At 43.4% G+C, this 239,238-nt stretch overlaps 6 protein-coding genes and 1 long non-coding RNA gene across 16 annotated transcripts in view; 3 read left to right on the top strand and 4 right to left on the bottom strand.

Annotated features, from left to right (window-relative positions):
* RBM42 (RNA binding motif protein 42) overlaps positions 1 to 905 on the top strand; it is a 16,551-nt gene extending 15,646 nt beyond the window's left edge. For both annotated transcript variants that reach the window (XM_070764576.1, XM_070764577.1), the window contains exon 10: positions 475 to 905. In XM_070764576.1, coding sequence (XP_070620677.1) covers positions 475 to 587 — 113 coding nt within the window. In that variant the 3' untranslated portion in view covers positions 588 to 905. The remainder of the gene's footprint in view (positions 1 to 474) is intronic.
* Positions 906 to 9,597: 8,692 nt separating this feature from the next.
* LOC139174286 (retroviral integration site protein Fli-1 homolog) lies at positions 9,598 to 58,307 on the bottom strand. 6 transcript variants are annotated; one of them, XM_070764565.1, is made up of 9 exons: positions 58,199 to 58,307; positions 26,024 to 26,229; positions 21,944 to 22,095; positions 20,302 to 20,505; positions 17,303 to 17,386; positions 16,099 to 16,164; positions 12,369 to 12,428; positions 11,789 to 11,839; positions 9,598 to 11,299 (listed from the first exon to the last, which is right to left on the bottom strand). In XM_070764565.1, the coding sequence occupies exons 1-9, from the start codon at positions 58,214 to 58,216 to the stop codon at positions 10,785 to 10,787; spliced, it is 1,356 nt and encodes a 451-aa protein (XP_070620666.1). In that variant the 5' UTR covers positions 58,217 to 58,307; the 3' UTR covers positions 9,598 to 10,784. The 6 variants fall into 6 exon arrangements, with proteins under 6 accessions (XP_070620666.1, XP_070620667.1, XP_070620672.1 ...); XM_070764566.1 differs by having other exon boundaries at positions 21,944 to 22,092; XM_070764571.1 differs by lacking the exon at positions 58,199 to 58,307 and adding an exon at positions 57,711 to 57,956 and having other exon boundaries at positions 11,789 to 11,836.
* On the top strand, positions 58,071 to 85,709 carry ETV2 (ETS variant transcription factor 2). 4 transcript variants are annotated; one of them, XM_070764572.1, is made up of 10 exons: positions 58,071 to 58,320; positions 58,651 to 58,763; positions 69,836 to 69,940; positions 72,327 to 72,434; positions 73,856 to 74,032; positions 76,348 to 76,428; positions 79,574 to 79,741; positions 81,337 to 81,498; positions 82,935 to 83,053; positions 84,434 to 85,709. In XM_070764572.1, exons 4-10 carry the CDS (start codon positions 72,359 to 72,361, stop codon positions 84,617 to 84,619), a joined length of 969 nt encoding a protein of 322 aa, XP_070620673.1. In that variant the 5' UTR covers positions 58,071 to 58,320; positions 58,651 to 58,763; positions 69,836 to 69,940; positions 72,327 to 72,358; the 3' UTR covers positions 84,620 to 85,709. The 4 variants fall into 4 exon arrangements, with proteins under 4 accessions (XP_070620673.1, XP_070620674.1, XP_070620676.1 ...); XM_070764573.1 differs by lacking the exon at positions 58,071 to 58,320 and adding an exon at positions 58,447 to 58,514 and having other exon boundaries at positions 72,333 to 72,434; XM_070764575.1 differs by lacking the exon at positions 58,071 to 58,320 and adding an exon at positions 58,492 to 58,514 and having other exon boundaries at positions 58,651 to 58,782; positions 72,333 to 72,434.
* Positions 85,710 to 89,571: 3,862 nt separating this feature from the next.
* Positions 89,572 to 123,564, bottom strand: HAUS5 (HAUS augmin like complex subunit 5). Its single transcript, XM_070763969.1, has 19 exons — positions 123,335 to 123,564; positions 121,156 to 121,218; positions 119,468 to 119,500; positions 118,146 to 118,170; positions 116,839 to 116,971; positions 112,952 to 113,105; positions 110,278 to 110,353; positions 107,554 to 107,633; positions 107,362 to 107,419; positions 105,654 to 105,781; positions 104,014 to 104,092; positions 103,710 to 103,855; positions 102,721 to 102,883; positions 100,028 to 100,108; positions 97,600 to 97,745; positions 96,150 to 96,264; positions 94,019 to 94,157; positions 93,054 to 93,186; positions 89,572 to 89,919 (listed from the first exon to the last, which is right to left on the bottom strand). The coding sequence occupies exons 1-19, from the start codon at positions 123,532 to 123,534 to the stop codon at positions 89,796 to 89,798; spliced, it is 2,076 nt and encodes a 691-aa protein (XP_070620070.1). The 5' UTR covers positions 123,535 to 123,564; the 3' UTR covers positions 89,572 to 89,795.
* A 39-nt stretch (positions 123,565 to 123,603) lies between these two features.
* Positions 123,604 to 135,540, top strand: LOC139173984 (uncharacterized). The gene is made up of 3 exons (XR_011560279.1): positions 123,604 to 123,921; positions 126,425 to 126,559; positions 135,247 to 135,540. It is a non-coding gene; the product is annotated as an uncharacterized lncRNA (long non-coding RNA).
* On the bottom strand, positions 133,518 to 165,741 carry MAG (myelin associated glycoprotein). The gene is made up of 9 exons (XM_070763970.1): positions 165,668 to 165,741; positions 160,986 to 161,354; positions 155,200 to 155,496; positions 150,926 to 151,183; positions 146,386 to 146,646; positions 141,956 to 142,243; positions 139,005 to 139,101; positions 138,813 to 138,909; positions 133,518 to 134,117 (listed from the first exon to the last, which is right to left on the bottom strand). The coding sequence occupies exons 1-9, from the start codon at positions 165,714 to 165,716 to the stop codon at positions 133,971 to 133,973; spliced, it is 1,863 nt and encodes a 620-aa protein (XP_070620071.1). The 5' UTR covers positions 165,717 to 165,741; the 3' UTR covers positions 133,518 to 133,970.
* Positions 165,742 to 228,831: 63,090 nt separating this feature from the next.
* On the bottom strand, positions 228,832 to 236,885 carry FAM187B (family with sequence similarity 187 member B). The gene is made up of 2 exons (XM_070763968.1): positions 236,047 to 236,885; positions 228,832 to 229,186 (listed from the first exon to the last, which is right to left on the bottom strand). The coding sequence occupies exons 1-2, from the start codon at positions 236,883 to 236,885 to the stop codon at positions 228,832 to 228,834; spliced, it is 1,194 nt and encodes a 397-aa protein (XP_070620069.1).
* Between the last annotated feature and the right edge of the window lie 2,353 nt (positions 236,886 to 239,238).

Genomic DNA, 239,238 nt, shown 5'->3' with positions numbered 1-239,238 from the left:
GGGGATTTTGTCAATTCCGATGGTTTTCAAATGTCCGCTCAGATCCTTTGGCACTGCGCCCAGCATGCCAAGTACCACTGGGACCACTTTCACTGGCTTATGCCAGAGTTGTTGCAGCTCGATTTTTAGATCTTCGTATTTCACTAATTTCTCTAGCTGCTTCTCCTCAATTCTGCTGTCTCCTGGGATTGCGATGTCGATGATCCATACTTTTTTTTCTCCACAATCACAATGTCTGGTCTGTTATGCTTCAGAATTCGGTCAGTCTGAAGTCGGAAGTCCCACAGTAGTTTTGCTTGCTCATTTTCGACCACTTTTTCAGGCTTATGATCCCACCAGTTCTTTGCCACTGGTAAATGGTAGTTCTATTATTATTGTTGTTGTTGTTGTTGTTGTTATTATTATTATTATCATCATCATCATCATCCACCCTGGTCCTTACCTTCACACCATTTCTTGTTCTTTTTGTGGCAGGAAAATATGTGGGCAGCCGGCCCATTAAACTGCGCAAGAGCATGTGGAAGGACCGCAACATCGACATCGTGCGCAAGAAACAGAAAGAGAAGAAAAAACTGGGCCTCAGGTAACGGGAGAGCGGTCGCTGGGGCTGTGCTCCAACCATCACCCAAAGCAGAGGAGCTAAGCTCTGGGCCTGCTGGAGAAGGTGCAGATTTGGAGAACTTGGGCAGTGGAGAGGGGCTTGGGGTAGCACAATCCCCTTCCCCGGCCTGAGGTTCATGTGCATGGAGCCGTTGTGTGCTTTGCACCCCATTCCCCAGACTATACTGGCTTTCCTGGTTTGATAATAAGGAACCACAACTGTAGAGTCTTCTGGGTGTGTTTTGTGGGGAAATAACATTTGTGCTGATTCAATAAAAGTTAAGCTTTTTTTTTTGTACTATTAACTCTTCTTGTTATCTTTCCCTTACCTAAAGAATCTTCTTTCCTTGAGAAGGTTTTATTTTACAGAGACAGACAGTTGTGGGGGAAGTCAAGGAACAGAGTTTGATGGAGGTTTCCCAGGACAGTCTGGTCACCCTCTGTAGTATTCTGACCAAGGCTTCGCACAAATCACAAAACAAACTCCTTGTCCTGAAAATAACCCTTTTTATTTGGCTAATGTTTAATTCCTAGCATTAAACAGTGGAAGCAGTGGAAGTGATGTGCCGGTGCCTGGAGGCTGTTGGGGTCTGGATGGGTGTCAACAGACTCAAACTCAACCCGGATAAGACGGAGTGGCTGTGGGTTTTGCCTCACAAGGACAATTCCATCTGTCCATCCATTACCCGGGGGGGAGGAGTTATTGACCCCCTCAGAGAGGGTCTGCAACTTGGGCGTCCTCCTCGATCCACAGCTCACATTAGAGAAACACCTTTCAGCTGTGGCGAGGGGGACGTTTGCCCAGGTTCGCCTGGTGCACCAGTTGCGGCCCTATCTGGACCGGGACTCACTGCTCACAGTCACTCACGCCCTCATCACCTCGAGGTTCGACTACTGTAACGCTCTCTACATGGGGCTACCTTTGAAAAGTGTTCGGAAACTTCAGATCGTGCAGAATGCAGCTGCGAGAGTAGTCATGGGCTTCCCCAGGTATGCCCATGTTACACCAACACTCTGCAGTCTGCATTGGTTGCCGATCAATTTCCGGTCACAATTCAAAGTGTTGGTTATGACCTATAAAGCCCTTCATGGCATCGGACCAGAATATCTCCGAGACCGCCTTCTGCTGCACGAATCCCAGCGACCGATTAGGTCCCACAGAGTGGGCCTTCTCTGGGTCCCGTCAACTAAACAATGTCGTTTGGCGGGCCCCAGGGGAAGAGCCTTCTCTGTGGCGGCCCCGACTCTCTGGAACCTGCTCCCCCCAGAGATTAGAATTGCCCCCACCCTCCTTGCCTTTCGTAAACTCCTTAAAACCCACCTTTGTCGTCAGGCAGGGGGGAACTGAGATATCTCCCCCGGGCCTATATAATTTATGTATGGTATGTTTGTAGGTATGTCTGCTTAAAAATGGGGTTTTTTAACTATTTTAAATTTTTAAATTGTAAATTATTAGATTTGTCATGAACTGTTTTATTGTGTTGTGAGCCGCCCCGAGTCTACAGAAAGGGGTGGCATAAAAATCTAATGAATGAATGAATGAATGAATGAATGAATGAATAAATTCACATCCACCAAAGTCCTGACAAACAGTTTTTCAAGGGTGAATTGCGAGCAAAGACCTTATCAGTCCTTGAAGAGTTGCCAGGCCGATAACTTCCAGATGCATTGGCTGTACAAGGAAATACTCGGCAAGGAGTTTCCTCACTTGTTATGTGTTAACCATATTGGTGAGCAATGTTATCTGCAACCTTGAACCCTTTTACAAAGGCCCTTGGAATCAGGGTGGATTTGATTTAAATCATGATTTAAAAGGTTTGATTTAAATCAACTCGATTTAAACCACCATTTTTAAATGGTCATTTCTGTCCCATAGCGACTCCTCCTCTGACCTGCTGTTGACTCACTGACAGTCCCAATATTGCAGAATATACACCTTCAAGCTACATAAGTAAGCTCCATTTCGTGCAGAATAAACTAGAATTATTAATGTAGTTTAAATAGAAAACAGAAAGCTATTAAATAGAAAACTATCTTTAAATAGATTCTTACTTGAAAAGCATTTTATTAAAATAAATTTGATAAAAACAAAACAATCCAATTTAAATTTTTAAAAAGTTCAATTTAAAATTTAAAAACCTGATATTTTTTTTAAAATCAATTTTTATCCACCCTGCTTGGAATACTCAACTTGATCAGAATACACAAACATTTATCTTCCTGGAAAGGTCACACTAGGACTTAATTCACACATCACACTAAAAGCACAGTCACTGGTTTTAATGCACAATCAGACAAACTGTTTGTAGCAAAGTAAATTTTATGAAAGTGGTAGGACTATAGGATGCTGGTAGCTTTGGCCAGTTAGCATTGTACTCCAGGAATGTTAACATAGAAACATAGAAGACTGACGGCAGAAAAAGACCTCATGGTCCATCTAGTCTGCCCTTATGCTATTTCCTGTATTTTATCTTACAATGGATATATGTTTATCCCAGGCATGTTTAAATTCAGTTACTGTGGATTTACCAACCACGTCTGCTGGAAGTTTGTTCCAAGGATCTACTACTCTTTCAGTGAAATAATATTTTCTCACGTTGCTTTTGATCTTTCCCCCAACTAACTTCAGATTGTGCCCCCTTGTTCTTGTGTTCACTTTCCTATTAAAAACACTTCCCTCCTGGACCTTATTTAACCCTTTAACATATTTAAATGTTTCGATCATGTCCCCCCTTTTCCTTCTGTCCTCCAGACTATACAGATTGAATTCATTAAGTCTTTCCTGATACGTTTTTTTTATTTATTTATTTATTTATTATTTAGATTTGTATGCCGCCCCTCTCCGAGGACTCTTATGCTTAAGACCTTCCACCATTCTTGTAGCCCGTCTTTGGACCCGTTCAATTTTGTCCATATCTTTTTGTAGGTGAGGTCTCCAGAACTGAACACAGTATTCCAAATGTGGTCTCACCAGCGCTCTATATAAGGGGATCACAATCTCCCTCTTCCTGCTTGTTATACGTCTAGCTATGCAGCCAAGCATCCTACTTGCTTTTCCTACCGCCCGACCACACTGCTCACCCATTTTGAGACTGTCAGAAATCACTACCCCTAAATCCTTCTCTTCTGAAGTTTTTGCTAAATAAATCCCTTAGGGTTCTGTAGCCCCTCATTTTTCAGCTGCCCCTATATTAGCTGCGCATCCATAGCTTGGCATCCCTAATTAAAAGAATTAGATGCTGATTAAGGGTCTGGTTGAAATGGACATGGAAATGAAATGAAAATGACCGCCATCCTTCTCCATCTTCCAAGAGAAACACTGAGGTTGGGGACAGGAAACACGGATTAGCGATCAGTTGAATACGGACTGGTCAATTTGGTTTTATCATAGAAACGGCAGACAATAGAAAATGTTTGTTGTTTTCAGTGAGAGGGGGAGTTTTTCGAGAAGGGTGGAATCAGAAGGGAAGCAGCCTGCCCCCCCAGCTGTGGCTGCTGCATTGTTCTTTCTCTTTGTGCTCTGCCCTGTGTCTTAGAGGAGGTGTTTGTATTATCCTGGGCCTGAGCAAACAGGAAAAACAGCCAAAGAGCAGGAAGCAGATGGGAGAAGCTTGGAAAAGCAGGAGCTTTGACCCTAATTGGGGAGGAGATTTATGGGGGCAGACAGCAGCTGTTCAGACAGATGAAATTCCATTGACCAAACAAATAAAGAGAGCAGGAGGTGGAAGGGGTTGAAAAATTGCAAAAAGCTCTAAAGTTTCCTTTGGGCTTAACCGGCTCTTAAAGAAATATGAAACTGCTTTAGAAGAGGTTCAGATATAGTGAGAGAGACTATAGCCTAGCCCAGCCTACGTGTTTTGTCTTTTGTTTTAAATAAAAGCAGAAAATAGTTTCTGATTTTTGTAACTCCCCAAATAAAGTGCTTTTTCCCAGCTCACGGAGGTGGTATCTTTTCTTTTAACAAGCAATCTGTGATGAAATTTGGGAGGTTCTTCCTTGTCAAAATTTGGGTCAGGTTAGCTTTCTTGACTACAGATAGCCCATAGTTCTCGTACAATGCAAACCCAGATTATATCTTAACCAGATCATGTAAACCCTCCCAAAATCTCCAGCTGGAAGTTTCTATAACCTTTTGTGCCTTCTTATCAACTGGGATTAAGCAGAGTTTTTCAGCCTTGGGAACGTGAAGATGCTTGGACTTCAAGTCCAGTGTTGGCTGGGTAATTCTGGCAGTTGAAGTCCACACATCTTTTAAGTTCCCAAGATTGAGAAATACTGGTTTAGGTCAAAGGCTTTAGGGAAATAGTTTTGAGGATCATATAGATCCACACCTGCTTTATCCTTGGCCTTCTCTCTGGTCAACTCTATGTGTAAGCTATGAAGGTCAGTGAGTGAAGAAATGAAAGCACTTGGGAAATTGATGGGATGTTGGTGTTTTCTGAGTCATTTCAGTTTACCTTATAGTCATTTCATTACCTTTCTTAGTAACCTCAGTGGATTAACGTCAGCATAGATAAGAATGCCAAGCTCACAAAGAGCCAATCTCGAACTATGTTTATTTGCCATTATCATACCAATTGAAAGATTGGTATGCAGTGGTCAGAATGCAGTAATGCAGGCTAGACTCTGCCCACAGCCTGGAGTTTGAGCCTCATCGGCTCAAAATTGACACAGCTTTCCATCATAGAAACATAGAAGTCTGACGTCAGAAAAAGACCTCCTGGTCCATCTAGTCTGCCCTTATACTATTTTCTGTGTTTTATCTTAGGATGGATATATGTTTATCCCAGACATGTTTAAATTCAGTTACTGTGGATTTATCTACCAAGTCTGCTGGAAGTTTATTCCAAGGATCTACTACTCTTTCAGTAAAATAATATTTTCTCATGTTGCTTTTGATCTTTCCCCCAACTAACTTCAGATTGTGTCCCCTTGTCCTTGTGTTTACTTTCCTATTAAAAACACTTCCCTCCTGGACCTTATTTAACCCTTTAACATATTTAAATGTTTCGATCATGTCTCTATGCAGCCAAGCATCCTACTTGCTTTCCCTACCGCCTGACTGCACTGTTCACCCATTTTGAGACTGTCAGAAATCACTACCCCTAAATCCTTTTCTTCTGAAGTTTTTGCTAACACAGAACTGCCAATACAATACTCAGATTGAGGATTCCTTTTCCCCAAGTGCACTATTTTACATTTGGAAACATTAAACTGCAGTTTCCATTGCTTTGACCATTTATCTATTAAAGCTAAATCATTTACCATATTACAGACGCCTCCAGGAATATCAACCCTATTGCACACTTTAGAGTCATCGGCAAATAGGCAAACCTTCCCTACCAAACCTTCCCCTATGTCACTCACAAACATATTAAAAAGAATAGGACCCAGAACAGACCCTTGTGGCACACCGCTTGTAATCTGTCTCTGCTCAGAATACTCGCCATCCTTCTGAGGACGGTAAAATAAAGACCTAGATTGTTGGGGGAAATAAGCTGACTATGAACCACTTAGAGAGGGATGCAAAGCACTATGAAGAGGTGTATAAGTACTATTGCTATTATGAGGTTCCTCAGTGGCAGCGTCTTCAGCAAACCTTAACAGTGGCAAAAACAATGTGTCTCAGCATCCCAAAAGTCCGCCGTTCCCTATTTGTGTCCTAACACGTGGCACAGATCCACAGAGTTTTCGGAGAAGGACGGCATACAAGTCTAATAAATAAATAATAATAATTTGATGATGTCGTACATTGGTGTTTGCACCCTCACAGGCCTGTACATTCCCCACATTCCTTCAAGACTCTTTTCTCCACCGCCACCCAAGTTTTTTTCGTGACTCCCCATCAAATCCACAGAGCTTCATCCATTAAGTCATAACACAACTTTTAATATACAGTAAACAAGTATAAAACGATAGAGTGGGGGGTTTAATTGCATTGGAGAGGGGAAAATATTCACAAAAGTTAAGTGCAGTACTGTACATCTCTGTGTTGCAGAAGGGAGTTAAATTGCTGCAGACATGATTTTTGTGGGCCGCAAGCACCCTCCTGCAGGTTCCATATTCGGGTAGTCCTTGATTTACAACCACTTGTTTTGATTACCCAAAGTTACAAAAGCACTTAAGGTGATTTAAGATCTTTTTTTTCATGCTTTATAGCCCCATGATCAAAATTTGGACACTTGGCAACTGGCAGGTATTGATGACGGTTGCAGTGTCCGGGGACTTGTGATCCCCTTTGGTGACCTTCTGTCAAGCCAAAGTCCAGCGGGGAAGACGGACCCCCACCTTAATAACCTTGTTACTGACTAAACAGCTGCAGTGATTTGCTTAACAACTCTGCCATGCAAGGTGGTTAAAAAGGAGCAAAACTCAACAGAAATTTTGGGATCAGTTCATGAATTGAGGGTGACAGTATGTTGTAAATACTGTGTCTGTTGCCATACTGAAAACGGATTGACCGTATTGGTGTAAAGCAATTTCATTGAGGGCTGCATCAGGGTTGTGTTTGACCTCTGGTGGGGGTAGGCAGGAGGCATGACCAGCTCAACACCACTCTTGTCAGGCTCACCTGTAGTGACCGGAGCCCTTTGCTAGTGAAAATGGGCTCCTGAGCTCCGTTTTCAGCTGCGGTGGCCTCCTGCAACCTTCTGCCAGTGGAAACGGTGCTTGGGAGGTCTGTTTGCAGCCCTCGCGAGGTCTGTTTTCGCTGGTAGAGGTACCATGGGCCTGTCTCACTGTTGCCAGACTTACCTCGGGGGCCAGATCTAAGCACACCCCGGACCGGATGTGGTCCTCGGGCCTTGAGTTTGACACCCTGGTGTAAAGGAATATTTGCTGAGAAACAGCCACTACCTGGTTTCTCCATTCCTCCCACCTGAGCTGGGAGATCACTGTATCTTCGAATGATACAAATATAGTAGTACCTCTAGATACGAGCTGCTCTACATGCGAGTATTTCAAGATATGAGCCACGAGGGGAGAGACATTTCTGTTCTATTCCCGAGCGCAAATTCGGGATACGAGCCGAGCGTCCACTAGGTGGCGCAAGAATCCTTGCTTCTGGTTATCTCGGAGGGGAAAAACAACTTGTTCTATACTCGAGTTGCCTCGAGATACAAGCTCCCTTATGGAACGAATTATGCTCGTATCTAGGGGTACTACTGTACTTAAGTTTGATTAAATCCTGATTTGTGCACATTGAGAGTGTACATGCATCAAGATTGCGAAACATAAGCCATTTCTCCCACCGGGCAAAACAATCCTACCTCTCAACGAGTGATTTTTCAGCATTTCAAACTAGAAAAATAGTTCTTTAAACACTTGGGGGAAGGGAAAGGGTTTTTTTAAGAGTAGCATCATCATTGATAAGAACTATTTAGTAGTAGAGTGATTGGTCTTGAACAGTGGTGCTTTCTCATTAGAAGTTCTCAAAGAGGGGACCTTCTGGTCTGAGAGCAACTCCTGAATGGACTGACCAGCAAAAACATGGTTTTAGATGTTCCTCCCTAGAAAGAGCTATCTGCAAGGTTTCTACACTGGATGGGTTTGGTCTAGATCAAGAGTAGGCAAAGTTGGCTGTTCTATGACTTGTGGACTTCAACTCCCAGAATTCCTAAGCCAATCATGCTAGCTGAGGAGTTGTGGGAGTTGAAGTTCACATGTCATAGAAGAGCCAACTTTGCCTACCCCTGGTCTAGATGGCTTCTGAGTCCGCTTTCACAACATCATTTAATGATTTTAGTCAAGCTCTTAAGTAAAATGGGACACTGGTATGTGAGAGGTAACCTTCTCCCTTTGCTCTAAGATGTGTGGACTTCCAACTCCCAGAATTCCCCAGCCAACCTGCTGGGAGTGGTGAATTATGGGAGTTGGAGTCCACACATCTTAAAATTGCAGAGTTTGAGAAGTACAGTGGTACCTCATCATACGAACTTAGTTGGTTCCAGGAGGAGGTTCGTAAGGTGAAAAGTTCGTAAGAGGAAACAATGTTTCCCATAGGAATCAATGTAAAAGCAAATAATGCCTGCAAATCCTTCAGGAAAATCCCAAACTTTAGAAGGGAGGCGAACAGAGGGCAGGGAGGAGCCGCTAAAGGGGGCGGGTGGAAGAAGCAAGGCTAGGCTAAAGGGTGAGTGGGAAGGAAGAAAGGCAAGGGGGGCGCCCCTCCCTTTTCTTTCTTAAAAAGACACCGTTTCACTGCCTTTGCAAGCACGTTGTTCTCTGCAAAATCTTTCCTCCTCCAAGCCGCCCCTCCCTTTTCTTTCTTAAAAAGACACCGTTTCACTGCCTTTGCAAGCACGTTGTTCTCTGCAAAATCTTTCCTCCAAGCCGCCCCTCCCTTTTCTTTCTTAAAAAGACACCATTTCAGTGCCTTTGCAAGCACGTTCTCTGCAAAATCTTTCCTCCCCCAAGGTGCCCCTCCCTTTTCTTTCTTAAAAAGACACCCTTTCAGTACCTTTGCAAGCACCCTGTTCTCTGCAAAATCTTTCCTCCCCCAAGGTGCCCCTCCCTTTTCTTTCTTAAAAAGACACCCTTTCAGTGTCTTTGCAAGCACCCTGTTCTCTGCAAAATCTTTCCTCCCCCAAGCAGCCCCTCCCTTTTCCTTCTTCAAAAAAAGGGGGGGGAAGAAACCCCTTCATCCCAGCAGCAGCTGCTTGGGTTCGTAAGGTGAAAATAGTTCGGAAGAAGAGGCCAAAAAATCTTAAACACCGGGTTCGTATCTTGAAAAGTTCGTTAGAAGAGGCGTTCGTAAGATGAGGTACCACTGTACTATTTTAAATTTGCAGATAGCTCTTTCTAGGGAGGAACATCTAAAACCATGTTTTCGCTGGTCAGTCCATTCTACAGCTTAAGTAGTTTATCTGCTTATTGCGCTTCCATTGAGCCATTCATATTATGAGTGAAAAAAGTTCAGAATCCCTTTTCTCTCTCTCTTTCTCTCTCTCTCTCTCTCACACACACACCATTGACATCATATGAAAAGTTCTGAAATTCCAAGGAATATTAACACTTTATAAGAGCAAACAGAACTATAGTGATTTTTTTTGCTTCTTTCTTCCCCCAAGAACTCCAATCTTTTGCTAGTCTGAGCCAGTTGAGACTAATTGGGACAACAATCCCCACAATTCCAAAAGAATAAACATTTTAACTTGCTAGCTGGGAATTATGGGCCTCTTGGGTCCACACCTTTGGAATGTCCTAGTTTTGAGGAAGCAAGTCTGTTGAATTTGGTCCGTATCTGAAATTGAATTTGGAAGAGTTTTTGGTCTCCAAACTGAAAATGATTCAGAAGTCCCTCCTTCAAACAATTGCAAGCTTCCCCATTATCACTAAAGGGATCCATAGAGTATAGGTGATTGGGAGGGATGGAGAGGATCAGAAAATCTCCCTAAAATACTTTGGGATATACTGGTTTTAAATTGAGAAAAGTTCCTGGAATTCTTGCTGTTTCACACACGTATTAATAAATCTGGCTAAAGAAAACGCCAAACTAATAATTTTTCAGGATTTGGCAGTTCCCAAAAGCCTTCTAGTGCTGCAATTTAAATAGTTTAATGGCTCACAGCAGCACCAGAGGGAAAAGGTTAAATATTTGGGCCAGACAGGACTTCTGAAAAGATTAAAAAAAGGCCGAAATGTAATAGCTAAAGTAATGTTTCTCAACCTTGGCCACTTGAAGATGAAGACTTAGACGTCAACTCCCAGAATTCTCCAGCCAAGATGAAAGATGTTAACCAGCGTGCCGAGGGGGATGAGAGATTCTGGGAGTTGAAGTCCACACAAGTTCATTTTGCCAAGACTGGCCTAGAGAGAGAATCTCATCCTTGCTGCTACTTCACTTACAAAGAAACACGCCTGTCCTGCTTCCATAATGTACATGGGGATTAAGCAAACTGAGGCAATTCATCGGTGTCTCCTGCAATTTTGAGATCCGGGCGATCTCTGCAGAATTCTGGCGAAAATAGCACAAAATCTGTCTGGTAAAGTCTTCCAGTTGAAGTCCAGGAGTGAATTAGATGGTCACAGCGCCTGCTGTTGGTGGCGAGTGGTACTTCGCCCCCCGCCCTCTTCATTCATGATGGCGCACAAATAGCTTCAAGGTGATATTTCCCGTTTCCCAGTGTGGTGGACTTTTTTTTAATAAAGGTAGAAGTTCAGGTAGCTTCAGGACTCTCCGGAGATTAGTAGAAAGAGCCCAAGTGGTTGGTAGCCTGCCTGGACACAGGGGGGTTTGGATAGAGGTTGCCCCCTGTGGAATTCCAATAGGGGGCCGGTGGGCCGAAAAAACCTGAGGATGAGGCGGGCATCTGTGTGCTGTGCCCCAGGCCAAAGCCCACCTTCTGCTGGTGGTAGGGGGGCAGGTAAGGCAGTTCCGTGTGGTGGTATTTGTAAAGGGCTGGCTCCCCGGGCTGACCCTGCTGGGCTTGGTTGATGCCCTGGAAGTCGAACTTGTAGGCGTAGCGTTTGCCGTGCACTTTGGTCATGATGTTCTTGTCATAGTAGTAGCGCAGTGCCCGGCTCAGCTTGTCGTAGTTCATGTTGGGCTTGCTCTTGCGCTCGCCCCAACGTCTCGCCACCTCATCGGGATCCGTCATCTTGAACTCACCGTTGGTCCCTTCCCAAGTGATGCAGCTGGCATTGTTGCTGTCCGAGAGCAACTCCAGGAGAAATTGCCACAGCTGGATTTGACCGCTACCTGTCGGGAGACAGAACGACCATTTGAGCATCAACCTCCGCTGGTTCCTGGGATGACCAAGGCGCTCGTTACTCCAACCCAGCTTCTGCTGGGCCAAGAGAGATCTTAGGGGGGTCTAGCTGACAACTTTCCCAAGTAGACCAGACAGGGAACTCAACCAGATGAGTTCCCTCTACTTTATGTTAAGTTCTACGTTAACAAAATCTTGCAAGTCTGAAAATAGAATTCTCCCTCTGTCGGTGGGTGACGTCTTCCATTTCAGAAGTCTCCAACCTTGGCAACTTTTAAGACTTGTGGATTTCAACTCCCAGAATTCCTCAGCCAATTCTGGGACTTGAAGTCCACAAGTCTTAAAGTTGCCAAGGCTGGAGACCCCTGTCCCATTCCATTGACTGCTTCTCCAGGCTGAGAGAAGGCATTCCTCCTCTGGTCTGACCGCTGGATGCTAGGATCTCCACCCCCAGGATGAAAGATGGATGAATGGCTCACCTGGGTTTGCCAAGCGGCTGCTAGTGGGCCCAAGGACTTGGTATGGATCTACTGGGAAGAAGAAGGAAATAAGAGGAACTAGAAACTGGACGCAATTGAATAAACTGGGTGCATCGGAGGGGATCCCTTCCCCATCTCTTCCCCGTATTTGGAAGAGCTCACAGGTAAATTCTCTCTCCTAATTGCTACGATCACCCTCTGATTCCAGCTACAATCCAGCAGACAAGTTGCAACTGACACAACTGAAGTCTTATGTGGCTCTATCTGCTTGCTTTCTTGGAACAAGCACGTACAGGTAATTGGCTAATGCTTTCCCCTCTCCAGATGAAATGGCACAGGCCAAACATATGATTAACTCCAGAAGTGGGTGCATTACTCTCATTGCCATACTTCTGGGTCAACAGCTAATTCCAAAGCAATCACTGTAGTTTGTTCCTAAGATAAGCGGGGGAAGCACAAACACAAGCTTTTCCCTGCACGGCAAGGCGCACAAATATTTGCCAGAGCCTTATGCACCGTGCCTCTGATAAAGGCTGATGTGAAGATAGTGGAGAACAAGGGGCCAGAGGTATCGGCCTACCAGGTGCCATGCGTGTAGAATCCGGGATCCGGCTCACCGTTTGGATCTGCGGTGGAGAACCTTCAGAATGGGAGATGAAAATAAGCAGAGCTAAGTGGTGGCTATGATGCCATTTTTTAATCAGGGATACTACTGCTTGGTTGGAAGCCAAGCGGGATCAGACTGAGAATCCCTTCAATCTACCCACCCATATATTATAGAGCAGGGTATCAAACTCAATTTCGTTGAGGGCCACATCAGGGTTATGTTTGACCTTGGGCAGCTGGTGGGATGTGACTATATCAACATCATTTGTGTTGAGGGCGCCTGTGGTGGCCAAGTGCTAAGGCAGGACTTCCCTCAGACCCTTCTTCATACTCATTGTAACCTTCCTTCCTTCCTACCTTCCATCCTTCCTTCCATCCTTCCTTCCTACCTTCCTTCTTTCCTTCCTACCTTCCTTCCTACCATCCTTCCTTCCTTCCTTCCTTCCATCCTACCTTCCTTCCTTCCTTCCTTCCTTCCTACCGTCCTTCCTTCCTTCCTTCCTACCTTCCTTCCATCCTTCTTTCCTTCCTTCCTTCCTTCCTACCTTCCTTCCTTCCTACCTTCCTTCCTTCCTACCGTCCTTCCTACCTACCTTCCTTCCTCCCTTCCTTCCTCCCTTCCTTCCTCCCTTCCTTCCTTCCTCCCTCCCTTCCTTCCTTCCCTCCTTCCTTCCTACCTTCCTTCCTTTCCTCCTTCCTTCCTTCCTTCCTTCCTCCCTTCCGTCCTTCCTCCCTTCCTCCCTTCCTTTCCTCCTTCCTTCCTTCCTACCTTCCTTCCTTCCCACCTGCCTGCCTTCTTTTTCCTTCCCCTTTTGTTCTCCTTTCTTCTTATTTTTCCTTCCTTGCTGCCTTCCCATTTTCCCTTCATTTTCTTTGTCTTTCCCTTTCTCCTTTCCTGTTCCTTCCATGCTCAAATGCAAAAAGGAAAACTTTTCCCCCTTTGTTTTGTTTTTACCTTTGTTTTGATAGCCCCCTGCCAGTGAAAATGGAGCTCAGGGGGCTGTGCGAGCTCCGTTTTTTGCTGGCAGGCACCACGGGCTGGTCCTTTGCTATTTCCAGGGTGGACCTGCAGGACATATCTAAGCACCCCACAAGCTGGATCGAGCCCATAGGCCTCGAGTTCGACACCCCTGTTATAGAGCAACCACAGAAATCGTTGTGCAGGACATGAATGCATCAAGATTATTGCATTCCTGGTCCTCATTAACGGCACTGAGTGTGAAATTGCAAATTCCAATTTTGAAATGAAAGCAGGACCTCAATGGTACATGCTTCACTCCAATTTCAGGGATGGTAGTGGATGTGGTTACACAACCCACCAGTCCAGTGTTTCTCACCCTTGACAACTTTTAACATGCCTGGACATTGTTGGCCTGGGGGATTCTGAGATTTGAAGTCCACACATGTTATAGTTGCCAAGCAGACCAAACCAATCATGACACACAGAGGAGAAAGAAAGACTTGGACTTTCTGACAGTGTTTAAACAATACCTTTAGTCAGGTCAGTTAAAGACAGAGTGCTTACATTCACACATGTATGTACTACTTTTAAAAAAAAATAACTTTAATTAATTTTCCATTAATTACACTTTTAGCGCTTAATAAATATGTCTGGCTATTTTAATTTGCTTGGCAACACAGATTCCACGCATACTACTTTTGATTAGTGTTGGTCTTAACTTGCTCATTTGTACCTTAGCACACTACACAAACCAGCCTGTTCCATTAGATTGGGACTCAAAATATTCTGCAAATCAAGGCTGCAGCTTAATTCAGTAATCATATCAAGTATGTTATGTGATCACAGTTTGTGTCATAGAAACAGCCGTTGAGCCTAACTGCTACCTTGGCAGATTCTCTTTGAAAAAACCATCTAAATTCAGCCTCTTGAAAAGTACCAAGATTAGAACTGCCCCCTCCTTGCCTTTCGTAAACTCCTTAAAACCCACCTCTGCCGTCAGGCATGGGGGAACTGAAATAACTTCCCCAGGCCTATATTGTTTATGATTAGATTAGATTAGATTTATTGGATTTATATGCCGCCCCTCTCCGCAAACTCAGGGCGGCTCACAACAATAATAAAAAACAGCACAGTACATAATACCAAATCCAATGCCCACCAATCTAATTACAATTTAAAATTAGTAATCTCATAAAAACAGTATATATAAAAAACAGGCACACAGTCAATCAATCAACAAACAACATGGGCAAGGGGGAGGTGTTTTAGTTCCCCCATGCCTGACGGCAGAGGTGGGTCTTAAGGAGTTTACGAAAGGCAGGGAGGGTGGGGGCAATCCTAATCTCAGGGGGGAGCTGGTTCCAGAGGGTCGGGGCCCCCACAGAGAAGGCTCTTCCCCTGGGTCCCGCCAGACGACATTGTTTAGTCGACGGGACCCGGAAAAGGCCAACTCTGTGGGACCTAACCGGTCGCTGGGATTCATGCAGCAGGAGGCGGTCCCGGAGATATTCTGGTCCGGTGCCATGAAGGGCTTTATAGGTCATAACCAACACTTTGAATTGTGACCGGAAACTGATCGGCAACCAATGCAGACTGCGGAGTGTTGGAGTGATATGGGCATACTTGGAGAAGCCCATAATTGCTCTCGCAGCTGCATTCTGCACGATCTGAAGTTTCCGAACACTTTTCAAAGGTAGCCCCATGTAGAGAGCGTTACAGTAGTCGAGCCTCGAGGTGATGAGGGCATGAGTGACTGTGAGCAATGACTCCCGGTCCAAATAGGGCCACAACTGGCGCACCAGGCGAACCTGGGCAAACGCCCCCCTCGCCACAGCTGAAAGGTGTTTTTCTAATGTGAACTGTGGATCGAGGAGGACGCCCAAGTTGCGGACCCTCTCTGAGGGGGTCAATAATTCCCCCCCCCAGGGTAATGGACGGACAGATAGAATTGTCCCTGGGAGGCAAAACCCACAGCCACTCCGTCTTGTCTGGGTTGAGTTTGAGTTTGTTGACACCCATCCAGGCCCCAACAGCCTCCAGGCACCGGCACATCACTTCCACTGCTTCGTATGGTGTGTTGTGTGTATGTTTTTAAATTATGGGTTTTTAGTTTAAATTATTAGATTTGTATTACATATTGTTTTGCTACTATTGTTGTGAGCCGCCCCGAGTCTACGGAGAGGGGCGGCATACAAATTTAATAAATAATAATAATAATAATAATAATAATATAGTATGATTTTATCTTCCCCAATATCCAGGCATGCACAGTACAATGATTAGGTCCACACAAGCACTGTGTCTAGCCACTGTAACCCAGTCTACCAGCTGGGGTGAACCCAGACACAAACTTAGCTCACAAAGGCTAAGCCTTGATCTGGTTCACGGAACAAACAATAATAGACTTGAGTTTGCATAACAAAATCTTGGAATGTGGCTTGCAATCTGCAACTTGGCACATTAGCAATAGCATGGCAATAGCGCTTAGATTTATATATCACTTCACAGTGCTTTACAACCTGCTCTAAGCAGTTTATAGAGTCAGCCTATTGCCCCCAACAATCTGGGTCCCCGTTTTACCCGCCTTGGAAGGATGGATGGCTGAGTCAACCCTGAGCGTGGTGAGATTTCAACTGCCAAATTGCAGAAGTAGTCTGCAGTACTGCATTCTAACCGCTGCTCTTTACACTAAACCAAACCTAAATAAACCACAGGGTGATATAATTCAACATCACTGAATTACCTTTGGGAGTGGTGTTTACCGTACTGTTTCCCCAGCTGCTCCTTCGGATTTCGTCATAGGCGGACTCTACATCAAATGAAGAACGAAGATGACATATTAGGCCAAGATACCCCCACCACCCTAATTTGTTTCTCAACCTTGGCAACTTTAAGATCGGGTGGACTTCAACTCCCAGAATTCCCTCAGGTCAGTTGCAAAGTTGGAGAAATGCTGATTTTGGATGGAGATAGAAAGAGACAACAAATTCAAAGGCCTGATTGACATTGTGATTGCAAAGAAGGTCACTGTGTGGTCGCACTTGATTTCACAATTCTTTTTGCAGTGGTTGTGACACGAACCCATTGTTCCCCTGTGGGGCATTATTTATTTATTTGTTTGTTTATTTATTTGTTTGTTTGTCTGTCTATCATCTATCTATCTATCTATCTATCTATCTATCAATCTATCTAATCTATCTTATCTATCTATCTATCATCTATCTATCTATCTAATCTATCTATCTATCATCTATCTATCTATCATCTATCTTATCTATCTATCTTATCTATCTATCTATCTATCTATCTATCTATCTATCTATCTAATCTATCTATTTATCATCTATCTATCTATCTAGCTATCTATCTATATATCATCTATCTATCTATCTATCTATCTATCTATCTAATCTATCTTATCTATCTATCTTATCTATCTATCTATCTATCTATCTAATCTATCTATCTATCATCTATCTATATATATATATCATCTATCTATCTAATCTATCTATCATCTATCTATCTAATCTATCTTATCTATCTATCCTATCTATCTATCATCTATCTATCTATCTATCTATCTATCTATCTATCTATCATCTATCTATCTATCATCTATCTATCTATCTATCTATCTAATCTATCTTATCTATCTAATCTATCTATCTATCTATCTATCTATCTATCTATCTATCCTATCTATCATCTAATCTATCTAATCTATCTAATCTATCTATCTATCTATCTATCTATCTATCTATCTATCTATCTATCTATCTATCTATCTATCTATCTATCTGCAAAGCAAAAGTAATACAATGAGTGAAAAACTCCAGGGTCTACGGTTACTAAGAAAACAAGCAATTGTTAGCGGCCTAACCTCACTTCCTCTTCTCCCCCATTCATCCCCTTGAAATGAGCATAGGTTTTTGTTACGAACTCACCAGATTTGACTTGGACCCTCAGTGGAGGTGGAGGAGGCTGCTGGGTGATAACCGGGGCCGACGGATAAGAGAAAGTGGGACTGCCTGGCAGGAGAAGGAAGGAAAAGAAGAAAGAATGATGAGAAAAGGAAAAAAACTCTATTTTGTCTCAATAGCCTTCCCCTTTAAGAAAAACAAAACCAACAATTTAAAAAATCCAATTTGCAGAAAGTTTCAGCAACAGAGTAAAAGACCAAACCTGGTGTTACCATTCTGCATGGAAGGTTTTTTTAAAAAAATAATGATAAATCAAGATTTTGGAGGGACAGCAGTGTCTTGCTTGCTGAAGTGAGCCAGTTTGGTATAGCAGTGAAGATGCTGATCTAAAAACCAGGCGAGGGTGAGTTCTAGTCCCACCTCAACACTGAAAGTGATTGAGTGACTTTGGACCAATCACCACGGGTGAGTTGTAGTCCCGCCTCAGCATCGAAAGCAGTTGAGTGACTTTGGGCCAATCACCAGGCATTGTTGAGTTGTAATCCCGCCTCAGCATTGAAAGCAATTAATTGACTTTGGGCCAATCACCAGGTGATGGTGAGTTCTAGTCCCGCCTCAGCATTGAAAGCAATTGATTGACTTTGGGCCAATCACCAGGCGATGGTGAGTTCTAGTCCCGCCTCAGCATTGAAAGCAATTGATTGACTTTGGGCCAATCACCAGGCGATGGTGAGTTCTAGTCCCGCCTCAGCATCGAAAGCAATTAATTGACTTTGGGCCAATCACCAGGCGATGTTGAGTTCTAGTCCCGCCTCAGCATCGAAAGCAATTAATTGACTTTGGGCCAATCACCAAGCGATGGTGAGTTCTAGTCCCGCCTCAGCATTGAAAGCAATCAATTGACTTTAGGCCAATCACCAGGCGATGGCGAGTTCTAGTCCCGCCTCAGCATTGAAAGTAATTGTTTGACTTTGGGCCAATCACCAGGTGATGGTGAGTTCTAGTCCCGCCTCAGCATTGAAAGCAATTGTTTGACTTTGGGCCAATCACCAGGCGATGGTGAGTTCTAGTCCCGCCTCAGCATTGAAAGCAATTGTTTGACTTTGGGCCAATCACCAGGCAATGGTGAGTTCTAGTCCCACCTCAGCATTGAAAGCAATTGTTTGACTTTGGGCCAATCACCAGGCGATGGTGAGTTCTAGTCCCGCCTCAGCATTGAAAGCAATTGTTTGACTTTGGGCCAATCACCAGGCGATGGCGAGTTCTAGTCCAGCCTCAGCATTGAAAGCAATTGATTGACTTTGGGCCAATCACCAGGCGATGCGAGTTCTAGTCCCGCCTCAGCATTGAAAGCAATTGTTTGACTTTGGGCCAATCACCAGGCGATGGTGAGTTCTAGTCCCGCCTCGGCATTGAAAGCAAATAATTGACTTTGGGCCAATCACCAGGCAATGGTGAGTTCTAGTCCCGCCTCAGCATCGAAAGCAATTAATTGACTTTGGGCCAATCACCAGGCGATGTTGAGTTCTAGTCCCGCCTCAGCATTGAAAGCAATTGATTGACTTTGGGCCAATCACCAGACGATGGTGAGTTCTAGTCCCGCCTCAGCATCGAAAGCAATTAATTGACTTTGGGCCAATCACCAGGCGATGGTGAGTTCTAGTCCCGCCTCAGCATCGAAAGCAATTGATTGACTTTGGGCCAATCACCAGGCGATGATGAGTTCTAGTCCTGCCTCAGCATCGAAAGCAATTGATTGACTTTGGGCCAATCACCAGGTGATGGTGAGTTCTAGTCCCGCCTCAGCATTGAAAGCAATTGTTTGACTTTGGGCCAATCACCAGGCGATGGTGAGTTCTAGTCCCGCCTCAGCATCGAAAGCAGTTGAGTGACTTTGGGCCAATCACCAGGCGATGGTGAGTTCTAGTCCCGCCTCAGCATTGAAAGCAATTGATTGACTTTGGGCCAATCACCAGGCGATGGTGAGTTCTAGTCCCTCAGCCATGAAAGCTGGCTGGGTGACTGGGCTAATAACTGTCCCACTCTTCCTATGTCACCTCACAAAGTTGTGGGGGGGGGGGAGGAAGAGAAAGGATGTTCACCATCTTATAGAAAGGGAGAAGAAAATAAGAGAAATAGATTTAATACAAGAGAAATTAAGAGTAACAAGAAATAGAGAATGGAATAATCTATTGAAAACTAAGAAAAAACAATTGAAACTTTTTGATGAGTTACAATGGAATAATATAAGGATGGTCATAAAAGAAAGAATTATGGGATGGGGGAAGAAATCAATAAAACAAATGGTACATTATTTGAAGAAGAGAAAGGAGAAATCTTGTATATTACCACCTTCCATTGAGGACCTGTATACTGCACAAGTCAAAAAGAGGGCGGGTAAAATATTTACTGACCCCTCACATCCTGGACACAAATTGTTTCAACTCCTACCCTCAAAACGTCACTACAGAGCACTGCACACCAAGACAACTAGACACAAGAACAGTTTTTTTCCCAAACGCCATCACTCTACTAAACAAATAATTCCCTCAACACTGTCAGACTTTCTACTAAATCTGCACTTCTATTCTACTAGTTTTTCTCATCGTTCCTATCACCCATTTCCTCCCACGTTGACTGTATGACTGTAACTTGTTGCATATATCCTAAGATTTTTATTAATATTGCTTCTTCATTGCTTATTTGACCCCTATGACAATCATTAAGTGTTGTACCACATGATTCTTGACAAATGTATATTTTATTTTATGTACGCTGAGAGCATATGCACCAAGACAAATTCCTTGTGTGTCCAATCACACTTGGCCAATAAAAATTCTATTCTATTCTATTCTATTATTTATAAGGTAATCGAGGTGCAAGATAAAGCAAATCTAACAAATTCTCCAAATTTTGGCATTCAGATTCTCACCATGCGGCACAGACAATTCCTCTTTTTAAAAGAAATTCGGCATCACATCCCCGTTTTTTCCCCCCCACGCTGAGCTTGTTCGTGGCCTTACTTTGGCGCAGGTAGGTGAGGTGAGACAGCAAGATTTCGGTGTTGTAGGGCGAAGTGAGTCGTAGAAAACCTTCCTTCCCAAGTTTGCAGAGTTCCTTTCCATCTACGTGCTGAAAGAGGCTGGTTTCGATGTCGAGAAGGCCGTACTCCTTCACCGCCCAGTCCAGCCACTGGCGGACATGGTCGCAGCTCCAAACACCCGGATCTGGGAGGGGGAGAAGGGAGATTGGAGTAAGAAGTGAAGAGGTCCATGGACGGGGGTCCTAAAGCAGCTCTTGGAATAGCTTAGAAACATAGAAACATAGAAGACTGATGGCAGAAAAAGACCTCATGGTCCATCTAGTCTGCCCTTATACTATTTCCTGTATTTTATCTTAGGATGGATCTATGTTTAGCCCAGGCATGTTTAAATTCAGTTACTGTGGATTTATCTACCACGTCTGCTGGAAGTTTGTTCCAAGGATCTACTACTCTTTCAGTCAAATAATATTTTCTCACGTTGCTTTTGATCTTTCCCCCAACTAACTTCAGATTGTGTCCCCTTGTTCTTGTGTTCATTTTCCTATTAAAAACACTTCCCTCCTGAACCTTGTTTAACCCTTTGACATATTGTTGGTTATGACCTTTAAAGCCCTTCATGGCATCGGACCAGAATATCTCCGAGACCGCCTCCTGCTGCACGAATCCCAGCGACCGATTAGGTCCCACAGAGTGGGCCTTCTCCGGGTCCCGTCAACTAAACAATGTCGGTTGGCGGGCCCCAGGGGAAGAGCCTTCTCTGTGGCGGCACCGGCTCTCTGGAAGCAACTCCCCCCGGAGATTAGAACTGCCCCTACTCTTCCTGCCTTCTGTAAACTCCTTAAGACCCACCTTTGCCGTCAGGCATGGGGAAATTAAACATCTCCCCCTGGGCACGTTTAATTTATACATGGTATGCTTGTGTGTGTGTCTGTTAGTATATGGGTTTTTTAAAATCTTTAAATATTTTAATTAATTGGATTATTATGATTTGTTTCACTTGTTGTGAGCCACCCCGAGTCTTCGGAGAGGGGCGGCATGCAAATCCAAATAATAAATAAATAAAATAAATAATAAATAAATATTTAAATGTTTCGATCATGTCCCCCCTTTTCCTTCTGTCCTCCAGACTATACAGATTGAGTTCATTAAGTCTTTCCTGATATGTTTTATGCTTAAGACCTTCCACCATTCTTGTAGCCCGTCTTTGGACCCGTTCAATTTTGTCAATATCTTTTTGTAGGTGAGGTCTCCAGAACTGAACACAGTACTCCAAATGTGGTCTCACCAGCGCTCTATATAAGGGGATCACAATCTCCCTCTTCCTGCTTGTTATACCTCTAGCTTTGCAGCCAAGCATCCTACTTGCTTTTCCTACCGCCCGACCACACTGCTCACCCATTTTGAGACTGTCAGAAATCACTACCCCTAAATCCTTCTCTTCTGAAGTTTTTGCTAACACAGAACTGCCAATGCAATACCCAGATTGAGGATTCCTTTTCCCCATTTTACATTTGGAAACATTAAACTGCAGTTTCCATTGCTTTGACCATTTATCTAGTAAAGCTAAATCATTTACCATATTACAGACCCCCCCAGGAATATCAACCCTATCTTCTACCAACCTGCTGGAACAATGACCTTCTCCTCTCTGGATGAAGTAACTGGGGAGCTACGTTGGTTGGGGTATCCAGTTGGGTAGGGCACTTGGGATGTGTCGACTGCTGCTTCCACTTTGTTCCTGCGGGTGGCACTGCATTCCACCGGTGATTGTCTGCTGGGGGAGAGAAGAGAGGTAGGTATATAGGAGAAGGGGGTAGCAGGTCCTCACTCATGATGGACAAGGTAAGTATCTGAGAAGCATCGCCAAGGCTCCATAGATGTGAAGAAAAGAGAAGGTCTCCCTTGTAAATCTCCTCTTTTTAACCTATGGACGAGTTTTTCTCAACCTTGGCAACTTTTAAGATATGGGAACTACCACTCCCAGAATTCTGGGTGTTGAAGCCCAGATGTTGCCAAGATTAAGAAACACGTCTATAGAACCACTTATTTATTTATTTATTTATTAGATTTGTATGCTGCCCCTCTCCGTAGACTCGGGGCGGCTCACAGCAATAATAAACAATATATAACAAATCTAATAATTTAAAAGAAACACTAAAAGGCCCATTATTAAAAGCAAACATACACACAAGCATACCATACATAAACTGTATAGGCCCGGGGGAGATGTTTCAATTCCCCCATGGCTGACGGCAGAGGTGGGTTTTAAGAAGTTTACGAAAGGCGAGGAGGGTGGGGGCAGTTCTAATCTCTGGGGGGAGCTGGTTCCAGAGGGTTGGGGCCGCCACAGAGAAGGCTCTTCCCCTGGGTCCCACCAAACGGCATTGTTTAGTTGACGGGACCCGGAGAAGGCCAACTCTGTGGGACCTAATTGGTCGCTGGGATTCGTGCGGCAGAAGGCGGTCCCGGAGATATTCTGGCCCGATGCCATGAAGGGCTTTATAGGTCATAACCAACACTTTGAATTGTGACCGGAAACTGATCGGCAACCAATGCAGACTGTGGAGTGTTGGTGTAACGGGCATATTTAGGGACGCCCGTGATTGCTCTCGCAGCTGCATTCTGCATGATCTGAAGTTTCCGAACACTTTTCAAAGGTAGCCCCATGTACCTTTGGCATGAGATGCACAGTCTTCCAGATCAATGATCACTAACCGGTGGTCCATGGACCACTGGTGGTCCATGAGAAAATTTTGGGGGTCCACATAAAAATATTTGCATTTTTATATTGCATTAAATCAGGGGTCCTCCAACTACAGCCTCTGGGCCAGATATGTGCAATGAATGTTTGTGTTGCTGTAGAGAGTCTTCCCATTGTGGGTCTTTTGTGCGGGTTGGAAGGTGGGGAGAAATTTCGACTTGGCGTCTGCTTCAGCCTCCCAGTGTGGGGCTTTGGGTGAAGGCTGGAGGGAAGCGCCGCTGGTGGCAAAAAAACGTTCCAGTGAGACTGTATCATAGCCTGGAACTGGCTGACCATCTCAGCCCACTGAGTCTCCAGGGACCGGGATCTGGCCTTGCACTCTTGCTGGTCTTCCCTCGGCTTGGAAAGCCTATGCTCATAGTCCTCAGTGAGGTGCTTATGCTGAGCTTCCTTCTCGGTCAAATCCAATTTAAACTGAGACACTTGTTTTGCCAACTCTTTCTCGTGGTGGGCGCTTAGCTCCAACAACTGCTTCCGGTTGGGGCCCTAAGGAGCCTGGGCGGGCAGGCGAAGAGTGGCTGGTTAATGAGGGGCAATAGAGGTCAGTGAGGCGCCCCTTGACGTGAGTGGCATGGAGTTGGCCACGTCCATCCAGTCACATGACCACCTAGCCAAGCCCACCCAGCCCACCCAGCCGGTTATTCGGCAGTGGTGGTATGTGGGATTTAGTGGTCCCTCAGGTCCCAAAGTTTGGGGACCCCTGTTCTAGATCATTCCAGCCTGCCAACTGGCAACGTCAACTTCTCTGGGCTGACCCTCTTGTTCAGTCCAAAAGCCAGTGTGGTGTGATGGGAAAGGTGCTAGACTAGAACTTGAGGACCTGTAAGCTTGTCTTCTCTCTTAGGCAGCGGTCCCCAAACTACGGCCTGCGGGCCACATGCGGCCCACTGAGGCCATTTATGTGGCCCGACGGTGAGTGACAAGAACACAGGGAAAAGAGAGAGAGAAAGAAAGAAAAGGGAAAGAGAGGGAGGGAAGGAGAAGTGGAGAGGAATGAAGGAGGGAAGGAAGGAGAAATGGAGGGAACAAGGAAGAAAGGAAGGAAGAATGAAATGAATGGAGGGACAGAGGAAGGAAGGACTGTTTTTTTGGGGGGGGGGCATTTTTTTAAATTTTTCTCTCAACATACATTCAAACAACACAGTGTACCATCTAATTTTCCATGAATAAAATGCAGTATTTTGTTAGTAACTAATATCAATCATCAAAAAAGTTGCAAAAGTTTTTTTTTCTCATTTTGTCATCCAGCTACATTCATTTTCTTTTAATTAAATTTCCTCCTTAATGTTCCTTCAAAAAGTGCAACACCAGCTGGGAAGCGGAGCTGGGGTTTCCCCAAGCGCGCGCGCACCGCCCGCCCACGCCGTTGCTGGGGCCGCTTCCCAGCTGGGAAGCGGAGCTGGGGTGTCCCCGCGCGTGCTGCCCGCCCGCCCACGCCGTTTCTCGCGCCGCCGCTGGGGTCTTACCGGGGCAAGAGGGGGAAGACCCAGGGAAGCCGCCCAGCAGCTTATCTGCCCGGCGGGAAACTCCACCATCTACGCATGCGTGGCCATAGAAAAAAAGGCACGCATGCGCAGATGGTGTTGTTTACTTCCGGGTTGAAAACTCGCGATATAGCGTTTCGCAATACTCGAGATCGCGAAACTCGAGGGATCACTGTATTTCTAACTTATTCACCATTATGCCAAAGTGCTTCCTTCTTTCTTTATACATTTTTCATAAGCCAAGAAAACCTTGTATAGCCAATCAGATGTCAACAAAAGAAAATTAAAAACAAAACATAAACATATATGAATTTCAGATCTTCTCCCCCCTCTAAATAGTACGTTCCCATTTTGGTTTTTACTTTAAAACAAGGTATGTGCAGTGTGCATAGGAATCTGTTCATAGGTTTTTTTTTTATAGTCCGGCCCTCCAACAGTCCAAGGGACAGTGAACTGGCCCCTTGTGTAAAAGGTTTGGGGACCCCTGCTCTTAGGTATAGAAACTGGTTGAGTGCATTTGGGGCAATCACTCTCAGAGAGCGGCTTTCATGAAGAAAACAGAAGATGATATGGATGCCAGTTTCAGTTTTACAAAATAATGGCTGGATATACTTCCAATGCAATGTTTCCAAACCTTAGCAACTTTCAGCTCTTGGGGATTTCAACTCCCAGAATCCCCCAGCCTGCATGGGGAAGGCTGGGGATTTCTAGGAGTTGAGGTCGACGCAGCTTGAAGTTTCTGGGGTTGAGAAACATTGATTCAATGCAGTGTTTCTCAACTTGGGCGGCTTGAAGATATGTCATAGAAACATAGAAGACTGACGGCAGAAAAAGACCTCATGGTCCATCTAGTCTGCTCTTATTTTTTGTATTTTATCTTAGGATGGATCTATGTTTATCCCAGGCATGTTTAAATTCAGTTACTGTGGATTTACCAACCACGCCTGCTGGAAGTTGGTTCCAAGGATCTACGACTCTTTCAGTCAAATAATATTTTCTCATGTTGCTTTTGATCTTTCCCCCAACTAACTTCAGATTGTGTCCCCTTGTTCTTATGTTCACTTTCCTATTAAAAACACTTCCCTCCTGAACTTATTTAACCCTTTGACATATTTAAATGTTTCGATCATGTCCCCCCTTTCCCTTCTGTCCTCCAGACTATACAGATTGAGTTCATGAAGTCTTTCCTGATACGTTTTATGCTTAAGACCTTCTACAATTCTTGTAGCCCATCTTTGGACCCATTCAATTTTGTCAATATCTTTTTGTAGGTGAGGTCTCCAGAACTGAACACAGTATTCCAAATGGGGTCTCACTAGCGCTCTATATAGCGATCAAGTCCCAGAATTTCTCAGCCCGCATGTCTGGCTGGGGAATTCTGGGAATTGAAGGTCTGATGAAACGAAGATAAATAAATAAGGTCAAAATCTGGATTGCGGCTCTCCAAAGCTGCTAACCTGCTGGAGCAATTGACTTGTTCGGTCTCCTGTTTCACCATATGGCCTCGGCTGTTGACCTGGGCTGACCACGAGGGGTCTTCCAGCCCTGGCTCTTCCTTGCTCCCATATTCGTCCACTGGAGACACCTCCGTCTTCAAGAGGTGTGAGGAGGCAAAGGATGGGTCGAAGATGGACTGGTCCTCACTTACAACTGACAGCGCCTCCTGCAGGAGAAGGGTAGGAAATAACAGGAAAAGACCAGAGCAATGATTAAGAAGATTCATGGATGCCAAGTGTATCGGTGGTTATTGAAACGGATGTCCAAGTGCCGCCTCTGTGTTGGTTGAGGCAGGCAGGATTCCCTTGAGTCCCATTTAGAAACATAGAAACATAGAAGACTGACGGCAGAAAAAGACCTCATGGTCCATCTTGTCTGCCCTTATACTATTTCCTGTATATTATATTAGGTTGGATCTACGTTTAATCCCAGGCATGTTTAAATTCAGTTGCTGTGGATTTACCAACCACGTCTGCTGGAAGTTTGTTCCAAGGATCTACTACTCTTTCAGTGAAATAATATTTTCTCATGTTGCTTTTGATCTTTCCCCCAACTAACTTCAGATTGTGTCCCCTTGTTCTTGTGTTCACTTTCCTATTAAAAACACTTCCCTCCTGAACCAAAACACTTCCCTCCTTCCCTTCCCTTGTTGGGGGTCAAGGGAAAGGGAGGGTTTTGCCTTCTCTTTCTGCTCAAGATCCCCATGGACAATTGGTGGGCCACTGTGTGACACAGAATGTTGGACTTGACGGGCTTTGGCCTGATTCAGCATGGCTCTTCTTATGTTCTTATGTTAAGAAAGATCAGAAGAGATCTACCACTTTGGACTGAAGAGAGATCAAGTCCATTTCCTGGTTGAAAAAAATCTTAAACGTAGTAAAAATAATAATAATAATAATTTATCCTGATGGTCACATAGCAGTGAAGGGCTACCAAAACCTTTACTACCACACTGTGGTTGTGGCTTATGCAGGACGCCCTGCATTTTCTTTCAACATCTTTTAGTGCAAATTGGGTGCTCCGGGGTGGAGCTCCATTTTCACTACCCCACTGTGTCCCCTCCCCATCCGGGCAGTAGGCTACCCCTGTCACATAGCATGCCAAACGTAGCCGTATTGTTCTTCAATGCAATAGCATTGCTCTTTTATCGCCCTTCCTACAACCTACCAAGCTGCAAGCAACCCAATCCCTGTGTGAACCCTGCAGGCTCCTGAATGAAGGATCTGAATTCAGGATTAAGTTTTAACATCCTGGAGGCCTGAATGGAAATCACAATCTTTCCATGCAGGAAATCCACACCCGGTTATTCATTTCCGGCGCTGTTCACATAAATGGGAGTCAAGGATCAAGAGTCTGTAGCTTGCATATTTCTAAGAAACCTATTGGCGGGCCCAAACTGACTTACACATTCCTAGACTGGGTGGAACACCCCCCCCCCAAAAAAAATCCTTGATTGATCCCAACAAAGAACGTTCTTGGAGCAGACAGCAGAGTTAGGCGCTGCCTGATGTCAATTTCCATTGGTGTTTCTCAACTTTAGCAATTTTAAGGGCTTTCTGGACTTTAATTCCCAGAATTCCCCAGCCAACAAGAAGGTGAATATGAGATCGAAGCCATGCTTTTTTTTTTTTATGCAATGCATCTAGAAAAATGGTCAGTGCTTCAATTGCTCCATTGCCGTTATAAGCTTGGCCACCCTCTTCATGGGTCCCATCAGGGCTGCCACCTTGACTTTTCTGACCACACCTGGTCTCCAAGAATGAAACAGAAGGACCCTTTTGACGTTGCGGTCACCTCCTTCCAAGAAAGCTACCTTACGATGGCCTGGATTTCTCTAGTTCAAAACATCTATTCAAACAGCAGGAACAAATCCAGCAGCGAAACAGTGAGATGTGCAGAGAAATAAACAAACAGCCTCGATAAGAAGGAAGAAGACTGAGAGTCACCATAACACAACTTTAAAAGAATTTTAACAAGTGACTCTAAGAATGAGGGGACCCCCCCCCCTCTTGGGAGACTACATAGAAACATAGAAGACTGACGGCAGAAAAAGACCTCATGGTCCATCTAGTCTGCCCTTATACTATTTCCTGTATTTTATCTTACAATGGATCTATGTTTATCCCAGGCATGTTTAAATTCAGTTACTGTGGATTTACCAACCACATCTGCTAGAAGTTTATTCCAAGGATCTACTACTCTTTCAGTAAAATAATATTTTCTCATGTTGCCTTTGATCTTTCCCCCAACTAACTTCAGATTGTGTCCCCTTGTTCTTGTGTTCACTTTCCTATTAAAAACACTTCCCTCCAGAACCTTATTTAACCCTTTAACATATTTAAATGTTTCGATCATGTCCCCCCTTTTCCTTCTGTCGTCCAGACTATCGTCTGGAAATGCTATTCTGTCAGTTATTTAGAAATTGCTGAAGATTGTGCCTATTTCCCCTTTTTATTTTATTGATTTTCAATTAAGTACAGTATGTATGTATGTATGTATGTATGTATGTATGTATGTATGTATTTATTTTTATTTTGTCCAATACATAATGAAGGTTATAGAGCACATAGAGGATTTCTTAGTGCTTAATAAACATCATGTTGCCTAGGTATTTAATGTTCTTAACAATGCAAATGTACATTCTTAACCTCCATCCCTTTTCCCTCAACTATTGGTAAAACAGATTCCATGTTTGATCATGTTCTATATCCTCTTTCTGTTTAATTTTCAATGTCCATCTGTCCATTTCTGCACAATCTAGTATCTTTCTGACTCTAATCATTTCACAGTATATCTTCATTTCCCCTCAGTATTGTGTAAATATAATTCTCGCTGCCCCCTTTCTTCCTCTATTTTTAAAAGTGGCAGGATTCTGGTGGTAGAAGAGGAGAAGATGCATTTATAAGATCTGTAGTGGAAAGTAGTGAATTCTGGAATAAATTCTTGGCTCTCTGATCATCCTGAAAATGAATGGAATATACACTGCTGGAAAAAAAATAAAGGGAACACTTAAACAACAGAATATAACTCCAAGTAAATCAAACTTCGGTGAAATCAAACTGTCCACTTAGGAAGCAACACTGATTGACAATCAATTTCACCTGCTATTGTACACATTCAACTTTGTACAGAACAAAGTATTCAATGAGAATAGTTCATTCATTCAGATCTAGGATGTGCTCTTTGAGCGTTCCCTTTATTTTATTTTGAGCAGTGTAGATAATTCTTGACTTATGACCACAAGGAGAGTCTATTTTGTCCTCCCTTCCTCTAAACATGCTCGGTTTTAAGGGAACACAAGAGACAGAGAGAGGAATTGCATATAGAAAAAGAAAATGAACAGGATATAGCTAGTCCTTGACTTGTGACCACGTCTGGGATTAGAATGCTGTTGCTAAGCAACGTGGTGGCTAAGTGAGTTATACCTGATGTTTATTTTATTTTATTTTATTTTATTATTTTATTTTATTTTATTTTATTTTATTTTATTTTATTTTATTTTATTTTATTTTATTTTATTTTATTTTATTTTATTTTATTTTATTTTATTTTATTTTATTTTATTTTATTTTATTTTATTTTATTTTATTTTATTTTATTTTATTTTATTTTATTTTATTTTATTTTATTTTATTTTATTTTATTTTATTTTATTTTATTTTATTTTATTTTATTTTATTTTATTTTATTTTATTTTATTTTATTTTATTTTATTTTATTTTATTTTATTTTATTTTATTTTATTTTATTTTATTTTATTTTATTTTATTTTATTTTATTTTATTTTATTTTATTTTATTTATTAATTGGACTTATATGCCGCCCCTCTCCGTGGACTCGGGGCAGCTCACAACATTTCAATAAAAAGATACAATATAAAATATTTCTAAGCCAATTAATAGAATAATTACTTTAAAAAATTATCTTAAAACTAGTCATTTAAAAAACAAACAATCACATCCATACTGTCACATTCAATACATTTATTGGGCAGAGGCTGGGGTCTAGTGACCCCAAGCCTGCCGACATAGATGCGTTTTCAAGTTCTTACGAAAGGCAAGGAGGGTGGGGGCAGTGCTAATCTCTGGGGGGAGCTGATTCCAGAGGGCCGGGGCCCCCACAGAGAAGGCTCTTCCCTAGGCCCTGCCAGCCAACATTGTTAAGTTGACGCGACCTGGAGAAGGCAAACTCTGCGGGACCTGACCGGACGCTGGGATTCGTGCGGCAGAAGGCGGTCCCATAGGTAATCTGGTCCTATGCCATGTAGGGCTTTATAGGTCATCACCAACACTTTGAATTGGGTCCGGAAACCAATTGGCAGCCAATACAGTCCGCGGAGTACTGAAGAGACATAGGCATATCTTGGTAGGCCCATAATAGCTCGTGCGGCTGCATTTTGCGGCTTTTCGCCACAATCACTAAGGGATGTTAGGCAAATCCATCTTTGCACTTTGACTTTGCTTATGGGAAATGGAGATCATGTGATTGTGAGACCCTGCAACTCTTGTAAATACATGCTAGTCACATGACGGTGGGGATATTGTAACGGTTGGAAGGACTAAATGAGTTTTTTCAGCACCATTGTAATTTGGACCAGTCAATAAACAAATGGTCATAAGTCAAGGACTTCCCATGGCCAAAAGATCCCCATTCTTTTATTTCTTTTCCTCTCTTACACTTTTATCTTTCTTTTTGACCTTTCTTTCTTTTTTAAACTTAGTATTACATAGCTGACGTTTCCCAGGGCTGTGATTTTTCACCTCTCTGCCTTGCCTGCCTGCTGGGATTCCTGGGCAATGACACAACTTTGGCACAGGAAATAGCAGGGAGGTGGCAGCTATACAGCTCAGTCGAGAAGAGAAAAAGAGAGAGAGAAGGAGTGAGAAAAATTATAGGCAGGGAGGGAGAAAAAGAAAGAGAAAAGAAGGGGAGAAAGAAAAAAGAGGGAGGACAGGAGAGAAAAAAGGAGAGAGAGAAGAGAGAAAAAGAAAAAAAGAAAAAAGTGAGGGAGGGATAGAGAAAGAAAGAAAGAAAGGGAAAAGAAAAAGAAATTTGAAAGAGATAGGGAGTGAGAAAGAGAAAGAAAGAGAAAAGAAGGAAAAAAGGAGAGAGGGCAGGAGAGAAAAGAGAAAAAGAAAAAAGAGGGAGGGATAGAGAAGGAAAAGGAAAAGAAATTTAAGGGAGGAAGAGAAAGAAAGGGAAAAGGAAAGAATAAAAGAGTGGGAGGGAGGAGAGAAAGAAAAAAGATGGAGGGAGAGAGAAGTGGAGAAAGAAAAAGAAAAGGGGAGAGAGAGAAAGAAAAAGGGAGGGAAAGAGAGAAAAAGAAAGAAAAAAGATCGAAGGAAAGAGAAAAGAAAAAAGATACTACCAGGCACAAGTAGTAAAAAAGGATATATCCTGATAAAAAGACTTGCAAAGTTAGCGTATTTGATAGAGGAAGAACTGAAGCAAAATATGACACTCTCCTTGGGGATGGTAGATATGCAACTGTCAGTCACCAGTGGCCTGCTTGACACATGGCAAGATTCCTCCTGCCAGTCCTTGAAATAAAATGGACAATAGCAAGAAACTTCAATTCTGTAAATTCATATAACAATTTAAACAGGCAAGAGCTCTGTTCTCTTCTGCCTTCATCTTTCTGACCTGCTGTGAAATGATGGTACAAGAGTCTGCCAGACGAAAAAAATCGCTCAACCATTTCTCGGTTTAAACCACAGAACTAGGAGGTGGCCCTGTTTGAAGGCGGAGGCTGCAATCACTGAACGCGCTTCACTCGGTTGCGAAGCTAACTCCCTTTCTACGTGTGCACAAAAGAGTTATTCCTAAATGAACCCTGCAAGGCTCGGCTTGTACAACACCCCTGAGCTGCAAGCCGACGAACCGAAGGGGAGATGTAACCGAGATCTGCATAATGCACACGGTTGTGAGTTGTGAGATTTGTAGCTTAATCTAGGTAAAGATTTTGTGACCAGAAAGTCAGCAGCTCTGGCTCTGAAATTATTACATAAAGTTGTTTTATGTGCGAGTGTGCACACCCATAATTCAACGCCTGGGGAGGGTGAAAACAGCTTCTCTCGACCTCTGGAGGCCGAAAATAGTCTGTTGCCCACCTTCTGGTGGGCCCAGTAGGCTTGTGTTTTGCCTTCCCCAGGCTCCAAAGGCTTCCCTGGAGCCAGGGGAGAGTAAAAACGCCCTACCCCATCCTCCTGGAGGCTCTCTGGAAGCCCAAAACATCCTCCCAGCACCACTGTGCGAGCCAAAATCAGCTGGCCAGCACACACATGCATGTTGTAGCTGAACTAGGGCAATGGCTTGCATGCCAGCAGATATGGCTTCGCTTGCCACCAGTGGCACCTGTGCAACAGGTTCGCTATCACTGGTCTAAGATTTAGGAGAGGTTCGAGTAAATTTACCTTTTAAGATAATGCTTTATATCGTTTAGATCATTACGTGGGTAGTCCTCCCACGATGAATCCAATTGGGAACAGAATTTTCCTAAGCAATTGAAGTTGTTAAGTGACTTTTATGAAATTTTATTTTGAAAGGGTGGCCTGGTTGTTAAGCAATTTGTCAAGGGGTCATTAAACAAATCCACATTATTAACGCGATATTGTGAGGGTCGTAAACACAAGGACCTTTCATTAAGCCTTTTCTTCCCTAGTCACTTCAAACAATTGCTAAATGGATTGTTGTAAGTCAAGGATCACCTGCAAAGCTGCTGCTTATCATCGCATTAAATTTACCCAGCGAGGTTTTGCTAGCAAAGGACATCTGCATCTCCTTGCTTTGGGGAAAAAGGAAAACAAAAAAAATCCCCACTCTGCTTATGCTCAGAGTTGCCTTTGTTCCGGACATCTTAGATTCCCCCAAGGCAGCGTCCTGAGACTTGCAAAATGAATGTTGGCTCCAACGTGGACTTTGTGGAGAATCTGAATCTGACACCTCCCATCCCCTCCTCCAAACCTGGGTGCTGCAATGCAAACTCTATCAAGAACTAAAAGCAGAAGTTGTCCGGGTGCTGAACAGACATTTCTGCAGTCTTGATAGGAGATGCTATCGTCAGATGCAAAAAACTCAGAGCTAATGGGTGGGGGGAGGGGAGGGGAGGAACTGTACTTGGCTTCTTAGGAGGCCTGTTTTGCACACCATAGTCTCCGTTCTTCAACTGGTCAAGGAAAGCTCTCGGGGCCTAAAACCAGAATTTGGCCCATTTTAAGATGAGCGGTTTTCAACACTCCACAGATCCCCAGTCGGCCACTGAAATCCATATATCTTGAAGTAGCCTTCCACTGTTTGCACACAATCGTCTCCGTTCTTCAACTGGTCAAGGAAAGTTGGTTATGACCTTTAAAGCCCTTCATGGCACTGGACCAGAATATCTCCGAGACCGTCTGCTGCCGCATGAATCCCAGCGACCGATTAGATCCCACAGAGTGGGCCTTCTCCGGGTCCCGTCAACTAAACAATGTCGGTTGGCGGGCCCCAGGGGAAGAGCCTTCTCTCTGGCGGCCCCGACCCTCTGGAACCAACTCCCCCCGGAGATTAGAACTGCCCCTACTCTCCTTGCCTTTAGTAAGCTCCTTAAGACCCGCCTTTGTCGTCAGGCATGGGGGAACTGAGACATCTCCCCCGGGCATATACAATTTATGAATGGTATGTCTGTATGTATGTTTGTTTAGAAAATGGGGTTTTAAAAATATTTTTAAACTGTAATTTAGATTTGTTGTAAATTGTTTCACTTTGTTGTGAGTCACCCCGAGTCTGTGGAGAGGGGCGGCATACAAATCTAAATAAATAAACAAAGAAAGAAAGAAAGAAAGAAAGAAAGAAAGAAAGAAAGAAAGAAAGAAAGAAAGAAAGAAAGCAAAGCTCTCAGGGCCTAAAACCAGAATTTGACCCATTTCAAGATGAGCGGTTTTCAACACTCCACAGATCCCCAGTCGGCCACTGAAATCCATACATCTTGAAGTAGCCTTCCACTGACTTGGAAGATTCAATTGATCACCTAGGACAGTGACGGCGAACATATGGCACATGTGCCACAGGTGGCATGCAGAGCCATATCTGCCGGCAAGCGAGCCATTGACCAGCTCAGCTCCACTGCGCATGTGCATGTGTCCCCTTATGGCCAAATGTTTTTCATAAGAACATAAGAAGAGCCATGCTGAATCGGGCTAAAGCCCATTGAGTCCAACATTCTGTGTCATACAGTGGCCCATCAGTTGTACATGGGGATCTTGAGCAGAAAGAGAAGGCAAAACCCTCCCTTTCCCTTCACCCCCAACAAATGGTACCCAAGGGCATCCTGCCTGCCTCAACCAATATAGAGGCAGCACATGGAAATCCATTTCAATAACCGCCAATACGCTTGGCATCCATGAATCTGTCTAATCCTGCCTTGAAGCTATCCAGGCTGACAGTTGTCACGACCTCTTCTGGAAGTGAATTCCTTCAACCAATGACCCTTATTTATTTTATTTATTTATTTTGTCCAATACACAATACATACGGAAGAGAATAGACATGTAGTAATATATATAAAGAAAAGGATAGAAGAAAATATATAAAAATAGAGAAGATATATGAAAGGAAGAAAAGATATATGATATATGAGATAAAGGATAGACAATTGGACAGGGGACGAAAGGCACACTAGTGCACTTATGTACGCCCCTTGCTGACCTGTTAGGAACCTGGAGAGGTCAATCGTGGAGAGTCTAAGGGAGAAATGTTGGGGGTTAGGGGTTAGAGGGTCCACGTTGGACCCTCTGCGTGAAGAAATATTTCCCTTGATTTGTCCTCACTTTCTCACCTATGAGCTTTAGGGAGTGCCCCCTCGTCCTAGTATTGTGTGATGGAGAAAAGAATTTTTCTCTATCCACCTTTTCTATCCCATGCATGATTTAATACACTTCGATCAAGTCACTTCTTAAACACCTCTTAAATGTTTTTGGGTAACACATGCATGCTTTCTCCTCACTTTCTGCGGCCTGTGCCTTCCCATATCTGTGGAGATTCACCCCAGGGCTGTTTGGGGACGCAAGGCTTTCCCCACTCCCCTAGCTCGATTTCGGGAAAGGGGGCTTTCCCCCCTCCCACCATTGTTTTGGTACGCAGGTGGCACGCAGAGCCTTTTCTGCAGGCCTGCCAGCCTTTGCCCCAACCCAGCTCCACTGTGCATACACGCACATCTCCCACCAGCCAGCTGGTCTTCCTGTCTCTACTGCGCATGGGTGTGGGTGTGGGGCAGATACATGGGGGTGCTTGCATTGTATTTTGGGGGGGGTTATATATAGCCACACACCCCCTGCAACCCATTTTAGGCCTGGAAGGCCTCCTGCACCAAATTAAAAGTGAAAATGGAACGCGGGCAGTAACGAGCAGCCAATTTTTTTACTGCCAAACTGTGGGTGTGGCTTATTTTGTGGGTGTGGCTTAATGGTCATGTGACTGGGTAGGAGTGGCTTGCCAGCCATGTGACCAGGTGGGAGTGCCTTGAACGATCATCATCGTCGAAGTGAACTGTTAAGTCTTTGACTTACAACCTCACCAGTGTCGCTCGCTGGGGTGATAATTTGCTTCATGTTTTCCGCGCTCTCCTTCCTGGGTGTCCCCCCACCTCAGGCTGGGTAGCTAGGCGAACATGTGCTGCTAGAAGCATCAATGTTGCCAGCGCCACTTCCACCCACGCCTAGGCGGGAGGTGGCCGCGGGAGGCTGGAGGGGAGCCAGGCAGGAGAGAGGGAAGCTCGTCCGAGGCCAGGAAGGAGGAAAGAGGAAAAAAGCAAGGAGCGCAGCAGCAGCAGAGAGAAAAACAGGAGAGCCTAGCCGAGACCAGTAATCCAGGAAGTGACAGCCGCCAATCAGTTGTAGCTGCGCACGCATCTTCATTTCTGCCGGTGGAACTGTGTTTCACCCCGTCCTGCCTGCTGCCCACCTCTGGGTGCGGTGTGTGTGTGCATGGGGTGCATGCATATGGATACATGTATACATGCATATGGATGGGGGGCAATTGCATTTGGGGGGTGCACTTTGGGCACTTAGCATAAAAAAGGTTCACCATCACTGCTCTAGAGGGAATTTTAAGAAATCAAGAAGGACGGAAACATTCCCTCACCTGTTCCTGCTTTCTGCCAAACATTAGATAAATAGAGATTTATTGGACCCATGGAGATGGCTGGTCCTCTCGTAGCAGTAGCTGTAGCTGTCGAGGTACACTGCCCTTGAGCATGGAAGTTCCATTGCTCAGCACCCATTCCAATGCCCATTGGCTATGAAAACCTATCAGGAAAGACTTCATGAACTCAATCTGTATGTTGTGATTCCGTCTGAGGCCCCTCAGGGAACGGCTGATCCTCTGCCGGCTTCCTGCTCAGAGGGGGAGGCTGAGGAACAGGAGGTTCAGGCAGACGGGGAGGAGGAATCTCAGGCTGAGGGAGAGGGAGGACAGCCAGAGTCCCCCGAGAGGGAGCTCTCCCCAGCAAGCAGCCTGGATTCCTTAGATGAAAATGCACAAGCAATCATCGATCTCCGGCAGAGAAGAGCAACACAACGAAGGGGACAATTAGCCAGGTACTTTCAGCACTAAAGAGGCAACAGCTGGGTTTGGGTGTGGTGCTCTCTGGAAAGGCTGAAAAGGCAGACCCACCCTTCCTGGCTTGTGGAGTATTATCTTTGGGAGTCCTGGGACCTGGCTGTGATCTTTGGCATCTTGGAATTCTGGTTTGTGACTTTGAATACTGAAACCTTGGGGGGGAAAGGTGTGGGTCTTATTCTCTACAGTGGTGGGTGTGCCAGCAAGAAGTCTGCTGTATTGTCTGGCCATCAGGACTCTGCTGTGAAGTCTCATAGCCTGCCTGTTGGGAAGAACAGGTTTTTCTCTGTGTTTATTTTTCAAACTATAAAGTGCTTTTGCTTTTACCAGCGTGTCTGGCTGCTTTTTCAGAGTTGGTGTTGAAGTCTGGGGGCACCCAGACAGAACACTGTATAGTCTGGAGGACAGAAGGGAAAGGGGGGGGGGGACAAGATCAAAACATTTAAATATGTTAAAGGGTTAAATGGGGGAAATAACTATCTTGTCCCCCAAGCACCACCTTTTTTCTGACTGTAATATATGAGAATTGTGTAGTAAGGATCGTTTCTTAATATTTATGGATTTTAAATTGTTTTTAACTTATATTGGATTTGTACTTTGTATATTGTATTGCTGTTGTTGTGAGCCGCCCCGAGTCTTCGGAGAGGGGTGGCATAGAAATCTAATAAAACTTAAACTTAAACTTGAATAAGGTTCAGGAGGGAAGTGTTTGCAATAGGAAAGTGAACACAAGAACAAGGGGGCACAATCTGAGGTTAGTTGGGGGAAAGATCAGAAGCAACATGAGAGAATATTATTTGACCTTGACTATGAAAGCATAGATGCTTGGAACAAACTTCCAGCAGAAGGGACTGAATTTAAACATGCCCGGGATAAACATATATCCATCCTAAGATAAAATACAGAAAATAGTACAAGGACAGACTAAATGGACCATGAGGACTTTTTCTGCCGTCAGTCTTCTATGTTTCTAAAAGCCTCAGGCTCCCTTTGCTGATAGAAAAACTTTCTTTTTTTAAAACCAGCCACTAGACTTTCTAATGACCAAAGTGCACAATCACGCAAGGATGGGATTGCCTCACTGTTGCGCTGCGTTGCACAAAATGGTGGGTGTGACCCGAACGGCTTGCCAGTAATGCTGAATTGTGGGTAACACCCGATTCCAAAGCAAAACATGGGCACTTCGAAGGAGATTTGGGGGGGGGGGGGAGAGAAGAACAATGGGTTGGATTCCAGCCAGAGGACTATTCTGTCTAAAGCGGCTGGCAGAAGCTTATCTGAGGAAAACCCGAATAGAAGTTCTCTTCATTTTCCCCTTTCAATCATTTTCTTCAATACAACATGATTTCGGTGGCCATCTTGGAGTCTCTGAGGGAAAGAGGAGAGGAGAGAGGCCTTCACCATTGGTCCTCTACCCCAGTCCCTTTCCCAATTGGAGGAGGGGCTGAATCCGGCAGTGAGTGGCAGGAGGAAGGGGTGGGTTCAGATCAAACCTTAAGATGGCCTGGTTTGATTTGGGCTTAGCACAGGGGTGTTTGTTTGTTTGTTTGTTTGTTTGTTTGTTTGTTTATTATTATTATTATTATTATTATTATTATTATTATTATTATTTATTACATTTGTATGCCGCCCCTTTCCGTAGACTCGGGGCGGCTCACAACACAATAAAAACAGTTCATGACAAATCTAATAATTTACAATTTAAAATATTTTTAAAAACCCATTATTAAGCAGACATACATACAAGCATACCATACATAAATTGTATAGGCCCGGGGGAGATATCTCAGTTCCCCCATGCCTGACGACAAAGGTGGGTTTTGAGGAGTTTACGAAAGGCAAGGAGGGTAGGGGCAGTTCTAATCTCTGGGGGGAGCTGGTTCCAGAGAGTCGGGGCTGCCACAGAGAAGGCTCTTCCCCTGGGGCTTGCCAACCGACATTGTTTAGTTGACGGGACCCGGAGAAGGCCCACTCTGTGGGACCTAATCTGTCGCTGGGATTCGTGCGGCAGAAGGCGGTCTCGGAGATATTCTGGTTCGATGCCATGAAGGGCTTTAAAGGTCATAATCTTTGTTTGTTTGTTTATTTAATTATTTAATTGATTATTTAATTGATTAATTAATTTGTATGCTGCCCCTCTCTATAGACTTGGGGCGGCTCACAGCAATAGTAGAACACAATGTAAAATACAAATCTAATATTAAAAAACTAAAAAAAAACATAATTAAAAAAAACATACACACAACATACCATACACAAATTATATAGGCCTGGGGAACATGTCTCAATTCCACCATGCCTGACAGCAAAGGTGGGTCTTAAGATGTTTACCAAAGGCAAGGAGGGTGGGGGTAATTCTAATCTCTGGGGGGAGCTGGTTCCAGAGGGTCGGGGCTGCCACAGAGAAGGCTCTTCCCCTGGTCCCGCCAGCTGACATTGTTTAGTCGACGGGACGCGGAGAAGGCCAACTCTGTGGGACCTAACTGGTCGCTGGGATTCGTGCGGCAGAAGGCCGTCCCGGAGATATTCTGGTCTTTAAACTGTGATTCACTATCTTCCAGAGGAAGGAGACACTAGGCCCGAGGGACAAGCTCATGTTATGTATGTACGCTACTGAACTATGTGATCGGGCTTGATAAATTGACACAGCTTGAAAATTAATGAGTAATTACGATCGGCGTCCCCTGTTCTGTTCTCTTCTCTCCTCAGATTTTCCCCACAGAATCCTCTCCTCTCCCCTTTTCTCCCTTAGCAAATGCTGGCTGGGGAATTCTGGGAGTTGAAGTCCAAATATCTTCAAGTTGCCAAGGTTGGGAAACACTGCTCATCTCCACCAGGATGATTGTTTGCAATATTTGGCATGTTTTCGCTGAAAAAACACAAGCGGTTTATAAGCGTGATTGGGGTGTATGGCTTCATGCTGTCGGCTGCCAAGTCCAGTAAACATACCGGTATTTTTGTGTCTCTCACCATAATCACAGTGAAGCCAAGCACTACATACGCTTCATCATATTTCCTCGCCTTAGCTTTCGGGAGACTTATGTTTGTCTCATTACCTCCATCTCTCTCCTGCCTGTTAAAAATTTTTCCATGGTATCTCTTAACGGTTTGTTATATGCACTTCACATCTACTCTGTGCTGTATGCTATTGTTCAGTGCAAAAAAACCCCTACTCCCTGTGACAAAAAAGCACATCCCCCAGGGTCACACACACACACACACACACACCGGCATCCCTCCACCCCCCCCCCAGGGGGACCTGTTCCCTATTTGAGAAACACTGGTTTAGAGCATGGCACCAGGCACAGGGCAACCAGGGCCCAAGATAGAAACATAGAAACATAGAAAATTGACGGCAGAAAAAGACCTCATGGTCCATCTAGTCTGCCCTTATACTACTTCCTGTATTTTACCTTAGGGTGGATCTATGTTTATCCCAGGCATGTTCAAATTCAGTCACTGTGGATTTACCAATCACGTCTGCTGGAAGTTTGTTCCAAGCATCTACTACTCTTTCAGTAAAATAATATTTTCTCCCATTGCTTCTGATCTTTCCCCCAACTAACTTCAGATTGTGCCCCCTTGTTCTTGTGTTCACTTTCCTATTAAAAACACTTCCCTGCTGAACCTTATTTAACCCTCTACCATATTTTAATGTTTCGATCATGTCCCCCCCTTTCCCTTCTGTCCTACAGACTACACAGATTGAGTCCATTAAGTCTTTCCTGATACGTTTTATGCTTAAGACCTTCCACCATTTTTGTAGCCCGTCTTTGGACCCGTTCAATTTTATCAACAACCTGATCTCATTTGTGACTGATTAATGAAGGAGTTATTAGATGTATATTTTTTTAACAGCCTGGTCTACTGACTTGGGGATGAGTTTGAAGATATTTGTGTGCTGTTTCCCTTACTTGTGGTTTCCTAATCATGTCGGTAAATCTTTTCCTGCATTTTTTTGCCTTTTTCCCCTTTCACTGATGTTACAGTAGAAGGAACAGATTCATTTCAACTGAGGAGGAAAATAAGGGAATTTGTTTTTGCCTCTGCTACCAGCATCTATCGGTATTCATGTGGCTAGTGTTTTGTCAGTGTATGAGAGAGTTGGCAGGTGTTTGGAAACTCATATAGTATTTGCTGTGTGAGCAAGGAGACAGGAAGGAACCTGGGCGTGGCATAATTGTTCTGTAGTAAAGGTGTTTGCTGCTGTGAAAGCAAAAGCAAAACTGAAACTCCTCTGCTTGTGTTTTGCATTTGGATCAGCTTTCTTTTCAGGTGGGGAGGGGGAGTAGAACACTTTAGCATCAGAGCGTGTTAATAATAATAATATAGGAAATATTAAAGCTCCAATGGTCGTTTTGAAAAATCCTTTCTTAGTGAGCACCTAGAAGGCAAGAGGAACATACATGGCAAATTTTAAGTTTGTAGGCTTTACGGTTCTGGAGATTTTGTGATTAATGTACGAGTGGTTTTCGCTTTAAATATATTGATATTTAATATATTAATTGATTTTGTAGGCTGTCCTGGGCTGTTATGAGCAATATTTGATCAGTATTACAGAGGCAGAAGTCAACATATTCCAAGGATGTCCACAGGATGTGGTGAATAACATTAATTATATGGTTATGTCAGCCATTCACTATTTGGATCACACTTGGCAATCACCCCTGTCTGGAACTGTGAAACAGCTGTAGTATTGCAACATTTAAGAATCCCTGTAAGAATTAAAATATGAACAATACAGCTGCCCAGAGAGCTTTGGTTATAGTATTGAGAGATTTTAAAATTGTAATAAAAATAAATCTCTTAAAAATTGTAATAAATTGTTCTGTCGGGCTCTCTGGTAGAATCCTCCTAAAAATTCACAGGTACAAATTTCAGACACACACACGTTTGAAAATTCAAAACAATGTTCTTTATAATGAAAATTCACTTAAACCAAGCCCTCTTTTGGTATAGCCAAGAGCACTCGTCTCCAAACAAACGGGTAATTTGTACAAGTCCCTTATCAGTTCTTATCAGTACTTAGCTTGCAGCTGTGAGGCAATTCACAGTCCTTCTTCTTTCACAAAGTGAAACACACTTTGCTCTGGTTTAGTTTCAAAGCAGGGAAAAATCAGCACACAAAAAGTCAAAGTCAGTAAAGCAGTCATGAAACACAACGATCAGATAATCCTCCACAATGGTCAAACCCACAGCCCCACCCAGCCACAGGTGGCCTCATTTTCTTTGATAATAATCTCTCAGTTGTTGCTGCCTATGCATCGCTCTCCGCATGCGTGGCTGTATCATTAACTCTTGTTCTGAATCCAAGGAGGAGCTAGATAATTGATCTCCTTCTGAGCTGTCTGCCCCACTCTCCTCCTCCCTGTCATTCATGTCTTCTTGGTCAGAGGAGCCTTCATCAGCAGATTCCACCGGGGGCAAAACAGGCCTGCAGCATGTGGATGTCTCCCCCACATCCACAGTCGTTGGGGCAGGAGCAGGGCCAGAGCTAACTATAACATAAATAAGCCAAAAAAATATCTACACTAGGTTTTAGGCTTAAGGTTCTTTTCTCATCTCAGTCATGGAAACCTGCCTGGTGACTTTGGATCACTTTTCTTTCTCTCAGCCTAGTTAGTTTATTTTATTGATTAGCCCATGGGCCAGAGGTGATATTCTATCAGTTTGCACCAGATTCGGCGAACTGGTAGAAGCGACTGTGGATGGGCCCATCTGCCCAGACGTAATGCCATCCTATTTAGCCACATTTTTGAGGCTGTGTGTACGTGTGTTGGTGCGCGCTCTCACATTTGCCAGCCAGTAAGGAAGGTAAGTGAATACCACTCCTGACATGGGCCATGTCAAAGTGCAGAGTTCCAAACACAAATTCAACCGCAACAACACAAGAGCACGCAACAGATTCAAACTTAATATTAACCGCTACAAACTTGACTGTAAAGAAATATGACTTTAACAATCGAGTTGTCGAAGCGTGGAACTCATTACCGGACTCAATAGTGTCAACCCCTAACCCCCAACAGTTCTCCCTTAGACTATCCACAATTGACCTCTCCAGGTTCCTAAGGGGTCAGTAAGGGGCGTACATAAGTGCACTAGTGTGCCTTTTGTCCCCTGTCCAATTGTCTTTCCTTTATCTCATATATCATATATATTTTCTTCCTTTCATATATCTTCTCCTCTATTTTATATTTTTCTTTATATATATTACCTCATGTCTATTCTCTTCTATATGTATTGTGTATTGGACAAAATAAATAAAAATAAATAAAATAAATAAAATACAGTGATACCTTGTCTTACAAACTTAATTGGTTCCGGGACGAGGTTCTTAAGGTGAAAAGTTTGTAAGACGAAACAATGTTTCCCATAGGAATCAATGGAAAAGGGATTAATGCGTGCAAGCCCAAAATTCACCCCTTTTGCCAGCCGAAGCACCTGTTTTTGCACTGCTGGGATTCCCCTGAGGTTCCCCTCCATGGGAAACCCCACCTCCGGACCTCTGTGCTTTTGCAATGCTGTGATTTCACTGAGGCTCCCCTCACTGGGAAACCCCACCTCTGGACTTCCGTTGCCAGCAAAGTGCCCGTTTTTGCGCTGCTGGGATTCTCCTGCTGGGATTCCCTTGCAGCATCACAAAAACACGGAAGTCCGGAGGTGGGGTTTCCCATGGAGGGGAGCCTCAGGGGAATCCCAGCAGCGCAAAAATGGGTGCTTCGCTGGCAACGGAAGTCCGGAGGCGGAGCATCCCAGCGGCGGCGGTGGGTTTGTAAGGTGAAAATAGTTTGTAAGAAGAGGCAAAAAAAATCTTAAACCCCGGGTTTGCATCTCGAAAAGTTTGTATGACGAGGCGTTTGTAAGATGAAGTATCACTGTATTACTAAAATCTCTCTCAGCCTAACCTGCCTCACAGATTTAATGTAGAGAATGAAAGAGGAAGAGAGAATTTGCTACATGTTGCTCTTTGTGGAAAGGAAAACCTTTTCTCTCCCCACCCCGCGCAGCCCAAATAAAATATTAGATGAATCTTGAATGAATGTACGGTATATACTATCAAGCTATTTTTTTTGTAGTAGGGGACAATCTGGACCGTATTGACCTTTTAAAATAGGATGGGAATTGTAATCCAACACACCAAGCAGTTGTATCAAAAGTACACAGTGTTTTTATCAATTCAAGCATGATAATATAGGAACTGAAAACTGAGACAAATTAACCAAAGGAACTAAGACTTGTGTGACTGCACATTGTCCCACCTGGAATTATTTTAGACGCACCACTTTTTTTAAAACCGAAAAGCAGCAGAAGAGCAAAGCACAAAAAACTAAGAAGAGAAGAAGGAAATTTAACCAGTATCCTCCCAAGGTCTGACCTACTACAATTTCCAGGATTTTAGAAATGAGGATTGCTACCAATATGGCCATAAACAGCACAGTGTTTTCTATAAACCAAAATATAATCTATGCCAGTGATTTTCAACCTTTTTTGAGCCGCGGCACATTTTTTACATTTACAAAACCATGGGGCACATTGAGTGTGGATGGGGGGGCAGCTAAAAAAAGTTTGGACAAAAAAATTATCTCTCTCTCTCTTCCTCCCTTTCGCTCTATTTCTCTCTCCTTCCCTCCCTCTTTCTCTCTTTCTCTTTTTTCTCTCTCTCCTTCCCTCTTTCTTTCTCTCTTCCTTCCTTCCTCTTTTTTGCTCTTTCTCTCCCTACCTCCCTTTATGTCTTTCTCTCTCCCACCTTCCCTCCCTCTCTTTCTCTCTTTCTCTCTCTCTCTCTCTCTCTCTCTCTTTCTTTCTTTCTTTCTTTCTCTTTCTCTCTTGTTCTCTTTCTCTCTCTTCCTTTCTCTCTCTCTCTCATTCTCTTTCTTTTTCCCTCTCTTGCTTTCTCTCTCTCTCTTGCTTTATTTCTCTCTCTCTCTTTCTTTCTCTCTGTTTTCTTTCTCTCTCTCTTGCTTGCTTTCTCTCTCTCTTGCTCTTACTCTCTCTTTCTTTCTCTCTCTCTCTTTCTTTCTCTCTCTCTCTCTTTCTTTCTTTCTCTCTCTCTTGTTTTCCTTCTCTCTCTGAGCTTCGCAGTACACCTGACCATGTCTCACGGCACACTAGTGTGCCGCGGCACACTGGTTGAAAAACACTGATCTATGCAAGGAGTTTTAATGTTTGCAGAAGTGCCCAAACGGAGCGAGGCAATGTGCAAACTTGCAAAGAAATACCCACAGTCTTTTCCCCCCCTTTCTTTTTTAGCCACCAGGGAGAACACTAAAACCCAATTGTGGAGGATTGATTCTGTCTAACTGAAACGTGGGAGAGCCTTGACAGGTTGGGATCAACCGCAGTCCAAATACTTGCAAAATCGGTTCCATTCACACGAGGAGTGCTTTAAGACCATCTCGATTGAAGGCAGAAATTGTGGCTGGTAAGTCAAGGACCACCTGCACTGTACATAAACCACCTTGATTTAAGCGATAAAAATGTGGTAGGTGAGTGGGTAGATTTCTATGCAATGCAAAACTTTGTCCACTCATTTCTGCATATTGAATTTTTTGCTAGAAGGCCTGTATGTGCAGACTGGAATTTGGCAACAGACTTGGAACTTGGTCCAAATGGGAAAATAGTGTAATCTGAAACCAAAAGTGTTGCATGGAATTACAGAGTCACAGGGGCTGTTGGGCTTTGAATAACACACTGCAGGGTGAAGATTAAGCAGGTAAATCGTGCAGAATTAAGTTTATCTCTCGGTCAGCCAAAGATTGATTTAACTCCTGCCACTGCTCTGATAAGGAAATAGCCACAAAAATTTCCATGTGGGTCATTGATGATAATTTTTTTTAAGAAAAAAGGCTTTTCACAGAGATTATTACTATTATTATTATTATTATTATTATTATTATTATTATTATTATTATTATTTATTGGATTTGTATGCTGCCCCTCTCCCGAGACTTGGGGCGGCTAACAGCAATAATAAAACAGTGTACAGTAATAATCCAATACTAAAAATGATTAAAAACCCATTAATATAAAAAACCAAACATACATACAGACATACTATGCATAAATTGTAACGGCCTAGGGGGAAAGAGCATCTCAATTCCCCCATGCCTGGCGGCAGAGGTGGGTTTTAAGTAGCTTACGAAAGGCAAGGAGGGTGGGGGCAATTCTAATCTCTGGGGGGAGTTGGTTCCAGAGGGTTGGGTCCGCCACAGAGAAGGCTCTTCCCCTGGGTCCCTCCAAGCAGCATTGTTTAGTTGACGGGACCTGGAGAAGACCCACTTTGTGGGACCTAACTGGTTGCTGGGATTCGTGCAGCAGAAGGCGGTCCCTGAGATAATCTAGTCCGGTGCCATGAAGGGCTTTATAGGTCATAACCAACACTTTGAATTGTGACCGGAAACTGATCGGCAACCAATGCAGATTGCGGAGTGTTGGTGTAACATGGGCATATTTGGGAAAGCCCATGATAGCTCTCGCAGCTGCATTCTGCACGATCTGAAGTTTCCGAACACTTTTCAAAGGTAGCCCCATGTAGAGAGCGTTACAGTAGTTGAGCCTCGAGGTGATGAGGGCATGAGTGACTGTGAGCAGTGACTCCCGGTCCAGATAGGGTCGCAACTGGTGCACCAGGCGGACCTGGGTGAACACCCCCCTTGCCACAGCTGAAAGGTGTTTCTCTAATGTGAGCTGTGGATCGAGGAGAACGCCCAAGTTGCAAACCCTCTCTGAGGGGGTCAATGATTCTCCCCCCAGGGTAATGGACGGACAGATGGAATTGTCCTTGGGAGGCAAGACCCACAGCCACTCCGTTTTGTCTGGGTTGAGTTTGAGTTTGTTGACACCCATCCAGGCCCCAACAGCCTCCAGGCACCGGCACATCACTTCCACTGCTTCGTTGACTTTCTAATTAGTAATTTGTAGCTAGTCATAGTTGACATGTACGTTGAATATGGAAATATATTAAATATAGAAAATATGTTAAAACATGTGATAATAACAAAAATACAAGAGGTTACAATAGAAGATCTGCGCCCCCCCCCAATGATGATACCAATAGTGGTAGGAGCCTTGGGTGCAACCCCAAAACATCTGGAGCATCATTTGAATACCCTTGGAATTGACAAAAATCACTATGAGTCAATTGTAAAAGTCAGCTTTACTTGGAGTACTTTATAATATCCTACAACAGCGTTTCCCAACCGGTGTGCCGCGGCACACTAGTGTGCCGCGAGACACAGGCAGGTGTGCCGCCAAGCTCCCCGCCCGATCTGCCCCCTCTCCTCCGCCGCTGCCCCCTGCCTTGGGGCACGACTTCTCTCGCGGCGGCGGTGGCGGCTGCAACTTCAGCTCCTCGGGACGAAAGCGCTCCCAGCCCTCTCTCGCAGCCCCCTGGCTGGGAGCGCTTTTGCTGCGAGAGAGGGCTTTCTCCATCCATTTCGGGAATGCACGCCCCGCCCGTCTCTCTCTCGCGCCGCTCCCCTTTTCTCTCAGCCCTCCCTGGCTTCGCTTCTCAATCCCTCCCTCCTTCCATCTTTCCTTCCCCTCAGCCGTTCTGTCTGGGGGTCTCCCGCTCTTCCCTTCCCCGCCTCCCAGGCTTTGCCTTTGCCACCCCCACCCTTTTTTGATTGACAAGGAGTCCTTTGCATCCCGCAGTTCGCACTCGGCTCGAGGCCGCTTTCCCTGGCTGCGCTCGGAACCAACAGGGCGCTGCTCTTTCTCTCTCTCACTCTCTCCCGTGAGGCGGGGGAAGGGGAAAAAAAGCAAAAAAAAACTTCTTGCAGCGTGCCCGCGCTCGTCTCTTCAGCAGCGAGGGAGGGAAGTCAGAGGGCGAGGGAGCGAGCGAGCGCTCTTGTCCTCGGTGCCCTCTGCAGCCTGCCTTCCTTCTTCTTTGCCCCCGCTGAGGGACGGAGAGAAAGATAGAAAGGAAAGAGGGAGGGAGAGATAGAAAGAAAAGAGATAGAAAGGAAAGAGGGAGGGAGAGATAGAAAGGAAAGAGGGAGGGAGAGATAGAAAGGAAAGAGGGAGAGAGACAGAGAGAGAGAGAAAGAGACATAGCAAGAGAGAGAGAAAAAAGAAAGAAAGAGATAGCAAGAGAGAGAGACAAAGAGATAGCAAGAGAGAGAGAGAGAGAGAGAGAAAGAGACATAGCAAGAGAGACAGAAAGAGAGCGAAAGAGAGAGAATGAAAGAGAGATAGCAAGAGAGGCAGAGAGAGAGCAAGGGAGAGAGAAAGACATAGAGGGAAGGAAGGAGGGAGAGAGAAAGAGAGCAAAAAAGAGAGGAAGAAAGAAAGAGGGATGGAGAGAGAGAAAGAAGGGAAGGAAGGAAGAGAGAGAAAGAGGGAGGGAGAAATAGAGTGAAATTGAGGAAGAGATTTTTTTTTTGTCCAAACTTTTCTTTAGCCCCCCCCCCCGCGTCCCCCCCGTCCCCCCGTTCAGTGTTCCCCAGGATTTTGAAAATATGAATAATGTGCCGCGGCTCAAAAAAGGTTGGGAAACACTGTCCTACAGCAACACCTTTAACACCATCAAATGACAACATCTGCCCATGCAGATCTTTGGGAAAGGACTCAGTAGGTGGACAAAATTGCAAAACTCAATCTAAACATCTGGCTGACTATGAAGATAAATAAATACAGAAATGAAGATAAATAAAATACAGAAAATAGTATAAGGGCAGACTAGATGGACCATGAGGTCTTTTTCTGCCGTCAGACTTCTATGTTTCTATGTTTCTATAATATTTCCTCAAATATTGGATTCCTTAATTGGATTTAAGCATTGCAGATGTGTCCAGGGAGAGAATGGGAGTAAGTGACATCCTGTGCATTGTGACATCATTCTGCACACATGTGGTCAAAACATCAAGATTGCGGCCACAACATTGTGATCAGCACACCCCTTATTTTTATTTGCAACAGACATTAAAAACAGACAAAACTGTGAAAGTTGGAATTCTATTTTAAGGAGATACTTTTTGCTACACATCACCACACCTTGCCTTTATTCCAAATATTGTGAACAAGCACTGTACATGATAACAGCTACAAGGATTTTATATGCTTTTTATTGGGAAAGGTATCTGATTCCCTTTACGGACAAATTAAATGGGAATATCTAGAATAGCTTCGTATCTAAAAAAAAGGTGTAATGTACACTTATTTGGAAATGGTTTCTAGAGCATAATTCTAGGCATGGCATTGTGTCGCATCCCCTATTTGGCCTCTGGAATTTCTATTTTAATTTGATGTATAGTCTACTCTACAGGCATTAGTTGCCATATTCTTTACATTTATTGTTTATTTAAATATTTTCATTTTCCTGTTATTGGTTTTCATGTTGTGAATAGAAGCAATGGAAACTACAGTTTAATGTTTCCAAGTGTAAAATAATGCACTTGGGGAAAAGGAATCCTCAATCTGAGTATTGTATTGGCAGTTCTGTGTTAGCAAAAACTTCAGAAGAGACGGATTTAGGGGTAGTGATTTCTGACAATCTCAAAAATAGGTGAACAGTGTGGTCGGGCGGTAGGAAAAGCAAGTAGGAGGCTTGGCTGCATAGCTAGAGGTATAACAAGCAGGAAGAGGGAGATTGTGATCCCCTTATATAGAGCACTGGTGAGACCACATTTGGAGTACTACTGTGTTCAGTTCTGGAGACCTCACCTACAAAAAGATATTGACAAAATTGAATGGGTCCAAAGACGGGCTACAAGAATGGTGGAAGGTCTTAAGCATAAAACGTATCAGGAAAGACTTAATGAACTCAATCTGCATAGTCTGGAGGACAGAAGGAAAAGGGGGGACATGATCGAAACATTTAAATATGTCAAAGGGTTAAATAAGGTTCAGGAGGGAAGTGTTTTTAATAGGAAAGTGAACACAAGAACAAGGGGGCACAATCTGAAGTTAGTTGGGGGAAAGATCAATAGCAACATGAGAAAATATTATTTTACGGAAAGAGTAGTAGATGCTTGGAACAAGCTTCCAGCAGACGTGGTTGGTAAATCCACAGTAACTGAATTTAAACATGCCTGGGATAAACATATATCCATTGTAAGATAAAATACAGGAAATAGTATAAGGGCAGACTAGATGGACCATGAGGTCTTTTTCTGTCGTCAGACTTCTATGTTTCTATGTTTCTATTAGGAATTGGTCATGAAATGTCTTAAGTTATTAATGGTGTATTAGAATATATTGTGATAGCTTTTAGAGTGCCAGTTATTTGAAATTTGTTGGTTATCCACCAATGATATGCTGGTTATGCTGACGTAGTATCAGTATTATTTATTTTAGAATAAATTGGATCACACCATTGTAGCTGACATCTTGAGCTCTCTGACCATGTGCTTTGGACCTGGAATCAACCTTCCTACTCTCTTTTATCAATCCAGCAGATATATGGGCCAGACAAGGGGATATAGCTAGAATGACCATACAAGGCTCAAGCATTTTGCCAACAAGTTCTTTAGGACAAGAAGCAATGGGTGGAAACGGATCAAGGAGAGAAGCAATTTAGGACTAAGGAGAAATTTCCTGACAGTTAGAACAATTAATCAGTGGAACAACTTGCCTCCAGAAGTTGTGAATGCTCCAACACTGGAAGTTTTAAAGAAGATGCTGGATAACCATCTATCTGAAGTAGTGTAGGGTTTCCTGCCTAAGCAGGGGTTTGGACTAGAAGACCTCGAAGGTCCCTTCCAACTTCTATTATTTCCCTTATTCTATTCCAACATTCCTTCCTGAGTTCCCAGTGTATTCCCACTGGGCTGGCTGGGCTGGTCAGGCATTTTGGAAGATGTAGTCTTTTTCCATCTGTAAGGTTAGCCCAAATCAGATGGCCTGTTAATGTGATTTCATCTTGTTCATGCATGTACAATTTTTTAAAAAGAAATAGGTTGGAGTAACTAATACTCCAACCCCCTCCCCCAAGGACCAGTTACACACACACGCACACACATACATACACACACACGCTACAATGTCCTCTCTGTCAATAACTACTTTAGCTTCAACCACAACAACACACGAGCACACAACAGATTCAAACTTAATGTAAACCACTCCAAACCTGACTGCAAAAAATACGACTTTAGTAATCGAATGGTCGACGCGTGGAATTCATTACCGGACTATGTAGTGTCATCCCCTAACCCCCAAAGTTTTAGCCTTAGCCTGTCCACTGTTGACCTCTCCAGATTCCTAAGAGGTTAGTAAGAGGCATGCATAAGTGCACCAGCGTGCCTTCCGTCCCGTCCTAATGTCCTAATGTCTCTTTATGTCTTACTAGCTTCATGAATATGTACTCTATTTTTTCCCAATGATTATTTCTTCTATATTATTCCTAATGTTTTTCTAATCTTCTATTGAGATACAGTATATGACTATGATTTATCCTCACAAACCTACATTATGTACTAGACTAACTAACTAACTAACTAACTAACTAACTAACTAACTAACTAACTAACTAGTGCAATCTCCCATTGAGTTTTCCTTCCAAACAAGCCTAAAGTCTAAACTTCCATGGGAATTTCCTCCCCACCTGGGAGACAGAAACCTTCAGACTCAGGAAAAATAGCAGGAGGCTTTTAAATATAGTGACCGTATTTTCTTGGGGGGAAAAAACAAAGGACCAATAAGGGGCTATTTTGGCAAAGTTTCGTAAGAATTAAATAATAATAATTGTTTATGTTTATAACTTGACCTTACAAAAGAAAACTGGAGAGCCTAACCAGGAAAAACGTTAATAAAACACTCCTTCTAAAACCAAGCAGCATGTATACGCTCACTAAAAACAAACAAAACCAAATCGTTTTCCATAAGTACATCAAAGCCGCCATGTGAAGTGGTACGTGAGTACCCCAAGAATGAAATGACCTAACTAGAGGACAAAAATAAGGACATTTAAAAGGACACCTCTCTGCAGCAAAGGACTAGGCCTTTACCACAAAGGACTGGCGGCCCCTTTAAGGCATATGTTTATCTGCATGAGCGCATGGAGAACCGCAAAGTGTAGCCCGGAAGGGCTCAAGGAACATGTTTGGGATTCTAAACATGGCTCAGAGCGAAGGAAAATCCACTTGTGTTGCTCATATGTGAGGTGGGCAGGCTGACATGGCAGAGGTGGAGGACAGCCGTATTGGGGGGGGGAGTTATGGTTGTAGGCTCGGAGATGCTGGTGGGACAGCTAACACAGGAAGCCGAGGCAGGAAGTCTGAGGCCACAATGGCGGAAGCCTCTGTTACTGCTGATAAGGACTGCTGGAGAAGCTCGGAGCTGCCCTGTTAGCTTGGGGGGGTCTTTAAATAGCTCTCCCATCTTCTGCAATAAAGGATCGACAGGAGGAGGCGATGGAAGAGATGTGCGCAGAATTTCCTGTTTGGCTATTGAAATCCTAAGTCTGGGAGGGGGGTTTGGCGGTTTTACTGGCGCTTGGTCTCCTTCGCTCCGGCAATTCTTTTGGCAATGATGGGGCAAAGGGGCAACAAAAGCTGGACAGGCTGGGAGAAAGGGTCTTTCAAATCTGGAGGGATTGGGCTGGGTATGAAATAACCAACCACAACAACACACGAGCACATCCCAGATACAAACTTAAAGTAAACCGCTCTAAACTTGACTGCAGGAAATACCATTTTAGTAACCGAGTAGTTAATGCGTGGAACTCAGAATCTGTAGCATCATCCCCTAACCCCCAAAACTTTACCCTTAGATTATCCACTATTGACCTCTCCCGATTCCTAAGAGGTCAGTAAGGGGCGTGCATAAGTGCACCAGCATGCCTTCCGTCCCGTCCTAATATTTCTTTTACTTTTTTACTAGTATTATGTACATGAATGTTATTATATCTAATGTTTCTTCTTATTTTTTGTTACTAGTATCATATACATGAATATTATTATATCTAATGTTTCTTCTTATTTTTTCTTGTTACTAGTATCATGTACATGAATATTATTACAGTATATCTAATGTTTCTTCCTATTTTTTCTTGTTACTTGTATCATGTATATGAATATTATTATATCTAATGTTTCTTCTTATTTTTTGTTACTAGTATCATGTACATGAATATTATTATATCTAATGTTTCTTCTTATTTTTTCTTGTTACTAGTATCATGTACATGAATATTATTATATCTAATGTTTCTTCTTATTTTTTCTTGTTACTAGTATCATGTATATGAATATTATTATATCTAATGTTTCTTCTTATTTTTTGTTACTTGTATCATGTACATGAATATTATTATATCTAATGTTTCTTCTTATTTTTTCTTGTTACTAGTATCATGTACATGAATATTATTATATCTAATGTTTCTTCTTATTTTTTCTTGTTACTAGTATCATGTACATGAATATTATTATATCTAATGTTTCTTCTTATTTTTTGTTACTTGTATCATGTACATGAATATTATTATATCTAATGTTTCTTCTTATTTTTTCTTGTTACTAGTATCATGTACATGAATATTATTATATCTAATGTTTCTTCTTATTTTTTCTTGTTACTAGTATCATGTACATGAATATTATTATATCTAATGTTTCTTCCTATTTTTTCTTGTTACTAGTATCATGTATATGAATATTATTATATCTAATGTTTCTTCTTATTTTTTGTTACTAGTATCATGTACATGAATATTATTATATCTAATGTTTCTTCTTATTTTTTCTTGTTACTAGTATCATGTACATGAATATTATTATATCTAATGTTTCTTCCTATTTTTTCTTGTTACTAGTATCATGTATATGAATATTATTATATTTTTACATACCTCCAATATGTACTTGAGAAAACAAACAAACAAACAAACAAACAAACAAACAAACAAACGAAGCTGGCTGCGGAACTCTGGGAGTTGAAGTCCACAAGTCTTAAAGTTGCCAAGGTTGGAGACTAGCAGTGGGTTGCTCCCAGTTAGCCCTGGTTCTACAAACTGGTAGTGGCAGCGGGAGGCTCTTCGAATTTATTTATCTATTTATTTATTCGATTTCTATGCCACCCTTCTCCTGAGACTCAGGGCGGTTTACAACAAAGAGAATGTAAACATGTTGGAAATTTAAGTAAAATTACAATCTAATAATGCCCTGAGTTAAAAGTTAAACAGATTCATACATCATATATCGTAAATTCATTCATTGGGCGGGGCAAGATGTTAAAATTTCAATGGCCCCAAGCCTGCCAGCAGAGGTAGATCTTTAAAACTTTATGGAAGGAAAAGAGAGCGAGGGCAGTATGGATCTCTGGGGGGAGCTTGTTCCTCAGGGCTGGGGCCACCACAGAGAAGGCCCTGTCAGACGACATTGTCTGGCTGATGGGACCTGGAGAAGGCCGACTCTGTGGGACCTAACCACTCGCTGGGATGTATGAGGCAGTAACGGGACCATAATTAATCTGGTCCGATGCCATGTAGGGCTGCTCCCAGTCCTGGCGGGCAAGTTTGGGAAAACTATTCAAGCTGGGATGAGAGACCACGAGGAGATCTCAAGGATGTAGGTTAAGATTGAGCAAATGAAAAAGCAGAGAGGTGGGCATGTCTAAAAAATACCGGAAAATAGATGGATGTCACGGGAGAAGGCTATTTCTTGAGTAGACGGATATTCCGCCTTTGTTCAAAGCCGCTTAGACAAATACTGCCATTCATTTCATCCCCATAACAATAACCTGGTGGAAATAGATTGGGATAAGAGAGACTGACTTGCCCAAAATCACGCAGGGAATTTCCATGGCTGAGGATGGAATTAGACAGGGGAAGAGCCTTCTCTGTGGTGGCCCCAGCCCTCTGGAATCAACTCCCCCCAGAGATTAGAACGGCCCTCACCCTCCTTGTCTTTCGCAAATTGCTCAAGACCCACCTTTGTCACCAGGCATGGGGGAGTTAGGATATTCCTTCCCCTAGGCCATTACAAGTTATGCATGGTATGTTTGGGTGTATGTTTGGGTTTTTTTATAATAAGGGTTTTTAGTTGTTTTATTAAATTGGATTGTTACATGTTGCTTTTTGTCATTGTTGTGAGCCGCCCCGAGTCTGCGGAGAGGGGCGGCATACAAATCCAATAAATAATAATGATAAATAATAATTCATCCTTATAACCAAGAGTTACTGAACCTTGAGCTCTAAGATGGGTGGACTTCAATTCCCAGAAGTCCCCAGCCAGCATGCTGTGTATACAATAGCAAGTTAGGGAATTCTATCAGCATATCAAGAATAAGATAGTGCTGGAAATTATGAAAAGATGCAAAGGGATTCTTTGCAAATGTGGAGTTTGCCATTACGAGGTGCCCTGAATTTGTCCCCAAAGTATCTGTAGAAGGTCTTGCAAAGCCATGGAGAAAGCATTCAAGGAGGAAACCAGAAATAGTTTGCTTCTGAAACTATTGTTGTTAAAGGACACCAAGATCATTTGATTGCTCCCTGGCTCCAAGTTGCACGCTGGAGTTTTCCAGAAATTCTCCTTAATTTATTAACATTGCTTCTTCATTGCTTATTTGATCCCTATGACAATCATTAAGTGTTGTACCACATGATTCTTGACAAATGTATATTTTATTTTTATGTACGTTGAGAGCATATGCACCAAGACAAATTCCTTGTGTGTCCAATCACATTTGGCCAATAAAAATTCTATTCTATTCTATTCTATTCTTAATTGTGGGAAGATTTTTGATCAGATCCAGCCCGCTCTTTTTGTTATCCTTGCAATTATTGGCACGGCAAGAGAAGGTTCTTTTAGCAACATCTCTCCTATGTAGCTCCCAGCTGACACTTGGCAAGTGAACGGAATAAATCGATTTTGAAGAATCCACATTGTATAGCCCCAAAGTCAAATGTTCCCTCACCTACTAACCTCAACAATTACACATAGGATAGGTGAGTGAGGAATAATTAAAAAGTTGGTAACCTCTGCTTCTGCTTTCTTAAAGTTTTTAACTGACCCAATGGCAGAGCTGCTCCAGAAATTCAAAAATTTTAAAAATATTGTTTTATCCCATCTTTTAAAAATTGTTTTTATACATAAATCAAGGCATTTCTTCTTTCTCCAATTTCCACCACCATCACAACAACCCTGTGAGGTGAGTTGGTCCTAAAGAGACAAACTGACCCAAAGTGAGTCATCCAGGTGAGCTCATGCCTAAAGCAGGACTAGAACTCACTCTCTCGTGATGATTGGCACAAAGTCACCCAAATGGCTTTCTTTCTTAAGGAGGGACTACAACTCACTGTCTCCTGATGATTGGTCCAAAGTCACCCAACAGGCTTTCATTCTTCAGGCGAGACTAGAACTCAGAGTCTCCTGATCTCTAACCTGGTGTCTTCATCACTCAGTTCAAATGGACAAATTTCCTTGTGCATTTTAAAAGCAATAATTCATCAAATCTACGTTAGCCTTGCTCCATCTATTAACAGCCCCTTCATCTGCAGAGGTGAACAGGTGACCCAACTCACCTATAAAGCCCTTTATGGCACCGGACCAGGGTATCTACGAGACCGCCTTCTGCCGCACGAATCCCAGCAACCAGTTATGTCCCACAGAGTGGGCCTTCTCCGGGTCCCGTCAACAAAACAATGTCGTTTGACAATGTCGTTTGCCAGGGGAAGAGCCTTCTCTGTGGCGGCCCTGTCCCTCTGGAACCAACTCCCCCCGGAGATTAGAATTGCCCCCACCCTCCTCGCCGTTCGTAAGCTTCTTAAAACCCACCTCTGCCGTCAGGCATGGGGGAACTGAGATATTCTTTCCCCCTAGGCCTTTACAATTTATGCATGGTATGTTTGTTTGTATGTATGTTTGGTTTTACAAATAAGGGTTTTTTAACTGTTTCAGTATTAGATTTACATGCTGTTTTATACTACTGTTGTTAGCCGCCCTGAGTCTACGGAGAGGGGCGGCATACAAATCCAATAAATAATAATAATAACTGTATCTCTGCCTTGCTAAAGCTTCATCAAATGACTTTTGCAGATCGAATAAATTTGGAAGCAGAAAGAGCAGAGAATCTGGGATGGTTTGGTGACTGATTAACTTGGCTTGACTTGAAGAAAAGAAAACTTGAGAGCCTTAATTTTTTTGGAAACTGAATCATTCTTTCTGCGTCCCATGGAAAGGCAGATTGTCAAGGCAGCTTTATCTATCCCTGCCACAAAGGGACCAGGCAAAGAAAAACAAACAGGCCAATCTTGGCGTCTCATGCATGAAGCATTCCAGAAAATCCTAAAGTCGATGCCCAACCCAAGACCCATTCTCAAGGTTTGGGAGAATCCACAAGTGAGGAAAGACACCGGTGTTGTCTTTAACCTGGAAGTTGTGGAGCTGTATTTACCAGCTAGTCCGAAAAGTCATAGAGACGGAAGATAGATGGTGAAGTTAGGCCAGATCCTTTGCTATTTGTGAGTCTAAGCCTCTATTGAAGCCAACTATTTCCAAGGAAAGCTCAGCCAACAAAGCCCTGGTTTGCTGGTTTCACTGTGACAGACGAACCCAGCTTCTTCTTTGCAAATGATTAAGCAAGGCTCCATTTCCCTCATCTTTAAAAATCTGAACAGGTCAGCACTAAACTACAGTTAAAATCCCAGCACAGATTCCTTCCTGGTCAATAACAATGCAAAGCCGAAGATAAAACGCCTATCCTTAGAGAAGAGTTAGCTGTATATTCTCAAACTTTGGGAAAGTTAAAAAGTTCCCCTCCATGAATTCTGAAAATTCTCTACCAACCCAAGTGGATTATTAATATTATTATTATTTTCTTTGAGAGCACAGCCTGGTTAAAACAAGGCATCTCCTTGAGCTGGTAAAATTATCGAAGCCTCCAATGTTTGTCCAAGGCAGCCTCTGTTTGGCCAACTCGGCCAGAAATGTATGTTGCGTGGGAAAAACAAAATGTAAAAGGAATGGGCGAACCAAAAGCTAAAGTTGGAAATAACGAATGAATAAAAACAGCTACGGTTGGCAAGGACAAAAGCTGCATAAAAAATTGAAAATGGATTGACGGCAACACAAGAATGCGAAATGAATAAATAAAAAAATATGATAAACTGACCTTTTACCACAGGGGAGTCATTCCAATTTGGGGCTGACGTGTCCCCCAACACTTGGTATCCTTCCCTGAACTTCTGTGTTTTGGCATGGAGTTGCCATTTTCATCCCTTGCCAGGCACCGTGATGGTTTGGGGAAAGAAACGGTTGTGACAAAATATGGGGATCCTACAACCTCCCTCATCTGCGTCCGTTTGGTCGGCCAGACTTAGAAGTGCAAGGGTCCCTCTGCTTCAGAGCTGAAAGTGTCTGGTGGTGGCTTGGTTTGGGTTTTTTAAACTCAGAGACATCAACCGCCACGAAAGGGAAGGAAGAGGAAATTTTTTTGTACCAGAAGGAAAGAGCGGAGGGGGGCCCTGTTTCTGGAGCTGGGTGTGTATGAGACAGAGAGGAACTGAACCAGAGACCAGCTCAGTGCAAACTGGAAGACAGAGACAAAACGAAGGGGGAATCAGCTGCTAACTAAGATGGAGGAACTTCTCCAGAACTTACCTTGATGGTGCAATCCATGGCACGCCTCTACCTGCTGCTTTCCGCCTAGATCTCCATGGGCATTCAGATGAGTTGCATTGGCAGGGCTGATCTTGCGCAGGGGGCCGGATGAACAAGGCTTGGTGTGTGTGTGTATATGTGTGTGTGTGTGTGTGTGTATGTGTGCATCTAATTTTGGGAAGTGAAGTCACACAAACCGCCAGGGCTGGTTTCCTATTGGTGTGACCAAGCTTACAGGGCTCTGAAAGTTTTTTTTTTTAATAGCATTGTTGGCTTAGATGCATTTTTTTCCTCTTCTTGTTCAAATTACCAATGGGTAAGTCAAGAGATTTTTTTTTTTGAGACTGAAATGGAAGGACAAGAGAGACGGCGGGGAGGGAAAAACAGAGAGGGGTGAGGGCAAAAGAAGACTTGTTGTTGCTCTTGAAAGGTCATTTGATTTATTTTTGCAGGAAGCAAGACGAAGAGGGGTGCGCCCCATAAAAGTCAGGAGGACCCAAATGCTTGATCTTTAAAGCAAGCGGGGTTTTTTATGGGTTGAAAATTAGCTTCTGGAGTCGGAAAGGTACTGTACACATTCAGAGGTAACTTCTGTCTTCGCCCCCTTGTTTGCCCCATGTTAGTTAAAAAGGGCATTGCTTCCAATGGGGCCTCCTAGATTGAGGGCAGGCAAGCCTGATTAATTATTTGCTGAATTTAGATCTCAATGAGACCAGAATTGCAAACTGCTTATAAATTCATGCTCAGTGATTTGTAATCCTTGATTCTGTCTCAGCTATGTTACTGAATGCTGTTGTTCTGTTGTGCAGTTGGTAGGGAGATTACTTTAGTCTATCTGGGAGACTAACCGGTTAGGTCAGCAAATGACCTGTGGGCACTCTCACAAAATGGCTGCCACCGTGGACCACTGTATAACCAATCATGTCATGCTCCATGATTGGGAGAAAATAGGATGAAATTGCTTTTGTTATTTATAGCCAGCTTTGTTCCTGCTTTTGATACCCGTCTTAGCATTGTTTTATTTCTTTTATTATTTTCTGTACCGGTGGTCACTCTTCTCAGCAAAGAAATCACCTGAAATTCCTGAGCTTTTTATGTTGTCTGGAGGTTCTCATGGAGCCTCAAGTAGGATCTGGTGGCATTCCTATAAAAATGATGTCGAGCTTGGAGTTTTGCTTAGCAGTAGGGCACTTCTATATTCATTTACTCATGTTTTCTGCGTAATCAAAAGGAATTAAATAATAATAACTGAGGTGGTGCAGAGACATCAACAGACACAATAGGTCAGTGGGCAGGTGAAGACTCACCTAATCCATTCATTTTGTTAGAATGAAGGATGCAGTGTCCATGATATCAATGAAATTCCAGTCAATTTTGCCCGGGTTAGGAAAAAATTTGAGAAAAGAGTTGATTCGAAAAGAAAGCAGGTGAAGATGTGAAAAACTTGATTCTCAGACAAAGACTATTGTCAGATGTCACATGGAAAAGCGTGCATTCATATGCAGCCTGTGTCTGTTAATTGAGATTGATATTTAATCAGTAAATGGATGAACATTGTTTGATATGAATTTTGGACTGCAGTCATTCTAATTAGAATGATGTGATCTGATCTGATCCTCTCTGTTTATCCTATGAGCAGGAACAATTTTTAAGTGATCAGAATTAGCTCATTATTTCATCATACTTCTTCTCTTTGGTCCTCAGTCAAGTCATTGGTTTATATGCTGGAGTGGCTTCACAGGATAAGACTCTAGAATAAGGTCTCTCGACCTTGGACACTTAAAATGTCATCTTCAATTTGCAGAATTCCTTAGGCAAGTCGCCAAGGTTGAGAAATACTGAACTAGAAGAATCAACCAGGCTCTAGACTGCTTTACAATTTACTAGACGAGAAATTTTGGGCTATATTTTATTGAACAAATCACTATTGGTTAGCCAGGTACAATAAGATGAATGTATCTATCCATAATACATTCAACTTGATTACTTAATTAATTCATAGTCTGATTTTGCACGTTATTTAAACTAACCGCCTAGGCTACATTTGGGCAGCACAAGGAGAATAAGAAAATGAATCATGGTTAATATTATTTAAATTTAGTATGTGATGCAAAGGCCAGTTCTTAGCTGGCCCACTTAATTTGACCTCATGTCATGATTTAACTAATCTCCATGGGCTTGTTTGCAGAATAAATAGATTCAAATCCCTGCAACTATGTTATAGATTATTGTGATGTACTGCAGAGTTCTGAAAATGGAAACCCATTGCAAGAATAATATGGAAACAGAACTCAAACTATAGCCAGTTTCTTTATATAAATATACTGTATATATTTATGTAGAGAAACTGTCCATGGGGCAGGAGAGGTACAATTAGTAGTCTTAAATCAGATGGTTAACTTAATTTTTGTTTGAGTTCTGTTTCCATATTATTCTTGCAATAGGTTTCCATTTTCAGAGCCATTTTCATCACCATCATCATTACTATTGTCTTATTCATTTATTCATTAATGTTCAGTGAATTGAACATTTTAAAATGTGTCACAAATATCATTGACTGGCCCTGGTGGTGGATATGGGTTGCTGCCAGCATCCTAGGTATCAACCAAATGTCTTCTTAAAACGTATAATGTTCTGAGTAGTGCAGGTTTTTTTTGCAATTCCACTGGTGTTATTGCAGGAAGCTGTAATTTCTTCATGTATTTTGTAAAATTCTTGGACCTGGTGCCAAGTGCCTTGATGACAATGGGTATCACTATCACATGTTTCATCCACAATCGTGTACTTTCGATAGCCAGGTCACAATATTTCATGATTTATTTTCTAGTTCTTTTCCTTCGACTCTAACTATTATGTTTTTTATTCATTAAACATGACACTCAGTCAACTGAACATTTAAAGATGCATCACAAATACTATTGACTAGTACTAATGCCAGCATCTTGGGTATCAACCAAGTATCTTATTATTATACTTGTACTTATAATTTTGCACATTATGTAAACTAACCACCTGGATTAAATTTGGACAGCAGGAGTAAAAAAATGAACAATGATTAGGAGGCCTTGGAGCAATATCCAAAGGGCTATTTAGATACATGGAAATGTTGAATTTATTAGACCCCAATATCCTGATTTTGTAAAAAACCAACCTACTGGGAAATGGCTATAAACTTGGTTAGGACTTGAACTGTTAAGTTTTTACCAGTCCAAGTCTGTGAATCTAACTGAAGATTGACAACAAAAACAACATGCTAACCACAGGGGGGGAAGCAAGAAAGAACAAGTTGATATAGCATGAAACTGAAAAAAGTAAAGGAGATAGATCTTCATCTAAATACATTTAAATAAAGGCAAGAGGAAGATAAAAGAAATAAAAATAGTGGGTGCAACTAAATGATTGAATCCTATAAATGCCTCTGAATTTAAGCTAACATCCTTCACTATACATTCATTATCACAACTTTTTTGCCTTCCTTACCTCCATTAAATCCATATATTGCTTTTCTTCATCAAACTTTCTTCCAACTCCATCCAACTTTGAATCCTTGTTCCTTTCTCTTCCTCTCAACCCACTCAATCTTCCTCAATTTGTTTTCCAGTTTTATCCTCGTCCATTCTCTCTATCTGACCAAACCATTTCAAAGCACACTCGTTTTAGACTGACCATTGTCTTTCGTATTTAATCCACGTGGATTCACTCATTCAATATTCTTGACCTTATCTCTTCTTGTTTTTCACATGTACTTCTTAGAGGTCCCATGCTAACTGCAATTCACCCCACGGAAATGGTCATGTTTGTCGCTTCTTTATAATGGTTTGATAAAAGGGAAAGATACCATGATATGTGTCATTTATTATTTCCTGGCCTCAGTACCAGGCCCTGGTTCTAAATGTTGTTGCTGAAAGCATTCTAGGGGCTGATCATCCAACGACAGACTTCTCTTGCTATGTGACTGTCTGGTCTTTCATCTCTGCAGGAAGGATCTTCTGCAGATACCATCAATTAGCAGTTCTGTTTGATGGGCTCCATTGAAACCATGCTCACTCTGCTACCTCCTGCAGTAGAATACACTCACCAGGCTGTGTCTGCACAACATACTTAATTGGGGCTGTAACCAAGCCATTGGTTGCATTCACACAATATGTTAAAAGGGGCAATTTTTACCTAGATTTTTTTTTTCTGATTTAGCGTTCTGCATACATCCTGGCCAGTATGTATCTTGGCCATCGAGCTAAGAGGTCAGTAAGGGGCGAGTACAAGTGCACTAGAGTGCCTTCCATCCCCTGTCCTATTGCTCTCCTATATCTCCTATACCTTTCTTCTATTCCTATATCTCTTCTTCTATTCTTTCATTGATATGTTCTATTACTATACCTTCTTTTCTATTCTTTCTTAGATATATTTTACTATGAGTATCTCCTCTATAACCTTCATCATGTATTTTACTATGTGTATATAGGATATATACCCACTAAAACCCTCATTGTGTATTGGACAAAATAAAAAATTAAATTAAATTAAATTAAATTAAATTAAATTAAATTAAATTAAATTAAATTAAATTAAATTAAATTAAATTAAATTAAATTAAATTAAATTAAATTAAATTAAATTAAATTAAATTAAATTAAATTAAATTAAATTAAATTAAATTAAATTAAATTAAATTAAATTAAATTAAATTAAATTAAATTAAATTAAATTAAATTAAATTAAATTAAATTAAATTAAATTAAATTAAATTAAATTAAATTAAATTAAATTAAATTAAAAATAAAATAAAATAAAATAAAATAAAATAAAACAAAACAAAACAAAACAAAACAAAACAAAACAAAATAAAATAAAATAAAATAAAATAAAATAAATAATAAAACAAAACAAAACAAAACAAAATAAAATAATTGGACAGCCATTTGTCTGAAGTGGTGTAGGGTTTCCTGCCCCGAGAAGGGGGGTTGGACTAGAAGACCTCCAAGGTCCCTCCCCCCTCTATTATTCTCTTCTGTTCTTAATTGCATGTACTTTATTTATTCGTAACTCATTTACAAATGAGTGAATCATCGCAAGGTTAAGCCCCGTGGAAAGAAACTCACTTTAGAGTTCTCTTTTAGTTATTTCAAATTTGTGCTTTCAAAACTTGGTTTCAGTGGTTTTCTTATTTTTAAGATAACATCTTATGAAACAAATTAGCAGTTTTAATGCTTTATGATGTAGCAACAAGCATACATCAGCATCAACAATAGTCAATAGTCAAATCTAGGGGTTCCATCTGCACACAATGTGGGAAGCTCAGTTAGAATTCATCTTGGTTAGGTTCTCCTGGCTTAGAGTGTAGTGTGAATTCAACCTCTTTGGTTACTTTGTAGATGGGTGGGTTTTTTTTTAAATAAATAAAAATAAATGGGTTAATTCAATAATGCTGCAGAATGCAGTGCTATGTTTATTTCTAAATCTGAGAGATATTTGAAAGCCTCTCATGTAGAGTATTGGTTAGGGTTTTGGATGCCTGTCCCAAATTCAGGAAAAGTAATGCAAATTGTATTTTCTGGCTGCAAAGTTTGTTCCTAATAAACAGAAAGAGGTACCCTAGCGTGGACCATACCACCAATATTTTTGCCTGCCTCTCAACCCCATGGGCAGGTCCAGAGGATGGTTTGATAACTGGCAAATATTTTACCCTATTGCTCCATTTCATGTTTTGGGAAATAGAGATACTTGCTTTCTTCTCTGCCTATCCAACCAAAGTTTCAAGGATCAGATAAAAGAGAGGCTGCAACCATAGTTCCCTCTAAGCTGAGCAGTGAGCCATGGCTCACTTAAAAATCATCATCAACTCAGAGTTTTTCAAACCTGCTCAGAAGCCGAGAGGGAAAGAGTGAGAGGGAAGGAGAGAGAGAGGAAGAGAGGAAGAGAGAGAAACAGATAGAAAAGAGAGAGGAAGGAAAAGAGAAAGAAAAAGAATGGGAGTAAGGAAGAGAGAAAGAAAATCAAAATCTAGTTTGAAACTAGCTCAACTATTTAAGTGGCATTTTGATATTGATAGAGTTGCCCTGTTATGAGCTCACTGTTATAGACACACAGTACAGTATTTTATTTTGAAATTCTCTGAGGCAAGACAGGGTGGGTTTTTTATTTGTTTGTTTGTTTGTTTATTTGTTTATTTATTTGTTTATTTATTTATTTATTTATTATTTCTGTGCTGCCCAGTCCCGAAGCGACTGCCGCTCAGACACTATACTTTTCCGCCCACCCCCCAAAAAAATTAGAGGGAACACTGGCTGCAACATTATCATGTTTTTTTTAAAATTGCTTTTAAGATCTTCCTTTCTCACTTAAAAAAAAAAACCATTGCCCACATTAATTTGGTGCCTTGGACATTGTCACTTTTATCTTGTTGGAAAGTTCCCGGACACTTGCTGTTGGCTGAAAAAAAACATCCACTTTTCCAAACTTAGGCAGAGCAAAGGGGGTCAGTTTCTTTTCATTCTGTGATCTCCTCCTCCTCTTTTTTCTACTACTTTTCTGAGCTCCGTTGCACCTGGTTTGTGCTCCGTGGTAAGGCGTGGGGGCCCTGTGGTTTCCGGTTGCTGTTGTGCACTCCTTGCCTCTCAACGCTGGGGCCGATTGCACAATCTCACACCCATGTTTTCAGAGGATGGCGTACCGACCCACCCACTCACCTCTCGGCTGAGATTCCCTGGAAGGGGCACAGAATGGAGGGCCCTCAAACTCAATAGGAGCCGGTGAGACGACACGTAAGGGTTCTTCTGAAGGATCATTGGGGCACCTGGAATGCAGGGAGAGGGGCCTTGTTCATAGGACGAGGATGGAGAGCAGATAGGGTTTTGGAGGTAAGGAGGGCGGATTGCAGATTTCATGAAAGACAAACCCCAAGGCTATAAGTATTTATTTATTTATTTATTTTATTTATTTATTTTGTCCAAAACACAATAATACACAATTAAGATTATAGAAGGTTATACACTCGAAGTAAAAAATATCAAAGAAAGAAGAGAAGAGAAAATATATAGGAATAAAATACTGTATATCAATGAGAGCATAGAAGAAAAGATATGGGGATAGAAGAGAAGATATAGGAGATTTATTTATTTATTTATTTATTTATTTATTAGATTTGTATGCTGCCTCTCTCCGAAGACTCGGGGCGGCTAACAACAATAAAAAAGACAATGTAGACAAATCTAATATTAAAAATAATCTAAAAAACTCCAATTTAAAAAACCAATCATACAAACAAGCATACCATGTATAAATTCTATAAGCCTAGGGGGAAGGGAAAAATATAGGAGAGACAATAGAACAGGGGATGAAAGGCACACTAGTGCGCTTATGCACGCCCCTTACTGACCTCTTAGGAATCTGGAGAGGTCAACCATGGAAAATCTAAGGGTAAAATGTTAGGGGTTAGGGGATGACACCACGGAGTCCGGCAATGAGTTCCACGCTTCGACAACTCGATTACTAAAGTCATATTTTTTTTACAGTCAGGTTTGGAGCGGTTAATATTAAGCTTGAATCTGTTGTGTGCTCTTGTGTTGTTGTGGTTGAAGCTGCAGTAGTCGTTGACAGGCAGGACATCGCAGCATACGATCTTGCGGGCAATACTTAGACCATGTTTAAGGCGTCGTGGTTCTAAGCTTTCTAGAACTTATTTATTTTATTTTATTTGTCAATCAAGGATAGGATAGTAGTTTATATAAACATAACGGAGAAAGTAATGATAAAAAAGACAATAGGACAGGGAGGGTAGGCACAATGGTGCATTTTCAATTTCACTGATGCTTTCTTTAAATACTTGGGTTGGAATTCCAATGAAATCATATTTATTTGGGGCCTGATGTTACCCACAACTTCATCCTATCTACTCTGGGGGATCAAGCCCCCACAGGAGATCATGTCCAGGCCAAAGCTATGTACCCTTGATCTTGTATAAGGCTTGCCCAGATGCAATGAACTACAGTGGTCTATCATCCTTTTCCAGGGAGTGATATGGGGGGGTTGCAGTCCAGCTGATTTAATGAGGACCAGGTTTGGGAGAGGTAGAATTGAGACTCAGATGTGGGGCTAGTTTCTGGCTCAATTGGGGTGGGTGGGAACAAGCTTGTTGGGTGGGGAGCTCTTTTGTTGTTCCTTGCCCAATCTCAAGCCATTACCCAATTCTGTGGGTTTGTGGTTTAGGGCTGTTTAAGTACAAGGGGACTGGCTTCTCTATGGGTTGGGAAACCCTGTCACTTGTCATAGAGAAAAGTGCGCAGGAGAGACAGTGCGTGGTCAACATGGCCCAAATCAAGCTATTTGGTTTTAATTGCACAGCACAACATCGCAAGGCAACTAGACTTTGTTTTGGTTTTAAAATGCTTGTCCTACCCCTATCACTCCACTCCTGTTTCTCAATGCAAGTCACCCTCATGTTAGGAAGGTGCTTATCAGCATCTAAGGGGGTGAGAATATCTTGCTTTTGTGGGTAAATATCTGGAGATTTCTCTTAAGTAGCAGTTGAATTTGGAAGCACTAGCATTCAATTGGGTGTAAGATGGGCACAGCTGGCTCACATTCTCTCCCTTGTTATGATTCTGATCTAATCCTCTTATCCTTGCTGGTACAGTATTTATTAAGCTCAGCTCCACTTTATTTATTTATTTGATTTTTATGCCGCCCTTCTCCTTAGACTCAGGGCGGCTTACAACATGTTAGCAATAGCACTTTTTAAAACAGAGCCAGCCTATTGCCCCCACAATCCGGGTCCTCATTTTACCCACCTCGGAAGGATGGAAGGCTGAGTCAACCTTGAGCCGGTGATGAGATTTGAACCGCTGACCTTCAGATCTACAGTCAGCTTCAGTGGCACTACAGTACAGCACTCTACCTGCTGCGCCACCCCGGCTCATTTCCTTTACTCCAGCGTGTAAGTAATACAAATCCAATAATTAATAAATAAATAAATAAATAGATAGATAGATAGATAGATAGATAGATAGATAGATAAATAAATAAATAAATAAATAAATAAATAAATAAATAAATAAATAACATTTGGAAGAGACCTTGGAGGTCTTCTAGTCCAACCCCCTGCTTAGGCAGGAAACCCTACACTACTTCAGACAAATGGTTATCAATCTCTTCTTAGAAACCTCCAGTGTTGGAGCATTCACAACTTCTGGAGGCAAACTGTTCCACTGGTTAATTGTACTAATTGTCAGAAAATTTCTCCTTAGTTCTAAGTTGCTTCTCTCCTTGATTAGTTTTCACCCATTGCTTCTTGTTCTATCCTCAGGTGCTTTGGAGAATAGCCTGACTCTCTTTTGTTTGCGGCAACCCTGAGATATTGGAACACTACTATCATGTCTCCCCTGGTCCTTCTTTTCATTAGACTAGACATACCCAATTCTTGCAACCGTTCGTCATATATTTTAGCCTCCAGTCCCCTAATCATCTTTGTGGCTCTTCTCTGTACTCTTTCTAGAGTCTCAACATCCTTTTTGCATCGTGGCAACCAAAACTGAATGCAAATATTCCCAGTGTGGCCTTACCAAGGCCTTATAAATTGGTTTTAACTCTTCATGTGATCTTGAGTCTGTCCCTCTGTTCATGCAGCTTAGAACCGTGTTGGCTTTTTTTGCCAGCTGTAGGGTTTGTAAGTGCAACTGTAAGAGTTGGTCAACTCGGTTCCTTCTAGGGCTGTGTTGAATTCTAGCTCTCCTTTCGTTGAACTTGCACGCCTTGTTGAGAATTGTGATCCGGCAGCTTGGGAAGAGCTTTCTACATGTGTAGCTCTTTGAATGGTCTTCTTTCAGCATCCTAGGTAAACAGTGTTGGCTCTCAGGTTATGACCTATAAAGCCCTTCATGGCATCGGACCAGAATACCTCCCGGACCGCCTTCTGCCGCACGAATCCCAGCGACCGGTTAGGTCCCACAGAGTTGGTCTTCTCCGGGTCCCGTCGACTAAACAATGTCGTTTGGCGGGAACCAGGAGAAGAGCCTTCTCTGTGGCGGCCCCGACCCTCTGTAACCAGCTCCCCCCGGAGATTAGAACTGCCCCCACCCTCCTTGCCTTTCGTAAAGTTTTTAAGACCCATCTTTGCCGTCAGGCATGGGGGAACTGACACATCTCCCCCGGGCCTATACAGTTTATACATGGAATGTTTGTGTGTGTGTTTGCTTTTAATAATGGGGTTCTTAGTGTTTTTTTAAATTATTAGATTTGTTCTTACATTGTTCTTGTTATTGTTGTGAGCCGCCCCGAGTCTGCGGAGAGGGGCGGCATACAAATCTAATAAATAAATAAAATAAATAAATAATTATTATTTATTTATAATAATATGGGTAGTGATTTCTGACAGTCTCAAAATGGGTGAGCAGTGTGGTCGGGCAGTAGGAAAAGCAAGTAGGATGCTTGGCTGCATAGCTAGAGGTATAACAAGCAGGAAGAGGGAGATTGTGATCCCCTTATATAGAGCGCTGGTGAGACCACATTTGGAATACTGTGTCCAGTTCTGGAGACCTCACCTACAAAAAGATATTGACAAAACTGAACGGGTCGAAAGACGGGCTACAAGAATGGTGGAAGGTCTTAAGCATAAAACGTATCAGGAAAGACTTAATGAACTCAATCTGTATAGTCTGGAGGACAGAAGGAAAAGGGGGGACATGATCGAAACATTTAAATATGTTAAAGGGTTAAATAAGGTCCAGGAGGGAAGTGTTTTTAATAGGAAAGTGAACACAAGAACAAGGGGACACAATCTGAAGTTAGTTGGGGGAAAGATCAAAAGCAACATGAGGAAATATTATCTCACTGAAAGAGTAGTAGATCCTTGGAACAAACTTCCAGCAGACGTGGTTGGTAAATCCACAGTAACTGAATTTAAACATGCCTGGGATAAACATAGATCCATCCTAAGATAAAACACAGGAAATAGTATATGGGCAGACTAGATGGACCATGAGGTCTTTTTCTGCCGTCAGTCTTCTATGTTTCTATGTTTCTATAAACCTGCGTTAAAAAGCATTTGACTCAGTGAGAAAAATTAGTCTTTTTCTGGCTTAGGGCAGGCCTTGGAGGAAGTCACGGCGTCTCATTTTAAGATTGATTGGAGTTGGGAGGACTAGCATCGCTTGGAAGATTTGGTGAACTGCATTGTGTTGCTGAGAGATAAACATCCTAGCTTTGCTTCCTCTCACGACTTTCCTTCTGTCTCTGAAATTTAGCCACTTGGTCACCCCCTTGGGGATTGCAAAGTCGTGATATGCATACTCTCTCCCTCCCCTCTCTCTCTGTCCCTTTCACACACACACCCACACACCCACACACCCACACATACGTTGACTGTGCTGACATGGAAAACCTTCCCTCCCTGTCGCCCTCCCCTCAAAAACACAGAAAAAGTCACGAAAACATGCTCCTTTATTCAACCAATGGGAACCAGGAAATGCAACGATATGGATACAGATAGAAAAGGTGGGTGGGTGGGCGGGTGGGTGGGTGGGGGAAATGATAGAGACCCCCGGCAAGGGATAAGCACCGGCCAATACTTTTACGAGGCAACCAGCAGAAGCCCATTGTCCAGACATACTCCTAGGTGTAACTATTCTTCTCTCAACTTCATAGTCTCAAGAAGCAGAAGATATTTTGTGCCATTCAAACTTTGGGATTTCTTTGCCTGCAAGAAATTTCTCCAAGGCCGGCCATCCCATAAGAGACGTTTGCAAAGCGGTGAGTAAAACCAGGGGTTGAAGCAAGGATTGTGTTGCAATGATGTTTCTCTGTGTGTGTATGAAATTTTGTGCAAAAATATGTGCGTTGCCCACAACCAACGTCAGACTTCATGTCTAATATTTGCAGACATTATAGACAATAAAGGCTATTTAATTTAGCCCTCCTTAGCCAGGATGCCAATGAAATGTTGAGGCTGCAAATATCTGGAACATCTGACTATCATGTCCAAAAGAATTCTGGGAGTTGCCAACATTAGTCGTCAACTAAACAATGTCGCTTGGCGGGACCCAGGGGAAGAGCCTTCTCTGTGGCGGCCCCAGCCCTCTGGAACCAACTCCCCCCAGAGATTAGAATTTCCCCCACCCTCCTTGCCTTTCGTAAGTTACTTAAAACCCACCTCTGCCGCCAGGCATGGGGGAATTAAGATTTCTTCTCCCCCTACGCCTTTACAATTGTATGCATGGTATGTTTGTATATATGTTTGGTTTTGTAAATTAAGGGTTTTTTAATTCGCTTTTAGTATTGATTATTATTGTATACTGTTTATGATTGCTGTTAGCCGCCCCGAGTTTTCGGAGAGGGGCGGCATATAAATCCAATAAATAAATAAATAAAATAAATAAATTTTTGGATGATGCTGAGTTAGGAAAACTTGATTCATTTCATTCTCTTCACTAGAGGTTAGGTGGATCACCCCCAAATTTACCCCAATGCCACCCGTGGTTTGATTCGTTGGTTATTGAATTGAGTCATTAAATAAACCTATTTTCTGGAAAAGTATAATTAGATGCATAACATTTAATTTATATTCGTTTGTGCATTACCAATTTCTGTTTAAATAAGACTCTTCAGTACTTCACAAAATAGTTTTGCATAAATTTTATAATTTACATAATTATTGTATTTATGTACATGTGTGCAAATTTGAATCTATACATAGGTAAACTATTTTATGAATGAAGGCAAACATACATGTCCCAGATCCTGCAAAATATTTTACATATATATATATATAATTAACAATTAACATTATTTACAATGTTTTGATATATATATATATACACATACATTTGTATATGTATGTGTGTGATATACATACATACATTCATACATACATACATACATACTGTATATATTATATGGTTGGGCGGAGAGGCAAAAAAGGAGCTGTGATGTTCCTTCAATATACCAGGGTGATTCCCTGGTACAGAGCTGAAAGGATTGGATACTGTAGCCTAGAGGTTAATTCTCTGCCTTACAAGGCAAAGGTTGCAGGTTCAAGTCCCAGTGAGGGTATGGCTAGCTGATAAGGCCAAAATAAGGCCGAAATAGATCTATCCTAGTCTCCCTTAATTTTCAAATTCAGCTAAAACATGTGACATATACATACAAATCCATTAAATAAATAAATGTCTGTGTTTGTGTGATATATGTGTGTGTGCATGTGTGTGTGTGCACTTTAGATAAGAATTTTAAATGTTTCATTAGCTAGTTTTACGTGAGTGCATAATTGATATCATTAAAAAAATCAGATCATTGCTAAAGTCCAGTTAGCATATAAATAAAAACACCAACAATCCACACAGTGTAAATCACAAAATACAATAAAGAATTATAGCAATTTCTGTCCACAGTGAACGACTGATTATTGAACAGATCATTGAAAGCTGGACTAGTAGTAAGAGCTTATGTTAAGAGAAACCCACATTATGAATGGAGTCTAACATTCCTATACAATTCCTAAAGAATTTAAACATTATTTACAATGTTTTGAAGGCGGGCAGGGACATTTTCTCCCTATAAATGAAACTTGGAGGCAGATGGGGGCTTTAGTTGTGGGGTGGGCAGGTTTAATCCTGGCTTTCTCCTGATCGTTCCACCTTGAGGGATGAAAATGGACCATGGCATCAACGCTGCCAAGCGGGCAGGGCGAGTACAGCTGAGCAGGCGAGAGATGGTTTTGCAGGAAGTGAGGTGGGGATAATTTATTTATTCATTTATTCATTTGTCCAATACACAATACATATGGAAGAGAATAGACATGAAGTAATATATATAAGATAATATGTAAAAATAGAGGAGAAGATATATGAAAGGAAGAAAATATATATGATATATGAGATAAAGGAAAGACAATTGGACAGGGGATGAAAGGCACACTAGTGCGCTTATGCACGCCCCTTACTGACCTCTTAGAAACCCGGAGAGGTCAATCGTGGAGAGTCTAAGGGAGAAATGTTGGGGGTTAGGGGTTGACCCTATTGAGTCCGGTAATGAGTTCCACGCTTCGACAACTCGATTGTTAAAGTCACATTTTTTACAGTCAAGTTTGGAACGCTTAATATTAAGTTTGAATCTGTTGCATGCTCTTGTGTTGTTGCAGTTGAAGCTGAAGTAGTCATTGACCGGTAGGATATGGAGTCTTGGCAAGAAAGCTGGAGGGATAACCCGGTGCAAATGGTCCCTGTTGGAGCAGAGATCGAAGGAACAGGTGAGTGAACCCCCAGATTTCTGGTGGCTTCCCATCTCAACAATAATCAGATCTAACCCTGCTCATATTTTTGATTTAAAAATCCACCAAGGTTGCCAGGTGTCGAGAAATGCTGTGACAAAGAAATAAATATTATTTCATGTTTGAGTCCTGCATGAATATTCAAGCCACAAGTGCAAAGAGAGCGATGGGCTGTAGCTATTTCAATCAGCGATAAAATGCAATTTATTTTACTACCTGTTCTGTGGGCGTGGCTTGGTGGGCGTGGCAGGGGAAGGATACTGCAAGATCTCCATTCCCACTCTGTGGCCAGCCAGAGGTGGTATTTGCCGGTTCTCCGAACTACTCAAAATTTTCGCTACTGGTTCTCCAGAACCTGTCAAACCCTGCTGGATTTCACCCTTGATCTTCAACCCATCAATCAGTCCCAGGCTATTGCTTATTTATTTGTTTATTTATTTCTTTGCTTGTTTGTTTGTTTGTTTATTCATTCATTCATTTGTCCAATACGCAATACATATGGAAGAGAATAGACATGAAGTAATATATATAAAGATAATATGTAAAAATAGAGGAGAAGATATATGAAAGGATGAAAATATATATGATATATGAGATAAAGGAAAGACAATTGGACAGGGGACGAAAGGCACACTAGTGCACTTATGTACGCCCCTTACTTACCTCTTAGGAACCTGGAGAGGTCAATCGTGGAGAGTCTAAGGGAGAAATGTTGGGAGTTAGGGGTTGACACTATTGAGTCCGGCAATGAGTTCCACGCTTCAATAACTCGATTGTTGAAAGGGTTAAATAGGGTTCAGGAGGAAAGTGTTTTTAATAGGAAAGTGAACACAAGAACAAGGGGACACAATCTGAAGTTAGTTGGGGGAAAGATCAAAGGCAACATGAGAAAATATTATTTTACTGAAAGAGTAGTAGATCCTTGGAACAAACTTCCAGCAGACGTGGTTGGTAAATCCACAGTAACCAAATTTAAACATGCCTGGGATAAACATATATCCATTGTAAGATAAAATACAGGAAATAGTATAAGGGCAGACTAGATGGACCATGAGGTCTTTTTCTGCCGTCAGTCTTCTATGTTTCTATGTTTCTAAATGTTGGGGGTTAGGGGTTGACACTATTGAGTCCGGTAATGAGTTCCACGCTTCGACAACTCGATTGTTAAAGTCATATTTTTTACAGTCAAGTTTGGAGCGGTTAATATTAAGTTTGAATCTGTTGTGTGCTCTTGTGTTGTTGCGGTTGAAGCTGAAGTAGTCATTGACCAGTAGGACGTTGCAGCATATGATCTTGTGGGCGATACTTAAATCGTGTTTTAGGCGCCGTAATTCGCAATTTCAGCTGCAAAGTAAAAGAATAAGAAACGCCTCTTACATCCTTTTTTTCTCTCCCACAAGACTTTTTGGAAGAGTACAGGAAGATTTTCCAAGATGATTTTGGTGACATTGGTTCCTGGTTTCTACCCGAAAATGAGATGGAACAGCAGCTGCCAAGCTGGACTGGTGGAAGTTATCTTGCTGAGCTGGAAGGTTTTGAGAAGACAATGCCAATCCATGAATCCCTTGGCTTAAAAGGTAACTAGCATCCTGGTTAGTGGAGGAAGTTGGGATGCCATCTCAACATTAGCATCCCAAATTATTTATCCAGCTGGTACTTTATAAGAATCCTGCCCTTGTTTTAAGAGGATGCCTGAATCTGCATTGTTCCTTTTCCCTTTCCATCTCTCCTTTTCTCTTGAATCAATTACACGATTATAAAAATTCAAGAGGGTGTTCTGTCGAGGTCTCTGGTAGAATCCTCCAAAAATTGCACAGGTACAATTTCACACACACACACACGTTCGAAAATTCAAAACAATGTTCTTTATCATGAAAATTCACTTAAACCAAGCCCTCTTTTTGTATAGCAAAGAGCACCCGTCTCCAAACAAACTGGTAATTTGTACAAGTCCCTTATCAGTTCTGTGATACTTAGCTTGCAGCTGTGAGGCAATACACAGTCCTTCTTCTTTGACAAAGTGAAACACACTTTGCTCTGGTTTAGTTTCAAAGCGGGGAAAAATCAGCACACCAAGGTCAAAGTCAACAAAGCAGACACGAAACACAATCAGATAATCCTCCACAATGGCCAAACCCACTGGCTGCTCTTTATAGCAGCCTCACTAATTACCACAGCCCCACCCAACCACAGGTGGCCTCATTTTCTTTGATAATAATCTCTCAGTTGTTGCTGCCTATGCATCACTCTCTGCATGCATGGCTGTATCATTAACTCTTTTTCCGAATCCAAGGAGGAGCTAGATAATTGATCTCCTTCTGAGCTGTCTGCCCCACTCTCCTCCTCCCTGTCACTCATGTCTTCTTGGTCAGAGGAGCCTTCATCAGCAGATTCCACCGGGGGCAAAACAGTCCTGCAGCATGTGGATGTCTCCCCCACATCCACAGTCCTTGGGGCAGGAGCTGGGCCAGAGCTAACCACAACATAGGGAATGATTTTATTTTCTTCCTCTTTTTTAATGCTTTATTTTAGACATTAAACAAATCAGAAAGGAAAGGATTACACAAAATTGAGAATAGTGTGGAGGCAGGTTCATAGAAATTTGAATTTAGATGTTGCTAAACACTCTCTTTAACCATAAAGCAGTATTCTAATTTTAACAGGAATACGACTGATATTCTTTTTATAAAATATATTTTATTAAAAGTTTGCAAACAAATTATGTTTGTAACTGTATCAGTTGGAGGTTACTCTTTTTATTCTTGGCACTTTTCCTCTCCTTATTTTTAGTTAGTTGTCACCATCAAATCCCAAAATTAAAAATTTCATTTCAAAAGTTATCTCCAAAGTTTTCTTCTCTTTCACCAAAGTTTTTAGTTTCGACATTTCAGCCAGATCCATTCATTTTACCATCCATTCTTCCATTGTAGGAACTTGCAGAACGGATTCTATCTCCGTGCTTCCAAATATCTCGCTGCTTTTATCATATATAGAAATAAAGCTTCATGTTTTTTCCCCCCAAGGTGCTTATCCATCAATTTTCAAGAAATCTATTAAGAACCCTAAATATCAACTTCAGCAATAGAGTTATAAGCATCAGTAATTGCACTATCCCAACATTACACACTGTAACTACTAGAATTGTATTGGCAGTTCTGTGTTAGCAAAAACTTCAGGAGAAAAGGATTTAGGAGTAGTGATTTCTGACAGTCTCAAAATGGGTGAACAGTGCAGTCAGGCGGTAGGGAAAGCAAGTAGGACGCTTGGCTGCATAGCTAGAGGTATAACAAGCAGGAAGAGGGGGATTATGATCCCGCTATATAGAGTGCTGGTGAGAGACCACATTTGGAGTACTGTGTTCAGTTCTGGAGACCTCACCTACAAAAAGATATTGACAAAATTGAACGGGTCCAAAGACGGGCTACAAGAATGGTGGAAGGTCTTAAGCATAAAACGTATCAGGAAAGACTTCATGAACTCAATCTGTATAGTCTGGCGGACAGAAGGAAAAGGGGGGACATGATCGAAACATTTAAATATGTTAAAGGGTTGAATAAGGTCCAGGAGGGAAGTGTTTTTAATAGGAAAGTGAACACAAGAACAAGGGGACACAATCTGAAGTTAGTTGGGGGAAAGATCAAAAGCAACGTGAGAAAATATTATTTTACTGAAAGAATAGTAGATCCTTGGAACAAACTTCCAGTAGACGTGGTAGATAAATCCACAGTAACTGAATTTAAACATGCCTGGGATAAACATATATCCATCCTAAGATAAAATACAGAAAATAGTATAAGGGCAGACTAGATGGACCATGAGGTCTTTTTCTGCCGTCAGACTTCTATGTTTCTATGTTTCTATAAACAACAGAATTATTTATTTTCCTTTTGAGGTTTTCCTGAATACACCAAGACCATTGTGGAATTGAAGCAGGTTTCATCAGATCCAGACTACAGGGAACCATATCATGGTGGTGAGTTTTGGTTGATATTTGGAAGGAGAAAGGAGGGGAATAGAAAAAGCTAGTGGAACTGAAGGGAAATACTTGTGCTTTCTGAAGTGTGCGACTTACACTCTCATAACTATCCAATTCTCATTTGATGGGAAATGAGGATTAACAAGTTAACGTGGCTGCCAAACCCACACATGGAGACTCAAACCTCACTGAAAATGGATTCAAACTTCAATATTTGGAATATGTAAAGCAGAACAGATGCTCATTTTTGAGTCAACTTTTGTAGCTCGTGTGGCAATATATATTGTGTTGGCTGTGATTCTTGATATTTATCTTTGCTTAAAGCTTGACAAGGATTTTTAATATTCTAGGCACTAAATTCAGCCATTTATTAACATGCAGCTTAAAATTATTTATAACCTTAAAACTAGACTCCTGTTTGTGTGCTTTATTCTTTTATCTTCTTGACCTGTTTTTTTTTTAATATTTAGGTTTATGTGTTTTCTTTAAAAACCTAAATAAAAAAATTAATAAAAAACCTTTTCATTTACCTATTATATTAGAAAAGCCCAAAGAGTACCAACGAGTCAAAAATAAAACTACAGTATTAAAAGCAAAAATTTTTTAAAAATAGAACAAAGTAAAAATGTTGCAATAAATAAATTTGATGGCACAATCTCCTCTTTGTTCTTTTTCCCCAACCAGTAGCCTTCAGTTAAATATTAAGTCCAGCTGCCTTTTGAACGGCACAAAAATATTTGGGACACATAAATATTTATGCTATCCTTTTCATATTTAATAATAAACATTGGGCATGGTTGCTTATATCTGTTTAAATCATTTCAATTGTGGCTTTTTTAGTTAGCTGCTCTACTTATTTTTCTTGGAAGTCATATTGCAAATATCTAAATTTGCCTTGCTAGTAATGCAAATTATATAGGGGAATCATTCCTGCTTTAATTTGTCCCTATCATAACTATATATTCTAGGTTAGCCCAGTGTTCCCTCTAATTTTTGGGGGGAATGGGCGAAAAAGTATAGTGTCTGAGCGGCAGTCCCTTCGGGACTGGGCGGCACAGAAATAATAAATAAATAAATAAATAAACAAATAAATAAACAAACAAACAAATAAAAAACCCACCCTGTTTTGCTTCAGAGAATTTCAAAATAAAATACTGTACTGTGTGTCTATAACAGTGAGCTCATAATAGGGCAACTCTATCAATATCAAAATGCCACTTAAATAGTTGAGCTAGTTTCAAACTAGATTTTGATTTTCTTTCTCTCTTCCTTACTCCCATTCTTTTTCTTTCTCTTTTCCTTCCTCTCTTTTTTCTATCTGTTTCTCTCTCTTCCTCTCTGCCTCTCTCTCTCCTTCCCTCTCACTCTTTCCCTCTCGGCTTCTGGGCAGGTTTGGAAAACTCTGAGTTGATGATGATTTTTAAGTGAGCGATTGCTCACTGCTCAGCTTAGAGGGAACTATGGGTTAGCCATTATTGCACGTTCAGTGAAGGAGAAATATTTCTTCAGGCTCAGTACATTTCTATGAATCATTTTCAAAATAGTAGAGTTTAGTAAGAATACCTTACATGTACCTATTTAAAGGGAAGTGAGCTGGGCTATGTCACAAGTCCTTGTGGGTATTTCTTAGTGCCTGAATGCAATGACTTTGGCAAGATGGCATATCTGTTTTGGGAGGATTAACCAAAGCAATCCTCCCCCTTTTTAAAAGCATCCTATGCACTTCTGTTTGAAATTTGTTAACTTGATTAACACTTTGGAGTAAGATAGAGCAGGAAACAACATCACAGCGCAATACAAATTACCTCTCTATTTCAACTGACACAACTCGGAGTTAAAGAAACAAGAGGAAGTGAAGATTTAAAAACTTGGCCGAAATGTTGTAAGCCTGCCAGTCATTCAGCCTTCCCCCAAAAAACGTTCCCCTTTAGAAAGGTTAGACTATCAGTCCCATGGTTCCCTGCCGGCACAACTTGCTGGGAATTAAGGGAATTGCTACATAGGTCTGAAATGTGGATGAGGAGTAGGCGGAGTTAAACAAAACAAAACAACTACAGTGCTACTACAACAGGAATATTGCTGTATTTGTAGGTGTAGCATAAAAGGCAATTTTCATGATACTGTATTTCATGATGTTTCCCAGACAAGGCACTTATCAGAAGTCACGAGTCTCATTTATCAGAGAAGGGTAGAGTTGGAATGAGTTATAAGATCATCTAATTCAGGGGTAGGCAATGTTGGCTCTTGTATGACATTTGGACGTCAACTCCCAGAATTCCTGAGCTGGCATGATTGGAGGTCTTCTAGTCCATCCCCTTGCTCCAGCAGGAAACCCTATACCTGTGATGGAAAGGAAGGAAGGAAGGAAGGAAGGAAGGAAGGAAGGAAGGAAGGAAGGAAGGAAGGAAGGAAAAATCAGACTTGCAATATACTGTTACTCTAGAGCTATTCGAAAATAATCCTGAACTATCTGGCCATGGTTTCTTAATTTGATCTACCTTGTTGGGCTGGCACATTAATTCAATTTCTTCCTTATCTCCACCTGTACTTCAACATCAGAGAGAGGCGAGAAGACCCTGAATTCATTCGGCGTCTTTTAACTCTTAATACCAGAAGATGTCTTCTTTCAAAAAGAGGACTGGCGCCTGAGGATTTTTATAATAATAATAATAATAATAATAATAATAATAATAATAATAATAATAATAATAATTTATTAGATTTGTATACCACCCCTATCCGAAGACTCGGGGCGGCTCACAACAATAACAAAAACAATATAATAGTAATACAAATCTAATATTTAAAAAAGTATATATAAAACCCCAACAATTAAAACCATACAACACATGCATACCAAACATAAAATATAAAAGCCTGGGGGAGGTGTCTCAGTTCCCCCAGGCCTGGCGATAAAGGTGAGTCTTGAGTAATTTGTGAAAGACAAGGAGGGTGGGGGCCGTTCTAATCTCCAGGGGGAGTTGATTCCAGAGGACCGGGGTCGCCACAGAGAAGGCTCTTCCCTGCAACTCTTGCTTCTTAGAGGCACCTGTGTTTATAGATAGACACAAGATAAAAAAAAATAGTAGGACTACCGTTCTGCCATGATTCTGATCACACCTGTACCTTGAATCTCCTGCAGCTTCAAGAATGGTGCTCCAACAAGACAGCGTCCCCCACAGCCTTGAGGGGTCCACATGCCTCCTGGCTGCTCCTCAACCTTGGTTTGTTCGTTACCCTGATTCTCCTGGTGAAGAGGTGTCTTCTACTCAGTTTCCTACTGGAGATCAGCAAGAACAGCAGAAGGAAGGTAAACTCTCAAATTTGCGTGACATTATATAACTCTTGTCTTCTGAACTTACCCTTCAAGTTGTTTGGGGGGAAAAAAATTAAACCCACTTTCAACCTGCTTTTGAAATTTCTGGGATGCTGTTTCTCAGCTTGCGTTACCATTTTATGTGTGTGCATGTTTGTCTTTCTTTCACATCTTAACCTGAAAAAACGATCCATGAGAAATTTGTGGGATTTAATGGCAGCATAAGAAGCCCTATCAATCAGAGTGGGGCAGCTCCTTTGATGATTCTTATGCTTTGCAAACCAAAAGCAAAAGTATCCTGCGGATTGGGCTTCACTTTATTATTATTGTTGTTGTTGTTGTTGTTGTTATTATTATTATTATTATTATTATTTTTTAATTGGATTTGTATGCTGCCCCTCTCCGCAGACTCGGGGCAGCTAACAACAATGATAAAAACAGCATGTAACAATCCAATTAATAAAACAACTAAAAACCCTTATTATAAAAACCAAACATACACACAAACATACCATGCATAACTTATAATGGCCTAGGGGAAGGAATATCCTAACTCCCCCATGCCTGGCGACAAAGGTGGGTCTTGAGTAATTTGCGAAAGACAAGGAGGGTGGGGGCCGTTCTAATCTCTGGGGGGAGTTGATTCCAGAGGGCCGGGGCCGCCACAGAGAAGGGTCTTCCCCTGGGGCCTGCCAAACGACATTGTTTGGTCGACGGGACCCGGAGAAGGCCAACTCTGTGGGACCTTATCGGCCGCTGGGATTCGTGCGGTAGAAGGCGGTTCCGGAGGTATTCTGGCCCAATGCCATGTAGGGCTTTAAAGGTCATTACCAACACTTTGAATTGTGACCGGAAACCGATCGGCAGCCAGTGCAGGCCATGGAGTGTTGCAGAAACGTGGGCGAATCTAGGGAGCCCCACGATGGCTCTCACAGCCGCATTCTGCACGAGTCTTGAAGTTTCCGAATGCTTTTCAAAGGTAGCTCCATGTAGAGAGCGTTGTAGTAATCGAACCTCGAGGTGATGAGGGCATGAGTGACTGTGAGCAATGACTCCCTGTCCAAGTAGGGCCGCAACTGGTGCACCAGGCGAACCTGGGCAAACACCCCCCTCGCCACAGCTGAAAGATGATGTTCCAATGTCAGCTGTGGATCGAGGAGGACGCCCAAGTTGCGAACCCTCTCTGAGGGGGTCAGTAGTTTCACCCCCCCCTGGGTGATGGATGGACAGATGGAATTGTCCTTGGGAGGCAAGACCCACAGCCACTCTGTCTTGTCTGGGTTGAGTTTGAGTTTGTTGACACCCATCCAGGCCCCAACAGCCTCCAGACACCGGCACATCACTTCCACTGCTTCGTTGACTGGACTTGTTTTCATAGCCGGGTTTCTGCCATGTTGTAGATCGGTGCTGATCCATGGACCGGGGCTTGTGGACCCCTGCTTTAAGGAAGAGGTTAAAGGGATTGTGTGAATGAATGCAGTGTGTGTGTGTGTGTTTGTGTGTGGTTCTTGTCCTTTGTAAGGTTTTGATCTTGCAGGACCTATTCGCTCTCAATCAAACGTCCCTGATTCTGTTGTCGTTGCCTCTAGAACATTGGGTCGAGTCCCTGGGCCCCGATTCAGGCAGCCAATCCAGTGCCTTGGACAGCGATTCTTGTCAATGCGATTCACCAGTCAGGAGCCAGAAAAAACGGGAACGCAGAAACCAGGCTGATAGCAAGAACGCCAATGCTTTACCTGGAGATCGGGCAGGTAATGTTGACCGGGGAGCATGGGTTGGGAGATGTCAAAAACCTATAATGTACTGACACTAAACTTCAGGACTTAAGGGGTGTGGAGTTATAATGACTTTCTCAATTGCTTCCCAAACATTAATGATGTTGACTTCTCAGTGGTGACTCCAAAATACGGAAATGTCCTGTATTTATTTGGGTATCTGCCATTCTGTTCCTCTGGTTTTGGGTTACAGCACTGGCGTAGGACAAGAAGCAACGGGTGGAAACTAATCAAGGAGAGAAGCAACTTAGAACTAAGGAGAAATTTCCTGACAGTTAGAACAATTAATCAGTGGAATGACTTGCCTCCAGAAGTTGTGAATGCTCCAACACTGGAAGTTTTAAAGAAGATGTTGGATAACCATCAGTCTGAAGTAGTGTAGGGTTTCCTGCCTAAGCAGGGAGGGTGGACTAGAGGACCACCAATGTCCCTTCCAACTTTGTTGTTGTTGTTGTCGTTGTTGTTGTTATTACTATTATATTACTATTATTATTATTATTATTATTATTACTATTATTATTATTATTTACAAGTAATTTAAGCAGCCCATTTCCCCCCAAAGTTCTTCATCTTCCTTCCTTCCTTCCCTTTCCTTTCTTTCTCTCGATCTTCCTTCCCTCCTTATTTCCTTTCCTTTCTTGATCTTTCTCCCCTCCTTATTTCCTTCTTTCATTTCCTTTCCTTTCTTTCTCTCGATCTTCCTTCCCTCCTTATTTCCTTATTTCCTTTCCTTTCTTTTCCTTTCTTTCTCTCGATCTTCCTTCCCTCCTTATTTCCTTTCCTTTCTTGATCTTTCTCCCCTCCTTATTTCCTTCTTTCCTTTCCTTTCCTTTCTTTCTCTCGATCTTCCTTCCCTCCTTATTTCCTTATTTCCTTTCCTTTCTTTTCCTTTCTTTCTCTCGATCTTCCTTCCCTCCTTATTTCCTTTCCTTTCTTGATCTTTCTCTCAATCTTCCTTCCCTCCTTCTTTCCTTTCCTTTCTTTCTCTCGATCTTCCTTCCCTCCTTCTTTCCTTTCCTTTTCCTTTCTTTCTCTCGATCTTCCTTCCCTCCTTATTTCCTTCTTTCCTTTCCTTTCTTTCTCTCGATCTTCCTTCCCTCATTTCCTCCTTTCCTTTCCTTTCTTTCTCTCGATCTTCCTTCCCTCCTTATTTCCTCCTTTCCTTTCTTTCTCTCGATCTTCCTTCCTTCCCTCCTTCTTTCCTTTCCTTTCCCTCTCTCGATCTTCCTTCCCTCCTTATTTCCTCCTTTCCTTTCCTTTCCTCCCTCCTTTTCTTTTAAGGCTGCCTCTGTTTTTAAGTGACATCTTCTGAAGGCAGGTCCCCCCCACTTGCAATGAACAGCTGTGAGGTGCTGAGTTCAGGTGAGTCCACAGCACCTTTTCCAAATCACCCTCTCCTGTTTTTACGGCAGGGGCCGGACCCATTCAATTGTGGCGCTTCCTGCTGGAGCTCCTACAAGATGGCTCCTGCCAAGCCCTCATCCGCTGGACAGGGAACGACTGGGAATTCAAGCTCTGTGACCCACACGAGGTGAGTCCCCCCTCGCCCTCCCCTCATTTATATACAACCCACGGTGCCCTCCCCTTGTGGCAAAGAGCCTCTCAAGAATATAGAAACTGGGGGTCAAGCCAGTGCAATAAATCAATGGCTTGACACACTATCTATAGAAGGTCTGATGTTTAGGGGAACTTTGGGAGGGGTTATTTTCATGACGGAACAGATGCAGCCACAAAGCGTTCTTTCGAGAGGTTCAAGGTCATCCTATGCCCACCCACCTGGGCGGAAGCGGAGAAAGGACTTGCCATGCTGGATGGGCAACACGACAAGTTTGTGGGTGGGGGACAAGCGATGTGAACTTTCAACTGGTAAACTCAGATTCAGGTTTCTCAGTGTGGGTGCTAGGGAATTTTGACTCGGATTCCGATTTAGTTCAGATGTTACCTGGAACCTTGACACTGGGATTTGGATGGGGACACGGTCCTCAGGATGACATGGCTCTTGCATTTGTTAAATCAAGGACTTAGTCCCTATGAATGTAGAAAGCAGAGCAAATGTATGCTCTTCAACAAGTTTTAGATGTGAGCATTGTTGGGTGGGCTTAATGGGTTGCCTGCAACCAATAGTGGCTTATTCAACAAATCATGGCCTAGCATTAGGGCATATTTATTTATTTATTTATTTATTCATTCATTTATTAGATTTGTATGCCGCCTCTCTCCGCAGACTCGGGGCAGCTAACAACAGTAATAAACAGCATATGACAAATCTAATGTTTAAAATAATTAAAAAAACCTTATTTAAAAACCAAACATACACACAAACATACCAGGCATGAATTGTATAGGCCTAGGGGGAAAAGGGTAGTTCAGTTCCCCCATGCCTGACGACAGAGGTGGGTTTTAAGGAGCTTACGAAAGGCAAGGAGGGTGGGGGCAATTCTGATCTCCGGGGGGAGCTGGTTCCAGAGGGTCGGGACCGCCACAGAGAAGGCTCTTCCCCTGGGTCCCGCCAGACAACCCAGGGCTGAAACTGGTCCCCTTAGCACCCCGACCCCCATATCAAAGCCTAGAAGATTCCCTCCATCCTGAAGCTAACCGTAGAGTGAGTTTAATGAACTCCCTCGCCTATAAAACTTCACCCATCTCCTAAACCCAGAAAAGAAACACCATGGCCTCATCCACCACAGCCCCCCCTCTTCCTCAATAGCCAAAACGGTCTCTGTGGTTGAGTAGCCACAATAGGCCAAGGCGATGCAGCATGTGTGTATTTTATCTGGGCACAAAGCCACAAGTAAGCAACGCCCGAGTTAAGGACTCGGGCTAAAAATGGGCTTTTGGTTATCAGTGTCAATGGGCTGCTTACTCATTCCTCCCCCCCCCCTCCGCCTTTCTCCCTCTCGTTTCCTGCTAGGTGGCCCGGCGCTGGGGCAAACGTAAGAACAAACCCCGCATGACGTACGAGAAACTGAGTCGGGGGCTGCGCTACTATTACCACAAGAACATCATTCACAAGACCAGCGGGCAGCGCTACGTCTATCGCTTCGTTTGTGACATCCAGGGCCTGCTGGCCGAGTTGGATAAGAAATTGCAGATTTAGCAGGCTGTTGTCTTTAAAAAAAAAAAAAAGAGAGAGGACCTTTTCCTTCGTTCCTTACGCACCAAAACCTCGGAAGAGAAAGCTGGACAGGCTTCTCTGGAGAAGACACCCTGGTCTCCTTTTAAGCTACGTCTAAAACAAGAAGGGTGTGAGAAATGTTGGTTGTGGGCTTCGGAGTAGGGGGCAGATTTACTCTGGATGGGGCAGGGCAAAAAAACTCAAAAACAATGGGGAGGGCGTGTTTTGGATCAAGGGGAGGTTTATTGCTTTTGTGGGGTGGGGTAGGTGAAAATAATCCCTTCCTCCCCCAAAAAACAGAATCGGGGCCTCGATCCTATCTTTAGAGAAGGAAAGCAGGGAGGCAGCCAATCATCCTGGTTAAAAGTACGGAATTTTAGCCAAAGTTTGGCAAATGAAAGCTAATCTTGATTCAAGGGGTGAAAACAGGCAGGATTGGATCAGCATCAAATAAGCAATAGCATTTAGACTTATATACTGCTTCACCATGCTTTACAACCCTCTCTAAGCAGTTTACAGAGAGTAAGGGTATTGCCCCCAACAATCTGGGGTCCTCATTTTACCGACCTTGAAAAGATGGAAGGCTGAGTCCACCTTGAGCCTACTGAGATTCGATCTGCCAAACTGGTGGCAGCCGGTGATCAGCAGAAGTAGCCTGCAGTACTGCACTCTAACCACTGCACCACCGAGGCTCAAATCAAAATCAAATACAGTAGTACCCCTAGATACGAGCATAATTCGTTCCATAAGGGAGCTTGTATCTCGAGGCAACTCGTATCTGGAACAAGTTGTTTTTCCCCTCTGAGATAACCAAAAGCAAGGATTCTTGCGCCACCTAGTGGACGCTCGGTTCGTATCCCGAATTTCAGCTCGGGAATAGAACAGAAATGTCTCTCCCCTCGTGGCTCGTATCTTGAAATACTCGCATGTAGAGCAGCTCGTATCTAGAGGTACTACTGTATCTTGATTTTCAGACATTTGGGAGGAGGAGGAATCCCATTTTTGAGGCTATCTGTTCTCTCCCAAACATCCCCCTCCTTTTCCTTTAGCTATTATTAAACCATTTAAAACAGGGCTCGGCCGCTCATAACAGAGAAGAGATTTTCCATGGCGGGTTCAACTCTTTTGAACTCCTGGTGGTGGGAGGTGGGGGGGGGGGCTTCCCGATTGCTTTTAAGCAGACGTTAAATATCTACTTCCATCGGTGCCTTCATAAGGAAGACGGTGAGTCGACTTTATAAACAGCCGCTGCTGTTTTTTTTTAAGAGCTCTACATTATATCCGTCCATATCAAGTCAGGAGTCTTTGTACATAGTGGAAAGAAAAATGCAGATTTTCTTGTTTATAGCGATTGTAAACTACGTCAGTTCTCAAAGTTGGCCATGAAACCCAAAATAAAGTAAAAAAAAAAAAAGGATGTTTTTTAAAATGAGAAAAAAAATTGACGGACTGAGCAAAGGTAGAATTGTAAGCTGGACTCAGAAGCAACCTGTTCTGACCAGGGTCCCTAAACACAACAAGCTCTCTGTAGTTGAAGCAATGATTCCTTTATTAGGAATATCAGCAGCCTCGGCAAAAATTTTCTCTCTTACCGCAGGCTAACAAGTGTTTCTGGCAGGGATATGAAGTTGTCTGCCACACCTATTCATCTCCGCCCCCTGCCTTTTATCCCTAGAGGTAGAGTAAGGCTTTGCTAGCAGCGGTGGCTCTTCTGTCCCAAGAATCAGCCCATAGATTTCCACTGCTCTCCTCTTCTCTGCCTTCTGTGTATCCGTGCATTAGGCACTGGACCCAGCTGTTCCTCCTCTTTGTCATCAGCCACCTCCAGACCTGGAGACTGTTGACTCCATCTGAGGGCTGATGAATGGCCCAGGCTCCGCCTCTCTACCTCTGACAACTCCATTCCCTCTTCCTCTTCGGAGGTCTCAGGTTGCCTTGATGCTGGCCCTAACTCCCACGCTTCTTCCTCTTCCTCCTGGAGGGGCCAGTGGCCCAAAGGCCACAACATAGCCACAGTTTCACGCTGTATGTATTCCATTCTTCCTGGCTTCTTAAGGAGCTGCAGTTAGTCTGAGCCAGCCTTATAATCATGTACAGTGGTACCTCTACCTAAGAACGCCTCCACTTATGAACTTTTCTAGATAAGAACTGGGTGTTCAAGATTTTTTTGCCTCTTCTCAAGAACCATTTTCCACTTACAAATCCGAGCCTCCGAAACTGTAATCGGAAAAGGCGGGGAGAAACCTCCGTGGGGCCTCTCTAGGAATCTCCTGGGAGGAAACAGGGCCAGAAAAGGCAGGGAGAAGCCTCCGTGGGGCCTCTCTAGGAATCTCCTGGGAGGAAACAGGGCCGGAAAAGGTGGGGAGAAGCCTCCGTGGGGCCTCTCTAGGAATCTCCTGGGAGGAAACAGGGCCGGAAAAGGTGGGGAGAAGCCTCCGTGGGGCCTCTCTAGGAATCTCCTGGGAGGAAACAGGGCCGGAAAAGGTGGGGAGAAGCCTCCGTGGGGCCTCTCTAGGAATCTCCTGGGAGGAAACAGGGCCAGAAAAGGTGGGGAGAAGCCTCCGTGGGGCCTATCTAGGAATCTCCTGGGAGGAAACAGGGCCGGAAAAGGTGGGGAGAAGACTCCGTGGGGCCTCTCTAGGAATCTCCTGGGAGGAAACAGGGCCGGAAAAGGTGGCCTTAACCACCCGCTAAATAGATGCAAATGACCAGCTGTCTGCAAGGAATATAAATCCTTCCATTCTCCACCATCCAGTCAGAGCTGAAGAAGCTTCTTGAATGAGAAGCAAAAACATCTTCAAAGAAAAAAAACAAGAAAAGACCAGTTCCTTCTTGGGAAAAAAAAAAGCAGCACCTTTGGGACAACTGTCCTTCTAACTTAAAAAAAATTAAAAAGTGAATTGGGGAGGAGCTGAAAACAAGATGGCAACTGCATGCACAGTGCTGGAAACTCGGCTTCTGCACATGCTCAGAAGAATTAAAAAATAATTTTAAAAATTAAAAAGATGGCGGCACCCACGGTCCGGCACTGACCGAACTGTTTCCGTGATGTCATCCTTGATTTTTACTTCTGCACCTGGAGTGGGCAGGGTCTTAATCAGGGCTTATTTTGGGGGTAGGGCTTATATTGGACACACATGCAAAAAAAAATCAACCTAAGGCTTACTTTCGGAGTAGGTCGTATTTTCGGGGAAACACAGTATCATGTCCCAAGATCACTGTGGCCTCTGCTTACATCTCTTCATTTGTGAAACGGTGAACGTGTCTCCTTTGCTGCTTTCAAAACCTGCTCCAAATGTAGCTCAGCAAAAGAGCGAGCTGTTTTACCGATGCGCCTTCCTACTAGGACAATTTATTGTCATTCCAAGAAGGATAATGTTCTGGTTTCTGATAGAACTTTAGCTATTACAAATAACTCTTACTAAATGCAGTATTTCATAAACAAGATAAAGTTTATCCTCCATCTTTACTTCTCTTCCCTTCCGTATTCAAAATACAGTTCATACTAGCACATTCCTCTTCCTCCCATTATTTTTCTTAATTGCATTCCTCATACATTCCTCCCAGCCTTCTCCGTTTAACAAGATTTATGTACTCACAGCATGATTCAAAAACGGCAGAAATGACTGTAAAATAACAGACTGCATTTGCTTGCTTGGGAGCTGAACGGAAATACCTTTCATTTTAGCCCTACAACATTGAAACTCCACCTTTCTTCCCCACTGGCTCCCTGACGTACCAAGTACATCACTCCAGTATTTAACCCATTCCTCCCCTTAATATCTTCTTCCAAACACCTGTTCCTTACGTTTTTGGACCCTTCTGAATTTAGGATTGACCCGGCGAACGTCTGATTCTTCCTTGCTAGATTCTGGACTCATAGCCACGTCCTGTGGCTGGCCTCCCACCTGTTCTACTACCTGTAACCCCGGGGCCACCACTAATTCATAAACACTATCTGTATCAGAGCCCTCAATTTCTTCATCATCCTCCAACTGACCAGGAGTATGTACAACAGGGTAATTCATCATACGAACTTAATTGGTTCCAGGAGGAGGTTCGTAAGGTGAAAAGTTCGTAAGATGAAACAATGTTTCCCATAGGAATCAATGTAAAAGCAAATAATGCATGCAAATCCTTCAGGAAAATCCCAAACTTTAGAAGGGAGGCGAACAGAGGGCAGGGAGGAGCAGCTAAAGGGAGCGGGTGGAAGAAGCAAGGCTAGGCTAAAGGGTGAGTGGGAAGGAAGAAAGGCAAGGGGGGCGCCCCTCCCTTTTCTTTCTTCAAAAGACACAATTTCAGTGCCTCTGCAAGCACGTTGTTCTCTGCAAAATCTTTCCTCCTCCAAGCCGCCCCTCCCTTTTCTTTCTTCAAAAGACACCCTTTCAGTGCCTCTGCAAGCACGTTGTTCTCTGCAAAATCTTTCCTCCTCCAAGCTGCCCCTCCCTTTTCTTTCTTCAAAAGACACCCTTTCAGTACCTTTGCAAGCACATTGTTCTCTGCAAAATCTTTCCTCCTCCAAGCTGCCCCTCCCTTTTCTTTCTTCAAAAGACACCCTTTCAGTGCCTTTGCAAGCACGTTGTTCTCTGCAAAATCTTTCCTCCTCCAAGCCGCCCCTCCCTTTCTTCAAAAAAGGGGAAAAAAAGAAACCCCTTCATCCCAGCAGCAGCTGCTTGGGTTCGTAAGGTGAAAATAGTTCGGAAGAAGAGGCAAAAAAATCTTAAACACCGGGTTCATATCTTGAAAGGTTCGTTAGAAGAAGCGTTCGTAAGATGAGGTACCACTGTATTTAGGAAATCCGAGGAAAGCTTCTCTTTCGTGGGGAAGGAAGTAACAAAACCAGATCGGTTCCCCTCTTTATCAAAGAAAAGTTAGGTATAACGTTTCTCTTCGCTGTTAGGGGAGGAAAAAGGTTAGAAAAAGGCAAAGCTGGATGAATGAAGAGACACTTCATATTTATTTCAAATCCTTGGAAAATACATAGGTGCAACTTGTCGCGATGTACCTTCGACGTCCCGTCGTCCTGCAGCCTTCCTTGAAGGACAGGGAGGAAAGGGAGAAAGGTGAGCGCAGGTATAACTGCGGTGTCTCCCAGGTGTTGTATCTTGCTAATCACAGACACCAGCCGATTTCTCAGACCGATACCCAGAGAAGTTCATCAAAGACACATCTGCTGTTGCTGCAGCTTTTTGCTAGCCACCGTCCAACGCTCCAGCCACTGTTGCAAAGTGAAGCCGTAGCAGCGCTCGTGAGGAAGGACAAACTGTCCTGGCTGCTCCCACCTGGATAGAGATGGAACATAAAAGATGCACAAAGGTGGCAACACCTCCGGGTGTGTACAAGCTTTATTGCTTGAGACAACCCAGGAGCACTAACAGCAAACAGAGGTTTGTAATCAATAGAAACATAGAAGACTGACGGCAGAAAAAGACCTCATGGTCCATCTAGTCTGCCCTTATACTATTTCCTGTATATTATCTTACAATGGATATATGTTTATCCCAGGCATGTTTAAATTCAGTTACTGTGGATTTACCAACCATGTCTGCTGGAAGTTTGTTCCAAGGATCTACTACTCTTTCAGTGAAATAATATTTTCTCAAGTTGCTTTTGATCTTTCCCCCAACTAACTTCAGATTGTGTGCCCTTGTTCTTGTGTTCACTTTCCCATTAAAAACACTTCCCTCCTGAACCTTATTTAACTCTTTTAACATATTTAAATGTTTCAATCATGTCCCCCCTTTTCCTTCTGTCCTCCAGACTATACAGATTGAGTTCATTAAGTCTTCCCTGATACGTTTTATGCTTAAGACCTTCCACCATTCTTGTAGCCCGTCTTTGGACCTGTTCAATTTTGTCAATATCCTTTTGTAGGTGAGGTCTCCAGAACTGAATACAGTATTCCAAATGTGGTCTCACCAGCGCTCTATATAAGGGGATCACAATCTCCCTCTTCCTGCTTGTTATACCTCTAGCTATGTAGCCAAGCATCCTACTTGCTTTTCCTACTGCCCGACCACACTGCTCACTCATTTTGAGATTGTCAGAAATCACTACCCCTAAATCCTTCTCTTCTGAAGTTTTTGCTAACACAGAACTGCTAATACAATACTCAGATTGAGGATTCCTTTTCCCCAAGTGCATTATTTTACATTTGGAAACATTAAACTGGAGTTTCCATTGCTTTGACGATAGTGGTTTTATCTACAAAATAACATACAGTGGTACCTCTACTTAAGAACCTAATTCGCTCCATGACCAGGTTCTTAAGTAGAAACATTCTTAAGTAGGAGCAATTTTAATGTAAAAGCAAATAATGTGTGCAAACCCACTAGGAAAGAAATAAAAGTTTGGAATTTGGGTGGGAGGAGGAGGAGGAAGAGGAGAGACGATGCCGAAGGAAGAAGGGGAGGTGAGGGGAATCAAAAAAATCTAAAACTTTAAGTCTTTTAAAAAGGGGGGGGGGACTCTGAGACGGCAAGGAGGAGCACGCACCTCCCACACACCGAAGCTGCTTCTCATACACTGCGCCAGAGAGAGAAACCCAGGGGTAATGGCAGGAAACTGGCCGGGCCTTCGTGCTGCTCTCAAATTTGTTGGGAAATTTTTAGGGGCTCAGGTTTTTAAGTAGAAAATGGTTCTTAAGAAGAGGCAAAAAAATCTTGAACACCCGGTTCTTATCTCGAAAAGTTCTTAAGTAGAGGCGTTCTTAAGTAGAGGTACCATTGTATACTGAACATACAGGTACTATGGGCAGAAGTCAAACAAATAGCAAATTATAGCAGAAAAGAACACACGGAGAGAGAGAGAGAGAGAGAGACACACACACACACACACACACACACAAACAGGGCGTCTTCTTATTTATATTTATTAGATTTGTATATTTATTAGATTTGTATGCCGCCCCTCTCCGAAGACTCATTTATTCATTCATTTATTTATTTTTAAAATATTTTTTATTGAATTAATTTAAAACAAAACATACAGTATACAAAATACACATACTGTATTTCTTGGAGTACAAGACACACGTTTTCTTCCCTAAAAGAGGCTCAAAATTCAGGGGTGTATTTTACTCTGTAGCATTTTTCGAAGCTTTTTTTTTTCCCTAACTAGGTGCTAACAATCTTCCCAGCTCTCACCTTGCAGGTTCTTTCATTGTTACTCTTTGTGAAGAATGTTTCCCAAGCCCTTTGCAGGGTGTTTTTTTTTCATTGCTCGTAACTTGCTCCAAATGTTTCTTTCCAGCCCTAACCAGGTGCTAACAATTTATTTATTTATTTATTTATTATTTGGATTTGTATGCCGCCCCTCTCCGAAGACTCGGGGCGGCTCACAACAAGTGAAAAAACAATCCAATACATAATCCAATTAATTAAAATATTTCAATTTTTTTTTAAAAAAACCCTATAATAACATACACACACACAAGCATACCATGTATAAATTCAATGTGCCCAAGGGGAGATGTTTAGTTTCCCCATGCCTGACGGCAAAGGTGGGTTTTGAGTTTACGGAAGGCAGGAAGAGTAGGGGCAGTTCTGATCTCCGGGGGGAGTTGGTTCCAGAGAGTCGGTGCCGCCACAGAGAAGGCTCTCCCCCTGGATCCCGCCAACCGACATTGTTTAGTTGACGGGACCCGGAGGAGGCCCACTCTGTGGGACCTAATTGGTCACTGGGATTCGTGCGGCAGAAGGCGGTCTCGGAGATATTCTGGTCCGATGCCATGAAGGGCTTTAAAGGTCATAACCAACACTTTGAATTGTGACCGGAAACTGATCGGCAGCCAGTGCAGACTGCGGAGTGATGGTGAAACATGGGCATACCTTGGGAAGCCCATGATTGCTCTCGCAGCTGCATTCTGCACGATCTGAAGTTTCCGAACACTTTTCAAAGGTAGCCCCATGTAGAGAGCATTACAGTAGTCGAACCTCGAGGTGATGAGGGCATGAGTGACTGTGAGCAGTGAGTCCCGGTCCAGATAGGGCTGCAACTGGTGCACTAGGCGAACCTGGGCAAATGCCCCCCTCGCCACAGCTGAAAGATGGTTCTCTAATGTGAGCTGTGGATCGAGGAGGACAATATTCCCAGCTCTTACCCGCTTGCAAGCTCTTTTAATGTTACTCTTTCTGGATAAGGTTTTTTAAAAGCCCTAACCAGGGGATAAAATAATGTGCTGAAACTGACCAGGCTAAGGACGTTAGCTAGAGGTAAGCAGATTTCCTCCGCCCCGCCCCCCCCCCCCTATTTTCCTAGCCAAAAACTAAGGCACGTCTTATAACCCGGTGCGTTTTACACTCCAAAAAATACAGTATGTACAAGACCAACGTACAAAAAATTATACACTAAAAATTACAGCCAAAACTTTGCTGACACCCCCTCCCCTCTCTCTGATCAGGCCCTCTTTGCTTACCAGGTATCAATAATGGCTTGGATCTCAGGCCAGCGGTTGATGACATCCTGGTACTGATCCATTGTGCGTTGGATGCTGGGCAGCAGCAAAAAGGCTTGTTTCTGGTCGTGGGACTGTACCTCTGCCATCAAGGCTGGGAACAGAAGAGGAAAAGAACTTAGCCATTATTTTTCCGGTCACAATTCAAAGTGTTGGTTATGACCTATAAAGCCCTTCATGGCATCGGGCCAGAATATCTCCGGGACCGCCTTCTGCCGCACGAATCCCAGCGACCGGTTAGGTCCCACAGAGTTGGCCTTCTCCGGGTCCCGTCAACTAAACAATGCCGCTTGGCGGGACCCAGGGGAAGAGCCTTCTCTGTGGCGGCCCCGGCCCTCTGGAACCAACTCCCACCAGATATCAGAGTTGCCCCCACCCTCCTTGCCTTTCGCAAGCTCCTTAAAACCCACCACTGTCGTCAGGCATGGGGGACCTGAGATATTCCCTTCCCCCTAGGCTTATAGAATTTATACATGGTATGCTTGTTTGTATGATTGGTCTCTTAAATTGGGGTTTTTTAAGATTATTTTTAATATTAGATTTGTTACATTGTCTTCTTTATTGTTGTTAGCCGCCCCGAGTCTTCGGAGAGGGGCGGCATACAAATCTAATAAATAAATAAATAAAATATTTTTTTCCTTCCGTTCGAGACGGTCCAACTCTTACAGACTGCCTGCTCTGGTCTACGCAGCCTTCTTGGCAAGTTTTTTTTTCATGAGTGGGTTTGTCATTGCCTTCTTAATAGGGCTGAGAGGCGGTGACCGGCCCAAAGTCAACCCCGAGAGGGAGAGGAAGAGAGAAGGGCTGGGAATTGTGAAGCAGGATTATGACCTCTATGTTTTGGGAAACTACCATGAAAGCTCCAGAGAAAAAGCAGAAACAGGAGAAAAAAAAATTAAAATTAAAATTGGGAGACATTTTCCTACATTGTGCATCGGACTCTGGGGCTTCCTCTAGCTGGTGCTGCAGACTTCTCAAAGCTGTTTGCTTAGAGCTCAGGAGAGAACCCAGGGTAGCTTTCATCTTCTTCAGCTCCACCAGATGCGGGAGGAGCTGTTCAGGAGCCTAAAAAGGAGGGGGGGAGATGAAGAAAGCAAAGGCGAATTATACACATTCAACCTCATTTACTGAGCTAGGAAAAACATACTCGGAGCCCAGAAAGGAAAAAAAAAATATCAAAATTTTGCTACCAGTACAGCGTACCTGACCGTACCCGTAGCAGCCCATCACTGCTCTCAGTACACATAAAAGAAAATATATACTGCTCAAAAAAATAAAGGGAACACTTAAACAACGCCGACGCCGCTGCCATTCCTCCTCCTGCTTGGCGGCTGTTGCTGCTGAGCATGATTGATCTGCCGGACACGTGATGGAGGAAGAGGCTGTCCCGCTGCAGGAACGGGCGGGATTGAAGGGGGGACCTGCCTTGTCTTGCCTTGCCTTCTAATTAAGTCGTGAAAATCCTGGATGGCCCTGGCGGAACCCTTGGTTGAAAAACACTGCTCTGGAGGCTTCAGAGAAGCTTCCTGAAGCCCAGAGTGCAAAAAACGGCCCAACAGGCAAATTGGAAGTGCAAAAAACCAGACTTCCCTTTTGCCCATTGTGCTGTTTTTTGCACTCTGGAGGCTTCAGAGAAGCTTCCTAAAGCCCCGGCATGTGAAAAACAGCACAACAGGCAAATCGTAAGTCCGTTTTTCTGAACCTCCTGTTTGCCCGTTGGGCCATTTCTTCCACCATCCCAGGCTTCAGTGAGGCCTGTGTGAATGCATAGGGTTGGGTTGTGCGCATGTGCAGGGGTAGCACAGGGGGAGGGAATTGGTGTGGCACATGTATGTGTGCTAGCACACGCACCCTTTTGGCACACGAACCAAAAAAAGGTTCACCATCACTGTCATAGAACAAATGTTGGTGTTGCTTCCACTTCCCTCCCCCCATCCCCCAAAGATTTCCCCTCATTCCGCTTAGTTTTCCCCTCAGCCGCTCCGAGTATTCGGAGAAGGGCGGCATGCAAAAATAATAATAATAATAATAATAATAATAATAATAATAATAAGTCCCAAAGAGTTGGCCTTCGTTGTCGTTTGGCGGGACCCAGGGGAAGAGCCTTCTCTGTGGCGGCCCCAGCCCTCTGGAACCAGCTCCCACGAGAGATCAGAGTTGCCCCCACCCTCCTCGCCTTTCGTAAGCTCCATAAAACCCACCTCTGTCGTCAGGCATGGGGGGAATTGAGATATCCCTTTCCCCCTAGACCTATACAATTTATGCATGGTATGTTTGTGTGTATGTTTGGTCTTTAATAAGGGTTTTTAAATTATTTTAAATATTATATTTGTTATATGTTGTTTCGTTACTGTTGTTAGCCGCCCCGAGTCTACGGAGAGGGGCGGCATACAAATCTAATAAATAAATAAATAAATAAATAAATAAATAAATAAATAAATAGAAACATAGTAGTCAGACGGCAGAAAAAGACCTCATGGTCCATCTAGTCTGCCCTTATACTATTTTCTGTATTTTATCTTAGGATGGATATATGTTTATCCCAGGCATGTTTAAATTCAGTTACTGTGGATTTACCAACCACGTCTTCTGGAAGTTTGTTCCAAGGATCTACTACTCTTTCAGTAAAATAATATTTTCTCACGTTGCTTTTGATCTTTCCCCCAACTAACTTCAGATTGTGTCCCCTTGTTCTTGTGTTCACTTTCCTATTAAAAACACTTCCCTCCTGGACTTTATTTAACTCTTTAATATATTTAAATGTTTCGATCATGTCCCCCCTTTTCCTTCTGTCCTCCAGACTATACAGATTGAGTTCATGAAGTCTTTCCTGATACGTTTTATGCTTAAGACCTTCCACCATTCTTGTAGTAGTAGTAATAATAATGATGATAATAATGATAATAATAATGATAATAATAATAATAATAATTCCTTAACAATGATGATTAAGATGGAAGGGAGGTTGAAGGGTCTCCCAAACAATCCAAACGAATTTCATCCGTCTCATCTTTTCAGAAGAATCCAGCAAATAGGACCCAGAGAGGCACACCCTACCTTATAGAGGGGAAAGCTAATTCCATCGCATATATTGAGAAAGGCCCGGTTTTCAGAAAGTGCTGTCCAGCTTAAGCGATGGATGGAAAGTTTGTGGGCTGGGATGTGTTCAGACCTGAAAGACAATGGCAGAAAGGAGGGGATTTTGCCCCCACCTGCAATTGAACCTACCTCACACTGACCACCGTTAAGTCATGCAAATGCTCTATGCATGTAAAGAAAAATCAAGCCTATTTTCTTTAAAAAAAAAAATCTGGGGCCAACAATGCTCCCGAAATTTTGCAACAAGGAAAAGCAAGGAAGGATAAAAATGATATCCGGTCAACCTCATTTATAGGAAATGACCCTCAGGAGAAGAGAAAATGGGATTACCGTATTTTTAAGAGTATAAGACGCACCTTTAGTTTTTGGGGAGGAAAATAGGGGGAAAAAGTCTGCCTACCAGGTAGGTAGGTAGGTAGGTAGATAGGTAGGTAGGTAGATAGACAGACAGATAGAAGATAGATAGACAGACAGACATACAGACAGATAGACAGACAGATAGAAGACAGATAGACAGATAGTGAGAAGACAGACAGACAGACAGACGGATGAATCTGGCTTGCATTCTTAGTCTGTTCAGCTTCAGCACATTATTTTATCTCCTGGTTAGGGCTGAAAAAGCCTTTTTCAGAGGGAGTAGGATTGGAAACAAGCCTGCAAAGATTTAGTGCAGGAAAAACTGCTTTGGGAGTAGAAATTTAAAAAAAATACAGCAAGCCAAGAAGATCGTTACCACCGTGCTAGGGCTAAAAAAAGCCTTTTTCAGAGGGAGTAGGATTGGAAACAAGCCTGCAAGGACTTAGGGCAGGAAAAAGCCTTCTTTGAGGGAGTATGGAAGCCGGAAGATCATTAGCACCTGGTTAGGGCTGGGAAAAAAAAGCTACATTTGGAGTTATAAGACGCACCCAAAGTTTCAGCCTTTTTTAGGAAGGAAAAAAGGTTTTTCTTATACTCAGAAAAATACAGTATTTTACTGCTAAGAACCTAAGAAGAGCCCTGCTGAATCAGGCCAAAGCCCATCGAGTCCAGCATTCTGCGTCACACAGTGGCCCACCAATTGTCCATGGGGATCTTGAGCAGAAAGAGAAGGCAAGACCCTCCCTTTCCCTTGACCCCCAACAAATGGTACCCAAGGGAATCCTGCCTGCCTCAAGCAACATAGAGGCGGCGCATGGACGCACCCATCTAGCCCATCTGCTTTTCGTCCTCCACCACTTCCTCAAGCCATCCAAGTCATATCTCCCAGCTGATTTATTTCTCAAAAGGGGAAAAATGGGTAGTAACGTAGGTCTCTTTTCAGCTTTGGTGGAAAAAAAGGAAAGTCCCTGGAAAACAGACTCAAAACATCCACTTCCACCCCCCATCAGAGTTACACCCAGCCATAGCGAGACGCCTGGAGATGACTCACCCAGCTATCTGACGGGTCAGCAGACAAGGCAAGGCAATGTTTTTGAACTGCTGGATCTCGCGGCGTACCCGGTTGTGAAGCTGCTTGGTCTCCAGCTGCACCTGTTCGGCCTGAGGGATCAGTTTTTTCTGTACGAAATCCTGGATCTGGAAGGAGAGGCGCGCTGTAAGTCTACAGGGTTACGGATACCTTTGAAAAGTGTTCGGAAACTTCAGATCTTGCAGAATGCAGCTGCGAGAGCAATCATGGGCTTTCCCAAATATGCCCATGTTACACCAACACTCCGCAGTCTGCATTGGTTGCCGATCAGTTTCCGGTCACAATTCCAAGTGTTGGTTATGACCTATAAAGCCCTTCATGGCACCGGACCAGATTATCTCCGGGACCACCTTCTGCTGCACGAATCCCAGCGACCAGTTAGGTCCCACAGAGTTGGCCTTCTCTGGGTGCCGTCGACTAAACAATGCCGCTTGGAGGGACCCAGGGGAAGAGCCTTCTCTGTGGCGGCCCCAGCCCTCTGGAACCAACTCCCCTCAGAGATTAGAATTGCCCCCACCCTCCTTGCCTTTCGTAAGCTGCTTAAAACCCAGCTCTGCCGCCAGGCATGTGGGAACTGAGACACACTTCCCCCTAGGCCTTTAAAATTTTATGCATGGTATGTCTGTATGTATGATTGGTTTTTATATAATGGTTTTTAAACTGTTTTTAGTATTGGATTATTGTTATATACTGTTTTATTACTGTTGTTAGCCGCCCCAAGTCTGCGGAGAGGGGCTGCATAAAAATCCAATAACTAACTAACTAACTAATTAACAACTAACCAACCAACCAACCAACCAACCAAATAAGCAGGGAAATAATTTTCAGTAGAAGCCAGACTGCCAGCAATCAATCAATCTCACGGCTTTTCAGAAAGTTGTTGTGGCTTCAGAACAGAAAGGCGTAATCCAGGATTTTCCCCAACCTTTTAAGATATGCGTGGACTTCAATTCCCAGAATTCTCCAGCCAGCCAGCCATGAATTCTGGGAGTTGAAGTCCGCCCCTCTTAAAGTGGCCAAGGTAGAGAAGCTCGGGTGTAATCTACAGGAGGTGGACAAAAAAATGGAAACACTTGACTTTTTGGCATCATGTTTGAACATGTTCAAATCAATCAAAACATGACATATTTTTATGTGTTTTTTAAATTAATTGTTATTTGATATGTTTTTTTAAACTACCTTTTTTTTTTTTTACACAAATTTAAGGAAATTGGTTATAACCTAGAAATGGCAGACCTCTCCGACTTTCAAAGAGGCCAAATTGTTGGTGCTCGAATGGCAGGCGCTAGCATAACAGAAAGTGCCCGAATGTTTGGCGTTTCAAGAGGTCATGTCTCAAAAGTAATGACTGCTTTTGAAAGAGAAGGAAAAACGTCCTTAGCCAAGCACAGGTCTGGTCAAAAGTTGAAGTTGTCGGAGAGAGATTATCGGACTCTAAAGAGAATTGTTAGAGCGGATCGCAAGACCGCAGCTCCTAAAATCACTGCAGAGCTCAATAGACACGTACAGAACCCAGTTTCCACAAAAACTGTTCGAAGGGAGCTTTACAAATCTGGATTCCACGGAAGAGCTGCAAGGTGTTTCCATTTTTTGGTCCACCCCCTGTACATCACGGTCTTCAACCGTGGCAACTTTAAGACTTGCGGACTTCAACTCCCAGAACTTCAACTCTGGGGGTTTATTTATTTATTTATTGGATCTGTATGCCGCCCCTCTCCAGAGACTTGGGGCGGCTAACAGCAATAATAAGACAGCATATAATAATAATCCAATACTAAAAACAATTAAAAACCCATTATTATAAAAACCAAACATACATAGATACATACCATGCATAAAATTGTAAAGGTCTAGGGGGAAAGAGTATCTCAATTCCCCCATGCCTGGCGGCAGAGGTGGGTTTTAAGTAGCTTACGAAAGGCAAGGAGGGTGGGGGCAATTCTAATGTCTGGGAGGAGTTGATTCCAGAGGGCCGGGGCCGCCACAGAGAAGGCTATTCCCCTGGGTCCCGCCAAGCGGCATTGTTTAGTTGACAGGACCCGGAGAAGACCCACTCTGTGGGACCTAACTGGTCGCTGGGATTCATGCAGCAGAAGGCGGTCCCGGAGATAATCTGGTCCGGTGCCATGAAGGGCTTTATAGGTCATAACCCACACTTTGAATTGTGACCGGAAACTGATCGGCAACCAATACAGACTGCGGAGTGTTGGTGTAACATGGGCATATTTGGAAAAGCCCATGATTGCTCTCGCAGCTGCATTGAAGTGCACAAGTCTTAAAAGCCGCCAAAGTTGGAGAAGGTTTGAAATCTTAATATCTCAAATCTTAAAGGAGCCAAACGGAGGATGAACGGAGGCCTCTGACGGATGGTGCGAAGGGGAATTCTCACCTCAGCCTGGTTCTTGCGAAGCTGGGATTTGAGAAACGAAGTGCCTTTGATAAGGGCCCGGATATGTTGCTGTTTCTCATTCTGTAGGAGGAAAGCAGAGAAATAGACCCACGAGATGACACGTCCCTCCACAAATTCTCCTTTCCCTCCTTTACTGGGAGTTTGACTAGAAGTTTTTATCTTTTTCAAAGCGTTTTCACGACTCCAACAGGCAAGCGGTCTTCAAACTTAAAATTTGATTTCAAAACTTAACAAGGCCAAAAGTGCGAGATGTTGACTTTTTACTAGAGGTCCACCCACTTAAAATGCTTGAAAAAGTTTGTTCTCAGTTTTAAAAGGGCCATTACAAAAATAAAATAAAGGTATAACAAGCAGGAAGAGGGAGATTATGATCCCGCTATATAGAGCGCTGGTGAGACCACATTTGGAATCCTGTGTTCAGTTCTGGAGACCTCACCTACAAAAAGATATTGACAAAATTGAACGGGCCCAAAGACGGGCTACAAGAATGGTGGAAGGTCTTCAGCATAAAACGTATCAGGAAAGACTTCATGAAGTCCATCTGTATAGTCTGGAGGACAGAAGGAAAAGGGGGGACACGATCGAAACATTTAAATATGTAAAAGGGTTCAATAAGGTCCAGGAGGGAAGTGTTTTTAATAGGAAAGTGAACACAAGAACAAGGGGACACAATCTGAAGTTAGTTGGGGGAAAGATCAAAAGCAACATGAGAAAATATTATTTGACTGAAAGAGTAGTAGATGCTTGGAACAAACTTCCAGAAGACGTGGTAGATAAATCCACAGCAACTGAATTTAAACATGCCTGGGATAATCATATATCCATCCTAAGATAAAATACAGAAAATGGTATAAGGGCAGACTAGATGGACCATGAGGTCTTTTTCTGCCGTCAGTCTTCTATGTGTCTATGATACAAAAGCGTGAAATAAAGCAACGTCCGATCTTGGACCTTGCCTCCAAGTTTCTTGAACTTCAAGCCTGCTATCATGACCAGTTGGAGCCTGAATCTGCAGAGGACTAGCCAGAGCTGGAGCCAATGGAGATTGAGGGGCGGCTTCGTTGGCTTTGGAGCAATGTGGGGAGGAACAGGATGAGGCAACCCAGGGCCTCTCAGGATTGGGTTGGCTTGTTAGCAGGGAGGAACGGGGGCAGGCTGACCAAGAGAAGGCAAGCAGTGAGGAGCGACGGAGCTCAGGCAATGAGCGTTCCTCCCCCTGCAATCCCCAAGCACGGAGAGTGGACAAACCAGATGAGTTGGGAGAGCACTCCACTCCTCCTCACAAGGCACACCTGGGGACTGAGATTTAAAGGAGGCGTTTGATGGGAACAAATGCTAAATTTGTAGAGTTTGGTGTGCCGATACAGGCATTTGGAGTTTGTAGGACTGCTTGCTCCTTCCTTGTTTCGTGGACTCATTTCCCTGTTCCGTTGCTTTGCTGCGCTGGGCGCAGCCAGAGGCTGCTGTGTTTGTGTATGTGTCTGTGTGTGCTTTGCTCTGGGACATGCCAAGAACGTGGGAGCGTTTTGGGGGAAAATATGAAGCATGAAAGGGGAGTTTGAGGATTCAGAATACTATGAAATTTGGAACAAACTACAGTGTTCCCTCGATTTCCGCGGGGGATGTGTTCTGAGACTGCCCGCGAAAGTCGAATTTCCGCGAAGTAGAACCATTTTTGGCTATGGACAGTATAACAAGCCATCCCTTAATATTTCCCATTCCCTTAACAACCATTTACTCACCGTTATTACTGGTACTCACCATTGAATAAGACACTTAGTGATCCTGATTTTTATAAACATAGAAACATAGAAACATAGAAGACTGACGGCAGAAAAAGACCCCATGGTCCATCTAGTCTGCCCTTTTACTATTTCCTGTATTTTATCTTACAATGGATATATGTTTATCCCAGGCATGTTTAAATTCGGTTACTGTGGATTTACCAACCACGTCTGCTGGAAGTTTGTTCCAAACATAATTATTTATTAACAATAATTATTTTTTTGTTATTTATTTGCAAACATTATTAGTTTGGCGATGATGTATGACATCATCGGGTGGGAAAAACCATGGCATAGGAAAAAAACCGCGAAGTATTTTTTAATTAATATTTTTTGAAAAACCGTGGTATAGGCTATTCGCGAAGTTCGAACCCGCGGAAATCGAGGGAACGCTGTATATGATTGGCTTGCAAGGAGAAAGCAAAATAAACCTGTCGATAATTAATTTAGTAGTGTAAATATGATGATTCTTAACTCTATTAAAAGGGAACAATTCCATCAATGAATAATAAGTAAATACGTTAATGAAAAAGATTATGTAAATATGGTAATGAAAAAGATTACATACGCATGGATTTATTGTCGGTGTAAAATAAGCTGTATTATAACCCTAGATTAGAGGTTAGGTAGTGTAGTTGTATGGCATGGTATGGGGTTGTGTTTTGTCTGTGTATGTGGGTTGTTTTTTTTTTTGCTGTTTTTAAATCTTTTGAGAAGGAAGGAAGAAAGAGAGAGAGAGAGAGAGAGAAAGAGAGAAAGAAAGAAAGAAAGAAAGAAGAGTTTGAACTCTTAGGTTGCTGCATGACTCTTTTTGGATTATGCCTTGTCCAAGGTCATCACAACTGCCCTCCTCCTCCCATTTCTTTCTCCTCCTTCCCGCACACCTACCACTAAATGCCGGAAGTCCAAGATGCGCTGGCGTTTCACCTGCAAGTTCTGCAGTTCTGCGTACCGGGCCTTCACGGCTTTTTCAAGTTTCTGGCATCCCTGCAGAAGCCCATCCCTGTATCCTTGCAATCTCACCGCCCGGAGCTCCAGCTCAAAGACCGTTCTGGATTGGGAAAGGAAGAGACTGAGTCAGCCTAATTTATGGAGCCGGTTGTTTTCGTAGGCATTTGAGAATTAAGTAACAGAGTTGGAAAGGACCTTGAAGATCTTCTAGTCCATTCATTCATTCATTCATTCATTCATTCATTCATTCATTCATTCATTCATTCATTAGATTTGTATGCCGCCCCTTTCCGTAGACTCGGGCGGCTAACAACAATAAGAAAACAACATATAACAAATCTAATATTTAAAATAACTAAAAACCCTTATTAAAAACCAAACATACACACAGATATACCATGCATAAATTGTATAGGCCTGGGGGGAAGAAATATCTCAATTCCCCCATGCCTGACGACAGAGGTGGGTTTTAAGTAGCTTACGAAAGGCAAGGAGGGTGGGGGCAATTCTGATATTTGGGGGGAGCTGGTTCCAGAAGGTCGGGGCCGCCACAGTGAAGGCTCTTCCCCTGGGTCCCGCCAAATGACATTGTTTCGTCGACGGGACCCAGAGAAGGCCCACTCTGTGGGACCTAACTGGTCGCTGGGATTCGTGTGGCAGAAGGTGGTTCCAGAGATTTTATTTTATTTATTTATTATTTAGATTTGTATGCCACCCCTCTCCGCGGATATTCTGGTCCAATGCCATGAAGGGCTTTATAAGTCATAACCAGCACTTTGAATTGTGTTTTAAACATTAGATTTGTACATTGTTTATGATTGTTATGAGCCGGAGAGGGGCGGCATACAAATCTAATAAATTATTATTATTATTATTATTATTATTATTATTATTATTATTATTATCATCATCATTATTATTATTACCTGGCCAGGATGGAGTGCTCCGATCCATCAGACAGGAGACTGTGCATCTCCTTAACAAGGGCTTCCAGATGTGCCAGCAGGCCTTTCTCCTCCGCGTGTAGGGGGATCTGCTTCACACACAGCACCTCACACTTGCTCCAGCCCTCCTGTCCCATGCAAAGAAAAGAGACCAAGGTGGGGATTCCCCCCTCATTGCGTGTACGGGAAATCCACCAGGTGAATTCGATTTGCTAACCGAAACAGGCTGTTCCAACTGCAAAAATGGACTTTGGGAAAATAGGCTTTTGAGATCCGATGTATTCACCTGTATAAGAACCTGGAGAGAAGGTAGCTGGTCTGCAGAATCTGCGACGTCTTGCAGGTGCGTGCTGTCATAATGGAACCTAGGAAGAGAGCAGAATGGGGCTTGCCGATCATACATGCCGATGGAAATCCCAAGAGCCAAGTTTATTTATTAAATTTGTATGCCACCCATCTCACTCTGGGCTTCCACATCCACATCTATCCGTCTATCCGTCTGTCCGTCCATCCATCTATCCATCCATCCATCTATCTAATCTAACACCTATCTATCTATCTATCTATCTATCTATCTATCTATCTATCTATCTATCTATCTATCTATCTATCTATCTATCTACCTACCTACCTAATCTAACACCTATCTACCTATCTACCTATCTACCTACCTATTAAATTTGTATGCCGCCCCTCTTCGCAGACTCGGGGCGGCTCACAGCAATAGTAAAAAACAATGTAAAATACAAATCTAATATTTAAAAAACTAAAAACCCATAACTTAAAAAACCATACACACAACATACCATACATAAACTATATAGGCCTGCGGAAGGTGCCTTAATTCCCCCATGCCTGATGGCAGAGATGGGTCTTAAGAAGTTTACGAAAGGCAAGGAGGGTGGGGGAAATCCTAATCTCCGGGGGGAGCTGGTTCCAGAGGGCCGGGGCCACCACAGAGAAGGCTCTTCCCCTGGGTCCCACCAAACAACATTGTTTAGTTGACGGGACTCGGAGAAGGCCCACTCTGTGGGACCTAACTGGTCGCTGGGATTCGTGCGGCAGAAGGCAGTCCCGTAGATATTCTGGTCCGATGCCATGAAGGGCTTTATAGGTCATAACCAACACTTTGAATTGTGACCGGAAACTGATCGGCAACCAATGCAGACCTCAGTTCTATAGAGGAATCATTGAATCTGTCATCTGCAACTCTATAACTATCTAGTTTGGTTCTGCAACCCAGCAAGGCCAACACAGACTTCAGAGGAGAATCAGAACTGCAGAAAAAACAATTGCTGCCTTCCATTGAGGACCTGTACACTGCACGAGCCAAAAAAGAGGGCAGTGAAAATATTTACGGACCCCTCACATCCTGGACACAAACTGTTTCAACTCCTACCCTCAAAACGTCGCTACGGAGCACTGCACACTAAGACAACTAGACACAAGAACAGTTTTTTCCCCAACTCCATCACTCTACTATACAAATAATTCCCTCAACACTGTCAAACTTTTTACTAAGTCTGCACTTCTATTTCTACTAGTTTTTTCTCATCATCCCTATCATCCTTTTCCTCCCACTTAGGACTCTATGACTGTAACTTGTTGCTGTATCCTAAGATTTTTATTAATATTGGTTGTTTCTTCATTGCTTATTTGACCCCTATGACAATCATTAAGTGTTGTGCCACATGATTATTGACAAATGTATCTTTTTCTTTTATGTAAACTGAGAGCATATGCACCAAGACAAATTCCTTGTGTGTCCAACCACACTTGGCCAATAAAGAATTCTATTCTATTCTATTCTAAAAGGGAAAAAAAAGCAATTCCATGAGGATTCTTGCTAACAATGGATATTCCTTCAATTTTATCCTGGGAAGGACACAATCATCAGGCCTTTCTCAGCCAAAGCTCAGGACCTACTTGAGAGCAGCCACATCCTGGGAGATGTTGATCTTGTCCGTCACCTCCCGCATCTTCATTGTGTTCTGATGGGCCAAGTGCTCCAGAGCTGAAAGGATATGGGCAGGAGGATGGGTACCGACAACTTTCTGTAGAAAGATGCAAAACAATAGCTGATACAGTGGTACCTCTACCTGCAAACGCCTCTACTTACGAACTGTTCTAGATAAGAATCGGGTGTTCAAGGGTTTTTTTTGCCTCTTCTCAAGAACCATTTTCCACTTACAAACCCAAGCCTCCGAAACTGTAACTGGAAAAGGCAGGGAGAAGCCTCTGTGGGGCCTCTCTAGGAATCTCCTGGGAGGAAACAGGGCCGGAAAAGGCAGGGAGAACCCTCCGTGGGGCCTCTCTAGGAATCTCCTGGGAGGAAACAGGGCTGGAAAAGGCTGGGAGAAGCCTCCGTGGGGCCTCTCTAGGAATCTCATGGGAGGAAACAGGGCTGGAAAAGGCAGGGAGAAGCCTCCGTGGGGCCTCTCTAGGAATCTCATGGGAGGAAACAGGGCTGGAAAAGGCAGGGAGAAGCCTCCGTGGGGCCTCTCTAGGAATCTCATGGGAGGAAACAGGATCAGAAAAGGCAGGGAGAAGCCTCTGTGGGACCTCTCTAGGAATCTCCTGGGAGGAAACAGGGCCAGAAAAGGCAGGGAGAATCCTCTGTGAGGCCTCTCTAGGAATCTCATGGGAGGAAACAGGGCCAGAAAAGGCAGGGAGAAGCCTCTGTGGGGCCTCTCTAGGAATCTCCTGGGAGGAAACAGGGCCAGAAAAGGCAGGGAGAAGCCTCTGTGGGGCCTCTCTAGGAATCTCCGGGGAGGAAACAGGGCCGGAAAAGGCATGGAGAAGCCTCCGTGGGGCCTCGCTAGGAATCTCATGGGAGGAAACAGGATCGGAAAAGGCAGGGAGAAGCCTCTGTGGGGCCCCTCTAGGAATCTCATGGGAGGAAACAGGATCAGAAAAGGCAGGGAGAAGCCTCTGTGGGGCCTCTCTAGGAATCTCCTGGGAGGAAACAGGGCCAGAAAAGGCAGGGAGAAGCCTCTGTGGGGCCTCTCTAGGAATCTCCTGGGAGGAAACAGGGCCGGAAAAGGCGTGGAGAAGCCTCCATGGGGCCTCTCTAGGAATCTCATGGGAGGAAACAGGATCGGAAAAGGCAGAGAGAAGCCTCCGTGGGGCCTCTCTAGGAATCTCATGGGAGGAAACAGGGCTGGAAAAGGCAGGGAGAAGCCTCTGTGGGGCCTCTCTAGGAATCTCCTGGGAGGAAACAGGGCCGCAAAAGGCAGGGAGAAGCCTCCGTGGGGCCTCTCTAGGAATCTCCTGGGAGGAAACAGGGCCGGAAAAGGCAGGGAGAAGCTTCCGTGGGGCCTCTAGGAATCTCCTGGGAGGAAACAGGGCCGGAAAAGGCGGGGAGAAACCTCCATGGGGCCTCTCTAGGAATCTCCTGGGAGGAAACAGGGCCGGAAAAGGCAGGGAGAATCCTCCGTGGGGCCTCTCTAGGAATCTCCTGGGAGGAAACAGGGCCGGAAAAGGCAGGGAGAATCCTCCGTGGGGCCTCTCTAGGAATCTCCTGGGAGGAAACAGGGCCGGAAAAGGCAGGGAGAAGCCTCCGTGGGGGCCTCTCTAGGAATCTCCTGGGAGGAAACAGGGCCCACTCTTGCTCCAGTATGCTGGTCAGCCTTACCTCCACGTTGCTCAGCCAGTGTTGGTACGTAGCATTCATCTCTACCTCGTCTGCCCCTCTGCCAGGAAGAACCAAAGAAACACATCAGAATTTTAAAGAAGAAGCTGGTGTGTGTTCACACATGACATTAGACCCGTCTTGTTTTCTCAGCCAAAGGAAACATTTGCAAAAGGGTGAAAGAAGGGCCCTTACGGAGAGATCCCAGAGATGCTGTTCTCAAAGAGGGTCTTCAGGAATTGGAAACGCAGCTGGCAGCTTTCACGGACATCCCTCTAGGAGGGGGTGGGGGGAAAGAAGAAAGGCATTAAAACCTGGGTTGAGCCTTTGATGCAATCTGTATCTTTCATTTTTCCATTATTTTAGACTTGACTTTACCGTGGTTGTTAACCAATGCAAGAGAATTGGTATTCCAATTGTTGTGCCGGGCTCTATGGTATGAGTCTCCCGAGTCTCCCGAAAATTCAAGGGTAAAAATTTCAGACACACACACACACACACTTGAAAGTTCAAAAACAATGTTCTTTATCCCAAAATTCAAAAGAAACAAAGCACCCTTTTTGTATTGCAAGGAACACTCGTCCCAAAACAACCTTGTAGGCTGTACAATACCCTTAATCAGTCCTTAAGTATTTTTCTTTCTTTTTTTAAAATATAATTTTTTATTGTTTTTTTAAGAATTTTACAAAAAACAAAACAGAAAGCATAAAGTGTACCATCACCATACAGGAAAAAAAATCCCTTCACCAGGGAAGAATCAATTTTGTATCCTTCATTTGCTTTGTCTCTGGGTTACATTGTTCATTCTTTATAGAGTGATTGAATTTCCTTAAGTATTTTTCTAGCAGCTGTGAAGAAACGTCACAGCCCTCCTTCTTCCAACGAAGTGAGACACACACACTTTGCTCTGCTTTGGTTTCCAAGTCGTGAAAAATCAACAAAGTTCGGAAACAGCAAGGCACAGTCCTGAAGAAACAACCATCAGATAATCTTCCACAAGGGCCAAGCCAGCACGCTGCTATTTATATCAGCAGCTCTAATTACTGGAGCCCCACCCAAACACAGGTGGCCTCTCTTATCTCCTGTAATATTTCTTCAATTGGTCTCTTCTATGCATAATTCTGCGCCTGCGTGGGTCTAACACTTCCTCATCCGAATCGACCAAAGATAATGGAGATTGGCTTTCTGGGCTATGTGCCAAGCCCTCCTCTTCCAAGTCTCCCCCGCCTTCTTCTTCGTCCAAGGAAACTGCACTACCTGACTCTGTCGGCAACAAAACAGGCCTATGACATGTTGATGTTTCCCCTGCATCCACCTCCACATTCCTTGGGGCAGGAGCTGGGCCAGAGCCAACCACAACACCAATATTCAAAATTATATCTTTTATGTACACTGAGAGCATATACACCAAAGACAGCGCAGCAGGTAGAGTGCTGTACTGCAGGGCCACTGAAGCTGACTGTAGATCTGTAGGTCAGCGGTTCAAATCTCATCACCGGCTCAAGGTTGACTCAGCCTTCCATCCTTCCAAGGTGGGTAAAATGAGGACCCGGATTATGGGGGCAATAGGCTGGCTTTGTTAAAAAGAGCCCTGAGTCTTAGGAGAAGGGCGGCATAAAAGGTCCCACAGAGTTGGCCTTCTCTGGGTCCCATCGACCAAACAATGTTGTATGGCGGGCCCCAGGGGAAGAGCCTTCTCTGTGGCGGCCCCGGCCCTCTGGAATCAACTCCCCTCAGAGATTAGAACGGCCCCCACCCTCCTTGTCTTTCGCAAACTACTCAAGACCCACCTTTGTCGCCAGGCATGGGGGAGTTGAGATATTCCTTCCCCTAGGCCATTACAAGTTATGTATGATATGTTTGTGTCTATGTTTGGTTTGTATAATAAGGGTTTTTAGTTGTTTTACTAAATTGGATTGTTACATGTTGTTTTTTATCATTGTTGTTAGCCGCCCTGAGTCTGCGGAGAGGGGCGGCATACAAATCCAATAAATAATAATAATAATAATAATAATAATAATAATAATAATAGACTAAATAAAATAAAATAAATACCTTGTGTGTCCAATCACACTTGGCCAAGAACTTAATTCTATTCTGTTCTATTCCATTCCATTCCTTTCCAATAAAGAATTCTATTCTATTCTATTCTTCTATCAGAGTTGGGATGGACCTTGGAGTCTATCGAGGTGGCCAGATTCTGTGCAGCAGCACTGAGGATTGGCCAGTAATGGCCCTAACATCAAGGACTGGGCACCAAAAACTATTAATATAGTGCTGTTGCAACTTTGAATGATCGCCCAACTTCTTCCCAAAACAGTGAAACCCAAGTAATAACTAATAATAATAATAATAATTTATTAGATTTGTATGCCGCCCCTCTCCGAAGACTCGGGGCGGCTCACAACGATGATAAAAACAATATTATAGTGGCACAAATCTAATATTAAAAGAAATAACTAAAACCCTATCATATTAAAACCAGACAACACATACATACCAAACATAAATTATAAGGAGGCTGGGGGAAAGATGTCTCAAATCCCCATGCCTGGCGGTATAGGTGGGTCTTGAGTAGTTTACGAAAGACAAGGAGGGTGGGGGCAGTTCTAATCTCCAGGGGGAATTGATTCCCGAGGGCCGGGGCCGCCCCAGAGAAGGCTCTTCCCCTGGGGCCCGCCAGACGACATTGTCTAGTTGACGGGACCCGGAGAATGCCAACTCTGTGGGACCTTATCGGTCGCTGGGATTCGTGCGGTAGCAGGCGGTTCCGGAGGTACTCTGGTCCAATGCCATGTAGGGCTTTAAAGGTCATAACCAACACTTTGAATTGTGACCGCAAATTGATTGGCAGCCAAGTATAATTGAAAGCCTTTCTCACTCTTTTTTCCCCCTGCAAAGGAGTAAATCAGGCCTTACCAGGACTTCAGGCTCCAAGATGGAGAACCGAACCTCTGGGTGTTTGCCACCAAAATCCACGACCGTGGTGGCTTTCCTGAAAGAAAACCACACGAGAGTTTTAGATGGACCTCTGCTTTCCATGCTTGAATGCCAGAGATATGTTTTCACCAGGAGGCCAGCTAGCTGAAAAAAGATCAGCCTGGTTCACACATTGTGCTAATTCATAATGTAGTTCAGGGCTCCCCAAACTTGGCAACTTTAAGACTTGTGGACTTCAACTTTCAGAATTCTGGGATTTGAAGTCTGTTCTGCCTGGACAGGCTGTTGAGCAGCAAGGGAAGACAAAACACACACACAGAATACACAAAATATATTGCTTTACAAATTGGCTGAGAGCGGCAACGATGGCAGAAGAATAGAAACATAGAAGACTGACGGCAGAAAAAGACCTCATGGTCCATCTAGTCTGCCCTTATACTATTTCCTGTATTTTTATCTTAGTATGGATCTATGTTTATCCCAGGCATGTTTAAATTCAGTTACTGTGGATTTACCAACCACGTCTGCTGGAAGTTTGTTCCAAGGATCTACTACTCTTTCAGTGAAATAATATTTTCTCATGTTGCTTTTGATCTTTCCCCCAACTAACTTCAGATTGTGTCCCCTTGTTCTTGTGTTCACTTTCCTATTAAAAACACTTCCCTCCTGGACCTTATTTAACCCTTTCACATATTGAAATGTTTCGATCATGTCCCCCTTTTTCCTTCTGTCCTCCATACTAGACAGATTGAGTTCATGAAGTCTTTCCTGATACGTTTTATGCTTAAGACCTTCCACCATTCTTGTAGCCCGTCTTTGGACCCATTCAATTTTGTCAATATCTTTTTGTAGGTACTGAACATAGTATTATTCCAAATGTGGTCTCACCAGCACTCTATATAGCAGGATCATAATCTCCCTCTTCCTGCTTGTTATACCTCTAGCTATGCAGCCAAGCATCCTACTTGCTTTCCCTACCGCCTGAGTGCACTGTTTATGGCCAAAAGGTTGTGGTTATCTACCAAGCTGATAACGAATGTCTCAAACCCCAAAAGGTTTGTAAAGAATGTCTCCAAACTGGGCTGCGGCGTAGGTACTCACTCTATTGTTCAAGAGCTATAGTCTTTCAAAACACAAGTGCAAAAACTAGGTTGTTTTCCAAAGATGCAATATGTTGGGTTAGAGACGGAACTCCGGATCTGTTTCGTTGTCTCTGTTAAACCGCAAACGATAACTCCTGCAAAGAGCTCTTCCACAAAACCTCCCCTTTTAAGTCTGCTGCAGGATTCCCTAATTACTCCCAGCTGTGATTAAGATCTTTGTCTGGGTCTGTGCAGCTGCTCCTGTCGTCCCGTAATCCTACGCACCTGGACATTGAGAATGGGGTCATTAATCACCCACTCCACATCCAACCCAGACAAGGCTCGAACTGGGGGTTCCCCAGGCACTGCAGGGGCTTCCACCTCCAGCACCTTCAGTTTCCATTTCTCCTTCCCCCTCACCGTCTGGACCGTCCAAGAGCCACACAGATCTCCGATGCTCCGATGGACCGGCTCATGTTACCAGAGGAGCTGGCCATAAGCCAACCACAGCAAAGTCCACAAGTCTTAAAGTTGCCAAGTTTGAAGACCTCTGATGTCGTTGGTTAAGTACCGTTTAGCGAATTTGGTGTCTTTCATTAACATGGACTTCTACTCCCATAATACAGTGATACCTCATCTTACAAACGCCTCGTCATACAAACTTTTTGAGATACAAACCCAGGGTTTAAGATTTTTTTGCCTCTTCTTACAAAGTATTTTCACCTTACAAACCCACCGCTGCCGCTGGGATGCCCCACCTCCGGACTTCCGTTGCCAGCGAAGCACCCTTTTTTGCACTGCTGGGATTCCCCTGAGGCTCCCCTCCATGGGAAACCCCACCTCTGGACTTCCGTGTTTTTGTGATGCTGCAGGGGCATCCCAGCAGTGCAAAAACGGGTGCTTTGCTGGCAACGGAAGTCCGGAGGTGGGGTTTCCCAGCGAGGGGAGCCTCAGTGAAATCGCAGCATCACAAAAACACAAGAGGTCCGGAGATGTGGTTTCGAGGACTTTGGTGTTTTGCAATGCTGCGATTTCACTGATGCTCCCTTCGCTGGGAAACCGTATGCCCGGACTTCCGTTGCCAGCAAAGCACCCGTTTTTGCGATGCTGGGATTCCCCTGCAGCATCGCAAAAACACAGATGTCTGGAGGTGGGGTTTCCCATGGAGGGGAGCCTCAGGGTGATCCCAGCAGTGCAAAAACAGGTGTTTCAGCTGGCAAAAAGGGTGAATTGCATGCATTAATCGCTTTTCCATTGATTCCTATGGGAAACACTGTTTCGTCTTACAAACTTTTCACCTTAAGAACCTCATCCCGGAACCAATTAAGTTTGTAAGACAAGGTATCACTGTACCTTAATCATGCTAGGATTCCACCCTGGTGGAAATTACCATCTAGGGATGGCTGCCTTAGCGTAGCGCATGAATCCAGTATATTGTGTCTACTCGTGGTTAATTAAGCCAGAGTTTCGTACGCGTGAGCCCCAAACCACCCTTTTCTCTCCCATCACACTAAAGCTCCACCAACGAGGAAGCCACGTGATCCCATCCTGCCGAGGAACTGAGCCCGTACTTCTCCATCTCTTCCAACTGCTCCAAACGTCCCTGTACTTGGGCATTTTTCTTGTGCAATTCTTGTTGTTCTGCTGTGACCCGTGCGGAGTAGGCCTCCAGGAACAAGCGGCGGCGTTTGGCCTCCCAGATCTGAGTGGCTTCCTGAGTGCTCTCTAGATGCCAAGGAGAACAAGATGTCACAAATCAGGGCGTGCAAACCTGAACAGCTGAACCTTTATGTATGTATGTATGTATGTATGTATGTATGTATGTATGTATGTATGTATGTACATCTTTCAGCTGTGGCGAGTGGGGCGTTTGCCCAGGTTCGCCTGGTGCACCAGTTGCGGCCCTATTTGGACCGGGAGTCACTGCTCACAAGTCACTCATGCCCTCATCACCTCGAGGCTCGACTACTGTAACGCTCTCTACATGGGGCTACCTTTGAAAAGTGTTCGGAAACTTCAGATCGTGCAGAATGCAGCTGCGAGAGCAGTCATGGGCTTCCCCAGGTATGCCCATGTTACACCAACACTCTGCGGTCTGCATTGGTTGCCGATCAGTTTCCGGTCACAATTCAAAGTGTTGGTTATGACCTTTAAAGCCCTTCATGGCACCGGGCCAGTTTATCTCAGGGACCGCCTTCTGCTGCACGAATCCCAGCGACCAGTTAGGTCCCACAGAGTGGGCCTTCTCCAGATCCCGTCAACTAAACAATGTCGGTTGGCGGGGCCCAGGGGAAGAGCCTTCTCTGTGGCGGCCCCGACCCTCTGGAACCAGCTCCCCCCCAGAGATTAGAATAGCCCCCACCCTCCTTGCATTTCGTAAGCTCCTCAAAACCCACCTCTGCCATCAGGCATGGGGGAATTAAGATAATCTTTCCCCCTAGGCTTCTACAATTTATGCATGGTATGTTTGTATGTATGAGTCACTTCGGGGATTACTGGTCTCGAGTGGGCTCTCCTTTTTCCCCCTGCTGCTGCACTCCTTGCTTTTTCCCTCTTTCCTCCTTCCGGGCTTCAGATGAGCCTCCCTCTCTCCTGCCTGGTTCCCCTCCAGCCTCTTGAGGCCAGGAAGGAGGAAAGAGGAAAAAAGCAAGGAGCGCACAGCAGCAGCCACAGCAGCAGGGGGAAAAAGGAGAGGTGAGCCAAGCCGAGCCGCGTCAAAGCGGTCTGGGCTGCAGTCTTTTTCCCCTCGCGAAGCTCTCACTCCGCCCGCAGCCGAGCTGAAAAGGCACCGTGCGGTGATAATAAGCTTGTAACGCTCTCTCGGCTTTCCAATATTTTAAAATCCCTCTCCCTCCCTCCCATCCTCCTCCACGGAAAACAGCAGGGAGGTTAGCACTGGCAGGAGTTGCAGGGGGCTCTCTTCTCAAGAGCTGATCGGCACCCGTTCGCCTAGCTACCCAGACTGAGGCAGGGGGCGACCCAGGAAGAAGAGCGTGGGAAACGCGAAGCAAATTGTCACCCCAGCGAGCGACACTGGTGAGATTGTAAGTCGAAGACTTAACAGTTCCCTTGAAAAATGATGTCTGTTCAAGCCACTCCCACCCAGTCACATGGCCAGCAAGCCACTCCCACCCAGTCACATGACCATCAAGCCACACCCACAGTGTGGCAGTAAAAATTTTGGCTGCCCATTACTGTATATATGTATGTATGTACAGTGATCCCCCGAGTTTCGCGATCTCGATCATTGCGAAACGCTATATCGCGATTTTTCCACCCGATGACGTCACTCCCTTCCTTTCTCATCTTTCTTTCTCTCTCTCTTTCTCTATCTTGCTTCTTCCTCTCTCACACTCTCTTCCTCCCTCTCTCATCTCTTTCTTTCCTTCTCTCTCTTTCTCTATCTCTCCCCCTCTTGCTCTCGAGCGGCGGGCGGCACCCAGGGAAGGTTCCTTCGGCCGCCCACCAGCTGATCTGCTTGGCAGCGCGGCAGCAGCGAGGAGCCGAAGATGGGGTTTCCCCGCCGCCCAGGCAAAGGGGAAACCCCAAGATCGCTTGCCGCTTGCCCGTTTGCCCGCCCGCCCGCTAGCCGCTCGCTTGCAGCACGGCAGCAGCGAGGAGCCGAAGATGGGGTTTCCCCGTTGCCTATCTCTCCCCCTCTTGCTCTCGAGCGGCGGGCGGCACCCAGGGAAGGTTCCTTCGGCCGCCCACCAGCTGATCTGCTCGGCAGCGCGGCAGCAGCGAGGAGCTGAAGATGGGGTTTCCCCGTTGCCTGGGCAACGGGGAAACCCCATCTTCGGCTCTTCGCTGCTGCCGCGCTGCAAGCGAGCGGCAAGCGAGCAGCCGGGCGGGCGGGCGAACGGGCAAGCGATCTTGGGGTTTCCCCTTTGCCTGGGCGGCGGGAAGACCCAGGGAAGGTTCCTTCGGCCGCCCAACAGCTGATCTGCTCCTCAGCGCGGCAGCAGCGAGGAGCCGAAGATGGGGTTTCCCCGTTGCCTGGGCTGTTGGGCGGCCGAAGGAACCTTCCCTGGGTCTTCCCCGGGTCTTCCCCGCCGCCCACACGCAAACTCCACCATCTGCGCATGTGTGGCCATGGAAAAAGGGGCGCGCATGCGCAGATGGTGTTTTTACTTCCGCACCACTACATCCCGAAATATCGATTATCGCGAGGGGTCTTGGAACGGAACCCTCGCGATAATCGGGGGATCACTGTATTTATTTATTGATTTATTTATTTGACTTTTATGCCGCCCCTCTTCTAGGATTTGGGGCGGCTCACAACATATAATAAACAATATACAATATCTCAGATCCAATTAATTAAATGTAAAAGTCTAACTCCCCAATCCCCCCCAAAAAATCCATTAAAAACAATCATTCTCTCAACACAAGAGGGCAAGAATCTAATCGCCCCAAGCCTGACGGCATAAGTGAGTCTTAAGACTCTTACGGAAGGCAAGGAGGGTAGGGGCAGTACCAATCTCCAGGGGAAGCTGATTCCAGAGGGCCAGGGCCACCACAGAGAAGGCTCTCCCCCTAGGTCCCGCCAAATAACATTGTCTAGTTGATGGAACCCGGAGAAGGCCAACTCTGTGGAACCTGACCGGTCGCTGGGATTCATGCGGCAGAAGGCGGTCCCATAGGTATTCTGGTCCCATGCCATGTAGGGCTTTATAGGTCATAACCAACACTTTGAATTTTGCCCGGACACCAATTGGCAGCCAACGCAGACCGCGGCGTGTTGGAGAGATATGTACATGTCTGGACAAGCCCATGACCTGCTCGTGCGGCTACATTCTGCACAATTTGCAGTTTCCGGCCGCTCTTCAAAGGTAGCCCCACTTGCTCTATTTGATGCTGGGATTCAGCCAAAGGGGATTATAAACACAGCCCAACAGTCCGAAGGGGTTCACAGTCATAGTTCCCTCTAAGCTGAGCAGTGAGCAATCGCTCACTTCAAAATCATCATCAACTCAGAGTTTTCCAAACCTGCCCAGAAGCCGAGAGGGAAAGAGTGAGAGGGAAGGAGAGAGAGAGGAAGAGAGGAAGAGAGAGAAACAGATAGAAAAAAGAGAGGAAGGAAAAGAGAAAGAAAAAGAATGGGAGTAAGGAAGAGAGAAAGAAAATCAAAATCTAGTTTGAAACTAGCTCAACTATTTAAGTGGCATTGTGATATTGATAGAATTGCCCTATTATGAGCTCACTGTTATAGACACACAGTACAGTATTTTATTTTGAAATTCTCGGAGGCAAAACAGGGTGGGTTTTTTATTTGTTTGTTTGTATGTTTGTTTGTTTATTTATTTATTATTTCTGTGCCACCCAGTCCCGAAGGGACTGCCGCTCAGACGCTGTACTTTTCCGCCCACCCCCCCCCCCCAAAAAATAGAGGGAACACTGTTCACAGTGGAGTCAAAGTGGGAGGGGGGGGGTTTCCCACCCTTTGCTCTCAACTCACCACTGGCGACGAACTCACGCTGTGCCAATTCCATCTGAAGTCCCAGCTGTTGATTCTCTTCCTTCAAGCAAGAGATGGCCTGGATTAGTTGATTGCGACGTTCTTTGTCTGATTCAGAGTCACTGGGCTTGTCCTGAGAAGAAAGATCAAACCATAACGTTATCAAGAAGGCCACCTATCCATCTTTTATTCTTGCTTCCTATTTTGAGGACAGCCAAAGAATTATCCCTCCCGCTCCTTCTTTAAAAGGTCTGAAGTTGGAAGCCCATCCTTGCTGTTGTTGTGGTTGGCTCTGGCCCAGCTCCTGCCCCAGGGAATGGGGAGGTGGATGCAGGGGAAACTTCAACATGTCACAGGCCTGTGTTATTGCCGACAGAATCAGTTCAGAGTTTAGTTTCCTGGGACGAAGAAGAAGGTGGGAGTGACTCGGCAGAGCAGGGCTTGGCACACAGCCCAGGCAATCTCCCTTATCTTCTATAGCTTCAGATGATGACATTTTGGACCCACTCAAGCACAGAATTATGCGTAGAAGAGACCAAGTAAGAACATATTACAGGAAATAAGGGAGGCCACCTGTGTTTGGGTGGGGCTCCAGTAATTTGGGCTGCTGCTATAAATAGCAGCATGTGGGTTTGGCCATTGTGGAAGAATATCTGTTTGCAGTTTCGTCAGGAATCTTGTGTGCTGGACTTTGTTGCTTTTTCACACCTTTGAAACCAAAGCAGAGCAACATGTGTGTGTGTGTGTGTGTCTCACTTTGTTGGAAGAAGAAGGAGTGTGAAGTTTCTGCACAGCTGCTAGCTAAGTACTTAATGACTGCTTAAGGGAAATTGTACAGACTACCCGGTTGTTTTGGGAAGAGTGCTCTTTGCAATACAAAAAGAGTGCTTAGTTTATTATGGCTTTTGTGATAAAGAACATTGTTTTGAATTTTCAAACGTGTGTGTATGTCTGAAATTTGTACCCTTGAATTTTTGGGAGGCTCCTATCAGAGAGCCCGGCAGAACAGCTGTGATGGACATAGTCCTCTCTGTAAGACCAGAAACGTTCTTGCAAGAACTTGTCGCAGAAGATGGCCCATGCCATTCACACCTCTTTACATTAGCTGTCAGCAATCTGAGACATGGATGTTTCCAAGTGGCGGAAGCCATATCCTTAATTGTCCTGCTATTACTGGATTTCCACTGCCACCAGCTCAAGGTTGATGGAGGACATAGTAGTCTAACATCGGGAGAGCTACACTTCCTCATCTTCAGCCCAAACATCTGCAGACAAAGCCATTTTTACCTTGTTTTGTTCCTACTCACCTCACTTTTTTCCATCTGCCGATACCTGTATGATAAAAATTCAAGGATACAAATGTTTAACTTATTTGGAAATCCTTCGGGCTGGGCCTTATGTAAGATATTAAAACCAACATGTTTCTTGGTAGCAACTGGTCAAAGGAAGACGACTGTGCAACAGAAAGACATCTTTAAAACATGGCAAAATTTGCCTTGGTGTGTACATCAGCTCAATAAACATTGACCAATTGCCATACTGGTTAGGACTATTTTTATAGGAACAGCTATAGCAAAATAATTTTGCTAGTCAAAATGTCCCCACGGAGGCTTCTCCCCACCTTTTCTGGCCCTGTTTCCTCCCAGGAGATTCCCAGAGAGGCCCCACAGAGGCTTCTCCCTGCCTTTTCCTGCCCTATTTCCTCCCAAGAGATTCACAGAGAGGCTTCTCCCTGCCTTTTCCTGCCCTATTTCCTCCCAAGAGATTCCTAGAGAGGTCCCACAGAGGCTTCTCCCCACTTTTTCCAGCCCTGTTTCCCCCCAGGAGATTCCTAGAGAGGCCCCATGGAGGCTTCTCCCGGCCTTTTCCAGTTACAGAGACTCGGATTTGTAAGTGGAAAATATCTAGAAAAGTTCGTAAGTAGAGGCGTTCTTAGGTAGAAGTACCACTGTACTGTTATTGCAATAGCTTTCATTGTTTTGCTCCAACCAATAGGAAGTATTGAGGGAGGAATAATCATGATAGCTGAGGGGTTCGGGGTTAACAGAGTCCGTTTGGAGTTGGGCGGCTTATGAATCAAATCAAATCAAATCATGAATCCCAGCGACCAATTAGGTCCCACAGAGTTGGCCCTCTTCGGGTTCCGTCAACTAAACAATGTCGTTTGGCGGGACCCAGGGGAAGAGCCTTCTCTGTGGCGGCCCCGACCCTTTGGAACCAACTCTCCCCAGATATCAGAGTTGCCCCCACCCTCCTAGCCTTTCGGAAGCTCCTTAAAACCCACCTCTGTCGTCAGGCATGGGGGAATTGATACTTTCCCTCCCCCTAGGCTTATAAAATTTTATGTATGGTATGCTAGTATGTATGATTGGTTTCTAAATTGGGGTTTTTAAATTAACTTAAATATTAGATTTGTTTACATTGTATTATTATTGCTGTGAGCTGCCCCGAGTCTGCGGAGAGGGGCGGCATACAAATCCGATTAATAAATAAATAAATAAATAAATAAATAAATAAATAAATAAATAAATAAAATTAAAATAAATAAATAAATAACCTCTCAAGCCTTTGGATGGTAAGTGAGATAAAAACTGGACTCTATTCAGAAAAAGGGTTAAGAAAAGGATACCACAGTAAATTCCCACGAATCTTCTTGACAGTCCTGCAATGTAAACAAGATGAAAGTGTTTAACAGAGCACAGGATACACCCTGAAAAATGCGCTTAAGGTGCAGAATAATGTGGGTCAAAATAACAGAAGTCAGGCCCAGTGTCGGGAATGTTTATTTATTTTATTTATTTATTCAATTTTTATGCCGCCCTTCTCCTTAGACTCAGGGCAGCTTACAACATGTTAGCAATAGCACTTTTTTAACAGAGCTAGGCTATTGCCCCCACAATCCGGGTCCTCATTTTACCCACCTCGGAAGGATGGAAGGCTGAGTCAACCTTAAGCCTGTGATGAGATTTGAACCGCTGACCTTCAGATCTACAAGTCAGCTTCAGTGGCCTGCAGTACAGCACTCTACCTGCTGCGCCACCCCGGCTCACTGGAGTGCTATCTATATACCGTATTTTTGGGAGTATAAGACACACCTTAGTTTTGGGGGAGGAAAACAGGGAAAAAGCAATTTGACTACCAGGCCTTCATCTGGCTAGTCTTTAGTCTGGTCAGCTTTAGGACATTAGTATGCTGGTTTTGAGCCTACGTGTTTGCTTTTTATCCCCTGGTTGGGGATAAAAAACAGTTTCTAAAACACTTCTGTCTCTCTGCAGAGAGAAGAATGAAAAAATCAGGCAAAGGGACAATCGCTTTGTCAGCAAAGGGGATACAGTGATCCCCCGCTCGTTGTGAGGGTTCCGTTCCAGGACCCCCCGCAACGAGCGGGTTTTCGCGAAGTAGCGCTGCGGAAGTAAAAACACCATCTGCGCATGTGCAGATGGTGTTTTTACTCCCACAGCGCTAGCGAGGAGCCGAAGATTGGGGGCGGCGCGGCTGTTTGCCGCCGGCATGGGGGGCTTCCTAGCAGCCCCCCAAACCCGGGTTGGGGGTCCGGGGGGCGCTGGCTCTCGGCGCTTTCGAGCTGAGTCCGGGAGCGAATTCGCTTCCGGACTCAGCTCAAAAGCGCCGATAGCCAGCGCCAACGAACGGCTTGTCCACGCTGGCTCTCGGCGCTTTCGAGCTGAGTCCGGGAGCGAATTCGCTTCCGGACTCAGCTCAAAAGCGCCGATAGCCAGCGCCAACGAACGGCTTGTCCACGCTGGCTCTCGGCGCTTTCGAGCTGAGTCCGGGAGCGAATTCGCTTCCGGACTCAGCTCAAAAGCGCCGATAGCCAGCGCCAACGAACGGCTTGTCCACGCTGACTCTCGGCGCTTTCGAGCTGAGTCCGGGAGCGAATTCGCTTCCGGACTCAGCTCAAAAGCGGCGAGAATGAACGGCGTGGGCGGTCGAAGGGCAGGCGGCAGCGAGGAGTTTGCGTGGGCAGTGGGGAAACTCCTCGCTGACGCCAGCAAGAGGGGGAAGACCCGGGGAAGCCGCCCAGCAGCTGATCTCCCGGTTGCCATCTACGCATGCGTGCCCATAGAAAAAACGCATGCGTAGATGGTATTTTGACTTCCGGGTTGAAAAATCGCGAAGTACCCTGTTCGCAATTGTTGGGGACGCAATAAACGGGGGATCACTGTACTGCAATGACTGTAGGTGTGAAAAACCTTCGTAAGTCACTTTTTTCAGTGCCGCTGTAACTTTGAAAGATCACTAAATGAGCTCTTGTAAGTCAAGGACTACTGTATCCGATCTCCATTTTTGTATACCTACCTCTGATGATGAACATGTTGGATGATATATTTCCAGATGTCAGCACACTGACCTGAGCACATTCTGGGGGTGGAGAATGAGAGGGAGGAAGAATTAAAAATCCATGATGTCGATAATTATATTAAATTCACATATTTCTCAAAGTATTTCCATATATGAACTCCAAGCTATTAGAACCATATCTATAATCCTACCCTGAAACAGTATTAATATGTTGTCTGTTAACTATTTTATTTATTCATTCATTCATTCATTCATTCATTCATTCATTCATTCATTCATTCATTGGATTTGTATGCCGCCCTTCTCCGTGGACTCAGGGTAGCTCACAACAGTGATAAAAACAATATATAATGACAAATCTAATAATTAGAATCTAAAATAACAATTGTACATTTAAAAATCTAAAAGCAAGGAACCCCAATATAAAAAACATACATACAGTCATATCATGCACAAAAACTACATAGGCAGGGGGAGATGTATCAGTTCCCCCACGCTTGACGACAGAGGTGGGTTTTAAGGAGTTTACGAAAGGCAAGGAGGGTGGGGGCACTTCTAATCTCTGGAGGGAGCTGGTTCCAGAGGGTCGGAGCCACCACAGAGAAGGCTCTTCCCCTGGGTCCCGCCAGACGACATTGTTTAGTCGACAGGACCCGGAGAAGACCAACTCTGTGGGACCTAACCGGCCGCTGGGATTCGTGCGGCAGAAGGCGGTCTCGCAGATATCCTGGTCCGGTGCCATGCTTGCACTACTGCAAGCTACCTCTGCTGATCACGGGCTGCCAGCAGTTTGGCAGATCGAATCTCAGTAGGCTCAAAGTTGACTCAGCCTTCCATCCTTCCAAGGTTGATAAAATGAGGACCCAGATTTTTTTTGCGGGGCAATATGCTGACTCTGTAAACCGCTTAGAGAGGACTATAAAGCAATGTGAAGCAGTATGTAAATCTAAATGCTAATGATTAGTGCAACATTCAAAGCGATGATAAAGTTATTCAAAGTTCTAAAACTATACGACCCCACTGTATATAATCAACCGATTCTTCATTTGCAGTCAAGGGCCAATTAAATTATTATTAAAAATAATAATACGTCAATCACCGTGTTAAGATACAAGCGAACATACATAGCCCTGGTAGGAGAGGAGTTCCACCCTCTCTAAGCCTACCCTCCACATCGGCAAAAAGAATCCAAACCTCATATATAAACTGAATAAACAAATTCTCACAGCCAACCCACACTCAGTAAAAGACCTTGGAGTACTAATATCAAATGACCTAAGTGCTAAAGCCCACTGCAACAATATCGCCAAAAAGGCTTCTAGAGTTGTTAACCTGATCCTACGTAGCTTCTACTCCGGCAATCTCACACTACTCACAAGAGCCTACAAAACTTTTGCCAGACCCATCCTTGAATACAGCTCATCTGTCTGGAACCCATACCACATCTCGGACATCAACACCCTTGAAAACGTCCAAAGATATTTCACCAGAAGAGCCCTTCACTCCTCCACTCGAAACAGAATACCCTACGAAAATAGACTAACAATCCTGAGTCTAGAAAGCTTAGAACTACAGTGCCTAAAACACAATTTAAGTATTGCCCACAAGATCATATCATGCATCGTCCTACCGGTCAATGACTACTTCAGCTTCAACCGCAACAACACAAGAGCAAGCAACAGATTCAAACTTAATATTAACCGCTCCAAACTTGACTGTAAAAAATATGACTTTAACAATCGAGCTGTCGAAGCGTGGAACTCATTACCGGACTCAATAGTGTCAACCCCTAACCCCCAACATTTCTCCCTTAGACTATCCCCAATTGACCTCTCCAGGTTCCTAAGAGGTCAGTAAGGGGCATACATAAGTGCACTAGTGTGCCTTTCGTCCCCTGTCCAATTGTCGTTCCTTTATCTCATATATCATATATATTTTCTTCCTTTCATATATTTTATCCTCTATTTTTACATATTATCTTTATATATATTACTTCGTGTCTATTTTCTTCCATATGTTTTGTGTATTGGACAAATGAATAAATAAAAATAAATAAATTAGCAACGCTTCACCGCATTGCTTGGCAGGTTTATTCTCACAGCGCCCGGGACTTTAGGGAGAGCACTCTGCAGATGCTCAGAAACACTCTCGCCCCTTTCCATCGGTTTTCACCCACCTGCGCGCGTCTCTCTCGGAGGGAACTTTGCCCGGAGGAAGCTCCATTTCTTCAGCCGCCCAGCGCCTGAGGTCCTGAGCCAGCGATGTTCCCGTCCTCTCCGCCTTTTTCCCCGCGACTTTTGCCCCGCTCGCCATCGCCCAAAACAGTCTCAAATTCCGGCGCCGTTTTCGAGACGGACTCCGCCTCCCGCAGAGCATGTTGGGAAATGTGGACCCCCCTCCCCGCGCGGGGCCTTCCTGAGACATTTTCTGTTTAAGGCCCTTCGCGATGATCTCTGGGACGTGTAGTTTTGTGGCTACCCACTAGGCTGAAGATCCAGGAGGGAGATGGACTACAGCTGTCATGGAGCAAGGGCTGCTTTCGCGGGGGGCGACGGGAGTTGTGGTCCAAAGAGCATGTGAGGAAATCTCTTGAAAAGTCCAATAGGGAGGAGTCGTTAGACTCTTGCAATTGGTTTTTGTTTTTTAATTTTATTTCTTTTTTTTTTATTGGACAAGTGTGGTTGGACACACAAGGAGTTTGCCTTTGGTGCATATGCTCTCAGTGTACATAAAATAAAGGATACATTTGTCAGGAATCATGAGGTACAACACTTAATGATTGTTATAGGGGTCAAATAAGCAATGCGGAAACAATATTAATCTTAAGGATATTTTTATTTGTTTGTTTGTTTGTCTCTCCTTATCTCATTTATCTTTTCTTCCTTTCAAATTTGTTCACCTATACTCTTAAATCTTTTCTTCTATTCGTTTCTTTAGTTATATTACTAAATACCTATTCTCTTCAATGTGTATTATGTATTGGACTAAATAAATAAATAAATAAAATAAAATATTTGTTTGTCTGTCAAACATGTATAGGATAGTTTGCATAAGCGTAAGTGAAAAGTAATGATAAAATGAAGGACGATGGGACAGAATTTGCCCACGAATTGAAGGGGCGGTTTTAAGGCTTTGTCGAGTAATAAGAAAACATGGTTTAAAAAAGTAATAAAGCTAAGCCATTACATCTCTTAAGTGTGTAAACCAGGCATGCCCATTTCAGCAGACGTGGTAGATAAATCCACAGTAACTGAATTTAAACATGCCTGGGATAAACATAGATCCACCCTAAGATAAAATACAGAAAATAGTATAAGGGCAGACTAGATGGACCATGAGGTCTTTTTCTGCCGTCAGACTTCTATGTTTCTATAACCTGCGTATCTTTTAACATACTGTACAAATGCTCCTCTTAGGTTGCTAACTATGGTAGGTCACTCACTATGCAGTATGTTTGTGTACTGTAAATTCAGAATGGAGTAGAATAGAATAGAATAGAATAGAATAGAATTCTTTATTGGCCAAGATAAGGGGCGTGCATAAGCGCACCATTGTGCCTACCGTCCCTGTCCTATTGTCTACTTTTTATCATTACTTATCTAATGTTTTATATGTACAAATGATCACCCTATAATTGTTTGACAAATAAATAAATAAAATAAATAAATAAAGATAATTGGGGCGTGCATAATTACACCAGCGTGCCTTCCATCTCCTGTCCCAATATTTCCCTTTTACTAGTATCATGTATATAAACATTGTTATATCTTTGTATACCGCCAATATGTACTTGACAAAACAAATACATAAATAAAATAAAATAAAAAAATAAGTGTGATTTGACATATGCATATGCTCTCAGTGTACATAAAGTATATATCATGAGATACAACACTTAATGATTGTCGTAAGGTACAATTAAGATTTATTATCAGATTTATTATCTATTAGAAATAAGTTATCGGTTTGGGTTTATTTATATACAGTACTACTTGTGTATTATTACATTTATTAGTCACTCAACTCCAATGGGCTGGGTATGTTGTTATTTTGTAGCTTGGCTTCTGCTAAATCAGGGGTTCCCAAGCAGGAGACAGTATTCCAGGGGGTGCAAAAACTTGGGTTTAGAAGTTTCAAAATTATAGTCTAAATGTATAATTTTATGCATATAATTTTAAGGGGTGAGAGTATATATCAGAAGTGTTCTAAGCCTAAGGGGTGCACGGTGCAGGGTATAGAAAAGGTTGGGAACCCCTGTGCTAAATGGATTAAATGATTTTTAAAAACCATTTCTTTAAATCAAGGAATTTATTTATTTATTGGACTTATATGCCGCCCCTCTCCGAGGACTTGGGGCGGCTATATATGGAATGCTGGTTTGTATGATAATCTCTTCTCATTCTGTAATTATTATTTCTAGTTGGGTGCAGAATAGCCAAGAAATAGTATTCAGCTGTGTAATATGCTCAATAACAGTTGTTTCTATTTGAGATATTGGTAACCAGGTCTTTCTTCTAGAGCCAGCCTAAAATGGTAGTCCTTCTCATTCAGTGGGAAATTTAGCAGAATTCCCCATTGATGGCACTGAAGAGATTATACAATCCAGAGGAAAAAAAGGATGAAAAAGTGAATGTGCAAGAATTTGAGGGAGGCATAGCAAGGGTATGCTGAGTATATAAGAGCCACAGAAGTATCATTGAAATGATGACCATAGATCAGTGATGGCTAACCTATGGCACAGGTGCCACAGGTGGAAAGTGAAGCCATATCTGCTGGTACACGAGCCGTTGCCCTAGCTCAGATCCAATGTCCATGTGTGTGCCGGCCAGCTGATTTTTGGCTCGCATAGAGGCTCTGGGAGGGCGTTTTTGGCTTCCAGAGAACCTCCAGGTGGGATGGGGGAGGGCATTTTTACCCTCTCCCAGCTCCAGGGAGCCTGGGGAGGACAAAACACGAGCCTACTGGGCCCACCAGAATTTGGGAAACAGGCCGTTTTTTGCCTCCAGAGGGCCTCCGGGGGGCAGGGGAACTGTTTCCGCCCTCCCCAGGCATTGAATTATGGGTGTGGACACTCGTGCATGTGCAATAGCGTGCGTGCATGCTCTTCTGGCACCCAAGGAAAAAATAAGGTTCGCCATCACTGCCATAGGTCATGAGTTGCCTCGTATGCTATAATCTTTTAAAACCTGACAAAATTTGTCCTTCCATCCTTGTTACACCAAATTTCAGCTTTAATCTCCATTACCATGATATCTCATTTTCCTAGATGGAGCCCAGGTGATCGTTCTTTTATGCTGATGGAGGTAGCGAATTGTTCAAAAAGGTGCTTGAAATTGAATAGACTACTGTGAAATGTAACCATATCCTCCGTGCTATGGTAACTCAACATTTACAGAAATAGGTGAGTTTGGGTTCAGAAAATATTTTAAGATGGCTGTTTCCTTCAAGAGGTGGTGGGGCTTTCATATCCGGCTTGCAAAAACCCAAACAACCATTTGATGAAAAGACGGAGGTTGATTTTTCTCTACTATTTGCCTTTGCTGCTGTTTGGGGTTTTACAACCTACATATAGCAGCTGTCTTGAATAGAAAAGAATGGAGGTTTATCAATTATTAGGGTACTTTAAAACTCCTAGTTGTATTAAACCAAACACCTATGAATGAAGTTTATAAAATGCCATGCGTCCTTCACTTCAATGAAAGAAATCTTTGTTAAATTCTGGGTCTTTGGTTCTTTACAGTGTAGGGAGTGATGCCCACAGCCTTTGGAATGCAAAGTATGCGCTTTATTAAGGAGCTGTGATTGGTTTTCTATTCTTATTTTAAATGTAGATTCTGAAAAACAAAGTGCCCTTTTCCCCCAAGGCCAAGGTTGAAGAAAACCGTCTGCCAAATCAAATGGAATTTTTTATTATGGTCAAAACCATCATAAGAAGGTTGATTTAGAACTGATTAAAAAAGTAAAGCTACATCGGAGTGTTAAAAATATGAAAAGCTAAAATACCATTTTTAAGCATGGAATTTCCACCCCGAATCAAGTTCTAGCCCCGGCCCTCTGGAACCAACTCCCCCCGGAGATTAGAACTGCCCCCACCCTCCCTGTCTTTCGTAAACTACTCAAGACTCACTTATGCCGCCAGGCATGGGGGGAGTTAAGATATTCCTTCCCCCTAGGCCATTACAAGTTATGCATGGTATGTTTGTGTGTATGTCTGGTTTTATAATAAGGGGTTTTAGTTGTTTTATTAATTGGATTGTTACATGTTGTTTTTTATCATTGTTGTTAGCCGCCCCGAGTCTACGGAGAGGGTCGGCATACAAATCCAATCAATCAATCAATCAATCAATCAATCAATAAATAAATAAATTTTTGCTTCTGAAATGAAAAAAAATCAGCTTCTCAAAGGGTTAATTCAATAATGACTTTTTGGTACTTGAAGAAAACACATGATGGCACAGTCAGAAAAAAAGTTACCCAGAAGCGAAAAAAAATATTCATCTCAAAAGCAAAAATGGATGCTAGAACTTGATTCGGGGTGGAGAACTTGATTTGGGATGGAATTCCAAGTCTAAAAATGGTATTGCTTGCTGTTTTTTAAAATTGAGGATTTTTGGTGCCCGGGAAAAAACCTATGATGCCATGGTCAGAAAAAAAGTTGTCCCTGATCGAAAATTCATAAATACTGACTAGTATTTATGACAGTTTCAGTGTCCTGGAGTTATGTGATCCTCATTTGTGACCTTCTGAGAAGCTAAGTCAATGGGGAAACCATATTTGCTTAACAACCATGTTACTAACATTACCACTGCAGTGATTCGCTCAACAATTGTTGCAAGAAATGTTTTAAAATGGAGCAAATTTCACTTAACCACTCTCACTTAGCAACAGGAGTTTTGGGTTCAGTTGTGGTTGTAATTCAAGGACTACCTGTATCAAATGACAAACTGGCGAACTAGATGCTCGTTAAGCAAGTTTATGGCACAGGTCATCATCCAATTTTAAAGGGTTTCCCATCCAATCCTGACCATCTCCGATTCTCAGCTGAAGGAGTCTGTGTTGTCTGAGATATGACTATCATCATGTGACCAGCATGAAAATACGGAATGCGATAATCTTCCGCTGAAGTGGTACCTATCTATCTACTTGCATTTGTATGCTTCCGGAGTTGTGTGGTGCCCTAGAGGTGGATCTTGCCTCACAAACAGGAAGCTCTGAGTTTGAACCTAAGTAGAGGCAGGTATTTCTCTCTTTGGGCACAATGAGAATATATTTGCTAAACAAAACTCCGCATTGGTGACAGGAACGGCATTGCACACACTGCTAGCTCCAATTAGTTGCTAAGATTGCACCCCACAAGAGATTAGGGGGTTGTTAAAAGATGATGATTATATGCTCCCAAACTACTAGGTCGGCAAAAAATGACTTGAAGGATGATTGAGAATGCTTTCTTTGGCATTAACTCTTGATATATTATTTATTACTCTTTTTTAATGTCATTTATTACTCTTTTTTAAGCCCTTCACTCAGGGGTGGGCTGCTGCCCAGACCGGGGGGGAGGTCAGCGCAGTGGGGTAGCAAAAATGGATCTCAACCCCAGAGCACCAATTTGCACTGAAAGATGTAGAAAGAAAATGTAGGGCGTCCTGCACAAGCTAGTAAAAAATTTGGTAGCCGTTCACTGCCTTCACTGCTTCCCCCCCAATCAAACACTGATGTGGCCCTCCATGAAATTGAGTTTGACACCCCTGCCCTGAGGTATTTGGGTGGTTGCTCTCATGGGAAGATTGTTAGAGTGTTTTTTATTTATTATTATTTATTAGATTTGTATGCCGCCCCTCTCCGTAGACTCGGGGCGGTTTTATTTCCATCGGTCCTAAAAATATACTTTCACCACTAGTACAACAGATTCTTTAGCAAATACCTCACCAATAGAGTCCTATCCCTTGTTTGAAATAAGGACCATTCTGTTCAATGAGACTTATTTTTAATTGTTGCTCCTGAGCTGCTTTCAAAGTATATTTACAAGGAGAGTGGTGGGGAGTTTATTACTCTCCAAGATATTTACAGTACATCAGCTCCCATCATTTCTGACCACCTTCTGTAGCAACTGTGGCTGATGGGTAATAACCTGACTCTGTGGAGTGTTATAGCTTTCCTCATGCTGGATGTAACGTGTAACTTTCACTGAGTTCAGCTGAATGGATCCTTGTTAAAACAGCCCCATCTTTAGGACATGTTATTAGATTCCAACTTTTTACCCCTACGACCCCAGCTTCTAACAAAAGCATTATTATTATTATGTCAGTACAACACAGCAAACGAGATCACTATGCTGGATTTCATATTTCATCACCAGTCGGGCGCTTCCCAAGCACCTAGGACTGCGTGATGTAGTGGCGAATTATGTTTGCCGATCCCAGTAAAGTGGCCTTTTGCAATTGACAGATGGAGATTTTGTCAATTCCGATGGTTTTCAAGTGTCTGCTGAGATCCTTTGGTACTGCACCCAGCGTGCCAAGTACCACTGGGACCACTTTCACTGGCTTATGCCAGAGTCATTGCAGCTCGATTTTTAGATCTTCCTATTTCACTAATTTCTCTAGCTGCTTCTCCTCAATTCTGCTGTCCCCTGGGATTGCAATGTCGATGATCCATACTTTCTTTTTCTTCACAATCAGCATGTCTGGTGTGTTATGCTTCAGAATTCGGTCAGTCTGAAGTCGGAAGTCCCACAGTAGTTTTTTTTAAATTTATTATTATTATTATTATTATTATTATTATTATTATTATTATTATTATTATATGTGATTTTCAATAAATAGAAACATAGAAGTCTGACGGCAGAAAAAGACCTCATGGTCCATCTAGTCTGCCCTTATACTATTTTCTGTATTTTATCTTAGGATGGATCTATGTTTATCCCAGGCATGTTTAAATTCAGTTACTGTGGATTTACCAACCACGTCTGCTGGAAGTTTGTTCCAAGGATCTACTACTCTTTCAGTAAACCACGTTTTTTCCTGAAATGTTAGGTATTAATCTTGTTAAGATATTGGAATTGGTTTGCAAGCTGAGAATTACAACTTTTTTTCCACAAACACCATCTTATTCCATCAGTGATGGGAGTTCCTTCCCAGCTGGGTTTCATGAATTCCCAACTTGGACAACTTTTTGAAACAATGATTCAACTGTTGCTTAATCAGCAAAACACAGTATCTTTTTTTCTGTACAGTACAAAAACACAGGATATGTTGTGTGCTGGAACACAAAGGGGACTTGAGAGGAGCCTTGATTTTAAAAACTAAACCAAAGGGTAGAATTTGACTCTGTATAAACATTACTCCAGTGCAACAATAGACCGGGAGACTTTCCAAGCAATAAAAACTTCTCCTGAGATTATTTTTAAAAACTTGAAAAGCTTCAGTTGCTTGGAATTCTAATTATTTTGCCCCTTTCACTGACATTTGTTGCTAAACCATTAGAACACTGTTTTTCAACCAGTGTGCCGCGGCACACTAGTGTGCCGTGAGACATGGTCAGGTGTGCCGCGAAGCTCAGAGAGAGAAAGAAAGCAAGAGAGAGAAAGAAAGCAAGAGAGAGAAAGAGCAAGCAAGAGAGAAAGAGAACAAGAGAAAGAAAGAGAGAAAGAGAGAGAGAGCAAGAGAGAAAGAGAAAGCAAGAGAGAGAGAGAGAGAGAGGGAGGGAAGGAGAGAGAGAGAAAGACATAGAGGGAGGTAGGGAGGGAGAGAGAAAGAGAGCAAAAAAGAGAGGAAGGAAGAAAGAGAAAGAAAGAGGGATGGAGAGAGAAAGAAAGAGGAAGGAAGGGAGAGAAGGAGGGAGAGAGAAATAGAGCGAAAGGGAGGAAGAGAGAGATAATTTTTTTTGTCCAAACTTTTTTTAGCCCCCCGCCCTGCCCCGCTCAATGTGCCCCAGCGTTTCGTAAGTGTAAAAAATGTGCCGCGGCTCAAAAAAGGTTGAAAATCACTGCATTAGAATGTAAAGAAAGTAATGAGGAAATTAAAAGAAATAATGCTGACTATATTCTTTTCATCTTCTGGCTGATAAACAGTCTCTCCAAAAAAAACCCCCACTATACTTTTATAAGGACTACCAAAATGTCATCATTTTAAAGTTTGGAATGCTCCTGCAGCTTTTCTTACAGACTTAAATGCTTTGAAGAACTTAACATGCCTGTAACATGTAACAGTCATCATTTGGGTTGCTGTTAACCAAATCTATTTCCTTAGAAACATAGAAGATTGACAGCAGAAAAAGACCTCATGGTCCATCTAGTCTGCCCTTATACTATTTCCTGTATTTTATCTTAAGATGGATATATGTTTATCCCAGGCATGTTTAAATTCAGTTACTGTGGATTTACCAAACATATCTGCTGGAAGATTGTTCCAAGCATCTACTACTCTTTCAGTAAAATAATATTTTCTCTTGTTGCTTCTGATCTTCCCCCCAACTAACCTCAGATTGTGTCCCCTTGTTCTTGTGTTCACTTTCCTGTTAAAAACACTTCCCTCCTGAAACTTATTTAACCCTTTAACATATTTAAATGTTTCCATGGTGTCCCCCCTTTCCCTTCTGTTTTTGGAAAATGTGCCAAGAGAGCTTTTTAACTTTTCTATTTCCCTTCGTCCCAAGTGGACATTCTAATCAATAGTGGTCATAACATCATGCAGTTAGAAGTGGCCATTTAAACCATCAAGTTCAACTTCTTGCTCAGCGTAGATTTTCAAATTAAATCCTCCCCCAGCTGATGGTTATCTCGCCCCAGCATGGACATATTCAAGTGAAGTGAAGTCCCACCATTTTTGCAGGCAAAACTGCTTTACTATATGACCAGGAGGATGAACAGTCAAGGTTTTCAATATAATCATAGCAGGTCTTCAGCAAGTAATGAAGGATCCAAGATATTTTCTTCTATAGCCTTCCAGGGTCATCAAAATCTATGGGGGTTCTTGTTGGGTTTAAAACATCGAAGATTCTGTTTTCCTGAGGTTGAACAAGCAGAGGAAAGAGAAGTTCTTTTGCCCAACAAATTTACTTATTGGAAAGGGCACTTTTTCTCAAAAGGCAAAGCTGCGGACAGGAATTGAGTGGATGCTACAGAATACAATATCCGGTTGCTCAGCAAAACACACAGCACTTTCATTAGTCATGCTAACAACAACAGGAATGTATCACTTGGGGACTTATTAAGGGGTGCAGAAGGAAACCCTTGATGAAACAGAACATACATTCTAGGAAACAGAAGTTAGTCTTCTACTTAACAGATATACATAAATGTAAAATTGGATCTAAGCATATCTGGTAAAAATGGCTTGACCATGAAAGTAATTTCCATGCTAGCAATTCATAGCATCTTCTAGAGTTACTCAACCATTGCTATGTCAAAAAGACAGTAGCTGGGCAGGCTTTATATTTCTTCAACCATAGCTGGTTGGTGCCCTGAAGATGCTAGAATTCACTACTAGGTGATGTTTTCGGACATCTCATCACGTTGTTTCTTTTTAACCTGAAATCTGTGATGCCAGAATGAGAACAGCGTGGTAAAATATCCACTTTTTTATACATGTAGAAATAATTGATATGCCTAATGCAGTCCCTGCTTTCTTTTTTTTATTTTGTTAAAGACAGAGATGTAGAGATATTGAGACATGTGAGCTAGAATTTGATTCCCCCCTCCCCCAGCTTGAATCTGGAATGTGAACGTTGGACAGATAGAGAGTGACTCTACTACTTGTGTTCATCAGCCTTGGTAAGAACGGTCAAGATTCTTGGGCCTTGTGGTGAAAATCAATCCATTCAACTCCTCATAGAAACACAACCTGTTTCATGGAACTCTGGCGGATAGAGGGATACCTATTAGATCACAGCTATTCTGGATTTGCCAATTTGATCCTTACAATTATGACCTGGAATCTTGCTCTGTGTTGATCATTTGCTAGCAAATTGGGGATCTTAAGAATTTATCACAGCAGAAGCAGGAAGAGCTGCCCTCTTATCATTCTGTAACTAACTTGTTGGCTGGCCCAAAAGACTTGTGTTTACTTGTGGGCATAGTTCCCTCTAAGCTGAGCAGTGAGCAATCGCTCACTTAAAAATCATCATCAACTCAGAGTTTTCCAAACCTGCCCAGAAGCCGAGAGGGAAAGAGTGAGAGGGAAGGAGAGAGAGAGGAAGAGAGGAAGAGAGAGAAACAGATAGAAAAAAGAGAGGAAGGAAAAGAGAAAGAAAAAGAATGGGAGTAAGGAAGAGAGAAAGAAAATCAAAATCTAATTTGAAACTAGCTCAACTATTTAAGTGGCATTTTGATATTGATAGAGTTGCCCTATTATGAGCTCACTGTTATAGACACACAGTACAGTATTTTATTTTGAAATTCTCTGAGGCAAAACAGGGTGGGTTTTTTATTTGTTTGTTTGTTTGTTTGTTTGTTTATTTATTTATTATTTCTGTGCCGCCCAGTCCCAAAGGGACTGCCGCTCAGACACTATACTTTTCCGCCCACCCCCCAAAAAAATTAGAGGGAACACTGCTTGTGGGTGGCAGTTGTATATGTGTGAGAGAAGGGGAGCCCTAATCTGTGTTAGTGTGACCTTCAGTATGTACTCTCCAGGAAATGAAAAACCCACCCCGTAATTTTGGAGTGCGGACATCAAAATATCAAAAACAGTGGATAGTATGGAGTCCCCTGAGAGAGATGATGGATGGCCAGCCCAGGGATGGTGACGGCTTGGGGTTTCGTTCAACTATTATAGTTCCAGTGGGAAGCAAAGGCCTTGGTGTGTGAAGAGGCCTCACTTGACTCGGATTTCAGCATATTCAGCCAACTCCTCCGTCAGGGTATAGCTGTCCTTGGTGGACAATTTGGTGAAGTCTATGTTGGCATAATCAATCCCCAGGTCCTCACGCTTGTTCAACAGCCGTTTGTCATAGCGCCCATACTGGAGGAGGAGGTGAGCAAACAAACAAGATCAGGTTATTGCTTGCGCCAACTCACTCTCTGAGTTACATCATTGGGTTTATTCCCGTAGAATCAAAGTAGGCTTCCAGATATTGCTGAGGACACTCTCAGCAGTCCTGGCCATCAGGATCAATGCTAAGGGATGTTAGGAGGTGTAGTTCAGCAACATCTGAGGTGGGGAGACAAGTTGCGTAACTTCAAGACCTGAAGTGGTAGAAATAAGGGACAGGATGCTATACGTATATATAGACCACAAATGGCAAGTGTCCACTTAACATGCAAACATTTAACTAAGATCCACTGATAGACGCAACATCATTTCACCAGGAAGGTTATGATGACAGACACCACAGAAAGTTGTCAGAACTATCTTCTCAGGTATTTTCAGAAGTATCTGAGTATTTCAGATATTCAGACGCCAGACAAAATATTTGACACAAACATATTGTGGCGCAACACATTCAATAGTTGCTTTTGGAAACCGTGCAGAGACATGACAACTGTTAATGCAAGACAAATGCCATGTCAAAAAGGGCGATCCCCCCCCCCCAAAGTTGGAAATACCCTAAGATAGACTTTGTTTTCAAATTTATTGACATGGGAAATGCATGCAAAAAGTAAAAATAAAATCCATTTGAAGTGCTATTCGAAGGCCTATTTGCGCAGCAGAACAATATGACAAGCAAAATAGCCTTTCACAGACTTCATGCATCTATTTTCCTCTGGAAAAAACCACCCCCTCAAAAGTGAAAAAGCAGAGCAGAAAAAAATATGGCTGTGCCCTCTTCAGAGATGTTACTACCATATGCCTGGCAGTTTTCTGAACTAAAAATAACATGGGGGAAAAAAACCCCACATGGCCTCCGGCAGCAAAAATAATAATTAATGAGCCTTACTGTGGCAGAAACTCTTTTTTTTCTAACCACCCAAAATGAAAGCCGCGGACCAGGTTTCATGGAAGTAGCCCTACTACTCTGCTTCAATCTCGAGAGGACATGCCAAGAGCAACGATAAAGGGGAAATTAAAAACAAACAATAGGGGGAAAAATCAGTTTCTTTTCCACAGATTGTGATGCTTACTCTGACTTTTCTTATTAATTTCCCTCTAGGCTTTGCTTCTAACCAGGATTTTAATGAACAAGCTTGTTATGTATTTCGGTATGTTCTTCGCCTCCTGAAGTTCTTTTTTCTTTGAAGAAACATCTCCTTTGCATCCACTTTGAACCTCCTTGTCACCAGGCCAGAAATGGTTTGTCTATGTCTTCTTCTGAAGTGTTTTTCAACTATCTAATCAAGCATACAGCTCTGGAATTCCCTGGAGATGTCTAGTCTAGTCTAGTCTAGTCTAGTCTAGTCTAGTTTCTTTATATTTCTTTATAAATTTCTTTGTATATCTTTTTCTATAGTCCTATATCTTTTTCTCTATTCTCTCATTGATATATTTTATTCCTATATTTTTTCTCATATTCTTTCACTGATATATTTTGCTATGAGTATATCCTCTGTAACCCTCATTATGTTTTGGACAAAATAAATAAATAAAACTGTCTATAGTCTAGTCCAGTGTTGGCAATCCTTTTTTTCCTCGGGTGCCAAAAGAGTGTTATCGAGCATGCACGAGTGCCCAGACCCATAATTCAATACCTGGGGAGGGTGGAAATAGCTTCCTCCACCCCCAGGAGGCCCTTTGGATGCCAGAAACAGCCTGTTTCCCAACTTCTGGTGGGCCCAATAGGTTCGTGTTTCATCCTCCCCAGGCTCCAAAGGTTTCCCTGGAGCTGTGGGATGGTAAAAAACGCCCTCCCCCATCGCTCTGGGGGCTCTCTGGAAGCTAAAAACGCCCTCCCAGAGCCTCTGTGCAAACCAGAGCCTCTGGCCAGCACACACATGCATGTAGGAGCTGAGCTAGGACAATGGCTTGTGTGCCAGGAGTGCCCGAGTCTGCAGAGAGGGGCGGCATACAAATCTAAATAATAAATAAATAATAATAAATAAATATGGCTCCACGTGCCACCTGTGGCACCCGTGCCATAGGTTTGCCAGCACTGGTCTAGTCTATATTCTAGGGGTAGGCTAAATTGCCTCTTCCATGACTTGTGGACTTCAACTGCCAGAATTCCTGAGCCAATCATGCTAGCTCAGGAATTCTGGGAGTTGAGGTCCACGTCAAAGAAGTGCCAACTTTCCCTACCCCTATTCTGTTCTGTTCTCTTACTATTCTACTCCTATTCCATTCCATTCCATTCTATTTTATTCACTCAACCCAAGCTTGCTTTGCTTCTTACTCCAGACAAGACATTTAGCTTCCTGCCACAGAAGGACATGCAAGCCCCTACAAGCATGCACAGATGCTTCATTTGTGGGAAAGGAGGAAGGGCAATGAGAGGATGACAATGTTACACGTGGACAGGGAAGTCCATACTTACTTAGCCAGGTCAGTGACTTTCCAGGGAGCAGATCTCTTTAGACTATTAGAAAAGGAAGAGTAGTCACTAATGACTCCAAGGGAGAAAGGACCGCTTGGGCAAAGGCAACCCTGACACCTGAAGTAAGTTTGGAGCACCGTGAAATATAGGGAGAGGGGTTGGAACTGTGGGATCTTTCGTGGAATAGGTTATGGCCGTGACAGAGCGATGTCCATCTGAGTTTCTTCTCCTGTCTTGTTCTGTCAAGGTCATACTTTTTTCTCTCTGCTGAAACCGATAGGCCAGAAAACCCCAAGTAAGGAAACTATTCTTAGGGCTGACTAGTTATGCTTCCAGGAAGAGCGAAGCAGCATGGTGGCTCAAGTGGTTGGAACCCTGGGCAGGAGTTTAGCAAGCCTGCGTTCAAGACCCGAGAGCTGCTATGGGGGTGAGGTTGAGCTCCCGTCCTTCACTCCAGCTCCTGCCGGGAATAAGAAGATAGCGCAAATTGGGCATCTCCAGGACAATGGTGAAGTCACCAGCTAATCCTTTCAACAGGAAGCGATGCTTCTGACTTGAGTGAGCGGGGAAAAAAACAGGAAGGAAAAAAAATCCCCTCTTTGACTGTATCCAAAACAAACCACCTTTTGGAAGGACACTTCTCATGGATGGGTCTAAGACATGGGTGTCAAACTTCATTAAGGACCGCATCAGGATGGTGGTTGACCTGGGAGGCCGTGGCCGGTGTGTGTGTGGCCAGATCAACCATATCAGGGGTGCTTGTGGTGGCCAGAGCTCTCTGCCAGTAAAAATGGGCTCCAAAGCTCTGTTTTTAGCTCCCATGGCCTCCTGCAAGCCTCTGCCAGTGAAAATGGGCTCCAAAGCTCCGTTTTTAGCTCCCATGGCCTCCTGCAAGCCTCTGCCAGTGAAAATGATCTCCAAAGCTCTGTTTTCACCTGCCATGGCCTCCTGCAAGCCTCTGCTAGTGAAAATGAGCTCCAAAGCTCCGTTTTCACCTGCCATGGCCTCCTGCAAGCCTCTGCCAGTGAAAATGAGCTCCAAATTTCCGTTTTCAGCTGCCATGGCCTCCTGCAAGCCTCTGTCAGTGAAAATGGAACTTGCCTGTACTGCCCCAAAAAGGACCTAAGGATGAAACCATCCATCCAGCTCCTCTAACAAAGCTTTCCCTTGTTGTAAAATACTGAGCTGAGAGAAGTATACAGTGGTACCTCGACATACGAGTTTAATTCATTCCAGACCCGAGCTCGTAAGTCGATCAACTCGTATCTTGAACGAATGCCTTTAGACTTTGTTTTTCGCGCCGAGATAACTGGAAGCAAGGAGATTCTTGCGCCATCTAGTGGAAGCTCGGCTCGTATCCCGAATTTGAGCTCGGGTGTCGAACAGAAATTTCGCTCGTGTCCCGGCTCGTAACTTGGAATACTCGCATGTGGAGCAGCTCGTATCTAGAGGTACCACTGTACTTGTCTTCTCCTTCCAGAAGATGGGAATGGATTCAGCCCAGTATTAGATTGCTACCGGTTACGGATGAAGACGGCGCACTGGAAGCGAAAGTTGCACCGTGTGCACAGCTTCCGTTCTCCTTGCATGCGCGTGCGTGCATCCCAATGTGGGTTTGCTTCTGCACATATGCAGGAAGCAAAATCTTGCCAGGGGATGCGTGTGTGTGTGTATGTGTGTGATTTTGGCATTTTTTTGCTTCTGTGCATGTGCGGAATACTGAACTCTCTCACACACACATTAATCCCATTGTGAGATTTTGCTGCATGCGCATGCATGCATACAGGAGAACAAAATTGAGCCGGGGTGGCGCAGCAGGTAGAGTGCTGTACTGCAGCCCACTGAAGCTGACTTGTAGATCTGAAGGTCAGCGGTTCAAATCTCATCACCGGCTCAAGGTTGACTCAGCCTTCCATCCTTCCGAGGTGGGTAAAATGAGGACCCGGATTGTGGGGGCAATATTCTGGCTCTGTTAAAAAAGTGCTATTGCTAACATGTTGTAAGCCGCCCTGAGTCTAAGGAGAAGGGCGGCATAAAAATTGAATAAATAAATAAATAATAAAAGCTGTGCACGCAACACAGTGGTAGCGGCAATAATGGGAATCCAGCCCTGATTGATCCTAGAGGCAGAAGCAACTTACAGCAATTGGAGCCAGGCAGCAAAAGGGAGCCAGATGTGGTGTGAATTGCAGGGAGGGCCCCCACCAACACAGGGCTACTAAACACAACTTAACTACTGTTATTGGTACCTCTGATTTTTCCAGATTCCCTGGAGTCCTGTAATCTCCGCTGTAGACAACCGGAGGGTTTTCTGTTTGACCAAAGCCAGGATTATCATTGTTTTTTCTGGAGAAATGAAGATAATTACAATAACAATATTAACTGCCCCGACAACATAACATTTAGAACAATGTATTCCCTTCTCTCCCCACCAAACTTACTTTTTTCTGGCCTGGCTGACATAGCACACCACAGCTATGAGTATTGCAAAGGCCACAACGGCTCCCACCGGTCCCACCTTTGCCCACATCAGACTGTCTGGAAGAAAGGAAGACACAGGTCAACAGACAGGTTTAAAAGTGGGTGGAAATATACTGACAGCTGCTAAAATTATCCTGGCACAACACTGGAAACAGTCCGACTGCCCATCAGATGTAAAGATTATTAATATAATATTGGAATGTGCCGAAATGGACCCTCAGAGAGGGTCCGCAACTTGGGCGTCCTCCTCGATCCACAGCTCACATTAGAGAACCATCTTTCAGCTGTGGCGAGGGGGGCGTTTGCCCAGGTTGGCCTGGTGCACCAGTTGCGGCCCTATCTGGACCGGGACTCACTACTCACAGTCACTCATGCCCTCATCACCTCGAGGTTCAACTACTGTAATGCTCTCTACATGGGGCTACCTTTGAAAAGTGTTCGGAAACTTCAGATCGTGCAGAATGCAGCTGCAAGAGCAATCATGGGCTTCCCAAGGTATGCCCATGTTACACCAACACTCCGCAGTCTGCATTGGTTGCCGATCAATTTCCGGTCACAATTCAAAGTGTTGGTTATGACCTATAAAGCCCTTCATGGCACCGGACCAGAATATCTCCGGGACCGCCTTCTGCCGCACGAATCCCAGCGACCGGTTAGGTCCCACAGAGTTGGCCTTCTCCGGGTCCCTTCGACTAAACAATGTTGTTTGGCGGGACCCAGGAGAACAGCCTTCTCTGTGGCGGCCCCGACCCTCTGGAACCAGCTCCCCCCAGATATCAGAGTTGCCCTCACCCTCCTTGCCTTTCGCAAGCTCCTTAAAACCCACCTCTGTCGTCAGGCATGGGGGAATTGAAATTTCCCTTCCCCCTAGGCTTATAGAATTTATGCATGGTATGCTTGTATGTATGAGTGGTTATTTAAATTGGGGTTTTTAAGATTATTTTTAATATTAGATTTGTTTACATTGTCTTTTTATATTGTTGTTACCCACCCCGAGTCTTCGGAGAGGGGCGGCATACAAATCTAATAAATACAAATACAAATTGACAATGGAGCTGCATGAAAGAGATGAATGAGAATAGATTTAGCTTGAAGTAGATGGCATTTCTGATAAGAAAATAGAAATAAAATTAGGTAATAATATATGAGAATATATACATATGTAAGTAAGAAAATATTTTTAAAAAGGATATGTGTATAAAGAGTAATAATGGCATCGGACCAGATTACTTGCGGGACCACCTAGTGCCACATAAATCCCAGCGACCAGTTGGGTCCCACAGAGTCGGCCTTCTCCAGGTCCCGTCAACTAGACAATGTCATTTGGTGGGACCTAAGAGAAGAGTCTTCTCTGTGGGAGCCCCGGCCCTCTGGAATCAGCTCTCCCCAGAGATTTGTACTGCCCCCACCCTCCTCGCCTTTCGTAAGAGTCTTAAGACTCATTTATGTCATCAGGTTTGGGCCGATTAGATCTTAGGCCCTGGCCAAGGAATGATTGTATGATTGCTGTATGAATGGGTGTTGATTGATTTTTAATATAATTAGGGATTTTAGATAGCTATGTAATTTTAATTTAATTGGATTAATTTTATTGTAATTTACTGTTTTCATATGTTGTAAGCCACCCCGAGTCTTCGGAGAGAGGTGGCATAGTAATCCAATAAAGAGAGAGAGAGAGAGAGAAAGAGAGAAATAAATAAAGTAAATAATAATGAAATAATAGAGTAGAATATATTAAAAATGAGAACTTAGATAAGCAACTGTTATCAGCGATAGCGGTAAGAACTCGCTGTAATGAGGAAAATTGTTTGGGTTTTATGTTTTTTTTCTTTGTGTTAGGTATTGTTTTTAATTTTGAGAATGTTTAATAAAAAAATTTAAAAAAATGAATGCAAAGAAAAACCATATAAAAAGACAAAATGCTTAAGGTTATGGTTAGGGGTTTTTAAAATATTTTTTTGCTTGCAATTTGATGGTGGCAGTTTAGCTCTTCCTCTTTGGAGTCAGAGAGAACCAAGTTTGGTCTCTCACTTATATGTGACAGCCCAGCTGATATTTGGAAACTTCTAACACATAATCCTTTGGTTGTTTACTTGCCAGGCTAAAGTGGGCCAATGTGTTCAAATTCTTTTCAACGCTTTGCCTTCTGATATTAATTCATATTTCTGGCCAGAGTGAGACAGCGAATCTCTGGTCCTCACAAACAAGGCAACTGAATAGGAAAGAGCACCACCAAGGGACTAACGGCTTTGCAGTGGGCCAACAGTTGATGTGTCAACCTTCTCAGATAACTAGTAAGACTGGCCCTTGATGGCAGCCCTTGACAGGCTGGCATGGAGGGTGTTGTAGCCTGTCGGCCCCCAGTCCCACAAGCAGCCAAATCAGATAAAGGAGTCAGGGCCAGCATCAAGGCAATCTGAAAGCTCTGACGGGGAAGAGGGAATTGGAGCTGTCAGAGATAGAGACAGTGGCGGAGCCTAGGCTGCCCATCAGGCCTCAGATGGAGAGTCAACAGCCCCCAGGAGGTGGCTGATGCCGAAGAGGAGGAACAGCTGGGTCCAGTGCCTGATATGTGGATGCAAAGAAGGCAGAGGAGAGGAGAGCAGTGGAAATCTATGGGCTGGTCTTTGGGATTGAAGAGGCTCCACTTCTAGCAAAGCCCAACCCTAGCTCTGGGGATAAAAGGCAGGGGGCCAAGATGAATAGGTGTGGCAGACAACTATTCATCTCCTTGCTGGACAAATTTGTTAGCCTGCTGTGTGAGAGAGACTTTGCTGGGGTTGTTGTTGGTCATAATAAAGGGAACATTTAGTTAACTACAGAGGGTTTGCCATGTTTGGGAGCTGGGTCAAAACAGAGGGCCTATGGCCCAGAGGGATCAGAGGTGATGTTTGCCTGCAGGGACTCTCACTGGAGTGATGGAACTGGAGCTGCTGGTTCTTGGTGCCGTAGAGATTCCTGGCAGAGCAGACTATGTAGAGCTGAGAGTCAACCTCCCTCTGAACAGTCAGGATGCTGGTGACAATGTAGCCTGTTTTCTGGGAGTACACAAACTCCCGGTCAGTCTCATTGACCGTCACATTGCGGGTGGGCAATTCAAAGGTGATCGTAGCTTCTGGGTTGGCTCTGGCTGCACAGATGCATTTCACCGTATCCCGAGCGGCTGTGCACTTGGAGTCCGGAAAAATACGCGGAGCAACTGTGGAGAAAAAATAAGAGATTGAAATGCAATCCAGGATGAACTAATAGCAATAGCACTTATATTGTTGTAATCATAGGTTTTTAGGCACTGAACATTGGGATAGAATATTGCTGAAGGGTGATGTTTTAGCCTAATGGATGCTGAATAAAACCTTATTCTTCCTCTATGGCAGTGGTCCCCAAACTACGGCCCGCGGGCCGGATGCGGCCCACTGAGGTCTTTTAACCGACCTGCAGCAGCACACGAGATTTTACCGATCGATATAAGAGGGAGAAATAGAGAGGGAGAGAGAAATGAAGAGGAGAGATAGAAAGGGAGAGAGAGAAAGGGAGAAATAGAGAGAGGAGGAGAGAGAGAAAGTGTGAGAGATACAAAGAGGGAGAGTTAGAAAGAGAGTGAGTGAGAGAAAGAGAGAAGAGAGAGAGAAAGAAAGAGAAAGAGGGAGAGAGAGAGGGAGAGAGAAAGGAAGAGGGAGAGATGGAAAGAGAGAGAGAGAAAGAGAAAAATGAGAAAATGATGGCGGGAAAGAACGAGGGAGAGGAAAATGAAACAAATGAGAGAAAAGGAAGAGGGAAGAGAGAAGTGGAGAGGAAGGAAGGAGGGAAGGAAGGAGAAATGGAGTTTGTTGATTTAAATTTAAATTTACTTGTTAATAAAGAAGTATAAATTACTTTATTACTTAATTATTAATTACTTAATTACTTATTACTTCTTTATTTTAAATATTGTATTTGTTCCCATTTTGGTTTTTACTTTAAATAAGGTATGTGCAGTGTGCATAGGGATTTGTTCATAGTTTTTTTTTATAGTCCAGCCCTCCAACAGTCTGAGGGACAGTGAACTGGCCCCCTGTGTAAAAGGTTTGGGGACCGCTGCTCTATGGAAAAGCAGCAAAGTCCAGGCTGAGTAAGCAAGTTGCAGAATCCATGACCACGTGGAAAATAATTAACTTGATATACAGCGTGAAGATAACGTATAGCTAACTTCCATATAAGGAAATTTATGCCTTACTCTCATTCCTTTGCTAATCACCAGTAAACACACAATCCAGGAAAAGGCAATGAATGGAGCTTCCATTAATTATCTATAGGGAAGTCACGAGGAGGTTGCCTCATACAGCGCATGAGTGAATGGTAGTTGGGGGATGGCTTAATGTATGTGGCGTTCTCGGATTGGTTATTCTGTACCACATGTCAGGAAAAGTGAAATACAATAAAAGGAGCAGTCTTGATTCAATCGAGGTCGTCTCATTGAGAAAATTTTCTCCGGTTGCTTCATTTTGATGTGGCAACTATGGCATCCTGTGCCTTCCTGGAGGTCGGCCCACTGGGGGAGGGCAGTTTGCCTTCATTATATACCACTTTCTAGTGCTTTACAGCCTTCTCTAAGCATTTCCCCCAACAATCTGGGTCCTCATTTTACCAACTTCAGAAGGATGGAAGGATGGGTCAGCTGGTCAGGATCGAACTCCTGGCAGTGAGCAGAGCTAGCCTTTAATATTGTGTTCTAAACACTGCACCTAAGGCTCTAATAGCTTTCTTGGATTGTAGAGGTCCTCTTTATGGAAGCCCCACTATTTATGCCAATGATAGAGCAGTGGGTTGGTCCACAGTCTTGAGATGTCTATTTCCAACAAATACCATATTTTTCGGAATATAAGACATGCTTTTTTCCTCCCTAAAAGAGGCTGAAAATTCAGGTGCGTCTTATACTCCTAATGTAGCTTTTTTTAAAAGCTTCCCCCCCCCCAGCCCTAACTAGATTGGCTGCCGATCAGTTTCCGGTCACAATTCAAAGTGTTGGTCATGACCTTTAAAGCCCTACATGGCATTGGACCAGAGTACCTCCGGAACCGCCTGCTACCGCACGAATCCCAGCGGCCGGTAAGGTCCCACAGAGTTGGCCTTCTCTGGGTCCCGTCGACTAAACAATGTCGTCTGGCAGGCCCCGGGGGAAGAGCCTTCTCTGTGGCGGCCCCGGCCCTCTGGAATCAACTCTCCCCGGAGATTAGAACTGCTCCCACCCTCCTTGTCTTCCATAAACTACTTAAGACCCACCTATACCGCCAGGCATGGGGGATTTGAGACATCTTTCCCCCAGGCTTATTATAATTTGTGTTTGGTATGTATGTGCTGTTTGGTTTTTAATTATGATAGGGTTTTTAGTTTTTTTTAAATATTAGATTTGTGCCACTATAATATTGTTTTTATCGTTGTTGTGAGCCGCCCCGAGTCTTTGGAGAGGGGCAGCATACAAATCTAATAAATTATTATTATTATTATTATTAGATGCTAACGATCTTCCCAGCTCTTACCTTGCAAGCTCTTTCATTGGTACTCTCTGTCAAGAATGTTTTCCAAGCCCTAAGTCTTTGCAGGGGTTGTTTTTTTTCATTACTCTAACTTGCTCCAAATGTTTCTCTACAGCCCTAACCAGGTGCTAATGATTTTCCTAGCTCTTACTGGCTTGCAAGCTCTTTCATTGTTACTCTCTCTGAATAAGGTTTTTTTTTAAGCCCTAACCAGGGGATAAAATAATGTGCTGAAGCTGGCCAGACTAAGGATGCTAGCCAGATGAATACCTGGTAGGCAGATTCTTTTCCCTATTTTTCTCCCCCAAAACTAAGCTACATCCTATACTCCGGTGCGTCTTATACAGTGATCCCTCGATTATCGCGAGGGTTCCGTTCCAAGACCCCTCGCGATAATAGATTTTTCGCGATGTAGGGTTGCGGAAGTAAAAACACCATCTGCGCATGCGCACCCTTTTTTTCATGGCCGCGCATGCGCAGATGGTGGAGTTTGCGTGGGCGGCGGGGAAGACCCAGGGAAGGTTCCTTCGGCCGCCCAGCAGCTGATCTGCTCGGCAGCGCAGCAGCAGCGAGCAGACGAAGATCGGGGTTTCCCCGCCGCCCACGCAAAGGGGAAACCCCGATTCGGCTCCTCGCTGCGCTGCCGAGCAGATCAAGAGGGGGAGAGATAGAGAAAGAGAGAGAACAAAAGAAAGATATGAGAGAGGGAGGAAGAGAGTGTGAGAGAGGAAGAAGCAAGATAGAGAAAGAGAGAGAGAAAGAAAGATGAGAAAGGAAGGAAGAGAGTGACGTCATCGGGTGGGAAAAATCGCGATATAGCGTTTCGCGAAGAACGAGATCACGAAAATCGAGGGATCACTGTACTCTGAAAAATATGGTCAATGAAGAGATGCATAGCTCCAGTTCCACAATAATATAGAGAAATAATCCCTCTTCTCCAGCTTGAGAACGGATCTTTCCTGGAAATTCCAGAGTTCAAAGCAGAGCACTTCTGGATTCAAAGCACATGATCTACCAGCGCACTCTACCCAATCAGTTAGGTCCCACAGAGTGGGTCTTCTCCAGGTCCCGTCAACCAAACAATGTTGCTTGGCGGGACCCAGAGGAAGAGCCTTTTCTGTGGCGGCCCCGGCCCCCCTGGAACCAACTCCCCCCAGAGATTAGAATTGCCCCCACCCTCCTTGCCTTTCGAAAGCTGCTTAAAACCCACCTCTGCCGCCAGGCATGGGGGAACTGAGATACACTGCCCCCTAGGCCTTTACAATTTTATGCATGGTATGTCTGTATGTATGATTGGTTTTTATATAATGGGTTTTTAACTGTTTTTAGTATTGGATTTTGTTATATACTGTTTTATTGCTGTTGTTAGCCGTCCCGAGTGTGCGGAGAGGGGCGGCATACGAATCCAATAAATAAATAGATAGATAGATAGATAGATAGATAGATAGATAGATAGATAGATAGATAGATAGATAAATTAAATTAAAATTAAATTAAAATTAAATTAAATTAAATTAAATTAAATTAAATTAATTAAATTAAATTAAATTAAATTAAATTAAATTAAATTAAATTAAATTAAATTAAATTAAATTAAATTAAATTAAATTAAATTAAATTAAATTAAATTAAATTAAATTAAATTAAATTAAATTAAATTAAATTAAATTAAATTAAAATTAAATTATAAAATAAAATAAAATAAAATATAAAAATAAATAAATAAATAAATAAATAAATAAATAAATAAATAAATAAATAAATCCCAAAACATGTTTGAGATATTTAGAATTTAAAAAGTCTCTGGGTGCACAAAGCCACTGCTTACATTCAACAGTGAGGTTGAAAGCAGTGCTGCTCTGGCCAAACTGGTTCTCCGCTGTGCACCAGTATTCACCGTCATCTTCATGCGACACGGATTCAAACTCCAGCTCCACGTGGCTTTGGTAGATCCCCATGGCTAATGGCTTCTTGTCCTTGAAGATGGTGATCGTTGGCTCTGGGCTGCTCTGGGAGCTGCAGAAGATAGTGACGGGCTCTCCCTCCAGGGCCACCATTGATACGTTGACTACTGGTTTCCAAGGAGCATCTGCAGAGGGAGGCAAAGTCAAGAAGGATATGCATTTAAAAAAACCCTAAAACATGGTGCAAATGGTCACCTCAGCTAAGAACAGATTCCTCATCCCAGAATGGTTCAAATAAGACTGTATTACAGTACTAAGTAATGTACTGTATCATTAAGACTTTATAAAGACTATTACTATTCTTCTTTTCCTTAGTAGTATCTATTTCTTCCCCAGTGAAGGGCTGCAAAAAAATTTTACTACCACACTTTGGGCATGGCTTGTTTTGTGGGTGTGGCTTGCTGGCCATGTGAGCAGGTGGGAGTGGCTTGATAATCATGTGACCAGGGGATGGCTTAAAGGTCATGTGACTGGCTTAAAGGTGGCCAACTTGACGTCACTCATGTCAAGGGTTTGGGTTAGGGTTAGGGTGCCTGGCCTCTCCTCGCCTCAAAGAGATACAATTTCCCTATCTACTTACTATTACTGAATATCAAAAATATACTATTTAATTCTAGGTATATATGTCACATGTGTCTTATACACATTAATAAACATTATGTGTATTACACACAAAAATAAACTATCTACTATTTAAACTGTATGCTTATGTACTCACACACACACACACATTCAACCTCATTTACTGTGATAGGAAAAACATATCCAGAGCCCAGAAGGGGGAAAAAAGGGAAAAAAAATTCTAACCGTTCTATATACTGACCATAATTTTCTACCGGTTCTTTGTACCTAACTGTACCCATAGGAGCCCATCACTGCTGTTCCCACTTATTATTATAACCGTATTGCTTGCATCTTTCAATTATATTATTTTTATTTATTTCCTAGTACAGTTTGATAGCTTATTAATAACCTTGACTATCACTAAGTGTTGTATCTCTTTATTCTTGATGAATGCATTTTATTCTCCTTATGTACCCTGAGAGCATATACAGTGATCCCCCGGTTATTGCGTCCCCAACCATTGTGAACAGGGTAATTTGCGAATTTTGAACCCGGAAGTCAAAATACCATCTACGCATGCGTGCCCTTTTTTCTATGGGCACGCATGCGTAGATGGCGCCGGGCAGATCAGCTGCTGGGCGGCTTCCCTGGGTCTTCCCCCTCTTGCTGGCGGGAGGGTGAAGCCCCCCCCAGCACCCGCTCGCCCGCCCTTCGCCCTTCGCCCGGCCACCCGCTCGCCCACCCGCTCGCCCTTCGCCCTTCGCCCGGCCGGCTCCGATCGTTTTAAAGCAGGCGCGCCATTCTCCGCTGACTCCTAGCGAACTTCCCCGCTTTAGAAGTCAGCGGAGAACGGCGCGCCTGCTTTAAAACGATCGGAGCTTTCCAATGAGTCCCGAAGACAAACGTCAAACTTCCGCGTTTGTCTTCGGGACTCATTGGAAAGCCGCGCGGGTGTTTTAAAACGTCGCCACCGACATGGGGGGCTTGCTAGCACCCCCCCAAACCCGGGTTGGGGGTTCGAGGGGTGCTAGCGAGCCCCCCATGTCGGCGGCGACGTTTTAAAACACCTGCGCCGCCCCCAATCTTCGGCTCCTCGCTAGCGCTGCGGAAGTTAAAAACACCATCTGCACATGCGCAGATGGTGTTTTTACTTCCGCAGCGCTACTTCGCGAAAACCCGCTCGTTGCGGGGGGTCCTGGAACGGAACCCTCGCAACGAGCGGGGGATCACTGTACACCTAAGACAAATTCCATGTGCGTCCAATCACACTTCGCCAATACAGTGATCCCTCGATTAGCACGGTCTCGATTAGCGCGAAACGCTGCAACGCGGTTTTTCAAAAAATATTAATTAAAAAATACTCCACGGTTTTTTTGCTATACCACGGTTTTTCCCACCCGATGACGTCATACGTCATCACCAAGAGTCACTTCTCTGTCTCTTTCTCTTTCTTTCCTGTCACTATGCTTCAATCATTTTCTCATTTCTCTTTTTTTTCTCCCCTTTTTTCTATCATTTCTCTCTCTCTTTCTTCCTCTCTCACACACTCTTCCTCCCTTCTCTCTCCCCCCCTCCACTTGCCCACGAGAAGAAAAAAAGCAACCTCTGCCGGGCAGCTCCCCTTGTGCCCCCGCTTTGTGCCTGCCTCTTTTGGGGATTTTTTTTCCTTTTCTTTTTTGCGCTGGCGGCAGGAGCTGTTGGGGAGGGCTCTGCCGGGAAGGCCTCTCAGCTGCAGAGCCGAATGGGGGCGGAGGCAACAGCGGAGCCCGGCGCTGGGGCCATGCGAGGCTGTTCATCCAGGGGGGCGTGGACTGGCAAGTCGCCCTCCTTTCTCTCTCTTTCTCAAGATCGCTTGCCGCTTGCCTATTGCAGCGAAGGAGGCGAAGCAAGGCTCCAAGCTGCAAAGCGGCAAGCGGCAAGCGATCTTGGGGATTCTCCTTTGCCTGGGCGGCGGGAAGACCAAGGGAAGGTTCCTTCAGCCGCCCAACACCTGATCCGCTCCGCAGCGCGGCAGCAGCGAGGAGCCGAATATGGGGTTTCCCCTTTGCCTTTACCCCATCTTCGGCTCCTCGCTGCTTCCGCGCTGCGGAGCAGATCAGCTGTTGGGCGGCTGAAGGAACTTTCCCTTGGTCTTCCCCGCCGCCCACACGCAAACTCCACCATCTGCGCATGTGCGGCCATGAAAAAAATGGCGCACATGCGCAGATGGTGGTTTTTACTTCCGCATCCAGTATAACGCGGAAATCGGTTAGCGCGGGAGGTCTTGGAACGTAACCCCCGCGCTAACCGAGAGATCACTGTATTCTATTCTATTCTATTCTATTCTATATACAGTGATCCACCGGTTATTGCGTCCCCAACCATTGCGAACAGGGTAATTTGCGAATTTTGAACCCGGAAGTCAAAATACCATCTACGCATGCGTGCCCTTTTTTTTATGGGCACACATGCGTAGATGGCGCCCGGCAGATCAGCTGCTGGGCGGCTTCCCTGGGTCTTCCCCCTCTTGCTGGCATCAGCGAGGAGTTTCCCCACCGCCCACGCAAACTCCTCGCTGCCGCTCGCCCGCCCTTCGCCCGCCCACGCCGTTCGCTCCCCCTCTTGCTGGCAGGAGGGCGAGAAGCCCTCCCCAGCACCCGCTCGCCCGCCCTTCGCCGCTCGTCCGCCCTTCGCCCTGGCCGCTTCTTCCCAGCGGAGAAATTCCAGCCCCCACCTGGTCCCGCCCGATCCTCCTCCCTGAGGCAGCTCGCCCTCCCATGGCCGCTTCCTCCACCCTCCATCGTAAGCCCTCGCCACCGCAGCCAACGCGCGCTGCGATCTTCAAGCCCGGCTCCTTTTGGCCCAGCATCCCGGGCCAAGCAGCTGCCTTCCGTGACTGAGCCTGGCTGGCCCGGAAGATCGTAGCGCGCGTTGGCTGCAGCGGCGAGGGAAGCCAAGCCGGCAGCAATGTCGCCGCCGCTGCAGCCAACGCGCGCTACGATCTTCCGGGCGAGCCAGGCTCAGTGACGGAAGGCAGCCGCTTGGCCCGGGATGCTGGGCCGAGAGGAGCCGGGCTTGATCAGCTGAGCCTGGCTGGCCCGGAAGATCGTAGCGCGCGTTGGCTGCAGCGGCGGCGACATTGCTGCCGGCTTGGCTTCCCTCGCCGCTGCAGCCAACGCGCGCTACGATCTTCCGGGCCAGCCAGGCTCAGCTGATCAAGCCCGGCTCCTCTCGGCCCAGCATCCCGGGCCAAGCGGCTGCCTTCCGTCACTGAGCCTGGCTCGCCCGGAAGATCGTAGCGCACGTTGGCTGCGCTGGCGAGGGAAGCCAAGCAGGCGCGCCGTTCTCCGCTGACTCCTAAAGCGGGGAAGTTCGCCAGGAGTCAGCGGAGAATGGCGCAACTGTTTTAAAACGATCGGAGCTTTCCAATGAGTCCCGAAGACAAACGGCAAACTTCCGCGTTTGTCTTCGGGACTCATTGGAAAGCCGCGCGGGTGTTTTAAAACATCCCCGCCGACATGGGGGGCTTGCTAGCACCCCCCCAAACCCGGGTTGGGGGTTCGGGGGGGTGCTAGCGAGCCCCCCATGTCGGCGGCCGCGCCGACCCCCAATCTTCGGCTCCTCGCTAGCGCTGCGGAAGTTAAAAACACCATCTGCACATGCGCAGATGGTGTTTTTACTTCTGCAGCGCTACTTCACGAAAACCCGCTCGTTGCGGGGGGTCCTGGAACGGAACCCTCGCAACGAGCGGGGGATCACTGTATATTCTATGGGTGGCAAATACATTTGATAAATAAATAAAAACAATAGGCATTATCCCAGAATGGGGAACCCATTCCAGAGCACTAGATTAGCACTCACACAGCACAGTCAAGGCGAGGGAGTGGTTGTCTTTGCCATAAATGTTCTCTGCCACACAAGTGTAGATGCCATCCTGCAGGTGAGTGACATTGTCGAGGTAGAGGGTGAGATTCCCAGCTAGGTCCTCATGGAGAATTTCATCTTCTCGGAGCCAGGCAATCATGGCTGTTGGGCTGCTGTCCACAATACACATCAAGAACACATGGGCGCCATGTAGGACTTCCACGGAGGAATTCACTTGCAGGATACGGGGTGGGTCTGCAAAGAACAGGTAAAGAGATCACCTTTGGGTGCATATCCAGGTTTCTTTCTGTAGCAGTTAAAGATAGTAAGAAAGGTATCGGCCAGGTATGATTAAAAAAAAAGTCAGTACGACAGTCACAATAGGGTTATTAGAACTTTTTAAAAATTGTCTTTTATTGAGCATTACATCGTCATCGTCATGACTCTTGAGTAGTGCAGTAGTTATTTTATTTCTTTATTTATTAGATTTGTATGCCGCCCCTCTCCGTAGACTCGGGGCGGCTCACAACAACAATAAGACAATTCATGACAAATCTAATAATTTAAAAACATTAAAAGAAAAACCCCGTTATTAAAGCAGACATACACACAAACATACCATACATAAGGGGCGTACATAAGTGCACTGATGTGCCTATCGTCCCCTGTCCAATCTTCTTTCCTTATCTCATATCTCACACATTTTCTCTCCTTTCCTCCAACCTCTCTTCTTTCTTACTTTCTATCATTATATATATTACTTAATGTCTATTCTCCTTCATATGTATTGTATATTGGACAAAGAATAAATAAATAAAAAATAAATAAATAAATTGTATAGGCCTGGGGGAGATGTCTCAATTCCCCCATGCCTGATGGCAGAGATGGGTTTTAAGGAATTTACGAAAGACAAGGAGGGTGGGGGCAGTTCTAATCTCCGGGGGGAGCTGGTTCCAGAGAGTCGGGGCCGCCACAGAGAAGGCTCTTTCCCTGGGACCCGCCAAACGACATTGTTTAGTCGAGGGGACCCAGAGAAGGCCAACTCTGTGGGACCTAATTGGTCGCTGGGATTTACACGGCAGAAGGCGGTCCCGAAGATATTAGGACATAGTATTGCAGGTTAACTCTGCCCACTCTCTGGAGTTCGATCCTGACCAGCTCAAGGTTGACACAACCTTCCATTCTTCCAAGGTTGATAAAATGAGGATACAGATTGTTGGGGGCAACCTGGTGATTCTGAAAACTGTTTAGAGAGGGCTGTAAAGCACGATAAATTGTTATACCACTTATAATATAAATGGTATTGCTATCTTGACTTTCTTGGTCATGTTCTTTTTAGTACTTTCCCCCCTTAGTTCCCTATGTGAACAAAAGCAGAGTTGGAGCTATTTTATTCCATTAAATGAGATTGCAAGGTCCTTAGAAAGGTGGATAGATGTCTAATTTTTTTTTTTAAAATCCTCATATTTGTGTGTAATTTGTGTGTAACCTTTCCCTGGCTACCTTAGCTTTTTTATTAGTATAATATGAACTAAAAGCAGATTCAGAGTTTAAGAAAGAATATGACAATGGGTGAGAAGCTGTTATTAGCATGCTAGCTCATTTTTCATTTCAAATCCTATGTTCCCAGTTACTCATTTTCTTGTGGAAGAGAAAGTGACATTGATTAGAGATGAAGGAAGTCTCATAAGAAATGAAATATGCATGTTTGAGGGAATGTGACTTGCAAAACAGATAATCTTTGACAATAAAAAAGGGGAAAAGAATATATTAAAATTGAATTGAGAACAACCCCCCCCCTTGCTTTTCACATGGCTTTCGGCCCAGGAATGCATTAATTACCATATAATTAAGTGCTAAATTAACTGCTAATCTCTCCCATTTATGCAGAATAGGAAACAGTTTTCTGTGACATCTAATTAAGATTATGGACTTTTAACATTAGAAAATGGGATTTTATTTTACTATAGTTATTTTGTGGAAGGCACAGTTGTGGTCCTGATGCTGGGCATGTAGTCCTTGACATATGATCTCACAATCAAGCCCAAATTTCTGTTGCTAAGTGATTTTATGATCCTGTGACCTTGGGAATGCTTATGTGTGAAAAACGGCTGTAAGTCATTTTTTAACACTATTTTCACCTTGAACAATCACTAAGCAAATGACTGTAAATCAAGGATTATCTGTATAATGATTTATTTAATTTTTGAACTACGGTTTTCATTCTGCTTTTAGATGGTTGCAAAAAAGCAATACCGCAGCAGAATGTGCCATGCTATGGAGGTTATTAAAGAGCCTGAGTCCACCAAGTCTTGTTGCAGGGGTCCTCCAAAGTTAAGACGACAGGTGTCCACTTACATGCAATGTTAAAAATGTAAAGTATAAAAATACAAAAGTCAATATATTTCTATCAAAGTTGCATTGATATCAAATATATACCTCCTTGCCTTTCGTAAAGTTCTTAAGATCCATCTCTGCCGTCAGGCATGGGGGAACTGAGACATCTCCCCCGGGCCTATACAGTTTATACATGGTATGTTTGTGTGTATGTTTTCTTTTAATAATGGGGATTTTAGCGTTTTTTAAATTATTAGATTTGTTCTTACATTGTTCTTGTTATTGTTGTGAGCCGCCCCGAGTCTGCGGAGAGGGACGGCATACAAATCTAATAAATAATAATAATAATAATAATAATAATAATAATAATAATAATACATTTATGTTTTAATATAAAAACATATAAATGTTCCCAATATTTGAGGGACTCCTACAAAGAGGAGGAAGTCAAACTATTTTCCAGGGCACCAAAAAGCAAAACAAGAAACAATGGTTGAAAACTAGCCAAGGGGAGAAGCAAGCTAGAATGAAGGAGAAATTTCCTGACAGTGAGAACAATTAGCCAGTGGAACAGCTTGCCTCCAGAAGTTGTGGATGCTCCATCACCAAAGGCTTTCAAAAAAGGAAAAGAAATGAGATAGGAAGACCTCCGATGTCTCTATTATTCTATGTTCTAAGCTACTTAGCGATAGAAAGTGCTCAGGCGGTAATAGTCCTAGGCTGGAAGGATGTGACAAAATGGACAATACAAATTTTATTTATTATTTATTAGATTTCTATGCTGCCCTTCTAGAGGCGACTCAGGGCGGTGGTATCAGTATATGGTGGATCATATTCAGTTTGAGATTATGGATAAGAGGATGAATTCGGCCATTGAAACTAATCTGCGAGAACTGATGGGACAAAGCAAGAGGACATGTGGTTAGTAGAATTCGAGACCAAGGTATAAAGAATAAATTAGAATTACTTTATAATATGTAAATAGATATGCTGGTGTTGAGTTAAAATGGTATATAGAAAATGTTGTGGTTGGCTCTGGCCCAGCTCCTGCCCCAGGGAATGGGGAGGTGGATGCAGGGGAAAATTCAGCATGTCACAGGCCTGTGTTATTGCTGACAGAATCAGTTCAGAGTTTAGTTTCCTCGGACGAAGAAGAAGGTGGGAGTGACTCGGCAGAGGAGGGCTTGGCACACAGCCCAGGCAGTCAATCTCCCTTATCTTCCCTTGATTCAGATGATGACATTTTGGACCCACGCAAGTGCAGAATTGTGTGTAGAAGAGACCAAGTAAGAACATATTACAGGAAATAAGGGAGGCCACCTGTGTTTGGGTGGGGCTCCAGTAATTAAGGCTGTTGCTATAAATAGTAGCATGTGGGTTTGGCCGTTGTGGAAGAATATCTGATTGGAGTTCGTCAGGAATCCTGGGTTTTCTGGACTTTGTTGCTTTTTCACGCCTTGGAAAACAAAGCAGAGCAACGTGTGTGTGTGTGTGTGTCACTTTGTTGGAAGAAGAAAGGGTGTGAAGTTTCTTCACAGCTGTTAGCTAAGTACTTAATGACTGCTTAAGGGAAATTGTACAGACTACCTGGTTGTTTTGGGAAGAGTGCTCTTTGCAATACAAAAAGAGTGCTTAGTTTATTTTGAATTTTGTGATAAAGAACATTGTTTTGAATTTTCAAATGTGTGTGTCTGTCTAAAATTTGTACCCTTGAATTTTCGGGAGGCTCCTACCAGAGAGCCCGTCAGAACAAGAAAATATGCCCCCATTTTGGTGGAGGGGTATGGACGTTGTTTGGTGGTGGGCACTTTCAGCACTGAGCACATTGTTATGTGTTGTGTGAATGTTTTACTGATAAATTGTCATTATAAAAAATTATAAAAAATTAAATAAATAAAAAAATGTTCTAAGCTACTTATCGACATCCAACTCACATTTGACGTCCAGAGTCGAGAAGCCGTCAAACTCAAAAGTGGTGTTGGGGTAGCTGATTTTGCAGCCCACTTCGTGTCCGTGGTTCTCGCGCTGTGGTAGGAACTTCAGGATGGAGATGAGTGACCAAGTGCTGGCTTCTTCCTCTATTTGTGCATAGACTGAATGCTCAGCCAAATTCTCATAGTTCATCCACGTGATGACAGGTTTCATGTCTGGACAATTGTCAGGCACCTCACAGCGCAGCTCTACTTCGGTTCCCTCCACGACTTCTGGAGGATTCACAATTGTAGGCTTGTCTGTGGTGTAGAAAGAGACAGAGAATATGGAGAAAATAGGAACTCCCCCACTACTACCCTGTTTCCCCGAAAATAAGTCACCCCCGAAAGTAAGACATAGGAGAGGTTTCATAGAATTGCCTAATATAAGGCATCCCCCGAAAGTAAGACATAGGAGACCTTTCGTTTCGCAACATTCCTGAACAGAACATATACAGTGATACCTTGTCTTACAAACTTAATTGGTTCCGGGACGAGGTTCTTAAGGTGAAAAGTTTGTAAGACGAAACAATGTGTCCCATAGGAATCAATGGAAAAGTGATTAATGCGTGCAAGCCCAAAATTTACCCCTTTTGCAAGCCGAAGCGCCCATTTTTGCACTGCTGGGATTCCCCTGAGGTTCCCCTCCATGGGAAACCCCACCTCCGGACCTCTGTGTTTTTGCGATGCTGCGATTTCACTGAGGCTCCCCTCTGTGGGAAACCCCACCTCTGGACTTCCGTTGCCAGCGAAGCGTTTTTGTGCTGCTGGGATTCGCCTGCTGGGATTCCCCTGCAGCATCACAAAAACACGGAAGTCCGGAGGTGGGGTTTCCCATGGAGGGGAGCCTCAGGGGAATCCCAGCAGCGCAAAAACGGGTGCTTCTCTGGCAATGGAAGTCCGGAGGCGGGGCATCCCAGCGGCGGCGGTGGGTTTGTAAGGTGAAAATAGTTTGTAAGAAGAGGCAAAAAAATCTTAAACCCCGGGTTTGTATCTCGAAAAGTTTGTATGATGAGGCATTTGTAAGACGAGGTATCACTGTATAACACTGCTGTCCATAAATTGCATCCCCAAACGCTGCATCAATTAGTTTTAAAACACATCCAATATGCATCCAACATGCGACTGCGCGTTTGGATGCCTTTTTGCTGCAGCAGGATACAGGATACAATTAATTGGAAAAAAAAATAAAACATCCCCTGAAAGTAAGACGTAGCACATCTTTGGGAGCAAAAATTAATATAAGACACTGTCTTATTTTCGGGGAAACATGGTATATTGTCCTCCAGTTGAGAGGTTACTAAAAAAACAGGTGATCAGTCGGTTCATCCTTTGGGAGAAAGATCGCTCAGCCTGATGTGACCATTACCCATAGATTGAATTGTAAAAGATATAGAGCCCGGGTGGCACAGCAGGTAGAGTGCTGTAGTGCAGGCCATTGAAGCTGACTGTAGATCTGAAGGTCAGCGGTTCAAATCTCATCACCGGCTCAAGGTTGACTCAGCCTTCCATCCTTCCGAGGTGGGTAAAATGAGGACCCAAATTGTGGGGGCAATATGCTGGCTCTGTTAAAAAGTGCTATTGCTAACTTGTTGTAAGCCGCCCTGAGTCTAAGGAGAAGGGCGGCATAAAAATTGAATGGATGGATGAATGAATGAATGAATGAATGAATGAATCAATCAATCAATCAATCAATAAAATAAAATAAAATAAAATAAATCGATCGCAACATGCCAAAGATGTTTATTAAAATCCATAACTCAACCCCCCATTTTTTGGATTATTTAGATAAAACATAATTACTACATTTAAAAAATATATTTTTATTTTAATTTTAATACTTTTTACCCTTAACCTTCCCCCTCCCTTCCCTCAGTTTTTCCTTATTCATAATCACAGCCAGGTCAGATTTCTAAACAATTTCTTCTTTATGTCTTCATTGGCCTTATCCCTTTCCACCCATGCAAAATAAAGTTTCCATTTTTTTCTTATCCTTTCAGCTTTTTCATCCCATGAACAGTTCAGTGAGATAATATGAGTTATTTCCATTTGTACTTGTTCAAATATATAATCATTCCATCGTTTTAGTGTCCATTTACTTTTATCCTTCCATCCATATACTATAATTGCATGAGCAGCTTTTGTCATAGTCCTTAATACTTCTTGTTCTTCTGTCTTCATTCCTTCAGTTTCTTTAATACCTCCTTCAAACATAATTACTACTATATCTACACCCCAAATTTACTTAATAACATTACTACAAACAACTAAAACTGAAGGAAAATGTACAGCTACCTAACAGTGAAATTAAAGATCGTTTATGATTAAGATGACATCTATATAGTTGACAAATATCTCTTTCTTTTTTCTTTAATCTCGTCCTTACCTTTCTCACTTTATTTCCTTTATTCTTAATATCTTTTTCATTCTTTTTTCCTCTGCAGTTTATATTATCGTCATATTGTGTATTATGTTTCTCTTTTAATGTAAATATTCAATAAAGCTTTTTTTAAAGAAAAGAATGTTACATTTTTAGGCTACATTTCTTTAAACCCCAAAGCCAAATGGTCCTGTGGGCATCTAGAACAGTTTGCAATAAGGGCCGAATATTTGTAGCTGAAGACCCGTTTTTCTACTGACCACATGAAGCCCTTATAAATGGAAGAAGACTGATACTGACTTCCTTAAACTCCACTGAAGATGTTACCTAGCCTGGTAATGAAACGTTCCGAAACCAACCCTTCCAACTCTGTTAAAGCTGAGAATGAACTTTCACCCTCATCTAGTATAGCAGGGGTATCAAACTCAATTTCCATTGAGGGCTGCATCAGGGTTGTGTTTGACCACAGGGACTGGGGTTGCAGTGGCTAGCTCGACATTTAAGAGGCCCACACGCTGCTTTTTGCAGCAAAAAGCCATGCCGTCCGGCCGGGAGAAGAATCGCCCCGGCTGGACGTCCGTTTCGGCTGGGAGGGGTGGGGCGCCACCTCCCAGCTGATTGGTGAGGCGCCAAGCGTCTGAGCCCACCACGAGCGGTGGTTGGCTCGCAGGGGCTGATGGGAGCGAGGGGAGGGGTTGCGGGTCTATTTCAGGGTCTGCACCCCTCGCCCTCGCTCCTTTGCTCCCTGCTCGCCTTCCAGAACAGTCACCCACCCGCCCTCCGCTCTATCCAGGGTGTCTGGCAGAGGTCACCCTTTGGGGCCGAGAAGGAATTTTTGGCAGTCTGGAAGCTTTATTTCAGATTGTTTTTTCGCCTTCTCCACCCTTGTCAGGTGTGAGGTTTTAATGGGTTAGGGGGTGTATCGGTTGTAAATAGGTTGATTGAATTTACTCTATTTGGTCACTATTGGCAAAAGCGGGGTGGAAAGGGTGTAAGTTGCAACCGTGTGTTCTCCCTTGGGCATCTTTTAAAAGGTGATGGGCTCCTTCGTCTCACAACTCATGCCTCTTCCACGGACGGAGCGGTGGGAGGGAGGAGCGCTTGGGGCTCATCTACGTCACTTCCGTTCCGGGTCGTGGAGGTGAGCCCTCCCACACGCTGGGCGTGGCTTTCAATTTGGGTGAAGGCGTGGCTCGCTTCACCCTTACCAAGCAAGGAGTTCGCCCATTGGTTGCCCAGGTATGTTTTGTTCAGGATTTTCACCCCATTTAGCACCCTCTGCAGGTCTATTACTGTAATCAATAAAGTGACCCATTTTCATCCAGCTCTTGTGTTCGAGTTTTCATTCGCTGTCCAGCGCAACACTATGATGGTCTCCTGCAGCCTTCTGCTGGCAAAAATGGAGCCAGTCGGGCCTCCCTGGTGGAAATTCCCCAGGCTCTTTTTTCGCTGGCAGAGGGCTGCAGGAGGCCATTGTGGATGAAAACAGAGCCTGGGTGGACCACAGGAGGCCCCCCTGAGCTCCATTTTCATTGGCAGAGGCACCGCAGGCCAATCCTTTGCTATTTCCATGGTGGCTCCGTGGGCCAGATCTAAGGACTCTAAGCCAAGTTTGACACCCCTGTGGCAGAGTTTGTTACATAAATAGAAAAAAATAACTATAGTGGCAAGGAAACTTCACTAACAAGTCAATATTTACTTACCTAAGCAAATAAACAAAATGACAACAGGAAGGCGAAAAGAAAGCAATGGGCGTGATTTCTGACTTCCTGCTGACTTCCCCATTGACTTTGCTTATGGGAAGCGAATAGAGAGCGATGAAAATCACAATTACGTAACTCCAGCGACACTGCAATGGCCACAACTTTATGAACAAAACTGATCACCATGAGAATTTCAATCCCACAGAAGTAATGGGCCCCAGATTTTTCACCCATTCTTTAAGTTAGCCAATTTTAAATAGCTGGATTTTTTAAAAAATAGCAAAAAATGCAGTTTTAGCCGACCTTACGGTACTACATGTAGACAAACGGATAAATACAATGAGAGTTTTAGCAGTATTTAATAGTAGTAACTACCATTAAATCAAGTTTACACAACAGGAACTGATATTGTACATCAGGGGAACTCTGGATTTATCAAATATTAGCCTCTTTGGAGAATACTAAAAATAATCCTTATGAGCTAAGATTGTGCTATTGTGGAGAAGGATCTACCAAGTCCAGGTCCTGTTACTGTACCCCTTCTGTTGGGAGATAAGGCTCACTATAACTTTGGCAAAATACTTAGACAATTCAAATTTATTTGATCTGTTTTTTAGTTTATTTTTACCAGTAAGATTTTGTTTCTTGAATGTAGATAGCTAGGGAATTGCTTCTGCTTGAGTTTGCAGACTCAAACAAAACGATGCATCACCATTTTATATTGCATGTACGCAGAGAGTTTGTGCATCGGGAACAAATTCCTTGTGCGTCCAATCACACTTGGTCAATAAAGAATTCTGCCCTGCCCTGCCCTGCCCTACCCTACCCTACCCTACCCCACCCTACTCTACTCTATCTAGGGAAGACTCCTACAGACTACTGTAACACTCTCTACATGGGGCTACCTTTGAAAAGTGTTCAGAAACTTCAGATTGTGCAGAATGCAGCTGCGAGAGCAATCATGGGCTTTCCCAAATATGCCCATGTTACTCCAACACTCTGCAGTCTGCATTGATTGCCGATCAGTTTCCGGTCACAATTCAAAGTGTTGGTTATGACCTATGAAGCCCTTCATGGCACCGGGCCAGAATATCTCAGGGACCGCCTTCTACTGCACGAATCCCAGCGACCAGTTGGGTCCCACAGAGTGGGTCTTCTCCGGGTCCCGTCAACCAAACAATGTCGCTTGGCGGGACCCAGAGGAAGAGCCTTCTCTGTGGCGGCCCCGACCCTCTGGAACCAACTCCCCCCAGAGATTAGAATTGCCCCCACCCTCCTTGCCTTTCGTAAACTGCTTAAATCCACCTCTGCTGCCAGGCACGGGGGAACTAAGATACACTTTCCCCCTAGGCCTTCACAATTTTATGTATGGTATGTTTGTATGTATGATTCGTTTTTATATAATGGGTTTTTAACTGCTTTTTTTAGTATTGGATTTTGTTGTACTGTTTTACTGCTGTTGTTAGCCGCCCTGAGTCTGCGGAGAGGGGCGGCATACAAATCCAATAAATAATAATAATAATAATAATAATAATAATAATAATAATAATAATCCCTTAATTGTTGCTGGTTCCCATACTATTTGAAAGGGCTCACCAGCTTAGACCTGGCTCTTTATAAGCAAGAATTAGAACTGGTATTTCCCACCAGCGTTGCCTGATACTCACTGATGACCTCCAGGTTGCAGTGCTCTGGGTAGGTATATTGATTGTAGCCACCAAGGTCTCCCCGAAAGTAATACTTCCCTGTGAGTTCAGGGCTGAGACGGGAGATCTGCAGAGTGCAGTTTCGGAAATTCAACTCTCCCAGCAGTCTACTGCGTCCAGCGTAGCTCTCATGGACAATGTTGGTGCGGGATTTGTAAACCACCGGGGGATAATTCTTGGGGTATGGGCTGTTGAAGTACCAGATGCCGTGGATGGCTGCTGGACGTAGCTCTTCCGGGTAGCTGAAACGGCAAGGGATAACCACGCAGGTGCCCTCAAAGGCGGTGATGTGTTCGGGCATCCAGGCGCTCCACGGTCCAGCCAAGACCCCTTTGAAAAGAGGCAGAAGAGACTCACAATGAAGGAGAAAAAAACCCCCATATAATCAACTGCCTGCTTCATGGCTGATTCTGAGTTTTCTCCTTATGCACTGTGACCGTTCTCTCTCCATGTTTGCTTCAGGTGGCATCATTCTTTCTTTAAAATTTTTTTTTAAAAAATTAAATTGCATAGACAAACATGAGTGGGCCTTCTCCGGGTCCCGTCAACTAAACATTGTCGGTTGGCGGGCCCCAGGGGAAGAGCCTTCTCTGTGGCAGCCCCGGCCCTCTGGAACCAACTCCCCCCAGAGATTAGAACTGCCCCTACTCTCCTTGCCTTCCGTAAGCTCCTTAAAACCCACCTTTGTCATCAGGCATGGGGGAACTGAGACATCTCCCCCGGGCATATACAATTTATGAATGGTATGTCTGTCTGTATGTTTGTTTAGTAAATGGGGTTTTTAAATATTTTAAACTACAATTTAGATTTGTTATGAATTGTCTTTTTCTGTTGTGAGGCGCCCCGAGTCTGCGGAGAGGGGTGGCATACAAATCTAAATAAATAAATATACATAACATGCAACACTTAGTGGAGCTGCAGTCGCTCCGCTCAGAGTAGAAGTCATCTTTATATTTAAAAGGGGGAAAAAAGTAAAAAGAACAGATCTTGTCGTTGTTTAACACCGTCTATAAAATACTTAAAAATATCAATTATAAGGTGATAGATAAAAACACATCTAAAGTATTTAAGAACATATATAAAAATTTTAAAATTATAGCTTAAATTGAACTAAAATAAAAGAAAAAAAGATTTAAAAAGTAGAAGAAAAAAGGAGTTTACATTTATATTGTGAATAATCATCATCTAATACAATATAACTACTAGGTACTAGTATATTTAAAATAGTATAATAATAAAGTTATCTCTTTTTCTTTGTATCCCACCAGATATATACCTTTTGCCAAACATCATAGAATTCTGATTCTTCTTGATTGTTTAACCTTCTCGTCATCATATCAAGCTCAGCACATTGTAAAACTTTCTTAAGTATATCTGTTTCTTTTGGGGTCTCAATTTCTTTCCATTTTTGAGCAAAAGCTATCCTAGCTGCTAATAATTCAGTGGTACCTCATCATACGAACTTAATTGGTTCCAGGAGGAGGTTCGTAAGGTGAAAAGTTTGTAAGATGAAACAATGTTTCCCATAGGAATCAATGTAAAAGCAAATAATGCGTGCAAATCCTTCAGGAAAATCCCAAACTTTAGAAGGGAGGCGAACAGAGGGCAGGGAGGAGCAGCTAAAGGGGGCGGGTGGAAGAAGCAAGGCTAGGCTAAAGGGTGAGTGGGAAGGAAGAAAGGCAAGAGGGGCGCCCCTCCCTTTTCTTTCTTCAAAAGACACAATTTCAGTGCCTCTGCAAGCACGTTGTTCTCTGCAAAATCTTTCCTCCTCCAAGCCGCCCCTCCCTTTTCTTTCTTCAAAAGACACCCTTTCAGTGCCTCTGCAAGCATGTTGTTCTCTGCAAAATCTTTCCTCCTCCAAGCCGCCCCTCCCTTTTCTTTCTTCAAAAGACGCCCTTTCAGTGCCTTTGCAAGCACGCTGTTCTCTGCAAAATCTCTCCTCCTCCAAGCTGCCCCTCCCTTTTCTTTCTTCAAAAGACACCCTTTCAGTGCCTCTGCAAGCACGTTGTTCTCTGCAAAATCTTTCCTCCTCCAAGCCGCCCCTCCCTTTTCTTTCTTCAAAAGACACCCTTTCAGTGCCTCTGCAAGCACGTTGTTCTCTGCAAAATCTTTCCTCCTCCAAGCCGCCCCTCCCTTTTCTTTCTTCAAAAGACACCCTTTCAGTGCCTTTGCAAGCATGCAAAATATTTACTCTTCCAAGCTGCCCCTCCCTTTTCTTTCTTCAAAAGACACAGTTTCAGTGCCTTTGCAAGCATGCAAAATCTTTACTCCTCCAAGCTGCCCCTCCCTTTTCTTTCTTCAAAAGACACAGTTTCAGTGCCTTTGCAAGCATGCAAAATCTTTACTCCTCCAAGCTGCTCCTCCCTTTTCTTTCTTCAAAAGACACCGTTTCAGTGCCTTTGCAAGCATGCAAAATCTTTACTCCTCCAAGCTGCCCCTCCCTTTTCTTTCTTCAAAAGACACCGTTTCAGTGCCTTTGCAAGCATGCAAAATCTTTACTCCTCCAAGCTGCCCCTCCCTTTTCTTTCTTCAAAAGACACAGTTTCAGTGCCTTTGCAAGCATGCAAAATCTTTACTCCTCCAAGCTGCCCCTCCCTTTTCTTTCTTCAAAAAAGGGGAAAAAAAGAAACTCCTTCATCCCAGCAGCAGCTGCTTGGGTTCGTAAGGTGAAAGTAGTTCGGAAGAAGAGGCAAAAAAATCTTAAACACCGGGTTCGTATCTTGAAAAGTTCGTTAGAAGAGGCGTTCGTAAGATGAGGTACCACTGTATATGGATTATTAAATAATATACTGTATATCTTTTTTATATTTCTTATTTGAAATACCTAATAAAAAGTTACCCAGTTTAGCAGTTTATGCTTTATCCCAAAACTACCTTGTACAATATTGATTGGGATCACTGGTCCCTCTTATTGAATGTGACGAATAGGGATAGTCCTGTGATCCCTTTCAGGACCCTCCCTCAGGGCTGTGTTACCTGCATCTCACCTGCCTTTGAATCAGCAGGAAAAGCCATGGAGATCATTTACCTCCGGGGCTGATAGGGTCACAGCAGTGAGATGGAATAGCATTGCTAACTCTACAAATGTAATGCAAATTGATTACTGCAAAGCGCTCTACTTGGGGCCACCCTTGAAGAACGTTTGGAGACTTCAACTAGTCCAGCATGCAGCCGCGTGAGCTGTGATGTAGATACACCCATATCAGTCCAACACTCCGCTAGCTGCACTGGCTTCCGATTGGTCTCCGAACGAAATTCAAGGCATTGGTTATTACCTACAGAGACCTACATGGCTTACGACCATAGTTCCCTCTAAGCTGAGCAGTGAGCAATCGCTCACTTAAAAATCATCATCAACTCAGAGTTTTCCAAACCTGCCCAGAAGCCAAGAGGGAAAGAGTGAGAGGGAAGGAGAGAGAGAGGAAGAGAGGAAGAGAGAGAAACAGATAGAAAAAAGAGAGGAAGGAAAAGAGAAAGGAAAAGAATGAAAGTAAGGAAGAGAGAAAGAAAATCAAAATCTAGTTTGAAACTAGCTCAACTATTTAAGTGGCATTTTGATATTGATAGAGTTGCCCTATTATGAGCTCACTGTTATAGACACACAGTACAGTATTTTATCTTGAAATTCTCTGAGGCAAAACAGGGTGGGTTTTTTATTTGTTTGTTTGTTTGTTAGTTTGTCTGTCTGTCTGTCTGTATATCTATCTATCTATCTATCTATCTATCTATCTATCTATCTATCTATCTATCTATCTATCTATCTATCTATTATTTCTGTGCCGCCGAAGGGACTGCCGCTCAGACACTATACTTTTCCGCCCACCCCCCCAAAAAATTAGAGGGAACACTGCTTACGACCAGATTATTTATGGGACCGTCTTCTGCCCCATATGTCCCAGCAATTGATTAAGTGAAACAGAGTTGGCCTCTGGGTCACATCAGCCAGAGAGTGCTGACTGGCAGGACCGCGGGGGAGAGGCTTCTCTATGGTGGCCCCGGTCCTCTGAAACCAACTCCCCCTAGAGATTCATACCGCTTCCATTCTCCCCGCCTTCCGAAAAGCATTAAAAACACACTTATGTCAGCAGGCTTGAAGCCGTTGAGTGATAGTTCTCCACTCTGGCCACTAGTATGTATAAATGATGATGGTGTGCTGTTTTATTGGGTTTTAATTTTTCTATCTGTATTCTATATTATGTACAGGGGTATTTTAATTTTTGTATTTTGATTTTATTGTTGTAAGCTGCCCTGAGTCCGTCAGGAGAAGGGGGGAGGGCATAAATTTAAATAAATATATAAATAAATAAAATAAAACAGGAGATAGTTTCAGGGTAGAGACAGGGGATTTCTTGATTTCCTTCTCCCGAGACTGGCATCACTTGCGGAAGGAAAAACAGTTGCCACTAATTGTTGTCCATAAGGAACAACAAAGCAGCGGGATTCTTAAGTCATCCATATATTTTCTTTGGGGGGGAGAAGAGAATACTGTATTTATGTAAAACCACATATTTCCTTCACAAGCTCTTTCCTATGATCCTAACCCTGTGGTTCTTAACCTTTCTAATGCCGTGATCCCTTAATACAGTTCCTCATGTTGTGGTGACCCCCAACCATAAGTCTAGCACCAATTCTCCCAACAGTACCTTCAAATAGGACCCAGAAGGCCAGCAGCGTCTTGCAGAAGAATTTCATGTTGTTTATTTTTGAAGAAGTGCGTCGATCAACCTAAAGGGAAGAAGGAGAAGTAGGATGACATTGGTAGTAAGAGGACAATTGTTTGGCACAGCAGAACATTCTCTAGAGCGGTGTTGCCCAAACGTAGCAAGTTTAAATTGTGTGGATGTCAATTCTGAAAATTCAGGGAGTTGAAATTCACACATCCACATAATTTAACAACCAGTTTGCCTAGCGCAGAACTGAAAATGTGAGTGTGCACGTGCCTTCTGTACTTGCACAAGGGATCAAACTCACAGCGATTTCATGCACACGGCTTCCAGCATACCTTCTTGGGCAGCCATGGTGAGTAGCATGAGCTATGTGGGTGGGGCAGGAGAGCCAGAGAGTGGGATATATAGGATGGGATAGTGGGCGTCAGTGGTGGGTTGCCACCAGTTTGCCCTGGTTTGGGAAAACTAGTAGCAGCGGCAGCAGGCTCCACCCACCCATCCAGACGTTCTGTGCACATCTCCTGTTCTGTCTGGGTCACTCCGGAAGCTATGACCAACCCAAAAAGATAAGCCAGACACACCGGTTGAATCCAAACACAGTTTTATAATGGTAAAGAGAAAAGAAGCCAACAGAAAATGTCCTTACAGATCAGGAAAACACTGGAACTCCAAATAGATACACGAAGGCAATTGTTCATACAGAGACACAGGATCCTTAATGCCAGACGAGGCTGTTGAAATAACAGACACACACCTCCCACCAGTCTTCAAGGCTGCTGGGCCACGAGCCAGGAACAAAAACGCTGAGAGAAAATGCAGATAACACCAACTCCCCTTTGATAACACTCCACGCTGCCAGAATGGTTCTCATGCCTTATAAACCCTTCCCTGCTAATGAGGACCACACCCAACCCCCTGGTGTTTCTCATTCAATGCTGATAATATCTACGCAGTTGATTCCTCATTTGAGCTATGTGTCTCTGCCGCATACTAATGATAGCTTGTGCGTCATCATCCAGGGACTCCAGGGAATCAAAGCTACTTGCTGGAGAGAGCCCTTCCCCGGGGCTCCCTTGCAGCACCTTCACTTTCGTGACTGCTGTCTGCACTATCTGACTGCCAAGAACTCTCCTCTCCGCTCTCAGCCTCCCCCGGGCATGGAGCCAGCAGAGACGCAGCTGGTCTTTGATCTGGCTCAGATGTTGAACCACAACATCTCCAAACATGTAGCAAAGGTAAGTGAAACCCATTATTGTGCGGCAGGTGGATGGGCCCATCCGGTGGTCAGAACTACCAGTACGTGCAAACCCATTTGAACCGACATCAGCCCATCTCTGCCTAAAAATCTATAGCCTTCCATTGTCATCTCGCTTCCATAGAGAGAGATCCTACAGAAGAAATTGCTAGCTAGGCCAGGCCTGTACAAGCATCAGACTAACAGTAAGGAGAAATTGGATTTTTGCCAGTACGGCAGAAGCTGTTTCCTGTTTGCATCCCATAACTAGGTCAGTTACAACTAATATGCAGATCGTATGCATTCACTGTGCATTCATGCAAAGACAATATTCAAGCAATTGAAGGGGTTGAAATAGTTTTCTCAACCTTAGCTATTTCGTGTTGACTTCAATTCCCGGAAACATAGAAACATAGAAGATTGACGGCAGAAAAAGACCTCATGGTCCATCTAGTCTGCCCTTATACTATTTCCTGTATTTTATCTTAGGATGGATATATGTTTATCCCAGGGATGTTTAAATTCAGTTACTGTGGATTTACCAACCCACGTCTGCTGGAAGTTTGTTCCAAGCATCTACTACTCTTTCAGTCAAATGATATTTTCTCACGTTGCTTTTGATCTTTCCCCCAACTAACCTCAGATTGTGCCCCCTTGTTCTTGTGTTCACTTTCCTATTAAAAACACTTCCTTCCTGAACCTTATTTAACCCTTTAACATATTTAAATGTTTCGATCATGTCCCCCCTTTTCCTTCTGTCCTCCAGACTATACAGATTGGGTTCATTAACTCCACACATTATCCAATGGCCAAGATTGAGGTTTACGGCTACTGAATAAAACCTGGACATGAGGAGGCTCTGTAGGAAAAAATGTTTCATCCATTTGTTGATGTTTTGTACAATATTGGTGAGAATCCATATGCAAATCTCCTCCTGTATACATGTTCAGTGCTGGAAGTTGAACAGCTTCGTTAATCCCACTGTATTCATTGCCTAAACTGTAATATTGTTTAATTTGACATATTAACTTGTGTAAAGATAGCCTACTTGTAGCTTATGCAGTGAACTGTGATTAAGGAAATAGTGGTTTTTGTTTGTGAGGTGTGAACCCTGCAATAGAGAAATGAACACTTCCAAAAAAAACCCCAATGCCATTTCTCAAAGTTCCTATTTATTACATTCTGATACGTTTGTTGGAGGGTTTTTTTTATCCTATTCAGTAATATCTGTTTACTTTAAGTTTTGCAAAGCCAACTTGGAAGAGATGTTCTCCCGTACGTTGGAATGTACTGTAATGCTTATATAACAATAGTTTTCTTTAAAAAAACAAACAAACCTCAAGATATTGTTATACTGTACTTTGTTTGCTCTATTGTGCCAGCAGAGGGAAGCAGTACTTTATATATTCTCTACTGCCTGGTTGTGTTCTTAGGGCACACACACATGCAGAAAACTGATGTCTCCATAGTCCTTCTTTTCACATTCAAGATGTAGATGCAGATGGGAGCTATATCTTTGGGGTCAAAGCCCAGCTCCTTTTATGGTACCCATCATTAAAAAGGGTTCTGAGCATAGGGTGGTGGCCTCCAAATAAACTTTTCTAAGCCCTCTCCTGCAGACCCTCCGGAAAGTATAAAATGAGTGTTCCCTTGAACCAGGGGTGGGCAATTAATTTTGCCATGGGGCCGCATGAGAAATTAGGAGGGTTTTAGAGGGCCGGTCTAATATAATTAACTCAGTTCTACCCAATACTGTATATAGTATACATATGCTATCTTTTCAGAGCACTAGTAGCTGCTGTAGAGCAGTGTTTTTCAACCAGTGTGCCGTGGCACACTAGTGTGCCGCGAGACATGGTCAGGTGTGCCGCGAAGCTCAGAGAAAGAAAACAGAGAAAGAGAAAGCAAGCAAGAGAGAAAGAAAACAAGAGAGAAAGCAAGCAAGAGTGAGAAAGCAAGAAACAGAGAGAAAGAAAGAAAGAAAGAGAACAAGAAAGAAAGAAAGCAAGAGAAAGCAAGAGAGAGAAAGAAAGAAAGCAAGAGAGAGAGAGAGAAAGAAGGAGGGAAGATGGGAGAGAGAAAGACATAGAGGGGGTAGGGAGGGAGAGAGAAAGAGCAAAAAAGAGGAAAGAAGGAAGAGAGAAAGAGAGGGATGGAGAGAGAGGAAAAAAGGAAGGGAGAGAAAGAGGGGGAGAGAAATAGAGCAAAAGGGAGGAAGAGAGAGATTTTTTTTGTCCAATATTTTTTAGGGCCCCCCCCCCCATGTGCCCCATGGTTTTGTAAATGTAAAAAATGTGCCGCGGCTCAAAAAAGGTTGAAAATCACTGCTGTAGAGGACAGGGGGGAAAGCACGTGGTATCTGTGTACCACTCCTGTACTGCTCACAGTTAGGGGATTTTTTCAGCGCTGACCACTCTAAAGTATTGGATTATTATTATTATATGCTGTTTTATTATTGCTGTTAGCCGCCCCGAGTCTCCAGAGAGGGGCGGCATACAAATCCAATAGATAGATAGATAGATAGATAGATAGATAGATAGATAGATAGATAGATAGATAGATAGATAGATAGATAAATACCCAGACCCTGGCCTGACCTAAACACCCAGACCCACTCTACAGACCCCTAATTGTTTTACGCATGGAGTGTTTGCATGGTTTCTGTGCTCGGCCGCTCTTGGTAGGAGGTCGGGAGTGGACCCTGACCTCCACAGAGCAGTCACAGATATCGGGCGGGCTGGTCACAGACAGCGGGCAGCCTGGATGCGGTCCACAGGCCGCCCCTTGACCAGGTCTGCCTTAAACCACGAAAGAGGAATTAGAGATGCTCCCCAATTAACAAAAAGGACACACGAAGGTGCTGCATTTGGCAAATAATCCACTGTCTTTCTGTTTCACTTTTAAACATACAATTTTATACGGTTAGAAAGAAGCACCAAGGGGAGGAAAAAATCAATATTCCATCCAAAACTGGCAGGGTAAGCAACTGAGAGGCAGACCTTGACTTATGACAAATAGGACCAGAAGTCACACCCTGATTTTATGACTGTTTTTGCCACAGTTAAGCAAATTGCAGAAGTTGTAAAGTGAATCAGGCAGGTCATTAAGTGAATCCAATTTCCCCCCATTGATTTGGCTTGTTGGAATTCAACTGGGAAGGTTGCACATGGCAATCACATGACCTTGGCATGTTGCAACCATCAACAAATACATGCTGGTTGCTGAGCATCCAAATTTTGACCATGTAACAGTTGAGATGCTATGACAATTGTTACTGTGGGGACTGGTAGCAAGCCACTTTTTTCAAGACCTTCCTAACTTCAGCTGGTTGCTAAACGAATGGTTTATGCTAAGGACCATCTGTATATAAACAGGTAGCAAATCACATACTCGCTCAAACTGATGTCGTCACCTAGTGGGGTGCTGAAATGTCTGCAAGCAAACAGCCAAGTTCAGAGAGCCCCAGGAACCCCACAAGATTATTTATCAACATCAGTGGTACCTCTACCTAAGAGCGCCTCTACTTACAAACTTTTCTAGATAAGAACCGGGTGTTCAAGATTTTTTTACTTCTTTTCAAGAACCATTTTCCACTTACAAACCCGAGCCGCCGAAACTGTAACCCGGAAAGGTGGGGAGAAGCTTCCGTGGGGCCTCTCTAGGAATCTCCTGGGAGGAAACAGGGCCAGAAAAGGCGGGGAGAAGCCTCCGTGGGGCCTCTCTAGGAATCTCCTGGGAGGAAACAGGGCCTCCATCCTCCCTGTGGTTTCCCCAATCGCACGCATTATTTGCTTTTGCATTGATTCCTATGGGAAAAATTGCTTCTTGTTACAAACTTTTCTACTTAAGAACCTGGTCACGGAACGAATTAAGTTTATTTATTTATTTATTTGTTTGTTTGTTTTGTCCAATACACAATGAGGGTTTTAGTGGGTATATATCTATATACACATAGTAAAATACATGATGAAGGTTATAGAGGAGATACTCATAGTAAAATATATCTAAGAAATAATAGAAAAGAAGATATAGTAATAGAACATATCAATGAAAGAATAGAAGAAGAGATATAGGAATAGAGGAAAGGTATAGGAGATATAGGAGAGCAATAGGACAGGGGATGGAAGGCACTCTAGTGCACTTGTTCGTAAGGTACCACTGTATATTGGGATATAATAAAGATTCTTTAGGTAATTCCTTTTTTAAAAGAAATTACCTAAATTACTTAAAAATTATTCACCAAGAAAAATATCCCAAAAAAACCCAACTTGAAAAACTAGCAACCTACATCACAAATCAAAACATCAAATGGAAACGACAAACTGTAAACATCGATTGACACGGAATTCAAAATTACAAAGAAAACAAACCCTTAAACCATTGATACGTATTGGCACTAACAATTACATCCAAAACATATGGATAAAACTTTAGGGAAATTTACACCACTTATGGGCTCAAACCACAGGCCGCAAAGCATGAAAGCCCCAGCTCTAACGCTGGCCTTCTCTTCTTACCACTCCCCTTTTGCTCCAATTTCCTATCCCCTTCCCCCTATATCTCTTTCCCTTCTTCCCCAACCCCCTCCCTTTCCTCTTTTCTCCCTCCCCACCTACGTGTACTATATAAGTAAATTATAAATGTTAGAATGTATAGTATATATATCCCTTTTGTCTTTCTGTACCCTGTTTTTAATATATTTATTTATTTATTTATTTATTAGTTGGACTTGTATGCCGCCCCTCTCCGAAGACTCGGGGCAGCTCACAACAAGTAAAAACAGTCACAACAATCCAATTAATTAAAATATTTAACTATTTAAGAAAAACCCCATGTAGTAGCAAACACACACACACAAGCATACCATGTATAAATTAACATGCCCAGGGGAGATGTTTAGTTTCCCCATGCCTGACGGCAAAGGTGAGTCTTAAGAAGTTTTCGGAAGGCAGGAAGAGTAGGGGCAGTTCTAATCTCCGGGGGGAGTTGGTTCCAGAGAGCCGGCGCCACCACAGAGAAGGCTCTTCCCCTGGGACCCGCCAACCAGCATTGTTTAGTTGACAGGACCTGGAGAAGGCCCACTCTGTGGGACCTAATCGGTCGCTGGGATTCGTGCGGCAGGAGGCGGTCTCGGAGATATTCTGGTCCGATGCCATGAAGGGCTTTAAAGGTCATAACCAACACTTTGAATTGTGACCGGAAATTGATCGGCAGCCAATGCAGACTGCGGAGTGATGGTGAAACATGGGCATACCTAGGTAAGCCCATGACTGCTCTCTCAGCTGCATTCTGCACGATCTGAAGTTTCCGAACACTTTTCAAAGGTAGCCCCATGTAGAGATTCAATAAATTTATTTAAAAAAAAAAAAAGATTCTTTAGCAGCCAAATGATCTTTAGAGCTGGGAAAGATGGAAAGAGAAGAGAAGAGAATACCCAGCAGCAAATCGGTACAAACTCAGTGATAGCACTGTTTGGGAGAGCTGAAGGGCCAGATCTTCCTGAAGAAAAATCTCTGCGCTTGATAAAAATCGACATCATTTTCGTGGCCCATAATCAATTAAGACTTTCAATGCCCTGCAGGAAGTCCTTAAAGAGTCCAAAATTACGCCCACATACAAGAATCCCGTTGCGGGATTTAATGTTTGGTGCTAGGGAAAAGCATGTTTTCTAATTTGTAACGACGCTACACTGAAATAATATATTATCCCCACAAGGGTATCAGATGTATTGCCAGATGGAATAAACAATATCAGACGTGCAAAATGCATCCAGTTGCATGTCTCCGGAACTAACGACAAATTGAAATTTCTTTGTAGCTAAGGCAACTGATTATTCACCTCCGACTTCTGCTCCTTTGTCCTCGAATCTGCCAGCAGCTTCCTCTTCTGCCCCTGTCACAATTATAGTTAAGCACCCTGCAGGGAGCCTCGTGTTTTCACTTTCTTTTTAAACAGCATGTTTCTAGTCCTTACACTTCCAGGAGGAAATAGATTTACAATTTAACAGGGGTGTCTCTTTAAATCTTAGGGAATGAAATGGCTGCCCCTGGTATGATTCACAGATCCTTTGCCCAGCCAAGAAAATGGAATCAGGGGCTCAGATTATAATTAATTAGTGATGTACTTGGAAGCGAAATAGATATATTTGCAAGCAAATAAGCACAAGGCAAGAAGGTGAAGTGTCAACCAATACCTTTGCAAGAGAAGACTGTCACAAATAGATCACTTTGCTATGCGGTTCAAAGATTCATAGGTTGAGGCTATTGAGTGTAGCCAATCGGTAAAGTCTGAAATCACCAGGATTTCTTTTATGAGCTTTTATGAGCCTCAGTGATGTGCTGAGAAAAAAAAGGGAAAGACAATCAGAAACCTTGTCAAGGAAAATAACATGGAATCTGACATATGATCTAAATACTGCTGGTACTCAATTTCCTGCTGGAAATTGGTGGGAAAGGGGGATGACAAGGAGAACTGGATTTTTCTGTGAAAGTTCAGTAACAAATTCAGTTCAGTTCCGATAATCAAAACCGGACTCTAGTTGGACTGGGGACTCTTGAAACTGTTGTGGTTAGCTCTGGCCCAGCTCCTGCCCCAAGGACTGTGGATGTGGGGGAGACATCCACATGCTGCAGGCCTGTTTTGCCCCCGGTGGAATCTGCTGATGAAGGCTCCTCTAACCAAGAAGACATGAGTGACAGGGAGGAGGAGAGTGGGGCAGACAGCTCAGAAGGAGATCAATTATCTAGCTCCTCCTTGGATTCAGAACAAGAGTTAATGATACAGCCACGCATGCAGAGAGCGATGCATAGGCAGCAACAACGGAGAGATTATTATCAAAGAAAATGAGGCCACCTGTGGTTGTGTGGGGCTGTGGTCATTAGTGAAACTGCTATAAAGAGCAGCCTGTGGGTTTGGCCATTGTGGAGGATTATCTGATCGTTGTGTTTCGTGCCTGCTTTGCTGACTTTGACCTTTTGTGTGCTGATTTTTCCCGGCTTTGAAACTAAACCAGAGCAAAGTGTGTGTCACTTTGTGAAAGAAGAAGGACTGTGAAGTGCCTCACAGCTGCAAGCTAAGTATCACAGAACTGATAAGGGACTTGTACAAATTACCAGTTTGTTTGGAGACCAGTGCTCTTTGCTATACCAAAAGAGGGCTTAGTTTAAGTGAGTTTTCATTATAAAGAACATTGTTTAGAATTTTCAAACGTGTGTGTGTGTCTGAAATTTGTACCTGTGAATTTTTGGGAGGAGTCTACCAGAGAGCCCGACAGAACAGAAACGTGGTCTATATGTAATTTGATTTACTTGGAAGGTTTTAAGTCTACGGTATACCGCAACAATACACAAGCACACAATAGATTCAAACTCAATGTAAACTGCTCCAAACCCGACCGTAGAAAATACGACTGCAGCAACAGAGTGATCAATGCCTGGAATGGATTACCCGATTCTGTGGTTTCTTCCCCAAACCCCAAAAACTTTAACCTTTGACTGTCTACAGTTGACCTCACCCCATTCCTAAGAGGTCTGTAAGGGGCGTGCATCTTGCCTACCCTCCCTGTCTTACTGTCCTATTGTCCAAATTTACCTTCATCTACTTTGCATTTGTTTATATTTATACTAATACCTGCTCTCTTGTGTTCTGTCTGGGTCCCCCCAGACGCCAACACCAACCAAAAAGAGTATCCAGACACACTGGTAAAAAGCAAAGGCAGTTTATATACTGTAATCCAAAGCAAACACAGGTAACAAAAAACTGTTCTTACAGACAGGAACACTATGAAGCTTCACAGAGGTTTCACGAAGGCCAGGCAATAAAACAGGATTCTTGCTGGCAAAAACAACGCTGGAGATAATAAAACCCACGCCTCCCCCAAGTCTTCCAGACTTCTAGGCCACAAGCCAAGATCAGAGATGCCAAGAATCGAAGCAATGTCACAGGACCCCCAATTGATAACTCTCCACAAGACTGTAAGGGCGGGCCTGCCTTTTCAACCCTGCTGAGAAGAACCACACCCAAACCCAGCTGTCGCCAATTCAGGGATAGAAATACCTTTCTAATTGGCCCCTTCTTTGAGCTGCTGGTCATGTCTATTATAGCCTGTGCGTCTTCATCCCATGAATGCAGGCTACTAGCTGGGGAGAGCCCCCCCCCCCGGGGGTCTCAGGCTGCTCTCCCTCCTCCTCTTCCTGACGTTCCTCTCCCACGCCTGCCTGGTCCTCCCCCTCCTGTTCACTGTCCTCCTCCTCTGGGCATGGATCCGGCAGAGGTCCAGCCATTCCCTGAGGAGCCTCAGGTGGAATCACAACATCTTGTACATGTTTTGACAAATAAAATAAAATAAAATAAAAAGTGTAAAAAGCTTGATCGCCTCCTCCTTAGATTATTCCGAGGGATGCTTATCTGGACTTTGGAGCAGAAACACAGCTTCTAGGGGCAACCATACCTGGCACTGTTTTTTTAGAGTCCCACATGTTCAATTTTATTTGGCAGCCTGATTTGACAGCTCCTGCTGCTTCCTCTGATAAGAAAAGGCAGCCGCTCAGAGCAGAACAGCCACTTCGCTTCCAAAGAACTCAGACTCCATTTTTCCCCCACCTCCAGTTGAGTCTCTAAAATCTCTCCAGGAGCTTCTGCAAAGCTGGTTAATTGTAGACAATGAGTAGACATATGAAGTACATGGGGTGGGGTGGGGGGAATGCCTCCAGGCTAAAGGGAACGCAAATGGGGAAAACAGAGGCACTCCAAAAGCAGATTTGACATCAAGGTGATTTTCCTTCTTTTTGCCTTGATTTGGACTCCTTAAGGAAGATTGATTGATTGATTGATTGATTGTTTATTAGATTTGTATGCCGCCCATTTCCGTAGACACGGGGCGGCTCACAACACAATAAAACAATTCATGACAAATCTAATAATTTACAATTTAAAATTTAAAATAGTTAACAAAACCCCATTTTTAAGCAGACATACCTACAAACATACCATACATAAATTATATAGGCCCGGGGGAGATATCTCAATTCCCCCATGCCTGATGACAAATGTGGGTTTTGAGGAGTTTACGAAAGGCAAGGAGGGTAAGGGCAGTTCTAATCTCTGGGGGGAGCTGGTTCCAGAGAGTCGGGGCCGCCACAGAGAAGGCTCTTCCCCTGGGGCCCACCAACCGACATTGTTTAGTTGACGGGACCCGGAGAAGGCCGACTTTGTGGGACCTAATCGGTCACTGGGATTCGTGCAGCAGAAGGCGGTCTCGGAGATATTCTGGTCCAATGCCATGAAAGGCTTTATAGGTCATAACCAACACTTTGAATTGTGACCGGAAATTGATCGGCAATCAATGCAGATAGGTGATGCACACCCAGGACTGAGAAAGCCAAGCCTGCTGCTGATCATAGCAATAGCACTTAGACTTATACAGTGGTACCTCTACCTAAGAATGCCTCTAATTTACGAACTTTTCTAGATAAGAACCGGGTGTTCAAGATTTTTTTGCCTCTTCTCGAGAACCATTTTATTATTATTATTTATTATTTATTAGATTTCTATGCCACCCCTCTCCGTAGACATTTTCCACTTACAAACCTGAGCCTCTGAAACTGTAACCGGAAAAGGCAGGGAGAAGCCTCCGTGGGACCTCTCTAGGAATCTCCTGGGAGGAAACAAGGCCGGAAAAGGTAGGGAGAAGCCTCCGTGGGGCCTCTCTAGGAATCTCCTGGGAGGAAACAGGGCTGGAAAAGGTGGGGAGAAGTCACCGTGGGGCCCCTCTAGGAATCTCCTGGGAGGAAACCGGGCTGGAAAAGGTGGGGAGAAGCCTCCGTGGGGCCTCTCTAGGAATCTCCTGGGGGGAAACGGGGCTGGAAAAGGTGGGGAGAAGCCTCCGTGGGGCCTCTCTAGGAATCTCCTGGGGGGAAACGGGGCTGGAAAAGGTGGGGAGAAGCCTCCGTGGGGCCCCTCTAGGAATCTCCTGGGAGGAAACGGGGCTGGAAAAGGCAGGGATAAGCTACCATGGGGCCCCTCTAGGAATCTCCTGGGAGGAAACGGGGCTGGAAAAGGCAGGGATAAGCCACCGTGGGGCCCCTCTAGGAATCTCCTGGGAGGAAACGGGGCTGGAAAAGGCAGGGATAAGCTACCATGGGGCCCCTCTAGGAATCTCCTGGGAGGAAACAGGGCCGGAAAAGGTGGGGAGAAGTCTCTGTGGGGCCTCTCTAGGAATCTCCTGGGAGGAAACGGGGCTGGAAAAGGTGGGGAGAAGTCTCCGTGGGACCCCTCTAGGAATCTCCTGGGAGGAAACGGGGCCGGAAAAGGTGGGGAGAAGCCTCCGTGGGGCCTCTCTAGGAATCTCCTGGGAGGAAACAGGGCCTCCACCCTCCCTGTGGTTTCCCCAATCGCACACATTATTTGCTTTTACATTGATTCCTATGGGAAAAATTGTTTCTTCTTACAAACTTTTCTACTTAAGAACCTGGTCACGGAACGAATTAAGTTCGTAAGTAGAGGTACCACTATATACCCCTTCAATGCTTTACATCCCTCTCAGTTTGCAGAGTCAGCATATTGTCGCTCAGCAATCTGGGTCTACAGTGAGGGAAGGCTGAGTCAAACTTGAGCTGGTGAAGATCTAACTCCTGGCAGGGCGGGAACTGAATTAAGCTACCAATACAGCAGCATTCTAACCACTGAGCAACCATGGCTCACAACCAGTGAAGAGCTGCAAAATATTTTACTACCACACTATGGTAGGCTTATTGTGTGAGTGTGGCTTGATGGTCATGTGACCGGGTTGGAGTAGATTGCCGACCATGTGACCAGGTGGGAGTGGCTTGACAATCATGTGATCGGGTAGTGGTGGTGGCTTAAAGATCATGTGACTGGGAGTGGCTTACCGACCAAGATAAGTTTTTTCAAATAGTCTTTTTCAGTTAATTAAGTCACATTATTTGAATAGCCATAAAAAGTACAAATGACAGGCAGCATTATTTCTTGAGGAGCACAGTAACATTTTAAGGTTTTGTACTGCACCCACAAGGTTCAGTATAATAACAGATTAGGCAAGTAGCTCAATTTTCTTTAATTGCTATAAAAGTTCAGTTCTAGAGAATGATTAAAATGGTAAAATCAGGTAAAATCATACTATTTAATTATTTCATAGAAACATAGAAGACTGACGGCAGAAAAAGACCTCATGATCCATCGAGTCTGCCCTTATACTATTTTTTTGTATTTTATCTTAGGATGGATCTATGTTTATCCCAGGCATGTTTAAATTCAGTTACTGTGGATTTACCAACCATGTCTGCTGGAAGTTTGTTCCAAGAATCTACTACTCTTTCAGTAAAATAATATTTTCTCATGTTGCCTTTGATCTTTCCCCCAACTAACTTCAGATTGTGTCCCCTTGTTCTTGTGTTCACTTTCCTACTAAAAACACTTCCCTCCTGAACCTTATTTAACCCTTTAACATATTTAAATGTTTTGATCATGTCCCCCCTTTTCCCGTCTGCCCTCCAGACTATACAGATTGAGTTCATGAAGTCTTTCCTGATAAGTTTTATGCTTAAGACCTTCCACCATTCTTGTAGCCCGTCTTTGGACCCGTTCAATTTTGTCAATCTCTTTTTGTAGGTGAGGTCTCCAGAACTGAAGACAGGATTCCAAATGGGGTCTCACCAGCGCTCTATATAAGGGGATCACAATCTCCCTCTTCCTGCTTGTTATACCTCTAGCTAAAATTTCCTATTTTAAAAGTAATTAAGGATCATACTAAGAGAAGGAAGGGCAATTAAAAAAAGCTATTAAGTATTTCATAAATAGTACATAAGCTTACTAACCCCACTCATAGTTCCCTCTAAGCTGAGCAGTGAGCAATCGCTCACTTAAAAATCGTCATCAACTCAGAGTTTTCCAAACCTGCCCAGAAGCCGAGAGGGAAAGAGTGAGAGGGAAGGAGAGAGAGAGGAAGAGAGAGAAACAGATAGAAAGAAGAGAGGAAGGAAAAGAGAAAGAAAAAGAATGGGAGTAAGGAAGAGAGAAAGAAAATCAAAATCTAGTTTGAAACTAGCTCAACTATTTAAGTGGCATTTTGATATTGATAGAGTTGCCCTATTATGAGCTCACTGTTATAGACACACAGTACAGTATTTTATTTTGAAATTCTCTGAGGCAAAACAGGGTCGGTTTTTTATTTGTTTGTTTGTTTGTTTGTTTGTTTGTTTATTTATTATTTCTGTGCTGCCCAGTCTCGAAGGGACTGCCGCTCAGACACTATACTTTTCCGCCCCTCCCAAAAAAAAATTAGAGGGAACACTGCCCCCACTGTGTGTCCCCCCCCCAGCAGCCCGTTACTGCTCATAACACAAGAGCACTTTGGATGCATCTACTAGGGTACAGCTTGCTCACTTTCAGCCCTAGCTTAAGGCTTTCCTATCCCGATGGGTAGAACTTTCCTTCAAAACAGGGACAGATTGTCCTGGCTGCATTCTGATCTCCTGTCCCCTTCTCCCCCGTACAGTGATGTTCAAAGCACACAAGAACCATTTCAAGATAACAAGGATTGCAGAATTGCTAGCACAAAGGGCAAGAGGCCTGCATATTGTTAGGGAATATTTTTTTTAAAAAAAAAAATCCCATCAAAATCGGAGTATCTGAGTTTGATCCTTAGCTGATAGCACAAAGCTATGCGGTCGACACAGAACTACTTACTGGATGATACCAAAGAACAGTCTACACCTTAATTTTGTTTTCCAAAACATATTTCTGAAAATCCAACCCAAAATTAATGATTCTCTCTCCTCCCCCACTATTGTCTCCTAACAATTAATATTCAATAGCCCACAATCTCCGGGCCAGAGGGTTCCATTTAGCCAATGTGTCCAATATATGAAGTAGCAATATATATAACCTACCTATGCAATATATATAACCTACCTCTGCCGGTGGGCATGGGGGCCGTTACTAGATATGATGGTATTGGATTGGATGAATGCGTTTGAGTGTATATGGAATCTTTTAAAATGTGGTTTTATAGTAAATTTTTATAATTTTTATAGTTATATAGATTTCTTGTATATTGTTATATTTAATGTTGTAGGCTGCCCTGAGTTGCCTTGAGAAGGGCAGCATAGGAATTTAATTAATTAATTAATAAAATACAGTGATACCTCGTCTTACAAACACCTCGTCATACAAACTTTTCGAGATAGAAACCCGGGGTTTAAGATTTTTTTTTGCCTCTTCTTACAAACTATTTTCACCTTACAAACCCACCGAAGCCGCTGGGATGCCCCACTTCCGGACTTCCGTTGCCAGAGAAGCACCCGTGTTTGCACTGCTGGGATTCCCCTGAGGCTCCCCTCCATGGGAAACCCCACCTTCAGACTTCCGTTGCCAGCGAAGCACCCGTTTTGCACTGCTGGCATTCCCCTGCAGCATCGCAAAAACACAGAAGTCCAGAGGTGGGGTTTCCCATGGAGGGGAGCCTCAGGGGAATCCCAGCAGCGCAAAAACGGGTGCTTCGGCTGGCAAAAGAGTTGAATTTTGGGCTTGCACGCATTAATCGCTTTTCCATTGATTCCTATGGAAAACATTGTTTTGTCTTACAAACTTTTCACCTTAAGAACCTCGTCCCGGAACCAATTAAGTTTGTAAGACAACGTATCACTGTATAGCAATATAAGTAGCAAGTTCCATATATGAAGTAGCACTGCAGGCTACTTCAGCTAACTGCGAGCTGTAGTTCAGCAGTTCAAATCAAGGTTGACTCATCCTTCCATCCTTCCAAGGTGGGTAAAATGAGGACCCAGATTGTTGGGGGCAATAGGTTTACTCTCTGTAAACTCTTTAGAGAGGGCTGTGAAAGCACGATGAAGCAGTAGACAAGTCTAAATGCTATTGCTAATCCCACTACTTTGCCCTCCTGGGTTCTCCGGGTGTTTGCCGCTAAGCCTACCCCTGTGCCTCCATCCACTGAAAACCTGCAAGTCCCATGTGATCTTCAGCCCCACGGAACATCTCCTCAAAGAGGCTTAGCAGCAAAAGGAAGAGTTACTTGGGGAAGAGAAGACAGGCACATATTGTTGTTTGCCTACCACTGACACCCACAGCCTCGGGCACAAGGGGTGCTTTGATCCTGGTGGGGTGTTAAGGGTGGGGCCCTTAACAAAAGGCGACCTGTGTGGGTCTCTCAATGCCCCTCTTGTCCCAGGCTTCTTCCGTTTCTTCCCTGCCAACTGTCCCCATCTCTGCAAAATCCACTTTATTTCACCTCCACTTGGTTTGGGTATCAAAGGGCCAGCGCTTTCCAAAGATAAACAGCCTGGGGTAGAATTTTTCCCCAATCCCTGCAATTTCAGAAGAGTTTCTGAGCAATCTCCTCCCTTGAGAACAAAACTCTTGGTGGCTTACCTTTCGTTGAGCCTCCCTCCTCTGTCCCAGCAGCTCCGAGGCAGTGACACTTAATAAGGGACACTGAGACTGCTGTAACACATAATCCAGGGGAGTGGAGGGCTAATGATCACTCAAGACCTGGCGCTTGGCATGAGGGAATCTAATCGGTTACTACCTCTTTATAATGCTTTGATAATAAGACTACTCTTGGAATATTGCATCCACAATGTAAAAGAGATGTTGAGACTCTAGGAAGACCTTTAAAGCCCTACATGGCATTGGACCAGATTACCTCCGGAACCGCCTGCTACCACACGAATCCCAGCGACCGATAAGGTCCCACAGATTTGGCCTTCTCCGGGTCCCGTCGACTAAACAATGTCATTTGGCGGGCCCCAGGGGAAGAGCCTTCTCTGTGGCGGCCCTGGCCCTCTGGAACCAACTCCCCCTGGAGATTAGAACTGCCCCCATCCTCCCTGTCTTTCGTAAACTACTCAAGACTCACTTATGCCGCCAGGCATGGGGGAGTTGAGATATTCCTTCCCCCTAGGCCATTACAAGTTATGCATGGTATGTTTGTGTGTGTTTGCTTTTATAATAAGGGTTTTTAGTTGTTTTATTATTGGATTGTTACATGCTGTTTTTTTAATCATTGTTGTTAGCCGCCCCGAGTCAACGGAGAGGGGCAGCATACAAATTCAATAAACAAATAAATAAATAAACAAACAAACAAACAAACAAATAAATAAAGCAGAGAAGAGCAACAAGGAAGATTAGGGGACTAAAGGCTAAAACACATGAAGAACAGTTGCAGGAATTGGTTATGTCTAGTTTAATGAAAAGGATTCCAGCAGTGATACGGTAGCAATGTTCCAATATCTAGACGGTTGCCACAAAAAAGAAGGAGTCAACTTGTTCTCCAAAGCACCAGAAAGCAAGACAAGAAGCAATAGATGTAAACTCACCAAGGAGAGATCATCTAACCTAGAACAAAATTTCTTGACAGTTGGGAAGAATTAACCAGTGGAAGGACTTGCATCAAGAAATTGTGGAATGTCCAACACTGGAAGTTTTTAAAGAAGGCATTGGACTATCATTTGTCTGAAATGGTATACGGTTGGATTAGGACGGGGATTGGATTAGAAGACCACCAAGGTCTCTTCTAACTCTTTCTGTTCTGTTAAGGGTGGCAAAAGAGCCACCTCTGAAGACTGAGGCATCCATGGGAGAAAAAGCCAAGATGGCAGTGCAAGATATGAATGAAGCTATGGTCTTTTTTTGTATATGCATTGTGTGAGTGCAAATAAAAAAGGGTGGGGCTTTGGTTGCATCACTATGGCTGCCATCTTGACTTTTTCATCCCCCCCCCCTCTCTATATATAGGATGCTGTCTTCTTACTCCTCTTGGCAGAATCCTGGAGCTGGATTTGAGAGTTGCTACTTTAATTTCTAACAATGGTATCAATTCATGCCCTCATCACCTCGAGGTTCGACTACTGTAATGCTCTCTACATGGGGCTACCTTTGAAAAGTGTTCGGAAACTTCAGATCGTGCAGAATGCAGCTGCGAGAGCAATCATGGGCCTCCCTAGGTATGCCCATGTTACACCAACACTCCGCAATCTGCACTGGTTGCCGATCAATTTCCAGTCACAATTCAAAGTGTTGGTTATGACCTATAAAGCCCTTCATGGCATCGGACCAGAATATCACCGGGACCGCCTTCTGCCGCACGAATCCCAGCGACCGGTTAGGTCCCACAGAGTTGGCCTTCTCCGGGTCCCGTCGACTAAGCAATGTCGTTTGGCGGGACCCAGGAGAAGAGCCTTCTCTGTGGCGGCCCCGACCCTCTGGAACCAGCTCCCCCCAGATATCAGAGTTGCCCCCACTCTCCTTGCCTTTCGTAAGCTCCTTAAAACCCACCTCTGTCGTCAGGCATGGGGGAATTGATATTTCCCTTCCCCCTAGGCTTATAGAACTTATACATGGTATGCTTGTATGTATGAGTGGTTCTTTAAATTGGGGTTTTTTTAGATTGTCTTTTAATATTAGATTTGTTTACATTGTCTTTTTATATTGCTGTTAGCCGCCCCGAGTCTTCGGAGAGGGGCGGCATACAAATCAAATCAAATCAAATCAAATCAAATCAAAAAAATAAATTCGGGCAATTCTATCAATGAGCTATTTTGTTCGCCGTCAACAAGGTGTCCCACAGCAGCATAGCCTGCTTCATCCCTCACCAGCAATAGCATTTAGACTTATATACCACTTCATAGTGCTTTTATAGCCCTCTCTAAGCGGTTTACAGAATCAGCATATTGCCCCCAACAATCCTCATTTTCCCCACCTTGGAAGGATGGAAGGCTGAGTCAACCTTGAGCCGGTGGTGAGATTTGAACTGCTGAACTACAGCTCGCAGTTAGCTGAAGTAGCCTGCAGTGCTGCACTCTAACCACTGTGTCACCCCGGCTCAAATCTCACCCTTGTGGTTTGTGTACTGTTCAAAGAACACCCAAATACAGGAAATGGGGTGAACGCCATAAACAGTGGTTAAAAAGTATGGGTAAATATGTTGCAGGCTCACAGCTGGAAAGAACAGATTGTTTCCCTGTTCCCTCCAGGTCAACATCTGTAACTCTACAGAAATAGGAAATAGTTTCTGTCGAGGCTGTCATCAAACAGAGAATCTGTGTGTTTGTGTGCAATTGCTACTCATCCAGAATCAAACCTATTTATTTCTTGTACATGTTCTTAACCAGAAAACCACAATTCCACAAACCGGGCACCTTCCAGGATTTTTAATTACTCCTGATGCGATATACGGTGGTACCTCTACTTACGAACTTAATTCGTTCCGTGACCAGGTTCTTAACTAGAAAAGTTTGTAAGAAGTACAGTGGTACCTCATCATACGAACTTAATTGGTTCCAGGAGGAGGTTCGTAAGGTGAAAAGTTTGTAAGATGAAACAATGTTTCCCATAGGAATCAATGTAAAAGCAAATAATGCGTGCAAATCCTTCAGGAAAATTCCAAACTTTAGAAGGGAGGCGAACAGAGGGCAGGGAGGAGCAGCTAAAGGGGGTGGGTGGAAGAAGCAAGGCTAGGCTAAAGGGTGAGTGGGAAGGAAGAAAGGCAAGGGGGGCGCCCCTCCCTTTTCTTTCTTAAAAAGACACTGTTTCAGTGCCTTTGCAAGCACGTTGTTCTCTGCAAAATCTTTCCTCACCCAAGCTGCCCCTCCCTTTTCTTTCTTAAAAAGACACCGCTTCAGTGCCTTTGCAAGCACGTTGTTCTCTGCAAAATCTTTCCTACTCCAAGCAGTCCCTCCCTTTTCTTTCTTAAAAAGACACCGTTTCAGTGCCTTTGCAAGCACGTTGTTCTCTGCAAAATATTTCCTACTCCAAGCAGCCCCTCCCTTTTCTTTCTTAAAAAGACACCCTTTCAGTGCCTTTGCAAGCACGTTGTTCTCTGCAAAATCTTTCCTCCCCCAAGCTGCCCCTCCCTTTTCTTTCTTAAAAAGACACCCTTTCAGTGCCTTTGCAAGCACGTTGTTCTCTGCAAAATCTTTCCTACTCCAAGCAGCCCCTCCCTTTTCTTTCTTCAAAAAGGGGAAATAAAAGAAACCCCTTCATCCCAGCAGCAGCTGCTTGGGTTCGTAAGGTGAAAGTAGTTCGGAAGAAAAGGCAGAAAAATCTTAAACACCGGGTTCGTATCTTGAAAAGTTCGTTAGAAGAGGCGTTCGTAAGATGAGGTACCACTGTAATTTTTCCCATAGGAATCAATTTAAAAGCAAATAAAGCATGCGACTGGGGAAACCACAGGGAGGGTGGAGGCCCTGTTTCCTCCCAGGAGATTCCTAGAGAGGCCCTACAGAGGCTTCTCCCTGCCTTTTCCAGCCCTGTTTCCTCCCAGGAGATTCCTAGAGAGGCCCCACGGAGGCTTCTCCCTGCCTTCTCCAGTTACAGTTTTGGAGGCTCAGGTTTGTAAGTGGAAAACGGTTCTTGAGAAGAGGCAAAAAAATCTTGAGCACCGGGTTCTTATCTAGAATAGTTTGTAAGCAGAGGCATTCTTGGGTAGAGGTACCACTGTATATGTTTTCTTATCAGCTTGGTTTGAATGTATGGGCAAATTTCTGCTGTGCTGTGCCCACCTCCTGCCAATTTTCCTTAATCAGGCACCCTTCATTTCCTGGACTGTGGGTGTCAGTTCTTTTAACTCCTGCTCTTTCAAAGCTCTACAGATTTTGCTCAGGTTACCTACACAGCGAGATCTTTATAACAATGGTGTCAATGGCATGGAACTGAGAACCGATCAGGGTTATGCAAAATCAGGGAGAGATATTGAATAAAGGGCAAGATATTTGTTATTTGTCAAAGACCCCTGCTTCTTTATGGTGATTCTTTTTTTAAAAAAATATTGAACATTTAAAAGTTAAAAACAGACATTTATTTATACAATTTCCTTCTTGACATTTTTGCATCACTAAAAGTGATGCATTTAATTTCAATTTCTATTTATTTCTATTATATACAGTACACATATTTTCATAGTTCTGTTATTATACATCATATAATAGGGTACTCTATTTCTGTTGTGGTTAACTCTGGCCCAGCTCCTGCCCCAAGGACTGTGGATGTGGGGGAGACCTCCACATGCTGCAGGCCTGTTTTGGCCCTGGTGGAATCTGCTGATGAAGGCTCCTCTGACCAAGAAGACATGAGTGACAGGGAGGAGGAGAGTGTGGCAGACAGCTCAGAAGGAGATCAATTATCTAGCTCCTCCTTGGATTCAGAACAAGAGTTAATGATACAGCCACGCATGCGGAGAGCGATGCATAGGCAACAACAACTAAGAGATTATTATCAAAGAAAATGAGGCCACCTGTGGTTGGGTGGGGCTGTGGTAATTAGTGAGGCTGCTATAAATAGCAGCCTGTGGGTTTGGCCATTGTGGAGGATTAACTGATCATTGTGTTTCGTGCCTGCCTTGCTGACTGACTTTTTGTGTGCTGATTTTTCCCCGCTTGGAAACTAAACCAGAGCAAAGGGTGTTTCACTTTGTGAAAGAAGAAGGACTGTGAATTGCCTCACAGCTGCAAGCTAAGTATCACAGAACTGATAAGGGACTTGTACAAATTACCAGTTTGTTTGGAGACGAGTGCTCTTTGCTATCCCAAAAGAGGGCTTAGTTTAAGTGAATTTTCATTATAAAGAACATTGTTTTGAATTTTCAAACGTGTGTGTGTCTGAAATTTGTACCTGTGAATTTTTGGGAGGATTCTACCAGAGAGCCCGACAGAACAATTTCTACCCTATCTTCTATTTCCCTTATGATTGTTTATGTTTGATACCATTTAGTAATTCCTTTGTTGTCTTTCTTACATTATTCTCTTATCCTTTATCTCTCTTCTCTTACTACTGATACAGCTTTTCCCATACTTTGTAGTATTCTGTTTCCTCTTTTTCTTGTATTTCCTTTGTAAGTTTATCCATTTCGGCACACTCTTTCTAATCAAAGTTTCTTCTGATGGTGTATATTTATTTTTCCAATTTTGAGCAAATATTATTCTTGCAGCTGTTATCCCATTATTAAATATTATTTTTTTGGTAGGTTTTAGGTAATATTCCTAATAAAAATATTTCCCATTTCATCTCTGCTTTTTCTTTAGTGATCGCTTCTAATTGTACATTTTAAATTTATTCCAATATTGCTTTGCTTTTGGGCAGGTCCACCACATGTGGTAATATGTTCCTTGGATTTGATTGTGTTTTCAGCAATTTGACTTGCAATTCTTATCAAGTCAGTTTTTGACTCCTGGCAACTGGCAAAGCCAATCCCTGCAGTATTCTTGGCAATTGATAGTTCTCCGTTGCCTCTTTCATACCAAAGACAGCACTGGTTTGCAGCTTGATGCCTTAGCTACCAGTGTTCCCTCTAATTTTTTTTGGGGGGGGGTGGGCGGAAAAGTATAGTGTCTGAGCGGCAGTCCCTTCGGGACTGGGCGGCACAGAAATAATAAATAAACAAACAAACAAACAAACAAATAAAAAACCCACCCTGTTTTGCCGCAGAGAATTTCAAAATAAAATACTGTACTGTGTGTCTATAACAGTGAGCTCATAATAGGGCAACTCTATCAATATCAAAATGCCACTTAAATAGTTGAGCTAGTTTCAAACTAGATTTTGATTTTCTTTCTCTCTTCCTTACTCCCATTCTTTTTCTTTCTCTTTTCCTTCCTCTCTTCTTTCTATCTGTTTCTCTCTCTTCCTCTCTCTCTCCTTCCCTCTCACTCTTTCCCTCTCGGCTTCTGGGCAGGTTTGGAAAACTCTGAGTTCATGATGATTTTTAAGTGAGCGATTGCTCACTGCTCAGCTTAGAGGGAATTATGTTAGCTACTACAACAAATTGGATCCCCCTCTTTTTAAATTTTAATTATTTTAATGTTGTTCTTTGTTAGATCATTTTAGCCTGGGATGTCTTTTTGATTTAATGCTTTTAGCTGTTAGTGTTTTGGGGGTTATTTTGTATGTTTTCGAGAGTTCATTGTAGTTGAGTGGCTAATATATTTAATTAAATAAAATACAAATACAAATAAAAGAAGGGAGGATTGAGAGAAGTTGGAAAGGCAGGTGGAATAAATACAGTACATTCCATTTGGTCCAATGGTTAAGATGCTGGCTTAAAAGCTCAGATCTTGAGTTCTAATCTCACTTAACCCTGGAAACTGATTGGGTGATTTTGAGCCAATCATTTTCTATCTTTATGAGCCGGGGTGGCGCAGCAGGTAGAGTGCTGTACTGCAGGCCACTGAAGCTGACTATAGATCTGAAGGTCAGCGGTTCAAATCTCATCACCGGCTCAAGGTTGACTCAGCCTTCCATCCTTCCGAGGTGGGTAAAATGAGGACCCGGATTGTGGGGGCAATAGGCTGGCTCTGTTAAAAAGTGCTATTGCTAACATGTTGTAAGCTGCCCTGAGCCTAAGGAGAAGGGCGGCATAAAAATCGAATAAATAAATAAATACTTCTGCTGACTGCCTGAAATTTGGCAGTTCGAATCTCATCAGGCTCAAGATTGACTCAGCCTTCCATCCTTCCAAGGTGGGCATAATGAAACCCCAGATTGTTGGGCGCAATATGGTGACTCTGTAAACCGCTTAGAGAGGGCTGTAAAGTTTAGTTTAGTTTAGTTTAGTTTAATCAGATTTGTATGCCACCCCTCTCCGCAGAGTCGGGGCGGCTCACAGCAACAACAACACAATGTAAAACAAATCTAATATTTAAGTTAATTAAAAAAAACACCACAAATTAAAACCAATCATACACACTAGCGTACCATGCATAAATTTTATAAGCCTAGGGGGAGGGAACATGTCAATTCCCCCATGCCTGACGACAGAGGTGGGTTTTAAGGAGCTTACGAAAGGCTAGGAGGGTGGGGGCAACTCTGATATCTGGGGGGAATTGGTTCCAAAGGGTCGGGGCCGCCACAGAGAAGGCTCTTCCCCTGGGTCCCGCCAAATGACATTGTTTAGTTGACGGGACCCAGAGAAGGCCAACTCTGTGGGACCTAACTGGTCGCTGGGATTCGTGCTGCAGAAGGCGGTCCCGGAGATATTCTGGTCCAGTGCCATGAAGAGCTTTATAGGTCATAACCAACACTTTGAATTGTGACCGGAAACTGATCGGCAACCAATGCAGACTGCGGAGTGTTGGTGTGACATGGGCATATTTAAGAAAGCCCATGATAGCTCTCGCAGCTGCATTCTGCACGATCTGAAGTTTCCGAACACTTTTCAAAGGTAGCCCCCATGTAGAGAGCGTTACAGTAGTCGAGCCTTGAGGTGATGAGGGCATGAGTGACTGTGAGCAGTGACTCCCGGTCCAAATAGGGCCGCAGCTGGTGCACCAGGCGAACCTGGGCAAACGCCCCCCTCGCCACAGCTGAAAGATGTTTCTCTAATGTGAGCTGTGGATCGAGGAGGACGCCCAAGTTGCGGACCCTCTCTGAGGGGGTTAGTGACTCCCCCCCCAGGGTGATGGACGGACAGATGGGATTGTCCTTGGGAGGCAAAACCCACAGCCACTCCGTCTTATCCGGGTTGAGCTTGAGTCTGTTGACACCCATAAAGCACTGTGAAGTGGTATATAAGTCTAAGAGCTATTGCTATCTCATCTCAGATCATTGGCAGGTCACTTTTGAAAACTTGGCAAGAAAAGGCACCGAGAATCGCGATTGACTTCATGAATGGTAATAAACAAAAAGGCAACTTCCAAGCAGCTCTGAGATAAAGAGGGTCTTACTGTCTGAAAACTAGCAAGAAAATAATTATAGAAATTTTTTCCACAATTGGTCTGTATCTATGGTTATTTTCGCTGAAAACATGCTACAGCCTGTTAACAGAACTGCTTTCATTTTTCCCCTCTTGCTCTGTTGCCATTTTCACCTAAAACTTTGACCCCGAAAATGGATAATGGCTGTTTTTCTCCAATTTGCTTCCATTGCTCTTCTCTCACTGGGTTACTTTAGGACATTTTCCCCCTCTCAAACGTAGCAGGTGCCAAAGCATTACTCAAAGCATGGCTTGAAAAACACAAAGGACAGTGTTTTTGCTAGTACGAAGCACATGCCCAGGTCAGTTCTTAGATCTGAGACTGACCTCTGCAATGCACAAAACACCTTGAATTTATTTATTTATTTATTTATTGGATTTGTATGCCGCCCCTCTCCAGAGACTCGGGGAGGCTAACAGCGACAATAAAACAGTGTACAATAGTCATTTGGTATTGGTGATTAAAAATCTATTAATATAAAAACCAAACATACATACAGACATACCATGCATAGAATTGTAAAGGCCTAGGGGGAAAGAGGATCTCAATTCCCCCATGCCTGGCGGCAGAGGTGGGTTTTAAGTTGTTTACGAAAGGCAAGGAGGGTGGGGGCAGTTCTAATCTCTGGGGGGAGTTGGTTCCAGAGGGCCGGGGCCACCACAGAGAAGGCTCTTCCCCTGGGTCCTGCCAGGCGACATTGTTTAGTTGACGGGACCCGGAGAAGACCCACTCTGTGGGACCTAACTGGTCGCTGGGATTCGTGCAGCAGAAGGCGGTCCCTGAGATAATCTGGTCCGGTGCCATGAAGGGCTTTATAGGTCATAACCAACACTTTGAATTGTGACCGGAAACTGATCGGCAACCAATGCAGACTGCGGAGTGTTGGTGTAACATGGGCATATTTGGGAAAGCCCATGATTGCTCTCGCAGCTGTATTCTGCACGATCAGAAGTTTCCGAACACTTTTCAAAGGTAGCTCCATGTAGAGGCATTTCATCAACTTGCTAACGGTTTAGGTATTTTTACAACAGAAGTAACAAAAATCTTGTGTTATAAAAATCACAGTGCTAAGACATGTCCCAAAGTTGCTTTTTCAAGAGGTAACTGGACTTTTTTGTTTTTTTTCTATTGGAGACACTTCGCTTCTCATCCAAGAAGCTCCTTCAGCTCTGACAGGATAGTGGGGAATGGAAGGATTTATATTCCTTGCAGATAGCTGGTTATTTGCATCCTTTTAGGATGCAGAAAGTCCAGTTGCCTGTTGAAAAAGCACCTTTGGGACAACTATGATCTGGATGACTGAGGAGCTGTACAATACAAAGACGTGTTTTAAAAACAAAAAGATACGAGGGAAAGGTTTTAACCCAATGTTTCTTAAACCTGGCTCCTTTAAGACATGTGGAATTCCCCAGCCAGCATGCATTGATGGGGGAGTTCTGGGAGTTGAAGTCCACGGATGTTAAGGTTTGAGAAATACTGTGTTGCTGCTGCCCTTAAGTGTGTTTGAGTGTGATTGATTTATTTGATTTATTACATTTGTATGCCGCCCCTCTCCGCAGACTCGGGGTGGCTCACAACAGCAACAAAAACAATATATATTAACAAATCTAATTAATTAAAAAATCTAAGATAACAATTACACATTTAAAATCTAAAAGCAAGAAACCCCAATATAACAAACATACATACAGTCATATCATGCACTAGAACTACATAGGCAGGGGGAGATGTCTTAGTTCCCCCACGCTTGACGACAGAGGTGGGTTTTAAGGAGTTTACAAAAGGCAAGGAGGGTGGGGGCAATTCTAATCTCTGGGGGGAGTTGGTTCCAGAGGGCCGGGGCCGCCACAGAGAAGGCTCTTCCCCTGGGCCCCGCCAAATGACATTGCTTTGTTGACGGGACCCGGAGAAGGCCAACTCTGTGGGTCCTAATCGGTCACTGGGATTCGTGCGGCAGAAGGCAGTCCCGGAGATATTCTGGTCCGATGCCATGACTCTCTCAATCCATCTTACAGGGCTGTTGTGGTATGAGTAAGATGAGCCAAACCCCCTGGGAGTACCTCCATGAACTCAAGGGAAAAGGCACAATATGTGCAAAGGAAATACAATTATTTTCTGCCTTTATTACGCTAAATGAGATGGCTTTCAGTTGCGTTTTGTTAATGAAAACAAGTTTGGCACAATTCACGCCATATATTAAGGCATGAGCTGAGATTTATAAACCGTAACAGTTGGGTCTGACAATGTGCTAAGTCTGAATTCAACTAACATCCTATGGCTTAGCACCAGGATAGGCAAAGTTGGCTCTTCTATGACATGTGGACTTCAACTCCCAGAATTCTTGAGCTAGCATGTTTGGCTCAGGAATTCTGGGAGTTGAAGTCCACAAGTCATAGAAGAGCCAACTTTGCCTACCCCTGGCTTAGCAGAATGTACAAACAGAATGTACATGTCTCACTTGAAAGCATAAAAATAACAATGCCTGAAGAAGAGGGGGGAAAAGTCACAGGTTGGTTGTGTGAAGTGGTTTCCCCCATCTGACTCTCAGATGAGTTAACAGGGCTTAAAAAGTTAGTTATAGTTATAGTTTATTAGATTTGTATGCCACCCCTCTCCGAAGAATGTGAATAGAGTCACTGTACCTGGAATAGGCAACCGGTAGATGTATGTTTATTAGATTTGTATACCGCCCCTTTCCGTAGACTCGGGGTGGCTCACAACACAATAAAAACAGTTTATAACAAATCTAATAATTTACAATATAAAATATTTAAAAAACCCATTATTAAACAGACATACAGTGTTCCCTCGATTTTCGTGGGGGATGCGTTCTGAGACCGCCCGCGAAAGTCGAATTTCCGCGAAGTAGAGATGCGGAAGTAAATACACTATTTTTGACTATAAACAGTATCACAAGCCTTCCCTTAACACTTTAAACCCCTAAATTACAATTTCCCATTCCCTTAGCAACCATTTGGATTATTACTCACCATGTTTATTTATTCAAGTTTATTTTTAAAAAATATTTATTAAAGGTGGATGAAAGTTTGGTGATGACACATGACATCATCGGGCAGGAAAAAACGTGGTATAGGGGGGAAAACTGCGAAGTATTTTTTAATTAATGTATTTGAAAAACCGTGGTATAGGCTTTTTGCAAAGTTCGAACCCGCGAAAATCGAGGGAACACTGTACACACAAGCATACCATACATAAATTGTATAGGCCCGGGGGAGATATCTCAGTTCCCCCATGCCTGACGACAAAGGTGGGTTTTAAGGAGTTTGCGAAAGGCGAGGAGGGTAGGGGCAGTTCTAATCTCTGGGGGGAGCTGGTTCCAGAGAGTCGGGGCCGCCACAGAGAAGGCTCTTCCCCTGGGGCCCGCCAACTGACATTGTTTAGTTGACGGGATGCGGAGAAGGCCAACTCTGTGGGACCTAATCGGTCGCTGGGATTCGTGCGGCAGAAGGCGGTCTCGGAGATATTCTGGTCCGATGCTATGAAGGGCTTTAAAGGTCATAACCAACACTTTGAATTGTGACCGGAAATTGATCGGCAACTAATGCAGACTGAGGAGTGTTGGTGTGACATGGGCATATTTGGGGAAGCCCATGATTGCTCTCGCAGATGGCAGCAAAGAGTCAAGGGCTTCAGAATCTCTGTTGCTGCCATCTATTGGTTACTCCGATATGACAAGTCTATATATGGCTCACATCGTCCTGTTCTTCAGCACTGTTCTATGCTTTCCCACTCCATCTGCTGCCAAAGCAGCTGTCTCATTTTACTTAATTATAGAGCTGGCTCAGAACTCTTGCTTGTCAATCTCACATGAAATTATTCCCTCGGAGTGTCCTCCATTCAGCATGATACCCATTTATCCAAACTCTTGTGAATTCAATAGATTGTCTCCTGCACAGACCAGCGCAGAATTGCATGATTAATGACAATGACTAAAAACCAGTTTAAGGAAACCTTGAAAGGAAAGTTCCCCCTGGTTCCTACATCAACCAGCGGGAATATTTCAACTGCTTTTTAATTCCATTTTAAGACAGTCATTTGTCCAGAGCTGAAATAAACATTGTCCGATTTTAATAAAAAAACATCTTGTAGTAAATACTTTAAAAATATCCTACTCATTAATCACAGCTGAAGTCCTGAGTGCATTAATTAGGGCATGTTATCTCGAATAAAATGGGGCTTATTTCTGAGTAGGTGCAGGCTGGCTTTTACTATGATCTAGCATTTATTTCCAAGGTTCTTATCTCCGCACTTAAAATCCCTTTAGCTGTCTCCACCCTATTCCCCCCCCTCCATCAGTTCCTGTCAAAATAAAGATGGTGAAAAGGTGGGTTATTATATATCTTTAAGATGGGATACCCATAACCAAAAAACCTCTGCTAGTCCTGAGAAAATGCAAGAGATTTGTGTGATTCTTGAAAGAACAACTCACTGAAAACATTTATAGCAAAGCCTTTGGGGGCTCAGCTATTCCTGGAATCTAATCTTTTTCAACCTCCTGTTTATCAATCAGGATGGACTATGTTCTGTCGGGAGTCGGGCTCTCTGGTAGACTCCTCCCGAAAATTCACAGGTACAAATTTCAGACACACACACGTTTGAAAATTCAAAACAATGTTCTTTATAATGAAAATTCACTTAAACTAAGCCCTCTTTTGGGATAGAAACATAGAAACATAGAAGACTGACGGCAGAAAAAGACCCCATGGTCCATCTAGTCTGCCCTTTTACTATTTCCTGTAAAGAGCACTCGTCTCCAAACAAACTGGTAATTGGTACAAGTCCCTTATCAGTTCTGTGATACTTAGCTTGCAGCTATGAGGCAATTCACAGTCCTTCTTTTTTCACAAAGTGAAACACACTTTGCTCTGGTTTAGTTTCAAAGCCGGGAAAAATCAGCACACAAAAGGTCAAAGGCAGCAAAGCAGTCACGAAACACAACGATCAGATAATCCTCCACAATGGCCAAACCCACAGGCTTCTATTTATAGCAGCCTCACTAATGACCACAGCCCCACCCAACCACAGCTGGCCTCATTTTCTTTAATAATAATCTCTTAGTTGTTGTTGCCTATGCATCGCTCTCCGCATGCGTGGCTATATCATTAACTCTTGTTCTGAATCCAAGAAGGAGCTAGATAATTGATCTCCTTCTGAGCTGTCTGCCACACTCTCCTCCTCCCTGTCACTCATGTCTTCTTGGTCAGAGGAGCCTTCATCATCAGATTCCACCGGGGCCAAAACAGGCCTGCAGCATGTGGATGTCTCCCCCACATCCACAGTCCTTGGGGCAGGAGCTGGGCCAGAGCTAACCACAACAGACTACAATGCCCATCGTTCTTTCCAGGAGCTGTGGATAATGCCTATTTCTAGCCCAATGTAGCTGGACAACACTAACACAGGGAAGGGTGCTTAGCCTTTGTTAGCCCAGGACATAAGGAAACAGACTTAAAGCAGCTCAGGTTATTTTTTCCCACGGTTTTAATTTGCTGTGCCCGTTGAAGTTTTGGGTAAAGGTGTTTTCTCAGCACCTGTTTATCTGGTCCTTTTCATCAGAGCAGTGTTGCTTCTCAACCTTGGCAACTTTAAGACGTGTGGACTTCAACTCCCAGAATTCCCCAGCCAGCAGAGATTGGACCTGGATTTTTTTTCTCTTTGCAAAGCAAACAGGCTGCTATAGAAATCAAGTCCACCTTTCACATACAGCACGGACAATCGAGAGATCGGCTCAAGCAACCGTTGCTGTCTCAAATGAAGAGTGCCCGCTTGCTCTTCCCTCTCTCCCTCTCGGAGGACTTTTTCCAGTTGTATCTCTTCTCCCTGATCCCTCCAAGCCTTCTGCTTGTCCCATCAACTGGCCTGAAGCAGGGGAATCTGCCCTCGGGAATTGTCTCTTGACGGGGAGACAGTGATTCAGATCCTGCAGTCTCAAAGGCAGCAAGGGACTGAGCCTAAGTCTCAAATGAAAGGGAATACGTTTGTGTACACACACACACACACATTCACACACACTTTTCCAATTGTTTTCAAGGTCCCCCTGGGGAATTTCAACCCCGAAGGGTTTCTTCTGCTTGTTAGGTTAAGATGACTCGAGGTCTCAGCCATCCTATTCTCTGGAACCTCAAGATTCCTCAATACCTGGCAAGCTGCTTCCTAATTGGATGTTTTAGTTTGCAGAAAACTGCCATAGCTGGAGACAGCTTTCAGTTGGAAGAGAGAGAGGGGAAGAAAGAGAGGGAGGAATGGAGGGACGAAGGGAGGGAGATGGAGAGGGAGAGAGGGAGAGAGAGGGAGGGAGAGAGGAAGGAAAGGAAGGAGGAGAGAGGAAGGGAGAGGGAAGGAGAGGGAGGGAGGAAGGGGGAGAGGAGGGGGGAGGGAGAGGGAGAGAGGGGGAGAGAGGAAGGGAAGGAAGGAGGAGAGAGGGAGGGAGAGGGAGAGAAGGAGGGAGAGGTCAAAAGAGATAGGGAGAGAGGGGGGAGAGAGGGAGATGGAGGGAGAGAGAGAGGGGAGAAGGAGGGAAAGAAGGAGAGGGAGGGAGGGAGAGAAGGGGAGGGAGAAGGGAAGGGAAGGAAGGAGGGAGAGGGGAGAGAGGGAGATGGAGGGAGCGAGGGAAGGAGGGAAGGAGGGATAGGGAGAGAGAGAGAGAAGGAGGGAGGAAGGGAGAGAGAGAGAGGGAGAGAGGGGAGAGAGGGATGGGGAGAGAGAGGGAGAGGGAGAGAGGGAAAGAGGAAGAAAGAGGGGAGAGAGAGGGAGGGGAGAGAGGGAGAGGGAGGGAGAGAGGGAAAGGACACGAGAGAAAGCACACTTAGAAGAAATTTTGCAGCTTTTTTGGCATCGCCGAACAAGTTGGAACGAAGCTATGGACAAACTCTCGCGCTGGAAGTACAAGAGGAACCGTCCGGATCCCTCCATACCACTTTTGACTCCACCTTACCTTTCAACCTTCTACGGCTGTCCTTGCCCATTCATGCCTTCAACACTGAACTTCCCAAGCCGGGCGGGTTTGGTAGATCTGGAAGGGAAAGAGCGACGTCTGAATGCCGTCCAGGTAGGAGAGCCCGATGTCGCCGTCCAGGGAAGCCACCGGAAACAAAGCCAAACTGCAAATGGGCTTCGGAGGGAGACTGAAGACTCGGCCTCCAGGGAGGCGTCAGCCTTGACCGATGTCCAAGTCTAGCCAGTGACCTTAGATTGCAGTCCTGGCTACTTCTGTCCTCCTGGGATTAAAATCCTGGTGCCCCCCAAGGCTGGGTAAGTGAGAGCATCCACACTTAGTATCTGGGCAAAGCTGGCGGCATCTTCTCAGGCACACGAGTATTGGTGGGTGCCCAATTATGTTAGCTCTGCATTTCAGCAAGCAGAGCCCACACACAAATTCCACTGGCTGTGTGCTGGGGGGGGGGGAGAGAATGAAGACAGGCTGCTGCAGGAGTGGGGGGGAATGTTTGGCTTAGTACATTGGTTGCCTCTCTCCAAGCACATCTCGCACTTGTGGGTGGTTACGTTTGAAGCTGGCCCTGGTGCTCCTGGAAAAAGGAGCAGATTACAGTATTCCCTTTTTTTCCATCCTCAACAGCTTTCTTGGACTGTACCATTATCCTCAGCCCCTGGGTTAAATAATGGTTAGCTTGAACAGATTGCATGCCCGACACCGTTAGCACGAGAGCCTGATTCCCAGGTTCTGGGAGAGAAGGGCAGCAGAGACCGAGAGGTGAAGAAGCATCTTTCGAGGTCAGCACTAACTACCCCGACGACGGAGGTTTTGCATCTTCCCATCACCTTCCTGGTCCTCACCACCTAGAGCAGTGTTTTTCAACCAGTGTGCCACGGCACACTAGTGTGCCGTGAGACATGGTCAGGTGTGCCGCGAAGCTCGGAGAGAGAAAGAAAGCAAGAGAGAAAGAAAGCAAGAGAGAGAGAGAAAGCAAGAGAGATAGAAAGAGGGAGGGAAGGAGAGAGAGAGAAAGACATAGAGGGAGGTAGGGAGAGAAAGAAAGCAAGAGAGAAAGAGAACAAGAGAGAGAGAGAAAGCAAGAGAGATAGAAAGAGAGGGAGGGAAGGAGAGAGAGAAAGACATAGAGGGAGGTAGGGAGAGAAAGAAAGCAAGAGAGATAAAGAGAACAAGAGAGAGAGAAAGCAAGAGAGATAGAAAGAGAGGGAGGGAAGGAGAGAGAGAGAGAAAGACATAGAGGGAGGTAGGGAGGGAGAGAGAAAGAGAGCAAAAAAGAGGAAGGAAGAGAAAGAAAGAGGGATGGAGAGAGAAAGAAGGAAGGGAGAGAAAGAGGGAAGGAGAGAGAAATAGAGCCAAAGGGAGGAAGAGAGAGAGATAATTTTTTTGTCCAAACTTTTTTTAGCCCCCACCCTGCCCCCGCTCAATGTGCCCCAGGGTTTTGTAAATGTAAAAAATGTGCCGCGGCTCAAAAAAGGTTGAAAATCACTGACCTAGAGCATCAGGGCCTGCAGTGCAGTTACTCTCTGGTGCCCCAAAGAAAGATATTGCTAAAAGAAAGCATCGTTGCCACTTTTATTCACTGGGTTTCTCGATGCCAGTGCTGTAGGATTCCTGCTGGTCAGCAGTGTTATCTTTGTTTTCTTTGCAAAGCTGGATGCATTAAACGCCACTTTGTGCTTAAGAAGGAAATTGCTCCGTTCCATTTGCTTAGCCACCACAGGCAACAAGACATTGGATCCAGGTGATTGGACGGAACGCCACCCAAACAAAGGAGAGGGTTGTCAGGGAAGGGGCAGAGGGCTGTGTTCCTCCCGTGCACAGGAGAGGAAATGGATTTTCAGATCAAAGTAGGATCCTCCCCGTTATAGAGTTTATCCCCTCTGCTTAGATACTACTGAATATTTTATTATTTATTTATTTATTCTTTGTCCAATATACAGTACATATGGAAGAGAATAGACATTAAATAATATATATAACGATAGAAAGTAAAAAAGAAGAGAAATAGATGGGAGGGAGAGAATATATATATGATATAAGAGATAAGGAGAGAATATATATGATATATATATATATATATATATATATATATATATATATATATATATATATATATATATCATAAAGGAACAAAACCTACAACCCAGTGACCTTCTCGTAAGCTTCGATGTCATATCTCTCTTCACCCAAGTGCCTATCAAAGAAGCCCTGACAGCCATCCAAAACAAATACAACCCCCCGAAGCACATCTTAGATCTGACCAACCACTGCCTGATGAATACATACTTCATCCACAATGGACAGAGATACAAACAGATAGAAGGAGCCCCCATGGGATCACCCCTGTCACCCGTCATCGCAAACTTATACATGGAATATTTTGAAACCAATGCCTTGGACAAATCTGAATACAAACCCAAACTCTGGCTTAGATATGTAGATGACACCTTCGTAATTTGGCCACATGGGAAAGAAAAACTGGACAGCTTTCTCACACATCTCAACAGCCTACACCCCAAAATACAATTCACCATGGAAATAGAAACCAACAACAAACTCCCCTTCCTGGATGTCCTAATCTACAAAAAACCCGATGGCTCCCTAGGACACACCGTATACCAGAAGAAGACACACACCAACCGCTACTTGAACGCAAAATCCCACCACCACCCCGCACAGATTAATTCCGTAGCCAAGACCCTCATTTCCAGAACCAAACGCCTAGCCGACAAAGACCACCTGGAACCTGAATTACACAGTCTCACTAATGTATTAATTTCCAATGGATTCCAAAGAGAGGCAATCAACAACTTAATCCAAAAAGAGACACCCCCCAAGAACCAAGACACAGAACAGGACAATGGCATCGCCCTCCTCCCTTACATCAAGGGCACCACAGATAAAATCAGTAAAATTCTCCGCAGACACAACATCAAGACAGCCTTTGGTACAGATAAAAAAATAGCCAACATCCTAAGAAACCCGAAAGACAATATCCAACTTGAAAACCAGGGAGTTTATCAAATACCGTGTAAAAACTGCCCAGCCACATATATTGGACAAACAAACAGGAGAGTAAATGCACGTGTTGCAGAACATAAGAATGCATTAAAGAAAAAAGAAAAAACCTCCTCCCTTTTCCAACACTTCAAAACCACAGGACATGAAATTGATTTTGACAGTACCAAATTAATTTCCAAAACAGAACACTACAGCAAAAGAATAATCATGGAAGCTATCGAGATAGAAAAACATCCCCAAAATATGAACAAGCGGGATGATACCTCTCGCTTACCAGACATCTGGAAACCAGCCCTCAAACATATCCCAGCCACAGAAACCAGACTCAGGACACACATTGTAAAGCAATCAAGCAGCCTGCAAGTTCTAACTACTCAGGACATCACGCCTAATCTACAACCATTAACTAATCAGCATACCTCAGCTACATCAACGACCCCAATTGTTACCCCTCTGACTCACCAGGAAGTTTCTACACAGCAGGCAATTGCTGAGCCATCAAACCACACCCAGCCACCAGTATTTATAGAAGGAAGGCAGCTAAGGTCTCGCAGTGTTCGCCTGAGAACAAGGACAGAAACACCAGCCTGAAGATGATGAGTGGGACCTCATCGAAACGTCGCCAGGAATATATATATATATATATATATATAAGATAGATAGATACATAGATAGATACATAGATACATAGATACATAGATAGATTAGATAGATACATAGATACATAGATACATAGATACATAGATACATAGATACATAGATACATAGAGATAGATACATAGATAGATACATAGATACATAGATAGATAGATACATAGATAGATAGATAGATAGATAGATAGATAGATAGATAGATAGATAGATAGATAGATAGATAAGGAGAGAATATATATGATATATGAGATAAGGAAAGACAATTGGACAGGGGACGATAGGCACATCAGTGCACTTATATACGCCCCTTACTGGCCTCTTAGGAACCTGGAGAGTCTAAGGGAGAAGTGTTAGGGGTTGGGAGTTGACACTATTGAGTCTGGTAGTGAGTTCCACGCTTCGACAACTCGGTTGTTAAAGTCATATTTTTTACAGTCAAGTTTGGAGCAGTTAATATTAAGTTTGAATCTGTTGTGTGCTCTTGTGTTGTTGCGGTTGAAGCTGAAGTAGTCGTTGACCGGAAGGACATTGCAGCTTATGATCTTGTGGGCAATACTTAAATTGTGTTTTAGGCGCCGCGGTTCTAAGCTTTCAAGACCCATGCATAGAGGAAGCATGGACTTCACAAGCAACAACATTCAAGCCCAGAAATGGGGGAATAAAGAGGGCATAAACTGTTGCAGTGCAGCCTTGGTGTATATTTTTGGGCTGATTGTGTGAATGCTCCTATTTAAGTCCTGGTATATAACGCAGGGAGGATATTGTTATATTGCCAGGAATACAGATGATGCTCTTGCAATTGTTTTCTACAATCTCTCTCTCTCTCTCCCTCTCTCTCTGTGCGTGTGTGCGTGTGTGTGCCTGCCCACTATAGTGGGAAGAGGGAGAATGTTTGAAGAATGTGCTTTGTGGTATCTTAGGAATTCCTCAAAGCTACGCTATAATAAATGAAGGCACTGTATATCATACCAACGCAATTGCAGTTCCCTTTGATGGCCTGCAAATCTTGGTGCCCTATAATAATAATAATAATAATAATAATAATAATAATAATAATAATAATAATAATAATAATAATATCTCAGGGACCGCCTTCTGCTGCACGAATCCCAGCGACCAGTTAGGTCCCACAGAGTGGATCTTCTCCGGGTCCCGTCAACTAAAGAATGTCGCTTGGTGGGACCCAGGGGAAGAGCCTTCTCTGTGGCGGCTCCGGCCCTCTGGAACCAACTCCCCCCCAAAGATTAGAATTGCCCCCACCCTCCTTGCCTTTCGTAAGCTGCTTAAAACCCACCTCTGCTGTCAGGCATGGGGGAATTGAGACCCTCTTCCCCCTAGGCCTTACAATTCTATGCATGGTATGTTTGTATGTATGTTTGATTTTTTTATATTACTGGGCTTTTAATTATTTCTAACATCAGACTACTATTGTACACTGCTTTATTGTTGCTGTTAGCCGCCCCGAGTCTCCGGAGAGGGGCGGCATACAAATCCAATAAATAAATAAATTAATAATAATAATAATAATAATAATAATAATAATAATAATAATAATAATTTACTAGATTTGTATGCTGCCCCTCTCCGAAGACTCGGGGCGGCTATAGCTGGGGAATTCTGGGAACTGAAGTCCACATCTCTTGAACTGGCCCAGGGTGAGAAACACTACTCCAGAGATTTCAAGCAACCTGCCACATCCCTGAAGAATATATTACTTATGACTTTATTCTCCTTGCCTTTCGCAAGAGTCTTAAAATTCATCTACGTCGCCAGGCCTGGGGTAATTAAATCTTGCCCACCGACTAATAATTGTGATACATGGTGAGATTGTACCGTTTGATTGAGTAATACATAGGGGGTTTTGCTATAGTTTTTTTAAAAATTGTATTAGATTTGTACTGTACGCGGTGTTTTTATATTTACTCTGTGAGCCGCCCCGGGATTTCGGAGAAGGGCGGCATACAAATCTAATAAATAAATAAATACATAAATAATAACAATAGCAACATCATCATCATCATCATCAACCACAATAATAATAATACTGATAATAATAATAATTTATAAGGGGGTCCAGCTCCATATCCTTCCACCAAGTAATCCGGGGTTTCAAAGCGGGGAAAAATCAACACACAAAAAGTCAAAGTCAGTAAAGCAGTCACGAAACACAACATCAGATAATCCTCCACAATGGCCAAACCCACAGGCTGCTATTTATAGAAGCCTCACTAATGACCACAGCCCCACCCAACCACAGGTGGCCTCATTTTCTTTTATAATAATCTCTCAGTTGTTGTTGCCTATGCATCGCTCTCCGCATGCGTGGCTGTATCATTAACTCTTGTTTTGAATCCAAGGAGGAGCTAGATAATTGATCTCCTTCTGAGCTGTCTGCCACACTCTCCTCCTCCCTGTCACTCATGTCTTCATGGTCAGAGGAGCCTTCATCAGCAGATTCCACCGGGGGCAAAACAGGCCTGCAGCATGTGGATGTCTCCCCCACATCCACAGTCCTTGGGGCAGGAGCTGGGCCAGAGCTAACCACAACACTTAGCAGCAGAAAGTCTGGCCTCAAAGGTTATCATAAGCCAAGGACTATCTGTACAGCCACTGAGCAGAAGCAGGGGTGGGATTCAGCCGGTTCAGACTGATTCAGCTCAACCAGATGTTAATTTACATTCAGATATAGCTCATGCCCTCATCACCTCGAGGCTCGACTACTGTAACGCTCTCTACATGGGGCTACCTTTGAAAAGTGTTCGGAAACTTCAGATTGTGCAGAATGCAGCTGCGAGAGCAATTATGGGCTTCTATAAGTATGCCCATATTACTCCAACACTCCGCAGTCTGCATTGGTTCCCGATCAGTTTCCGGTCACAATTCAAAGTGTTGGTTATGACCTATAAAGCCCTTCATGGCACCGGACCAGAATATCTTCGGGACCGCCTCCTGCCGCACGAATCCCAGCGACCGGTTAGGTCCCACAGAGTTGGCCTTCTTCGGGTCCCGTCGACTAAACAATGTCGTCTGGCGGGACCCAGGGGAAGAGCCTTCTCTGTGGGGGCCCCGACCCTCTGGAACCAGCTCCCCCCTGAGATTAGGATTGCCCCCACCCTCCCTGCCTTTCGTAAACTCGTTAAAACCCACCTCTGTCGTCAAGCATGGGGGAACTAAAACATCTCCCCCTTGCCCATGTTGTTTTGCCGTTTGATTGATTGACTGTGTGCCTGCTTTTTATATATATTGGGATTGTTTTGTGAATTTTTTAATTTAAAACTGTAATTAGATTGGTGGGAATTGGATTTGTTACTATGTACTGTTTTTATTATTGTTGTGAGCCGCCCCGAGTTTGCGGAGAGGGGCGGCATATAAATCCAATAAATCTAATCTAATCTAATCTAATCCATGTGCCACCTGTGGCAAGCGTGCAATAGGTATGCTATCATTCGTATAAGGTCTCCTGCTTGGGGGGATTGAAATAGATGACCTACAAGGTCCCTTGCAACTCTGTTAATGTGTGAAGACGGAGCATCCTTGGAGGCCCCCAACTGTGTTCACCCTCTTTGATTCTTCCAAGATAGCTATGTTCAGGGCAATGGGTGTGTTTTCATTCAAAAGGCTTTTGTGCTGAACTCTGAGTCACTGGCAGGAATCTTCAACCCCCTGCTGCCTGCAGTTTCTACAGCTCTTCTGGCACAAGGAAGTCAGGATTCGTTCCTAATTATTACTGTGAATTTACATGAATCTGCGCAGCATATGGGGAGCCTGCTTTGACTTCCTCTGAGCATAGCTCCCTTATGGCTGGACTCATGCGCCATGCGCATTGCCATGACAAACTTCCCCATGTCAATTTCACAGCTGAGAAAACAGCCCCATGTTCAGCCCTAATTTTCTGCAAAGCTCACTGGGGTTTGCAAGGATGTGGGGAGAGATCGGGGGGGGGGGATCAACATAATTCCATACACGCGTAAGAAAAAAAATTGTGGTTGTTTCAGGAAGGGAACGTTTGCTAAAGGAACATTGAATATGGAGAGCTTGATCTACAAGATATAATTGTAAAATCTCAGTGACCGGTTAGTTCCCACAGAGTCGGCCTTCTCCAGACAATGTCGCTTGGTGGGACCAAGGGGAAGAGCCTTCTCTGTGGGGGCCCCGGCCCTCTGGAATCAGCTTCCCCCGGGGATTCGCACTGCTCCCACCCTCCTCGCCTTCCGCAAGAGATCTTGGCCCCCTGGCCAATAAATGTGTCTACGGAGAGGGGCGGCATACAAATCTAATAAATAATAATAATAATAATAATAATAATAATAATAATAATAATAATAATAATAATAATAATGGCTGTGATTTGAATTTGTTTGTTTGATTTTTAATATATCGGGATTTTAGCTTATGTAGTTTTTAATTAATTAGATTTGTCTTTATATTTATTGTTTTATGTTATATGCTGTGAGCCGCCCCGAATCTTCGGAGAGGGGCGGCATACAAATCTAATTAATAAATAAAATTAATTAATTAATTAATAGCAGTGTGGTCGGGCAGTAGGAAAAGCTTGGCTGCATAACTAGAGGTATAACAAGCAGGAAGAGGGAGATTATGATCCCCTTATATAGAGCGCTGGTGAGACCACATTTGGAATACTGTGTTCAGTTCTGGAGACCTCACCTACAAAAAGATATTGACAAAATTGAACGGGTCCAAAGACGGGCTACAAGAATGGTGGAAGGTCTTAAGCATAAAACGTATCAGGAAAGACTTAATGAACTCAATCTGTATAGTCTGGAGAACAGAAGGAAAAGGGGGGACATGATCGAAACATTTAAATATGTTAAAGGGTTAAATAAGGTTCAGGAGGAAAGTGAACACAAGAACAAGGGGACACAATCTGAAGTTAGTTGGGGGAATGATCAAAGGCAATATGAGAAAATATTATTTTACTGAAAGAGTAGTAGATCCTTGGAACAAACTTCCAGCAGACGTGGTTGGTAAATCCACAGTAACTGAATTTAAACATGCCTGGGATAAACATATATCCATTGTAAGATAAAATACAGGAAATAGTATAAGGGCAGACTAGATGGACCATGAGGTCTTTTTCTGCCGCCAGTCTTCTATGTTTCTATGTTTCTAATTAATTAAATTAATTAAATTGATTTGATTTATATGCTGCCCAGTCCTGTCGAACTCAGGGCAGTGTACAACAATAATACAATACAAGAATACAGTAAAAGTCAAATATTAACTATAAAACCCTGTTAGCTAATAACAATTAAAAAGTTGAGACTCTAACAAAGGTGCATAGAAGAGCAACAAAGATGACTAGGGGACTGGAGGCTAAAATAGATGAAGAATCTTTATGGAGGTTCTCAGTCATTCAGGTCATTGTTGTCCCAAAGGTGTTTTCTCAAGGGGCAACTGGACTTTCTCGTTTTTCTTGAAGACGTTTTGCTTCTCATCCAAGAAGCTTCAAGAAGCGAGAGTTGAAGAAGCCTCTTAGATGGGGAAACGAAACATCTTCAAAAAAAAACAAGAAAGTCCAGTTGCTTCTGGAAAAAAGCACCTTTGGAATATGTGGAATGGCTGCAGGAATTGTGTATGTCTAGTTTAATGAAGAGAAGAACTAGGGGTGACATGATAGCAGGGTTCCAATATCTAAGGGGATGCCCCAAAGAAGAGGGAGTCGGGCTATTCTCCAAAGCACCTGAAGGCAGGACAAGAAGCAATGGATGGAAACTCATCAAGGAGAGATCTAACCTAGAAGGAAGGAGAAATTTCTGACAATTGGAACAGTTAATCAGTAGAACAACTTGCCTCCAGAAATGGTGTGTTCTTAAGAACCTTCTTGGGGGTTCTTAAGGACTGTTCTACCAGGTGGCTGAAATGGTATATGGTTTCTTGCCTGTGCAGAGGGCTGGACTAGAAGATCTCCAGGGTCCCTTCCAACTTCTTGTTATTCTGTTACCGTCAGATGTGTATGGCAAAAAAGTGCTCATGGCTTTTTTCTCTACCAATGACTCAGTTCGATGAAAAATAATTTGCTTTGCATTTCCTAACGAAAGGAGAGATGTTTCCCATGAAATTCTGATTGGAGAGCATTAGGAGGTGGTCATGAGATTTCCTTCCTTCCTTCCTTTCTCTCTCTCTCCCTTCCTTCCTTTCTTTCCTTCCTTCTTCTTCCTTCCTTCCTTCTTTTCTCTCTCTCTCTCCCTTCCTTTCTTTCCTTCCTTCTTCTTCCTTCCTTCCTTCCCTCCCTCCTTCCTTCCTTCCTTCCTTCCTTCTTTTCTCTCTCTCTCTCTTCCTTTCTTTCCTTCCTTCTCCTTCTTAATTTTTTTCTCTCTCTCCCTTCCTTTCTTTCCTTCCTTCTTCTTCCTTCCTTCCTTCCTTCCCTCCTTCCTTCCTTCTTTCCTTCCTTCCCTCCTCCCTTCCTTCTTTCCTTCCTTCCTTCTCCTTCCTTCCTTCTCCTTCCTTCCTTCCTTCCCTCCCTCCTTCCCTCCTTCCCTCCCTCCCTTCCTCCTTCCTTCCTTCCTTTCTCATGCCATCTTTTTTTTCAACAAAGTGTCCACGGATCACGTGATTACCTTTTGTCAATGGAGAATCCAGATCCAGTGCACAACCGTGTTACTAACTTAACTACTGCAATGATTCATTTAATCGCCACTTACAAAAGATTGTAAAATGAGGCAAAACTCACTTCACCAATGTTTCACTTAGCAACGCAAATGCGTGGCTCAATAGTGGTAGTAAATAAAGACTACTTGTACAGGTTTCTTTAAGGGTCCCTTTCCCATTATTTCAACGGGATGCCATGATTCACGATGCTCTGGCTGGTGCTCTTGTTATTATAGTCCATTTAGCAAGAAGCATTTTGTCTGTTTGCGACATGACATTGTTATGATTCACAATAAACTCTCAGGGCATGGCAGGGCTATGAACAAACCAGTGGAATTGCATTAAATCTTCTGGTAGGAACAGAATTAGCCTAACGTCTCACCCTTACACAGAGAAAGTACACAGCAAATATTGGACAATTAATCATGAATCGGTCCACAGCTTTATCCTCTCGTCTTCGATAAAGGCAGCATTTCAAACTGCAAAGCAAAAGGATGCTTTAAAAAAATAATAATTTAATTTAAGCAAAATAAGAACCTGCGTGTGTGTGTGTTAAATTTGAGTGAAAAAAAAATCGGCAGCATGAATTAGTTCTGAGACTGAAAAGAAATTTGAAGGTTTGTAAGCATATTATTATTATTATGCCATTTTGGTACCAACCTTCCTCCTCCTCCTCACTTTTTTTCCTTGCAAACATCTTCATTCCGTTTGGGGAGGGAAATTAATTAAATTCTAAGGGGAAGAAAAATGTTTACAGCCAAGGAGATTTGTATGAGGCCCTACGGTTTTTATTTTAATTGTACAACCCTCCCTTCAGCTGCTTGAAGCATTCCTATCTTCCAGCATTTGTGGTGATTTACAAGGGAAAAGGCAGAAGGTCTGTAGAGATTTATTTATTTATTTATTTATTGGATTTGTATGCCGCCCCTTTCCGTAGACTCGGGGCGGCTAACAACAGTAATAAAAAACATCATATAAATCCAATACTAAAAACAACTAAAAAACCCTTAATATAAAGCTAAACATCCATACAAACAAACATACCATGCATAAATTGTAAAGGCCTAGGGGGAAAGAATGTCTCAATTCCCCCATGCCTGACCGCAGAGGTGGGTTTTAAGGAGCTTACGAAAGGCAAGTAGGGTGGGGGCAATTCTAATCTCTGGGGGGAGTTGATTCCAGAGGGCTGGGGGCCGCCACAGAGAAGGCTTTTCCCCTGGACCCCGCCAAGCGACATTATTTTGTTGACGGCACCCGGAGAAGGCCAACTCTGTGGGACCTAACCGGTCGCTGAGATTCGTGCGGCAGAAGGTGGTCTCATAGATGCCCTGGTCCGGTGTCATGAAGGGCTTTATAGGTGATGACCAACACTTTGAATTGTGACCGGAAACTGATCGGCAACCAATGCAGACTGCGGAGTGTTGGTGTTACATGGGCATTTGTTGTCATCCAGGCCACAGTTTTCTCAAAGGTGTTTTTCAAAAGACAACTGGACCTCAAGTGACCTCAAAAACTCTCAAGGAGAATGCTAAGACCAGAGGCTGCAAAGAAATATTATTTTTCCAACCGTCCCTCCATCCTGCCAGGACTAATCCCTCCATAGCACCCACCATCCTGTGAGAACCGATGAAGCTTCTTGGATGAAGAGCGAAACATCTTTTTTCTTCTTCCTCAAGGGGGGAAAAAAATCTCAGTCCCATTGCCTTTTGAAAAAGCATCTTTGAGGCAATTATGACTTGGGCGTCCTCCTCGATCCACAGCTCACATTAGAGAACCATCTTTCAGCTGTGGCGAGGGGGACGTTTGCCCAGGTTCACCTGATGCACCAGTTGCGGCCCTATCTGGACCGGGACTCACTGCTCACAGTCACTCATGCCCTCATCACCTCGAGATTCGACTACTGTAATGCTCTCTACATGGGGCTACCTTTGAAAAGTGTTCGGAAACTTCAGATCGTGCAGAATGCAGCTGCGAGAGCAATCGTGGGCTTTCCTAAATATGCCCATGTCACTCCAACACTGCATTGGTTGCCGATCAATTTCTGGTCACAATTCAAAGTGTTGGTTATGACCTATAAAGCCCTTCATGGCATCGGACCAGAATATCTCCGGGACTGCCTTCTGCCGCACGAATCCCAGTGACTGATTAGGTCCCACAGAGTTGGCCTTCTCCGGGTCCCGTCGACTAAACAATGTTGTCTGGCGGGTCCCAGGGGAAGAGCCTTCTCTGTGGCGGCCCCGACTCTCTGCAACCAGCTCTGCACGATCTGAAGTTTCCGAACACTCTTCAGAGGTAGCCCCATGTAGGGAGCATTACATTAAATATATTAAATACATTAATAAGTTTTATTGGAAGTGGTGGTTTTCATTTCTCAAGACAGAGTTGCTCTGAATAATAAATTTGCAAAATCAATTGATTTGGGTACAGTTTCAACAAATTTATTTATTTATTTATTTATTATTTAGATTTGTATGCCGCCCCTCTCCGAAGACTCGGGGCGGCTCACAACAGAGTAGAACAAATCATAAATAATCCGACTAAGTTTAAAATATTTAAAGATTTTTTTTTAAAAAAACCCATATACTAACAGACACACACACAAGCATACCATGTATAAATTAAACATGCCCAGGGGGAGATGTTTTCATTCCCCCATGCCTGACGGCAAAGGTGGGTTTTAAGGAGTTTACGGAAGGCAGGAAGAGTAGGGGCAGTTCTAATCTCCGGGGGGAGTTGGTTCCAGAGAGCCGGTGCCGCCACAGAGAAGGCTCTTCCCCTGGGGCCCGCCAACCGACATTGTTTAGTCGATGGGACCCGGAGAAGGCCCACTCTGTGGGACCTAATCGGTCGCTGGGATTCGTGCGTCAGGAGGCGGTCTCGGAGATATTCTGGTCCAATGCCATGAAGGGCTTTAAAGGTCATAACCAACACTTTGAATTGTGACCGGAAATTGATCGGCAGCCAATGCAGACTGCGGAGTGATGGTGAAACATGGGCATACCTGGGTAAGCCCATGACTGCTCTCGCAGCTGCATTCTGCACGATCTGAAGTTTCCGAACACTTTTCAAAGGTAGCCCCATGTAGAGAGCGTTACAGTAGTCGAACCTCGAGGTGATGAGGGCATCTTGGGAGAGGCGTCTCTTTTTGTAAGATCCAAGAGAAATTGCTCTTAAAAACGAGGCTTGCCATCTGCAGCATTTACTTGTATTAGAATTGTAAATATTTAAAAAGCTGTGTAAAGAATATTTTTTCCCTGTTTTTAATAAATTCAATTGCGGTTCCTGCCCTTAAAGAACGGTAGACTATCATTTCCTTCCCCTTGATTGAAACAAAAATAATCACAGTTCTTTCTCCCCGCCCACAAAGAACGATCCCTCTGTGTGATTAGAAAGGATTGGAAAACAGCTTTACCTGCTAACCATAATTGTTGCATCAAACAACTACATGGCAGTAAACAGAAGGCTGATATGATTGTACTTAAATGGCTCTCGGCTTATTAATTCTCGAGAACGCGACATATGGAGAGAGGATTTGTCATGTTTCCACATTGTGATATCACAGTTATTTCTCAGTAAGGAAGTTTGAAGAACAATTTGAAGCTCTTAAATTACTCTGAGCGTCTTGAAACGATCCATTTATCATTATGTTGCCACATGATACCAACAGTGAAGCGTTAACTGCTGGAATGACAATTAAGGAAATTATGCAGGATTCAGAAAGAATGCAAATCAAATTCTGCGGGTTAAGTAAATCATCCTGTTTGTTTAGAAACATGCCTCGGTGAAACCAGGGAGGACTAACTTCTAAACTGGTAGGTGCTTTGAATTTGCCAATTGTCTTCAGATGGATTCGTGTGGGCCCATAAATAGCCATAACGATAGCACAGGTTGCATAGCATCATATGAATGGCATCATTTTTATGCCATCATTTATGAGCCGAGGTGGCGCAGTGGGTAAAGTGCAGTACTGCAGGCCACTAAAGCTGACTGCTAGATCTGCAGGTCAGCGGTTCAAAACTTATCACCGGCTCAAGGTTGACTCAACCTTCCATCCTTCCGAGGTGGGTAAAATGAGGACCCGGATTGTGGGGGCAATATATTGGCTCTGTTAAAAAGTGTTATTGCTAACATATTGTAAGGTGCCCTGAGTCTAAGGAGAAGGGCGGCATAAAGAAATCGAAATAATAATAATAATAATAATAATAATAATAATAATAATAATAATAAGAAGAAGAAGAACAAGAAGAAGAAGAACAAGAACAAGAAGAACAAGAAGAACAAGAAGAACAAGAACCAGAACAAGAGGAAGAGGAAGAAGAAGAAGAACAAGAAGAAGAACAAGAAGAACAAGAAGAACAAGAACAAGAGGAACAAGAGGAAGAGGAAGAAGAACAACAAGAAGAAGAAGAACAAGAAGAACAAGAAGAACAAGAGCAAGAGGAAGAGGAACAAGAGGAAGAAGAAGAAGAAGAAGAAGAACAAGAACAAGAGGAACAAGAGGAACAAGAGGAAGAAGAAGAACAAGAACAAGAACAAGAAGAACAAGAGGAAGAGGAAGAGGAACAAGAGGAACAAGAGGAAGAGGAAGAGGAAGAAGAACAAGAACAAGAAGAACAAGAACAAGAGGAACAAGAGGAAGAGGAAGAAGAAGAAGAACAAGAAGAACAAGAACAAGAGGAACAAGAGGAAGAGGAAGAAGAAGAAGAAGAAGAAGAAGAACAGGCCATTAGAACAAATGCTGACTAAGCCAGAATTGAAAAATCAACAGATGATCCAAAGTGCAGACTCTGTAAAGAAACAGATGAAACAATCGATCACATACTCAGCTGCTGCAAAAAGATCGCACAGACTGACTGCAAGCATAGACATGATGCTGTGGCACAGATGATCCACTGGAACTTGTGCCGGAACTACCATTTACCAGTGGCAAAGAACTGGTTGGATCATAAGCCCAAAAAAGTGGTCGAAAATGAGCAAGCAAAACTACTGTGGGACTTCCGACTTCAGACTGACCGAGTTCTGAAGCATAACACACCAGACATCCTGATTGTGGAGAAAAAGAAAGTATGGATCATTGACATCGCAATCCCAGGGGACAGCAGAATTGAGGAGAAGCAGCTAGAGAAATTAGTGAAATACGAAGATCTAAAAATCGAGCTGCAACAACTCTGGCATAAGCCCGTGAAAGTGGTCCCACTGGTACTTGGCACACTGGGCGCAGTACCAAAGGATCTCAGTGGACATTTGAAAACCATCGGAATTGACAAAATCTCCATCTGTCAATTGCAAAAGGCCGCTTTACTAGGATCGGCAAACATAATTTGCCGATCCTAGTAAATCCACCACGCAATCCTAAATTCTTGGGAAGCGCCCAACTGGTGATGAAATACGAAATCCAGCATAGTGATCTTGTTTGCTGTGTTGTATTGACATAATAATAATAATAATAATAATAATAATAATAGTAATAATAATAATAATAATAATAATAATAATAATAATAATAATAATAATAATAATAAAATAAAAATAAAAATAAAAATAAAAAATGGCATCATTTGAATTGCATCATTTATGCCATTTGGAATATGAGGTCATAATTGCAGATGGCATCACTTGCCTCCTACTCCCACTCTCTGAGGCGAGGTCATAAGAGTTATGGGATGTGCTAAGCCATAACATGGTTTGTGACTCACTACTCAGACCAAGCCCAGCCATTGTGAACCATCCAGGATGTACAGTTTAGAGCTGGGTCTCAATCTAGTTGTAACTCTCTCGACAATTGCATGCTTTGTGGATCCAATCCATAGATGGAGATACCACAAATTGTATATTTTCAACGTCAGGGCTGATGGATGATCTTTGGGAGATCTCACAAATCAAGTCTCCAAATGAACAATAGAGGGAAAACAGCTATTATAAGGGCAAATACTATATGAAAATCAGAGCAAGGCAAAGGCTAGTTAACAATAACAACACGTTTGATCGGTATTTTGTACAGAATCACATAGACTTTATTTATTTATTTATTTATTTATTTATCAGATTTGTATGCTGCCCCTCTCCATAGACTCGGGGCGGCTAACAACAAGAATAATACAATGTAAACAAATCTAATATTTAAGTTAATTTTAAAAACCCCAATTTAAGAAACCAATCATACATACTGACATACCTATAAGCCTAGGGGGAAGGGAAAGTCTCAGTTCCCCCATGCCTGACGACAGAGATGGGTTTTAAGGAGCTTACGAAAGGCAAGGAGGGTGGGGGCAACTCTGATATCTGGGGGGAGTTGGTTCCAAAGGGTTGGGGCCGCCACAGAGAAGGCTCTTCCCCTGGGTCCCGCCAAACGACATTTCCTGCTTAAGCAGTGGTTTGGACAAGAAAACCTCCAAAGTCCCTTCCAATTGTACGATTTTGTAATTTAACCGTAGTCACTTTAAGATTTTAGACTGTTAGAAAAATTCATAGAGCTCTGTATAAAACAAAAATCCTTTATTGTCCAGAATACGTACAAACAATAAATAAAATTGATTTGTATGCCGCCCCTCTCCAGAGACTCGGGGCAGCTAACAGCAATAATAAAACAGCGTACAATAATAATCCAATACTAAAAACGATTAAAAACCCATTAATATAAAAACCAAACATACATACAGACATACCATGCATAAAAATTGTAAAGGCCTAGGGGGAAAGAGTATCTCAATTCCCCCATGCCTGGCGGCAGAGGTGGGTTTTAAGTAGCTTACGAAAGGCGAGGAGGGTGAGGGCAATTCTAATTTCTGGGGGGAGTTGGTTCCAGAGGGCCGGGGCCATCACAGAGAAGGCTCTTCCCCTGGGTCCCGCCAAGCGGCATTGTTTAGTTGACGGGACCCGGAGAAGACCCACTCTGTGGGACCTAACTGGTCACTGGGATTCGTGCAGCAGAAGGCGGTCCCTGAGATAATTTAATCTTAGTCACTTTAAGATTGTAGACTTCAACTCCCAGAATTCCTCAGCCTGCTCAAGGTCTCTGAGGAATCCTGGGAATTTAAATCCACGTGTCTTAAAAGGGCCAGGTTTGAGAATCATTGAAGTAGATCTTGGCTAAACATAAGGACAAACTTCTTCACAACAAACATTCGTTTTTTAAAATTGCGATTTGCTTATTTTAAGTTTTGTGCTGTAAACGCCATCTGTTCCGCACTTCAAAATAGCAGGGAACTCAGCTGCCCATTTTCACCGATCGCAGTCGCAGCAATTTCGGGAACCATCCTTGGAGAATTGGAAGATTGCTGTGGCCCTGGAACTGGAGATTCCATTCCAATTCTGCCTTAAGGGTTTTTTTAAAAAACCGATGCCATTGTTACGTTTCAGGCATTATGGTGACCCATTAGGGCCACATTTGGCTGGGTTTGCTTACCACGTTAAGCACTTAGCGGTATCATAGTTCTTTGGTTTATACCAGTGTTTCTCACCCCAGCAAGTTTAAGATTTCAACTCCCATTAATTCCTCTTCATCCTAGAATCCTAGGGGAATTCTGGGAGTTGAAGTCCACACCTCTCAAACTTAGAAACATAGAAGATTGACGGCAGAAAAAGACCCACATTTAGTCTGCCCTCATACTATTTCCTGTATTTTATCTTAGGATGGATATATGTTTATCTCAGGCATGTTTAAATTAAGTTACTGTGGATTTGCCAACCACATCTGCTGGAAGTTTGTTTCAAGCATCTACTACTCTTTTAGTAAAATAATATTTTCTCATGTTGCTTCTGATCTTTCCCCAACTAACCTCAGATTGTGCCCCCTTGTTCTTATAGAAACGTAGAAGTCTGACGGCCGAAAAAGACCTCATGGTCCATCTAGTCTGCCCTTATACTATTTCCTGTATTTTATCTTAGGATGGATATATGTTTATCCAAGGCATGTTTAAATTCAGTTACTGTGGATTTATCTGCCACGTCTGCTGGAAGTTTGTCCCAAGGATCTACTACTCTTTCAGTAAAATATTTTCTCATGTTGCTTTTGATCTTTCCCCCAACTAACTTCAGATTGTGTCCCCTTCTTCTTGGGTTCACTTTCCTATTAAAAACACTTCCCTCCTGGACCTTATTTAACCCTTTAACATATTTAAATGTTTCGATCACGTCCCCCCTTTCCCTCCTGTCCTCCAGACTATACAACTTGTTGAGGTTGGAGAACCAAGCACAATGTTCAACAAGCTCTAGTTCAATAATACGTGATTTAGTATGATCCATAAATTCCACCACTGAGCAGAATAAAAATACTTGCTTCCAGGAGGCTGGCTGTGGTTGATGGATTACAGAGGAATAGCAAATGCTGCCTGTTTCATCTATGCCAGTGATTTTCAACCTTTTTTGAGCCGCGGCACATTTTTTACATTTACGAAACCCTGGGGCACATTGAGCGGGCGTGGGGTGGGGGCTAAAAAAAGTTTGGACAAAAAAATTATATCTCTCTCTTCCTCCCTTTGGCTCTATTTCTCTCTCCCCCCTCTTTCTCTCCCTTCCTCTTTCTTTCTCTCTCTCTCCATCCCTCTTTCTTTCTCTTCCTTCCTTCCTCTCTTTTTTGCTCTCTTTCTCTCTCCCTCCCTCCCTCCCTCTATGTCTTTCTCTCTCTCCTTCCCACCCTCTCTTTCTCTTTCTTTCTTTCTTTCTCTTGCTCTCTCTCTTTCTCTCTTGCTTTCTTTTTCTTGTTCTCTTTCTCTCTCTTGCTTTCTTTCTCTCTCTCTTGTTCTCTTTCTCTCTCTTGCTTTCTTTCTCTCTCTCTTGCTTTCTTTCTCTCTCTCTCTCTCTCTTGCTTTCTTTCTTCCTTTCTTTCTCTCTCTGAGCTTCGCGGCACACCTGACCATGTCTCGCGGCACACTAGTGTGCCACGGCACACTGGTTGAAAAACACTGATCTATGCAACAATTCCAGGATAAAGATGCTCCTTAATGAAAGCTGCTTTTGCCCATGTCTTGCTATACCCTCCTGTCCTCTCCTGGTTATAATCAAAACTGCATCCTCTTCAAAGAAGATGGTTTATTTTTTAACCCTGGACTTCATCGAGGTGCCATTTTAAATAAAAGCCCATCCTCTGCCAATTTTTTAATTACACTAAATTCCATTTGGAAAAGTGTAAAGGTTAAAACGTACTAGATTAAAAACAAAATTCAAAAATACTATAAAATAAAATTTGGTAAAAATAACATCATAAAGTAAACAGCCATGCATAAACAATCAACATCATTGATCTTGATGAATCCTATAATCCATAGAACAAAAATGGGCTATATTTAATAATATTATTGGTCAGCTAATAACAATTGCACATGTGATAAATCTTTACAAGCTGGAAATGTAGTTAATAAAGGTTAAAACGTACTAGATTAAAAACAATTCAAAAATACTATAAAATAAAATTTGGTAAAAATAACATCATAAAGTAAACAGCCATGCATAAACAATCAACATCATTGATCTTGATGAATCCTATAATCCATAGAACAAAAATGGGCTATATTTAATAATATTATTGGTCAGCTAATAACAATTGCACATGTGATAAATCTTTACAAGCTGGAAATGTAGTTAATAAAGGGGCTATATTATAAAACATAACTTGCATCTTTATAGAATGTACAACATAATTTGTAATAACGTATGTTGTAACTTCTAGGATTCCTTTGCACAAGGACAAAGTAGAGAGAGAGAGATTTTTCAAAATCTTGTGTATTTTTTATTTATCAAATAAATAAAAATCTACCTGAATATATTTTAATGAAATCTTCTTTCAGAGATTAGTGTGTAATATTTTTTAAACATATGGTCAAGAGATTTTTCCACTTCTTGATCATATTTTAATACACTATGTTAACCAACATTTCATATAGTCCTATTCTCCATTGGATGAATTATATTCTACAGGTTTTAGGGTTAAAAATGTTTTAAAAATGTTAGTACGATAAAAAAAACCTTTTTTACTGTAATTTTTAATATGCGCAGTTCAGGGGTGTGTGGGTGGCATTAGGTAGGCAAGGAAATTGAGAGCATTCTCAAAGAAAATTGTAGTAACTTAGATAATACCTGTGTATATATAATTGCAAAGTAACACATTCCTTTTTGTGGATACTAATATATTTCAAAGTTATAGGAACATAAACTGAATAACTACTAAACCAACTAACTTTTTGTTATTGCTATTGCAATTTGTGATTTTTTAAAAAAATTAAATAGCAAGCGTTCCAAAAGCATCCATCACTCTGACAACATTGCACTTTAAGTAATCTCCAAATGTCATTATTCCAGTTTGCTGAAGCTGGGTTTTTTTTTTCCAGTATTGTGGTTATTATTTTCTGAGTGCTATGGAAAATTTAAACTGCATAACTACTGGCCTTTTTGCTCTGAGTTTTAGAATGGAAGAAAAAATGATACATCCCTCCAAAGTTTACAAGTAAATTATAAATCCCATCCTTCTCCATGTGAATGAACAGTAAAATATTATTTATTATTTATTTATTTATTAGATTTGTATGCCGCCCCTCTCCGTAGACTCGGGGCAGCTCACAACAGCAATAGAACAATTCATAACAAATCTAATAATTTAAAAACATTTTTAAAACCCCATTATTAATCAGACATACATACAAACATACCATATATAAATTGTATAGGCCCGGGGGAGATATCTCAATTCTCCCATGCCTGGCGGCAAAGGTGGGTTTTAAGGAGTTTACGGAAGGCAAGGAGGATGGGGGCAGTTCTAATCTCCGGGGGGAGCTGGTTCCAGAGAGTCGGGGCCGCCACAGAGAAGGCTCTTCCCCAGGGACCCGCCAACCCCCAACTCTGTGGGACCTAAAATATTAGGGTAACTTCTCAGTGTGATAGAACACAATTCGTCACTAGAGCAGGTAATGTCTCTATAGTAACAAGATCCTGTCTTGTAAACCTTTTCTCATAGTTATTAATGAAAAACCACAAGCCAACAATGACAGGCTCTATTTTAATAATTTCCAATCTACAATACCGGCAGACTTCGACTTATTGCCATTCATTTAGTGATTGTTCAAAGTTACAGTGGCTCTGAAAAAAGAGACTTATGAACAATCCTCACCTTTATAACCGTCACAATATCCTCATGGTCACAGGATCAAAATTTGGGAACTTGACAATTGCGTTAATAACAGTTGTAGCATCCTGGGGTCATTATGATTGATTGCCAATCAGGTGCCAACAAACAGAATCAATGGAGGAAGAAACCAGATTCATTTAGCAACTCTGAGATTAAAAACACTTCCCTCCTGGACCTTATTTAATCCTTTAACATATTTAAATGTTTCGATCATGTCCCCCCTTTTCCTTCTGTCCTCCAGACCAGTGATTTTCAACCTTTTTTGAGCCGCGGCACATTTTTTACATTTACGAAACCCTGGGGCACATTGAGCGGGCGTGGGGTGGGGGCTAAAAAAAGTTTGGACAAAAAAATTATATCTCTCTCTTCCTCCCTTTGGCTCTATTTCTCTCTCCCCCCCTCTTTCTCTCCCTTCCTCTTTCTTTCTCTCTCTCTCCATCCCTCTTTCTTTCTCTTCCTTCCTTCCTCTCTTTTTTGCTCTCTTTCTCTCTCCCTCCCTCCCTCTATGTCTTTCTCTCCTTCCCACCCTCTCTTTCTCTCTTTCTCTTGCTTTCTTTCTTTCTCTTTCTCTCTCTCTTTCTCTCTTGCTTTCTTTTTCTTGTTCTCTTTCTCTCTCTTGCTTTCTTTCTCTCTCTCTTGTTCTCTTTCTCTCTCTTGCTTTCTTTCTCTCTCTCTCTTGCTTTCTTTCTCTCTCTCTCTCTCTCTTGCTTTCTTTCTTCCTCTCTCTGAGCTTCGCGGCACACCTGACCATGTCTCATGGCACACTAGTGTGCCACGGCACACTGGTTGAAAAACACTGCTCCAGACTATACAGATTGAGTTCATTAAGTCTTTCCTGATACGTTTTATGCTTAAGAGCTTCCACCATTCTTGTAGCCCGTCTTTGGATCCGATCAATTTCGTCAATATCTTTTTGTAGGTGAGGTCTCCAGAACTGAGCACAGTATTCCAAATGTAAATAAAATTTTTTAAAGGACGCACGTCATCTTGTAGAAGGAGTTCTCAAATCTGCTTCTCAGGATGGATTCCATATTCTTTCTTGACTGATTTATGGACCACGTCAAACCTGAGTTTATCGGTTTTCTCCCCAAGCGTAGACTTATATACCGCTTCATTACAGCCCTCTCTAAGCAGTTTACAGAATCAGCCTCTTGCCCCCAACAATCTGGTCCTCATTTTACCCACTTTGGAAGGATGGAACCTTGAGCCGGTGGTGAGATTTGAACTGCTGAACTACAGCGAGCAGTTAGCTGAAGTAGCCTGCAGTGCTGCACTCCAACCACTGCACCACCCCGGCTCAAATACAAAGAGGATTCAGGGGAAAGTCCTGGCACCCATGGACAGAATCATCTTACTATATTTAAAATGAATTAACCATCTAATGAGGTAGCAACCTCCTGCATTAAACCGCTACATCTGGAACCCAACGTAATCTAGCTACAGCAGTATTTAATAGATAAATACTCACCCCCCCTGATTCCCAAGAAAAGCTTCTTGCTGCTTCTGGAATCCCTGCTTCTTCTCTAAGAAGTTATGTCCTTGAAAATGAAATTATTCTTCAGGCCCGGCTCAGTGTACCAGGATACGTCAGCTCCAACCCCAAGGCACAGATCTACTCCCCAGGAGAAAGCGCCTCATCACACAATGGGCTCCTATGTGTACTTTGTCTTACTGAACAGACGCAAGATGTCAGGATGAAGTGATGTGCAGATGTGGACGATGTCGTGACTGGGCTTACGTATGGATAGCAGGAGGGGAGTGTTAGGGGATGGGGAGAGAAAGGAGTGTGGGGGGGAAATCCCAGAAACGAAGAAGGATTTAGGAATGAATACCTCCGGAACCGCCTTCTACCGCACGAATCCCAGCGGCCGATAAGGTCCCACAGAGTTGGCCTTCTCCGGGTCCCGGCGACCAAACAATGTCGTTTGGCAGACCCCAGGGGAAGAGCCTTCTCTGTGGCGGCCCCGGCCCTCTGGAACCAACTCCCCCCGGAGATTAGAACGGCCCCCACCCTCCTTGTCTTTCGCAAGTTACTCAAGACCCACCTGTATCGCCAGGCATGGGGGAACTAAGACATCTCCCCCTGGCTTTTTATATTTCATGTTTGGTGTGTATGTGCTGTATGGTTTTTAATTTTGGGGGGGTTTATATATTTTTTATTATTAGATTTGTCCCATTGTTACACTGTTTCTTATTACTGTTGTGAGCCGCCCCGAGTCTTCGGAGAGGGGCGGCAGACAAATCTAATTAATAATAATAATAATAATAATAATAATAATAATAATAATAATATAATAATAATAATAATAATAATGTTCAGAAGTCGACCCCACTAAATAATAATAATAATAATAATAATAATAATAATAATAATAATAATAACAACAACAACAACAACAACAACAACCACAGAGATGGAAGAGACCTTGGAGGTCTTCTAGTCCAACCCCCTGCTTAGGCAGGAAACCCTACATTATTCCAGACAAATGGTTATCCAACATCTTCTTAAGAACTTCCAGTGTTGGGACATTCACAACTTCTGGAGGCAAGCTGTTCCACTGATTAACTGTTCTAACCATCAGGACATTTCTCCTTAGTTCTACGTACAATACTTGCTTTATTGATCCCATGTAATATTCTAATTTTCCGAGATGGTGGATCTGGGGTTTTCATGAGCTATACCCCATAATCATCACAATTATGACAAATCACAGCTTGAACTATCTTGCCTTGCATGTTATGAGTATCTCTCATATATTAAGTTTTACCTTTCAAGTTACAGTACTGAAATAAATGAACGTTTTGCACGATATTCTAATTTTTCGAGTTTCACCTGTATATACAATTCAAACATACTGAGTTTGGAGTGAGTTCTTTCGTTGATTAACGTCATTTGACACATCTCTGACCAGTGTTCCCTCTAATTTTTTTTTGGGGTGGGTGGAAAAGTATAGTGTCTGAGCGGCAGTCCCTTCGGGACTGGGCGGCACAGAAATAATAAACAAACAAACAAACAAACAAACAAACAAACAAACAAAAAACCCACCCTGTTTTGCCTCAGAGAATTTCAAAATAAAATACTGTACTGTGTGTCTATAACAGTGAGCTCATAATAGGGCAACTCTATCAATATCAAAATGCCACTTAAATAGTTGAGCTAGTTTCAAACTAGATTTTGATTTTCTTTCTCTCTTCCTTACTCCCATTCTTTTTCTTTCTCTTTTCCTTCCTCTCTTTTTTCTATCTGTTTCTCTCTCTTCCTCTCTCTCTCCTTCCCCCTCACTCTTTCCCTCTCGGCTTCTGGGCAGGTTTGGAAAACTCTGAGTTGATGATGATTTTTAAGTGAGCGATTGCTCACTGCTCAGCTTAGAGGGAACTATGTCTCTGACGCAGCACATGGACTTAGATGTTACAGCATGTAACATGTAACAGCCCATAATTCCTTAGTATGATCTTGTTAATAGCTCATCGACATGTTCAAGAAGTATGTTTCCTACATGATAATGAGGGATAATGAGTTTCCAAGTACCGTAAAAATTAAACCCTTGAACAGTTCTCTTATCTGGCTGTGGATAGCTTTCTTTGTTCCTTCAAGAATTAGAAACATCAATCAAAGAACTTCCTAGTTACTGAAAACATTAATCAAAGAAGCCCCCCTTTGCTGCTGCTATCAGTAACATTTGAGGGGCGAACCACATCTGCCTAGCAATTTCACAGCCAATACACATATGGCTAATAAATCATGAAATAGTTATCTCCATGCTAGTAATACCATCTTCTAAAGTGTTGACAGCCTTGTAAGGTAGACCATGTCAGGAAATTGATCCACAAGGCAGCCAGAACTATATTGAGATGAATCATAGTAACAGAATCTTGAAAATCTGCCTGTTTTCATAGAAACATAGAAACATAGAAGACTGACGGCAGAAAAAGACCCCATGGTCCATCTAGTCTGCCCTTTTACTATTTCCTGTATTTTATCTTACAATGGATATATGTTTATCCCAGGCATGTTTAAATTCGGTTCCCTTTTATCCTTATTATCCTACTTAGAACCTATTTCTGGGTTCTATCTCAAGACCTAAAATGGTCACCTAACATCAAAAAGGTCATCAAAAAAGCACAACGAAGAATGTTTTTTCTGTGCTAACTCAGGAAGCTCAAACTGCCCAAGGAGCTGCTGATACAGTTCTACAGAGGAATCATTGAGTCTGTCATCTGCACCTCTATAACTGTCTGGTTTGGTGCTGCAACCCAACAGGACCGACACAGACTTCAGAGGACAATGAGAACTGCAGAAAAAACAATTGCTGCCAACCTGCCTTCCATTGAGGACCTGTATACTGCACGAGTCAAAAAGAGGGTGGGGAAAATATTTACTGACCCCTCACATCCTGGACACAAATTGTTTCAACTCCTACCCTCAAAACGTCGCTACAGAGCACTGCACACCAAGACAACTAGACACAAGAACAGTTTTTTTCCGAACGCCATCACTCTACTAAACAAATAATTCCCTCAACACTGTCAGACTTTCTACTAAATCTGCACTTCTATTCTGCTAGTTTTTCTCATCATTCCTATCACCCATTTCTTCCCATGTTTATTTATTTATTTTATTTATTTATTAGATTTGTATGCTGCCCCTCTCCGTAGACTCGGGGTGGCTCACAGCAATAATAAACAATATATAACAAATCTAATAATTTAAAAGAAACACTAAAAGCCCCATTATTAAAAGCAAACATACACACAAGCATACCATACATAAACTGTATAGGCCCGGGGGAGATGTTTCAATTCCCCCATGCCTGATGGCAAAGGTGGGTTTTAAGGAGTTTACGAAAGGCGAGGAGGCTGGGGGCAATTCTAATCTCTGGGGGGAGTTGGTTCCAGAGGGTCGGGGCTGCCACAGAAGGCTCTTCCCCTGGGACCAGCCAAACGGCATTGTTTAGTTGACGGGACCCGGAGAAGGCCAACTCTTTGGGACCGAATCGGTCGCTGGGATTCGTGCAGCAGAAGGCGGTCCCGGAGATATTTTGGACCGATGCCATGAAGGGCTTAACCAACACTTTGAATTGTGACCGGAAACTGATCGGCAACCAATGCAGACTGCAGAGTGTTGGTGTAACATGGGCATACCTAGGGAAGCCCATGACTGGTCTCGCAGCTGCATTGTTGACTGTATGACTGTAACTTGTTGCTTATATCCTAAGATTTTTATTAATATTGCTTCTTCGTTGCTTATTTGACCCCTATGACAATCATTAAGTGTTGTACAACGTGATTCTTGACAAATGTATATTTTATTTTATGTACGCTGAGAGCATATGCACCAAGACAAATTCCTTGTGTGTCCAATCACACTTGGCCAATAAAATTCTATTCTATTCTATTATACTCTGAAAGACCATCCAACTGGGCCTTGTATCCCATGTCGATTGGCTTCGTCATTTTTGTCGCCCAGACTGAACTCACTAAGCATGATCTATGTCTTCTTTTGAGCAGTCTGGATACGGTTTTTTTGGATAAATCTTGGGTTGGTTTAATTCAACCGTACAAACAGTCTGGTGCTATTGTGGGGATGAAGCTCCTAAGTCCTGGAGCAAAGCTGTGTCTCTTCACTCAACCTTGCCAATTTGCAACTAAGGACATGGAAATAATTTTTTTTAAAAAATTGGCAGGTCCAAGTGCCTGATTCCTCCCTGGAAAGACGAGCGGAGGAATTGTTTCCTCAGTGATGAAGATGAAGTATCCTTGTCCCCTGACCGTTCCTGGCACACAGAGAGAGAGAGAGTCGTGTCAGTCACCCACTGTGCGGCCTGGGAGTTGTAGACAAAGGGGCAGTTGTGAATCAATTGACGAACAACCGTGTGCACCCGGGTGGGTGAGTCAGTGATTCATTGTAAAGACAAAGGCTGCAGGGAACGTTCACTCTGCCTGCGAAGGCCTTACACTTCGGAGCAGAGAAAGAGTTTATTGTCCTCCTCGGAGTATAAATATTTCTATATGTTGGGAGGGTGGAATTGAATATTTCATTGGCCCTTGGCATTTTGTGGTGGATTATCACATCCTCCAGCTGCCCAAACCTTTACCTCTAACCCTTATTTGTAAACACGGCGTAAACATAGAAACAGGATCATTGCCCCACCTCAAGTCTTCTTAATCATGATTAGCAGAAATGCAATGCAATCATATGCATCTACATATTTATCACATATTGCATGAACCAGTAGTAACAAGTTGTAGAACACACTACTGCCGGGATAGTGCAACCATTAATTTTTTCAACTTTCAATTTCCAAACATTAGGAGGCCTGACATGCCTTCGGAATTGAGTCTGTCATCTGCACCTCTATAACTGTCTGGTTTGGTGCTGCAACCCAACAGGACCGACACAGACTTCAGAGGAGAATCAGAATTGCAGAAAAAACAATGGCTGCCAACCTGCCCTCCATTGAGGACCTGTATACTGCACGAGTCAAAAAGAGGGCGGGGAAAATATTTACTGACCCCTCGCATTCTGGACACAAACGTTTCAACTCCTACCCTCAAAACATCGATTCAGAGCCCTGCACACCAAGACAACTAGATACAAGAACAGTTTTCCCCCGAACGCCATCACTCTACTAAACAAATAATTCCCTCAACACTGTCAGACTTTCTACTAAATCTGCACTTCTATTTCTACTAGTTTTTTTTCTCATCATTCCTATCATCCTTTTCCACCCACTTAGGGACTGTATGATTGTAACTTGTTGCTTGTATCCTAAGATTTTTATTAACATTGTTTCTTCATTTCTTATTTGACCCCTGTGACAATCATTAAGTGTTGTACCACATGATTCTTGACAAATGTATCTTTTTCTTTTATGTACACTGAGAGCATCTGCACCAAGACAAATTCCTTGTGTGTCCAATCACACTTGGCTAATAAAATTCTATTCTATTCTATTCTATTCTATTCTATTCTATTCTATTCTATTGGATATGTGAATTCAGTGAAAGCCTAGGAGATGCAGAAACTATGGCACGGGTGCCACAGGTGGCACGCGGAGCCATATCTAATGGCACACGGACTGTTGCCCTAACTCAACTCCAACATGCATGTGTGTGCTGGCCAGCTGATTTTTGGCTCACATGGAGGGCCTGGGAGGGTGTTTTTGGCTTCCAGAGAGCCTCCATGGGGGGATTGGAGGAGGGCGTTTTTATCCTCTCCCAGCTCCAGGGAATCATTTGGAGCCTGGGGAGGGCAAAACGTGAGCCTACTGGGCCCACCAGAAGTTGGGAAACAGGCTATTTCTGGCCTCCAGAGGTCTCCAGAGGTGGTGGAAACAATTTTCACCCTCCTCAGGCATTGAATTATGGGTGAGGGCACTCATACATTTGTGATAGCGTTCGTGCACGCTCTTTCGGTACCCGAGGAAAAAAAGGTTCACCATAGAAACATAGAAACATAGAAGATTGGCGGCAGAAAAAGACCTCACGGTCCATCTAGTCTGCCCTTATACTATTTCTTGTATTTTATCATAGGATGGATGTTTATCCCAGGCATGTTTAAATTCAGTTACTGTGGATTTACCAACCACGTCTGCTGGAGGTTTGTTCCAAGCATCTACTACTCTTTCAGTAAAATATTTTCTCACATTACTTCTAATCTTTCCCCCAACTAACCTCAGATTGTGCCCCCTTGTTCTTGTGTTCACTTTCCTATTAAAAACACTTCCCTCCTGAACCTTACTTAACCCTTTAACATATTTAAATGTTTCGATCATGTCCCTTTTCCTTCTGTCCTCCAGACGATACAGATTGAATTCATGAAGTCTTTCCTGATAAGTTTTATGCTTAAGACCTTCCACCATTTTTGTAGCCCGTCTTTGGACCCGTTCAGTTTTATCCATATCTTTTTGTAGATGAGGTCTCCATCACTGATCTACACATTTATTTTGTCACAAACCATGATGGTTGGTTGGATTCAGACAATACTCTAAATTAAGACCAAGCAACTTGCGTTACATCTTCATTCAATGTGTGAATTCAGTGAAAGCCTAGGAGGAAGACAACTAATATTTCATTGGAGGCAGGAGTTGAAATGTTGGCTTGTTTGATATTGTGGTTTCCTTTGGATGGACAGGTAACATTTCTCACTGAGCTACTTTCCTAAATTACATCCAACATTCCAACATACAAATATTCTCAAGAGCTGCATTGGCACAATGGTTAGAATGCAGTATTGGAGGCTAATTCTGCCCATAGCCAGGAGTTTGATCCTGACCAACTCAAGGTTGACTCAGCCCTCCATTCTCCAAGCTGGGTCAAATGAGGATTGCGAGAGCAATCATGGGCTTCCCTAGGTATGCCCATGTTACATCAACATTCCGCAGTCTGCATTGGTTGCCAATCAGTTTCCGGTCACAATCCAAAGTGTTTGTTATGACCTATAAAGCCCTTCATGGCATCAGACCAGAATATCTCCAGGACCGCCTTCTGCCGCACAAATCCCAGGGACCGGTTAGGTCCCACAGAGTTGGCTTTCTCTGGGTCCTGCCGACTAAGCAATGTTGTTTGGCGGGACCCAGGGGAAGAGCCTTCTCTGTGGCGGCCCCGACTCTCTGGAACCAGCTCCCCCTGGAAATTAGAACTGCCCCCACCCTCCTTGCCTTTTGTAAACTCCTTAAAACCCACCTCTGCCGTCAGGCATGGGAGAATTGAGACATCTCCCCCTAGGCCTATACAGTTTATGCAAGGCATGTTTGTGTGTATGTTTGCTTTTAATAAGGGTTTTTTAGTGATTTTTAAATTATTAGATTTGTTATACATTGTTTTATTGTTGTTGTGAGCTGCCCCGAGTCTGCGGAGAGGGGCGGCATACAAATCTAATTAATAATAATAATAATAATAATAATAATAATAATAATAATAATAATAATTGTTGGGGGAAAGATACTGTTTCTGTAAACTGCTTAGAGAGGGCTGTGAAGCAGTATATATGTGCCATTGTTATTCTAAGGATGCTTTTCAAAAGAGGGGAACTGTAGGGAAAAAATGAGGATGTTACTTAAAATATTTCCTCCTGGCCAAATACTTTTGACCTTAACATTTTTACCTTTTTATTAAGAAAATATATATGGCTACCCAACTCAGTCGTGGTGACTCCAAGCAATTTATGGAGGCAAAACATTAAAAGTAGCTGAATAGTAAGTAGCATGATGGGTTCACTAAACTAATCCAAACAAGTCATTTGCTGGCTTCAGCTGGTTAATCCCATCTTCTTGACATGTACAAAACCAGTAGAGATTTAAAAAGCATCTTAAAAAATTCAGGATCGCATTATTTTTCTAAATGGGGCACAAGCAACCCGAGTGGCTCAGCTGGAAACTAGTTTTTAGGGTTATCTGTGGATGTAATGGCCACTAATAAGGAGTGGACTTTGGCGGAGATAAAAACATTCTTCATCTTCCTAATATTTTTGCGTTTTAACCCAAAATACAGAGCGCATCTTATGCCACAGTGACCTCTGGTGTCACAATGGTGCACTGTAGCCAGCAGCCATTGCCCAATTTGACACTGAAACAGGGTTTTTTTAAGGGGAAGGGGTGGATGGGGGAAGTGTCATGTTTTTAAGGAACCTTGAGCTATATTCTGGAAGAGGAAAAGGGCCCAATCCAGCCCAGCAATCCTGATTGGTCTGCTACAGATCATTCCGCAGCTTGTGGGCCGTAGAACGTTCACCGTAAAAATCCCTTAGGACAGGGCTGTTCAACTACTTCAGCTTCAACCACAACAACACAAGAGCACACAACCCATTTAAACTTAATATTAACCGCTCCAAACTTGACTGTAAAAAAATATGACTTCAGTAACTGAGTTGTCGAAGCGTGGAACTCATTACCGGACTCCATAGTGTTGTCATCCCCAAACCCCCAACACTTTACCCTTAGATTATCTACAGTTGACCTATCCAGATTCCTAAGAGATCAGTAAGGGGCGAGTACAAGTGCACTAGAGTGCCTTCCGTCCCCTGTCCTATTGCTCTCCTATATCTCCTATACCTTTGTTCTATTCCTATATCTCTTCTATTCTTTCATTGATATGTTCTATTACTATGTCTTCTTTTCTACTCTTTTATAGATATATTTTACTATGAGTATCTCCTCTATAACCTTCATCATGTATTTTACTATGTGTGTGTGTGTGTGTGTGTGTATGTGTATTTATATATATATATATATATATATATATATATATATATATATATATATATATATATATACCCACTAAAACTCTCATTGTGTATTGCACAAAATAAATAAATAAAAATAAATAAATAAACTCGATTTCATTGAGGGACACAAGCCATGCCCATAGTAAAACCCCACCACTGATGTACAAGTGCTGTATTCCAGTGTTTCCCAACCTTGACAACTTGAAGATATCTGGACTTCAACTCCCAGAAGTCCCCAGCCAGCATTCGCTGGCTGGGGAATTCTGGGAATTGAAGTCCAAATAAGTTGCCAAGGTTGTGAAACACTGATGTATTCAACCCTACCGACTAACACTTCCTTTTATATTCAGAGTTTTCGGAGATGGGCGGCATACAAGTCTAATAAATTATTATTATTATTATTGTTGTTGTTGTTGTTGTTGTTATTATTATTATTATTATTAGTCGTAGTAGCAGTAGTAGTAGTAGTAATAGTATTAAAGCCCAGGCTGCACCTGAATGTACACTGCAGTCAGTCAATATCTTTATTAATCACCAATCCACACCTTCTTTTCTAAGGTGTCCACCAAAGTTCACACGCCGTCTTCTTAGACCACAGTAGTTTCTGGTTTCCTCCTGCAGGACTCGATTATGCTGAGAAACATCAGGAATACCAGGAATATGGAGAGACCCACCACCAAGGCCTCAATGATGGAGTAAGTGTGAGCCAGCTCTACGGGTGGGCTCACCGCGCTGGGAGAGGTAACTAAAAACTTGCCCGCCAAATGTCCATTCACAAAACACTGGTAGAAAGAACTGTGCGAATTGTTCTGGAAGGAGAGGTGTAGGATCCCACCGCCGGTGGCTTTGTCCAGGCTTTGGGAACTTCTGGAGAAGCTGAAGTTCTTCTGGAGAAGTTGAAGGTGTGTCAACGCTTTGAGACCCGCCTGCCAGTAGACAGGGCTGAAGAAGGCAAGAGACAAGTGGTCATTCATACAAAATAGAAATATAGAAGATTGACGGCAGAAAAAGGCCTCATGGTCCATCTAGTCTGCCCTTATACTATTTCCTGTATTTTATCTTAGGATGGATATATGTTTATCCCAGGCATCTTTAAATTCGGTTACTGTGGATTTACCAACCATGCCTCCTCGATCCACAGCTCACATTAGAGAAACACCTTTCAGCTGTGGCGAGGGGGGCGTTTGCCCAGGTTCGCCTGGTGCATCAGTTGCGACCCTATTTGGACCAGGAGTCACTGCTCACAGTCACTCATGCCCTCATCACCTTGAGGCCCGACTATTGTAACGCTCTCTACATGGGGCTACCTTTGAAAAGTGTTCGGAAACTTCAGATCGTGCAGAATGCAGCTGCAAGAGCAATCATGGGCTTCCCTAAATTTGCCCATGTCACACCAACACTCCGCAGTCTGCATTGGTTGCCGATCAGTTTCCAGTCACAATTCAAAGTGTTGGTTATGACCTATAAAGCCCTTCATGGTACCGGACCAGATTATCTCAGGGACCGCCTTCTGCCGCACGAATCCCAGCGGCCAGTTAGGTCCCACAGAGTGGGTCTTCTCCGGGTCCCGTCAACTAAACAATGCCACTTGGCGGGACCCAGGGGAAGAGCCTTCTCTGTGGTGGCCCCGGCCCTCTGGAATCAACTCCCCCCAGAGATTAGAATTGCCCCCACCCTCCTTGCCTTTCGTAAGATACTTAAAACCCACCTCTGCCGCCAGGCATGGGGGAATTAAGACTTATTTTCCCCCTAGGCCGTTACAACTGTATACATGGTATGTTTGTATGTATTTTTGGTTTTTATATATTAAGGGGTTTTAATTTGCTTTTAGTATTGGATTTTATTGTATATTGTTCATGATTGTTTTTAGCCGCCCCGGGTTTTCGGAGAGGGGCGGCATATAAATCCAATAAAACTTGAAACTTCTGGAAGTTTGTTCCAAGCCTCTACTACTCTTTCAGTAAAATAATATTTGGTTTGGACTAGGTACAAGGTCCCTTCCAACTCTGTTAATCTGTTTAAAAAAAAATCTGTTATAAAAAGGATTAGAAAAGGCAAGCAATCTTTTTATGCAAATAGGTCTTCACTTTATCTTTATCAGTTCTTTATCAAGCACTGTACAGATGGAGTGAAGGAGACTCATATTTTCGTTTCATTTAATTTCTTTATTTTTGCAGGTGTCCTGGTGGTGGGGAAGGTGTTCACTGTTCTTAGGTATTTTAGCAGATGCATAGCACGCTGATTTTTCTCACAAAAAGGAACAAAACCACATCTCTATAAATAACAATGTGCTTCAGGGGCTGGAAAAAAATGTACAGTAACGGGCCCCATAATTCCCAGGTGACTCATCTGGCTTAAAACAAGCTTTTCTCTTTTCAAATAATGGCTAATTGCCTGTAGGATTGTCTATGTATCCATCTGCTGATCCATCAATTCATCCTTGGAAGAATTGCAAGAATTGGGGTGGCCTCCTGGACTCACAATTCTTGCTGGAAAAAGCAGGTGGCAGCCATAGCTAGCCAAAGTTTTGTGTTGTGTGCACTGGTTGTGCCTATTCCTGGTTACTCATGCCTTAGGCACCTCCTACATAGATTACTGCAATGTACTATGTGCATGAGGCTGTCCTTCAAATACTTTGAAGAGTACAGTGGTACCTCTACCTAAGAACGCCTCTACTTACGAACTTTTCTAGATATGAACCGGGTGTTCAAGATTTTTTTGCCTCTTCTCGAGAACCATTTTCCACTTACAAATACAAAACTGTAACCGGAAAAGGCAGGGAGAAGCCTCCATGGGGCCTCTCTAGGAATCTCCTGGGAGGAAATAGGGCCAGAAATGGCAGGGAGAAGCCTCCGTGGGGCCTTTCTAGGAATCTTCTGGGAGGAAAGAGGGCCGGAAAAGGCAGGGAGAAGCCTCTCGTAGGGCCTCTCGGAATCTCCTGGGAGGAAACAGGGCCAGAAAAGGCAGGGAGAAGCCTCCGTGGGGCCTTTCTAGGAATCTTCTGGGAGAAAAGAGGGCTGGAAAAGGTGGGGAGAAGCCTCCGTGGGCCTCTCGGAATCTCCTGGGAGGAAACAGGGCCAGAAAAGGCAGGGAGAAGCCTCCCGTAGGGCCTTTCTAGGAATCTTCTGGGAGAAAAGAGGGACGGAAAAGGTGGGGAGAAGCCTCTGTGGGGCCTCTCTAGGAATCTCCTCGAAGGAAACAGGGCCGGAAAAGCCGGGGAGAAGCCTCCGTGGGGCCTCTCTAGGAATCTCCTGGGAGGAAACAGGGCCTCCACCCTCCCTGTGGTTTCCTCAACACACATTATTTGCTTTTACATACTCCTAGGGGGAAATTGCTTCTTCTTACAAACTTTTCTACTTAAGAACCTGGTCACGGAGCGACTTAAGTTCATAAGTAGAGGTACCACTGTACCTTGCAGAGTATTTGAAAGCTTCAACTGGTAATATTGATGAGACCATTTCTTGATCTTGATTGTATTAACTGGGGTGTTCTCAGTTGCTCAATTATTTTATGTTATCACACACAACTTCTGGAGACAAGCTGTTGCACAGGTTAATTGTTCTCACTGTTAGGAAATTTCTCCTTAGTTCTAGGTTGCTTCTCTCTTTGATTAGTTTCCATCCGTTGTTCCTTGTTTTGCCTTCTAGCGCTTTGGAGAATAAATTGCTTACCAAAAAAAGATGGCAAGTCTAAAGGCTATTGCAAATGCTATTATTATTATTATTATTATTATTATTATTATTATTATTATTATTTATTAAATTTGTATGCCGCCCCTCTCCGTAGACTCGGGGCGGCTCACAACAACAGTGGCAAAACAATGTAATACAAATCTAATAATTTAAACTAAAAACCCATAATTTAAAAACCTGCACAGAATACACCATACATAAACAATATAGGCCTGGGGAAGTTATCTCAGTTTCCCCATGCCTGACGGCAGAGGTGGGTTTTAAGGAGTTTACGAAAGGCAAGGAGGGTGGGGGCAATTCTAATCTCAGGGGGGAGCTGGTTCCAGAGGGTCGGGGCCACCACAGAGAAGGCTCTTCCCCTGGGACCCGCCAGACGACACTGTTTAGTCGACGGGACCCGGAGAAGGCCAACTCTGTGGGACCTAATCGGTCGCTGGGATTCGTGCGACAGAAGGCGGTCCCAGAGATATTCTGGTCCGATGCCATGAAGGACTTTATAGGTCAAAACCTTTGAATTGTGACCGGAAATTGATCGGCAACCAATGCAGACTATCAATATGTTTACTAACTTCTCACTTTGTGATTTGTACTGGCTTAACTCAGTCCTCGAGATCCTGCAGCTGTTTCTATTATGTGTGCTTCGTTTAGTTGTTCCTAATTGTTCATTTTTAATGAATCTTGCTGCCAATAGCAGACCTGGAACGCCACCTGCTATCCAAAGGTGAAAGGTTCATGCAACTCATCAATGATTAACCTGCCTTTTTTTTAAAAAACAACATACAAAGAGATAGAAGCAAAACCAAGAGAACTAAATCAACATTTCTTGTTTCTCCTGTTCATGGCGTTGGGGCTGCTGGTGACAGACTAAGTAGAAACGATTAAATTCGGATAAGGAAAACTGGTATCCTGAGTGCACTAATTCAACAAAGTTTGCTTCTGAAAATAAAACCCCAGCTATATAATTAAGTGCATGAAACGTAATTGCTTTACTGTATTAAGATGTCTCTGGGTGATTGCAAAAAGCTAGCAGGAATTTGAACTCCTTAGGAATAATAAGAATGGAATGGAATAAACAGAGTTGAAAAGGGACCTTGGAGGTCTTCTAGTCCAACCCCCTTCGTAGGCAGGAAACCCTACACCACTTCAGACAAATGGTTATCCAATCTCTTCGTAAAAACTACCAGTGTTAGAGCCTTATGTATCCCAGCAGCCAGTTAGGTCCCACAGAGTCAACTTTCTCCAGGTACCGTCGGCCATACAATGTCGACTGGCGGGGCCTAAGGGAGGAGCCTTCTCTGTGGTGGCCCCAGCTCTCTGGAACAAACTCCCTCCAGAGATATGTACTGACCCCCTCCCTCCTGGTCTTTCCCAAAGCCTTAAAAACCCTACCTTTGCCAGCAGGCATGGGGGCAGTGAGTGATCAGACTGTCTCCGGCCGATATGAGATATGATTGGATTGGGTGAACGGATGTATGCAAGTTTTCATGGGGTCATTTAAATGTTTTTAGTAAGTTTTCATATTTATAAAGGTATAAATTGATTTAAATAATATATACCGTCAGAATGTTTTATTTTTAGACTGGTAAGTAACAGGTAAAGTATGTGATAAACGAATTATATTCAGTAGAAACAAATCTGAGACTATATAGTTATGATCTGTACTGATTATTAAAATTTGGGAATCCAAAAAGTAAAATTGATTAAAATACCCTCTGGAAAGAACAATCGATGTTACAATCAGGAATTATGATACTATTAGGTTTTTAGTGTAATTTAGTGTAATACGAATATTTTTAGTGTAATTTTTGGAGTGAATGTTATCTTTTTAAAAATGTTTTAGAATCACATACAGAGAAAAGAAACGCTCCTTTCGCTCTGGGCAGCGACTGTCCTCCTCCTCCTTCTCTTCTTCCTCCTCCCATCCAAATTCCGAGCTTTTATTTCTCTCCTAATGGGTTTGTACGCATTATTTGCTTTTACATTAATTCCTATGGGAAAAAATTGCTTCTACTTACAAATGTTTCTACTTAAGAACCTGGTCACGGAACGAATTAAGTTCTTAAGTAGAGGTACCACTGTACCCTCTTCTGACAAGCCAAGTCGATGGGAGAAGCCAGATTCACTTAACAAGTATGACCTTAAAGTGCTATAATTCACTTAACAAAAGTGGCAATCTCATAAAATGAGGCCAGTTGTATTAGAAGCATAGAATTCTATGGATAATTTAGATTAATAATTGCAAGATGGATGTGAGTTAATGATAGTGAAATATTAAAGTTTTTAATACTATCTAAGTTTGGAAATACTGAAACATATATAGAAATGCAAGGATGGAAAGGTACTATATATGTATTGATAGAATTATGCAACATGTTATATGTCATATGATTACAATATTTATGATAAATGTCTATCTAAAATAATGGATTGATCAAGTTTGGTTTTTTGATTTTTAATTTTTTTTAATAGCAATAGTGTTCGGTTCTTTTTTCTTTTCTTTTTTACTATTATACTTTTTTTTTTAGCTTATAAACTTTTTCTATTCTAGTTAGGAAGAGGTAGTAAGGGTTTTTACTTATTTTTAAGGAGAATGCATGAGAAGGGAGAGGAGATATAATGGCTTATTTGAATTTCAAGAGCAGGATGAAATTATTTTAATAAGGTTAAAGGAAATCAATGAAGGAAATCCGAGTCTACGGAGAGGGGCGGCATACAAATCAAATCAAATCAAATCAAATCAAATCAAAAAATAAATAATGCAACTAGAAGAAAATTTGGATATCTAGATGACAAAATTAGAAGACGAGGCTGGGAGGTTTGAAGGTATTTTGAAACCTATTGAAAAACGTTTATATGGAGAGAAAAAATTATATCCCTCCCCAACATGAGGCCAATAAAGTTGAGAAGTACAGTGTTCCCTCGATTTTTGCGGGTTCAAACTTTTGATTTTTGCGGGTTCATAGCCTATACCAGTGATTTTCAACCTTTTTTGAGCCGCGACACATTTTTTACATTTACAAAATCCTGGGGCACACCACCAACCAAAATGACACCCTAAGACACTCTCCTCTCTTTTTCCATCCCTGTCTCCTCCCCACCCTTGTGTGTGTGTGTGTGTGTGTGTGTGTATACACACTCTTGAACCATTTCCCAAAACAGGTGAGGGCTGGGTTTTTTCTCTCTCTTATTCTTTGGGTGCTTTTTATCATCAAGAGTCACTTCTCTCTCTCTCTTTTGTTTCTCTCTCTTTCCTCTCATTCTCTGTCTCAATCATTTTCTCATTTCTCTTTTTTTCTCCCCTTTTTGCTAATTTCTCTCTCTCTCTCTTCCTCTCCTTTTCTCTCTCTCTTGCTTTCTTTCTCTTTCTCTCTCTTGCCTTCTTTCTCTCTCACTCTTGCTTTCTCTCTCTCTTTTCTTTCTCTCTTGCTTTCTCTCTCTCTCTCACTTTCTCTCTCTCTCTTTCTCTCTTGCTTTCTTTCTCTCTCTTTCTCTCTCTTTCTCACTCTCACAGCAAAAAGTTGCGAGACCGGAACCTGAGCTTCCTTCTTTGCGGCACACCTGACCATGTCTCGCGGCACACTGGTTGAAAAACACTGGCCTATACCACGGTTTTTCAAAAAATATTAATTAAAAAATACTTCGCGATTTTTTCCTATACCACGGTTTTTCCTGCCTGATGATGTCATACGTCATCACCAAACTAATAATTTTTGCAAATAAATAACAAAAAAATAATAACTATTGTTAATAAATAATTATGTTTATAAATATCAGGATCACTGTCTTATTCAATGGTGAGTACCAGTAATAATGGTGAGTAAATAGTTGTTAAGGGAATGGCAAATGGTAATTCAGGGGTTTAAAGTGTTAAGGGATGACTTGTGATACTGTCCATAGCCAAAAATGGTGTATTTACTTCCGCATCTCTACTTCGCGGAAATTCGACTTTCGCGGGCGGTCTCGGAATGCATCCCCCGCGAAAATCGAGGGAACACTGTACTAGCCCACGCCGAAGTAGCCCAAGCCGAGAAGTACTAGTAACTCAACTTCGTGTGTATGCTAAACAGAATGGGAGGTCTGCCCGATGGAGGCAGAAAAAGACTTTAGTACCTGTAGATGGAAGATGCTGGACAGCGAAGGTGAGCGGTGGCTTTTTGTTGAGGATGGTAGTTGGTAAAGACCAGGAATGGTACCCACTGGGGCTCCTCCTGGCAAGCCAAGTACGATGTGTCGCAAGGAACTTGGCAGGTTTCTATTCTCAGCTCTGGTCCCCGTTGTGGCAACATCCAATACTTCTGCCTAGCCATCCCACAAGGCAACGACATCTCCTCCTCGGTGTCGATCGTAGTCAGCTGGGCGTAACAAAACCCCACTCGCTTCCGTTCCCCGGGCCGGCCACAGCGATCACAAGACTGCCAAGGACTCCAGGAGGTAAACAGGGTGGCCTGTGTCTCATTGTCCAGCTGCACCGTAGCGTTGGCCAAAGTGGTCTCTCCCAGGCCTGCGTGCGACACATGGAGACGCTGGGCCTCCTGAATGTCAACCTCGTAGTAGGCAAGGGTGGTGTCTCCCGCACGACAGGTGTACAAGCCAGAATCTTGTCGGCTGGGACTACGGATGTACAGGTTGCTGGCGATCAGTCGGGATTTGAAACGTAGCTTCTGCAACTTGTCATGGCTAAACATGGGCTGAGAAACCCCGTCCGAGCGTAGGAAGGTGAGTGGTTGCTCATAGATCCAAGACGGGTCAAGGTATTGCCAGGTGACGTAGCCTCTGTGGGAGGAGCGTGGACAACGTAGGACCAAAGGGTTGTCGGAGATAAATGCTAACACGCAAGGCTGGCCAGGGAGACATGGCTGGCCCAGCGAGTGGCCTTCATAATGGTTACCTTCGGCGGTGGTTAAGAACAGACCCAGAAACAAAGCCAACAAGGGTGCCCAACCGGACATGGCAAGTTGGGTACTGACCTGCTAAGACAACCCAGGGAAGGAAAAATCCAGCTGTGACACCACTCCTGATGTCATAATAGGCAGAACAATGCTGCTGCTTAAACTGGCCCTTGTTCTGGAAGACCCACTCAGATTCAGTATTGATTTAGCATCCTGGATATTCTATCTATCTATCTATCTATCTATCTATCTATCTATCTATCTATCTATCTATCTATCTATCTATCTATCTATCTATCTATCTATCTATCTATCTATCCTATCTATCTATCTATCTATCTATCTAATCTATCTATCTATCTACCTACCTACCTTTCTATCTATCTATCTATCTATCTATCTATCTATCTATCTATCTATCTATCTATCTATCTACCTACCTACCTACCTACCTTTCTATCTATCTATCTATCTATCTATCTATCTATCTATCTATCTATCTATCTATCATCTACCTACCTACCTACCTACCTTTCTATCTATCTATCTATCTATCTATCTATCTATCTATCTATCTATCTATCTATCTTTCTATCTATCTTTCTATCTATCTATCTATCTTTCTATCTATCTATCTATCTTTCTATCTATCTATCTATCTATCTATCTATCTAATCTATCTATCTATCTATCTATCTATCTACCTACCTTTCTATCTATCTATCTATCTATCTATCTATCTATCTATCTATCTATCTATCTATCTATCTATCTATCTTTCTATCTATCTTTCTATCTATCTATCTTTCTATCTATCTTTCTATCTATCTTTCTATCTATCTATCATCTATCTATCTACCTATCTATGTCTGTGTCTATCTATCTATCATCCACCTACCTACCTACCTATATCATCCATCCATCCATCCATCCATTATTATTATTATTATTATTATTATTATTATTATTATTATTTATTAGATTTGTATGCCGCCCCTCTCAGAAGACTCGGGGCAGCTCACAACAGTAATAAAAACAATATAGTAGTGGAACAAATCTAATATTAAAAAACAGATAAAACCCTATCATTATTTAAAAAACCAAACAGCACATTCATACCAAACATAAAACAAAGTATATAAAAACAATAATAAGACAATATAAACAAATGTAATATTTAAGTTTAAAATTAAGAAACCCTAATTTGAGAAACCAATCATACATACAGACATACCAAGCATAAATTTTATAAGCCTAGGGGGAAGGGAATATCTCAATTCCCCCATGCCTGACGACAGAGGTAGGTTTTAAGGAGTTTACGAAAGGCAAGGAGGGTGGGGGCAATCCTAATCTCTGGGGGGAGTTGGTTCCAGAGGGCCGGAGCCGCCACAGAGAAGGCTCTTCCCCTGGGGCCCGCCAAACGACATTGTTTAGTCCAGTGGTCCCCAACGTTTTTTCCACCAGGGACCAGTTTCAGCAAGACAATTTTTCTATGGCCCGGTGGGGGCGGAAAGGGGTGTGGTTGGGGGCGGGATTAAGCATGGGGGTGTTGGTCCTCCCCGCCCCTCTTTCCCGCCATTGCCCTGTGGCCGGCAGAACCTGCGGCCCAAGCCCTCTTGCCCGGCAAGAGGTGAAGCGCTGGAGGGAGGGGGTCAGGCCGGCCCTCCTGCCTCCCCCCCAGCCAAAACCACAAAGGCGTGCCGCAGCAGAAGCCAAAAGAGGCTTGAACCTCCCGGTCCTTCCCGCCCCTCTGTCCCATCCATCACCCTGTGGCTGGCAGAACCTGCCTCCCAGGGCCTCTTGCCTGGCGGGAGGCGAAGCGCTGGAGGGAGGGGGCGGCGGCAGGAGGGCCGGCAGCTGCTGACTCTGCGGACCGGTGCAACATGCCCCGCGGCCCGGTACTGGTCCGCGGCCCGGTGGTTGGGGACCCCCGGTTTAGTCGATGGGACCTGGAGAAGGCCAACTTTGTGGGACCTTATTGGTCGCTGGAATTTGTGCGGTAGCAGGCGGTTCCGGAGGTATCTATCATCTTCAATCTATCTAATCTATCCATCCATCCATCTACCTACCTACATCTGTCTGTCTGTCTATTTATGTATCTTTCTATCTAACATGTATATTTCTCTCTTTCTAGTAAAGAAAAGACATTAGGACAGGGGATGGAAGGCACTCTGGTGCACTTATGCACGCCCCTTACTGACTTCTTAGGATTCGGGGGAAGTCAACAATGGATAATCTAAGGGTAAAGTTTTGGGGGTTAGGTGATGATACTATAGAGTCTGGAAGTGAGTTCCATGCATCAGCTACTCGGTTACTAAAGTCATATTTCCTGCAGTCGAGTTTAGAAAGTCTGTATCTGTTGTGTGCTTGTTTGTTGTGGTTGAAGCTGAAGTAGTTGTTGACAGGAGGAACA

Source organism: Erythrolamprus reginae, chromosome 11 (assembly GCF_031021105.1).
Source record: "Erythrolamprus reginae isolate rEryReg1 chromosome 11, rEryReg1.hap1, whole genome shotgun sequence".
In the NCBI taxonomy this organism is placed as follows: Eukaryota; Metazoa; Chordata; class Lepidosauria; order Squamata; family Dipsadidae; genus Erythrolamprus; species Erythrolamprus reginae.
The sequence above is the reverse complement of the archived record's forward strand: the minus strand, read 5'-3'. Positions and strand labels throughout refer to the sequence as shown.

What these genes read in the sequence shown, in the direction of transcription:
- MAG (XM_070763970.1), bottom strand. Translation starts at nt 165,716, where the DNA reads ATGAAATTCTTCTGCAAGACGCTGCTGGCCTTCTGGGTCCTATTTGAA. An exon ending in CTGCAACCTGGAGGTCATCA is followed by an intron (nt 155,497 to 160,985) that starts GTGAGTATCAGG and finishes TCTACACCACAG; the next exon opens with ACAAGCCTACAATTGTGAAT. An exon ending in GTCAGCCAGGCCAGAAAAAA is followed by an intron (nt 138,910 to 139,004) that starts GTAAGTTTGGTG and finishes TCATTTCTCCAG; the next exon opens with AAAAAACAATGATAATCCTG.
- HAUS5 (XM_070763969.1), bottom strand. Translation starts at nt 123,534, where the DNA reads ATGCTCTGCGGGAGGCGGAGTCCGTCTCGAAAACGGCGCCGGAATTTG. An exon ending in AGCATCTCTGGGATCTCTCC is followed by an intron (nt 107,420 to 107,553) that starts GTAAGGGCCCTT and finishes TCTTCCTGGCAG; the next exon opens with AGGGGCAGACGAGGTAGAGA. An exon ending in CTCTCCAGGTTCTTATACAG is followed by an intron (nt 103,856 to 104,013) that starts GTGAATACATCG and finishes TGCATGGGACAG; the next exon opens with GAGGGCTGGAGCAAGTGTGA.
- FAM187B (XM_070763968.1), bottom strand. Translation starts at nt 236,885, where the DNA reads ATGTCCGGTTGGGCACCCTTGTTGGCTTTGTTTCTGGGTCTGTTCTTA. An exon ending in CCAGCATCTTCCATCTACAG is followed by an intron (nt 229,187 to 236,046) that starts GTACTAAAGTCT and finishes TGCCTTCTTCAG; the next exon opens with CCCTGTCTACTGGCAGGCGG.
- ETV2 (XM_070764572.1), top strand. Translation starts at nt 72,359, where the DNA reads ATGGAGTCTTGGCAAGAAAGCTGGAGGGATAACCCGGTGCAAATGGTC. An exon ending in TTTACCTGGAGATCGGGCAG is followed by an intron (nt 81,499 to 82,934) that starts GTAATGTTGACC and finishes TTTTTACGGCAG; the next exon opens with GGGCCGGACCCATTCAATTG. An exon ending in AGCTCTGTGACCCACACGAG is followed by an intron (nt 83,054 to 84,433) that starts GTGAGTCCCCCC and finishes GTTTCCTGCTAG; the next exon opens with GTGGCCCGGCGCTGGGGCAA.
- LOC139174286 (XM_070764565.1), bottom strand. An exon ending in GAGGGTCCAAGTCAAATCTG is followed by an intron (nt 16,165 to 17,302) that starts GTGAGTTCGTAA and finishes CATTTGATGTAG; the next exon opens with AGTCCGCCTATGACGAAATC. An exon ending in TTCTACACGCATGGCACCTG is followed by an intron (nt 11,840 to 12,368) that starts GTAGGCCGATAC and finishes TCTTCTTCCCAG; the next exon opens with TAGATCCATACCAAGTCCTT.